This window comes from Salmo salar, chromosome 09 (assembly GCF_965601325.2).
Source record: "Salmo salar chromosome 09, fSalSal1, whole genome shotgun sequence".
Lineage (NCBI taxonomy): Eukaryota > Metazoa > Chordata > Actinopteri > Salmoniformes > Salmonidae > Salmo > Salmo salar.
The window spans coordinates 21,417,775-21,623,284 of record NC_138299.1 but is presented as its reverse complement, the minus strand read 5'-3'; the positions used below and the strand labels follow the sequence as shown (position 1 = coordinate 21,623,284).

The window sequence follows — 205,510 nt, the reverse complement described above, 5'->3', positions numbered from 1 at the left end:
GTTATCTTGTTATTAGTCCCACCCTTCAGCTCCATTCAACCCCTCCCATCTATCTCTTAACATCCATTTTGGATTTCTATTTGCCATATATTTTTCAACTGTGCTGTGATTAATATTATTATTATGTGTTTTACTTTTCTATTATTGCTCTATTTCTTTCTCTCTGCGTTGTTGGGAAGTAAGAATTTCGCTGTTAGTCTACACCACGTTTACGAAGCATGTGACAGATAACACTTGATTTGATTTGTTGGAGTGCTTACAGTAAAACATAAACCACAGTAATATGGCAATATGATAATCCTCCACACTCACACCATACAGTATTGCATTATGGCCGTGACCTGTAAAACTGAAACATCTCCCACTTACAGTGCCTTCGAAAAGTATTCAGACTCCTGGACTTTTTCCACATTTGAAATTGACCTCAGGTGCATCCTGTTTCCATTGATCATCCTTGAGATGTTTCTACAACTGGATTGGAGTCCACCTGTGGTCCAATTCAATTGATTGGACATGATTTGGAAAGGAACACACCTTTCACATCTGTCTACATTTGACAGTGCATGTCAGAGCAAAAACCAACCCATGGGGTCGAAGGAATCGTCCGTAGAACTCCGATACAGGATTGTGTCGAAGCACAGATCTGGGGAAGGGTACCAAACTATTTCTGCAGCATTGAACGTCCCCAAGAACACAGTGGCCTCCATCATTCTTAAATGGAAGACATTTTGAACCACTGTTAGCCAGCCTGCCAGTTTAGTGGAGTCTGCCACTAGCACAGTCAGTGTAGCCAACTCAGCTATCCCCATTGAGACCGTGTCTGTGCCTCGAGGTTGGGCAAAACTAAACATGGCGTATTTGCCTTAGCAATCTCAGTGGAATAAAGACCTCCTACATTCCTGTCATTATTGAAAGAGATTGTGATATCTCACATCTCAAAATAGGGCTACTTAATGTTAGATCCCTCACTTCCAAGGCAGTTATAGTCAATGAACTAATCACTGATCATAATCTTGATGTGATTGGCCTGACTGAAACATGGTTTAAGCCTGATGAATTTACTGTGTTAAATGAGGCCTCACCTCCTGGTTACACTAGTGACCACATCCCCTGCGCATCCCGCAAAGGTGGAGGTGTTGCTAACATTCACGATAGCAAATTTCAATTTACAAAAAAAAAGACATTTTCGTCTTTTGAGCTTCTATTCATGAAATCTATGCAGCCTACTCAATCCCTTTTTATAGCTACTGTTTACAGGCCTCCTGGGCCGTATACAGCGTTCCTCACTGAGTTCCCCGAATTCCTATCAGACCTTGTAGTCATGGCAGATAATATTCACATTTTTGGTGACTTGAATATTCACATGGAAAAGTCCATAGACCCACTCCAAAAGGCTTTCGGACCCATCATCGACTCAGTGGGTTTTGTCCAACATGTCTCCGGACCTACTCACTGCCACAGGACCTAGTTTTGTCCCGTAGAATACATGTTGTGGATCTTAATGTTTTTCCTCATAATCCTGGACTATCGGACCACCATTTTATTACGTTTGCAATTGCAACAAATAATCTGCTCAGACCCCAATCAAGGATCATCAAAAGCCATGCTATAAATTCTCGGACAACCCAAAGATTCCTAGATGCCCTTCCAGACTCCCTCCACCTACCCAAGGACGTCAGAGTACAAATATCAGTTAACCACCTAACTGAGGAACTCAATTTAACCTTGCGTAAATCCCTAGATGCAGTCGCACCACTAACAACAAAAAACATTTGTCATAAGAAACTAGCTCTCTGGTATACAGAAAAAACCCGAGCTTTGACGCAAGCTTCCAGAAAATTGGAACGGAAATGGCGCTACACCAAACTGGAAGTCTTCCGACTAGCTTGGAAAGACAGTATCGAAGAGCCCTCACTGCTGCTCAATCATCCTATTTTCATTGAGGAAAATAAGAACAATCCAAAACAATCCAAAATGTTTGATACTGTCACAAAGTTCATTAAAAAGCAACATTCCCCATGAGAGGATGGCTTTCACTTCAGCAGTGATGAATTCATGAACTTCTTTGACGAAAAGATCATGATCATGAGAAAGCAAATTACGGACTCCTCTTTAAATCTGCGTATTCCTCCAAGCTCAGTTGTCCTGAGTCTGCACAACTCTGCCAGGACCTAGGATCAAGGGAGGCACACGTTTTTTTAATACTATATCTCTTGACACGTTGATGAAGATAATCATGGCCTCTAAACCTTCAAGCTGCATACTGGACCCTATTCCAACTAAACTACTGAAAGAGCTGATTCCTGTGCTTGGCTCTCCTATGTTGAACATAATAAATGGCTCTCTATCCACCAGATGTGTACCAAACTCACTAAAAGTGGCAGTAATAAATCCTCTCCTGAAAAAGCCAAACCTTGACCCAGAAAATATAAAAAACTATCGGCCTATATCGAATCTTCCATTCCTCTCAAAAAAATTGAAAAAGCTGTTGCGCAGCAACTCACTGTCTTCCTGAAGACAAACAATGTATACAAAATGCTTCAGTCTGGTTTTAGACCCCATCATAGCACTGAGACTGCACTTGTGGAAGGTAGTAAATTACCTTTTAATGGCATCAGACCAAGGCTCTTCATCTGCCCTCGTGCTCCTAGACCTTAGTGCTGCTTTTGATACCACATTCTTTTAGAGAGATTGGAAACCCAAATAGGTCAACACGGACAAGTTCCTGCCTGGTTTAGATCTTATCTGTCGGAAGGATATCAGTTTGTCTCTGTAGAGGGTTTGTCCTCTGACAAATCAACTGTACATTTTGGTGTTCCTCAAGGCTCCGTTTTAGGACCACTACTGTGTTCACTATATATTTTACCTCTTGGTGATGTCATTCGGAAACATAATGTTAACTTTCACTGCTATGCGGACGACACACAGCTGCACATTTCAATGAAACATGGTGAAGCCCCAAAATTGCCCTCCCTGGAAGCCTGTGTTTCAGACATAAGGAAGTGGATGGCAGCAAATATTCTACTTTAAACTTGGACTACTCTGGACCCTGATCTCTCTTTTGATGAACATATCAAGACTGTTTCAAGGACAGGTTTTTTCCATCTACGTAATATTGCAAAAATCAGAAACTTTCTGTCCAAAAATGATGCAGAAAAATGTATCCATGCTTTTGTCACTTGTAGGTTAGACTACTGCAATGCTCTACTTTCCGACTACCCGGAAAAAGCACTAAATAAACTTCCGTTAGTGCTAAACACGGCTGCTAGAATCTTGACTAGAACCAAAAAATGTGATCATATTATTCCAGTGCTAGCCTCTCTACACTGGCTTCCTGTTAAGGCTAGGGCTGATTTCAAGGTTTTACTGCTAACCTACAAAGCATTACATGGGCTTGCTCCTACCTATCTTTCCGATTTGGTCCTGCCGTACATACCTACACATATGCTACGGTCACAAGACGCAGGCCTCCTTACTGTCCCTAGAATTTCTAAGCAAACAGCTGGAGGCAGGGCTTTCTCCTATAGAGCTCAATTTTTATGGAATGGTCTGCCTATCCATGTGAGAGACGTAGACTCGGTCTCGACCTTTAAGTCTTTATTGAAGACTCATCTCTTCAGTAGGTCCTATGATTGAGTGTATTCTGGCCCAGGAGTGTGAAGGTAAACGGAAAGGCACTGGATCAACGAACCACCCTTGCTGTCTCTGCCTGCCCGGTTCCCCTCTCTCCACTGGGATTCTCTGCCTCAAACCCTATTACAGGGGCTGAGTCACTGGCTTCCTGGTGCTCTTCCATGCCATCCCTAGGAGGGGTGCGCCATTGGAGCCCCCCCCCCCCCCCCCCGCCCTTGGGTTCGTGCCGTGGGGAAGATCTTCGTGGGCTATACTCGGCCTCGTCTCAGTATAGTAAGTTGGTGGTTGACGATATCCCTCTAGTGGTGTGGGGGCTGTGCATCAGCAAAGTGGGTGGGGTTATATCCTGCCTGTTTGGCCATGTCCAGCGGTATCGTCAGACGGGGCCATAGTGTCTCCTGACCCCTCCTGGCTAGGGTCAGTCTGTTGGTCAGTCTGTTGTATCTGGAGTATTTCTCCTGTCTTATCCGGTGTCCTGTGTGAATTTAAGTATGCTCTCTCTAATTCTCTCTTTTTTTCTCTCTCTCTCTCGGAGGACCTGAGCCCTAGGACCATGCCTCAGGACTACCTGGCCTGATGACTCCTTGCTGTCCCCAGTCCACCTGGTTGTGCTGCTGCTCCAGTTTCAACTGTTCTGCCTGCGGCTATGGAACCCTAACCTGTTCACCGGAAGTGCTACCTTGTCCCAGACCTGCTGTTTTCAACTCTCTAGAGACAGCAGGAGCGGTAGAGATACTCTGAGTGATCGGCTATGAAAAGCCAACTGACATTTACTCCTGAGGCGCTGACCTGTTGCACCTGCTACAACCACTGTGATTATTATTATTTGACCCTGCTGGTCATCTATGAACATTTGAACATCTTGGCCATGTTCTGTTATAATCTCCACCCGGCACAGCCAGAAGAAGACTGGCCACCCCTCATTGCCTGGTTCCTCTCTAGGTTTCTTCCTAGGTTCCGGCCTTTCTAGGGAGTTTTCCCTAGCCACCGTGCTTCTACACCTGCATTGCTTGCTGTTTGGGGTTTTAGGCTGGGTTTCTGTACAACACTTTGTGACACCAGCTGATGTAAGAAGGGCTTTATAAATACATTTGATTGAAATTTGATTGAATGGGAGAATCTCCGCAAATACAGGTGTGCCAAGCTTGTAGCTTCATACCCAAGAAGACTTGATGCTGTATTCGCTGCCAAAGGTGCTTCAACAAAGTACTAAGTAAAGGGTCTGAATACTTATGTAAATGTGATATTTCTTTTTTCTTTTTTGAACTTATTTTTGCTTTGTCATTATGGGATATTATGTGTAGATGAGGGGGATTTTTTTTTAATCAATTCTAGAATAAGGCTGTAAAGTAACAAAATGTGGAAAAAGTTAAGGGGTCTGAATATTTCCGAAGGCACTGTACATCAGTCAAATGTACCATTAAGACGGGCTAGGCTCGTGCATCATTTAATTAACATAATAAAAAGATCTCCAGCGAAATCCATCTGTTTAAGCTAGATATATTTGATTTTGTATGGGCTTCATTTCACGAAAATGTCTATAGCGTCCGGTTTGGCCTACAATATACTCCATGGAAAGGGGAGACTCTCACGAACACGATGGTGTACTCCGTTCTGTTCTACGACCCCACAAGTGTCATGGGACTCATCTGAAGGTAACCCGGTACCGGTAAAAAAAAATGAATGGAAGTATGGAAGTAGTTTTGTGCCCCCCAAAACAAGGGTTAGATATGTGTCAACAATATATAAATAATTCCTGAGGTTTCTTATATCTCTTCGGTATAGGACAGACACTTAAAAACCTTATTCCTTATGATTTATTTTTGTTTTGCCTTGAATGCTTTGTTCAATGTGTTTCTATGGGCTATAGCAGTAAAGGCCAAACAGTTCTTCATTTGTGAAATACGACGTCCCCAAACTCTTCCGGTCCTCTGCTCCTCTCTGGACTCGCTGCATTAATCAACTGGATCAGTAAATTGGGACTGGTTCTGATCTGTGTACAGCACAGCATGTTCTAAATCATGTCCTAGGACCTAGAGAGAACATCTGGGGAAGTCAACAACTCTGAACTCAGCAGGGAGAACATTTTTCGCCTGTAGATTCACAAATGGAAAAATATGGTCCTTTTAGTTTTTTTCCTTGTATTTAATCTTAATTTATCCAGGTTAATCTCAATGAGAAATATGTTTTTTGCAAGAAAGACCTGAAAAATATCAATATCACAAATGACTTTCCTGTATAAAACTCCTGAGGCTGCCACTGGACTGTCAAGCCCTGGTAACACCTTGTGGGTTATCCTCTATTGTCATGCTCCAACAGGGAAGATATGGGGTGTGCTGTACTCCATAGGCTCCATGTAGCTTTTTTTCATATAAGACCAATGCATTATTGCTGGGGGGGAAAACTTAAATAAAGGTAATAATCTATAACCTAATAATAATCTATCAGGATTCCTGGAAGCTAAGTGGAAGCCTGTACATCATACATACCAAATCTGCATCTGGGTATGCAGGCATCACTACAAAGATACAATTGAACAAAATATCTTTAATAGATATAAACATTTTTACACATCACAGCTCAAAGGAAACATCATCACATGCTGTAAAACATGTCAAGAAGGAAGGTGCAAATTATGATGAGCGTCAGAATCCTTTGATATATATATACAGGTTATACAGAATGGGAACCAAAGGGGAAGCTTGGGGGTTTTAATAGTACAACTGACTGTAGACATGGAGGGTCTACCAAGTTACTTACTAATAGACTTAGATGACTGTAACTGGCATTTGAGGATTTACATAAAATCGTTATATGTCATGACATACAGTACCGATGTCATCTACAGAGAGTAGAACAGGATGAAATACATGTGGCACCAGGGGCTTTGTAACATGCTGTAGATCAGGATCAAGTATAGTACGTATTTCCATGTAACAACATGTTATCATCACTAGGAGGCACTGTGGATCCAATACAGCAGGCAGGCGAGGATGGGACCATACCATGTTAGAAGTGAATTGAACAGTACGCCTGGTCTTCCAGTCATCCACCCAGTCAGTCCAGTTGTTTTGATATAATAACCAACAGTACATTCTGGAACTACTGCATCCAGTAAGCCCATCTTACCCTCCTGAAATGAGCCAAGTCCATAGAGAGTCATAGTGTGTAGTGGTAAAACAATATAAGGTGTTTTGCAGTGGTAACATTTCTGCTCATATATATTTACAAAATAAATTGTTGAACAGCTTTGGTTGATTATGAATTTTGAAGCTTATTCTCGTCATTATGGCACCCATATTATTTCATTTGTATATTTTTTACGTGGCAAGTTAAGTACTTTTCATTAGTTAACTAGCTGTAGTCATGTACTGTATGTGAGGTATACTCAACCCCCTATAACATGTTTTACATTCCTTTATGGAGGATCAATGGGAGAGGCATCACTGAGAGGCATCGACCATAATAGTACTAATATTAAACTATATCCAATACACAGTACACAGGCCAATAGACTGCCTGTCTTTACCTTTCTATACTTGTACTGAAAGGGACAAGTTCAATTCCATGGGACAAACGACAGCCCCATCATGTTTTTCCATAAATTGCTAACAAAATAACAGCTGATCACTCAAATCTTCAATATGCAACTTGGACTTTCGCAATCTCTTAAACGTGCTGTGAACCTGTTAACAAACAGGTATAGTTACAGAGCCTGTGTATGAACTGAACGCAACACACACTTCTGAACTGTTCCCTTCTGGGAATGTCTTAAATAACACAAGACTGTCCTACAATGGACAATTTGTTCCACTGTGGAGAGGAGTACAGTATGAAGGAGCAGGATCTGAAGGACAAGGTCAACATGGGAAGGTTCCACAGCATAGCCCAGGGAATACATCTCTGTCAGACATGCATGGACACTACAGTATCGTACCAGCAAATCCTAAAGAAAGGACTGCATGCTGATCATCTCTGTCTCTCTCCCTCTATCTCCTCCTTTCAAACACCTCTCATTGAGTCGTTAGTGGTGGTGATAATACAGATCCACTGTGTGGCCGATCGGTTCATGATGATCATACAGCATTTACATCCACTGTGAATCGGTCCGTGTCAATAGCAGAATATCAGTTCTAATGAAGGAATCAAAGAAGCAAGTCCTGTGGTTCTGAGCACCCATAGTGTGAATCCGTTTGAGTTTGAGTGTGTTGTGGTCACGTGAGTTCAGCTGTTCCTGTCAATAGCACATGGATCAGTCAGTTCATGTCGATGGTGTTGAACACCCACTCTGTGAACTTCTTGAGCTTGGCCGAGGCGCTGTAGGACTCCTCCTGGAGCCGCTGGTTGTCCTCTCTCAGGCTCTGTATCTGGGCCTGCAGGGACACCTTGGCATCCTTCTCCTGGGGACACACAGGGAGTCATCATTAACACAGAGAGGAGTGGGAGGCTCTCATTACTCTCTAGTACTGTCCTCACACACAGGGAGTCATCATTAACACAAAGAGGAGTGGGAGGCTCTCATTACTCTCTAATACTGTCCTCAGGAGATGTATACAGGGCAGCTATAACCAAAAGGCAGAGTGGTAAGTACCTGTGCCGAATGGGCACTACTGATATATGGAGAACTGGAACCACACTACACACTTGTTTGACCTTTCCATGCTGAGAAGGCTGCTCTTTCAACTGGTCTTTCTACTGTTCTAACTACTGTTAGGGAAAGGGCAGCAGGTTTAGTAAGAAGTGAACAGTAGAGTAGAGATGGCTAGGCTAAGGCTTAGCCTCCGGTGCTGAAGACCTGGTTGTTTCTTTTCTCACCTTCTTTAGGTCATCCTGCAGCAGCTTCACCATGGACTCCAGCTGGCTCACCTTCTCCATCAGACAAGCTGGGCTCTCACTGTGGGACAGGAGACAGTGTTAACTACCATATTCTAACTATAAGACTAACATGACCTGGGGCATATTGGCTTAAAATAGTCAAGAGGTGTAGCAAGCCACAGCTTTAGACCCTAGGAGTAGGACCAGGAGTTTTTCATAATCATGTTATCTGGTCAGGAAAAATCTGGCCCAAGTGTTAGGATAAACTCCAGGCCCTACCTATGTCTACAGAATTCTCTGGATGTGCATGGTATGTAGTAGGTAAGTGGGTCTTACCCAGGCGAGGTGCTTCTCTGTGGGGAAGCCTGGGGTTCGCCCTGCTGGGGACTGGTGGCTGTGACCTCTGAGCTGGAGCTCCCATCATTAACAGATAACAGTCTCTGAACTGAAGACAGACAGATAAAAACACAACAGTTACGGCTTCAGTTACAGCTCAGATTGACAACACACATGAATGAGACAGGGCACTGCTACCCTCTGGTTGGTAAAGATAGTAAATCTCCGGCTTACTTTGCCTACCCTCAAAGGCCTTGGCAGCATCCACCAGGTTGGACCAGTCCAGAGCACAGTCAGCTCCAGAGTTAGGCAGGGGCATGAGGCATGGGTCCCCCAGCTGTTGTCTCCTACCCTCCTGGTCCTGGCTGGACGACTCACAAAGGTCACCTGCATGGAAGAGGAGCGGGGGGACGAGAGATAGCAGATTAGAACAGAGGAAGTGGAGACAGGTTTCAAATAAAGTACATCCAAAAAACAAGATTACACATAACTTGTTTAGAGCAACCCATACTTAAGGACATAAGTATACACTGATACACTCTATGATAAACTGTGCTCCCCTGGTTTGAGATGGAGCCCATGTAGAATAAACTGGCATTGGCTTTACTCAAGGATTACTTTCAGGATAATCAGAGGCTAACCCAGAGACTTGTGTGAGGGTTGTTGGGGTGGCGCGTGGCGGGCGGTGGGCGAGCGGGGTATGGTGGAGCAGCTGAAGAGCAGGTCGTTGGGCGTCTGTCTGTGCCCGCTGTACGAGGGCTCCCGCTGCCCGCTGTAGATGCTCTCGTCTGACAGGGTCCTGTGCAAGGAGCGCCGGCTGGGAGGGGGGATGGGGAAAGAGGGCTGGAGAGAGTGAGGGGAGAGAGAGGAGGCTGCTGATTGACCCCATAAACTCAGCCTTTAGCCTTTAGCATGTTGACAAGTGTATGTGGCAAAGCAAGGAAGGGAGTTTGGATTCATCAAGCAAATACAGCATATCGACTACTCTGGAAGTTCCATGGGAGTTCTCATCAATTTGACAATTTTCATAGTAAAATGGATGATGGTGACATTGCTTGTTAACACAGAGCAGTGCTGCCCGCTACCTTTTGGTCGTGGGAGGAGGGTGGGGGGCTGTCTAGGGTGATGAGTTTCTTCAGGTCCTCCTGCAAGCTGGACGTGGTGACCCGCTGGGGGGATTGGGCCCTGAGCTGAGCCCTGAGCTGGGGCTGGCCACCCAGCAACCCATCACTCTGGTGACGTCTGAGAAAGATGGAGTGCAAAGACCAGCAGTGTTAGGTTGCAGTTCTCGGTTCAACCTCATGGCGGGAGTGTTGTACTCGTTAATAAACAAAACATGAGCCACGACAAGAGGGAAAGGCATCTCCTCTCAGTTGACTCAGATCTCAAGTCTCTCTAACATCAACAATCTAGAACAGTAAGATTTGTTTCAATAGGGAAAGAACATCCTTTCACAACATGACTTACACCCCTCACAGTGTAATGGCCTCAGTGACATGTCAATAAACACATGTATGTTCAACATTCCTCCTCTACTGCCCCCCATGCTTACTTGCGTGTTTTGCCAAAGTCCACAGAATTGATGGTACCTCCCGGCTTCCTCCAGCCGATCAGGTACTTGGAGGTGGCTCCCTGGCGGGGGTAGAAGCTCTTGGGGCCTCCAGGGGAGAGCGAGGTCTGAGTGGTGGGGGAGGTGGCAAGGTCTGACTCCTCCTGGGAGGAGCTGGGACTGCAGCCTGGACCCATGGGACTGCCAGACTGGCCCGAGCTCAGAGTACTGGTACAGAAAAACACGGATATGGGTTAGTATAGGTATATTTACACTAATGTATTCATAACTCACACACAACATTACATTGGTGTTTGACTTCACATTTCTGTAATGTGCACTCATCTACGAACACATTTCTGTAATGTGCACTCATCTACGAACACATTTCTGTAATGTGCACTCATCTACGAACACATTTCTGTAATGTGCACTCATCTACGAACACATTTCTGTAATGTGCACTCATCTACGAACACATTTCTGTAATGTGCACTCATCTACGAACACATTTCTGTAATGTGCACTCATCTACGAACACATTTCTGTAATGTGCACTCATCTACGAACACATTTCTGTAATGTGCACTCATCTACGAACACATTTCTGTAATGTGCACTCATCTACGAACACATTTCTGTAATGTGCACTCATCTACGAACACATTTCTGTAATGTGCACTCATCTACGAACACATTTCTGTAATGTGCACTCATCTACGAACACATTTCTGTAATGTGCACTCATCTACGAACACATTTCTGTAATGTGCACTCATCTACGAACACATTTCTGTAATGTGCACTCATCTACGAACACATTTCTGTAATGTGCACTCATCTACGAACACATTTCTGTAATGTGCACTCATCTACGAACACATTTCTGTAATGTGCACTCATCTACGAACACATTTCTGTAATGTGCACTCATCTACGAACACATTTCTGTAATGTGCACTCATCTACGAACACATTTCTGTAATGTGCACTCATCTACGAACACATTTCTGTAATGTGCACTCATCTACGAACACATTTCTGTAATGTGCACTCATCTACGAACACATTTCTGTAATGTGCACTCATCTACGAACACATTTCTGTAATGTGCACTCATCTACGAACACATTTCTGTAATGTGCACTCATCTACGAACACATTTCTGTAATGTGCACTCATCTACGAACACATTTCTGTAATGTGCACTCATCTACGAACACATTTCTGTAATGTGCACTCATCTACGAACACATTTCTGTAATGTGCACTCATCTACGAACACATTTCTGTAATGTGCACTCATCTACGAACACATTTCTGTAATGTGCACTCATCTACGAACACATTTCTGTAATGTGCACTCATCTACGAACACATTTCTGTAATGTGCACTCATCTACGAACACATTTCTGTAATGTGCACTCATCTACGAACACATTTCTGTAATGTGCACTCATCTACGAACACATTTCTGTAATGTGCACTCATCTACGAACACATTTCTGTAATGTGCACTCATCTACGAACACATTTCTGTAATGTGCACTCATCTACGAACACATTTCTGTAATGTGCACTCATCTACGAACACATTTCTGTAATGTGCACTCATCTACGAACACATTTCTGTAATGTGCACTCATCTACGAACACATTTCTGTAATGTGCACTCATCTACGAACACATTTCTGTAATGTGCACTCATCTACGAACACATTTCTGTAATGTGCACTCATCTACGAACACATTTCTGTAATGTGCACTCATCTACGAACACATTTCTGTAATGTGCACTCATCTACGAACACATTTCTGTAATGTGCACTCATCTACGAACACATTTCTGTAATGTGCACTCATCTACGAACACATTTCTGTAATGTGCACTCATCTACGAACACATTTCTGTAATGTGCACTCATCTACGAACACATTTCTGTAATGTGCACTCATCTACGAACACATTTCTGTAATGTGCACTCATCTACGAACACATTTCTGTAATGTGCACTCATCTACGAACACATTTCTGTAATGTGCACTCATCTACGAACACATTTCTGTAATGTGCACTCATCTACGAACACATTTCTGTACAATATTTCAAAAACATATGGTAATTCTGACTACTTTTCCCCACACACTACATCTCCGATGTCTCCACATCTTGAGATGAGAATTTAAATTCATGAAGAAAAAGAAATAGGACAGAGTGTCCTTGGACTTCTTCCATTTTAACATTTCAAACAACATTTCTCCCAGTTTGACATGAAAGCGAGCGTCTCCCTCCTCAGACATGCTGTGTGTACAATAAAACAGTCACTAGTCTGGTGGTGCTGGAGTTATTTCAGAGCCACAGAGGAGAGGCTGAGGAGAGGAGGAAAGCCTCTGTTCACTCAAAGGAACAGTGGTTTAGGAGTGTTAACAGTGCTGAGCTCTCACATTCAGCATTCCTCAGTGTTTCAAGCGCTCTCTTTCTCTCTGTGAGAACCTGGCTCACACACAAACAAGCACGCAGCGCACACACACACACACACACAAACACACACACACTCAGATACACACACACACATGTGCGCACACACACACACACACAGACACACATACAGCAGGTTGCTGCTTGCTACCTCTCACCACCAAACCGCAAGGCTTGGGAGTTTTCCATCTGGGACAATAAGGGATATACAAGGACTACAAAGCATTACTGTCTGCTTAATGAAACATTGATACGTGAGAGGAAATGTATTGGCTGCATAAAGAGTCGACTGTAATAGAACTCTAGTGTCCCACATGAAAAACTACTACAGTTTACTTATACAATACTACAGTACTTACTATAGAATTCTGTAGTAAACTGTAGTATACTATACTACACACTGTACCCCCGGACAGTGAGGACTCTTAATTTCTTCCCGAGACCAGCAGAGTAAAAATCTCATAATTATCAGCTTCCATTCAGTCAGCACATAAAACTGCTTCGCCAGGCCAAATATATAGACTCCTTTCTTGAAACATTATTTCAACAGCCTTTATATCTATTATAGACATGTTTGTACAGTGGCAAACCTATAGGTCTTCAGTGTGTGACTAGTTTGTGATTCTGAAAGGACAGCAGCCGTAATACCAACACACTGATGTAGGAGAGTGCACTTTTTGTAAAACATAAAGGGCCAGTGTTGTAGTGGAGGGTATATGCAGGTATAATCATTTTATTTAACTAGGCAAGTCAGTTAAGAACAAATTCTTATTTACAATGACGGCCTAACCCAGCCAAACGACGCTGGGCCAATTGTGCACCGCCCTATGGGACACCCAATCACGGCCGGTTGTGATACAGCCTGGAATTGAACCAGGGTCTGTAGTAACGCCTCTAGCACTGAGCTGCAGTGCCTTAGACCGCTGTGCCACTCGGGGGCCACTCGGGAGCCCCATAAACTGAGAAATCATGCACAAAGTAGCCTACACAATCACAAAGCACATGAAATATATTCACGAGCGCCGCACACATAGCCTTGTTTCAGTGGAATATCATCTGCAGGCAGCAAGAGCGTGCTGCTCTCAACTGGTTTTGGCATGAAGAAGAAGAATGACATCAGTAGCTGATAGGGTAGGAAAGACGTTTAAACTTATGATATCTACCAGTAAATGCTAACTAAGGCAACAATGGGTTATCAAACCAAGTATTAAAAAAGTTTTGTGCACACATTTTTTGTCTATTTTCTATTTATATATTTTTGTGTGATTTTGAGAGTGAAAATCTGAAGTCTATAGGAAACCATCGGAAAACATACGATTTTTCACACAGGGTGTCTTTCCTTCACTGGGCAGATTGTTTGGGAACTTTTTGGCAAAATTTGAGTATACCCACTTCTCCAGGCACCACTACACCACTGTGGCTCAGTTGGTAGAGCATGGTGTTTGCAACACCAGGGTTGTGGGTTCGATTCCCACGGGGGGCCAGTACAAAAACAAAAAACAATGCATGAAATGAAATGTAAGCATTCACTACTGTAAGTCGCTCTGGATAAGAGCGTCTGCTAAATGACTAAAATGCATAGGGCCGATGGAAAGACAGCAGTCATACACACAGTATGATGTTAAAAGAGAAGCAGTCCATGAACTCTGACATAATAAGCCAGTAGGTCCCAATCATAAAATTACACAACCATTAAGCATTTCCCAATCGAAATGTACAACTATGACCTCCCATGGCAAAAATAATTTCATGTTTAGCCCACAAAGTAACTGGTGACCTAAAGTTTAAAGTAGAACTGACAGCATTTTAACTACTTTGCAGATACGAAACAAACAGACGATCATAATATCAATAAAAAATATCAAATTCTTATTCTACAAAACCAACTTCATAAGAGGTTTTAAAAATAGGTTATATTTGACTCAACGTTCCATGACGTACACTAACATGCTGACTAAACCGCCAGCGGCGTGTGCGCGAGTGTTGCAAAATAAATGTACACATACATGTTATTCAATCATTGCACCCACACCGCTCACGCAAGTCAACGAGCGTCTGCGTAACTTGGTTCTACTTGTGACGCTAGACGCGCTGCAAGTCCCACCTCTCCCGTCTCCTCATTGGTTTTTAGGAGCATATAGCCATGTGGGTGATTGAAAGATGAACTGGCGCGAGCCGGTCGGTGTGGTCAGCATGAAAGGCGTTGTTGGCAGAATAGATGGATGCAGTTCAATGCATGATCAATATAATTCACCAATACATTTCATTGCTATCAGGTTGTAAATCACAACTGGCCTGGTACATTGTTTGCTGCCTCCATTCGAGATGCACTGTTTCAGTTTCAATGACTCAATATTCCGGACAAAAACGAACAAATGTAACTAACGCTGGGAATGTCAATACAATCAAACTAGCAAGGGCGATGACCACAAGTCTGTCATAACATGGCTAATATACTAGCGTATCTATGTATGTAGCAAGCTAAAAACACAGAGCCTGTTAGCTAGCTAGCTAGCTGCTAGGAGGATGTTATGTCATGCCATTGGAGGAGTGGGTGAGTGACAGACTTTTTTCCCTCATATCGTTTTTTTTTGGCTAGAGATGTCATTTGGTTAACTAGCAAGAATATGAACGACTGTTTTCCAGTTAGCATATCTCTTGCGTTCGCAAATTCACTCTGGCTATCTACTGCGACTTCAGTGCACTCTCGTATGAGTTCCCAAGAGCGCAGAATAACCCAGCTAGCACAGTGGATCTGGGACGATTCCGGCTGAGAGTCGGGGCACTCGGCTGGGAGTCAGACTCGGCCGACGTCATGTGACCCGTGTCTGGGCCGCCTTCGGCAGTATTACTTATGGCTAGGATGCGGGGATTGAGCTCGGGCTGATTCCGGTGTGAGTTATCTGGCCCAAATGTATTACTTGGGGCTCAAGGCAACTCTCTGGCAGATGATTACACAGGCTGCTTTATATAAATAACATTTCATAATACATTTTTCCATATTTTCTCATTGTTTCTGTGATCAAAAAATACAATTAACATTTAAATGAAATTCTTTAAGAGTCCTGTGTAGTATTTTAGTATTTTGATACTTTGTGCAAGGCAATTGATAAGCATTAAAAACTTTGTGGATGGAGCCTCGCGAGTGGCGCAACAAACTGCATTGCTACAGATGCTGGTTCGAGATCCGTGCCAGCCGCGACTGGGAGATACACGAGGCGACGCACAATTGGCCCAGCGTTGTCTGAGTTAGGGGAGGGTTTGGCCGGCCGGGATGTCTTTGTCCCATCGCCCTGTAGTGACTCCTGTGGCGGGCCAGGCGCATGCACGCTGACACGGTCACCAGGTGTATGGTGTTTCCTCCGACACAAAATGTTTTTTTTTGTGGATGGTATAATTTGTATGTATAATAGTAATATTTAAAATGACTAAATTGGGTCATTTTGTATACACTTATTTAGATTTTCATCGGGACGCTTCCGGGGGGGATTCTAGTAAGATCCCGGCAAAGTCGGCTGAATTCCGGTAGACGGAAACGGCCTAATGTACTTGGCAGTCATTCATTTTGATTCCAGGCCAAGTCTGACACCCAATTCCGGGCCGATTCAATCAGTTCAAGAAGGCTGCTTCTGGGCCAATTCCTCGCTGCTAGCTGGCAACTGATGAATTTACGAATGCGCAACACCCGCTGAATATGACCGGTGTCAGCAAACGTAGGCAAAAAAAGTAATACTTAGTCAAGAATGTTCTAAATAACATGTAAACAGCCTAACCAACTCTGCTACGTCGAGGAAAATGGTCAGAGTGAGGTGTTCTCTCATTTGTGTCTGGAAGTAGCTAGCTAGCAAGCCAGCCAATTTTAGCCAGTTCGCTTGGGTGCTTCGTTGGGACAAGCATTTATTGGCAGGCAAGCTGCAGAAGGACGAGAAGGCTACAATTCCCCATCGTTCATCAGTGCAATTTTGACGGCCAACTAGCTGAAAAAGTTTGAGAGGGTTTATCTAATGTTCCTTCGTTAGATTTTATCTCATCTTGCTCTGCCTAGCATTAGTTGTTGATCTTGTTGTCATTGATAACTGAGGGAGAGAGAACCTACCTTTTCATGGTTGTTTGATCAATAGGACTGTAAGGTTCACAAATGTAAGAGGACTCCCGTGGGGTTAACATATTTGCAGAAATCCATTCAGGTGTATTTTGTGGCTTTTGACGAATGTGTTCTAATGATCTAAAGCCGCGCTGTTGCTACTGCCTGTAAACACACAGTCCAGTTCATAGTGAATGATGACAGGGTCTACTGCCTGTAAACACACAGTCCAGTTCATAGTGAATGATGACAGGGTCTACTGCCTGTAAACACACAGTCCAGTTCAAAGTGAATGATGACAGGCCCTACTGCCTGTAAACACACAGTCCAGTTCAAAGTGAATGATGGCAGGGTCTACTGCCTGTAAACACACAGTCCAGTTCAAAGTGAATGATGACAGGCCTTACTGCCTGTAAACACACAGTCCAGTTCAAAGTGAATGATGACAGGCCCTACTGCCTGTAAACACACAGTCCAGTTCAAAGTGAATGATGGCAGGCCCATGTGGCAAATGGCTTGTTTGTATAAAGGCCTACTGTAGCTCTGATTGTCTATAGCACACCGGTCTGTGTAGACTCCGGTCCTGGACATGACAGATGCTTTTATTAGATTTTATTTACTGCTGTGTCCATTAATTATCCAAACGCACAGCCGCTTTCCCACTCTATATTGCTGTAGAATATTCACAAATGCCTTAGTATACATAATTCCCAAACATTCTAAGAATTCATGACAACGTGACCATATCTAAGTGATCGCTTGCAGGAAAATGGTTAAAAAAAGTGACATATTCTTCCTGGGGGATGTATATGAACAGATTTGAATAAGATTTCATGTTGCTAAAATGCTGTCAGTTCCACTTTAAATGCAACAATGTTTCACACACATAAGTTATTTTCAAAGAGATGGCTAACAACAGCAAGCGTGCTGCAATAAAAAACACAGTTCCACTCACCAGATTGCGCAGCGACCTGTTGGCCTTAAAGAAGGCAGAAGTTTCCATACATTTTTGTAAAAACGGTCCCACCCATTAAGTCAAAATATGATTGGTTGATTCCACTGTCACTCCAAAATTTTGCCCTAATACAGTTGAATGGCAGATGCCTTTATCTACCTTCTGATGGCCTAGCCAATGGCTGACTTAGCTAGCTAAATGTATCTCCCCAGAGACCAGCAAAGAAAAATCCTGATTGTATATTTTTTTCTCTTCAGTGTTAACCCTTTCCTTTCCAACAAAAAATGAAGGGATTGAATCAGAACATTAGTGAAAATAATTATATAATTATGATTATTATTATGTTATTATAATAATTATTTAAAATCCTTAGCCCTTTCTCTGAAAGCGTAGAAGGCCCTCATTGTTCCCCACTGTGTTTGGGTTAATAATAATGAGTGGCTCTATTTGCCCCCAGCAGCATTTATTCACTATTCTGAATGTCAAAAGAATCCATATGTTGTTCTGAAATATGAACACAGAAATACTGGACATTATGAACTCTTATTATGGTGGGGATTTGAAAAAATTACAATCATGGTCTTGAATTGGACTCGCATTTTTCTGGTCTCGGTCTTGACTCGGTCTCGAACCCCTTGTCCCCCTCCCGGTCTTGACTTGGTCTCGCCCCCCCTCCGGACTTAGTCTTGACTCGGACTCGATTTGCTCCGGTCTTGGTCTTGAATCGATCTCGCTTTAGGTGGTCTCGAACACAACACTGCACTGTAGTATCCCTCAATCATGTGTAGTACTTAGTATAGAATGTTGTAGTATACTGTAGAATACTATAGTATATACTACAGTATTATCCACCAACAAAAAAACACGGTAGTAAATACTACAGAAATGTCAGCAAAAACACTACAGTCCGCAAATACACTTTAAAAAAACTATAGTAAATACTACAGTATTTAATTTGCATATACCCTGCCCATTCCCCTCCCACATATCCCAATTTGTGGTGGCACATGGCACATGGTTGTGTACCCTATGGTTATAGAAAAGAGCAGGAGGAGAACACCTCCACTTCTATGTCAAAGATAATAAAACAAAAATACTATAGTAAATACTACAGTAATATATACAAAAACACTACAATAAATACTATAGTATATACTACTTTTTTTACTAGAGTATTTATACTATAGTAAACTGCAAATACTACAGTATAATGCAGTAAATACCACATTATTCACTACTACAGGCTCCCGAGTGGCGCAGCGGTCTAAGGCACTAAGAATCTCAGTGCTAGAGGCGTCACTACAGACACCCTGGTTCGATTTCCGGCTGTATCACAACCGGCCATGATTGGGAGTCCCATAGGGCCGCGCACAATTGGCCCAGCATTGTCCGGGTTTGGCCGGTGTAGGCCATCATTGTAAATAAGATTTTGTTCTTAACTGACTTGCCTAGTTAAATAAAGGTTCAATAATTTCAAAAAAATAAATAAACAGTGAATACTACAGTGAAGTCAGCAAAAACAATACAGTGAATACTATAGTATTCCTACCATAGTATACACTATAGTATTTTTTCATGTGGGGTAGCACAGCACAGGGAGGCACACACACCTGGAGTGGGACGCAGCATCACTGAGGGTGTAAGAGCCACTGTCCGGGGCTGGGGGGAACACAAGGGGGCTCTGGGCTGGGTATGCGCTGCTCCCTGGGGGGCCGGGGGAGTCTGGGGCTGAAGGAGACGTCTCTTGGGCCCGCCGCTCTTTGGCTCTGGAACCCCCGGACCCTGTGGCCCCGTAGGAGGTAGCATCGATGCCGCTGTCTGTGGATGCCCCCTGTAGGTAGCCGTTGAGCTCTGAGTCAGGCCGTACCCCTGTCCTGCTGGAGCCAATCTCATACCACTTTTCATCACTGTGGGCAGAGCTGGAGGCATTACTGGACAGTGTGTTGCTGCCTGATTGGCTGGAGGAGTAGGAAGCTTCCACCTGTAGAGACAGAGACCCTACAGTCACGTCCTGGTTGTTTGACCATAGTAAATAAAGACTACTTTGACATGGACAAGAATCTACATTGCCAAGCTAGTGCAGTCGGAAAGTATTCAGACCTGTTGACTTTTTCCAAATTTTGTTACAGCCTTATTCTAAAATGGATTAAAAAAAAAAAATTCCCTCCTCAATCTACACACAATACCCCATAATCACAAAGCAAAAACAGATTTTTAGATTTATTTGCAAATGTATTACAAATGAAAAACTTAAATAATACATTAACATAATTATTAATTTCAGGTAATTGTGCATTTCAGGTCAAATAACAACCCAATGTTTATATCCCAGGACAAATTAGCTAGCAACAGCAAGCTAGCTAGCTAAATTGCCATAAATGTTTGCTTTTCGACCTGTCCCCAAATTAATATAGACTGCTCAAAAAATAAAGGGAACACTTAAACAACACAATGTAACTCCAAGTCAATCACACTTCTGTGAAATCAAACTGTCCACTTAGGAAGCAACACTGATTGACAATAAATTTCACATGCTGTTGTGCAAATGGAATAGACAACAGGTGGAAATTATAGGCAATTAGCAAGACACCCCCAATAAAGGAGTGGTTCTGCAGGTGGGGACCACAGACCACTTCTCAGTTCCTATGCTTCCTGGCTGATGTTTTGGTCACTTATGAATGCTGGCGGCGCTTTCACTCTAGTGGTAGCATGAGACGGAGTCTACAACCCACACAAGTGGCTCAGGTAGTGCAGCTCATCCAGGATGGTACATCAATGCGAGCTGTGGCAAGAAGGTTTGCTTTGTCTGTCAGCGTAGTGTCCAGAGCTTGGAGATGCTACCAGGAGACAGGCCAGTACATCAGGAGACGTGGAGGAGGCCGTAGGAGGGCAACAACCCAGCAGCAGGACCACTACCTCCGCCTTTGTGCAAGGAGGAGCAGGAGAAGCACTGCCAGAGCCCTGCAAAATGACCTCCAGCAGGCCACAAATGTGCATGTGTCTGCTCAAACGGTCAGAAACAGACTCCATGAGGGTGGTATGAGGGCCCGGCGTCCACAGGTGGGGGTTGTGCTTACAGCCCAACACCGTGCAGGACGTTTGGCATTTGCCAGAGAACACCAAGATTGGCAAATTCGCCACCATCTTCACAGATGAAAGCAGGTTCACACTGAGCACGTGACAGACGTGACAGAGTCTGGAGACGCCGTGGAGAACGTTCTGCTGCCTGCAACATCCTCCAGCATGACCGGTTTGGCGGTGGGTCAGTCATGGTGTGGGGTGGCATTTCTTTGGGGGGCCGCACAGCCCTCCATGTGCTCGCCAGAGGTAGCCTGACTGCCATTAGGTACCGAAATGAGATCCTCAGACCCCTTGTGAGACCATATGCTGGTGCGGTTGGCTCTGGGTTCCTCCTAATGCAAGACAATGCTAGACCTCATGTGGCTGGAGTGTGTCAGCAGTTCCTGCAAGAGGAAGGCATTGATGCTATGGACTGGCCCGCCCGTTCCCCAGACCTGAATCCAATTGAGCACATCTGGGACATCATGTCTCGCTCCATCCACCAACGCCACGTTGCACCACAGACTGTCCAGGAGTTGGCGGATGCTTTAGTCCAGGTCTGGGAGGAGATCCCTCAGGAGACCATCCGCCACCTCATCAGGAGCATGCCCAGGCGTTGTAGGGAGGTCATACAGGCACTTGGAGGCCACACACACTACTGAGCCTCATTTTGACTTGTTTTAAGGACATTACATCAAAGTTGGATCAGCCTGTAGTGTGGTTTTCCACTTTAATTTTGAGTGTGACTCCAAATCCAGACCTCCATGGGTTGATAAATTGGATTTCCATTGATTATTTTTGTGTGATTTTGTTGTCAGCACATTCAACTATGTAAAGAAAAAAGTATTTAATAAGATTATTTCTTTCATTCAGATCTAGGATGTGTGGTTTAAGTGTCCCCTTTATTTTTTTGAGCAGTATAGTTGATATTTCAACCTGCTTGTCCTGATCCTGTCCTGATCGCGCACAAGCGGTCTGGTCAGCATGTTAGAAGACATATTTGGTCATATTTGAGCCTGGTGCCTCACCTTGATGTTCTTGTTGGGAGACAGGTGTGTCCCCTGTTCCTGCTGCTGGAGACGAGTTACTGCAGCCTTGGATACAGCTGGGTCTGGGAGGGACAGGAACAAACAGAGGAATGAGACACAGATAACAATACCAGTAACATAGAGAGCTATTCCTGTCTCTGACTCTCATTATCTGCATCACCCAAAACACCAGAGACATGACTTTGGCATTTTCTAAAGCAGTGGTATTCAAACATTTTCAGCAAATTTCTGGGGACCCCATTTTTTCCAAAGATTTTCTCGTGACCCCCACCCCACGCCAAATCTAATGACACAACCTTAAAATCGGGACATTTAGAATTTTAAATAAAAAAATAACTTAATTGCATTTTCATCTCTTATCAAATTGAAAATAAACCAATAAATACATTTACTCAATACAATTAGATTTTTCAAATTATCTTTCTCAAAAACATCATTTTGGCGACCCCACTGCAGTTCCTGGGGTCGTGACCGCGACTTTGAATGACACTGTTCTAAAGCGTGTCCTCTTACCTGCTCTATCAGGCCCCCTGTCGGCCACCTCCTCTTCCACCGCACGGGGCCATCCGGTGGCAGGCTTAGTCCCGTTAGACCCCTCTCCCACTCCCTGACGCTCAGCAGACACAGGGGAGTGGCGGGTATTGTTGTTAAACCTAGAAAATAGACGGAAGAAGACGGCATCATGTCTAGCTGCATCATTTATTGAACAAAACAGGAGTACCTCTGCCACGATGACTATAACATATCAACGAGACAACATATCATTTAGTCATTTCCTTTCTATTATTGGATAACTCCCAAAGAAGTAATTACATCTGAAAATAGAGCAATTTAGGTGAAACCCTACAGCGATCTGTTTCTAGATCTGAATTTTGGTCTGTGTATGATCTGGGTGTGGTCTGAATGTGGCCATAAATTGGCCCAGGTTTGTTCTGGCCTGAGTGACCTCTCACCCATCTGGCATGGACTTCTGTCTCCAGTGGTTAGGGCCTGCGCTCCCAGTGTCTATGTAGGAGAGGCTGGTAGGAGCTTTACGGGTGTGTGGAGAGCGGCCCATCACGATGGAACAAGCCAGGGCATAGTTATCATTCCCTGGGGAATACCTGAGGGATACAGAGCATAGAGATTCCACTACTAAGCTTGAAGCTTGTACATCTTTCCTACTATATCATATTATTAGCCAGGGTGGCTCTCTTACCTTTTAGGGTTGAGAGGGCGCCCATCGCTGGACACGCTGCGGGGGATGACTCCGGTCGGCTCCTGGAAGTCTGAAGCCGGGGCCTTGATGAGCGTCCCCCCCAGGGCCGCTGTGGTGCGGCTCTGGGGGCTGGAGGAGGTGCGGGGCCACTTGTTGTTGTTGCTGCGGAAGGGGAATTTAAACTCATAGGGCATCCCCTCCTTGTGGTTCTTATAGTCCACCAGGGGCATGTGGTACAGCTCTGAACAGCCTCTGTGAGAAGAGACAGAGATAAATCAAATAAAATCAAATAAAAAGAAAATAGAAAATAAAAGTAATAAATAATTAAACAGCAGCAGTAAAATAACAAGCGAGGCTATATACAGGGGGCACCGGTACAGAGTCAATGTGCGCGGGCACCAGTTAGTCGAGGTAATTTGTACATGTAGGTAGATTTAAAGTGACTATGCATAGATTATAAACAGAGAGTAGCAGCAGCGTAAAAGAGGGGTCCGGGTAGCCCTTTGATTAGCTGTTCAGGAGTCTTATGGCTTGGGGAAGAAGCTGTTAAGAAGCCTTTTGGACCTCAATTTGGCGCTCCGGTATCGTCTGCCATGCGGTACCAGAGAGAACAATCTATGACTAGGGTGGCTGGAGTCTTTGACAATTTTTAGGGCATTCTGCCTCTGACACCGCCTGATATAGAGGTCCTGGATGGTAGGAAGCTTGGCAGGAAGTAGTGCCCTGCGTTCGGGGGCCAAGCAGTTGACATACCAGGCAGTGATGCAACCAGTCAGGATGCTCTCAATGGTGCAGCTGTAGAACCTTTTGAGGATCTGAGGATCCATGCCAAATCTTTTCAGTCTCCTGAGGGAGAATAGGCTTTGTTGTGCCTTCTTCACGACTGTCTTAGTGTTTTTGGACCATGATAGTTTGTTGGTGATGTGGAAACCAAGGAACTTGAAGCTCTCAACCTGTTCCACTATAGCCCCGGCAATGAGAATGGGGGCGTGCTCGGTCCTCCTTTTCCTGTAGTCCAAGATCATCTCCTTTGTCTTGATCACGTTGAGGGAGGGGTTGTTGTCCTGGCAACACATGACCAGGTCTCTGACCTCCTCCCAATAGGCTGTCTCATCATTGTCGGTGATCAGGCCTACCACTGTTGTGTCATCGGCAAACTTGATGATGGTGTTGGAGTCATGCCTGGCCACGCAGTCATGAGTGAACAGGGAGTACAGGAGGGGACTGAGCACACCCTGAGGTGCCCCCGTGATGAGGGTCAGCGTGGCGGATGTGATGTTCCCTACCCTTACCACCTGGGCCGGCCCGTCAGGAAGTCCAGGATCCAGTTGCAGAGGGAGGTGTTTAGTCCCAGGGTCCTTAGCTTAGTGACGAGCTTTGAGGGCACTATGGTGTTGAACGCTGAGCTGTAGTCAATGAATAGGATTCTCACATTGGTGTTCCTTTTGTCCAGGTGGGAAAGGGCAGTGTTGAGTGCAATAGAGATTGCATCATCTGTGGATCTGTTGGGGTGGTATGCAAATTGGAGTGGGTCTAGGGTTTCTGGGATAATGGTGTTGATGTGAGCCATGACCAGCCTTTCAAAGCACTTCATTGCTACAGACGTGAGTGCTACAGGTCCATAGTCATTTAGGCAGGTTACCTTAGTGTTATTGGGCACAGGGACTATGGTGGTCTTCTTGAATGTTGGTATTACAGACTCAGTCAGGGACAGGTTGAAAATGTTAGTGAAGACACTTGCCAGTTGGTCACGGAGTACATGCTCGGAGTACACATCCTGGTAATCCGTTTGGCCCTGCGGCCTTGTGAATGTTGACCTGTTTAAAAGGTCTTACTCGCATCGGCTAAGGAGAGCGTGATCACACAGTTGTCTGGAACAGCTGGTGCTCTCATGCATGTTTCAGTGTTACTTGCCTCGAAGCGAGCATCGAAGTAATTTAGTTAACCTCTCTAGGGTAGGGGGCAGTATTTGCACGTCCAGATAAAAAACGTTCCCGATTTAATCTGGTTATTACTACTGCCCAGAAACTAGAATATGCATATAATTGTTTGATTTGGATAGAAAACACCCTAAAGTTTCTAAAACTGTTTGAATGGTTTCTGTGAGTATAACAGAACTCATATGGCAGGTAAAAACCTGAGAAGATTCTGTACAGGAAGTGCCCTCTCTGACCATTTCTTGGCCTTCTACACTCTCTTTATTGAAAACTGAGGATCTCTGCTGTAACGTGGCACTTCCTACGGCTCCCATAGGCTCTCAGAAGGCGGCAGAACGTTGAATGATGACTTTGCAGGCCATGGCTGAAAAACAGTAGTGCATTTGGTAAGTGGTCGATCTGAGAACAATGAGACCGGTCTTTGAACGAAAACAGGGTTTCCCGGTCGGAATATTATTGCTTTTTTACGAGAAAAATCACATAAAAATTGATTTTAAACAGCGGTTGACATGCTTCGAAGTACGGTAATGGAATATTTAGAATTTTTTGGTCACGTTACGCGCCGGGCGCGTCACCCTTCGTTACCCTTCGGATAGTGTCTTGAACGCACGAACAAAACAGAGGATATTTGAACATAACTATGGATTATTTTGAACCAAACCAACATTTGTTATTGAAGTAGAAGTCCTAGGAGTGCATTCTGACGAAGAACAGCAAAGGTAATCCAATGTTTCTTATAGTAAATCTGAGTTTGGTGAGTGCCAAACTTGGTGGGTGTCAAAATAGCTAGCCCGTGATGGCGAGCTATCTACTCAGAATATTACAAAATGTGCTTTTGCCGAAAAGCTATTTTAAAATCGGACATAGCGATTGCATAAAGGAGTTCTGTATCTATAATTCTTAAAATAATTGTTATGTTTTTTGTGAACGTTTATTGTGAGTAATTTAGTAAATTCACCGGAAGTTTGCGGTGGGTATGCTAGTTCTGAACGTCACATGCTAATGTAAAAAGCTGGTTTTTGATATAAATATGAACTTGATTGAACAAAACATGCATGTATTGTATAACATAATGTCCTATGAGTGTCATCTGATGAAGATCATCAAAGGTTAGTGCTGCATTTAGCTGTGGTTTGGGTTTATGTGACATTATATGCTAGCTTGAAAAATGGGTGTCTGATTATTTCTGGCTGGGTACTCTGCTGACATAATCTAATGTTTTGCTTTCGTTGTAAAGCCTTTTTGAAATTGGACAGTGTGGTTAGATTAACGAGAGTCTTGTCTTTAAAATGGTGTAAAATAGTCATATGTTTGAGAAATTGAAGTAATAGCATTTCTAAGGTATTTGAATATCGCGCCACGGGATTCCACTGGCTGTTGAGTAGGTGGGACGATTTCGTCCCACATAACCTAGAGAGGTTAATCTGGTAGGTTCGTGACACTGGGCAGCTCGTGGCTGTGCTTCCCTTTGTTGTCTATAATAGTTTGCATGCCCTACCACATCCGACGAGCATCAGAGCCGATGTAGTACGATTCAATCTTAGTCCTGTATTGACACTTTGCCTGTTTGATGGTTCGTTGGAGGGCATAGAGGGATTTCTTATAAGCTTCCGGGTTAGAGTCCCGCTCCTTGAATGCTGCAGCTCTACCTTTTAGCTCAGTGTGGAATTTGCCTGTAACCCATGGCTTCTGGTTGGGGTATGTACGTACAGTCACTGTGGGGACGACGTCATCAATGCACTTATTGATGAAGCCAGTGACTAATGTGGTGTACTCCTCAATGCCATCGGAAGAATCCCGGAACATATTCCAGTCTGTGACAGCAAAACAGTCCTGTGCTTAGCATCTGCTTCATCGGACCACTTTCTTATTGACCAAGTCACTGGTGCTTACTGCTTTAGTTTTTGCTTGTAAGCAGGAATCAGGAGGATAGAATTATGGTCAGATTTGCAAAATGGAGGGCGAGGGAGGGCTTTGTATGTGTCTCTGTGTGTGGAGTAAATGTGGTCTAGAGTTTTTTTCCTTCTGGTTGCACTTTTAACATACTGATAGATATTAGGTAAAACTGATTTGAGTTTCCCTGCATTAAAGTCCCCGGCCACTAGAAACGCTGCCTCTGGATGAGCGTTTTCCTGTTTTCTTATGGCCATATACAGCTCATTAAGTGCGGTCTTAGTGCCAGCATCGGTCTGCGGTGGTCTTTAGACAGCTATGAAAAATATAGATGTAAAGTCTCTTGGTAAATAGTGTGGTCTACAGCTTATCATGAGATACTCTACCTCAGGCGAGCAAAACCTTGAGACTTCCTTAGATTTCGTGCACCAGCTGTTGTTTACAAATATGCATAGGCCGCCGCCCCTTGTCTTACCAGAGACTGCTGTTCTATCCTGCCGAAAAAGCTTAAAACCCGCCAGCTGTATGTTAATCATGTCGTTGTTCAGCCACAACTCGGTGAAACATAAGATATTACAGTTTTTAATGTCCCGTTGGTAGGATATACGTGCTCGTAGTTTGTCTATTTTATTATTGATTGATTGTACGTTGGCTAATTGGACCGATGGTAAAGGTAGATTACCCTCTCGGCGATGGATCCTTACAAGGCACCCGGACCGTCGTCCACGATACCTCCATCTTTTCCTCCTGCGAATGACAGGCATGAAGGCCTTGTCGGGTGTCTGGAGTAAATCCTTCCTGTCCAACTCGTTGAAGAAGAACAATTCCTCTAGTACGGGGTGAGTAATCGCTGCCCTGATGTCAAGAAGCTCTTTTCGGTCATAAGACACGGTGGCAGAAACATTATGTACAGAATAAGTTACAAATAACGCGAAAAAACATACACAATAGCACAATTGGTTACGTGATCGTAAAACGGCAGCCATCTCCTTCGGTGCCATTATTACATCGAGATATACACTACAAACACTGCAGCGCTGCCCCAGTACCCAAATGCATGCTACTGATATGACTGATAGAGGGACATATCTGTTGATAGGTAACTTATTTGTTGTCATGAGCTGTACCTGCGAGGGGTGGAGTCCTCGTGCGGGGGTATGATGACCACCTTGACGGTGACAGAGGTCCTCAGGAGATCGATCATCTGCTCGTGGGACAGCGATGCCACGGCAACCTTACAGATCTCTACTAGCCTGCTGCCCTGGCGCAGCCCCGCCTGCCAGGCATACCCGTAGGGCTCTACCTCTGCCACGATGCCCTCAAAGTTTACATGGAAGCCCAGCTGGCCCAGGCCGTTCCTCCTCAGGGTCATCTCTGTGGTCTGGCTGCCCTTTGACAGGAGCTAGAGACAGGGGAGAGGAGGAGGGGGAGGAGAAAGAGGTGAAGGAGAAGAGTTATAACACTGTGGCGTACAGCAGGTCAGCCACCAGGGGGAGACTCGTCGAGGCCTGGTGACAGACGGAGTATACATCACGAGGCGATGGCTCCATCACGTGCCAGGTCTCGATGGGCTCTCCGGCCAGGACTAATTGGGGCTGATTGGGGATTGGTGAGTAATCAAGGGCTGATTGCTCACCAGCTGTACAAGTCCCATAAAGCTGCCAGAAGGGCAGCACACAATGGAGAGACTGCGGGAGGAAAGGACTCTCATATAGTTTGGGGCGGTACCAGAGGTAACAGGAGTGAGTTCAGTTTTGATCCCCACAGGATACAGCAAGACCCGGAGCCCAGAACACGGTATACTGGAGAGGGTCTCTTGGGGAGACCTATTCTTTTCTTTTGGACTATTATTTTATTTTAAACACCTTTGAAACTGAGCTAATCATACTGTCTGTGTCTGATCTGTGTAAACATTTTGACCCAACCCCCTGGTCTGCCACACTACATAATGTAAGAAACCTCTAAATCCAAAGACAGACTACACTGCATGTGCTGTGTGTGCTCTGTGCAGCATATCACCTTGTATCCCACTGCTGACTTGCCTCTGAAGCTAAGCAGGGTTGGTCCCTGAATGGGAGACCAGATGGTGCTGGAAGTGGTTTTAGAGAGCCAGTAGGAGGCACTCTTTCCTCTGGTCTAAAAAAATGCATTGCCCTGTGTAGTGTGCTGTCTTTTGGATGGGATGTTAAACGGGTGTCCTGACTCTCTGTGGTCACTAAAGATCCCATAGCGCTTATCGTAAGAGTAGGGGTGTTAACCCCAGTGTCTTGCATATCATTATGGCCACCTAATAATCCCTAGTTTCCAATTGGCACATTCATCCTCCTCTCCCCTGTAATTATTCCCCAGGTCGTTGCTGTACATGACAATGTGTTCTCAGTCAACTTACCTGGTAAAATAAGGGTTGAGTAAATAAAAAACAAAACTATTCTGTTGGCTGCTGCTACTGTAAAACACATCACATAAACATAATCTGCCCTTGGGCTTAGATCTGATAAGACACACACTAACAGACTGAATCTATCATCAGCGGATGCGCTACCCTTCAATTAAAGTGTTTTTGTACAGGAGGGAGGATTTAAGGTTTAATACACCTTGCCTGGCCCTTCTGACCCAGTGTCAGGTGGAAAGAGGTTGTAACCTAGTACTTAACACAGACCTCCAGGCAGCCACAACAAGGCCAGAGCAGGATATTATGCTACATCACTGATGCACGCCTCCGCTTTCCGACAAGAAAGGGTATGGCAAACACACTCACTGTACACACAAACATGAAATAACCCTTAGCAAATAGTGTTAATCTTTCATTCAAGACAACTGGCATTGCCTAATCGCATGTGAATGATTAAACTACCTCTCCAAATACGGTCAATGCTGAGTGCTATACCTGTAACATTGTGTTTGTAATCACTGTAGGCCTATTCTGCATCTCCTTTGAACATAATGGATTATCAGAGGTGGAAATGAGAGGTATGTTTATTATAACCCATTTGTTAGTGATGAAAGGTCCTTATCTGGCTTGAAACCTGGGACACCTGTAATAATCACAACAGATGGTGTGTGAAATATTATAAAGCCATCAGTGCAGCAATAATACACAGACTACCTGTACTGCTACTGACCTCCAGGCGTTTGACCACCTCTCCAAAGTCCTCTGTGTTGTTGTTGATGGAGCGCAGCGACACGCTCTCCCCACGCTCATAGTAGATCTTCATGGAGGCGGGGCTGCCCGAGGACCAGCCAATGACGTCGCGCGTGGCACAGTTAAAGACCACAGCCTTAGCCTCCTGATCCAATAGGATGAGGAAATCGTTGGAGATGGCCAGTAGACACTCCCTCTCCGCCCCGGCTACCTGGTCCTCCGCATGCACCGGCCATGTCACTGCACCTAGGCTCCTTAGCTCTGCCCCGCTGTACGGCCGAACCCTCTCTCGCCGCTTGTGAGCCAAGGAGATGAAAGGGAATTTCCCTGTGGGCTCCACCGGCGTGCTGGTCACGTGCCGCTCTGCCAGGTCCCGCAGGTACTCCTGTCGCGTGCGTGTCGCCATGGCACCAAACTTTTCAGACTTGTGGGCGGCGTTCTCTGCGTTGATGACCTTGGCCAGCAGGAAGTCCCTGAAGACAGTGGACTTGGGGAAGGTCACACCCTTGGGGATAGGAGGACCGAAGGAGGGCACGTCCTGGGAACGAGTCACAGCCACGCTGGGGGGGAGGAGAGAAAGAGAGAGAGGTCACTAACTAGTAAGTGCACTGAGGAGGGAGTCCTATACCCAATCTCAATGGATCCTCAGGGCACTAGATCTGAAAGAATTCAATAGGCGTAAGATGGCAAGCTGCTGCTTTTAATATGTCTTATCACTATCCAATCCTCTCAGGGAGTGCAGAAAACAGTAGACTAGAGGGCAGAAAACAGTAGACTAGAGGACAGAAAACAGTAGACTAGATGACAGAAAACAGTAGACTAGAGGGCAGAAAACAGTAGACTAGAGGGCAGAAAACAGTAGACTAGAGGGCAGAAAACAGTAGACTAGAGGGCAGAAAACAGTAGACTAGAGGACAGAAAACAGTAGACTAGAGGGCAGAAAACAGTAGACTAGAGGGCAGAAAACAGTAGACTAGAGGGCAGAAAACAGTAGACTAGAGGGCAGAAAACAGTAGACTAGATGACAGAAAACAGTAGACTAGAGGGCAGAAAACAGTAGACTAGAGGACAGAAAACAGTAGACTAGAGGACAGAAAACAGTAGACTAGAGGGCAGAAAACAGTAGACTAGAGGGCAGAAAACAGTAGACTAGAGGGCAGAAAACAGTAGACGAGGACAGAAAACAGTAGACTAGAGGACAGAAAACAGTAGACGAGGACAGAAAACAGTAGACTAGAGGGCAGAAAACAGTAGACTAGAGGGCAGAAAACAGTAGACTAGATGACAGAAAACAGTAGACTAGAGGGCAGAAAACAGTAGACTAGAGGGCAGAAAACAGTAGACTAGAGGGCAGAAAACAGTAGACTAGATGACAGAAAACAGTAGACTAGAGGACAGAAAACAGTAGACTAGAGGGCAGAAAACAGTAGACTAGAGGGCAGAAAACAGTAGACTAGAGGGCAGAAAACAGTAGACTAGAGGGCAGAAAACAGTAGACTAGATGACAGAAAACAGTAGACTAGAGGGCAGAAAACAGTAGACTAGAGGACAGAAAACAGTAGACTAGAGGACAGAAAACAGTAGACTAGAGGACAGAAAACAGTAGACTAGAGGGCAGAAAACAGTAGACTAGATGACAGAAAACAGTAGACTAGAGGACAGAAAACAGTAGACTAGAGGGCAGAAAACAGTAGACTAGAGGACAGAAAACAGTAGACTAGATGACAGAAAACAGTAGACTAGAGGGCAGAAAACAGTAGACTAGAGGGCAGAAAACAGTAGACTAGAGGGCAGAAAACAGTAGACGAGGACAGAAAACAGTAGACTAGAGGGCAGAAAACAGTAGACGAGAGGGCAGAAAACAGTAGACTAGAGGGCAGAAAACAGTAGACTAGATGACAGAAAACAGTAGACTAGAGGACAGAAAACAGTAGACGAGGACAGAAAACAGTAGACTAGAGGGCAGAAAACAGTAGACTAGATGACAGAAAACAGTAGACTAGATGACAGAAAACAGTAGACTAGAGGGCAGAAAACAGTAGACTAGAGGGCAGAAAACAGTAGACTAGAGGGCAGAAAACAGTAGACTAGAGGGCAGAAAACAGTAGACTAGAGGACAGAAAACAGTAGACTAGAGGACAGAAAACAGTAGACTAGAGGACAGAAAACAGTAGACTAGAGGACAGAAAACAGTAGACTAGAGGGCAGAAAACAGTAGACTAGAGGACAGAAAACAGTAGACTAGAGGCGCAGAGACAGAGGCAGCGTAGACTAGAGGCAGCAGAGACGGAGGGCAGCAGTAGACTAGAGGGCAGAAAACAGTAGACGGGGCGCGTAGACTGAGGCAGAAACAGGCAGGGCGCGTAGACTAGGGGCAGCGGCAGAGGACAGACAGTAGACTAGAGCGACAGAGACGAGGACAGCGTAGAGGCTAGAGGGCAGAAAACAGTAGACCAGAGGACAGAAAACAGTTTCATAGGCTGGGAAAGAAGAGCAGTGACATTCTTATAGAGTTTTCACGTGGTTATTGTTCCTCCTAGTCCCTTTCCCTTCCCAGCATAAAGAGGGCATGAGCCTTTCTATGGTCAAGGCTCTATTTAGGTCACCTACTACTCTTCCCATTCAACTCCCATTGTTGCTCCACAATAGGCCTCCTAGAGTTTAATGAAACAAATTAGCATGAAAGCTAACCTAGTTCTGATGCAGATGACTGACAATGATTGGCTTCAAAATCTATATATAATCCAACAATGGTGAGGAAAAGCTGAACAGCAGCACTATAGAAACCCACTGCAGGCCAGGCTCATGTAGGCTGATGTCAGAGTCATGACAAGCCTCAGTCCAGTCCATTAAACAGATAACACAGCCATCGCATGCAGCTGCGACATTACAGCCCAAGCCTCGCTCAACCAGGCAGGCGTATATAACTATACATTCAGCGCAGCTGACAAACCAGCTACCACTGAGACGGCCACTCTCAGCCAGCCCTAGACCCCAGATCACAGAGAAGATACGCGGAGTGGAGAGGAGGAGGCTACTCGCTATTTGTAGAAACAAAGCTCTGATCATTATGCAATATGGCTAAATTGACCTATCTGCATTTGGACAGCAGTTGATAGCACGAGATTATCACTAGGCTGTATCCCTAGGCTGGCCACAGGCCAACTACTTCTCTGTTGGCCTGAAGATCACTGATGCATCATTCCAAAGATCCCGTTTTCACTGTGTGTGAACAGGATACAGAGCCAGTCACACACACAATACCGATCAATATTTAAAGCTACTGTAGCAACTTTATAATCTCTGATGAGTCAGAATTCAACCGCACTATCACCAATAACAGCAATATCCAATAAAACCTTGGCAAAACGTAGTCATTGTATCACGCATTATGTAATACATCACAGTAGTGCAGCCGGGCGTGTGTGTGTGTGTGTGTGTGTGTGTGTGTGTGTGTGTGTGTGTGTGTGTGTGTGTGTGTGTGTGTGTGAGAGAGGTCGCTGAAATCCCTGTGTCCACTGACCCCCCTCCTTTTCACACTGGTCATCAGCATCACATCTCGGATCCCTCCTACACACACACACACACACACACACACACACACACACACACACACACACACACACACACACACACACACACACACACACACACACACATACACACACACACACACACACACACACACACACACACACACACACACACACACACACACACACACACACACACACAGTGACACAACCCTCAGACCCACCTGCTCTTGCGCCGGCATCTGACCCTTACGTTTCCCAGTTGGTCTGTTTATGTGACTCTACCAACTCCTGACTGGGCTAGGCATTATAAAAATATGTCTCCTTGAAGTGAATCCTCCTCTCCTGTCTGCTCGTTCTGATCACACTACTGCAGGTACACACAGCTTTATCCAGCTAACTAGAGCTGCTTGCGCTGCCCGTCCAACCGCTGTTCTGTTTCTAGATCTTGTGAGTTTTTAACTCCTCTTTGAAATGGCATCCCAGGCTCCCAGCAATTCAGGCTTCTAGCATATCAGCTCTCTGGTGGCAGAACAGAAGAGATAGGGGTTGGAACTTGTAGTCTGTTCATTAGATCCATGGGACTGAGCCAGAGGCTGGATGCTGAGAGCTGCTCTGGGTGAAGTGGAGTCTTCACTGCTTCAGGGTCCCGCTCTCTCTACTTCATCCAAGAAGAAAAGCCAGCATTTCTCCCTCTCAGCCTCTTCTCCTCGACGACACTCATTGGCTTCAAATCAAAAGATGTCCCCATTAAAAAAGAACAACTCCAGCTGAGGAGGGCATCTAATCGTTGGCAGTCAGCGCTGGGGGGGTAGAGGGGTTACTGGAGGGGAGGGTTCAGAATAAATTAGCCCAACTTTGATGAAGTTTGAGCTGAGACCCAGAGCCTGTACAAGTGTTCCTCGGGGAGGGTCTGTGAGCACTGAGGGACAGAGCACTGCATGGCTGCTCAAGAATCCTCTGATTCGCTCGTCCAGCAAGGGAATCATTGATGTGTATGCCGCTAACTCATTCAGATCGCTCCAGCTCCGTTGCCCCAAGGCAGTGTGGTAGGCAGGAGGGTTGAGTGAGTGAGTGAGTGAGTGAGTGAGTGAGTGAGTGAGTGAGTGAGTGAGTGAGTGAGTGAGTGAGTGAGTGAGTGAGTGAGTGAGTGAGTGAGTGAGTGTCTCTGTGCATGTGGCAGGGGGTGAGGTGTGGATGAGGGTGTCAGTGAGAATGCCACAGAGCTCCGTGATCACAGTGAGAACAATAGAGTAGGGCCCCATCCCATCAGCTAGACAGCAGCTGCAGGGGTGATCTCTCCCCGTCAACCATAATCAAACAAAAATGTATACCCTACCTATAGCACCCTGCCAATAGTACCCTACCTATAGCACCCTGCCAATAGTACCCTACCTATAGCACCCTGCCAATAGTACCCTACCTATAGCACCCTGCTAATAGTACCCTACCTATAGCACCCTGCCAATAGTACCCTACCTATAGCACCCTGCCAATAGTACCCTACCTATAGCACCCTGCCAATAGTACCCTACCTATAGCACCCTGCCAATAGTACCCTGGCTACAGTACCCCGCCTTTAGTACCCTACCTATAGCACCCTGCCAATAGTACCCTACCTATAGCACCCTGCCAATAGTACCCTACCTATAGCACCCTGCCAATAGTACCCTGGCTACAGTACCCCGCCTTTACTACCTCGCCGACAGTACCTCGCCTATAGCACCCCGCCTACAGTACCCCGCCTTTAGTACCCCGCCTTTAGTACCCCGACTACAGTACCCCGCCTACAGTACCCCGCCTACAGCACCCAGCCTACAGCACCCCGCCTTTAGTACCCCGACTACAGTACCCCGACTACAGTACCCCGCCTACAGTACCCCGCCTTTAGTACCCCGCCTTTAGTACCCCGGCTACAATACCCCGCCTACAGCACCCCGCCTTTAGTACCCCGGCTACAGTACCCCGCCTTTAGTACCCCGCCTTTAGTACCCCGACTACAGTACCCCGACTACAGTACCCCGCCTACAGTACCCCGTCTACAGTACCCCGCCTACAGTACCCCGGCTACAGTACCCCGCCTACAGCACCCCGCCTTTAGTACCCCGCCTTTAGTACCCCGACTACAGTACCCCGACTACAGTACCCCGCCTATAGTACCCCGTCTACAGTACCCCGCCTACAGTACCCCGGCTACAGTACCCCGCCTACAGCACCCCGCCTGTAGTACCCTGTCTACAGTACCCTGCCTATAGCACCCCGCCTATAACACCCCGACCTATAACACCCTGCCTATAGCACCCTGCCTACAGTACCCTGCCTTTAGTACCCTGACTACAGTATCCTGTCTACAATATTCTGGCTACAGTACCCTGCCTTTAGTACCCTGACCTACAGTACCCTACCTACAGTACCCTGCCTATAGTACCCTGACTACAGTACCCTGCCTACAGTACCCTGCCTACAGTATTCTGCCTAAAGTACCCTGCCTACAGTACCCTGCCTTTAGTACCCTACCTACAGTACCCTGCCTACAGTACCCTGCCTACAGTACCCTGACTACAGTACCCTGCCTACAGTACCCTGCATGGTATACTGCCTATAGTACCCTGCCTATAGTACCCTGACTACAGTACTCTGCCTATAGTACCCTGCCTATAGTACCCTACCTATAGTATCCTACCTACAGTACCCTGTCTATAGTACTCTGCCTATAGTACCCTGCCTATAGTACCCTGCCTATAGTACCCTGCCTACAGTACCCTGCCTACAGTACCCTGACTACAGTACCCTGCCTACAGTACCCTGCATGGTATACTGCCTATAGTACCCTGCCTATAGTACCCTGACTACAGTACTCTGCCTATAGTACCCTGCCTATAGTACCCTACCTATAGTATCCTACCTACAGTACCCTGTCTATAGTACTCTGCCTATAGTACCCTGCCTATAGTACTCTGCCTATAGTACTCTGCCTATAGTACCCTGCCTATAGTACCCTGACTACAGTACTCTGCCTATAGTACCCTGCCTATAGTACCCTACCTACAGTACCCTGTCTATAGTACTCTGCCTATAGTACCCTGCCTATAGTACTCTGCCTATAGTACTCTGCCTATAGTACCCTGCCTATAGTACCCTGACTACAGTACTCTGCCTATAGTACCCTGCCTATAGTACCCTGACTACAGTACTCTGCCTATAGTACCCTGCCTATAGTACCCTGACTACAGTACTCTGCCTATAGTACCCTGCCTATAGTACCCTGCCTATAGTACCCTGACTACAGTACTCTGCCTATAGTACCCTGCCTATAGTACCCTGACTACAGTACCCTGTCTATAGTACCCTGCCTATAGTACCCTGCCTATAGTACCCTGCCTATAGTACCCTACCTACAGTACCCTGCATGGTACCCTGCCTATAGTACCCTGCCTATAGTACCCTGCCTACAGTACTCTGCCTATAGTACCCTGCCTATAGTACCCTGGCTACAGAGAGAAATAAGGAGAGCCAGTAGTTACCCAAGCGAATGTATCTGGGTTGGTGACCATGCCTTCTAGTGGTTCTCTTTCCTCATTATGTTATCTACCTGTGTGAGTTCAAAACAACCACTGTTGTAGTACCAGGGGCTTTCCAGGTTCTTAGTGACCGCCAGGCCCTCTAGGGTCTAAACACGGTTTACACTCACCTATAGCAGGTATTGTCGGAGCAGGGGCTGTGCACACGGACGATGATGAACACGTGTTGGAAGTGGGAGCGGATGGTCTTGGGGGTGAAGGGGAGCGCTCCCGGCTCCTGGAACACTATGGTGATGATGTCATTTCCAATGTGTCTCTTCCTCAGCAACTACAAGGACAAACATGGTATAACCATACAAGAATTACACTATCTCAATGAATATCCTATTCTTCAGCATGGCAGCATTGAACTTGATTAATAATTGAATCCATCTATGGCATATCATGTTATCCTAAAGCATGTCTCTTAGATATTCATGTATTATGTGATATCATAGAACCCTTCCGTACCTGTTGTTTGTTGTTGGGTGTGTAGGGCAGCAGGGTAGACACGTGGAACATGATCTCATAGTCCCTGTAGGCCGTGTACAGGGAGTGGCTGCCAGTGGAATCAGCTGGAGGAAGGGAGAGGAGCACCACAATATAAGGCCCCATTGTACTGCTCCTGCAACCCAACTCTGTCCTCCAGCCACCTATCTGCTCAGTGCTTTATGTACTAGACTGTCTCCTGTTTCATAGCCCGAACAATAAGCCATGCTAGTGTAGTCTGATCAATGTCTGCCAACATAGTGAGACAGGAAAACAACAACAAATAATTGTTGTCAGACAGGTAGAGCCCTATCGACAATACTGTATTGTTGCTCAAAAATACTACATCTAAAAATGTAGCATTGTAAAGAGTATGTCACAACCCTACTAGTCTACTATACTCCTAAGAGCAGAGGTACCCATGCGCTTGTCTCTCATGACTGTAACTGATTTGGTTTTGGGTGCAAGATTACCCAGGCAGCCACCACAATTAAAATGTATGGACAAAAGAGGAATGTTCATATTCATTGAGCTTATGAATAGAGGAAGTGCCAGAAATAGTCTAATGTAATTAAGTGCATAATTGCGATGAGCTGCCATTTCCTGCTCTGCTCTCATTAGGAACATAAAGGATCTAGTGGAGCGTGTGGGCCAGCCATTGTGAACATGATTTAGTCCTCAATACACCAGAGACAGACGGAGAGATGGAGGGAGGGAGTACGGGTTATGAGAAAGAGTTGGTCAGAGGAACAGGTATGGTGGAGTGATAAGACTCGCAAGGCGAAATGAGGGGTTACAAGAGAGATTTGAAAGAAAAACAGGCTACATGAAGTAAAAAGGGACTACACATAAAAAAAACCCTGCAAGAGACAGGAGAGCAACATCTATTTCCTGGATTACAGAGATTACCCCAAACCTATTGTTGATAACACACAAGGCAGAACAGAGCACCGCCTACAGCAAATATTAAGCAGACTCTACAGCTGTGAGACCTGGGGTGAGGAGGTCAGAGAGAGGGTCAGTGAGGTTCCCACACAGGAGCCTGTCATGCTACATCCTTGGTCAAATAAAAAAGGTCAATCACACTTTTAAATGCACTGTCAGTGCTTTGCTTTGAATGGGAATCAATTGTGTGTGTGTCCAAGGTTAGTTAAACACAACTGTGTGTTTGTGTGTATGTGTGTAGCAAGGCTCAAGCCACGCCCACCTGAGAATACTCCTGTCTTTAGCTATCATTTGGCTGTATTTGAGAAGTGGATCATCTATTTGTCAACTAATTGTCAATTCACCGATTGCTTTCAAAAAAAAATTGGACAATATTCATCCTATTACCACCTTTTCTCCTGGACTTTACTGTTGAGGAAAATTGTGAAACGATGTCTCAAAAGGATGGGGGTATCGTCAGAAATTGAAGACATGGGACAAAAAGGTTTTGACCCACGTGTTTATAAAGTTTATATACCGATGGGGATTAAACACACTGACACGGCAACCACATGACAAGAAAGAAGAGAAACCGGTCTACTTACAGTTAGTCTTCCCTTTGTGGGATACATTTTTTTAAAATGTTTGATTAGATGATAACGTAAACAAAGTTGTCACTCAGAAAAGAAAGCTGAGACGAAAAATCTAAATATCTTATTCAATCATGTAATTTTGTATCGTTCCCCTATTGTCAAATAAATATGCATTGGTTAATTCTCAAGTGGGTGCTATTTTGATACAAAACATTTCTGCCTTGTAGTTAATATTCTAGATGACATTCATGAATAAGTAATGTTGCACATATTTGGGTAAAAGCCATGGTGAACGTTGACAGGAGATTGTGAGGGGGCGTTTACAAATTATCTTTGGGGTGGTACCTTAGAAATAGCTGGTTGGATAGAGTAACTTCATATGCCCACATGTACAGTGCATTTGGAAAGTATTCAGACCCCTTGACTTTTTCCATATTTTGTTATGTTACAGCCTTATTCTAAAAAATGGATTACATAAAACATTTTCCTCATCAACATTTTCCTCATCTGACTCTTCCTGTCAGAGCAAAAACAAAGCCATGAGGTCGAAGGAATTGTCCGTAGAGCTCCTAGACAGGATAGTGTTGAGGCACAGATCTGGGGAAGGGTACCAAAAGATGTCTACATCATTGAAGGTCCCCATGATCACAGTGGCCTCAATCATTCTTAGATGTAAGAGCATTTGGAACACCTAAAACTCTTCCTAGAGCTGGCCGCCTGGCCAACTGAGCAATCGGAGGAGAAGGGCCTTGGTCAAGGTGGTGACCAAGAACCCGATGGCCATTCTGACAGAGCTCCAGAGTTCCTCTGTGGAGATGGGAGAACCTTCCAGAAGGACAATCATCTCTGCAGCACTCCACCAATCAGGCCTTAATGTTAGAGTGGCCAGACGGAAGCCACTCCTCAGTAAAAGGCACATGACAGCCCGATCGGAGTTTGCCAAAAGGCACCTAAAGGACTCTCAGACACTGAGAAACAAGATTCTCTGGTCTGATGAAACCAAGATTGAACTTTTTGGCCTGAATGCCATGCGTCACGTCTGGAGGAAACCTGGCACCATCCCTACAGTGAAGCATGGTGGTGGCAGCATCATGCTGTGGGTATGTTTTTCAGCGGCAGGGACTGGGGGACTAGTCACGATCGAGAGAAAGATGAACGGAGTAAAGTACAGAAAGATCCTTGATGAAAACCTGCTCCAAAGCGCTCAGGTCCTCAGGACTTCTTGTTGGAAGGTTCACCTTCCAACAGGACAGTCTCTGAATGTCCTTGAGTTGCCCAGCCAGAGCCACTTGAACCCGATCGAACGTCTCTGGAGAGACCTGAAAATAGCTGTGCAGCGACGCTCCCCATTCAACCTGACAGAGCTTGAGAGGATCTGCAGAGAAGAATGGGAAAAACTCCCCAAATACAGGTGTGCCAAGCTTGTAGCATCATACCCAAGAAGACTTGAGGCTGTAATCGTTCCCAAAGGTGCTTCAACAAAGTACTGAGTAAAGGGTCTGAATACTTATGTAAATGTGATATTTCAGTTTTGTATTTTAAATAAATTTGCTAAAATGTCTTAAAACCTGTTTTTGCTTTGTCATTATGGGGTATTGTGTGTAGATTGATGAGAATAAAAAAAACGATTCAATCCATTTTAGAATAAGGCTGTAATGTAACAAAATGTGAAAAAAGTCAAGGGGTCTGAATGCTTTCTGAATGCACCGTATATGCAAATTAGTTGTTATTTCCAAACGTTATTATTCTATCAATATAATAACAATACATATAAAAGGGCCACATATGGTTAAAACATTTTGGCATGTGTCATTTCAAATAAGACAACATTTTATATTTAACCTTCAATTGAATACCTGAAGTCCCACCAAAATGTCTGGATTCCATAGATTTTCTGTCTCTCATTATACAATTGTGATAAAAAGGTCAATATTTTATGGATTTTTTCAAATCTAAAATAGTTAAGAATCTTACTCTTATGTAGCTGTTACATTCATCAGAACTGTATTTTTGACCTTCTGTCAATTTTGACTACCATTGCTAGTGTGTGTGTGTGTGTGTGAGCGTACTCTTGGTGTCAAGCTGGGCGCGGTACTTGGTGAATCCCTGGAGGCGGACTCTTTCCCCCAGCAGCTGTATGAACTCCTCCAGGGCAGGGCCCGCCGTCTCATTGTTGTACATCTCTTCCTCACTGCTCTGCCCCGCCCTGCAGTACATCACCCCCACCTTCACCTGGAAACTCAGCTGGAGAGGAGGAGGGCGAGAGAGGGGGAGAAAGTGAAGGGGGAGGGAGGAAGAGAGGGGGAGAGAGAGTGACAGATTTAACGTTAAAAAATGTTTGCAGTGCAAAAACTATACGAGATCAGACAAGCCTAATTTTATAGAATGATATAGTGCCAACATATAGTGCCAATCAAAATAGCTATGAAATATGATAACTAGCCCAATAACAGCATATAGCTGTAGCATGGCTGGGCTCTTCAGGGAGTGTTTTATGTAGTGTTTATGTATCTCCTACCCCCTGCTCGTCCAGTTTCATCAGCTGTTCTGTGACCTTGGGCGTGTTGAGGGCCAAGCGGAGGCAGGGCACATCCAGCTCTGGAAGCAGGTGCTCCAGCACCTCCTTCAGGGGCAGTCCCCGGGTAGTGCCATGCTTAGAGGACGAGGGCACCGCATCCTCCAGAATAGACCCCCGGAGTGTGGTCAACTGGATGGAGGGATGAAAAGAAGGAGAGGAAGAGAAAGAGGTGTGAGAGGAGGAATGTGCCTCAGGAATCCCCAGTCCATGGAACTTTCACATCAAGATGGAACAAAGCGATAGCCAAAATGAACATGTCGGTTTTTCTTCTCAAACACCCTAACTTATCCTGAGTAAGTTCATAACTATTTATCTAAAGCAATCTGACATAAAACAACAGAGAAGAACCAGGTACAGTTATGAATCAAACTTTTGGCCTGGGGGCAGAAAGCTGAGGGTGGGGTTGGGGTTGTTCAGCAACGGATAATATGTACACAGAGTGTGCATTGTGTTCAGCAGAGGCCGTGAACTCAATCACTTGCTATCATATACAGCTGGAACGGAGGGGAATTTTCTCTCCCACACTCCTAGGAGAGGGCCCTAACAAAAGGACAGTGTTCCACAGGTTTGGGGCCCTGGGGACCCGGGGTGTCTCACACAGAGCTGGAGGGTCTATTCACCCACACCTGGCCACCTTCCAACTCAGGGAAAAACCCCAGACAACCATCTCTGGACACTCCAGGGCAGGTGCCTTAAATCTATAGCTGGGAATGTAATGGTGCTGTGTCGCAGTCACTCCATAACTAAAATCACAACCTTCCAACTTAATGAAGCAAATGATTTTCCAGTGAAATGAAAAAGGAGAGTTCTCTATAGTGTTTTGAGGTTGTGTAGCATTGACAGGCCATGGAGATGTGAGGAGGATGAGAGCGTTTTCTATAGTTTCTTTACACAGTGCTGATCTGAGGGAACAGCTGATGGCCCTCTGGGCTTCTTACATAATCAGCAGAGAGAGACAGAGAGCTGAGTTTCACCTCTAGCTAGTCTTACCGTGAAACTACCAGGAAGACAGACACGGGAGAGTTACTTATCTACAGAAAAACAAATCTACAGACAATCAACGTGACTGGATTTGATAACAATTCCAGAAATCTCAATCTATCTAGCAGGATCATTAACTGCTAACGCTGTTATAAGTTACATGGTCCAGGGAGAGCAGTTGTAAAACCAGGAGGCTAGCTGTCTGACCTCTGATGTTCTGAAGATGACCCGGTAGTTGTACTGCTGGCCGTGCTCTTTGTGCTCCTCCTGTTTCTCCCTGCGCAGACTCACAGCTACTGGACCCAGAGCCTCGTCCATCCCAAAGTAGTTCCAGTGCTCTGAGGGAGAGAGAGAGAAAGAGAAAGAGAGAGCAAGAGAGAGCGAGAGAAATGGAAGTAGACAGCTATGTATAAACATACACTTCATGCATTTGAATTTGGAAACTGTATTACACAGTGGGCTGTGTAGGACTATTTGTTTATGTTACACATTCTAGTGTTATAGTACTTCATGTACTGTATAATGTTTGTAACTGAATAAGTTTGAGAGGATACATAATGTATGTTCAACTGAGTCTATCTCACCTCTAAGGTAGAAGAACTTCCTGTAGTAGTAAGCTCCCAGGTCCACATGCTCTACGATGTAGTGTTTCCCTCTGTCACTGAGGGAACTGGGGCTGTCCTTGGGCCCCTCTAGCACTGCCACCCCAGCGTTAGTGCAGTGGGAGCTGAGGGACGACTCAAACTGACTGCCCTCGCTTCCCAGGGTCCCCGAGCCCCCACTCCCCTGTTTGGGGGGCCCGGCTCCCGCCGTGCGCCTTCCGTTGGCCCCAATCTCATTGCGGAAGCAGGGGCAGCTGAGGAGCATCTCATTGCTCTGCTCGTCCCCGGTGCCCATGCTGGGGCTGTCCCTGGCCCCGGCACTGAGCTCCTCCTGGCTGCCAGCGGGGGAGCTGTAGGCCAGGCTCTGGGTGGAGGACACGGTGGAGGTGTTGGAGGCTGCAGCTGCAGCAGACGCCCCTGTGGTCGTGTTCTTCCTCTTCCCCGCCACCATCTGCCTGCTCTGGATCACCTCATTCAGGTCAAACATCATGCTCTGCACGTCGTAGTGGGAGAAGCCCCTCTGACACACCCATGGCTTGACGGGGGTTACCCAGTCCTCTGACCGACCGTCCTCAGCATCAGAGCCGGCCCGTGGTGAGTCCGACTCCCCCCTCACGCTGCGTAGTTTACGGAATATAGACTCTCCCCCTGTCTCTGACTTGGAGCGTCTCTTTAGGGGCTTCTCTCTCTCCTTGACTCTGCTGGATGCCTGGCTCTCACTAGTCTCCTCATGTAGTTCTATGGAGGCCTGCTTGAGTCCAGCAGTCAGCAAGTCCTCTAGTCTGTCTGGTGCAGGGCTGCGCTGGTCAGGCTTGTCCCCCTGGTAGCCCTTCAGCATCTCAAAGAAGCTCTCCCCTGGCGCCCCGTGCTGATCTATAGAGGAGGTGCTGCCATACTCTCTGTGTAGTGGGGACCACTTGGCCCCTGAGGGGCCCCAGTCCTCCCCACTGTCCCCGCCATCGTCCAGCTCACTGATGGTGATGTCACTGTTGCTGCGCTGGCGGATGCGGCGGATGTTTCTGTGGGAGGGGACTCTGTAGTCTGTGGGGGACAGGTAACGGCTGTCTGGGCTGTATCTGGCCCCCTGGGTTTTACTCTTCAGTGTGTTGTGGATGCTGCGGAGCATAGAGGAGTCCTGGGGGCTCATCAGGTGACCTAGTTTCAGTTGGCTCTGCCCACCTCCGGCCAAGGCTGGGGACTCTGGCTCTGTGGTAACCTGCCAGAGAGCACCTAGGTCCTTCCTCGGGGGCCACTCGGCAACCCGTGCCCGTACCCCCATTTTAGGCACCCCCGGGCCCCCTGGAGGGTGGGCGCTGTCTATGCGTGCCCCTCCGTTGGCCAGGCGGAGGTGGCGGGTGTAGAACTCGTCGATGACTGGGATAGAGCCCCCCACGATGCGCTCCATGGGTGGGCGCTTCAGACTGGTCATGGTGCCAAGGCCAGAGCTGGTCACCAGGGCACTCAGCAGCAAGGCATGGCTAAGCTGGATGCTCAGTGTGTCTGCTACTCCACTGGGCTCTCATCTCACTCCAACTGGCTACAACCTGAAAATAGTTTTGGTATTAGAACATACTGTAAACTCAATAATTGCATACCCTCGCATTTCATATTAACACCAACTTTCTCTAACCAGGCGAAGAGTGGAAACAGTTGGGGAATGTAAGCTGCCTAACTGGTGTTGAAAATGAAACCAATAGCTATGGTCTGGAAAGGTAGACAATGACACAGTGACATAGGCTACCTGCCTGATAATTGGCTGTGTGCAGTGCCCTGTTACTGATGTGGCCTCTCTCATGCTCCTAGGTTTTATTGCAGACTAGCAGGCAGCACAGTGGAAAGTATTCGACTGTGTCTAATTAGTTCATCTCTCTTTGGGCCTTGAGTAAGCAAGCTAATGTTCTCCAACTTTAATCATCTGACTGACTGTGTGGGAGTAGGAAATGGCTGCAGTACCAATTTATTTCCCAAATGGAAATTCTTAATAAATAGTTTAGCTTTTTTTCTCGGGGCATTTGCTGAATTAGAAATGGCCTCTCTCTTTTCAGAATTCGGGGTTTTCCAGACGTACTTTCTCCTGACATGTCCAGGGGGTGTTTATGATCGGCAGAGTCAGTCAGATAGATGCTTTTAGATGCTTTTAGAAACTCCAGGACAGCCTTACAAACATGCAGACATTTCTATTCTTCAGGATTGAAAGGGATATCTGGATTTCACAAACAAGCCTGCAGAGTCATATTTGGATGTGATTTTTGCCTCCTGGCAAACTGACACAGTAAAAAGTCACTGACATTTCAATTTCATATAATGGCTCTACTTTTCAAACCAATTTCAGCATAAACATCTGGGGGAAACATGAAAGCTCAGCCAAATCCAACCTGAGCAGAATTATGCCTTCAACCTAATCATTACATTCATGTAACAAACTCCCAAAGTAGACTGTTAGGTAATTCAATAAACCAATAGAACGCACTATTAACTATTTATATATCAAGTGTTAAACAAAATGTGAGGTTTTGATCTATCAACGAATCTTGTCCAGAGTACATTATCTGATCGATATAGCCTAGTGTGTTCAGCTGGGAGGCAGGGCTCTGGTTCCCCTCTCTCTGTCACTGACGCTGGACTAGTGATCCCTATGAAGTCCCTTCACATGCTATGGATAGCAGGTTCACCAAATCAAAGTGCTGAGATACAGTTTACTGGATCAAACATCCTGAGCCCACATAAAAAAAGGCCCTTCGAAAGCCGACAGCAGAGAACTCTGATGTCTCTCCCTGGCAGATTGAGCCAATTTGGCAGCGAGACACTCGAAGAGATTACGGTTCCTCTCAGTCAGTCCTGCAGCACACAAGCTGTGATCACATTAGCCACTGGCTGTCAATGCTGTGATGGGCTTGCATTTCTCCATGGCAAACACATTCACACATCAGAGAAAACTGCTTCATACGGACACATACACTACTCCATACATACAAAACAGTCACACTTTCAGGGGAAATAGACATTGACATGTATGCAAATTGATTTACTTGATGAGACACCAGAAATATGAACACGTTCTCTAAGCATGTTAAATTGAAAATGTGTCAGAAATGATTACAAGCTGAAAGAAAATCAAAAGCAGTATAAATAAATGCTTCTGCCACTAAGAATCTCCAAACACAACAAATGAATAAATACATTTTCTATCCACACAACCAGTCCATATTACCCAGGAGCCATCAGTGTTGCTACTGTAAGCCAGTGACCCCAGGGAGATGGGTTAAATTGTCACTCTGTAAAGAGTGCCATACGTACACTCTGCACCAATAGAAATATTGTGAATAAAATACAGTACATTAGGAACCAAAACAAATATAGGCTATATTCTATGGCAGGGATCAAGTCTCTTTTTGTATTCGTGGGAATACTTGGTGAACGAATTTCCTAAATGAAACAAATTTTGTTGTTGAATTCCTGTTGATTTTAGTCTTTTTGTTGTTGTTGCTGTAACGTTTGGGGGTCCGGTTTTGGCCTGCGTGCCTGTCTGTTGCCGACCCGTGCTCTAGAGTTCCTCCGGGGTGCCTCGCGTTCCAGGCTCATCATCCCCAGTGAGCTGATAAACACATTGAGTTGACAAGAGGGAGTTTTTGACACCAAAAAAACCTCCTACATCTGTGCACGTTGGGCACCAGTCTGAGCCTCCCTCCTGATGTGCCTAATGATCTTATTGGATCTAGTGTAAGTAGTAGAAATGCTTGCCGACAGATTGAGATAAATAATTCCCATTCTAAACAAACAAATAAACAAACAAACTGGATATCACACTGTTTCATTGACTTTTAATCAGAACATGAATACTGCTCGGACTGATGTAGACTCGCTCTACTTCAGGCTCTATATCGAAATCTCAAAATACACTGCGATTTGCTCCTGCACCAGAGTCTAGAAAAATGATCAAAAATAGCATCTTAATTCATCATAATATCATTCTTGTACATGAAGTTCATTGTTCCGCATCAGTTTCACATTTGACTGTTAGTAAGTCATATCATGAATGATGAAATCCAAGCTATAATAAATAGGGTAATGGAGACTGTGGTTGGTGGTGCTCACGGTGCATGAAGAGCAGAGGTTCCTTCCTCCTGGCTGGGCCGGGCTGTGCGGCTAGGGCTATGCGGCTAGCGCTCTGCTATAATGGATGGACACTTAGCCATGGCATGGCAAACCTTGTCCTGTTTGCACTCCGCATTTCAATCACTGCAGCTTTGGGCCCGCTGCCTGCCTGCTGCACAGAGCAGAGTCCACAGGGACAGATAAATAGAACCACAACCCACACAGCCACCGCAGCCGAAACACAGCCACATGCCTTTATCTGGCTTCCAAAACACATTTCGAGGGGCCGGTGTGTGTGTACATGCATGCATAATGCTATGCTCACGTTTCCTCACATAACCTCAGTTTCAGACTTCAGCCAGGGGTGGGGAGAGCCTGAGAATGTGTGAGGAGAACTGAGGAGGGAAAAAACTGGGGGAAAGTGAATGAAGCTTCTGCTTCTGGCTCCCTACTCCCTATCGGTGGTGTATATTAGCATGTTAGTGGGACATGTCGAGGCACTGTAAGCCTGTTGACTAAGTGAGGTTAACTTCCTGTAATTGGGGCTCTGAACTCCCAGCTGCTCCACTGGGCCTGGGGACAAATGAGTATTAGGCTGCACCACTCAGACAGAGAGAGAGAGACAGGGGTCATGTCATCATGGCTGCCACTGGGGAGACTAGGAGGGGTTGGGTTTGTTGTGCCAGCGAGGGTAATATAGCCTTATGAGTGATCTACACAGCCAGGTGCTTTCAGTCTACTGTGTTATTAAGCAGATACACAGACCCAGTTACCAAGCACACAACATCAAAGCCACTGGCGAGAACACTTAGCACTTGGGGAATTATTTATTAAAATCATTTGAGATGAGAACCTTGCACTTTTCCAAGGTATTCTAAAAGCTCCCGATAAAAGCATTTCCTTGTGAGGGCACATTCAGTAGTGTAGACGTTACCCAGGCAACTCCCAGCCAGGGCTCACTGATGCCAGCTTACAATGGTGAGAGGCACACTTCTGTTGGTCGGCCTGAGCCCCATGGAGGCCAAGCTACGCCCCCATGAGAGAACCAACAACATGTCCGGGAATGCCTAGGAGACCTCTAGCTGTTTCCATGAACAGAGTGGCAGCAGATTCCCAGTGCCCTGCTTCAGTGTTAACAAAGCCCCTAACAATGGAGCAGAATAGACCAGAATCCCTGGCCTACAAGCTGTAATCACTTCAACTTTAGCTGCTTGGCCTAGTGAGACTCACTGAATGGGACTGCCTGGCCCACACCACAAGAGGCATCACTCAGCCTCCCTACCTCTCCCTGTCTCCCTACTCCTCTCCTCCAACAGGCCCACTGGGCTGTGGGCAGCTGGCACAAAGTTCCCTCTGTCCTGTGGAAGACTGGGCCTCATCTCCAGTACAGAGAGGCCTTTGATAAGAGGCTGACCCTGATTGTGTAGGAGCCACTAAGAGGACCTAATGAATCACAGAGAGGAGAGGGGGGAGAGAGGGAGAGATGGGAAAGGGGGGTGGGGGAGAGGGAGAGATGGGAAAGGGGGGTGGGGGAGAGAGAGAGATGGGAAAGGGGGGTGGGGGAGAGAGGGAGAGATGGGAAAGGGGGGTGGGGGAGAGAGAGAGAGATGGGAAAGGGGGGTGGGGGAGAGAGAGAGATGGGAAAGGGGGGTGGGGGAGAGAGAGAGATGGGAAAGGTGGGTGGGGGAGAGAGGGAGAGATGGGAAAGGGGAGTGGGGGAGAGAGAGAGATGGGAAAGGGGGGTGGGGGAGAGAGGGAGAGATGGGAAAGGGGGTGGGGGAGAGAGAGAGATGGGAAAGGGGGGTGGGGGAGAGCGAGAGATGGGAAAAGGGGGTGGGGGAGAGAGAGAGATGGGAAAGGGGGTGGGGGAGAGAGAGAGATGGGAAAGGGGGGTGGGGGAGAGAGAGAGATGGGAAAGGGGGGTGGGGGAGAGAGAGAGATGGGAAAGGGGGGTGGGGGAGAGAGAGAGATGGGAAAGGGGGTGGGGGAGAGAGAGAGATGGGAAAGGGGGGTGGGGGAGAGAGAGAGATGGGAAAGGGGGGTGGGGGAGAGAGGGAGAGATGGGAAAGGGGGGTGGGGGAGAGAGAGAGATGGGAAAGGGGGGTGGGGGAGAGAGAGAGATGGGAAAGGGGGGGGGGAGAGAGAGATGGGAAAGGGGGGTGGGGGGAGAGAGAGAGAGAGAGAAGGTGTGTGCTAGAACAGTGTTTCCTAACCCTGGTCCTCCAGTACCTCCAACAGTACAGTTTAGTTGTAGCCCTGGACAAAAAGACCTCATTCAACTCCCGAGCTCCTGAGTGGCACAGCGGTCTAAATCACTGCATCTCAGTGCTAGAGGCGTCACTACAGACCCTGGTTCGATCCCAGGCTGTATCACAACCAGCAGTGATTGGGCGGAGCACAATTGGCGGCGCACAATTGGCCCAGCTTCGTCCGGGTTAGGGGAGGGTTTGGCTGGGGTAGGCCATCATTGTAAAAAATTATTTGTTCTTAACTGACTTGCCTAGTTAAATAAAGGTAAAAAAAGGTAAAAAACTCAATGAGGGCTTGATGATTAGTTGACAAGTTGAAATCAGGTGTGTTTGTCCAGGGTTACAATAAAAATGTGTATTATTGGTGGTACTGGAGGACCAGAGTTGGGAGGCACTGTGCTAGAGGCATTAGAAAGGGATGAGAAGAGGATAAATAATCAGAGAGATAAGCAAAGGAAGGTAAAACGGGACAGTCCAAAAAAGGCCATGTCGTGTGTGTGTGTGTGTGAGTCAAACATTGGGACATGATGAAGTGTGTCTAATAAGTGAGTCAAGCTCGAAGCCCTGACTAACATGACATGCACCTGACACAGCAGATGACTTCTGTCTGACAGATGAGCTGCCAGAGAATGACATGCAACCAACATCACTGGCTAGCCTCGTATTAACGAGGACTAAAACAGAAAACAAACTCACAGCTCAACAACAAACTCCTCCGCAGTGAGCCAGGACCAAGAGGTCATGCACCAACTGAGCAGAGAGAATTATAGCTTTGAAAGAAAAAGATTCCTCAGCAATATACTCTCCCACACTCCTTCCCTTCCCGAGAATGGTAGGAGGAGTACAGGGAAAACGAGAGGTGAGGTAAGGTCTGAGTCAGCCACCACTGTGATGAGAGACCCACTGCTGCAGCCCACGAACTGAGCAGAGGCACAGGAAAAGACAAGGCAGTAGAGGCCCATATACACCCTTGTCTTCACTCACTCGTTGCCTACTGCCTCTGTGCAGCTGGCGGCAGACTAACGCTGTTTCAACAAAATATGTCAATGCATTGGCACGTGAAATCTTTGTGGGAAATGCATTAGATTAGCAAAAAGTCATCAACGTAAACTGTTGTTTTGAGGGTGTCAACCGCAGGATTATGTCATCATGGTAATTCATTTTCAACATAGACAAACCTGTTGAATTTGTACTCTGGAAACAACGTCAGATCTTCAACGTTATATCCACTATTAGAAAAAAACAGGCTGGGCAGCACCTCCTACTGTACTGCAGGGTTTCTCAAACTCGCCCCCCCAAGTTAAAGTGTATTAAAAGTTTGATATGATTTAGTCCTATTCTTTAACGTTGATGTTTGGTTGAGATGGAGACGTGAATCCAACCTGTTAATTATTAATTTGTAAACAAACTGGATATTGAATTATATCTGGTTTTCAATGCAGACAAATTTCGCCATTTGAAGGAAATGTACACTGCATGAGCAACAGAATGTGGACACCTGCTCGTCGAGCATCTCTTTCTGAAAGGCCTGGCTCGCAATCTGCGTTCCAATTCATCCCAAAGGTGTTCGATGGGGTTGAGGTCAGGGCTCTGTGCAGGCCAGTCAAGTTCCACACCGATCTTGACAAACCATTTCTGTATGGACTTCACTGTGTGCACAGTGCTGAAACAGGAAATGGCCTTCCCCAAACTGTTGGCACAAAGTCAGAAGCGCAGAATCATCTAGAACAGGAGTGGGCAACTCCAGTCCTGGGGGCCTGATGGGTGTCACACGTTTTCTCCATCCCTAGCAAACACAGCTGATTAATCAAATTTAATTCTAAACTGAAGATCATGACTAGGTGATTATTGGAGTCAGCTGTGTTAGCTGGGGCTGGGGCAAAACTGTGACACCAATCAGGCCCCCGAGGACTGGAATTGCCCACCCCTGGTCTAGAACATCATTGTATGCTGTCATTGTATTCCCTTCACTGGAACTAAGGAGCCTGGCCCGAACCATGAAAAACAGCCCCAGACCATTATTCCTCCTCCACCAAACTTTACAGTTGGCATTATGCATTGGGGCAGGTAGCGTTCTCCTGGCATCCGCCAAACCCAGATTCATCCATCGGACTGCCAGATGGTGACGCATGATTCATCACACCAGAGAACACATTTCCACTGCTTCAGAGTCCAATGGCGGCGAGCTTTACACCACTCCAGCCATAGCTTGGCATTGCGCTTGGTGATCTTAGGCTTGTGTGCGACTGCTCGGCCATGGTAACCCATTTCATGAAACTCCCGACAAACAGTTATTGTGCTGACGTTGCTTCCAGAGGCAATTTGGAACTCGGTAGTGAGTGTTGCAATCGAGGACAGACGATTTTAATGTGCTACGCGCTTCAGCACTCTACAGTCCCGCTCGTAGTTGTTTCCACTTCACAACAACATAACTCACAGTTGACTGGGGCAGCTCTAGCAGGGCAGAAATTTGATGAACTTTGATGAAAGTGGCATCCTATGATGGTGCCATGTTGAAAAGACACTGAGCTCTACAGTAAGGCCATTCTACTGCCAATGTTTCACTATGGAGATTGCATGGCTGTGTCCTCAATTTTATACAGGAGTTAGCCTACAGTGGGGGGAAAAAGTATTTGATCCCCTGCTGATTTTGTACGTTTGCCCACTGACAAAGAAATGATCAGTCTATAATTTTAATGGTAGGTTTATTTGAACAGTGAGAGACAGAATAAAACAAAAAATCCAGAAAAACGCATGTCAAAAATGTTATAAATTGATTTGCATTTTAATGAGGGACCTAAGTATTTGACCCCTCTGCAAAACATGACTTGGTACTTGGTGGCAAAACCCTTGTTGGCAATCACAGAGGTCAGATGTTTCTTGTAGTTGGCCACCAGGTTTGCGCACATCTCAGGAGGGATTTTGTCCCACTCCTCTTTGCAGATCTTCTCCAAGTCATTAAGGTTTCGAGGCTGACATTTGGCAACTCGAACCTTCAGCTCCCTCCACAGATTTTCTATGGGATTAAGGTCTGGAGACTGGCTAGGCCACTCCAGGACCTTAATGTGCTTCTTCTTGAGGCACTCCTTTGTTGCCTTGGCCGTGTGTTTTGGGTCATTGGCATGCTGGAATACCCATCCACTACACCAAGCAGCTTGGTGAGAAGGTGACAACAGTTGGTGCGATTATTCGCAAATGGAAGAAACACAAAAGAACTGTCAATCTCCCTCGGCCTGGGGCTCCATGCAAGATCTCACCTCGTGGCGTTGCAATGATCATGAGAACGGTGAGGAATCAGCCCAGAACTACACAGGAGGATCTTGTTAATGATCTCAAGGCAGCTGGGACCATAGTCACCAAGAAAACAATTGGTAACACACTACGCCGTGAAGGACTGAAATCCTGCAGCGCCCGCAAGGTCCCCCTGCTCAAGAAAGCACATATACATGCCCGTCTGAAGTTTGCCAATGAACATCTGAATGATTCAGAGGACAACTGGGTGAAAGTGTTGTGGTCAGATGAGACCAAAATGGAGCTCTTTGGCATCAACTCAACTCGCCGTGTTTGGAGGAGGAGGAATGCTGCCTATGACTCCAAGAATACCATCCCCACCGTCAAACATGGAGGTGGAAACATTATACTTTGGGGGTGTTTTTCTGCTAAGAGGATAGAACAACTTCACCGCATCAAAGGGACGATGGACAGGGCCATGTACCGTCAAATCTTGGGTGAGAACCTCCTTCCCTCAGCCAGGGCATTGAAAATGGGTCTGGATGGGTATTCCAGCATGACAATGACCCAAAACACACGGCCAAGGCAACAAAGGAGTGGCTCAAGAAGAAGCACATTAAGGTCCATGAGTGGCCTAGCCAGTCTCCAGACCTTAATCCCATAGAAAATCTGTGGAGGGAGCTGAAGGTTCGAGTTGCCAAATGTCAGCCTCGAAACCTTAATGACTTGGAGAAGATCTGCAAAGAGGAGTGGGACAAAATCCCTCCTGAGATGTGTGCAAACCTGGTGGCCAACTACAAGAAACGTCTGACCTCTGATTGCCAACAAGGGTTTTGCCACCAAGTACTAAGTCATGTTTTGCAGAGGGGTCAAATACTTAGGTCCCTCATTAAAATGCAAATCAATTTATAACATTTTTGACATGCGTTTTTCTGGATTTTTTTGTTGTTATTCTGTCTCTCACTGTTCAAATAAACCTACCATTAAAACTATAGACTGATCATTTCTTTGTCAGTGGGCAAACGTTCAAAATCAGCAGGGGATCAAATACTTTTTTCCCTCACTGTACATCTCCTTCAAATGTTAATATTTGGTTGCATTGACAACCAAACACAAGTCAATATCAGTTTTGCAATACAGTAAATAGTCTATTATCTTGTCGACAAGTTAACTAATGATATTTTGGATTCACGTCTCCAACTAAACCAAAAACAAAAGTTAAAGAATATGATCAAGCCAGTGGGTCAGATGAAACTCTCCAAGCATTAGATACATGCCCTTTAACTGTTAATATTTGGTTGCGTTGTCAACCAAATATAATTCAATATTACTTTAGTAATACAGTAAATAGTCTAAAGTTAAGGCTATACTACAAACTAATGTAACAGTATTTATTCAACCTTAAAATTAGTAACTCATCAATTGCCACATTGAGTTTATTGTAACTATAAATGTCTTCTTATGTCATCATAGAAAGTGTGCATGTTCAAGATAGCATGCAAAGTTCGCCGGTCTGTGGAAATCTTCACAATTGCTATAATAATCTGCTCAAAATCTTGAACAGCATTGATCACTTGCACTATGTACTTTTAATTTAACGTGAACTGCAATCCAGGTCATTTAGCTGTGCTATTAGATGAAGTACAGTCATAACACATGAAATTGTTGTATACATACAAGATAGCTGACATTGCATTTCCATTTGAACGTTGTTGTGGTTTTAAATGGTTGAAAGCGCAGTGACAACACATTTAGATGACAGCTAAACAAAAAATTAGACGTTTTTTTTCTATTGGAATTTGGTTGTGCTTTTAAATGGTTGAAAGCATTGGGAATTCAACAAACTTCTGGCTGTCTTTTTGATTGGGTGAATAAAGGTTGAAATGTCATTGATCAACGTCTCAACCATTATTAAGCACATTTCCACATAGAAATGACGTGGTTGCAGAGTGGGTGAGAATCTGACACCTCCTGAGAAAAACACACATGCCTACCGTCGGCAAGCAAACGATAACACCCACACCAAACCGCAGGCGGACGGGCTGGAATTTCACCAATTTCATCAATGGAGGAAGTGATGAGTATGTGAGCAGGAGAGGAGAGATAAAAGCAAGCCCAGACAGAGTTAGAGACAGAGAGTGGATAGTACAAGGTCGAGACTGTCTGACAACAGACAGTTACAAAGTTACAGTTACAAAGAAAACAGCACCAAATACCCAAAGAACCCCAAATCCACTTTGATTTCACAATCAGCGCCAATGACATCAGCTTTGATCATGGGAATACTTTCCTCACATGGATTAGCACACCACAATAAACAGTAATTGGAGCGATGACATGCTCTACTGACCACACAGACATGCAAAAGGCTTGGCATGTGAACACTTCAAAGCAGCACTACTAGCTACAGCACAGCTCACCACCACCAGGGCCTTCAGTGGATGCCCACCACAGTTCAATGAGCATAGCTAACCACTGACAAAGTGTGATTAACTGAACCCTACACAAGAAGACAGATCTGGAGGCCCGCCAAACGAAGACACTGTCGGTATCTCTGCTAGGGCCCTCTCGCTCTCTCCTCCTCCTCCTCCTATCCTTGGATCTTCGCTCAACCACATTCAATTGTTTTGTGTTGTGGGCAGTAATGAGATAATGGCTGGGTGGCACCACTGTCCAAATTGCATTTAAGCTCGTGGTATCTGTTTCAACCAAAAGTGGTGTATTTAGAGGTGGGCTGGAGGTTTGGCATGAAGTTGTGTTATTTTGTGGAGGGCCATATTAAACTGCCTAAACGAATAACTGAACTGGTTGTGGCTTATGTGGTCTCACTGTCCAGACAAAAAACACTGCAAGCAAAACAGCTCTAAGATCCAATGTCTGACAAAGCCTATGTCTCACGGGGGGATTCTCTCTATATATAAAAAGTCATTATTCATGTTCTGCTTAATCATTCTATAGATTAATATGATTTATTCACAAGCTGTCTATGTGGTTGAGTGGGTGGAGACGAGACGGTAAAACTGGTCCTATTTAATAGACGAGCATAAGCTTTATCCGTTTTACAAAGAGGCTCAGACTTCTGAGGTCGTCAACTTTCCCCAGCCTGCTCTGTAGTATAAAGCGCAGTGAAGAGGAAGCAGAGAGAGCATTGGTGCCTGAAGAGGAACGTGAAGCATTTTAATGAGGTGCCTGGCTGCCTCTGTTACTGGCTATAGAGAGCTGCATCAGTCAGTCAGTCAGTCAGTCAGTCAGTCTGAGCCTGCTGTAGGCTGTACTTTCCCTCTCCCTGCCCTCAATGCCGGCAGCCTCTGAACTTACCTCTCCTCTCTTCCCAACCAGAAGGGTTTTCACTCCATTAGAGAGACAAGAAGGAAGGCAAGACAGGGCCACAGGGGTAATATGCTGCAAGTCACTTCTTCGTACACACACCACAGTAGTACAAAAGGTGAATGGGCTTTATTGACGAAAGGGCTCAGCAGTCAGGGTCCAATCTAACCTCAGTAAAGATTTTCTGATATTGGATATGATATTTCAAATGACTCGATTTGAGTTCTCAAAGAGACTCGATGAATCAGGAAAGTAGGTCTACACAGGTGCATCCGTGTGCAAAGTTTCTTTTTGCTCCTACATCTGAAAACCCACACTAAGAACAGGAATGGGGTGGGGTGGTAGTGGTGGTGGGGGTGCAGTAGATTCAAAAGACATCTGGCAGTATTAACTGTGACAACCACATCTCAGTCGTGCTCTAGAGGGAGAACACTGACAGCCATTTTCCATCAGAATTCTCTGCCAACGTCTTAGCCTTCCCAGCACCTTAGCTTCCCCTCTGAACTAAACACAGACAAAAGACTCATGACATGTCGCCTTGAGAGATGTCTTTGAAATTCAGATCGTTGATGACAGTGGCACTGCCATGGTTTACTGCAGTCAATTTGTGAGGAGTGATGTGGGGCTTTCTCCACGGTTGTTTTATGCTTATTAGCGTGATTGACTCCCCTTCTACTACCTCCTCTATACAACTTTCTCTCACCCAATGTTAGTTTAGAATAGAGGATGTGCATGCAGGCTTCACATCAACTCCCTATCCAACCACCCACCTTGCATTCTGAATAGAAACTACTGTGAACTATGTGCTGCTTTTTCCTCCAGGCCACAATACACAATGCAATCAATGTTAGGAGCCCTTGACCAAAGTTTGCCTTGCAGGGAGGATTTCGCAACCGGGCCATTCATTGTTTTTGCTAGCTTGAGCAGTTCCCAGAAGCATATGCGGTCTAAAAATTAGGCAGAGCAGGGTGAGCTAAAAGGGAGTGAATGTCACCTTCCTCAATGCACTCCACAAAGGTAAATAATCCCTTCAAATAATCTGAGGTAAAACTGGACCCATTTGTGATCAAACAAATATCCTCATCTTAACGGATTTGGGGGTGGTGGGTGGATAATGCTATAGCGACACAAACAGGGGAGAGATGAGCCTGAAATAGAAGTGATAGATAGCATAGCAGTATAATTAACCCAGGGATGGGGCGGTGGAATCGTTGAGTGTCTGCATCCTATAATTCATCCTCTCCAGATGCAAAGCCCTGGTGGCGAGCCAAGCACCAGCCTTCCTTCCCCCAAGGCTGCTATCAACTCGCCCTCAGATGACAGTAATTCAGCATCAAAACAATGGGGACTTTGCACTCAGGCTACATTTCCAGTAGCCTAGCATAGACTCATTTGACTGCTACACTGAATCAATGCCAGAACCAATAATACGAGCAGAGAATGCTCACTATGAGAGAATGTATGAACTGTGTTTGGGGAATCTAGTGAAAATGCAAGCAGTTAAACTAATCAACACCTTAATGACAGGCTAGTATTTCCACGATGATGATTAGAACAGAGACATTTCGATTTTGCCCTTTCATTAGGTAGTTCAATAGATGATTGGGTGAGTGTTCGATCCAGGAGCAGTGCATTGACACATGCCTGGGACATTAAGGGCAGCCAGTGTCAGTGCATGTCCGGGCTCTGTGCTGGTGTTGTATGGGGGTAGATTTGGGCTGTGTGTGCCAGTCAGCCCGTTAGCGCTAATTTGGTCAACTGCCCAGTGCCAGTCCATACTGGGCCACAGCCAAAACACAATTTTTTTCTCCCACATTGGACGCTGTGGGTCTCTACAACAGGGACAGAACAACAGTCCTGGACAACTGTTAAACCATGTACATAATCATATCCATTTCCCACAAAATACACAAATGAACAAAATCTCTCTTATGTCCCTATGTGTGTGAGCGTGTTTGCGGGCTGCGCGACATCCATGCGCACAACGTTCACGCGTGTGTGAGAGAGAGAGAGAGAGAGAGAGAGAGAGAGAGAGAGAGAGAGAGAGAGAGAGAGAAATTCGTGGTTCTAGTGACAAACTGCAGTATAGCAGCAAGGTCAGTTGACAGTGACCTGACAGATTCCCTCTGCAGAGGTGTCAATATGGCACAGACCTGTGATGTTTGTAAGCCATCCAGCAGCATCCTTTCACACCGTGGGCCAGGGCACAGAGATACAGGGGGTAAAGCACAGCTAAATGAGACAAAAATATCCTTTAAATATCTTTCAATTCAGAGTCTAACAAGATACTGAGAATAATATGCTATCGACAGACCTGTCAACTCATGTACTTATAACTCTGTTACTACTAATACTACATAGAGATTGTCATCATCGTGTTTAGAGTATCTCTGTTACATAAACATTACATCTGTTGCCATAACACTGACAATGAAATAACTGCATTAATCCTATCAGATTACATAAAATAACACACCTCTAGGTCGTGGGTTACACATTGCTTACTGATAAATATTATATCACATGTATAAATCATGCCATAAATGATAATAACTTAAAAAACTAAAAAATGTCTCTCCCTGAATAATCTTTTGCTCTGGACAGGGACGTGTCAATTTATTGTGACTCTTTTTGACATAGGGCTGTCAGAGCAGGTTGGCTGGGTTGATCTGACAGGAGAGCTGTAGTGACAGGTGGAAACATCAGTATGGAAAGGGTCAGGAACTCACTGAGTAAACATATGATAAGCTACCATCAGCTCCCGTCTACCACCAAACGCCACCAAACCAGCTAGAATAATCCCAGTCCAACAAGATACAGTAAACTTAATCTCGTATTGACAGATTCTGTTGAGTAAGCCTGTAACCAGCAACATGCGGCAAGGAGAGACACACACTCTAACCATAACCTACATTGTCATTCATTAAAAAATAGATACATTTATGATTCCTCATTACCAAGAAGTGAAAACGACAAACGTAGGGATGTGATGGTCATGGAATTTTGGATGACGGTTATTGGTCAGCCAAATGACCGCGGTCGCCGTTATAATAGATTGCAATGCAATCGGCCATAATCGGTGTCCAAAAAGGCCGATTACCGATTGTTATGAAAACTTGATATCGGCCATGCCGATTAATCGGTCCACCTCTAGTCTCAACATCAACTGTTCAGAGGAGATTGCATGAATCAGGCCATCATGGTGAAATTGCTGCAAAGAAACCACTACTAAAGGACACCAATAAGAAGAAAATACTTTCTTGGGCCAAGAAACACGAGCAATGGACAATAGACAGGTGGAAATCTGTCCTTTGGTCTGATGTGTCCAAATTTGAGATTTTTGGTTCTAACCGCCGTGTCTTTGTGAGACGCAGAGTAGGTGAACAGATGATCTCTGCATGTGTGGTTCCCACGTTGAAGCATGGGTGAGGAGGTGTGATGGTGTGGGGGTGCTTTGCTGGTGACACTGTCTGTGATTTATTTACAATTCAAGGCACACTTAACCAACATAGCTAACACAGCATTCTGCAGCGATACGCCATCCCATCTGGTTTGCGCTTAGTGGAACTATCCTTTGTTTTTCAACAGGACAATGACCCAAGACACCTCCAGGCTGTGTAAGGGTTATTTGACCAAGGAGAGTGATGGAGTGCTGCATCAGATGACCTGGCCTCCACAATCACCTGACATCAACCCAATTGAGATGGTTTGGGATGAGTTGGACCGCAGAGTGAAGGAAAAGCAGCCAACAACTGCTCAGCATATGTGGGATCTCCTTCAAGACTGTTGGAAAAGCATTCCAGGTGAAGTTGGTTGAAAGAATGCCATGTGTGCAAAGCTGTCAAGGCAAAGGGTGGCTATTTGAAGAATCTCAAATGTAAAATATATTTTGATTTGTTTAACACTTTTTTTGGTTACTACATGATTCCATATGGGTTATTTCATAGTTTTGATGTCTTCACTATTATTCTACAATGTAGAAAATATAAAAAATAAAGAAAAACCCTTGAATGAGTAGGTGCGTCCAAACGATTAACTGGTACTGTATTTACAGAAATAAGACAGATCCTGCTTCTGTTGCCTGTTTGAGTATTTGTTTAATAGCCTATTCCATGAGCACCAAGCCTCAAGCAACCACAAACTTCCCCAATTTGGCCGTTTTTAATCTTTGCTTACCTCTAATAAAGGCTTTACGCGTTTTTTTTCCGTTTGAACAGCCTCTCTGGTATTATTTATCATTTATTTAGTGTTGTTTACACTGTTCCAAATTGTGTGAAAATTGTTATTTATAATAAAAATAACCCTCCTTTTTTCTTTATCTGCTTCTTATTGTTATTATTACTATTATTATTATGATGATCATCATTATAATAATAAGTAAAGTAATTATTATTAGTAGGTTTAGTATAGCAGCCTTATATGAGCAATATTGAGCTGTAGGCCTAAGAGCGAATTCTGTTTAGTCTTAATACCGTAACTAACTTAGGCCCATATTTTTTTATACTTATATTGGCTACTGTATCACTCAATCATTCATTCATGTCATCACACAGAGTTCCCTCTTATTTCCACGGGACTGTCACGCAGAAAAGATGTCAGCCTGCACTGAGAAGCACGAGATTGAACTTCACTCAACTTTCGAATTTTCACTATCAATGTTTCCCTCTACTGTGGGAATTGTAATTGAATCAATGCAATGTTAGCCACATTCAATGAAACATATCTAAACAAAACAACCTATCCAAGATAATTTATTTTACGCAGAGCGCATTGGAGTAAGATTCTATAGCATTGACAGGCATGACTCAGGTCCATACTCTACACAGACCGGTGCGCCATAACCAATCAGAGCTGCAGTATCCCTACATACAAATAGACCATTGTTATATATGGATCTGTGCCATTCACTTTGGACTGGACTGTGTTTAGAGCAAGTGTTTGCAAGTAGATGCGATTGTTTTGAGGTAAAAGCGAGAGCTTCATGTAGCCATGTGTGTACATTTGTTCATATTCTTTGCTAGTAAGTGAGTTAATAGCCCAGTTATAGCTAATTTCTAGTCAGGTAAAGAGCTTTTTTCTGTCTTAAAGGGGCAGTGTTGTATTTTGAGACAGGCTTGAATAAGCTACTGTAAGTAGCCAATAGGCAGAGGGTAGCATAATTTGTCTCATTCTCTGTAATAATGGTATGCATTTTATTTTGTAAAGTGTTTCTTGCATCAAACAACAACATTTTCAGTCACCTTGTCTGAAGGATAAACAGGTTAATTTCAATCCCTACATGTTTTTTTCAAAAGTCTCATGGAATGTAGGCCTACATTGAACACCACACATTGGCTACTACTGTAGGCTGAAATGATATAACAGCTATTTCCAGGTTAAGATGTTATGGGATACATTTCTCCGTTGTTTTTTATGGTAGGCCACTCTGATAGGCCTTCATTATGATCAAATAGTCACAGTAATCTACTTGGCCACTGTTATAACTGTAACTTAAAGCGGGTGCAGCCTCAGTGTTCACAGTAAACGTGCGCCAGAAGTTACACAGAATTTTCACAAAGTTCAAGTGTGCGCTCAGCAGAACAGAAATGTGCTCAATGGTGAAAAAATTAGAGGGGACATTGCATATGAGTCATTCATGATTTGAAGTTCAATCAAGCATTTTAGTTAATAATAAAATAAATAAAATAACAAAGTGAGCCTTGAATAATTAACATAAAAAATAAATGAACTGTTTGATTTTGGAAATTGCATTCCCGAATGAATAAGACTGTTTTTAGTCTTTGCTGTAATAATGGCTTAACAAAAGAAACGTTACAACAGACTCTGGTACGCTTATAATTGATTTGGTGTTATTAACATTGTTCCAAATGGTCAGAAACATTTTATTGTAATCTCACAGCACCTGTTTGGCACACATAATATGCATGTAGCGCTTGCTCCTTACCTTCTTTTTCTTGATGTCCAGTATTTTCCACAACTAGTCAAATTTATTCCACACATCTGACTTCCCCTTTACCTCCTGAGCAACCAGTAGATATTTAGAGTTTATTTGTCACGTCCTCTGCATCCATTTTGCTGTCAAGGTGTTCGGAATTTGTTAGAACCAATTTATTGATGTGATTATGATATGCTGTAGGTCAGGCCCTATTGGTCATGTGCATGCAATGCATACATGTGTCACGTAAAGAGAGCAAGGGTTGAGGGAATGTTTTTCCTAAACAAATGAGGGATTTCGGTAACAGAACTTTTCAGTCAGAAATGGCTGTAATTATGTTGCAGCTTCAGCAACACAGACAGCGCGATAAACACTGTGGTGGTCGCTGCAGCAGGGAGGAGAGAACGACAATGGGTGCTAGTCACAGTAACTCACTGTCATTTTTTTAACACATTGCAGCAAGTCTGAGCCGGCCCAATCAAATCAATTGCGGTCAGACTCCCTCTAGTCACTTAATTATTTCATCAAACACTCTGCTCAAAGCATCAGACAAGCTCAGTGCATATACTGTAGTTTGTTTGATTAAAACACATATGATGTTTCTATACATGGAAAAATACAAGTTTAAAAATTTCAACCAATCAATTGGTCGAAAGAATAGACGACTCTTGGTCGACCAAGATTTTTTTTTGTCGGGGACAGCCCTACAAAAAATACAAATAATAATGAAAATAATTTTAAACGGTTACGACGGTTATTTTATTTTCATGAAGGTCTTCATCCATAATCGTCGGTTACATTTTTCTAGAATAATAACAGAGTAATAGCATGTGTATGAGGATCATTAAGATACATGTCCTTTAGAAAGCCTGACGCAGCAGCACCGTGAGACACACCTTTCACTTTCCCTGATAAGACAGATCTCAAGGTGAAAGCCTCATTAACATCCCCTCACACCGCCAAATAGCTGCTCTGCTGCTCCCATACACTAATTGCTTCTCTACCACACAAGAAGATGTGCTCTAGAAAAGATGAGTACTTTTAATTAACCCATCGAACGACTGTGGATTAACAGTAAGGGGTCTTATCCATTAAAATCTCATAGAAGAGTAAGGGCTACAATAACTAATGTTCTGCAAGGCCATGTAATAATTTTAGGAACATCAAGTCCTAGCTGCCTGCAGGTGCTGACTACAGGATAAATCTGTTGCTGTTCGAGTCCCAGGCTATGATGAAGGGGAGGAGAAACACTGGATCACCCCACTGAGGAGCCCAGCTGACAGTATATAATCCTACAGCGCACAGAAAGCTGGCTCAGTCAATGAGCTAGTTCTAACAGAATGTGGGCACCTTACTGCAGATTCACACAGCATGAAAATGCTGCAGTATGAAATACAATAAACTACATGACCAATAGTATGTGGACACCTGCTTGTCGAACATCTCATTCCAAAATCATGGGCATTAATATGGAGTTGGTCCCCCCTTTGATGCAATAACAACACTCTTCTGGGAAGGCTTTCCACTAGATGTTGGAACATTGCTTCGGGGACTTGCTTCCATTCAGCCACCAGAGCATTAGTGATGTCGGGCACTGATGTTGGACGATTAAGCCTGGCTCGCAGTCTGCATTCCAATTCATCCCAAAGGTGTTCGACGGAGTTGAGATCGGGGTTCTGTGCAGGCCAGTCAAGTTCTTCCACACCGATCTCAACAAACCATTTCTGTATGGATCTTGCTTTGTGCATGGGGGCAATGTCATGCTGAAACAGGAAAGGGCCTTCCCCAAACTGTTGCCACAAAGTTGAAAGCACAGAATCGTCTAGAATGTCACTGTATGCTGTAGCATTAAGATTTCCCTTCACTGGAACTAAAGGACCTTGGCCGAACCATAAAAAAACAGCCCCAGACCATTATTCCTCCTCTACCAAACTTTACAGTTGGGACTATGCAATGGGGCAGGTAGCTTTCTACTGGCATCACCCAAACCCAGATTTGTCCGTCAGACTGCCAGATGGTGAATCGTGATTCATCACTCCAGAGAACGCGTTTCCACTGCTCCAGAGTGCAATGGCAGTGAGCTTTACACCACTCCAGCCGACGCTTGGCGTTGCGCATGGTGATCTTAGGCTTGTGTGCAGCTGCTCGGCCATGGAAACCCATTTCATGAAGCTCCCAACAAACAGTTACTGTGCTGACATTGCTTCCAGAGGCAATTTGGAACTCGGTAGTGTTGCAACCGAGGACAGACGATTTTTACACGATACGCACTTCAGCGGTCCTGTTCTGTGAGCTTGCGTGGCTTACCATTTTGTGGCTGAGCCGTTGTTGCTCCTAGACGTTTCCACTTCACAATAACAGTACTTACAGTTGACTGGAGCAGCTCTAGCAGTGCAGAAATTTGACCAACAGACTTCTTGGAAAGGTGGCATCCTATGACAGTAGTGCCACGTTGAATGTCACTGAACTCTTCAGTAAGGCCATTCTACTGCCAATGTTTGTCTATGGAGATTGCATGGCTGTGCGCTTGATTTTATACACCTGTCAGCAACGGGTGTGGCTGAAATAGCCGAATCTTCTAATTTGAAGGGGTGTCCACATACTTTTGTATATATAGTGTATGTAGGATCAACATATCACACTGTATTATATTAGTTCTATATACCATATTTAAATTCCATAACATTTCCTTTACATGTGAATTATTTCCAGTAATTTACTTGGGCATGGTTCCAGTTCTGGCTTGATTCACTTTTGCTCCTATTATGTACAATAAAGCCTCAGAGTTGACCAATTCATACAGTGTCATTTGTGCAGCATTCATTCAGGCAGCATTGCATAACTGTAGCCACGCTAAATTACAAATGTCAAACCTGCATGGTGCGCTGCTGCTGATCTGTACTGCACACACTAGAGGTCGACCGAATAATCGGCATGGCCGATTAATTAGGGCCGATTTCAAATTTTCAGAACAATCGGTAATCTGCGTTTTTGGATGCCAATTATGGCCGATTACATTGCAATCCATGAGGAGACCACGTGGCAAGCTGACCACCTGTTACGCGAGTGCAGCAAGGAGCCAAGGTAAGTTGCTAACTAGCATTAAACTTATCCTGTTATGGCTAGGGGGCAGTATTTTCACGGCTGGATAAAAAACGTACCGATTTAATCTGGTTACTACTCCTGCCCAGTAACTAGAATATGCATATAATTATTGGCTTTGGATAGAAAACACTCCAAAGTTTCTAAAACTGTTTGAATGGTGTCTGTGAGTATAACAGAACTCAAATGGCAGGTCAAAACCTGAGAGATTCCTTTACAGGAAGTGGCCTGTCTGACCATTTCTTGAACTTCTTTGTCATCTCTATCTTTTACAAAGGATCTCTGCTCTAACGTGACACTTCCTACGTCTTCCATGGGCGCTCAGAGCCCGGGAAAAACCTGAATGTCGTCATCCCAGCCCCAGGCTGAAACACATTATCGCCTTTCTCAAGTGGCCGATCAAGGGACTGTGGGCTTAGGCGCGTGCCCTGGCCGCCCCCGTCTTTGTGATTTTTCCTCTGTTTGCCGAAAAGGAGATTCCCGGTCGGAATAGTATCGCTTTTTTACGAGATAAATTGCATAAAAATTGATTTTAAACAGCGGTTGACATGCTTCGAAGTACGGTAATGGAATATTTAGACATTTTTTGTCACGAATTGCGCCATGCGCGCGACCCTGATTTACCATTTCGGATAGTGTCTGGGACGCACGAACAAAACGCCGCTATTCTGATATAACGATGGATTATTTTGGACCAAACCAACATTTGTTATTGAAGTAGCAGTCCTGGGAGTGCATTCTGACGAAGACAACAAAAGGTAATCAAACTTTTATAATAGTAAATCTGATTTTGGTGAAGGCTAAACTTGCCGGGTGTCTAAATAGCTAGCCCGTGATGGCTGGGCTATCTACTTAGAATATTGCAAAATGTGCTTTCACCAAAAAGCTATTTTAAAATCGGACATATCGAGTGCATAGAGGAGTTCTGTATCTATAATTCTTTAAATAATTGTTATGCTTTTTGTGAACGTTTATCGTGAGTAATTTAGTAAATTGTTAGCAAATTCCCCGGAAGTTTGCGGGGGGTATGCTAGTTCTGAACGTCACATGCTAATGTAAAAAGCTGTTTTTTGATATAAATATGAACTTGATTGAACAAAACATGCATGTATTGTATAACATAATGTCCTAGGTGTGTCATCTGATGAAGATCATCAAAGGTTAGTGCTGCATTTAGCTGTCTTCTGGGTTTTTGTGACATTATATGCTAGCTTGAAAAATGGGTGTCTGATTATTTCTGGCTTGGTACTCTGCTGACATAATCTAATGTTTTGCTTTCGCTGTAAAGCCTTTTTGAAATCGGACAGTGTGGTTAGATAAAGGAGAGTCTTGTCTTTAAAATGCTGTGAAATAGTCATATGTTTGAAAAATTGAAGTTTTTGTATTTTTGAGGAATTTGTAATTCGCGCCACGCCTATCATTGGATATTGGAGCAGGTGTTCCGCTAGCGGAACGTCTAGATGTAAGAGGTTAACTTATAAAAAACAATCAATCTTAACATAATCACTAGTTAACTACACATGGTTGATGATATTACTAGTTTAACTTCACTAGGGTAGGGGGCACTATTTTCACCTCCGGATGAAAAGCGTGCCTAAAGTAAACTGCCTGCTACTCAGGCCCAGAAGCTAGGATATGCATATAATTGGATTTGGATAGAAAACACTCTAAAGTTTCCAAAACTGTTAACCTGTTTGGGATAGGGGGCAGTATTTTCACGTCCGGATAAAAAACGTACCCGATTTAATCTGGTTACCACTCCTACCCAGTAACTAGAATATGCATATACTTATTACATATGGATAGAAAACACCCTAAAGTTTCTAAAACTGTTTGAATGGTGTCTGTGAGTATAACAGAACTCATTTGGCAGGCAAAAACCTGATAAGGTTTCATTCAGGAAGTGGCCTGTCTGACAAGGTGTTGTTGTTCTTGCTTCTGTTTATTGAAGAGTCAGGATCTTAGCTGTAACGTGACATTTCCTAGGGCTCCAATAGGCTCTCAGAGCCCGGGAAAAACCTGAACGATGACGAGGCAGCCTCAGGCTGAAACACATTATCGCCTTTGCCAAGTGGCCCATCAGAGGACAATGGAATTAGGCGCGTGCCCGATTCGACCCAGTGATATATTTTCCTTCGGCTGTTTATCTAATTGCAGATTCCCGGTCGGAATATTATCGCTTTTTTACGAGAAAAATTGCATAAAAATTGATTTTAAACAGCGGTTGACATGCTTCGAAGAACGGTAATGAAATATTTAGAAATCTTTTGTCACGAAATGCGCCGTGCGCACGACCGTTATTTACCATTGGGATAGTGTCTGGGACGCACGAACAAAACGTCGCTGTTGGAACATAACTATGGATTATTTTGGACCAAACCTACATTTGTTATTCAAGTAGAAGTCCTGGGAGTGCATTCTGATGAAGAACAGGAAAGGTAAGACCATTTTTCTTATAGTAAATCTGATATTGGTGAGTGCTAAACCTGCTGGGTGTCTAAATAGCTAGCCCTGTGATGCCGGGCTATGTACTTAGAATATTGCAAAATGTGCTTTCACCGAAAAGCTATTTTAAAATCGGACATATTGAGTGCATAGAGGAGTAATGTATCTATAATTCTTAAAATAATTGTTATGCTTTTTGTGAACGTTTATCGTGAGTAATTTAGTAAATTGTTAGTAAATTCGCCGGAAGTTTGCGGGGGTATGCTAGTTCTGAACGTCACATGCTAATGTAAAAAGCTGTTTTTTGATATAAATATGAACTTGATTGAACAAAACATGCATGTATTGTATAACATAATGTCCTAGGTGTGTCATCTGATGAAGATCATCAAAGGTTAGTGCTGCATTTAGCTGTCTTCTGGGTTTTTGTGACATTATATGCTAGCTTGAAAAATGGGTGTCTGATTATTTCTGGCTTGGTACTCTGCTGACATAATCTAATGTTTTGCTTTCGTTATAAAGCCTTTTTGAAATCGGACAGTGTGGTTAGATTAACGAGAGTCTTGTCTTTAAATAGCTGTAAAATAGTCATATGTTTGAGAAATTGAAGTAATAGGATTTTTAAGGTATTTGAAAATCGCGCCACAGGCTTCAACTGGCTGTTACGTAGGTGGGACGAATTCGTCCCGCCTAGCCCATAGAGGCTAAAATAATGTCTGTGAGTATAACAGAACTGATATGGCAGGCGAAAACCTGAGAAAAATCCATCCAGGAAGTGGGATTTTTTTATGTTTGTAGTTTTCTATTGAATGCCATGACAGTATCCATTGACTTAGGACTCAAATTGCACTTCCTATGGCTTCCACTAGATGTCAACAGTCTTTAGAAATAGTTTCAGGCTTGTATTCTGAAAAATGAGGGAGTAAGACCACTCTGAATGAGTGGACACTGGAGTGTCCCAGAGGTTTTTCATTTGCACGACCGAGAGCACGCCTTTCTTATTTTCCTTTCATATTGATGAAGCTTTTGTCCGGTTGAAATATTATTGATTATTATGACTAAAAACAACCTGAGGTTTGATTATAAACATCGTTTGACATGTTTCTACGAACTTTACTGATACTTTTCGGATTTTTCGTCTGCCTGTTGTGACTGCCTTTGAGCCTGTGGATTACTGAACAAAACGCGTGAATATAAAGAGGGACTTTAGAGGGACTTTGGATATAAAGAGGTACTTCATCGAACAAAACAAACATTTATTGAGTAAATGGGAGTCTTGTGAGTGCAACCATATGAAGATCATCAAAGGTAAGTGATACATTTTATTGCTATTTCTGACTTTTGTAACTCCTCTACTTGGCTGGTAACTGTTTGTAATGATTTGTCTGCTGGACGCTGTTCTCAGATAATCGCATGGTATGCTTTCGCCGTAAAGCCTTTTTGAAATCTGACACTGTGGTTGGATTAACAACAAGTTAATCTTTAAACCGATGTATAACACTTGTATGTTTTATGAATTTTTATAATGAGTATTTCTGTTTTTGAATTTGGCGCTCTGCAATTTCACTGGATGTTGGCCAGGTGGGACGCTACCGTCCCACACCCCATAGAGAGGTTAACTAGCTTGTCCTGCATTGCATATAATCAATGCGGTGCCTGTTAATTTATCATCGAATCGCAGCCTACTTCGCCAAACAGGTGATGATTTAACAAAAGCGTATTCGCGAAAAAAAGCACAATCGTTGCACCAATGAACCTAACAATGAACATCAATGCCTTTCTTAAAATCAATACACAACCTGCATATTTAGCTAAAAGAAATTCATGTTAGCAGGCAATATTAACTAGGGAAATTGTGCCGCTTCTCTTGCTTTCAGTGCAAGTAGAGTCAGGGTATATGCAGCAGTTTGGGCCGCCTGGCTCATTGCGAACTGTGTGAAGACCATTTCTTCCTAACAAAGACCGTAATTAATTTGCCAGAATTTTACATAATTATGACATAACATTGAAGGTTGTGCAATGTAACAGCAATATTTAGACTTAGGGTTGCCACCAGTTCAATAAAATACGGAACGGTTTTATATTTCACTGAAAGAATAAACGTTTTGATTTCGAAATGATAGTTTCTGGTTTTGACCATATTAATGATCTAAGGCTCGTATTTCTGTGTGTTTATTATATTATAATTTAGTCTATGATTTGATATTTGATAGAGCAGTGTGACTGAGCAGTGGAAGGCAGCAGCAGGCTTGTAAGCATTCAGTCAAACAGCACTTTCCTGCGTTTGCCAGCAGCTCTTCGCAATACTTGAAGCACAGCGCTGTTTATGACTTCAAGCCTATCAACTCCCGAGATTAGGCTGGCAATACTAGTGTCTATAAGAACATCCAATAGTCAAAGGTATATGAAATACAAATGGCATAGAGAGAAATAGTCCTATAATTCCTATAATAACTACAACCTAAAACTTCTTAACTGGTAATATTGAAGACTCATGTTAAAAGGAACCACCAGCTTTCATATGTTCTTATGTTCTGAGCAAGGAACTTAAACGTTAACTTTTTTACATGGCACATATTGCACTTTTACTTTCTTCTCCAACACTGTGTTTTTGCATTATTTAAACCAAATTGAACATGTTTCATTATTTATTTGAGACTAAATTGATTTTATTTATGAATTATATTAATTTAAAATAAAAGTGTTCATTCACTATTGTTGTAATTGTCATTATTACAAATATAGATATAAAAATCGGCCGATTAATCGGTAGCGGCTTTTTTTTGGGGGGTCCTCCAATAATCGGCATCGGCGTTGAAAAATCATAATCGGTCGAACTCTAGCACACACACTACACTGTAGCCCACACTGTAGACAACTCTGGAACGGTGCTGATCAAAAACCATTTCCATACAAGCCAGAACTGATCTACACAAGACCTAGGGTGGAGCGCTTTCCTGTTCCCACCAAAAAGAAACTGAAAAATACAGAGAACTCATTCACAGACAAAAACACCAAAAGGCCTACAGATTAGCATACACTTTATTGGGCTGACAACATGTAACAGTTGTTCCAATTTTTCCATTGTAGTCTTGGTTCAAGGGACTCAGGAAAAAGCGGAATGCAATTAACACGGCCCACTCATACCCCCACCTCGCTCTAATCAAGGCTCAGAATCCCCAGAAGTCTTGAAGGAAAAAACATGCTGAGGTTTGAGCTCTGTGTGATCCTTCATTTGCATTTGTACAATAACAGGAGTGTCACACACACACACACATTGCATCAGAGCTGTGGAGAGAGCATCAACCTGGTTCACTACAGACACTGATGTCTGCAGTGGTTAACTAACAACATATAAAAGTTAAGGTTAACGTTGTGATCCTAAGGTTATCCGTGTTGTTTACAGGGAACCAAGTGGAGCAGAAGGGTGAGAGGCCATGGTGTGCAGGTGCAGGTGTTTTGATTCCAACAGTACTTGATCCCTTGTGACTTCTGCTAATTAGCATTCAAGGCAGGGAGCCACCCCACATAAAAACTATTCCACCAGCCACAAAAGGCCCACGTCACAAAGGATCCTCCCTGCCTCTAATTGAGCAATAATGGCAGGCAGGCTTTTATGTGATACCTTGCACAGCAGACTGCACACCTCTTTGCCATGCAGTCCCTCCTTAGTTAATGTATTGTAGCAGATGACCACCCTTCAACTCAACACTTCAACTCAGCACTTGTTACCTTAACTAAGGGAGAATATCATGATACACCCCTATTTAGATGAGACACAGTGCCGTCGTTTCAATTGGCATTTCCATAGATCAGATCTAGAGTCAGTCTAGTAGTCTAGCTCCTTGTCCTTGGCTTCAAGAGCAACATCATAAAAACAGACCAAATCTGTCAGAAGTGTATTGCTATTTATTGCTGAGAGCATGAGCTTCCAAATAGGCCTCCATCCAGCAGCTTTGGATTTGGGGAGTTGATGTATGTATCTCATTCCAGCAGCAAAGCTGTAGCCAAGGTATCCAGGAATACATAAATGAAATACACAGGAAACAGGCTGGGAGGAAAGCCTGGAAAAGCAGCAGTCATGTTTGTTATTGGTCGGGCCCAATCTGCTCTCTCCACCTAGGGACAGATGGAAAGTGTCTCTCTCCAGCAGTTAAACTGTCCCACTCACTCCCTATAAGTTTATCTAGTCAGAAAGTAGGCAAGGCACTCATGTGTTACCAATTTCTACTACTCCTAATCTATGAGGTTGAGTCACTGTCAACCACAAAAGTGAAAAAGTAACACAGAAAGAGAGGGGCGATCCTTGAAGGGTGTGACTCATGAGTTTTTACTAGGGCTGTCCGCGACCCCCAAAAAATCTTAGTCAACCGAAAATCGTCCGACCAATCGATTGCTCAAACTTTGTAAACATGTATTTTTCCATATATAGACAGGGGTTCTTAAACTTTTTCAGCCTGGGACCCAAATTAGAAATGCTGTGTTTCCTGGGACCCACGCTTAGGATCATATGCAACTATACATAAATATTGGTACATTTCATTGCCCTTATGGGGGGAAAAAATGCAATATAGACAAAAACAAATAACAATGAAATACCCATAAATATCTTTTCATGTTTATTTTCCCCCATTAAAAACTCTCTTACATTTCTGTCTAGGTTGGAACTGTTGCTGTTAAAATACAATATATCATTTTCATTCTGAACTGCAATAAACGGATTGATCACATCACAGAGATGAATAACAGAACACACACACAGGCTTTTTGATCGTGCAACCCTCAGTAACAGTACAGATGAAAAATGATCAGGCCTACTGTACATCTTACTGGATAAATGATTGTTGAAAGAAAGTTTGGGTTGGAACTGTTGCTGTTAAAATACATGTTTGTTTATTCTGAACTGGAATAAACTGATTGATCACATCGCACAGATGTAGACTAGAAAACACACACATACACACAGTCCTAATGAGAGGTGTGTGGCTGGTTGACGTTTTCAACAAGCATGTCTATTCTGGGCTCAGTTTTTGACAGTGCAACTCTCGAGGTCATGCTCAGCATTGAGACTGTTTCTGTACTTGAGAACCCTGACTTCCCAAACTGGATCAGAACATCTACTGCTTTCTAAGTCAGGCAGGAGACCGCTTCCTGCTGTAGATGAGCAACCCAGAACTGTGTGAGTGTTTGCCTTAAAAAGTAATAATTTTTATAGCAACAGTTCCAACCTAGACTTGTTTTCAGCAATAATTTCTACAGTAAAATGTACAGTAGGCCTGATAATTTTTCATCTTCATCTGTACTGTTTCTTAGGGTTGCACTAAGAAACCTCTCCCACTCAGAATTAAAATACAAGTAATAATTTTTATAGCAACAGTTCCAACCTAGACTTGTTTTCAGCAATACTTTCTACAGTAAAATGTACAGTAGGCCTGATAATTTTTCATCTTCATCTGTACTGTTTCTTAGGGTTGCACTAAGAAACCTCTCCCACTACCTCTCCCACTCGCGCAGCTGCCAAACTGAGCACAGACCGCTGCTAAGCAGAGAGTGCACTGAACCGAGAGCGCAGGTGAATTTGGCCTAATCAATTCCAGTAGTGAATGAAATAAGTATACATTTACGTCGCGAGCCACCATTAACAGGTCCGCGACCCACTTTTAAGAAACGCTGCCCTAGGTGTTTAAAACTTCGTAGGGATAGGCGTCCCGTCAACGGGACAGTTGTAAATCATGCAGCGCCTTGTGTCACGATCACAGATTTTAGAGAAACAACAAATGTCGGTACATATAAGAGTCTTATATTGGCTGAAGGCTTAAATTCTTGTTAACTTCTTTGGGATAGGGGGCGGTATTTTGACTTCCAGATGAAAAGCATGCCCAAAGTAAACTGCCTGCTACTCAGGCCCAGAAGCTAGGATATGCATATAATTGGATTTGGATAGAAAACACTCTTAAGTTTCTAAAACTGTTAAAATAATGTCTGTGAGTATAACAGAACTGAAATGGCAGGCGAAACCCCGAGGACAAACCGTCCCCCCCAAAAAATAATCATCCTACCACTGATTTCAATGGCTGCTACTTTTATAATAGGGCGAAATTGTGCCTGATTGCAGTTCCTAGGTCTTCCACTAGATGTCAACAGTCTTTAGAAAGAGTTTCGGGCTGGTTTTTGGAAAAATGAGCCAGAAATTGTAGTTTTTCTAGGTGGCTCCCATTTTGGCTGTAGTGTTTCCAAGCGCGTGAATGAGAGTGCGTTCTTTGGCATTTTTCTCCAGGAAAGACAATAACGATTCTCTGTCTTAAATTGTATTGTTTATTTGCGTATTAGGGTACCTATTGTTTGATTATAAACATTGACTGACTTGTTTGGATAAGTTTATTGGTAACGTTTGGGATTCATCTTCTTTGCATTTTGATGGAGGGAAACCGAGTGGATTATTGACTGAAGCACGCCAGCTAAACTGAGTTTTTATGGATATAAAGAAGGAAATTATCGAACAAAAGGACCATTTGTAATGTAACTGGGACCTTTTGGAGTGCCAACAGAAGAAGATCTTCAAAGGTAAGGCATATATTATATCGCTATTTCTGACTTTCGTGTCGCAACTCCCTTGTTGAAAATGATTTGTTATGCATTTGTGTACTGGGCGCTGTCCTCAGATAATCGCATGGTTTGCTTTCGCCCTAAAGCCTTTTTGAAATCTGACATGGCGGCTGGATTAACAAGTTAAGCTTTATTTTGATGTATTGCACTTGTGATTTCATGAAAGTTTAATATTTATAGTAATTTAATTTGAATTTGGCGCTCTGCAATTTCACCGGAAATTGTCGAAATGGGACGGTAGCGTCCCACTAATCCGCAAGAAGTTAATATAACTGCACTGTCCAATTTACAGTAGCTATTACTGTTAAAAAATGCCATGCTATTGTTTGAGGAGAGCTCCTAACAACACCTTTTTCACCACGATAAGTTTGATAAATTCACCTCTGAAGGTGAAATGTGTTACATTCTGAAATCTTGCTCTTATGTATCATCCAAAGGGTCCCAGAGATAACATGAAGTGTTGTTTTGTTAGATAAAATCCTTTTTCATATCCTAAAAAGGTCCATATAGCATGCACGATCGATTTTGTATTTCCACTCGTTCAATTTGCAAAGAAAGGAATCTGTGAAAATCTAACCCTAAACGTTGTTTAAACCTGTGAAATCACATTCGTATGTATTCCTCAGAGATCCTAGAACGCAACCAGACTTCACTATATCATTATACACCAAATTTGGTCAGAGAGTGATGCCTTCATGGCACGTCAAATAAGCACCAATCGGGGTCAAACAAAGTTAGCTAGATAGCCAATGAGCTGGCCTTTACAGGAGTATCCGGAAACCCTGTATCTGTCGCAAAATGTAGCTGCTAACCTTGTGCGACAGCATGCCTTTTCCTTTTGGACAAAAATTATAAGAATATTCAGAGTTATGAAGTTATGAAAACTAGTTGTTTTGCAAATGTTGAACTTATAATATGGCTACTAATACTGGAAAAGTCCAAGTACACAGATTTGATGATATTCTTGCAGAAAAATGTAATATGAATGCAAATGTCTCCTTCACGATTTGCCCAAATGTACCTGGGTGACTTCACACTAAATGTCATGTAGTTTGCTCATACTTCAAGGTATCCGTCTGAAACTTTGCACATATACTGCTGCCATCTTGTGGACACCATCGGAATTACAACCAGAGTAATGGCTAGAAGTGGGACCTTTCTGTTGCATTTCAAAGATGGTGGTAGGAAAAAAAAAACGGTTGTTTTTTTCTTTGTATTTTCTTCTGCCAGATGTATTGTGTTATATTCTCCTACTTCAAAGTGTTTCCTTTCAAATGGTACCAATAATATACATATCCTTGCTTCAGGGCCTGAGCTACAGGCAGTTAGATTTGGGTATGTCATTTTAGGCGAAAATTGAAAAAAAGGGGGCTATCCCTAATTAATCAAATCAAATATGTATGCATTGAACTTGTCTGATGCTTTAATAAGCGTACTGTTTGATGAAAAAAGACACAAATGACTCAAGAGGGAGCCAGAGATCAACCAGAAGAAAAAACCTTGACCTTTCCCGACCCTCCTCCACCCGGTCCTAATGGCTTTTACAGAGTCTGTTGCCGGTACACAAGGAGTGACACAAACCTAAAAAGTAACTTCTATTGCCAACTATGTCATAAATTGCCTATAAAGCCAACAAATAAAAACATTGCAGCCTGCAGGTAGAAAACATCCTGATAAAAATAAATATCCTATAAATCACATTGGCTACGCATGGCCTGTCTGCAACCAACTTGAAACATTGTAACTATCAACTTGGGTATGGCCAAAAGCTCATGCTTGCAAACTTGCAACATTGTATAAAAGATTCTGGGCCCTCAGAGATTCCTGCTCTAGTGAGCTTGGGACAGAAACAGCTGTAGGCTATTTGAGCAAGGGATAAGAAGTAATCAGGTAAGCCTATTTTATGATGTTTCCTCTGGATCAGAGCATGACATTATTCCCTTTCACGCTGAGTGGTTTTCAAAAGGGAGAGAGCTGGAAAGATTTTTCAAATACATTTAGGGGCTATTGTCATTCTCAATGGATGTAAAAACAGACTTTGTTTGCTTGCTGTTTGTGGTGAAGAAAACATTACTTTGAGAAGCTCCAGAGCTCATTAGCGGTGGTGCGTTAAGACAATCAGAAATACTATCAGATCCCCAAATGGGAACATTTATATGCCAAAATTTGCTCGCAGGACAGGACTTTTCCTTCACTCTGCGGTCCAATTCATCCCCGTAACCAAACAATGACCTCCGGGCTGTTTGACCAAGAAGGAGAGTGATGGAGTGCTGCATCAGATGACCTGGCCTCCACAATCCCCCGACCTCAACCAAATTGAGATGGTTTGGGATGAATTGGACCGCAGAGTGAAGGAAAAGTAGCCAACAAGTGCTCAGCACATATGGGAACTCCTTCAAGACTGTTGGAAAAGCTTTCCAGGTGAATCTGGTTGAGGGAATGCCAAGAGTGTGCAAAGCTGTCATCAAGGCAAACGGTGGCTATTTGAAGAATCTCAAAAATAAAATGGATTTTGATTCGTTTAACGCTTTTTTGATTACTACAAGATTCCATATGTGTTATTTCATAGTTTTGATGTCTTCACTATTATTCTACAATGTAGAAAATAGTACAAATAAAGAAAAACCCTTGAATGAGTAGGTGTTCTAAAACTTTTGACCGGTAGTGTAAGTATTCAGACCCTTTGCTTTGAGACAAGAAAGGTGCATCCTGTTTCCAGTGATCATCCTTGAGATGTTTATACAACTTGATTGGAGTCCACCTGTGGTAGAGCTCTGAGACATGAGTTGTTGAGGCACACATCTGGAGAAGGATAACAAAGACTCTTCCTAGAGCTGGCCGCCCAGCCAAACTGAGCAATCAGGGCAGAAGGGCCTTGGTCAGGGAAATGTCCAAGAACCCGATGGTCACTCTGACAGAGCTCCAGAGTTCCTCTGTGGAGATGGGAGAACCTTCCAGAAGGACAACTATCTCTGCAGCACTCCACCAACCAGGCCAGACGGAAGCCACTCCTCAGTAAAAGGCACATGACAGCCCGCTTGGAGGACTCTCTGACCATGAGAAACAAGATTCTCTGGTCTGATGAAACCAGGATTGAACACTTTGGCCTTAATGCCAAGCGTCACGTCTGGAGGAAACCTGGTACCATCCCTATGGTGAAGCATGGTGGTGGCAGCATCCTACTGTGGGGAGGTTTTTCAGCGGCAGGGACTGAGAGACTAGTCAGGATCGAGGGACGACCCCTAAGCACACAGCCAAGACAACGCAGGAGTGGCTTCGGGACAAGTCTCTGAATGTCCTTGAGTGGCCCAGCCAGAGCCCAGACTTGACCCGATCTAACATCTCTGGAGAGACCTGAAAATAGTTGTGCAGTGACGCACCCCATCCAACCTGACTGAGCTTGAGAGGATCTGCAGAGAAGAATGGGAGAAACTCCCCAAATACAGTTGTGCCAAGCTTGTAGCGTCATACCCAAGAAGACACGAGGCTGTAATCGCGAGTCTGAATACGTTTTTTTAATACATTTGAAAACAATTCTAAAAACCTGTTTTTGCTTTGTCATTATGGGGTATTGTGTGTAGATTGATGAGGGGGAAAAAATCCGTTACGTCACAAAATGTGGAAAACGTCAAGGGGTCTGAATACTTTCGAAGGCACTATATGTAATTGGGAATTGATAGACTAACAATCAAACGCAAACAATTTACACAATGAAGTTATGAAACAATGAATGTGCACAAATTGGTGGGAGAGAGCGTATTCTGGAGAGAGATGTGCATTGTGCAGCCACACTCACCTTCTTCTTGGACTGTGCCATTACCGCGGCCTCCGCAATGGATTAGTTCACTGAGATGTGTGCGAATAAGACAGGTGTCTCGTGTGCCATAAAAATAAATAAATATATATGGTACTGCTTGACTAAAAAAATGATCGGTCGACGAACAGCCTAACCAAGCAATCGACCAGTCGGCTAATTGGGGTCAGCTCTAGTTTTTATTCATCAACGTAACAACACAGAGTGGTCAAAAACGTACTAACTCAGTTGTAGTCACGATCTGGTTACCTATAACTACAAACATAGTTATGTTTTGGGTTTTTTACATATTTATGAACTTATTTACAGATATCTTCTAAACGACCCACAATGCACCATCATATGGAGAATCTACTTTACGTTAGCTAGCTCGAGCTGGCTGACATTAGCCACTAGCCATGCAGACCTAGTGTCGGCAGTGGTGAGCTACAATCCACCAATCACGAGGTGTGATGTAAACAACCAATCAGATTCCTTACACGTGGGGGGCGCATTATCTCTGTGAAGTAGGCTACCAGAGTTTTTCAACCTTGGATTAGTAGTAGCGCACTACAGTAGCTGATTTACTGTGCTGTTGTGATCATTTCCATCTGACTGGGGGCTTCCTCCAATCAACATCTTATTGTAGGACTCTTCCCTTTATCTCCTGTGCCCAATGCTGCCTCTAGATTATTGCCTCTGGAATCTATCTACTTTAGATTTACATCACTATATCGCTATTGGATTAGCTGACTCTCCCTCAACCAGTGAAACAGCCTCTCCCTCTAAAGAGTCTCTGTCCTTGGCTTTTCTTTGGTAGCTAACTCAGCCGTCAATCGCTAAGTCTATGCTCTCTCTACTTTATATTGGCTGGCTTTTTGTTGTTGTTGTGTTCTGTGGGTTCCTGCCTGTGCTAGACTAGTTGGTGTTGTTCTCTGGTTTACTACTTAGCTATGTTGACTGTGGTGGTTGGCTAGCTAGGCTACTTAGCCGGCTAGGCTAGCTAGCAGGTTAAAATAACTAACTTTTGCTGGCTGGCTTGCTGGCAAACATAACTGCATATACCGGTAACATTATTGATAATTGGTTAGATGGTGTTATGCATTTCCAAAACATTGGTTTACTTTAATGTAAGCTAGGTGTTGATTGCATCTGACTGACTCATGCAGCACCAAGGTAATGTTAGCAGGCTGGTAGGGCTAACGTTAGCAGGCTAGTTGGCTAGCAACCTTGCAAGCTGATTTGTACCAATACATTCAAGTATTTGCTTGTAAGTTGGCTGAAAATTTTATTGAAACCAGCAGTCATGAGTGCAAACGATTTGGTTTAATTTTAAGTTATACATTTGGAAGTTAATTCTGTTGGAGTTTACATTATAGGGAATAGGCTGCCTTGCTGGGTCCTCCATATAATGACACACCCGCAAAAATTATTTCCGGCATGACTTCGGAATTCTGATAGGTTTGTATGTAATAACTTGAAAAATGGAAAAGTAAGGTGTAACTTTGCATTGGGACTTTTGATGTGTATACTAATGTAAACACATGTTACATGCGATTATGTTTATGCGATCTACCCTTTAATATTACAGAATTGTCCCCCCTTGTCAGGAAATCATAGCGATATCAGGTGAGAACAGTAAATTGACTATTCCATTGCATTGAATTCCTTCCCCCACTCTCTTTTTGTGTGTTCCAGAGAAGAGCCCCTGACATCCTCACACAGGACAAGGAAGGAACTGGAGCCAAGCAGTCTCATTCCTCACCCCCACCATGCCCGGAGCGGAGCAGGAACTTAACTCACAGGATGGAAACGTATTATGTGCTTCGACTACAGAGAGGATGTGAAATCTTGGAGCAATATGAAGTGGGATTTCTGCTGGCCGGGATGCAGGAAACAAAGGGGAGGAGGGGGAACCTGCAACTCTTTCAAAAATGTTGTTAACAAATATAATATGTTGATAAGATAATATGTTGAAACTCCCAACACACTAAGTTCTGAGGAGAACTCATGCGGTGCTATGGAGCTTGGAATTCCACTGTATGCCACGCTGCTTCTGAAAGTAACAAAAACAGTTCAGCTGTTAAAGTGAAGGACCAGCTGAACAGACCTGTCTGCAGAAAAGGAAAGATTATAACCACAAATAGGTGCAAGTGGCATAAAAAATCCATGTCCATTCAGTGTCTTTTAATTATGACTTATCCCACAAATTAACGGCTTTTTTACTTGAAACCCCACACAGGTGCCTGGACTTCTATTTTTTATGCCACTTAGCACCTATTTGTGGTTATATTTTTTCCTTTTGATTTTCTAGTACTATCTCCCTCCAAAAGCACCTGTGGTTGTTTTGGAATACCTGAAGCACCCCTGCTGCTTCTTTTTCTTCAGGACCTGTCTGCAGATTGATATCCTGATTCAGGAATGACCAATCCACATCACATTCCAATCTGCTCATATTTCTGTCCACAGAACAACAGTACAGCTTTGTTGTTCGACCCGTATGGGCAAATAATATGTCACTATTGCATGGCAGACACAGCATGGGGCATCGGCCTTGTTCTCTGTTTATAGACTATGAATAGTAGTAGAGAGCCCTGTCAACTACAGTATGTGAGGGAAAGACAGGGGGAGTAGGCTTTAAAGTGTGATACCGTGTAGAGACTGACTGGCATGTTCAGACAAAACCAGACAGATCATCACTATGTCAGGCAAGATAGTCTGAAGCAACACAACACATCCTCAGGGACCAACATTTCATTACGGAAACCTTTTCTTTCCAAACAGTTTGTTTTTCTCTGTGTGGTTGTTTGTTCCCCGATCCCTGCTATACACACTATTGTTGGACCTGAGAGATGGGAATTACAGCCTGTCTGGTGTAGTGGGACTGTGGCTTTGCGTTAGTGTTCGGCTAAGTCATGTTTACAATCACAATTTTTGGCATATCCGATTCAAATCTGTTATTGTTCCTGCAGTCTGAACAGTCAAAAGCCACATGGGAATCAGATATTTCAAGCAACATTTCAAACTACCTACGAAGTCAGATACAAATCTGATTCCCGGCCATGCGACTTGTGTCTGAACGGTCATATCTGATTTAGTTGCCCTCAAGTGGTTTTTAGACTGTTATTTGGCATCTCTTGTTTCTTGCTAGCTACTCTGTTGACAATTTGACAAGAACATGACATGGTAGCTAACTAGCCAGTTAATTGTTTACAAACAAATTAGTTAATGTGCCAGAAAGCTAAACAGCTACCAAGCTAGCTAGTTGACTACTGTGGCTAGTCAAACATAACTTGTTTTGAAAGTTGGATCATCTTATCTTATTCTTACACTATGATTTTGAACATTCAAAATATAAAATAAACTGGGAAACGTCCATGGCAGGTATTGTTATCGTCAATGTTCCCTCTAAATTGCACACGGGGGCGCAGCTCCCCTTGGACTGCTGCGCAGAAGAAAATAAATATGAGCTCGCGCAGAGAAGCACAAGGTTGAACTTTACTCAACTTTCGACAGTTTTCCCCTTTAGTTAACACTATCAACACTTCGTCTACTGTGGGAATTGTGATCGAATCAACGCAATATTAGCCACTTTCAATGTAATATACTGAAACAAAATGAACTATGCAAGATTTAATATGCAAAACTAACTGTGCAAGAGATTGTCTTGTTGGCAGAGTAGGATTCTATTGCGTTGACAGGCACTACTCAAGCCTGTACTCTACACAGACAAGTGTGCCATAACCAATCAGAGTTGCAGTAGGCCTATATGCAAATAGCCATTGCCATATGAAGCTGTGCCATTCACTTTGAACTGGACTGTGTTTACAGTATGAGCGGTTGCGAGTAGATGCGCTTGTTTTGAGATCAAAGTAAGAGCTGCATGTAGCCACATGTGCACATTTGTTCATATTCTTTGCTAGTTAGTGAGTTATTAGCCCAGTTATAGCTCATTTCGGGTCAACAAAGGGGGAGTCGTTGCTTCCAACAAGAGCACAAAATGTGTACATTTCTAGCCATCTTTGAGCTTTTTTATGTCTTAAAGGGGAAGTGTTGTATTTTGAGACGATCTTGAATAAGCTAAGTAGCCAATAGGCAGAGCGTAGCATAATTTGTCTGATTCTCTGTAATAATGGTTGTAAATATTAATGCATTTTCTTTTGTAAAGTGGTTTCTTGCATCAAACACAACATTTTCAGTCACCTCCTTGTCTGATGGACAAGTGGAGAAACAGGTTAATGTCAAGCCCTGCACGTTTTTTTTTAAGTCTCATGGAATGTAGGCATTGAACACCACACATAGGCTGCTACTGCAGGCTGAATGATAGAACAGCTATTTCCATGTTAAAATGTTATGGGGTGCGTTTTTCTCTTGTTTTTGATGGTAGGCCACTCTGGTAGCTCTACATTATGATCAAATAGCCACAGTAGCCCTCTTGGCACTGTAACTTAAAGCGGGTACAGCCTCAGTGTTCACAATAAACGCACGCCGAAAGTTGCACAGAATTTTGACAAGTTCAAGTTTGCACTCAGCAGACCTGAAATTTGCTCAGTGCTGAAAAAAATGGAGGGAAAATGTTTGTCACCCTAGCTTGCTACATAACTTCTGAGTGATAGGAAGCACGAGCATCACCATCATCAGCCTACACCACTGTGCACACACCCGTCATCACTATGACAACTAGCGTAGCCATGTCAGCAAATGACTGCTGTCTGAACACATACATATACCATTTGGCCAGTCAGTATTCCAAAAAGGATTTGAAAAACAAAATTGATTTGAGCATTAAGGCATGCAGTGTGAACAAGGCTTTAGTGTGAGGTTACTTGAGTTCATCAGCATTAGCAACAGACTAACAGACTATCAGGGCAGACCAAGAATTGGACTGACACTGTAGGGAATAGGACTATTTGTCAGCTGTGGGAGGGCTAGATTAGAATAGACATCTTGTCCCAAATCAGCACATCAACTATGTTGCACCTGCACCACTACATTACATTCTGCCTCATCAGGAGAATAAGTAGGGGGGTTGTCACAAGGCAAAACATTTGATCTCCACATAAATAATAGTAAAACCACAAACGCCGATAGCATTTCTGTGATGTTGACGTTCCCCAAACGTGGTCGAAGGGGAAGTTTTCTTTGTTCATCTGCATGTACTCTGTGACAGCGAGCTGAAAGAGATTACATCATCTCCATTGTGAGTACTGAGCTCTCTCGCCGTTTCCATCGGTTGGCATACCCCCGGTAGGCCCAAGCAGACAAAGCCGGTGCATTCCAACAGTTTAATAGGAGACACTACTACAGTCATCCTCATCCCAGTCAGATTTATCACTCCCCTTCAATTCAATGGTGACATCGTAGGGCACTGGAGGACAGATTGCCAAGCCAATCATTTACTCTTCTGCCTTTGGGTCTGACAAACACTGCTTAATCATTTGAACAGGAGCCTACTAATTTTTCCATAATGGTAATACATTTCTAGTCGTTATCTTTTGTGGTTACGGACGGTTGGCCAAAAGGTCAATCCACTTATTTTATTTCACAGTGATGAGTCAGAATAGAAATTAAAAGAAGATGGCCTTGTACTGACACCAGACATGTTGGTGTATCAGTCCATTCAGTGGCACATCCCAGAGTCTGTTATGTCTGTTTTCAGCCTTGACCAACTAACATACGGAGGGAAGCCAGACAACATTGTCTACTCGAGGTGAAGAACTGTTTCAAAAGGAGAGAGACGACTTAAGTCTCAAACTCACAGTGGACTAGACAGTGTCTTTCTAATGAGAATTCAAACTGATTATCCTAATTATTGTTGAATGTAAACATTTGAGCACCTTGAATAAATAGGCAGGCGGGCCAGGGTATTTAATTGGCCTGGAATCATATTCCACTCTGTAATCATATCATGACATGTTACTGTATACCTTTATTCAACGGGTGGTTCTAATCCTGAATGCTGATTGGTTAAAACCGCATTCCAGCCGGTGTCTATTCCACAAGTTACCACAGTCTAAATCTATGATGTTAAAATGCCTGTGTACTCTGTTCCATCTTACTGCGCAATCCACTATCTCATCAGCCCAGCGAGGCAATTTATACACCTGATTTCCACTATAAAAAGCCTCTAGACATTACCTTACATTTCTTTTAGAGTAACATTTTGTTTTTTAAACAGCAGAGATTTGTATAAACCTTGCTGTCTGTCTCTCCAACATTTGCAACATTGTTTCAATATTTAAATTCAATCTCCAGCTGTCCCATAGTAATGAGCGTGTCGGGAGTTGGAACGAGACAGACAGCCAGGCAGCGTTTCTCTGCCAGTCGAAATCATGAATCACCTGCCATAATTTTTATGGATATATAGCAAGAAATGTCAATTGAAAAAAGGTCAAACGAAACAAAGTCCAGCTAGTTTGCAGTCTTTCCAGCTTTAGTTTGAAGTGATTGTGTTAGCGGTGTTGTTGGCTAGCTCTTCTGAACAAGTGTCCTGACGAGAGAGCACATTTTCTATGCCGCCTCATTAGCTCATTGTTATGGATGTATCCAAATAAATGTCACTAGAAAACAGCTTATACAAATGCAAAGGCAGCTACTGTCATTATTATGGCTACACTGTTTGACGTGACTGTAAGTTAGCCGTTGTTGGCTAGCTAGCAAGCAAGGGATAAGAACGCTGCCAGCCAGTATGGCAATGGAACGTTTAGAACGAACGACTGGGTTGCATCCATAGGTCTCTGGCAACCGAACCGATAGAACGAATAACCAGCCGGCTTGGGTAGCAACCCTAGATTTGTATCAGGACTACAGTATATCTTTTGGAAGAATGAAATAGTATTAATAAATGCATCAAAATAAAGTTAATGAAAATATGTCAATCATTATGAATATGTTGGCAACCCGTTGCATAAAAGTGATAATGCCCTTGAAGCCGGTGTTTGGACACCTGTGCCAGTATATCCTCCAAACACTGCCTTCTCTGGCATTATCACTTAAATAGATAGCACCGTTTTGACACAATGTTATCTAGAACCTTAAAGGGTTCTTCAGCTGTCCACATGTTGTGTAAATCAAATGATACAAACCCCCTCCAAAAATTAATTCCAGGGTGGCAACTAAATAGAAAAAATGCCAAGGGGGGTGTGTGTGTGTGTGAATACTTTCATAAGCCGCTGTAGCCTATACTATTGTCTTATGTTAACCATGAAGGATATCTTTGTCTATAGCACAAAGCAGAGACTGGTTTGCCCATCAATGAAGATTAAAATAGAAAGATACTTTTTCCCATAGTAGTGTCAGCACTGGATTGATTTAAAGTGAAAATTCCATAATAAGAGGCACTGGTCCAGTTTGCATGATGATTTGGCATCAGCAAAACAATATCAGACTAAATATGAGAGTAATGGTGTAAATAAAATATTTATTAAACGGCAAAACAGAGGTCTTCAATTGTTATGACTATGAACCTGACTGATGTTATCCCAGTCATCAGTCAGCCAAGTTTATGAAGAATGCTAATATTTTGCCAACTATGCAACTCAATATTCTTTCCTCCCCCTATCTGACACATCCCACCATAACCAAGCAGGTTTACACAGAATAGAATACACCAATACAGATGGACTATTGGGGGGGGGGAATTAAACACTGAAGCTCTTATCTGCATAGGACAGCAAGTACAAATGCAAAGATATATATATAAAAAAGAGCAAACAGTGAATGAGTGCTAAATCTACTCTATTTGGACTCCTTCTGACAGCTACTGGAACTGTCAGTAACAGCCGGTCATAGAGGTCTAATTCAAATCCTGTGTCCAAGTGAATCCAGATTTGCCACTGTAGGGCTCATTCAATGCCAAAACATTGCCTGCCTTATAAAGTTTCAACCAATAGCGTTATGTAATTCAATAGGCTATTACTTGGTCAGTGAGGCATTTGAATTGCCCCTGAAACTAAGTACACTGAACAAAAAAATAAACGCAACACACAACAATTTCTAAGATTTTACTGAGTTAAAGTTCATATAAGATCAGCCAATTTAAATAAATAAATGGGGCCCTAATATATGGATGTCACATGACTGGAATACAGATATGCATCTGTTGGTCACAGATACTTTTAAAAAAAGGTAATGGCGTGGATCAGAAAACCAGTCATTATCTGGTGTGACCACCATTTGCGTCATGCAGCGTGACACATCTCCTTCGCATAGAGTTGATTAAGCTATTGATTGTGGCCTGTGGAATGTTGCCCCACTCCTCTTTAATGGCTTTGCGAAGTTTCTGGATATTGGAACACGCTGTTGTACACGTCGATCCAGAGCATCCCAGATATGCTAAAAGGGTGATATGTCTGGTGAGTATGAAGGTCATGGAAGAACTGGGACATTTTCAGCTTCCAGGAATTGTGTACAGATACTTGTGACATGGGGCTGTGCATTATCATGCTGAAACATGAGATGATGGCGGAAGATGAATGGCACGACAATGGGCCTCAGGATCTCATCACGTTATCTCTGTGCATTCAAATTGCCATCAATAAAATTAAATTGTGTTTGTTGTCCATAGCTTATACTTGCCCATACCATAACATCACCGCCACCATGGGGCACTCTGTTCACAAAGTTGACACCAGCAAACCACTCACCCACACAACGCCATACATGCTGTCTGCCATCTGCCGGTACAGTTGAAACCGGGATTCATCTGTAAAGTGCACACTTCTCCAGCATGCCAGTGGCCATCGAAGGTGAGAGTTTGCCCACTGAAGTCGGTTACGACACCAAACTGCAGTCAGGTCAAGACCCTGGTGAGGACGACAAACAGACAGATGAGCTTCCCTGAGACCGTTTGTGCAGAAATTCTTTGGTTGTGCAAACCCACAGTTTCATCAGCTGTCCAGGTGGCTGGTCTCAGATGATCCTGCAGGTGAAGAAGCCGGATGTGGAGGGCTGGCGTAGTTACACGTGGTATGGGGTTGTGAGGCCGGTTGGACGTACTGCCAAATTCTCTAAAACGATGTTGGAGGCGGTTTATGGTAGCGAAATGAACACTAAATTCTCTGGCATTAGCTCTGGTGGACATTTCTGCAGTCAGCATGCCAATTGCACGTTCCCTCAAAACTTGAGACATCTGTGGCATTGTGTTGTATGACAAAACTACACATTTTAGAGTGGCCTTTTATTGTCCCCAGCACAAGGTGTACCTGTGTAATGATCATGCTGTTTAATCAGCTTCTTGATATGCCACACCTGTCAGGTGGAAGTATTATCTTGGCAAAGGAAAAATGCTCAGGGATTTTTTTACCTTTATTTAACTAGGCAAGTCAGTTAAGAACAAATTCTTATTTTCAATGACAGCCTAGGAACAGTGGGTTAACTGCCTTGTTCAGGGGCTGAATGACAGATTTGTACCTTGGGGATTTGAACTTGCAACCTTTTGGACACTAGTCCAACACTCTAACCACTAGGCTACGCTGCCGCCCCAGGGATGTAACAGGGTTGTAAACAAATCTGTGCAAAGAATTTGAGAGAAATACATTTCTTGTGCATTTGGAACATTTCTGGGACCTATTTCAGCTCATGAAACATGGGACCAACACTTTACATGTTGCGGTTATAGTTTTGTTCAGTGTAATTTCTACCATGTCTTACAGGTTGCACTCAAAAATAAACTACATGACAAAAAATATGTGGACACTTGCTGAACATCTCATTCCAAAATCATGGGCATTAATATGGAGTTAGTCCCCCTTTGCTGCTATAACAGCCTCCACTCTTTTTTCACTAGATGTTGGAACACTGCTGCGGGTAGTGAGGTCGGGCTCTGATGTTGGGTAATTAGGCCTGGCTCGCAGTCAGCGTTCCAATTCATCCCAAAGGTGTTCGATGGGGTTGAGGTCAGGGCTCTGTGCAGGGCAGTCAAGTTCTTCCACACCGATCTCAACAAACCATTTCTGTATGGACCTCGCTTTGGGCACGTGGGCATTGTCATGCTGAAATATGAAAGGGCCTTCCCCAAACTGTTGCCACAAAGTTGGCAGCAGAATGTCATTGTATGCTGTAGCGTTAAGATTTCCCTTCAATGGAACTAAGGGGCCTAGCCCGAACATTGATAAACAGCCCCAGACCATTATTCCTCCTCCACCAAACGTTACAGTTGGCACTATGCATTGGGGCTGCCAGATGGTAAAGAGTGATTAATCACTCCAGTGAACATGTTTCCACTGCACCAGAGTCCAATGGCGGCGAGCTTTACACCACTCCAGCTGAAGCTGGGCATTGCGGAGGGTGATCTTAGGCTTGTGTGCAGCTGCTACGCCATGGAAACCCATTTCATGAAGCTCCCGATGAACAGTTCTTGTGCTGACGTTACTTCCAGAGGCAGTTTGGAACTCAGTAGTGAGTATTGCAACTGAGGACAGACGATTTTTATGTACTTCAGCACTCGGTGGTCCTGTTCTGTGAGCGTGTGTGGCCTACCATTTCGTAGCTGAGCTGTTGTTGCTCCTAGACATTTCCACTTGACAATAACAGCATTTACAGGGCAGAAATTTGATGAACTGACTTGTTGGAAAGGTGGCATCCTATGACAGTGCCACATTGAAAGTCACTGAGCTCTTCAGTAAGGCCATTCTACAGCCAATGTTTGTCTATAGAGATTGCATGGCTGTTTGCTCGAATGTATACACCTGTCAGCAACGGGTGTGGCTGAAATAGCTGAATCTAGTAATTTGAAGGGGTTTCTCCTAAGTGCACAGTGTTGAGCAATAATGTACAGTTTTTGTACCAACTGGTTGTGTAGACATTAGTGTTATCCCTTGTGACAGTCCAATCCACATCAATGGTTGTTGCCTTGCTCATAGCAAGATCCATCAAGCTGCTTCACCACGTAGCCTACTATACTAAATCAAATGTGTAATGCCCAATAGTTTGTTTAACCATTTGGGTTGATAGTGGTGGTCTGTCACAAAGGAACATCAACATTAACCCTTCAGCAACATTAATCCACCACCTGTAGAGGCCCGAACTAACTATATTAATGGTAGAAAATGATGTAGGCTATAGCTTGCTAAGGAGGGGACTACACAGAAAGCTGCAGCATTACACACCTATTACAGCGCTATTACATCAAGCCCGTTTGCTCGATGCCACCTGGAAATCACCAAACCCAAGTTGGACCCGAAACGATGCACATTGTCTTTGACGAACGTGATATAATTGAGGATTCCATTGAGCAAAATTGACATTTTCCACTCGTCACGCGCAGAGTGCGCGTTCTGAACCCACAAAGCAACCTTTCTGGTTCCCTCCTACTTTCGGGAAAGAAAATACCCCGATTGCGCACTCTAATGTAGGCTACTTAGGCTACTATAGAACACATACTAATCTGTCAGATGTCGCTGTGTAAAATGTTTATTGGTTGAGGAGACTATCCTGATGTTGCTTGCGACCATGTACCTCAAAACATCATGCACATGACATGGATCGTTCCCCAACGTTAAAACGCATGTTTCCCGACTCACCTTTTCTCCTCTTCCCGTTAACCATTGGATGGCATGAACACAATACTAAGCGTTTTTCCCCTTTTGTTTTTCAAGACCCGTCAGTGTAAAAATGCAGCAACACCGTTATGTATATTGCTTTAAACAGTTGTTTCCGTTCAGGTTAAAATCCCAAATGATCCTGTTGCCTTCGTCAGATATGTAGAAGTTTGATACAAAGTTACGGGTTTGCTTCGCTGCACTATGCAGCTGCTGTAGTGATGAGATCATACCAACCACCCTCCCTCACTGTACTGGAATCTCGCGAGAGGACTTCATACTATAAAGCAAACGTTACTGTGGTAACAAATCCATTTCTGCTCACCTGGTTGTGTTTCTGCAGTAGCTCTCTTGAATTGGCCCTTTGAAAAGAAAAACAACCCCTATCTAGGATAGAGCAAATGAACACAACTGCAATACTGTGCAAATCAGTCAATGTGATATGATTATATGCAATCAATAATTTCTGTGTCATATGAGCTTTCTGTTTCCCATAACGAGTTATAGGCTTCTTATCCTAGAGTTCTTGTACATTTTGGCTATGGGGGTATAGGGGCTATGGGTTGTTTCTGGACTGAGCTACGGTATTGCATTAGTCAAGGCACTCATTCTACTTGCAAAAAACAGGCTTTAGAGAAAATGCATAGCTACCTCAGAGAAAAGTAGCCTATCTGTTGTCACAGATTTCTCCAGGGACTGTCATAACATAAATTACATTAGGGCATTACTCAGCAGCACTGTCTCAGTCAGCAGTAGATGGGACTAGTTGAGAAGATATGCAATGCTCTGTCTTTTCCTCTACTGCTGGGTGGCTCTGCCAAAACTTCCCATTTATTGGAACTAAAACAATGGGGATCAGAAGAATGACTGGAGGTATTCTAGTGTTCAGTGACAGGATGGACAGGGTAGACAAGGGGACTGCAGAAATGCAGGGGGTGTGATGTTGAGAAACTTGGCACCATTACGTATGCAAATGCCTGTAGACACAGAATCTATTATAGCGGGCCAGCCTCTGTCATCATGAGGGTGGTTCAGTGCAGGGGAATTACCTGGAAGTACCTTTCTAACAAGATATACAACACCTGTACTACTAATATATTATTTCTACTTTGCAACACAAAAGGTCTTTAAAATAACATGTCATGTGAAACTAGACAATGTAAAATAACATGATTACTACACATGCTGTATGGTGGAACAATAAGATACTTTTCGGGTATAAAAGTAGAATACAATAACTTCATTCCAACTACAATTGTCAATTTTGACAATGTTATTTTTTCCTCAATGAGTCAGTGGCATCACCTGCTGGCCAGCATGGGAATAGAGTGAAGAAAGGGTTCACTAAGTCACTTATTGTAAATAGGAATAGAATATTAATGTACCATGGTTACACATAATCATAAATGCATTGTGAATAATGAATGAGAAAGTTACACAGGCATGTCATATCATGAACTGCATTGTTGGTTAACCAGGAATTTCTCAAAATTCCATGAGATGTATGTCCTGCTGATGGTATACCAGGGAAGGAATTTAGGATCTTGGATGAGGGAGTGTGGATCATCATCATCAGGGTAGGGAAGTTTGTCTTTCAAATGTTGGTTCCATTCACGTCACACTTCTCAAAGACCGTGAAGCCAGGCTGGTAGCCTTCTCCGGGACGCACATACGTCAATGAGTTAAAATGGGGGAGATCCTGAACAGTTCCCCTGTAAAACAAACATTCATAATTAAAATCACCTGATACTGGTAACAGAATATTTTACTAGATTGTGGTTCAGTGAAATCCATAAAAACAACCAAAGGCCAAGATGTTACATACTGAATTGGTAGCCAAACCAATTGCAGGGGATGCCCAGGACCACTGGCTGGTGAGGGTACATGCTCTGGAGCAGGTTGAGCTGGCTATAGTCCTGTGTGGTTGTCCCTCAGAGCGATGCCACATTCTCAATGAGGACCACCTGCCCTTCGGAACACATTGAAGTCTACTGAATCCCCCTCCAGCATTGTGGACTTCAAATCATAGGTCCTAGCAATGAACGTCATGGTCCTGTGGTCACGCTGGCAGAAGTGAGGACCAGCGTGTCTGTGTTTTAATCCCACCACACCTCATCTGACTTCAAATAAATATATGCTACCATTTTACCTTACCCAGGTGTCAAAACTCTGCAGAAAACTGACACCCACCTGACATACAATACTCACACACAGACATGCTCATATTTCAGCTTTTAAACTTGCACAGATCAGTATGAAGAGGGTCATGTTATATTAAACCTATGATTATACCGTGCATGGTTTGTTAAAACAGCATAATATCATAACAGGATTAATTGCACACTAAAGTGTTTCATACAAATTACATTTAGGAATTAACATCTTCACCCCTTCAAGTTTTTGTATTGAGGACAAATACACCTAGTGGTTTTAGTGAGACTCGTCTGTGAATCTGATCTTGTAAGAATGTATTCCACAGTATCAAAACATTTACCAGAGATCTAATGTAAAATAAAATACACTGGTTGTAGCTAGTTACAGTTGTTTGTCATGACAAATGACTTTTCCTGGGAGAATAATAAGGAAGAAGGGAACCATGTATTATGATACGGGCACAATATTCAGCTTTATGCCAATTCTAGGGCCTATATCGGTTTCTCACCATCAACCATTTATCAAGTCATTACCTGCCTTTCCCAGTATGTGATAAAAAAGGACTGTTCCATTTGATCTTCTAGTTCTAATTTAAAAACTCAAAAGGAACGAGGCGTCACTCAAATCCCCTTTAGTAAATCTCACAAAAACAACAAGATCACCAATAAATTAACCTGGACTTTTAATTAGTATTTGTTATTTTTCACACAAATTCTTATAGCTAGCACAGCTATTAAAAAAACTTCACCAAAACAGTCAGCAATCAGTGACACACTAAATGCCCTTTATAATAGTATGTGTATATGCACCAGTGTACCATTTGCTACAGATTTTCAACCTGGAAAAACACTAGAATTAGCAGTGAAATTCACAAAACATACTCAAAGATTGAGTTGAACATAATCTAAAACTGAAGTTGAGTTTTTGCATTAATGCTTGTCTGAGTATGGGTTGGTCTTCCATAGGCAAATTATCCCTTCCAGCTAGCTTGGATTCTATTTCTGTGTATTAATAATTTAGCCTTGCACTCTGCCCACCCTGTCTCCTCTATCCTCATACCACTCAAGAGCCTCAGTTTGTCTTTCACTGTAGTCCAACAATACATATTTTTAGCAAATTACTTTAAGTATACTTGTTATTTCAAGTAGACAGCAAAGTTGTTCGTGATATGAAGCGTAAGATTTTCGCAACACAAATTATACAGGAGAAGGCTTAAGTATACCCAGTAACTGAGTTGCAGGTTTCAGAGTATTGCAGACAACAGCCCCTCCGCTGGCAAATGTTCTTATTACATGTGGACTACTTAACTCAGCGTGCCATCAGTTTAGGTGTTGCAGAATAGGGTAATAAACATGAAAAAGCCAAGTAACTATGAAATTATGAATGAAGATGAAAACAGTGAGTAGGCCAAAAAGTGATAATGCATTCATATGAGCATAAGCAAAGGCAATATTCAGTAAGCACAGAACATACTCTTACATTTCATAAGTTACTCATTCCAATGTCCATTACGTCACAGGGCCAGGGGCATTCTTCTAAACAAACACCCCCAGGTTGAGAGCTTGGCCCTTATGCTAACATGTACAGGGCTTCAGGGAGTTTGCATCACTGTCCTGTTTGTCCTGCTCTCCCCCCAGAGAAGTCATATCTAGGTATAAATTAGTGGAACCCAGGCACGCATCCATCTCTTTCTTGTGAGCCTGCAGAACCAGCTGTGTCAACTGGATGAATGACTGGAAGATGTAAAGAAAATATATCACCACAATTGCCTCATGTTCCCCAACATAACGTAAATATACTGAACAAAAATATAAAAACGCGTAGTTGCTCCCATGTTTCATGAGCTGAAGTAAAATATCAAAACATTTTCATACGCACGAAAAGCTTATTTCTCTCAAATATTGTGCACAAATGTGTTTACATCCCTGTTAGCGAGCATTTCTCCTTTACCAAGATATTTTATCCACCCGACAGCCCAGGACCTACACATTTGGCTTCTTCACCTGCGGGATCATCTGAGACTAGCCACCCAGACAGGTAATGAAACTGAGGAGTATTTCAGTATGTAGTAAAGCCCTTTTGTGGGGAAAACGCATTCTGATTGGCTGGGCCTGGCTCCCAAGTGGGTGGGCCTATGCCCTCCCAGGCCCACCCATGGCTGTGCCCCTGCCCAGTCATGTGAAATCCGTAGATTAGGGCCTAATGAATGCATTTCAATTGACTGATTTTCTTCTATGAACTGTAACGCAGTAAAATCATAGAAATTGTTACATGTTTCATTTTTGTTCAATATCCAAGGTATTGACTCATTAAGGCCTATGTCTCACCTCATTTATGTTGCAGTTGGTGCAGGCACTTGTCTCAAAGAATTCCATTCCATAGGTTTTTGCTAGCTGTAACAAGAGCTCATTAAGGATGGAAAATGTTCAACTGTGTATGAAAGAAAATAGTTGTTATGGCTGAGTCAAACAGTGAGATAAAGGCCAACCTTGCTTCCTTGTTCTTTAGGAACTTTCCTCATCTGCTCCTCATCAGCCTTGTTCCCCACCAGGATCCTCTGCACCTTGTCAGGGGCGAACTGAAACAGTGTGACAGGGTTGAGAAATAGACAACCGGGCACCAGTTCAATGAGAGACGATGTAAATACTAGGTCAGTCAAACACAGAGAAGCAGAGAAAAGGAGAAGGGGGGACAAAAAGAATGACAGCATGAATGGAGAGGGCTGTGTTTTATCAGTAGGTGTTAGCCTTACCTCATCCACATCACTAGCCCACTTCAAAATGTGCTGAAAGGAGCTGGAACTTGTGATGTCATACACCAGGATAATTCCCTAGTGAAAGATCAAGAGGGGAGGGACTGTCATGACAGATTGTGAGCACATGACTAGGCACTTCATATTGTGTAAAAAGTTTAACTGGTACAGTTATTCATTCCTGAACAGGGATTATTGGTGTATAGAGAACCCACCTGTGACCGTCTGTAGTACTGTTTGGTGATGGTCTGGTATCGTTCCTGGCCAGCAGTATCCCTGCACACAGACAGAGGCAATCCCCAGTTTTACATGTGACCACATTTCAGAATATTTATAATCCTACTCAAATCAACAGGTAAAGCTTATTTCAAACACTGTTTTACAGAATGTAAAATTCACATTTGTGATAGGTGTGTCAATAACTACTGTATATGGTAAGTCATTGTCTGGACGATCTTGTCACTCACCATATCTGTAGTCGTACTTTAATGCCATCTACTTGTAATGTTCTCATTTTGAAATCCACTCCTAAAAAAAGTAAAAAATTAAGTTTTGCAAACACACATGTATTACTCTTGGCTGCATTTTCTATCCATATCCTCCGTCTCCCCATTGTTGAATTCTGTATCTCCCTCCAGTTTTCCTTACTGAGCTTGTGCTTTCATGTATCTTTATACTTCCATTGCCGGACTGGAGTTTTACCAAAGCCTCAAAGAGTGTAGTCTAATCTCAATATATCCTATTCGTGCATCAAAACAGCCTGTACTAGTCAATAAGTATCCCTGGTAGGTTAACATTCGTACCCCTGGGCTAAGGGTAACAGTGACACAAACTTGAAGGGGATACTGATGAGGACTGGGTTACTTAGACACCCACTTAACCCAGTTGAAGGTCCTTTCAAAAAAAATTTAATAAATACAAATCGGCCTTTAGAGGTCATTTTGCTAAAGGGAATTCAATTGTTATTTACTACAGTGCATTCCTGCAGGGCCTAGGAAGACGTGACTTGGGTTGTCTATCGACTTCTGCATGAAAAATGTATACATTTAAAATGTCAGTGGTGTGAGTGATAGCTTCACAGTTAAAGAAGCATAAAAACCCAGTAAATAGTCAGGTGCAAAAGGTCAGCTGCTTGCAACATTAACGTCACAACAAAAACCACACAGTAAACAAACACAGTGGACATCCCTGCAGTCAGCATGCCAAATGCACACTCCCTCACAACTTGAGGCATCTATGGCATTGTGTGACATTTGACATGCATTTTTTTGTTGTTATTCTGTCTCTCACTGTTCAAATAAACCTACCATTACAATTATAGACTGATCGTTTCTTTGTCAGTGGGCAAACGTACAAAATCAGCAGGGGATCAAACACTTTTTTCCCCTCACTGTATGTTAAAAAAAAAATAAAAAAAATGTGCAAGTATAATAGTAATATTTAAAATTACTAAATTGGGTAATTTTGAATAAATGTATTTAAATTTACATCGGGCCGCTTCTGGGGGGATTCTGGTAAGATGCCGGAAAAGTCGGCTTAATTCCTGTAGATGGAAACGGCCCGATGTACTTGGGCCGATTCTGGGCAGTCATTCATTTAGATTCTGGACCGATTCAAATCAGTTCCAGCCCCCCGGAAGAGGGCTGCTTCCTCATTGCTAGCTGGGAATAGTCTCTACAAGGCAGAATGTTGAATAAAATGATATTTAGACTTCCTTTACCGGTTGTACATTAGTGATGGGAATTCAGAGTATTTTCATTGAGCTGACTCCGTTCAAAATGCTTTAAAAAGTACATTTTTAGAACCAAAGAAACTTGTCAAATATCCAATGTAAAGCCCAAAAAGTAGTCCACCATTGTCAGATCATAAAATGCTCTTTCAATACATTTTTACCTGAATAAATTATTAGATCACATGCAACAATTTTTTTTTTAAATGCTAAAATGGGCATGGACCAGAATGACACATTCTCCCTACTATTTATTGTTTCTGCATTGAGGATTGATCCTCTTTAGAAAATTATTTTGCAACTTATTTGAAGGTAAGTAATTGTTGTTTTGAGCAACAACAACAAAAAAAAAAGATGAAAAAAAAGATGAAACAGTATGAAAAATTTCATGTCACGATTACAGTGACCAAAATTAGCACGGTTATCAGTATTATCGCGATATTGTTAAAATGTGCTGGAAACTTTCAAAAAGTACTGATACAGTGAAATCATTTCAGCAAGTTTTATATTGAAAATCAACAAACAAATAAAATGAACAGCACAATGCACTTTGTGTGCATAAACATTTAAATAATAACATTTAAAGATGGCACCATGTGCCCAGGAGGTAAGTTTCCCCATGCGCAGGTTTAAATGAACACAACCTTAAGCAAATCAAATAAACAAAATTAGCAGCACTATGCACTTTGTGTGCATAAAGATTAAAATAACAACATTAAAGATGGTACCATGTGGCCATGAGGTAAAAGTTTCCCTAGTGCAGGTTATGAACACAACCTTAAGCAAATCAAAATGTGCATATAAAAGCAACACAAGTAAAGCAATGTGCATGTAAGAACAATACAACCATATGTAAACAAATCCAATGTGCAGGTGTTGACATTAAAATAACAATATTTAAACAAATCAAATGAACAGCACTGATTGTATGTCCGTTCTCTCCTTCATAAATAAATAAGGTGCTGCTGGCCTAACATCCTGTACGTATGCATCTTTGTTCACTTGAGATTGAAATGTAAAAATGTCAGCATTTTTACTTTGTCAGGTTTAAGTAGTGATCTGCGAGGGGAGAGAATGTGCACGCTGTCACTGAACACTGATGGCACGCTGGTTGCTGGGATGCACAAAAGCTCTGATGCATGGCCCCTCGTTACATTGTAATTATTCACACATAGACTGTATGCATCTTCTGTGTTGCATTTGAGTATATGCAATGACCCCATGTACAATTTACATAAATACAAATGAGTCTTTAGACAGTGATAGTAATTGCAATGAGCCCAACAATTGACATAAATACAGGAGTCTTGTATAGGAACCTATCGTGTTTCTCCTGTTGGAACACTTTTACAACCAATTCGACGACTGACGGGTTTTAAATGAACAAAATATTTTGGTTGGGTGACTAAACTACATAACGTGTTATCGTGTGCAATGGGCGAATAGAGTCTGCAGACACACGACGCATACAGCAGCAGAACTGTAGTGTTTTTACAGGAGTAGGTAGCACTGAAAGCTTCAGTTTACATGATTGACAAGTTATTAGTAAGTTAGACAAACCATGACATTTTCCCCCCATCATGCATTGAGCTAAACGTTAACTTACCTTGCATTCACTTTAGCGGGTGGTGGTCACGAAGATGACTCAAGAGATTTGAAGTGTTGCCCCCTTTCGCAGCGATTTTTTGTTGTCGTTGTAGGTTCTGCAGAAAGGGTGACCAACTTCGATTGAGTTTCCCTCAGCACTCTTGTAAAACCCAAAGTACGACCACACTTCAGATTTGGTCCTCTTAGAAGGCTGAAAAATCTCGAACACTGTCACTGCCTTCCGCAATGTTTTTACCTACTTCGGTTGAGTTTTTCAAACCACGGTAATCAAACACGGTTTAATTAAAACGGTAATACTACTACGGTAATACTAAAACCGTGAAACCGGTAACCGTTTCACCCCTATTATTAACAACCTTCACTAAACAAATCCGTTCAAAAAGATGTTTGTTGCGAATGACCGATCACTATTGTACATGCTACTGGTCCTTTTGGTGGATATAGGGTATCCGCAGGAAAGTGTTGTTTACCAGACTTTTTGCGGCGGTGCTAGCCTCTGTCGCTCATATTTTCAATCTGTTGAAGCATTGCATGTGACGCACAACACACTGTTGGGTTTTATTTCACTTATTAGATATGATGCATTACCATTTACAGTAGATGTAGGCCTAAGTATGAACGGACTGTAATGCACTAAGAGGTTTATATTGTATTAACATAGATTGAGCAACATATAATAGACATGACTAACTGGAGGGTTGCTGGCTAGTAGGAGTGTAGGCTGAGTAGACTCGTGACACACACACACACAATGCCTGGTTGTGGGGCCGCTCAAGGACAGGTGTACGGGAGGGGCTGGTAGAATGGAAGCAGAAACTGTCCTAACTGTAGCATAAAAACAGGCACTGTCCTTGGGTGTCTGACTCTCGGGTACACACATAAAGATAAGCTAGAAGACAACTATGCTTGGCAACAAAGATGCGTCTAGAGGCTGGGACCAGCCTGCACGCCAACGATAGGATGAGTAAGTTTAAACCACGCTCATCCTCCCTCTGACAGGCCAGCAGTGAGCTGGAACTATCTCTGTCAGAGTATTTAATGAAGAACGTATGTCATTTTCAGTTCTCTGTTTGCCCTGCGAGGTGTTACAGTGAACCCGTATATACGAAGATTGCATTTACCATTTATTCTGCTTGACTAATTCTATTAATAAACAGCTGAAAATATATTCAGTAGCCTAGTGTTAAATTTTGTTCTGATACCTTGAAAATAAACAGAAATATAGACAAGAATACTTTAGGTCGGGTTGATAACACTGACATTTTGTATCCGATTACCTCCGACATAGGTACAACATCTACGGACAACAGGTAAACTAAGTTGAAATGAAGTTCGTTCAACATTCTGTCTTGTAATGGGACTGCATGTTAGAGACCAGTGTGTAAGTATTTCACTCTCAGATTCTGAAAAAAATTGTGACCAAGGCCCTACTCATTTTAAGCACTTCCACTGTCCACAGTGGGCTCACTGTGGTGTCTAAACAAACTGTCCATAGCCAGGGCCCAGGGGGGAATTACATGTTATACATGGAAGCTGAGAAAACAATCACCTGGTTCAAAGTTTGTAGTAGGTTCTCACTCTGAGAAACATTTCCTCTGTTTAAGTTTGTAGCACTAACAAAGGCAACCTTTGATACAGTTAGGACTACGGCGTAGTAGCGTTTCAGAAACATGTCCCTCAACAAAGATGTTGGTGAAGCACCGCATGATAAAACTACAAGAAAGTCCATTCTATCTTTTCGTATAGAATTACTTGCTATCAATCACTTATTGTGGGAGCCGCATATTTGCCGGCAAACTTGCACGAATCAACGGTCAAACTAACTAACCCATTGCAATCAACAACAGCTTACCAATAGTAGAGATATGCGATGAATTAAATTCGTTATCCGTGAACTTGCACAACAAACAAGTTTTCCCAACCCCGGAATCTCCTAAAATCAGCAACCTGACCAAAACGTCGTACTGCTTTGCCATGGTGGACAAAACAAACTATGAAATCAAACATGCCTGTCGCATATTCCAAAGATATAACATAGTTACTGATGAGGAAATTAGTTGCATTCCTTGTAGGTATTCATTGGGGTGTATTCATTACGCCTATTCGGTTGCAAAACGTTTCGTCTGTTGCTAAATGTTTTGCAACAGAAACCGTTTACTCCAAACGGAAAAGCTTGGTGACGAAAACGAGTTTCTATTGGACAAATTCAGGTAGGTCCCACGCTGTTTCGTACCATTTGGTTCTTAAACGATAAATGGTTTCCGTTGCAAGACGTAATGAATACACCTGTTTCCCTGAGTTTTCCCCTTATTCCCCATTAGTGAGAAGTATAGAAATCACAACGTTGTAGGTCTACACGTGCTACTATCGCGTATATGACAGCATCTTTGTTTTAAAGTAGTACATTTTCTTCTTAGTTTGATGCACCTGCGATGCTGGAATGTTGAACCAAATATTGTAATTAATTTGTGGCCACTAGATGGCGGTCATATCTTAAAGCCATTTACAAACTACGGAAACCAATTGTAAGACACTGCTCTGATCATTAGCTGATGGCTCGCAACCCGTTTACTTTTCCTACAATGTCCATGCAAACATTGGTTATTTCCTAGTCATGATCTCTATGGCGAGAACTCACATGCATGTGGGTGGCTCTATCATTTGCGCCCCGATCTGACAGAGGGAAGGATCGAACCTGCTTTCAGAAGGGCAGTTAGATCAAAGGCTTGGAGAAGCGATGAGAGCACCACGAAAATAAAGGGGTTACAAAGTAGCCCATCTCTTTCACAAATGAAACAAACTATATATTCGTTTCATCTCTGTAAAAAGTTTTCAAACAAAATACAAGCAGTATTTCATATTTAAATTTAGTGTCAAATGGTAGCAGTTGGAAAAATGTTTTATTCACGTTGAACTGCACATACTGATTTTCTGAAGAAAGTATTGCTACTTATTACCCTTATCTACCAGATGTCAGTGCTGTTCTATTTCTCGTCACAAATACTGGAATTATTTCCTCCTGTTAAGGTTTGATGCCTGTGTAACCGATGTGAAATGGCTAGTTAGTTAGCGGTGGTGCGCGCTAATAGCGTTTCAATCAGTGACGTCGCTCGCTCTGAGACTTGAAGTAGGGTTTCCCCTTGCGTTGTGGCCCTGAAAGAACTTAATTGGACTCTATGTAAACTGGAAATCACATATCCTGAGGCTGCATTTATTGTAGCTGGGGATTTTAACAAGGCTAATCTGAAAACAAGACTCCCTAAATTTTATCAGCATATCAAAGCCCTCACCTGCCCTCCTTTCGGAAAATCTGACCACGACTCCATTTTGTTGCTCCCAGCCTATAGACAGAAACTAAAACAGGAAACGCCCGTGCTCAGGTCTGTTCAACGCTGGTCTGACCAATCGGATTCCACACTTCAAGATTGCTTCGTTCACGTGGACTGGGATATGTTCCGCATAGCGTCGGACAATAACATTGATGAATACGCTGATTCGGTGAGCGAGTTCATTAGCAAGTGCATCGGTTATGTTGTACCCACAGCGACTATTAAAACCTTCCCCAACCAGAAACCGTGGATTGATGGCAGCATTTGCGCAACACTGAAAGCGCAAACCACTGCTTGTCATCAGGGCAAGGTGACCGGAAACATGACCGAATACAAACAGTGTAGCTATTCCCTCCGCAAGGCAATCAAACAAGCTAAGCGTCAGTATAGAGACAAAGTAGAGTCGCAATTCAATGGCTCAGACATTAGAGGTATGTGGCAGGGTACAAAAAGAAAACCAGCCCCGTCGCACACCACGATGTCTTCCTCCCAGACAAACTAAACAACTTCTTTGCTCGCTTTGAGGACAATACAGTGCCACAGACACGGCCCGCTACCAAAACATTTAAACGTGTTAACCCTCGCAAGGCTGCCGGCCCAGACAGCATCCCTAGCCGCGTCCTCAGAGCATGCGCAGACCAGCTGGCTGGTGTGTTTACAGACATATTCAATCAATCCTTATCCCAGTCTGCTGTTCCCACATGCTTCAAGAGGTCCACCATTGTTCCTGTTCCCAAGAAAGCTAAGGTAACTGAGCTAAATGACTATCGCCCCGTAGCACTCACTTCCGTCATCATGAAGTGCTTTGAGAGACTAGTCAAAGACCATATCACCTCCACCCTACCTGACACCCTAGACCCACTCCAATTTGCTTACCGCCCCAATAGGTCCACAGACGACGCAATCGCAATCACACTGCCCTAACCCATCTGGACAAGAGGAATACCTATGTAAGAATGCTGTTCATCGACTACAGCTCAGCATTTAACACCATAGTACCCTCCAAACTCGTCATTAAGCTTGAGACCCTGGGTCTCGACCCCGCCCTGTGCAACTGGGTCCTGGACTTTCTGACAGGCCGCCCCCAGGTGGTGAGGGTAGAAAACAACATCTCCACCCCGCTGATCCTCAACACTGGGGCCCCACAAGGGTGCGTTCTCAGCTCTCTCCTGTACTCCCTGTTCACCCATGACTGCGTGGCCATGCACGCCTCCAACTCAATCATCAAGTTTGCAGACGACACTACAGTGGTAGGCTTGATTACCAACAATGACGAGACGGCCTACAGGGAGGAGGTGAGGGCCCTCGGAGTGTGGTGTCAGGAAAATAACCTCACACTCAATGTCAACAAAACAAAGGAGATGATCGTGGACTTCAGGAAACAGCAGAGGGAGCAGCCCCCTATCCACATTGACGGGACAGTAGTGGAGAGGGTGGAAAGTTTTAAGTTCCTCGGCGTACACATCACGGACAAACTGAAATGGTCCACCCACACAGACAGCGTGGTGAAGAAGGCGCAGCAGCGCCTCTTCAACCTCAGGAGGCTGAAGAAATTTGGTTGTCACCAAAAACACTCAAACTTTTACAGATGCACAATCGAGAACATCCAGTCGGGCTGTATCACCGCCTGGTACGGCAACTGCTCCGCCCACAACCGTAAGGCTCTCCAGAGGGTAGTGAGGTCTGCACAACGCATCACCGGGGGCAAACTACCTGCCCTCCAGGACACCTACACCACCCGATGTCACAGGAAGGCCAAAAAGATCATCAAGGACAACAACCACCTGAGCCACTGCCTGTTCACACCGCTATCATCCAGAAGGCGAGGTCAGTACAGGTGCATCAAAGCTGGGTCCGGGACTAAAAAACAGCTTCTATCTCAAGGCCATCAGACTGTTAAACAGCCATCACTAACATTGAGTGGCTGCTGCCAACATACTGACTCATCTCTAGCCACTTTAATAATTAAAAATTGGATGTAATAAATGTATCACTAGACACTTTAAATGTTTACATACCTTACATTACTCATCTCATATTTATACACTGTACTCTATACCATCTACTGCATCTTGCCTATGCCGTTCGGCCATCGCTCATCCATATATTTTTATTCATTCCTTTACACTTGTGTGTATAAGGTAGTTGTTGTGAAATTGTTAGATTACTTGTTAGATATTACCGCATGGTCGGAACTAGAAGCACAAGCATTTCCCTACACTCGCATTAACATCTGCTAACCATGTGTATGTGACAAATAAAATGTTGATTTGTTAAACAGAACAGGTACTAGCCTACATCACCAGATAAAGATGGCTCCTTTAAAATGCATGATGAGCCTGCATGAGAGGTGTGTGTCAGGTATGTGGATTATCTGAGCTCAGTGCTCACTTCAAATTGGCATTGTCAATAGGCCGGTCAGCCAGCACCATGCAACTCAGTGCTTAGAGCATGTAGGGTTTAAAATGTGGGACAAACATTGACACGAATGGTGCTGGTAAGAACGAAGTACCAAGAAAACTCACCAAACAGTAAGGCATTCTTTGACATATATTTTAAGCTGCCCTCTAGGCCAGGTCTCCCTTGTAAAATAGGTATTCTGACCGCAATGGGACTTCCTGGATAAGGTAGACTTGGTACAGAACCATTTTACGTCTGTATTGTAGTCCCCCACTAACAAATGTTATAACAAAAGCTGGGAGATTGTAAGCAAGACCACCTTGAAGCACAGTCTATCTAGGTTTTCAAACATATCTTGTCAAACAAGGGTAATCTAGTTGACTGTTCATCTAAAAGTATGCTACGCTATCACAACACCCCATCAGACCAAGAGTTTACTATTCAAAATAAATGCATCCTGTCACTAAACACAGCACTGGATAAAATAGTTTTATTTATAAGTTTCTCAGCAAAGGTATGCCTCAACTTGCACGAATTGTTGGCAGTACTTACAACACCTGTAATATCAATAGAAAAAAATAAAAATAAATCTAGATTCTTACACATTAATTATCTGTAAAATAAAAAATCTAAATGACAAACATTCCCAGGACAGGCAAATATTTCGAGGGGTTTTTCTTTGTAGAATGGACAACATTTACAAGTATACAGTAATATGCACTACACTGATATGGCCTTTTCCTTTAATACAAATAAAAAGGTTACTACCTTTTAACTGCATTGTGTAACATTAAATATTTATCAATTTTGAAAAAATACATGTAATATTCATTTTCTTGAGAATAACAAAATAAAAACATTGCTGAACCTGTGAGGTGAGAATATATTAAATGATGCCAACACTGATGAAGGATGAACAATCTCCATTGACAAGTGGTAAAATTCAACAAAAATGTACAATATGGGATAAGAAATCAATTTCAACATATCACTTTGAAATATGTGTAATCAAATCCCTATATTTAAAGACTTCATCCATCCACCCTGATTCCAGAAGATTGCATTACATACATTTTTTTTCAAAGCAACTTAACATTCTTTTGTGGAAAAGTACAAATATTAAAAAGGTAAACTATTCCTACGGACATTTTCTCAAAAGGTCTGTGAAAGTCTCAACTCTTCGAACAGGTTCATTGAGGTGATCCAAAACGAGACATGGGAGTATTTGTTGTAGCTAGACTAAAGCTGTTCACCTTCATATCCGATTCTGAATAATGATGTTTTAAAAGCATTAAGTTCTTCAAACTGCAGAGCTGTGTCACTTTGGGGGTGTTGAGACGTGTTTGTGCACCATGAGGCGTGACAATACACTGGCAAAGGAGGAGAAAGGTTGAAGAGTTGTATATACACTGCATTCGGAAAGTATTCAGACCCCTTGACTTTTTTCACATCGTTACGTTACAGCCTTACTGTAAAATGGATAAAAACATTTCCTCAACCTACACACAATAACCCATAATGACAAAGCGAAAACAGGTTCTTAGTTATTGAGGTCAGGTGCATCCTGTTTCCATTGATCATCCTTGAGATGTTCCTACAACTTGACTGGAGTACATCTGGTGTAAATTCAATTGATTGGACATGATTTGGAAAGGCACACACCTGCCTATATAATGTCCCACAGTTGACAGTGCATATCAAAGCAAAAACCAAGTCATGAGGTCAAGGGGGCAGCAGGGAGCCTAGTGGTTAGAGCATTGGGCCAGTAACCGAAAGGTTGCTAGATCGAATCCTCAAACTGACAAGGTAAAAATCTGTCATTCTGCCCCTGAACAAGGCAGTTAACCCACTGTTAACCTTCATTGTAAATTGTAAATAAATAATGATGGTCATTCTGACAGAGCGCCAGAGTTCCTCTGTGGAGATATGAGAACCTTCCAGAAGGACAACCATCTCTGCAGCACTCCACCAATCAGGCCTTATGGTAGAGTGGCCAGACGGAAGCCACTCCTCAGTAAAAGGCACATGACAGCCTGCTTGGAGTTTGCCAAAAGGCACCTAAAGGACTCTCAGACCATGTAGAAACAAGATTCTCTGGTCTGATGAAACCAAGATTGAACTCTTTGGCCTGAATGCCAAGTGTCACATCTGGAGGAAACCTGGTACCATACCTACGGTGAAGCATGGTGGTGGTAGCATCATGCTGTGTGGATGTATTTCAGCGGCAGGGACTGGGAGACTAGTTACGATCGAGGGAAAGATGAACACTGCAAAGTACAGAGATCCTTGATGAAAACCTGCTCAAGACAGACTGGGGTGACAGCTTACCTTCCTACAGGACAAAGACACTAAGCACACAGCCAAGACAATGCACTAATGACTTCGGGACAAGTCTCTGAATGTCCTTGAGTGGCCCAGCCAGAGCCCAGACTTGAACCCAATCGAACATCTCTGGAGAGACCTGAAAACAGCTATGCAGCGATGTTCCAAATCCAACCTGACAGAGCTTGAGGATCTGCAGAGAAGAATGGGAGAAACTCCCCAAATACAGGTGTGCCAAGCTTGTAGCGTAATACCCAAGACTTGAGGCTGTAATCACTGCCAGGTAAAGGGTCTGAATACTTGTGTAAATATGATACATTTATTTTTAATGAATGTGCAACAATGTCTAAAAACCAGTTTTTGCTTGGTCATTATGGGGTAATGCGCATACATTTATAAAACATTTTAATCCATTTTAGAATAAGGCTGTAACGTAACAAAATGTTGGAAAAGCCATGATCGCACCTTTCTCACATGGCCTTCCCTCTGTCTCCTGGACTGGCATGAGAAGGATGGAAACAGACTGAACAGGAGGAGGAGGGGGCTGGTGGATAAGAGTCTCTCTGGTGATAGCACTGTGGATGGAGTCTAGATGGGCTCCACACGCAGCTTCTTTCTATTGGCCGGCTCCTCTGTCTCTGATTCAGAGCTGGAGTCGGAGCCTCCATCGAAGGCAGACACTGTGCTCCCCTTGGGGTTGGTGTACCAGCTGCTGTCAGAGGAAGAGTAGTTGGCCTGGAGCGTAGTGTTCCCTTTGGCTTTCTCCAGTGCACGGACTAAAATCAACCAGAGAAACACAGAACAATAGGATAAGTATAAGTCTCTCCCTTCTCCACCGTGAAACATTGTTCACTGGGATAATGCAATAAAGGCCATCAGAAGCAGAGTGTAAGTAGTGCAAGTATGGTTCTGATCAGTAGTGCCCATGACCAAGACACACCATGACTCACCCTCCTGCACCTGCAGTTGTCCCTGGGCCTTGAGCCCACACTCACCCTGCTGCTCTAGCATTGCATTCTGCTTCTTCAGGTCGTCAATGTCCTGCTGGTGTGTGTGGTTTTTCCGTCTCATGTACTGGATGTAGTCTGTGGCTTTGTCTAGGATCTGAGCTCGGGAAGCCTGTTTGACAGATTGCTGTCAGCAGCAAATGAAAAACTCAGCCATGAGGCAATGTTTCATTTGTCCTTATCAGAGCATTACAGATGACACACTGGTGGCCTAGTTATTCAAGATTAGGCTAAATACCATTAGCTTATTGGAACCAAGTATCATTCCAAGCTGATTATTAACTCATTAATGAAAAATATACCATTCAAAATAATGGGTGAGGCTTATTTGATCATCATTGCTACAGTAGTAGATTTAGCATTAATACATTTGGACATTCATACAAACTACTAACTTCATATTGCATTTATTCTACAGTCTGACAGAGCTGGAAAGTAGAAAATACCGATTACTAACTTCACTAACCTTCTCCCCTTGTAACACAGGCACAGAGTCCCGTAAACTGCTGAAGCTGTCTTTAATGTGGTCCCTACGTTTGCGCTCCAGCGCATTGTGATGTGCTCGTTTGTCAGCCTGCAAAGAGAGATTCACAGAGGAATCAATGTCAACCCAAACTAGCAATAGGCCTAATAGGTGGCCAAATGTTAAAGCAAACATTTTAAAGTTGGCTTCTTCCTCCAATGTTGAAGTTTTTTTTTTTAAAACATAGGCTGTCCATTTTAATCCCCATTAGAATCCGAACTCAATGATTTAACACATTAGCCCAACACATTGCTAATGAGTTGATCCTAGTAACAGTAAGGATAAATATAGACTGATGCACGATTTAAAGGGATATTTCACCCAAACTACAAAATTACATTGGTTTCCTTACGCTGTAAGCAGTCTATAGACAAGGTATTGGTGGCACAAATCCCATTAAAGTCATGGGACCAATATTAGCATTTTTCACACATGTTCAAAACATCTAAGTGACTTGAGCTTCACAATACATTTGAGATACTTTTGAAAGATTTGGACATGTGTGAAAAATGCTAATATTGGTCCCATGACAAATGGGATTTATGCCATAAATGCTAGAACATTAGCATGTAGAAACAGTACAAGGGAATTTAAACCAAAGCATGGATTGCTGTCATACCTTGTCCATAGACTGCTTACAGGGTAAGGAAAGAAATGTGTAATTTGGGTGAACTATCCCTTTAAAAGCTACAATATGTAACATTTTGGCAATCGACCAAATTCACATAAAAATCTAAGTTACAGAGCTGTCATTTTCATTGAAAGCAAGTCTAAGAAGTGTAAATCTGTTCTATGTGCACTATTTCTATGCTTCCCGTTCTTAAATTTTAACTTTCGGTTTTGTACCCCATAATGACAATGTGAAAACAGATTAAAAAAAAGAAAAAAGAAAAAATACAGAATTACCTTATTTACATAACTATTCAGACCATTTGCTGAGACTCGAAATTGAGCTCCGGTGCATCCTGTTTCCATTGATCATCCTTGAGATGTTTCTACAACTTGATTGGATTCCACCTGTGGTAAATTCAATTGTCTATATATGGTCCCACAGTTGAGAGTGCATGTCAGAGCAAAAACTAAGCCTTGAGATGGAAGGAATTGTCCGTCTACCTCGGAGACAGGATTGTGTCGAGGCACAGATCTGGGGAAGGGTACCAAAAAAAATTCTGCAGCATTGAAGGTCCCCCAAGAACACAGTGGCCTCCATCATTCTTAAATGGAAGACGTTTGGAACCACCAAGACTCTTCCTAGAGCTGGCCGCCTGGCCAAACTGAGCAAATCGGGGGAGAAGGGCCTTGGTCAGGTAGGTGACCAAGAACCCGATGGTCACTCTGACAGTGCTGCAAAGTTCCTCTGTGGAGATGGTTGTCCTTCTGGAAGGTTCACCCATCTCTGCAGCACTCTACCAATCAGGCCTTTATGGTAGAGTGGCCAGACGGAAGCCACGCCTCAGTAAAAAGGAACATGACAGCCCGATTGGAGTTTGCTAAAAATAGGCACCTAATGGATTCTCAGACCATGAGAAACAAGATTCTCTTGTCTGATGAAACCAAGATTGAACTCTTTGGCCTGAATGCCAAGCGTCACGTCTGGAGGAAACCTGGACCTATCCCTACGGTGAAGCATGGTGGTGGCAGCATCATGCTGTGGGGATGTTTTTCAGCAGCAGGGACTGGGAGACTAGTCACGATCGAGGGAAAGATGAACGGAGCAAAGTACAGAGAGAGCCTTGATGAAAACCTGCTCCAGAGTGCTCAGGACCTCAGACTGGGGTGAAGGTTCAGCTTCCAACAGGACAATGACCCTAAGAACACAGCCAAGACAACACAGTAGTGGCACTGGGACAAGTCTCTGAATGTCCTTGAGTGGCCTAGCCAGAGCCCGGACTTGAACCCGATCGAACATCTCTGGAAAGACCTGAAAATAGCTTTGCAGCGACGCTCCCCATCCATCCTGACAGAGCTTGAGAGGATCTGCAGAGAATGGGAGAAACTCCCCAAATACAGGTGTGCCAAGCTTGTAGTGTCATACCCAAGAAGACTTGAGGCTGTAATCGCTGCCAAAGGTGCTTTAACAAAGTACTGAGTAAAAGGGTATGAATACATAGGTAAATGCAATTTCCGTTTTTTCTTATTTTATTAATTTGCTACATTTTCTAAACCTGTTTTTGCTTTGTCATGATGGGGTATTGTATGTATATTGCTGATGAAAAAAACGATTTAAATCAATTTTAGAACAAGTTTGTAAGGTAACAAAATGTGGAAAAAGTCAAGGGGTCTGAATACTTTCCAGCCGCAAATGCAATGACTGCATTGTCTTTTCACCTATTGATGAAGTGTGAACAACCTGTCAAAAGACATCATTTTACATTTTAGTCATTTAGCAGACGCTCTTATCCAGAGCGACTTACAGTAGTGAATGCATACATTTCATTTCATACATTTTTTTTTTCTGTGCTGGCCCCCCGTGGGAATCGAACCCACAACCCTGGCATTGCAAACACCATGCTCTACCAACTGAGTTACAGGGAAGACTAAATCAATGTGTAATTGTGATAGGAAGGACACAATGTATATTATTCCCTCTCATGGGGTGCATAGTACACAGCAAAAATGACATGACTTTTGAATGGCATCCTCTGCATAGTGTGATACAAGTTTGATACTTGGCGGAATTTACCCATCAGACATGTTTAGGTTAAGCCGCAATGTTTACAAGTTTCTTGCAAGAAAACAAACTAAAGGAATGGGTAATTTTGTACTGCTAGCTAGCTAAATATAGGATGTGTTTAGGCATTATATGATGGAATTACCCTTTAAGCCTCATAGATACATGTAGATAGCTCAAATTACATCTAAAAGAGAAAAGTATACCTAGCTAGCTAACTTTGGAAAAATGGCACTGCCCTTGTACACTTCTCTGCACAAGCTTAGCTGACCTCGCAACCGTGTTGATGGGGTAATATTAACCTTTAGCACCCGTTGACCCATTCATAGACACTAAAACTACCTATAGCACACATTGATGATAGTATCTTCTGGCCAGGGGAGTTTTGTTAAGAGTTCCAACACTTCTCCCGAGTGGCGCAGAGGTCTAAAGCACTGCATCGCAGTGATTGGGGCGTTACTATAGACCCAGGTTCAAACCCGGGCTGTGTCGCTGCCGGCCGCGACCGGGAGACCCATGAGGCAGAGCACAATTGGCCCAGTGCTGTCCGGGTTAGAGGAGAGTTTGTCCGGCAGGGATGTCCGTGTCCTATCGCGCTCTAGCCGGGCGCATGCACGCTGACTTCGGTTGCCAGTTGTACGGTGTTTCCTCTGACACATTGGTGCGGTTGGCTTCCGGGTTAAGTGAGCAGTGTGTCAAGAAGCAGTGCGGCTTGGCAGGTTTGTGTTTCAGAGGACGCATGGCTCATGGGAATTGGGAGTTGCAGCGATGGGACAAGACTAACTACCAATTGGATATCACGAAAAAAAACGTAAATTGTCCCAACTCTCGTTCTGAACATTAAAATGCATCTCTTAAGGTTTTTGGAAACATAAGGAGTGTATTTTCCAAATATAAATTACAACTAGAGGTCGACCGATTAATAGGCACGGCCGATTTCAAATTCATAACAATCGGTAATCTGCCTTTTTGGACGCCGATGGCACTGTGATAGACTATATTCAGTTTGCTGAGTAGAGTGTTGGAGGCTATTTTGTAAATGGCATCGCCGAAGTCAAGGATAGGCAGGATAGTCAGTTTTACGAGGGTATGGCAGCATGATTGAAGGACGCTTTGTTGCAAAATAGGAAGCCAATTCTAGATTTAAATTTGGATTGGAGATGCTTAATGTGAGTCTAACCAGACACCTAGGTATTTGTAGTTGTCCACATATTTTCAGTCAGAACCGTCCAGAGTAGTGATGCTGGACGGGCGGGCAGGTGCGGGCAGCGATCGGTTGAAGAGCATGCATTTAGTTTTACTTGCATTTAAGAGCAGTTGGAGGCCACGGAAGGATAGGTGTATGGCATTGAAGCTCGTCTGGAGGTTAGTTAACACAGTGTCCAAAGAAGGGCCAGAAGTATACAGAATGGTGTCGTCTGCATAGAGGTGGATCAGAGAATCACCAGCAGCAAGAGCGACATCATTGATGTATACAGAGAAAAGAGTCAGCCCGAGAATTGAACCCTGTGGCACACCCATAGAGACTGCCAGAGGTCTGGACAACAGGCTCTCCGATTTGACACACTGAACTCTGTCTGCAAAGTAGTTGGTAAACCAGGCAAGGCAGACATTTGAGAAGCCAAGGCTGTTGAGTCTGCCGATAAGAATGTGGTGATTGACAGAGTCGAAAGCCTTGGCCAGGTCGATGAATACAGCTGCACAGTATTGTCTCTTATCGATGGTGGTTATGATATCGTTTAGGACCTTGAGCGTGGCTGAGGTGCACCCATGACCAGCTCGGAAACCAGATTGCATAGCGGAGAAGGTGCGGTGGGATTCGAAATGGTCTGTGATCTGTTTGTTAACTTGGCTTTCAAAGACCTTAGAAAGGCAGGGTAGGATAGATATAGGTCTGTAGCAGTTTGGGTCTGGAGTGTGTCCCCCTTTGAAGAGGGGGATGACCGCAGCAGCTTTCCAATCTTTGAGAATCTCAGACGATATGAAAAAGAGGTTTAACTGGCTAGTAATAGGGGTTGCAACAATTTCGGCTGATCATTTTTAGAAAGAGAGGGTCCAGACTGTCTAACCCTGCTGATTTGTATGGGTCCAGATTTTGCAGCTCTTTCAGAACATCAGCTATCTGGATTTGGGTGAAGGAGGAGAAATGGGGGAGGCTTGGGCAAGTTGCTGTGGAGGGTGCAGGGCTGTTGACCAGGGAAGGGGTGGCCAGGTGGAAACCATGGCCAGCCGTAGAAAAATGCTTATTGAAATTCTCAATTATCATGGATTTATCGGTGGTGACAGTGTTTCCTAGCCTCAGTGCAGTGGGCAGCTGGGAGGAGGTGCTCTTATTCTCCATTGACTTTAGTGTCCCAGAACTTTTTGGAATTTGTGCTGCAGGATGCACATTTCTGTTTGAATAAGCTAGCCTTTGCATTCCTAACTGCCTGTGTATATTGGTTCCTAACTTCCCTGAAAAGTTGCATATCGCGGGGGCTATTTGACGCTAATGCCGTACGCCACAGGATGTTTTTGTGCTAGTCAAGGGCAGTCAGGTCTGGAGTGAACCACGGGCTATATCTGTTCCTGGTTCAAAATCTTTTGAATGGGGCATGCTTATTTAAGATTTTGTGGAAGGCACTTTTAAAGAATAACCAGGCATCTTCTACTGACGGAATGAGGTCAATATCCTTCCATGTTTTAGGGAGCGTTTGACAGTGATGAGGGGTGGTCGTTTGACCGCAGACCCATTACGGACGCAAGCAATGAGGCAGTGATTGCTGAGATCCTGGTTGAAGACAGCAAAGGTGTATTTGGAGGGCAGGTTGGTTAGGATGATATCTATGAGGGTGCCCGTGTTTACGGATTTGGGGTTGAACCTGGTAGGTTCATAGATAATTTGTGTGAGATTGAGGGCATCAAGCTTAGATTGTAGGATGGCCGGGGTGTTAAGCATGTCCCAGTTTAGGTCACCTAACAGCACGAGCTCAGAAGATAGATGGGGGGCAATCAATTCACATATGGTGTCCAGGGAAAGCGGCAACGATGACAGACTTGTTTATAGAAAGGTGAATTTTTAAAAGTAGAAGTTCAAATTGTTTGAGCACAGACGTGGATAGTAAGACAGAACTCTGCAGGTTATCTCTGCAGTAGATTGCAACTCCACCCCCTTTGGCAATTCTATCTTGTCAGAACATTTTATTGTTAGGGATGGAAATTTCAGGGTTTTTGGTGGTCTTCCTAAGCCAGGATTCAGACAAGGCTCGGACATCTGGGTTGGCAGAGTGTGCTAAAGCAGTGAATAAAACAAACTTAGGGAGGAGGCTTCTAATGTTAACATGCATGAAACCAAGGCTTTTACTTAATTAATGACCAACGGCTCGTATTTCTGTGTTTATTATAATTAAGTCTATGATTTGATAGAGCAGTCTGACTGAGCGGTGGTAGGCGGCAGAAGGCTCGTAAGCATTCATTCAAACTTTACTGCGTTTGCCAGCAGCTCTTAGCAATGCTTGCTTCACAGAGCTGTTTATGACTTCAAGCCTATCAACTCCCGAGATTAGGCTGGCAATACTAATGTGCCTATTAGAACATCCAATAGTCAAAGGTATATGAAATACAAATAGTAGAGAGAGAAATAGTCGACGCGTCATAATTCCTATAATAACTACAACCTAAAACTTCTTAACTGGAAATATTGAAGAACTAGGCATATTGAACCACCAGCTTTCATATGTTCTCATGTTCTGAGCAAGGAACTTAAGTTAGCTTTTTTACATGGCACATATTGCACTTTTACTTTCTTCTCCAACACTGTTTTTTCATTATTTATTTGAGACTAAATAGATTTGATTTATGTATTATGAGGTTAAGAGTTTATTATTGTTCATCAGTATTATTACAAGTATATGTATACAAAAATAACGATTAAAGAATTAAAAAAATAAAAAAGGTTGCAGGTCGCGTTTAACAACAAAAGAGGGGCTTGTCGCTTCATCAACTTCAACTGATGTGCAAATTCCAACGTGGTGGAAGTGTCGATCCACTGTTCACCAGTCTTGGTATACCTGATGGTCAAATGCCAACTCTACCTCCCTAGGTATTTTTCAGCTGTTATCGTGCCTGCTGTATACATTCCACCTCAGGACAATAAAAATAACAAGCTGGCCCTTAACGAACTGTACAAGGCTATAAACAAGCAGGAAACCCTACACCCAGAGGCTGCCTTTCTGGTTGCCTGAGATTTTATTTGGCGTCACTAAGACATGCGATGCCCAACTTCCATCAACACGTCTCCAACACCACTAGGAGGGATACAGTCCTAGACCACTGATATTTCAGTGTGGCTCAGTTGGTAGAGCATGGTGTTTGCAACGCCAGGGTTGTGGGTTCGATTCCCAAAGGGGGCCAGTTTTAAAAGAAATGCATGAAATGAAATGTATGCATTCACTACTGTAAGTCGCTCTGGATAAGAGCGTCTGCTAAATGACTAAAATGTCCGCTAATCGGCAGGTAGCCTAGTGGTTAGAGCATTGGATTAGTAACCGAAAGGTTGCAAGATCGAATCCCCGAGCTGACAAGGTAAGAATCTGTCGTTCTGCCTCTGAACAAGGCAGTTAACCCACTGTTCCTAGGCCGTCATTGAAAATAAGAATTTGTTCTTAACTGACTTGCCTAGTTAAATAAAAGGTAAAAAAAAAAAATCTGCAAATCACATCAGGCCTCCGTACTCTTGCTTCCTGTTTTACAAGCAGAAGCTGAAGTACCGGCGATTCACTCCGTTGAGAAATGGTCTCCAGAATCAGAGGTTATGCTACAGGACTACTTTACTAGCGCTGATAGGAATATGTTTAGAGACTCCGCTGATAACATAGATGAGCTAACCACCCGCTTCATTAGAAAATGCATTGGCGACATGGTACCCACGGTGAGGGTTTGCTGCTTCTCCAGTCAAAAGCCCTGGATTAACACCAAAGTTGGCGCTAAACTAAAAAGCAGGGCTACCGCACACAGAGCTATCGTAGACAACCCTGATGCTACGACCAAAGACGGGAATAAGTACAAGGCGGCCCACTAACCCCGCAGATTCATCAAACGAACAAAAGGACAATATAGGAATAAGGTGGACTCATATTACACAGGCTCCGACACCCGCCGCATGTGAGAGGGGCTACAGTCCATTACAGATTACAAAGGAAGACCCAACTGTGATCTACCCAACGATGCCTCTCTAAAAGATTAACTCAGTGCATTTTATGCACGCTTTGACAATGTTGAGTCGTGTGTGAGGGCTGTCACCCACCCTGAGGACTGGGTGATCTTACTCTCCGAGGCCGACGTGAGAAGGGTCTTTAAATCAGGTCAACACCCGCAAGGCCCCGGGCCCCAACGATATTCCAGGGTGCGTTCTCAGAGCATGTCCAGAACAGCTGGCAGGGATATTCACATTCAATGTTCAACCTCTCCTTGTCCCAGTCTGTAATCACCACATTTTAAGATGACCACAATCATTCCTGTTCCTAAGAACTCTAAGGCTTCATATCACAATGATTACTGCCCTGTAACAGTCACTTCTGTAATCATGAAGTGCTTTGAGAGGCTGGTTATGGCACACATTAACTCCACCATCACAGCCACTCTAGACCCACTCCAATTTGCATACTGCCTAAAAAGATCCATAGAAGATGCAATCTCAATTGCTCTCAAAACTACCCACACCCACCCAGAAAAGAGGATCACCTATGTGAGAATGTTGTTCATTGACTACAGCTCAGCGTTCAACACCCTTATCCCCTCCAAGCGCGTCACCAAGCTTAGGACTCTGGGTGTGAACACCTCCCTCTGCAACTGGATCCTGGACTTCCTGATGGGCCGACCCCATGTGGTGAGGATAGACAACATCCCCTGAACCACACTGACCCTTAACACAGTGGCCCCACAGGGGTGTGTGCTTAGTCCCCTCCTGTACTCCCTGTTCACCCACAACTGTATGGACGCCAACGCCATTATCAAGTTCGCTGACGACACGACAGTGGCAGACCTGATCACCGGCGACAAGAGTCAGCCTAGAGGAAGGAGGTCAGTGACCTGGCAGTGTGGGGCCGGAGCAACAACTTCTCCCTCAACGTCAAGAAGACCAAGGAGCTGATTGTGGACTACAGGAAACGAGGGGGGACGAGCACACCCCCACACATCAATGGGCGGTTGTGGAGCAGGTAGACCGCTTCAAGTTCCTCGTGTCCAAATCACTAGACTTAAAATGGTCCAAACACACACACACACGCACAGTCACGAAGAAGGCACGACCTCAGGAGGTTGAAAAAGTTTGGCCCTCAGAAATGTTTTGGTACCCTTCCCCTGATCTGTGCCTCGACACAATCCTGTTTCGGAGCTCTACGGACAATTCCGTCGACCTCACGTCTAGGTTTTTGCTCTGACACGCACTGTCAACTGTGGGACCTTATATAGACAGGTGTGTGCCTTTCCAAATCATGTCCAATCAATTGAATTTACCACAGGTGGACTCCAATCAAAGTTGTAGAAATATCTCAAGGATGATCAATGGAAACAGGATGGACCTGAGCTCAATTTCAAGTCTCATAGCAAAGGGTCTGAATACTTATGTAAATGTGGTATCGGTTTATACATTAGCAAACATTTCTAAAAGCCTGTTTTTGCTTTGTCATTATGAGGTATTGTATGCAGATTGACGAGGGAAAATTTTAGAATAAGGCTGTAACGTAAATGTGGAAAAAGTCAAGGGGTCTGAATATGCTCCTTATCTTTCATGTCAGCAATAAATATTATTTCAAATAAAAAAGACTTACTGTGGGAGTTTTGTACAGATCTATATGCTGTGTGCCTCCAGTTGACAAACTACACTTTCTCCCACGTTAGTGTACAAACAGGTCAGTGGAGGCTGCTCCGGGAGAACGGCTCCTAATAATGGCTGGAACGGAGTAAATGAAATGGCATCAAACCATGTGTTTGATGTATTTGATACTATTCCACTAATTCCACTTCAGACATTACCACGAGCCCATCCTCCCCAATTAAGGTGCCACCAACCTCCTGTGACCGGTGTTCCCCAGATGCTAGATAGATAATTAGCACAGGTTGTTCGAAAACACATTTCTTTCCTGGAGGCAAGCAAAGTCGGTAGCCGAGGTCTGTAGCCGAAGTCTACGCCTTCCTCGTCGGCCATTGGTCAACAGTAGGGATTCTTCAATGAAGTGCACGTTGTCAATGAAGGAGACGATTCGTTCTCATTTTTTCACTTAATACTGCACCAAACATCCTAGTCAGAAGCAAAATTGCGCAACTATGAACTCCTCTCAAAATGTCAAAATTAATGACATATCTTGAGGAAATGGACAAACAGTACTATTGCCGTTTTTTCTCGCGAATGTCTTAATATATGCCATCCGAACGGAAGCATGCTGACGCTTTTACACACAGCTGTTCGTACCATGTTAGATAGCAAATGAGCACAGGTGGGCCCTCTGTCAACACGCGCTGTTCGTGAACATATGGCAGTGTGGGAACACTAACCCTATAAAAAGGTGTGTATCAATTGAACATATTGTATTACATTTATTTTTCACTGATATGAAATAGAAGCTCCTTATCCTTCCAAAACTCGACTGCAAGTGATGCGTGTTAATGTTGAGACCAAGTGTCACGCCTTCATCCAATGATGTAATGTAATGGGACAGAGTCATGAGCTAATCCCATTCCTGCTTTGAGGTACGTTTTCAGACCCATATCTGGCACCAGCTCCAGGTGTCTTAATGTAACCATGTTTGCGTTCCGACACCAGGGCATCTCAACATAATTTGGGGGGGGGGGGGTTTATCTTCTTGCAAGATAGACAACCCCAGTGCAGAGCAGCGTAATGGTGGGATTATCATTTTACAAGATATACAAATGATGCAGCTGGATTTTGAGTCGCAGGCATTGCTGTTTGTTGATGCCCAAGGGTCTAGCCAAGTTAGCTAGGTAGCAAGCGACTTTCATTCAGTTATAGAACAGGAAAGCTCCGTGTTGGCTAACGTTAACTACATTCTCCTAAAACTGGTAACGCTAACATTAGCTAGTAAGTCAAACGTTTACTTGGCATTATCGTAGATGGACATTTTAAAAATACATAAAATAGTTTGAGAGAATGTTTTAGCTAACTGGGTTTGCAGGTTACTGGGTCAAATATTTATGATCTGCCAGTTCAGCTACACTAGCTAGCTAGTACACCAGGAAACAACAAGCACGCGTTTCCCTCAAAGGCTCGAGCGAGCACATTAACTTACGTCACTGTCAACATCGATATCTTCGTTGTCGCTCATTCTTTGGTGAAATGTATGAGAGGGGGGGGGGGGGGGAGTGTTAAAAACAAAGCGAGGTAGCAACCAAAATGAAATCAAGAACGGAGCAACTCCTACAGCAGGGACAAGACGATCAACGGATTCTCTCCACGTGATTCGCCTACACATGGACACAACAGCCTGTAAAGCGCATGTGCGAACACGAAATGTTGTATGGGTATTGGTGTCCTTGGAGTGACTCATTAAACGCTTACCATTATGTCACCATTTTGTAATTGTACTGTATTATTCCTGACAAAGTTTTGAAATACCATTACAATATCTGCTTTATAATTTTACCGTACACCTTGTGGTGAATAGGCAGCTGATCCTAATGCAGTGACTTCTACAGATGCATAGAAAGACAGACAGATTCTGATCAGTAAATTCACATTGATAAATTGTGTTAATTTATTACCTTTGATTAAGGAGGGATTCTGATGGAATTATCAAACTACATACAGATGAGAACTCAGTAATATCACAGATGAAAGGGGGGAAAACCTAACAATATCTTTGGTAATTTCATCATAGCTGTCTTTACCTGTTTATTATTATTATTCATAATTAGGCGTATGTATGTACAATCTATATTTTTCCTGTTTAAGCATGCATGGTTACCATTCTTGTTTGCAGAGGCCATTGATCACAAGAATAATAGAGGGGTATAGGCAGGTGGCGATGATAACCAGGCATCTCCGTCTGCAGCCTGTGATTATAAGCCAGATGGCAGCTCAGCTTCAGCAGCCCTCCCCCACTCCCCACCCTGAGCATACACTTCTCTCCATAGGACCTGCATATAGCCATTGTTTCCCTGCCAGCACCTGAAAATTCCCCTGGCTGCAGTCTGATGGTATGCAACATTGGCAGAACAAGTAAAACATTTTATCGTCTCACAAATGGGTAAGATATTTGATAATCAAGGAAATAACTGTACACTTTTTAGATATATACTTTTTTGTACTTGTAATACACCCCCCAAAAAACAGGCCACCTATAGTATTCATAGTGGGATTATGTTTGGTGTTCACCTAATCAATCAGATAAGTAAACAGAAATGTTCCAACCATCTGACATTATGCCATATGGTCCTCTGATAGTTAATGGATGATCTTACAGTAGATATATTCTGAAAATAAATACTAAAGTGCTTCTTGTATTAGTTATGTTTGACACTGATTCTTTAGCAGTAAAGAGAATGACACTATCAAATGATAAACATCCTAAGTAGGCTCGACTTTGTCAGATGGGCCAGACCGAGCCCAACTAGAAAACTTACATCAACTGAATCAATGTTAATAGAACAACCAGCTCTTTCCAGCGCCATATTCATCACCACCCACACCATATGCTACCCTCAACCCTCACTGTCGTTTACATGAACAAATGGCCAACATACAGCCATTGCCATCTTGCTGCCTCCAAAGAATTCTCTGAAATGTGAAGTTAAACACTGAGTATACCAAACATTAAGAACACCTTCCTAATATTGAGCCTCAGTTCGTGGGGTCATGGACTCTACAAGGTGTCGAAAGCGTTCAACAGGGATGCTGGCCCATGTTGATTCCAATGCTTCCCACAGTTGTGTCAAGTTGGCTGGATGTCCTTTGGGTGGTGGACCATTCTTGATACACACGGGAAACTTTTGAGCATGAAAAACACAGCAGCATTGCAGGTCTTGACACAAACGCATCTACTACCATACCCTGTTCAAAAGCACTTAAATATTTTCTCATGTCCATTCATCCTCTGAATGGTACACATACACAATCCATGTCTGCGCGATGTGCCCGATTTGATTTGAATTGTCTCAAGGCTTAATCCTTATTTGACTGTTTCCTCCTCTTCATCTACACTGATTGAAGTGGATTTAAAAAAGGGACATCAATAAGGGATCATAGCTTTCACCTGAATTCACCTGGTCAGTGGTGTGTATTCATGGATACCAAGAGAAGCCAGCCCCCCCCCCCCCCCCCGCTCCCACAAAATAATACAAAATAAAACATAAGTAAGTTATCAGAGTCTCGGTGTCAGAGGAAGGCCCAAAAAATTGTCAAAGACTCCACTCACCCAAGTCATAGACTGTTCTCTCTGCTTCCGCACAGCAAGTGGTACCGGAGTGCCAAGTCTAGGTCCAAAAGGCTCCTCAACAGCTTCTACCCCCAAGCCATAAGACTGCTGAACAATTAATCAAATGGCCACCTGGACTATTTATATTGACCCCCCCCCCCCCCCTTTGTTTTTACACTGCTGCCACTCACTGTTTATTATCTATGCATAGTCACTTTACCCCACCTACATGTACAATTTACCTCAACTAACCTGTACCCCCCGCACATTGACTCGGTACCGGTATCCCCTGTATATAGCCTCGTTATTGTTATGTTATTGTGTTACTTTTTTGTTTATTTTGTAAATATTTTCTTAACTCTATTTCTTGAACTGCTTGGTTAAGGGCTTGTAAGTAAGCATTTCACGGTAAGGGCTACACCTGTTGTATTACGCGCATGTGACAAATACAATTTGATTTGTATCTCACTGGAGAAAGCATCCAAGTGAGTGAAGCAGCGCCCCTCTGTCACTTTGTGTGTATGCCATCTATCTCATGCTGCCTGGTCAAAAAGAGTATGACATTGGTTCTGCTCGTAGCATTGAATGCAAGGGAAGCAAGCTAGCATTTGGCCTCACTTAATAAAAATAATAATAATAGCCAATCAGTGTTGAGCTCAACTGTGAATGGTCCTGGCAAACCAAAAAAAAAAAGTGTCAAGAGAAGCCAGTTTGGATTTACATCATTGACAGAAACAACTTGAATTGTTGTATCTTGTTGTGTTGTTGTCCTCTGGTGGCTAGCTAGCTAGGTACAAATTGTACCATTCCTAAATTACCCATGCATGGAGATAGGCATTTGGACTTGTGGTTTTACTTAATTCTCCACGTGGTTTATGACTCTGTCATACAATACACACTTATTTTTTGTTGTCCTAGGCTACCTGGCTAAAATGCTTGCTCGCTAGCCTAACTTCCATTCATGGATAACGTTTTTATTTTTTATTTTATTTAACCTTTATTTAACTAGGCATGTCAGTTAAGAGCAAATTCAAAATTACAATGAAGACAAGGCAAAAGGCCTCCTGCAGGGACAGGTCTGCGATTAAAAAATAATTCAAAATATGGGACAAAACACTCATCACGACAAAAGCGACACCACAACACTACATAAAGAGAGACCTAAGACAACAACATAGCATGGCAGTAACACATGACAACAACATTGTAGCAACATGGCAGCAGCACAACATGGTAGCAGCACAAAACATAATTCAAACATTATTAGGCACAGACAACAGCACAAAGGGCAAGAAAGTAGAGACAACAATACAGCACCCGATGCAGCCACAACTCAGTAAGTGTCCACGATTGAGTCTTTGAATGAAGAGATAAAACGGTCCAGTTTGGGCGTTTTGTTTTTTTCAGCTCATTCCAGCGAACTGAAAAGAGGAGCGACCCAGGGATGTGTGCACTTTGGGGACCTTTAACAGAATGTGACTATCAGAATGTGACTATCAGTATGTGGAGGATGAGGGCTGTAGTAGAGATCTCAGATGGGGGGGGAGTGAGGTCTAAGAGGGTTTTATAAATAACCTTCAACCAGTGGTATACAGAGATGACCAGTTTACAGAGGAGTATAGAGTGCAGTGAGGTGTCCTATAAGGAGCATTGGTGGCAAATCTGATGGCCGAATGGTAAAGCACATCTAACCGCTCAAGAGCACCCTTACCTGCTGATCTATAAATTACGTCTCCGTAATCTAGCATGGGTAGGATGCTCATCTGAATCAGGGTTAGTTTGGCAGCTGAGGTAAAGGAGGAGTGATTACAATAGAGGAAACCAAGTCTAGATTTAACCTTAGCCTGCAGCTTTGATATGTGCTGAGAGAAGGACAGTGTACCATGTAGCCACAGTCCCAAGTACTTGTATGAGGTGACTACCTCATGCTCTAAACCCTCAGAGGTAATAAGCTCTCCCGGTGGGGAGAGGGGCATTCGTCTTACACATTACTTTTGTTTTGGAGGTGTTCAGAACAAGGTTAAGGGCAGAGAACGCTTTTTGGACACAAAGAAAGCTTTGTTGTAGAGCGTTTAACACAACATTAGGGGAGGGGCCAGCTGAGTATAAGACTGTATCATCTGCATATAAATGGATGAGAGAGCTTCCTACTGCCTGAGCTATGTGTTGTTGATGTAAATTGAGAAGAGCGTAGGGCCTGATTGGTGTCACAGTTTTACCCCAGCCCAAGATAACACACCTGACTCCAATAATCACCTAATCATGATCAATTTGATTAATCAGCTGTGATTGCTAGGGATGGAGAAAAAGTGTGACACCAATCAGTTGCCCACCCCTGGTCTACCGTCTCAAAAGCTTTGACCAAGTCAATAAAAATAGCAGCACAACATTGCTTACATTTACATTTTACATTTTAGTCATTTAGCAGACGCTCTTATCCAGAGCGACTTACAGTAGTGAATGCATACATTTCATTTTTTTCATTTCATACATTTTTTTTTTTTTTTTTCGTACTTGGCCCCCCGTGGGAATCGAACCCACAACCCTGGCGTTGCAAACACCATGCTCTACCAACTGAGCTACAGGGAAGAATAGAATCAAGGGCAATGGTGACATCATATAGGACCTTTAAGGTTGCAGTGACACATCCATAACCTGAGCGGAAACCAGATTTCATACCAGAGAGAATACTACAGACATCAAGAAACCAAGTCAGTTGATTATTGACAACTTTTTCCAACACTTGATAAACAGGGCAAAATAGAAATTGGGATATAACAGTTAGGATCAGCTCAATCTCCCCCTTTAAATAATGGACACACCGTGGCTGCCTTCCAAGCAATGGGAACCTCCCCAGAGAGGAGAGACAGGTTAAAAAGGTCAGAGAAAGGCTTGCCGATGATAGGGGCAGCAACCTTAAAGAAGAAAGGGTCTAGACCATCTGACCCTAATGTTTTTTTGGGGTCAAGTTTAAGGAGCTCCTTTAGCACCTCGGACTCAGTGACCGCCTGCAGGGAGAAACTTTGTAGTGGGGCAGGGGAAAATGAGGGAGGAGCGTTGGGGCTAGTCACTTTAGAAGGGGTGGGAGATGAGGAAATGTTGGATGGTCAAGGAGGCATGGCTGAGTCAAATAGGAATCCTGACTTAATGAAATTGTGATTTAAAGAGCTCAGCCATGTGCATCTTGTCAGTAACAACCACATCATCAACATTAAGGGACATGGGCAGCTGTGAGGAGGAGGGTTTATTCTCCAGGTCTTTAACCATTTTCCAGAACTTCTTGAGGTTAGATCCAGAGAGAGAGAGAGAGAACTGCCCCTTAAAGTAACTAACTTTGGCTTTCCGGATAGCCTGAGTATGCGTGTGCCGAGCCTTTTGCCAAATGGAATTCTTGAGGTGGAGTAACTCTGCCAGATCACGGTTGAACCAAGGGCTGAACCTGTTTTTAATTGGCAGTTTTATGAAAAAATTGTGTGATGCTTGTAATTAAACAAACCTCATTTTCTGCAAATTTTCAAAAAGTGGGTTTTAGAAGTCAAGACTATGAATAAAGTAATTCACAATGCCACCTGGTGCTGAAAGAAAGTACACTAACCATAGCTATAAAACTATTCAGTGAAAGAGTTCGGGATTGGTTGACAAGAACAAAATGTTGCACAGCTCAAATGATATTTAATCAAAATTATCACAGGGTATATACAGACTAAAATTAACTCTTCACACCAATTGCATTGTTTAGTCCCAAAGCAACTGAAACCATTTGAATAGACATGACACTAAGCTTCTGTACATAACAATGACCTGTTTTTCATTAATTATGGTTAACCCAATTAACTTTAGTCTCACATTATGTCCTTATGAGTCCACCAAGATGGCAACGTTAAAAGACCCGTCTTAATATAATTTCCCAAGAATTGTGGAAGCGTCAAAGGAATCATGGCTGATCAACAGCATTCTGAACATGAATATATTAAATACTCAATTAAGTTTCCCTATCTAGACTTAATTAAAACAATTTCAAAACAACCCACAAATAAATAGTAAGTATTAGGTGTCCAAGAAACACCAACTATGCTCCAATTTGTTACATCACTAAGCTGTGGCTTAGGATTTAAAAGTCCTTTTTAGGAATGAAACCCAATACAGATGGTGTTGTGCATAGAAGTGGAGATCTAAGGCCATTAGAGAAAGGGTGTACTGACATGAATGAGAGAATATGAATGCTAAGCCCAATGTCAATGAGCTGAGAAAAGGTGTGCCTCAACCTTGGGAACACTTGCCTTTAGCAAAATCTTCATATAAGTGCGTGGGAAAAACATTGAGTTCAAAACCATGATCAGAAAGGATGTGACATTAAAATAGTTGTGCCCAATGAGAATATGAAAAGTTAAAATCATATGTCCTTATAAATTAAATGTTAAGAGTAATTGTAAAATCTGTGTACGTGTGAGAATGACTGGTTCAATCTAAGTTGCAGTGGCCTTCATCATGCCTGTTGTGCTGCAGTGATCATGTAAAAACAGGTTGACATGGTACAAATTGATGATGGGTGCAATGATTCTCAATGTGTTTGTAGCATTAACCATTGGGGGAAAAAATATAAATAAATACATATGGATTACAAGTAAAGAATTTTCAAAAGGCATATTGAGCCTTTCAAAAAAACCTTACAACATACTGGGTGCTCTCTCTCTTAGTTTTATGTCTCTGCACGAAGCCAATGGTTCAAAGAGCATGTGTCAGACACTGGACATGGTGTAAGAAGTCCTAGAAAATTGCTAAGCATGTATGTACATGTGAAATCCCTCTGTGCCCTCCTCTGGATGGGGGAAGAGGTAACATTCTGCTGAGAATGACACGGCCTCACTTAGTGCCCCAAGAGGTGGTGGGTGGATAGTCTGTTGTGTTGGCAGCTGCTGCAGTGGGGAGCTCCAGACACGCCTCCGGCTCAACACAGCAGGTCAACAGCAACCCTGTCAGCAACTCGGTGTTTCCGTAACATACACCCAAGCGTCTGCAGCATGCTTCAGGCCTCCTTTAACAAAGGCATATCTGCAGGACGAAACAAGAGACATCAATACACTGTATGCATATATGGGCATTATCAACCAATACATGCATGAAGAGAGGCCTGTTTGGAGAGACATAGATTGACGTCCCACCGTCAGAGTAGTCCATCTTAGAGTTGAGGGACAGGCTGTGCTGCTCACTGCATGTGGAGTCCCTCCGCTGTGAGGGTGAAGGCACTGCAGCAGCAGCCTGTTCCAGGCCCCAGCAGGAGGAGGATGAGCGAGAGGAGGAAGAGGCGAAGGATGGTGGTACTGGGTGAACCACTGCCATCTCTGAGAGCTGGGGGAGGGTGGAGGGCCTGGCCTGGGCAATGAGAGGTTCTGTCGTCCCTGCAGCTTGCTGGCCCTCTGACAGCACTATCTGGACCCGGGACTCAGAGCTGAGACTCAGAGCCCCTTCGCCACACACCGCCTCCTCATAGGAGGGCAGGGCCACCTGTACCCCCTCCACCATGATGGACACGGGCTGGCCTGACACCCCCTGCTCACGGCTGAGGGGGAGCACAGGAGTGGAACAGTCTGTTAATACCTCATTACTTTAGACTCTTAAAGGAAAGATTCACTCATTTAGAAAGTTATCGTATTTGTACATTTCTGAGCGATGTACTATCGATCCCCAGGGTCATATCATGTTTTCATGTGTATCTGAGCTATTCACCGTTCAAGCAGATATGAATACAGCCGGAATGAGAAGTTTTGCATCATATGAACTATTTCTGCCTGCTTGAACAGTTATGAGACATGCACACCCCTGGAGTACACACAGCTTTAGTAGGATTAGCCTACCACAGCTGATACTGAATAAGCATGTCTGTGGTTTCAGGCCACTCACCGGCTGTGGTTGAAGGACTTGAGTTTAGGCTGCAGCAGGACAAACAGGACCACCAGCAGCAGGATGAGGGCTACAGAGATGGCAGTGGAGGCCACAATGGATAAGGTGGGTATGCCAAACACAGGGGTAGGGTCTCTGTCTGGAAGAGGGGAAGCAGGCAATGAGACCACACTCAAAACACTGTCCATTAAAGGACAGACAGTCCTTCCTGAGGCTTCAAAAGGTAGCATAGTATAATTTCATCTTGCAGGTTGATACAACAATAAAACAAATAGTTCAAGCTACTTAACACTGAACTCTGGAGAGTAAGACCGTGTAATCACAATATGGTCACCAACCTTGGTCCAGGAGACAGCTAATCTGCATGGGACCGTCCCACTCCCCGTCCTGACAGGTCAGGTATTTATAGTCTCCCTTCAGGATGTAGCCTTCATCACAGAAGTACTCGATCACAGTGTGGTGGTTTAGTCTATGGCAGGGAGACGGGTGGCAGGTGTAGCCCCCATTCTCTGGCTCAAATGGAGGCAGACACACTGTTGACAAGACAAAAAGAACCATTATCAGTGAGCGCACAAACCAAATTTTAGACTTAAAAATATGTTAAGTGTATTTGGAATGAATTCAGAGTATTTAGTAGAGCCATTAGTACCATCACTGCGTATGCAGCGGGGTGGGTCTGAGGACCAGCAGCCCAGGGGGGTGCAGGTGATGATATTGGGCCCGTCCTCCAGGAAGCCTGGGTCACAGCTGTACTGGAGCACCGTGCCCACAGGGAAGGAACCTCTGTTGGTCTCTGTCAGGTTGACTGACCCATGCTGGACCATGAACGGCCTCACACATCCTTGGTTGACACAGCTAATCTGCATGGGGCTGTCCCACTCCCCGTCCTGACAGGTCAGGTATTTATAGTCTCCCTTCAGGATGTAGCCTTCATCACAGAAGTACTCGATCACAGTGTGATGGTTTAGTCTATGGCAGGGGGACGGGTGGCAGGTGTAGCCCCCATTCTCTGGCTCAAATGGAGGCAGACACACTGTTGACAAAAAGAACCATTATCAGTGAGCGCACAAACCAAATTTTAGACTTAAAAATATGTTAAGTGTATTTGGAATGAATTCAGAGTATTTAGTAAAGCCATTAGTACCATCACTACGTATACAGCGGGGTGGGTCTGAGGTCCAGAGGTTAAGAGGGGTGCAGGTGATGATGCTGGGCCCATCAGCCAGATAGCCTGGGTCACAGCTGTACTGGAGCACTGTGCCCAGAGGGAAGGAACCCCTGTTGGTCTCTGTCAGGTTGACCAGGCTGTTCTGCACCATGAACGGCCTCACACATCCTGAGGAGGGACGAAAGGGCATATAATTGATGCTAGAACATTCTGATAATGCTCTATTTGATGGTTTTAAAACAATGTTGTTAAAAAGGTATTTCTGGCGCTTATATAATATCAATGAGTCATGAAGGCAGTGGGAGCCGAGTTGGCGCAAGGCAAGAGAGGATCTCAAGCAACAGCTTCAAGCCCCCATCCACATCCAGCATATTTTACTAATCAGCTATGGGAAGGAGAGGATGTGGGGACTTGACACCTTAATATTACATGTGGCAGATGTGAGCCAGCTGTTTGCTCAAATAAACCCAATTCCGATGTTATAATTGACCACATACAGCAATGTACAGCATTATTAAACTTAAAGAGAGGAGCTGAATCTTAGCAGGGTTAAAGCAGCAGTAGTGTTCGGAAAGGAGGAATGAAGCTGTGTGAGGGAGCCTTTTGCTGAAGATGAATGATCTCTTACCTGACCCTTGTCCAGTGGATAGCACAGTCAGGAAGAGCAACAGAGAAAGTGACTGCTTGTCTGCTGAGGTGGGCAGCCCAAGGGCTTTTGACGTGGACTCTAACATTCCATTGCACATATTTTACTTCCACTGCAGAGGTAGTCAGCTCAACCTAGGGGATAGAAGAGCAACCCCGTCCCAGCTCTAGTTATTTTGAGTCAATACTAACATTCAATTTGATAGCTAGCTAGCCAGCTTGTTACGTTCTGTTAGGTCATACTGTACCCAGGTCCATTTTGTTTTAAGCTAGCTAACTTTGCCAGTTGTCTTCCTCTCTCGGTTGTTAGCTATCCTTAACTACACCACAAAACATGGCTAGCAGCGTTATTTATCGCCAGATATCAGCATAATACCTAACTGCGAATCAATTAGCTCTTGCTAGAACTAGCTATGCTAACAACAAAACCCTTAGCTATCTAAAGTAACTGCATAGCTAAGGAACTATCGTTAGCTCTGCTTGTAGCTAGCAACGTCTGCTATACTATACTTAACTAACGTGTCGCGTTGCATGCTTACCCACACAACAATACAGCCAGTCAGATCCTCCTCCACCCTCTTCCTCACTTACTGTGGATACATCTGGATAATAATATCAGTCTCTGGCGAAATACAAAGGTAAAGGCAACTGTCCTTCGCCAGATGCATCAACTATGCGCGGTCAGGGGAGACTGGAAATCGTCCCCCGCTAGACTAGTTTTGGGGACCGGGGTAGGCTGAGTTCTTCTTCTTTTACGTTTTATGGCAGACTACACCTATTGATGTATTGCCGCCACCTACTGTATGGGATATTGAAACAAAACAAAATGTATATATCCCCACTCCTTCAGTCACATTCAAATCACAGTGGTGGAAAAAGTACTCAATTGTCATACTTGAGTAAAAGTAAAGATGCATTAACAGAAAATGACTCACGCAAAAGTGAAAGTCACACAGTAAAATACTACTTGAGTAAAAGTCAAAGTATTTGGTTTTAAACCTACTTACGTATCAAAAGTAAAAGTATAAACCATTTCAAATTCCTTATATTCAGCAAACCAGACGGCACAATTTTCAAAAAATGTTTTATTGACGGATAACCAGGGGCACACTACAACACTGAGACATATTTACAAATGAAGCATTTGTGTTTAGTGAGTCCTTCAGATCATAGGCAGTGGGATGACCAGGGATGTTCTCTTGATAAGTGTGTGAATTACCCCATTGTCCTGTCAAAATGTAACAATTATTTTTGGGTGTCACGGAAATGTATGGAGTAAAAACTACATTATCTTTTGGGGGAATGTAGTAAAGTAAAAGCAAAAGTTTGCAAAAATATAAATAGTAAAGTACAGATACACCCAAAAATGACTTAAGTAGTATTTTAAAGTATTTTTTACTTAAGTACTTTACACCATTGAAATCACATCCCTACCAAGGCTCAGGTGCCTGTGAGGACGGAGCATTCATCGACAGGATTCCTTGTAATGCCTCTGCAGAAAATGATAATGCCTGTTTTTTCAAATTTCCTCTCCGCTTGCGTTGTGCAGTTGCTATTTAAATATATATATATTATAACCTTTATTTAACTAGGCAAGTCAGTGAAGAACAAATTCATATTTACAATGACGGCTTACACCGGCCAAATCCATTGATAACCAAAGTAATAAATGCTACAAAGTCCACCTTCTTAACATGTAAAATGTCAGGATCCCTCTGTTGGGGATGACATTGGACTTTATCTTGTATCTTTACTCCTACTACCATTACTTCTTCAACTACACTCTTGTCAATACTCCAGACAGGAGACATTCTGGACAGCCCTTATTCTTGCCACCTCCATCTCCTTCACCCTAGCAGGACACTTCAGGACACTTCAGAAATTTGGGTGGATGTTCACCAACACAATTGCAGCATTTAAGCTCAGCTGCCATATAATACATTTATCCCTTCTACATACACTTGACACATGACCAAATCATTTACATTTATCACACTGCATGGGTTTGGGCACGAAGGCTCTCACAGGGAATCTCATATAATCCAAATACACGTGAGAAGGGAGAGACTTCATCAAAAAAACAATAGAATGGATGGAGTGGGCTTCCGCACTCCATCTAGCATGCGGATCAGTCGTTGTTCACCAACCACTTGATCCAATTCTTCAAGTATATCCTTTGCATTTACTTCTAGCGCCACCCCAGAGATAACACCCTTGATAGGCACCCTGTTTGGAAGATCCACACGACACATTCCAATCCGACATCTTCTTGAGGCGCTCCTTCTGTTCCATAGAAACACAACTAACAAAATAAGCCCACTTCTCGTTATTCTCATCGACGCCATCTCATCCAACGCATTCACAATTTTTAATAGAAACTTCAAACGGATCTCCCAGATAACAATATCGATCCAAAACCCTTATTCCAACCAAAAATAATCAGAACTAGGTTTGGATTTATTTGTTTCCACTATCACTTTACTTCTCTTATTTCCTTTTGCATTCAACACTATAATCCAACTAACTCTACACCTACAGTAAATCAACACCCCATTAATTCTTCTGCAGTAAAATCTCATACACCCAGGTACTTTTCTGCAGTTGCCACCTGTGGCTCTGGCTGGGTGGTGCCAGAATAACAACCTATCCCTCAATGTAACCAAGACTAAGGAGATGATTGTGGACTACAGTAAAAGGAGCACCGAGCACGTCCCCATTCTCATCGACGGGGCTGTAGTGGAGCAGGTTGAGAGCTTCAAATTCCTTGGAGTCCACATCAACAACAAATTAGAATGGTCCAAACACACCAAGACAGTCGTGAAGAGGGCACGACAAACTAAAAAGATTTGGCATGGGTCCTGAGATCTTCAAAAGGTCCTAAAGCTGCAACATCGAGAGCATCCTGACCAGTTGCATCACTGCCTGGTACAGCAATTGCTCGGGCCTCCGACCGCAAGGCACTTCAGAGGGTAGTGCGTACGGCCCAGTACATCACTGGGGCAAAGCTGCCTGCCATCCAGGACCTCTACACCAGGCGGTGTCAGAGGAAGGCCCTGAAAATTGTCAAAGACCCCAGCCACCCCAGTCATAGACTGTTCTCTCTACTACCGCATGGCAAGCGGTACCGGAGTGCCAAGTCTAGGACAAAAAGTCTTCTCAACAGTTTTTACCCCCAAGCCATAAGACTCCTGAACAGGTAACCAAATGGTTACCTGGACTATTTGCATTGTGTGACTAGGCCATTCCAAAATATTTAAATGTTTCCCCTTAAACCACTCGAGTGTTGCTTTAGCAGTATGCTTAGGGTCATTGTCCTGCTGGAAGGTGAACCTCCGTCCCAGTCTCAAATCTCTGGAAGACTGAAACAGGTTTCCCTCAAGAATTTCCCTGTATTTAGTGCCATCCATCATTCCTTCAGTTCTGACCAATTTCCCAGTCCCTGCCGATGAAAAACATCCCCACAACATGATGCTGTCACCGCCATGCTTCACTGTGGGGATGATGTTCTCTGGGTGATGATAGGTGTTGGGTTTGCACCAGACATAGCGTTTTCCTTGATGGCCAAAAAGCTACATTTTAGTCTCATCTGACCAGAGTACCTTCTTCCATATGTTTGGGGAGTCTCCCACATCCCTTTTGGCAAACACCAAATGTGTTTTGTTATTTTTTTCTTTAAGCAATGGCTTTTTTCTGGCCACTCTTGCGTAAAGCCCAGCTCTGTGGAGTGTACGGCTTAAAGTGGTCCTATGGACAGTTACTCCAATCTCCGCTGTGGAGCTTTGCAGCTCCTTCAGCGTTATCTTTGGTCTCTTCGTTGTCTCTCTGATTAATACCCTCTCTGCCTGGTCCGCGAGTTTTGGTGGGCTGCCCTCTCTTGCCATATTCTTTCCATTTTTTAATAATGGATTTAATGGTGCTCCGTGGGATGTTCAATGTTTCAGATCATTTTTTTAATCCCAACCCTGATCTGTACTTCTCAAAACATCTGTCCCTGGCCTGTTTGGAGAGCTCCTTGGTCTTCATGGTGCCACTTGCTTGGTGGTGCCCCTTGCTTAGTGGTGTTGCAGACTCTGGGGCCTTTCAGAACAGGTGTATATATACTGAAATCATGTGACAGATCATGTGACACTTAAATAAAGTCCACCTGTGTGCAATCTAACTCATTATGTGACTTCTGAAGGTAATTGGTTGCACCAGATCTAATTTAGGGGCTTCATAGCAAAGGGGGTGAATACATATGCATGTACCACTTTTCCGTTTTAAATGTTTTAGAATTTTTGGAAACAAGTAATTTTTTTCATTTCACTTCACCAATTTGGACCATTTTGTGTATGTCCATTACATGAAATACAAATAAAAACACATTTAAATTACAGGTTGTAATGCAACAAAATAGGAAAAACACCAAGGGGGATGAATACTTTTGCAAGGCACTTTACAGGAGCGAAGTAGCAACGCTTAGCAAGCAAGTAGCAAACCTACACAAGCCCACTTTTTAAATTTTTTCTTCCACCCCAGTAGCCAGATGCTGCTCTGGTCTGGTGGAAGTTTCGCCACCGTATCGGCTCTCCACAGCCAACTGGCCGGTGCTCAGCAGGGTTCCGTCCCCAAAGGGATCTCCCCTTTCCTGGAGAATGGAGCTGTTCTCATCCCAACCAACCAGCCGTGGAGGTACGTCACTCGCCGTGGAAGTCGACAAAAGCGTCCTCTGGCAACGGGGGTTTCCATGGAGATGTTGATCCCGGAACTGACACAGACCAGAAACAGCTTTGGATCCAGAGGTTCCGGAGCCTTCTTCATTGGGGGCTTACCATTCAAGATCGGATCCAGAGGTACATGTGTCTTCGTCCTCGGTTCTGTCTCCCTCTCCGGTGGCTTCTACCTTGGGTTCAGATCCTCAGAGCTTCCACCCTCATCAGACTGTGAGGCTGCCTGAGAGACCGGCCCATTCAACATCACCAGCTGTCATCATAGGCAGCTCTATGGTGAGAAACATCTCGGTTCCCAAGGCAAAAACCCTGTGCTACCCAGGAGCACGAGTACAGGACTTAACAAGGCTGCTTCCGACTGTTCTACCACAGATGCTGGGAGCTGACACTGTCGTATTCCATGTGGGGTCAAATGAAATCAGGAGGGCTAGCTCGGGAACAAAAAAAGGCCAATCATTTCAGATCCAGTACCATCGTAGGGCCGCAGGTGTGAAAGATTCAGCAGACTGCTGGCATTATACATCTGGCTAAAAGACTTCTGTAGCTCTGCTGGAGTCACTTTTATAGATAACTTTGACACCTTCTGGAAACAGAAGAGACTCTACAGGAATAACGGAGTCCATCCAAATAATCTTGGCTCCTGGACTCTGTCCACGCATTTCAAGGCTGCATTGAAACAATGACTGGTCAATGATCCAAGACCAGCTCTGTTAATCCCTACCGTTGTGACAATGAGTCGTCATATTGCTGGATCAAATGTACATGATCCTAGGGGCATTGGAAAACACAATATAAGTAATTTAATTTATGTACCCCTAATTGCACCGAATACTTCTGTTTATCCTACAGCTATTGTATGCAGTAATCATGAGCCTATGAACCAGAGTTGCACTGTTAGCACTGAGGTGGTGTGCCCTAGTAGGAAGACCACTTCGTGAAGCTCACCCTGCTCTATCAGCTCCAATGTAAATAACATGAGTAAGTCTACTTCTGATAAGCTTCCCAGTAAAGCATTAAAAACAATCTAGCAACCCAGAAAAGTGCTAAAATAGCCCATATATGTGTAGCCTAAGAAACAAGGTCCATGAAGTCAATAACTTACATTTACATTACATTTAAGTCATTTAGCAGACGCTCTTATCCAGAGCGACTTACAAAATGGTGCATTCACCTTATGATATCCAGTGGAACAACCACTTTACAATAGTGCATCTAAATCTTTTAAGGGGGGGGGGGGGGGGTTAGAAGGATTACTTTATCCTATCCTAGGTATTCCTTAAAGAGGTGGGGTTTCAGGTGTCTCCGGAAGGTGGTGATTGACTCCGCTGTCCTGGCGTCGTGAGGGAGCTTGTTCCACCATTGGGGTGCCAGAGCAGCGAACAGTTTTGACTGGGCTGAGCGGGAACTGTGCTTCCTCAGAGGTAGGGGGGCCAGCAGGCCAGAGGTGGATGAACGCAGTGCCCTTGTTTGGGTGTAGGGCCTGATCAGAGCCTGAAGGTATGGAGGTGCCGTTCCCTTCACAGCTCCGTAGGCAATCACCATGGTCTTGTAGCGGATGCGAGCTTCAACTGGAAGCCAGTGGAGAGAGCGGAGGAGCGGGGTGACGTGAGAGAACTTGGGAAGGTTGAACACCAGACGGGCTGCGGCGTTCTGGATGAGTTGTAGGGGTTTAATGGCACAGGCATTTTGCTTGTAACAGATGACATTCATATTCTAACTATCTCTGCAGCTCACTTAGATACCTTTGATGATACAGTGGTAGCAATACATGGTTATAACATCTACTGAAAAGACTGAAATGCCAACGGGGGCAGTGTTGCGGTCTATATTCCGAACCACATTCCTGTAAAGCTTAGACGATCTAATGTTAAATACTGTTGAAGTAATATGGCTACAGGTTAATCTGCCTCACCTAAACACGGAAGCTGCTATAGACCACCAAGTGCTAACAGTCAGTATCTAGATAATATGTGTGAAATGCTTGATAATGTATGTGATATCAACGAAGAAGTATATTTCCTGGGTGATTTAAATATTGACTAGCTATCATCAAGCTGCCCACTCAAGAAAAAACTTCAAACTGTAACCAGTGCCTGCAACCTGGTTCAGGTTGTCAGTCAACCTGTCACGTGTGCTTCCTCTCAGTCCTCTAGATCACCAAGCTGCTCCTAATGGCGCAGACCTGTCACCATCGTTACCCGCACCTGCACGTCATCAGACTCACCTGGACTCCATCACTTCCCTGATTACCTTCCCTATATATATGTCACTCCCTTTGGTTCCTTCCCCAGGCGTTATTGTCTCTGTTTCCGTTTCATGTCTGCGTTCTATTAGTGTTTCGGATTATGTTCCGTTTATTTTATTAAAACACTCACTCCCTGAACTTGCTTTATGACTCTCAGCGCACATTGTTACATAACCTACCAGGGTAGTTACAAACAGCACAGCAATTAAATCATCAACATGTATTGATCACATCTTTACTAATGCTGCAGAAGTTTGCTTTAAAGTGGTATCCAAATCCATAGGATGTAGTGATCACAATATAATAACCATATCAGGGAAAACCACAGTTCCAAAGGCTGGGCCTAATATAGTGTAAAAAGGACATACAAGACATTTTGTGGTGATTCATATGTTGATGATGTAAAGAATATTTGCTGGTCTGTGGTGTGTAATGAGGAGCAACCAGAAGCTGCACTTGACACATTTATGAAATAGCTTATTCCAGTTACTAATAAGCACACATCCGTTAAGAAAATGACTGTAAAAACTTAAATCCCCTTGGATTGATGAGGAATTGAAAAATTGTATGGTTGAGAGGGATGAGGCAAAAGGTATGGCAAAAGTCTAGCAGCCCAACTGATGGCAAACGTACTGCAAATTAAGAAATCATGTGACTAAACTTAATAAAAAGAAAAAGAAGAGACTATACTATACTATGAAACAAAGATCAATTATATAAAGAATGATAGTAAAAAGCTTTGGGGCACCTTACATGACATTTTTTGGGGAAAAAAGCCAACTTGGCTCCATTCATTGAATCAGATGGCTCATTCATCACAAAGCCCACTGATATTGCCAACTACTTTAATGACTTTTTCATTTGCAAGTTAAGCAAACTTAGGGATGACATGCCAGCAGAAAACGCTGACACTACCAAGTATATCGGACCAAATTCTGAAAGACAGGAATTGTACTTTTGAATTCCGTAAAGTCAGTGTGGAAGAGGTGAAAAAATTATTGTTTTTCAACAATGACAAGCCACCGGGTTCTGACAATCTGGATGGGAAATTACTGAGGATAATTGCAGACGATATTGCCACATCTTCAATTTAAGCCTACTAGAAAGTGTGTCCTCAGGCTTGGAGGGAAGCTGAAGTCATTCCGCTACCCAAGAATAGTAAAGCTCCCTTTACTGGCTCAAATAGTCGATCAATCAGCTTGTTACCAACCCTTAAAACCTAAAAAATGGTGTTTGACCAGATACAATGCTATTTCACAGTAAACAAATTGACAACAGACTTTCAGCACGCTCATAGGGAAGGACATTCAACAAGCACAGCACTTACAAAAATGACTGATGATTGGCTGAGAGAAATTGATGATACAATTATTGTGGGAGCCATCTTGTTAGACTTCAGTGCAGCTTTTGACATTTTCGATCATAGTCTGCTGCTGGAAAAACGTATGTGTTATGACTTTACACCCCTTGTTATAATGTGGATAAAGAGTTACTTGTCTAACAGAACACAGAGGTTATTCTTCAATGGAAGCCTCTCAAACATAATCCAGGTAGAATCAGGAATTCGACATGCGACTGACTGAGTAAATCCAGAGTGCCTATGTATGCGGATGACTCAACACTATACACGTCAGCCACTACAGCGACTGAAATGACCGCAACACGTAACAAAGAGCTGCAGTTAGTTTCAGAGTGGATGGCAAGGAATAAGTTAGCCCTAAATATTTCTAAAACTTAAAGCATTGTATTCGGGGCAAATCATTCACTAAACCCTAAACCTCAACTAAATCTTGTAATAAATAATATGGAAATTGAGCAAGTTCAGATGACTAAACTGCTTGGAGTAACCCTAAATTGTAAACCGTCATGGTCAAAACATATTGATAGAGTAGTAGCTAAGATGGGGAGAAGTCTGTCCATAATAAAGCGATGCTCTGCCTTCTTAACAATAGTATCAACAAGGCAGGTCCTACAGGTCCTAGTTTTGTCGCACCTTAACTACTGTTCAGTCGTGTGGTCAGGTGCCACAAAAAATTGCAATTGGCTCAGAACAGGGCAGCACGGCTGGCCCTTGGATGTACACAGAGAGCTAATATTAATAATATGCATGTCAATCTCTCCTGGCTCAAAGTGGAGGAGAGATTGACTTCATCACTACTTATATTTATGAGAGGTATTGACATGTTGAATGCACCGAGCTGTCTGTTTAAACTACTAGCACACAGCTTGGACACCACAAAAGGTCTCTTCACAGTCCCCAAGTCCAGAACAGACTATGGGAGGCGCACAGTACCACATAGAGCCATGACTACATGGAACTCTATTCCACATCAAGTAACTGACTGACGCAAGCAGTAAAATTAGATTTAAAAAAACAGATAAAAAACACCTTATGGAACAGCGGGGACTGTGAAGCAACACAAACATAGACACAGACACAGACACACACACATGGATTTAGTGCTGTAGATATGTGGTAGCAGTGGAGTAGGGGCCTGAGGGCACAGTGTGTTATCTGTGAATGTATTGTAATGTTTTTAAAATTGTATAAACTGCCTTAAATTTGCTGGACCCCAGGAAGAATAGCTGCTGCCTTGAAAGCAGCTAATGGGGATCCATAATAAATACAAAAACAAATACCTACACTCATTAAAAACCCACTACCTCATTCTACTACTTTGACCCTATCTGTTCCTGCCCATGCCAACAGCCTGGGAGGACAAGACACCACCTCTCAACACAGCCTGTAACTCTTCTGAAGTAAAATTTCATATACCCAAATACTTCTCTGCTGCTGCCACCACAACATCTATTTTCAGTGATTTACTTTCCATTTCCCTGGTACAGTTGATACAACTCACTGGGATCCTCTTAGGATCCCTCACCCTTGACTCATTCTCCTCACTGCTTCAGAATACGACACCCGCTGTACTACTCTGACTCTGGCCACTTCAATCTGCCTCTTTCGCACCGGACACTTCTGATCCCAAGCAACATGAGCACCCCTACAATTGGCACACACAACTTCATCCACTGAAACTACACATTCCTCTGTCCCATGCCCTCCTGCACACTTCCCACATCTTGGAATCTCCCTCCTCCACACTGCTGCAACATGAACATAAACGTTGCACCTGAAACAACACAGTGGATTCTGCCCAAAAGCTCTAACAGGATATCCTAACATGACTTTGTCTGGTTGAGACTCAAAACTCAAAAGGCCTGACAATGACTGCCTCACACTAAATGGCAGGCATCACAAACACCAGGAATTTTCTACTTCAATTGCACCACCTCCACACTTAACGCTAGCCCAGAAATCACTCCTTTCAATGGTGCCCTATTCCTAAGAGCAAAGCAAGAAACAGCTCTCGACCCAAGTTGCATGCCATGGAGCACCTTCTCCCTCTGGTCAGAAGAAACACAAACAAATATCACAAGTCCACTACAGGTTACCTTCACTGATTCAACTGCACCCAACTCCTTTTTCACCTACCCTGAACCCACAAATGGATCTGCCAAAAGGCAAGGGTCCACTTTCTCAAAATATTTCACTCCTATTGGAAAAGATTCTTCTTTATCATGTTTGACGCCATTCTTCCTCAACACATGTCTTCCCACTACACGTCTTCTTCCTCGCTGTCCATAGCCACGTCTATCTGTTCACCACGCTCTTGCCACACCTTCATCCACTGCATTGCTTGCAGAGCACTGATGGTGTTTCTCTAAAACCCAACTTCTGTTCATTAGCCCACTTTACAAGTCTGGCTATCTCTGACCTCTCCATGCTTCCACCGTATCCTTCTGAATCAAAGTTCAATATCTGGGCAAAAGTCTGTCCTTCTCCAACTTCGTCTTTTTCCTCTTCTATGGTATTATGGCGGTCTGCAAACAATCGTTAGAGGTGCATGCCGCCCATACTGTACGGGTGGTTAACTACACTGCTCAAAAAAATAAAGGGAACACAACACAATGTAACTCCAAGTCAATCACACTTCTGTGAAATCAAACTGTCCACTTAGGAAGCAACACTGATTGACAATAAATTTCACATGCTGTTGTGCAAATGGAATAGACAACAGGTGGAAATTATAGGCAATTAGCAAGACACCCCCAATAAAGGAGTGGTTCGGCAGGTGGTGACCACAGACCACTTCTCAGTTCTTATGCTTCCTGGCTGATGTTTTGGTCACTTTTGAATGCTGGCGGTGCTTTCACTCTAGTGGTAGCATGAGACGGAGTCTACAACCCACACAAGTGGCTCAGGTAGTGCAGCTCATCCAGGATGGCACATCAATGCGAGCTGTGGCAAGAAGGTTTGCTGTGTCTGTCAGGGTAATGTCCAGAGCATGAAGGCGCTACCAGGAGACAGGCCAGTACATCAGGAGACTTGGAGGAGGCCGTAGGAGGGCAACAACCCAGCAGCAGGACCGCTACCTCCGCCTTTGTGCAAGAAGGAGCAGGAGGAGCACTGCCAGAGCCCTGCAAAATGACCTCCAGCAGGCCACAAATGTGTATGTGTCTGCTCAAACGGTCAGAAACAGACTCCATGAGGGTGGTATGAGGGCCCGACGTCCACAGGTGGGGGTTGTGCTTACAGCCCAACACCGTGCAGGACGTTTGGCATTTGCCAGAGAACACCAAGATTGGCAAATTCGCCACTAGCGCCCTGTGCTCTTCACAGATGAAAGCAGGTTCACACTGAGCACGTGACAGACGTGACAGAGTCTGGAGACGCTGTGGAGAACGTTTTGCTGCCTGCAACATCCTCCAGCATGACCAGTTTGGCGGTGGGTCAGTCATGGTGTGGGGTGGCATTTCTTTGGGGGGCCACACAGTCCTCCATGTGCTCGCCAGAGGTAGCCTGACTGCCATTAGGTACCGAGATGAGATCCTCAGACCCCTTGTGAGACCATATGCTGGTGCGGTTGGCCCTGGGTTCCTCCTAATGCAAGACAATGCTAGACCTCATGTGGCTGGAGTGTGTCAGCAGTTCCTGCAAGAGGAAGGCATTGATGCTATGGACTGGCCTGCCCGTTCCCCAGACCTGAATCCAATTGAGCACATCTGGGACATCATGTCTCGCTCCATCCACCAACGTCACGTTGCACCACAGACTGTCCAGGAGTTGGCGGATGCTTTAGTCCAGGTCTGGGAGGAGATCCCTCAGGAGACCATCCGCCACCTCATCAGGAGCATGCCCAGGCCTTGTAGGGAGGTTATACAGGCACGTGGAGGCCACACACACTACTGAGCCTCATTTTGACTTGTTTTAAGGACATTACATCAAAGTTGGATCAGCCTGTAGTGTTGTTTTCCACTTTAATTTTGAGTGTGACTCCAAATCCAGACCTCCATGGGTTGATAAATTGGATTTCCATTGATTATTTTTGTGTGATTTTGTTGTCAGCACATTCAACTATGTAAAGAAAAAAGTATTTAATAAGATTATTTCATTCATTCAGATCTAGGATGTGTTATTTTAGTGTTCCCTTTATTTTTTTTAGCAGTATACATTCTTCCGTTGGTTCTGTAAAAAACTGCTAATCACGTCAGAGAAGTACAGGCTTGTGTTGTATCCTTTTGAAGCTGCCCACATGACCAGGCCTGTGTATTTATTTGGCCTGTTAAACATAGCTCTGCCCTGCCCCCTTGTGGAGCTATTCAGTTACTGGTGCATTTATACATGTCATGTTGTAAATGCAATTTATTATTCTTATTATAGCAGTGTAATGTTACTTCATTGTAATGTTGTTTTATTGCTAATTCCTGATATTCTATTGTAATTACTAATCATTCATCTATATTTACTTTCAGAAACAAACAATATTGAATGTAATTTTCCAACATCATAACTGGAACTGGAGTTGCTGACATCTTTGTTTCCGAAGATTGAGGCCAGCTTTTGCATTCTAACAACACACTCTTTGAACGTACACTTCTTTACAGTTTTACTGGAGGAAAAAAATGAAAGAAAAGACAATGACAACTGTCATTTCATTACAAACATGCCTAGCCCATATTTCAATATTCACGTAGCGGTTGAACAAAAACTGCATTCCCACCCCTAAAGTCATTGTATCATGGCAGGTCACCTTTCAATTCAGTCAGTCAGTAATTGCTGCAGATGTGCTCAATAGTGCTTGAGCGTATGGTACTCCCCAAAGCACGGTGCAACACACAGGGGTATGTCACAAGGTACACACATGTACTTTGTCAACTTCCTCTGCTTCCTTCTCCTGGTGCTGGAAAGGCAGACTTTGCAGTGCCTCCGTGTGCGACTACCTTGTGCAGCAGTTTGAGGGACTTTTGAGGGAAAATGCCGTGCATTGAGGCGTAAGGGATTGTCTGCAGCAGGACGGCCCCCAGAGGGTGGACGCCGAGGGGTGTGGTGCTCCTCCAGCAGCTCTCTCATGAGGTTCTCTCTGTACTTTTGGTAGGTAATCACCTCACCTATGGGGGCGATAAAGAGAGAGAATGAAGGAGTGGGTAGGTAAGAGATATTGTCAATATAATTGCATAATGGAACAATGTGATTTGTATGGGAACTGTAAAATAAAAAAAAAAACTTGTTCATTAACTTCTATGGGCTACGTGGGATGCTAGCGTCCCACCTGCGGGACACAGCCAGTGAAATAGCAGGGCGGCAAATTCAAAACAACAAAATCTCATAATTCAAATTTCTCAAATATATAACTATTTTACACCATTTTAAAATATACAGCTCTCCTTAACCTGTCTGGGCTAGGGGGCAGTATTTTCACAGCCGGATGAAAAACGTACCCAATTTAAACAGGTTACTACACTGGCCCAGAAACTAGAATATGCATATTATTAGTAGATTTGGATAGAAAACACTCTGAAGTTTCTAAAACTGTTTGAATGGTGTCTGAGTATAACAGAACTCATATGGCAGGCAAAAACCTGAGAAAAATAAAAAAATCCAAAATCCAGAAAATACTGCCCCCTATACCTTAAAAAGTTAATTATCTCACCTGATAGCTGGCGGTGAACTATGTGGCCATTGAGGACAGCAGTGTCGATCAGATGGAAAAATATCTTCTTATACCACTTGGTGGTTTTCCAGGCGCATGCCACAAAGCGGTTTATCATGTCTGCCTTATTCACTGCCCCCATTTTGCGGTTATAGTCAAGCACACAGTCAGGTTTGATCTTCCGCTCTCCCGTCAGATGGTCAACCTTCCCTGTGGCCGACATGGTTGCTGTATGGACAGTGGAGAGAACATGTACGTCTCGTTTGTCATGCCACTTTACTGCCAGCTGTTGACCGTTCTCCTTGAACTCCACCTCCCCCCTCTGCATCTTCCTGCTTCCAAATGACGGCATCCCCTTCCTGTTTGATTGGACTGTGCCACAGGCCCCTGTGCTGTTGGAGAACAGATGCTGGAAGAGTGTGGGACTGCTGTACCAATTGTCCACATACAAAGTGTGGCCCCTCCCGAGATGAGGAGCCAGCATGGTCATCACCACGGACCCGGACACCCCAAGCCCCTCATAATGTTGGATGTCAGTGGTGGACCCTGTGTAAACTATAATGTCCTGGACAAATCCTGTCTTCACGTCGCACAAAAAAAAGAACTTCACCCCAAACCTGTGCCTTTTGGAGGGAATGTATTGACGGAACGCCAGCCTACCCTTCCACAACATCAAGTACTCGTCAATGCATAAGTCCTTGTATGGCATAAAGACCTGACCGAATGCTGATGTCAGGCTGGTAAGAACATTTCTTATTTTGTGTAAGGGGTCATTTAGGTTGGCAGTAGCATTGTTGACAAAATGCAGGCATCGCAGCAGGACTAGGAAGCGATCTTGAGAAAAGAGAGTGGCAAAGAATGGAGTTGCAAACATAGGATCCGTGCTCCAGTATTCCCTTAGAGAGTTCTTCTTCACTATTCCCATGAGAAGGACTGTCACCAGGAAGGTATACATTTCACTAATTGTGGTTGTCACCCATTTAGCGAGCTTCCCCCTCACTCCTGGCTCTCTCTTCTCCTGTAGCTCCAAGGCATAGCGATTAGTCTCCTCCACTATGTCTCCCACCAGCTTCTCTGTCAGAAACAGCTTGAAGCACTCTGCTGCAGAGGGAGATGGCAAGGGGCTTTTTACTCCAGACTGGGACTCATCAAAGCCAACAGCAAGGCCATGAGGGGTGAAATGGCTGGTGGCCTTCCAGCTACCGCAGACCTCCAGTACTTCACCCACTGTTGGTCTGCCTCCATCACCACCAGCATCTTCAGAGGGACCTGGGACTTTGTCGGTGGTCAAGGGGTCTTCAGATTCAGGGTTCTCAATGGCCATGAGGTTTGGCGGCAGCTCCTTACAGTCACTGTCAGAATCTGATTCCTCCGTTTCATACTCAGACTCATTGTCAGAATTGACAAAAATCTCCATAATTTCCACATTTGTGAGTTGCTTGAGACTGACGCTTTTACCGCAGTCAACACAGCTAAATGGTTTCTCTCCGGTGTGAATCCTCATGTGCCTGGACAGAAATTTTGTTTCTTTGAAGGTCTTGCCACAAACAGGGCAGGTGCAGGGTTTGCCACCTTGACAGAGTCGGACATGGGTCTTCAGTTCACAAGTGGAGTTGTAGTGTTTTTTGCAAAACTGACATTCGCTGAGTCTCTTCTTGGCGAGAGTCAAATGATTCTGCAAGTCAGGTTTCAGAGCAAACTTTTTACCACAGTCACGGCAGCGGTGAGTTTTTCTAGACATGTTGCTAAGTTTGGAATAATGTTCCCCCATTGATAGGTTTGGATCCAATAGTGGGCTAGGATGCAATTGTGGGCTGCTGTCAAGTCCTACTGGGTCGTTGTTTTCGGCTGAGCTGTGGCTGGAGGCATTGTTTTGATAATCTGGAGGGTCACAGGGAATTTTGAAATCCTTTATGTGAGTCACGGTTACAAAAGGTGTGAGATCCACTGATTTAGGGTCTCTCTCTCTGTTCTCCACAGTCTGGGTTTGGGGAAGAGTCAAGCACTGAAGTGGATCCTCCTGATCACATTCACTTTTCACACAGGGAGGAGGGAATATGGGGTCTTCGGCATCAAAGAGCACTTGAAGCTGCTCTTTCTCCTGATTGGTCCCCAGTTCCTCCTGTTCCTTTTTAATCTGTGTGGGCTCTGGGTCCTCCTGCTGCAGACTGGGGATCCACTCCTGCTCACAGCACTGCTGCTCAGGGGGAACCTCCTCTTCAGAGACAGCGAGAGAGAGCTTCAGGGAGTCTGGAGGGAAGGAGAGGAGGAGCAGAAGTTATCTATACTGAACAAAAATATAAAACACAATATGCAACAATTTCTAATTTCTAAGAAATCAGTCAATTTAAATAAATTAATTAGGCCCTAATCTATGGATTTCACATGACTGGGAATACAGATATGCATATGTTGGTCACAGATATGCTATTTTTCAAAAGTAGGGGCGTGGATCAGAAAACCAGTAAGTATTTGGAACTGACCACCATTAGCCTCATGCAGCGCGAAACATTTCCTTTGCATACAGCTGGTCAGGCTGTTTATTGTGGTCTGTGGAATGTTGTCCCCCTCCTCTTCAATAGCTTGGCGAAGTTGCTGTATATTGGCAATGCGCTGTCGTACACACGATCAATTGTTTCTAGACAGAGCGTTTCACACTTGACCAAATCACCGTCCTCAGCTAGTCAAAAGGGACCTTTATGCCTCCAATGTAGCAGGAGTCTGAAGGGTATCATATGGACCAACTATCCGGAGAATCGTCAGAGGATGTTCTAATAGAATATTATGCAACATTCCTCAAAAGAAAAAATGTGTGACACTGCTATCCAAACAAGAGAAAGTACTGGCACGTTACTGCTACTTTTATCTATTCACAGTGAAAGTTAAAAAAAATGACTTCTTAAAAGGACCTGCCCAGAGGAAGTTGTCGGCACTATTTCAACGTAATTTCCGGTCCTTGAGAGAAGGATGGGTAGTTATACATATTCACAAATTGTGGTTGGGAATTTCCACGCGGAGTTGATAAACATCAACAAAAGGGCCAGCATCCCGGAGTTGCCTCTTCACTGTTGATGTTGAGACCGGTGTTTTGTGGGTACTATTTAATGAAGCTGCCAGTTGAGGACTTGTGAGGCATCGGTTTCTCAAACTAGACACTCAAATGCACTTGTCATCTTGCTCAGTTGTGCACCGGGGCCTCCCACTTCTCTTTCTATTCTGGTTAGAGCCAGTTTGCGCTGTTCTGTGAAGGGAGTAGTACACAGCGTTGTGCCAGACCTTCAGTTTTTTGGCAATTTCTCACATGGAATAGCCTTAATTTCTCAGAACAAGAATAGACTGACGAGTTTCAGATGAAAGTTATTTGTTTCTGGCCATTTTGAGCCTGTAATCGAACCCACAAATGCTGATGCTCCAGATACTCAACTAGTCTAAAGAAGGCCAGTTTTATTGCTTCTTTAATCAGAACAACAGTTTTCAGCTGTGCTAACATAATTGCAAATGGGTTTTCTAATGATCAATTAGACTTTTAAAATGATCAACTTGGATTAGCTAACACAACGTGCCATTGGAACACAGGAGTGATGGTTGCTGATAATGGGCCTATGTACGACTATGAAGATATTCCATAAACAAAAAAATGTGCCTTTTCCAGCTACAATAGTCATTTACAACATGAACAATGTCTACACTGTATTTCTGATCGGAGCTGTGAGGGGAACGGCACCTCCGTACCTTCAGGCTCTGATCAGGCCCTACACCCAAACAAGGGCACTGCGTTCATCCACCTCTGGCCTGCTCGCCTCCCTACCTCTGAGGAAGCACAGTTCCCGCTCAGCCCAGTCAAAACTGTTCGCTGCTCTGGCATCCCAATGGTGGAACAAGCTCCCTCACGACGCCAGGACCGCTGAGTCAATCACCACCTTCCGGAGTCACCTGAAACCCCACCTCTTTAAGGAATACCTGGGATAGGATAAAGTAATCCTTCTAACCCCCCCTTAAAGATTTAGATGCACTATTGTAAAGTGGTTGTTCCACTGGATATTATAAGGTGAATGCACCAATTTGTAAGTCGCTCTGGATAAGAGCGTCTGCTAAATGACTTAAATGTAAATGTAAATGATCAATTTGATGTTATTTTAATGTACACATTTTTGTTGCTTATCTTTCAAAAACAAGGACATTTCTAAGTGACCCCAAACTTTTGAACGGTATATATAGAGCCAGTTAAAAGTTTGGACACCTACTCATTCAAGGGTTTTTCTTTATTTTTACTATTTTCTACATTGTAGAATAATAGTGAAGACATCAAAACTATGAAATAACATATTAAATCATGTAGTCACCAAAAAAGTGTCAAATCAAAAATATATTTTATATTGGAGATTCTTCAAAAGTAGCCACACTTTGCCTTGATGACAGCTTTGCACACTCTTGGTATTCTCAACCAGCTTCACCTGGAATGCTTTTCCAACAGTCTTGAAGAAGTTCCCACATATGCTGAGCACTTGTTGGCTGCTTCTCCTTCACTCTACAGTCAAACTCATCCCAAACCACCTCAATTGGGTTGGGGTTAGTTGATTGGAGGCCAGGTCATCTGATGCAGTACTCCATCACTTTCCTTCTTGGTCAAATAGCCCTTACACAGCCTGGAGGTGTGTTTTGGGTCATTGTCATGTTGAAAAACAAATGATAGTCGCACTAAGCCCCATCCAGATGGGATGGCGTATCGCTGCAGAATGCTGTGGTAGGCATGCTGGTTAAGTGTGCCTTGAATTCTAAATAAATCACTGACAGTGTCACCAGCAAAGCGCCATCATACCTCCTCCTCCATGCTTCATGGTGGGAACCACACATGCGGAGATCATCCGTTCACCTACTCTCCGTCTTACAAAGACACGGCGATTGGAGTTAAAAATCTCAAATTTGGACTCATCAGACCAAATGACAGATTTCCATCGGTCTAATGTTCATTGCTGGTGTTTCTTGGCTCAAGCAAGTCTAATTTTATTATTGGTGTCCTTTAGTAGTGGTTTCTTTGGAGCAATTCAACCATGAAGGCCTGATTCAAGTAGTCTCCTCTGAACAGTTGATGTTGAGATGTGTCTGTTACTTGAACTCTGTGAAGCATTTATTTGGGCTGCAATTTCCGAGGCTGGTAACTCTAATGAACTTATCCTATGTAGCAGAGGTAACTCTGGGTCTTCCTTTGATCTGGCGGTACTCATGAGAGCCAGTTTCATCATAGCGCTTGATGGTTTTTGCGACTGCAGTTTTTGAAATTTTCCGGATTGACTGACCTTCATGTCTAAAAAGGTAATGATGGACTGTCGTTTCTCTTTGCTTACTTGAGCTGTTCTTGCCATAATATGGACTTGGTCTTTTACCAAATAGGGCTACCCTCTGTATACCACCCCTACCTTGTTACAACACAACTGATTGGCTCAAAAGCATTAAGAAGGAAAGAAATTCCACAAATTAACAAGGCACAGCTGTTAATTGAAATGCATTCCAGGTGACAATCTCATGAAGCTGGTTGAGATAATGCCAAGTGTGTGCAAAGCTGTCATCAAGGCAAAGGGTGGCTAATATATTTTGATTTGTTTAACACTTTTGGTGACTACATGGTTCCATGTGTGTTATTTCATAGTTTTGATGTCTTCACTTATTCTACAATGTAAAAAATAGTAAAATAAAGAAAAACTCTTGAATGAGTAAGTGTGTCCAAACTTTTGACTGGTACTGTATATATAAAAATATCGATAACAATTGAAAGATAGCCGATATGCATTATTCTACATTGTAATGGACACTGTGCAACCTTTAGTTATGCTGCTGGCAGGCTTCGGCAAAGCAAATCCAAGTCAGCCTGTGCTCATGGTTCTCACAGGGGAAGTGATATGATAGGCTACAATGACTTTGCTCATGATCATGCATGCTGCAAATTACATGTAACTAAGTTCCTTGAAAGCTGTGGAGCGTGTAGTGAAGCAAAACTTGAGTGGTCAAAACCATTCATCTTGGGGAGCAGGGGGAGCATATAACACAATTATACCATTTATAAAATTATCACATTTATTTTCAATACAGACCAGCTAAAAAAATAATTGAAAATGGACAAATTATCCAATCGATTATGATCATTTTGGAGGTGCAAAAACATGTCCTGCTGAAAAGAAGGTTGACGACATCCGCTCGTCATTCACTCAGCCTATTGAGTCCACTGGTCCCACTCACAGAACTACCCTACGCCTTGGACTCTTTCTCACCTCCCTCTCCAGATAAAATCCTGCAACTAGTGAGGTCTGGCCTCCCGACAACCTGCCCACTCGACCCTGACGCCCCATCTCTGAAGACCTTCTCCCATTCCTCAATTCCCTCATTCCTGACCACTGGCTGCGTCCCCTCTGACTTCAAATCGCCTGAGTCGCTCCCCTCAAGAAACCAACACTTGACTCATCTGACGTCAAAAACTAGAGACCTGTATCCCTCCTTTCTTTTCCAAAACACTTGAGCGTGTTGTCTCTGATCAACTCTAGTTCTCTTTCATAACAATCTTCTTGACCCTAACCAGTCAGGCTTCAAGACAGGTCACTCAACCGAGACTGTTCTTCTCTGTGTCAGAGGCTCCCCGCACTGCGAAAGCTGACTCTCTCTCCTCTGTTCTCAACCTCCTAGATCTATCCGCTGCCTTAGACACAGTGAACCATCAGATCCTCCTCTCCACCCTCTCAAGGCTGGGCGTCTCAGGCTCTTCACCCTCTCCTCTTCTCTCTATACACCAAGTTACTCAGCTCCGTCATATCCTCACATGGTTTCTCCTACCATTGCTATGCGGATGGCACTCAACTACTTTTCTCCTTCCCCCTTCTGACACCCTGGTGGCGACACGCATCTCTGCGTGCCTGGCAGATATCTCAGTTTGGATGTTGACTCCCCCCTTACTTACTATGCCTGTGATATGTGGTTGTCCCACCTAGCCATCTTAAGACACATGCTATAACTGTAAGTCACTGGATAAGAGCGTCTGCTAAATGACTAAAATCGAAATAAAACCCAGTCCTGAAAAGAAATGTAGGCTGAAAATGTGTACATCATATGATAGGAAAAGACACCGCATTCACATGGATTTGCACAAAGTGGGTAGTTCAGATGTGACTTTAAACCCTAATACAGTGCCTTCAGAAAGTATTCATACCCCTTGACTTATTCCACATTTTGTTGTGTTACAGCCGGAATTGAAAATTGATTCAATGTATTCATTTTCTTCACCCCTCTACACACAATACCCCATAATGACAAAGTGAAAACAAGTTAGCATTTTTGCAAATGCATTGAAAATGAAATACACCTGAATATAAGCCGCACCCACTGAATAAAACATTTTTTTTAAATTTTGAACATAAGTAAGCCGCACATGTCTATAAGCCGCAGGTGCCTACCGGTACATTGAAACAAATGAACTTTACACAGGCTTTAACGAAACACGGCTTGTAACAAAAAATTAAAAATGTGCAGTAAGCTTTAGTTGTCTTTTTGCACTGAGTCAATTCCTCACGCTGCTGTTTCCAACGTCTTATCATCAACTCATTAAGCCCAAGCTCCCGTGCAGCAGCTCTATTTCCTTTTCCAACAGCCAGATAATTCGCCTTCAACTTGAAAGCTGCATCATATTCATTTCTCCGTGTCTTTGCCATGATGAGGGTGACAAAATGACTACCGTAATCAGAATGATGGGAAGTTTGACAGCGCTCGATTTAATCTAAACAGTAAACAAAAAAGTTGTTTGACCTTAACCCGTTCGGCAATTTCATTGGTCTAATGAAAGCTTCATGCCGCCAAAAAACCGAGCACGTCATTCAATGTGTTTTTTTGGAGAAAAAACATTTGAAAGCGGGAAAAATCCATATATTAGCCGCGTCATTGTTTAAGCCACGAGGTTCAAAGCCTGGGATAAAAGTTGCGGCTTATAGTCCGGAATTTACGGTATTCACGCCCCTGAGTCAATATATGTTAGAATCACCTTTGGCAGCGATTACAGCGGTGAGTCTTTCTGAGTAAGTCTCAAAGTTTTGCACACCTGGATTGCCCATTATTCTTCTAAAAAAAAAATCTTCCAGCTCTGTCAAATTGATTGGTGATCACTGATGTACAACCATTTTCAGGTCTTGCCATAGGTTTTCAAGCCGATTTAAGTCAAAACTAGGCCACTCAGGAACATTCAACATCATCTTGGTAAGCAACTCCAGCGTATATTTGACATTGTGTTTTAGGTTATTGTCCTGCTGAAAGGTGAATTTGTCCCCAAGTGTCTGTTGGAAAGCAGACTGAACCAGGTTTTCCTCTAGGATTTTGCCAGGGCTTAGCTCCCTAGTCCTGGCTGATGACAAGCATAACCATAACATGATGCAGCCACCATCATGCTTGAAAATATGAAGAGTGGTACTCAGTGATGTGTTGTGTTTTCCCTAAACATAACGTTTTTTATTTAGGACAAAGGTCATTTCTTTGCTCCATTTTTTTGCAGTTTTACTTTAGTGCCTTATTGGAAACAGGATCCACGTTTTGGAATATTTTTTTATTCTGTACAGGCTTCCTTCTTTTCGCTCTCATTTAGGCCAGTGTTGTATAGTACCTACAATGTTGTTGATACATCCTCAGTTCTCCCATCACAGCCATTTAACGTCACCATTGGCCTCATGGCGAAATACCTGAGTGGTTTCCTTCCTCTATGGCAACTGAGTTAGGAAGGACACCTGTATCTTTGCAGTGACTGGTTGTATTAATACAACATCCAAAATGTAATTAATAACTTCACCATGCTCAAAGGGATATTCAATGTGTTTTTTTTTTTTAACCCATCTACCAATAGGTGCCCTTCTTTGCGAGGCATTGGAAAACTTCCTTGGTCATTGTAGTGGAATCAGTGTCTGAAATTCACTGCTCAACTGAGGGACCTTACAGATAATTGTATGTGTGAAGTATAGAGATGAGGTAGTGGATAAAAAAATCATGTTAAACAATATTATTGCACAAAGAGTCCATGCAACTTATGTGACTTGTTCAGTGTGGGATTTGTTTTACTCCTGAACTTATTTCAGCTTGCCATAAGAAAGGGGTTGAATACTTATTGACTCAAGACATTTCAGCTATTCATTTTTTATTCATTTGTAAAAATGTCTAAACATAAATCCACTTTGACATTATGGGGTATTGTGTCAAGGCCAGTGACACACAATCTCAATTTAATCCATTTATAATTCAGGCTGTAACACAACAATGTGGAAAAAGTAAAGGGGTGTGAACACTTTCTGGAGGCATTGTATATCATACTTTGACTCAAACAATGACTTATTGACTTAAATCGTTGCATAACATTTACATTTACATTTAAGTCATTTAGCAGACGCTCTTATCCAGAGCGACTTACAAAATGGTGCATTCACCTTATGATATCCAGTGGAACAACCACTTTACAATAGTGCATCTAAATCTTTTAAGGGGGGGGGGTTAGAAGGATTACTTTATCCTATCCTAGGTATTCCTTAAAGAGGTGGGGTTTCAGGTGTCTCCGGAAGGTGGTGATTGACTCCGCTGTCCTGGCGTCGTGAGGGAGCTTGTTCCACCATTGGGGTGCCAGAGCAGCGAACAGTTTTGACTGGGCTGAGCGGGAACTGTGCTTCCTCAGAGGTAGGGGGGCCAGCAGGCCAGTGGTGGATGAACGCAGTGCCCTTGTTTGGGTGTAGGGCCTGATCAGAGCCTGAAGGTATGGAGGTGCCGTTCCCTTCACAGCTCCGTAGGCAATCACCATGGTCTTGTAGCGGATGCGAGCTTCAACTGGAAGCCAGTGGAGAGAGAGGAGGAGCGGGGTGACGTGAGAGAACTTGGGAAGGTTGAACACCAGACGGGCTGCGGCGTTCTGGATGAGTTGTAGGGGTTTAATGGCACAGGCAGGGAGCCCAGCCAACAGCGAGTTGCAGTAATCCAGACGGGAGATGACAAGTGCCTGGATTAGGACCTGCGCCGCTTCCTGTGTGAGGCAGGGTCGTACTCTGCGAATGTTGTAGAGCATGAACCTACAGGATCGGGTCACCGCCTTGATGTTAGTGGAGAACGACAGGGTGTTGTCCAGGATCACGCCAAGGTTCTTAGCACTCTGGGAGGAGGACACAAGGGAGTTGTCAACCGTGATGGCGAGATCATGGAAGGGGCAGTCCTTCCCCGGGAGGAAGAGCAGCTCCGTCTTGCCGAGGTTCAGCTTGAGCTGGTGATCCGTCATCCACACTGATATGTCTGACAGACATGCAGAAATGCGATTCGCCGCCTGGTTATCAGAAGGGGGAAAGGAGAAGATTAATTGTGTGTCGTCTGCATAGCAATGATAGGAGAGACCATGTGAGGATATGACAGAGCCAAGTGACTTGGTGTATAGCGAGAATAGGAGAGGGCCTAGAACAGAGCCCTGGGGGACACCAGTGGTGAGAGCGCATGGTGCGGAGACAGATTCTCGCCACGCCACCTGGTAGGAGCGACCTGTCAGGTAGGACGCAATCCAAGCGTGGGCCGCGCCGGAGATGCCCAACTCGGAGAGGGTGGAGAGGAGGATCTGATGGTTCACAGTATCAAAGGCAGCAGATAGGTCTAGAAGGATGAGAGCAGAGGAGAGAGAGTTAGCTTTAGCAGTGCGGAGAGCCTCCGTGACACAGAGAAGAGCAGTCTCAGTTGAATGCCCAGTCTTGAAACCTGACTGATTAGGATCAAGAAGGTCATTCTGAGAGAGATAGCAGGAGAGCTGGCCAAGGACGGCACGTTCAAGAGTTTTGGAGAGAAAAGAAAGAAGGGATACTGGTCTGTAGTTGTTGACATCGGAGGGATCGAGTGTAGGTTTTTTCAGAAGGGGTGCAACTCTCGCTCTCTTGAAGACGGAAGGGACGTAGCCAGTGGTCAAGGATGAGTTGATGAGCGAGGTGAGAAGGTCTCCGGAAATGGTCTGGAGAAGAGAGGAGGGGATAGGGTCAAGTGGGCAGGTTGTTGGGCGGCCGGCCGTCACAAGACGCGAGATTTCATCTGGAGAGAGAGGGGAGAAAGAGGTCAAAGCACAGGGTAGGGCAGTGTGAGCAGGACCAGCGGTGTCGTTTGACTTAGCAAACGAGGATCGGATATCGTCAACCTTCTTTTTAAAATGGTTGACGAAGTCATCCGCAGAGAGGGAGGAGGGGGGGGAGGGGGAGGAGGATTCAGGAGGGAGGAGAAGGTAGCAAAGAGCTTCCTAGGGTTAGAGGCAGATGCTTGGAATTTAGAGTGGTAGAAAGTGGCTTTAGCAGCAGAGACAGAAGAGGAGAATGTAGAGAGGAGTGAGTGAAAGGATGCCAGGTCCGCAGGGAGGCGAGTTTTCCTCCATTTCCGCTCGGCTGCCCGGAGCCTTGTTCTGTGAGCTCGTAGTGAGTCGTCGAGCCACGGAGCAGGAGGGGAGGACCGAGCCGGCCTGGAGGATAGGGGACAGAGAAAATCAAAGGATGCAGAAAGGGAGGAGAGGAGGGTTGAGGAGGCAGAATCAGGAGATAGGTTGGAGAAGGTTTGAGCAGGTTTGAGCAGAGGGAAGAGATGATAGGATGGAAGAGGAGAGAGTAGCGGGAGAGAGAGAGCGAAGGTTGGGACGGCGCAATACCATCCGAGTAGGGGCAGAGTGAGAAGTGTTGGATGAGAGCAAGAGGGAAAAGGATACAAGGTAGTGGTCGGAGATTTGGAGGGGAGTTGCAATGAGATTAGTGGAAGAACAGCATCTAGTAAAGATGAGGTCAAGCATATTGCCTGCCTTGTGAGTAGGGGGGGAAGGTGAGAGGGTGAGGTCAAAAGAGGAGAGGAGTGGAAAGAAGGAGGCAGAGAGGAATGAGTCAAAGGTAGACGTGGGGAGGTTAAAGTCACCCAGAACTGTGAGAGGTGAGCCATCCTCAGGAAAGGAACTTATCAAGGCGTCAAGCTCATTGATGAACTCTCCAAGGGAACCTGGAGGGCGATAAATGATAAGGATGTTAAGCTTGAAAGGGCTGGTAACTGTGACAGCATGGAATTCAAATGAGGAGATAGACAGATGGGTCAGGGGAGAAAGAGAGAATGTCCACTTGGGAGAGATGAGGATTCCAGTGCCACCACCCCGCTGGCTCGATGCTCTAGGGGTATGCGAGAACACGTGGGCAGACGAAGAGAGAGCAGTAGGAGTAGCAGTGTTATCTGTGGTAATCCATGTTTCCGTCAGCGCCAGGAAGTCTAGGGACTGGAGGGTAGCATAGGCTGAGATGAACTCAGCCTTGTTGGCTGCAGACCGGCAGTTCCAGAGGCTGCCGGAGACCTGGAACTCCACGTGGGTCGTGCGCGCTGGGACCACCAGGTTAGAGTGGCAACGGCCACGTGGTGTGAAGCGTTTGTATGGCCTGTGCAGAGAGGAGAGAACAGGGATAGACAGACACATAGTTGACAAGCTACAGAAGTGTTGTTTCTTGTATTATTGTCTCCTGTGTCTTTAGAGAACTGTTTCACTTTGATATCCTTTTTCTTCTGTCCTGATTTTCTCTTTCTTTTCTTCTGTTAACTAGATATTCTTTGTTGTTCTTCGTTAGCTAGCTAGCTTCTTCCAAAAGAGTCCCTAGCAACTGCTTAGCAACTGGTAAACAATTCAGCTTGCTAAGATAACTACAATTTTATGAAAAATAGTTATTTTCAAAAGCCTATCTTCTTTGTTTGTTGCTTGTTTTTTCTCCTATTCAGTCTTGCAGTTTTCTTTTGCTTTTTTTCCGATGTACTTCACTCTAAAAACCATGTAAATTTCAATATTTGTAGGAGCTAATTTTTCAGCTGCTGCTGCTCAAATTGGAGTTCTGGAACACATAAGGTAAGTTATGTTCCATAACATCATGGGTAAGCTTTGGCGATCGTCTTTCAGATTGAAAAAGTGGATTTCTACTGGTGTGGATGTTTAACATTTTTGAAATGGTGATCACTGAAAGCCTAAACAGTTTATCAATTGAGTAGAACTGTAGTTAGATATTAGGAGATATATATACGTACCTATTCTACATAGTTTTATCTCCGGTGTGATTCGCAGAAGTCTCCGTAGACGATTATTTTCCTCCAGGTACTCCGCTATCATTTTCTCAAATGCCCTGAAAATCTCCACAGCAGCAGATGCCTTTAAACGCTCATTTAAAAACACACGAAACGACTCTAGTTTAGACATTTTCAGTGGACTGAGAGTTGGGTATTCAGCTAGTACGGCTTTGTGAAGTGGGTCCTCCTGATCAAGTTCACTTTTCACACAAGGAGGAGTGAATATGGAATCTTTCGTATCAAAGAGCCCTTGAAGCTGCTCTTCCTCCTGACTGGTCCTGAGTTCCTCCTGTTCCTCTTTAATCTGTGTGGGATCTGGATCCTGCTGCCCATGACTGGGGCTCCACTCCTGCTCACAGTGCTGCTGCTCAGAGGGAACCTCCTCTTCAGAGACAGCAAGAGAAAGCTGCAGGTCTGGAAGGAGAGGGTGAGAAGAGGTTTAAGCTATATACCACAGAATTAAATAGAACAATTATACATGTGCATTATAGCTCTCTATGATCTATATAGCAAAGTGGCCTCGAACAAATCACAAATTGGACAAACCACTCGTTCAGCTTCATTTAGATCTACTACTGAATAATATGGCGATTGAGCAACTTGAGGAGACTAAACTCCCGGGTGTAACCCTAGATAGCAAGCTGTCATGCTCAAAACATAGGCTTAATGGTTGCGAAAATGGGAAGAGGTCTGTCCATGATAGTGTGCTGCTCTGCCTTCTTGACGTCTCAGTCAACCAAACAGGTCCTACCGGCCCTAGATTTGTCGCACCTGGACTACCGCCCAGCTGTGTGGGACATACAGAACCAGTCAAAAGTTTGTACACACCCACTAATTCAAGGATTTTTCTTTATGTTTACTATTTTCTACACTATAAAATAACACACATGGAATCATGCAGAAACCCCAAAAAGTGTTAAACAAATAAGTAAATAATAAATATATATACAGTGAGGGGAAAAAAGTATTTGATCCCCTGCTGATTTTGTACGTTTGCCCACTGACAAAGAAATGATCAGTCTATAATTTTAATGGTAGGTTTATTTGAACCGTGGGAGACAGAATAACAACAAAAAAATCCAGAAACATGCATGTCAAAAATGTTATAAAATGATTTGCATTTTAATGAGAGAAATAAGTATTTGACCCCTCTGCAAAACATGACTTAGTACTTGGTGGCAAAACCCTTGTTGGCAATCACAGAGGTCAGACGTTTCTTGTAGTTGGCCACCAGGTTTGCACACATCTCAGGAGGGATTTTGTCCCACTCCTCTTTGCAGATCTTCTCCAAGTCATTAAGGTTTCGAGGCTGTCGTTTGGCAACTTGAACCTTCAGCTCCCTTCACAGATTTTCTATGGGATTAAGGTCTGGAGACTGGCTAGGCCACTCCAGGACCTTAATGTGCTTCTTCTTGAGCCACTCCTTTGTTGCCTTGGCCGTGTGTTTTGGGTCATTGTCATGCTGGAATACCCATCCACGACCCATTTTCAATGCCCTGGCTGAGGGAAGGAGGTTCTCACCCAAGATTTGACGGTACATGGCCCGTCCATCGTCCCTTTGATGCGGTGAAGTTGTCCTGTCCCTTTAGCAGAAAAACACCCCCAAAGCATAATGTTTCCACCTCCATGTTTGACGGTGGGGATGGTGTTCTTGGGGTCATAGGCAGCATTCCTCCTCCTCCAAACACAGCGAGTTGAGCTGATGCCAAAGAGCTCCATTTTGGTCTCATCTGACCACAACACTTTCACCCAGTTGTCCTCTGAATCATTCAGATGTTCATTGGCAACTTCAGACGGGCATGTATATGTGCTTTCTTGAGCAGGGGGACCTTGCGGGTGCTGCAGGATTTCAGTCCTTCACGGCGTAGTGTGTTACCAATTGTTTTCTTGGTGACTATGGTCCCAGCTGCCTTGAAATCATTGACAAGATCCTCCTGTGTAGTTCTGGGCTGATTCCTCATCGTTCTCATGATCACTGCAACTCCACGAGGTGAGATCTTGCATGGAGCCCCAGGCCGAGGGAGATTGACAGTTCTTTTGTGTTTCTTCCATTTGCGAATAATCGCATCAACTGTTGTCACCTTCTCACCAAGCTGCTTGGCGATGGTCTTGTAGCCCATTCCAGCCTTGTGTAGGTCTACAATCTTGTCCCTGACATCCTTGGAGCGCTCTTTGGTCTTGGCCATGGTGGAGAGTTTGGAATCTGATTGATTGCTTCTGTGGACAGGTGTCTTTTATACAGGTAACGAGCTGAGATTAGGAGCAGCTCGTTACCTGTATAAAAGACACCTGGAAGCTAGAAATCTTTCTGATTGAGAGGGGGTCAAATACTTATTTCCCTCATTAAAATGCAAATCAATTTATAACATTTTTGACATGCGTTTTTCTGGATTTTTTTGTTGTTATTCTGTCTCTCACTGTTCAAATAAACCTATCATTAAAATTGTAGACTGATCATTTCTTTGTCAGTGGGCAACCGTACAAAATCAGCAGGGGATCAAATACTTTTTTCCCTCACTGTGTATAGAGAGAGATTCTTCAAAGTAGCCACACTTTGCCTTGATGACAGCTGTGCACACTCTTGGCATTCTCTCAACCAGTTTCATGAGGAATGCTTTTCCAACAGTCTTGAAGAAGTTCCCACATGTGCTGAGCACTTGTTGGCTGCTTTTCCTTCACTCTGCGGTCCAACTCATCCCAAACCATCTCAATTGGGTTGAGGTCAGGTGATTGTGGAGGCCAGGTCATCTGATGCAGCACTCCATCACTCTCCTTCTTGGTCAAATAGCCCTTACACAGTCTGGAGGTGTGTTGGGTCATTGTCCTGTTGAAAAACAAATGATAGTCGCACTAAGCGCAAACCAGATGGGATGGCATATCACTGCAGAATGCTGTGGTAGCCATACTGGTTAAGTGTGCCTTGAATTCTAAATAAATCACAGACAGTGTCACCAGCAAAGCACCCCTACACCATCACACCTCCTCCTCCATGCTTCACAGTGGGAACCACAAATGGAGATCAACCGTTCACCTACTCTACGTCTAACAAAGACACAGTGGTCATAACCAAAAATCTCAAATTTGGACTCATCAGACCAAAGGACAGATTTCCATCGGTCTAATGTCCATTACTCGTGTTTCTTGGCCCAAGCAAGTCTCTTCTTCCTAGTGGTGTCCTTTAGTAGTGGTTTCTTTGCAACAATTCAACCATGAAGGCCTGATTCACGCTGTCTCCTCTGAACAGTTGATGTTGAGATGTGTTTGTTACTTGAACTCTGTGAAGCATTTATTTGGGCTGCAATTTCTGAGGCTATTAACTCAAATTAACTTATCCTCTGCAGCAGCGGTAACTCTGGGTCTTCCTTTCCTGTGGCGGTCCTCATGAGAGCCAGTTTCATCAAAGCGCTTGATGGTTTTTGCAACTGCACTTGAAGAAACTTTAAAAGTTCTTGAAATTTTGCGAATTGACTGACCTTCATGTCTTGAAGTAATGATGGACTGTCGTTTATCTTTTCTTATTTGAGCTGTTCTTGCCATAATATGGACTTGGACTTTGACCAAATAGGGCTATCTTCTGTATACCACCCCTACCTTGTTTCACAACAAAACTGATTGTCTCAAATGCATTAAGAAGGAAAGAAATGCCAATATTTAACTTTAACAAGGCACACCTGTTAATTGAAATGCATTCCAGGTGAATATCTCATGAAGCTGGTTGAGAGAATGCCAAAAACGTGCAAAGCTGTCATCAAAACAAAGGGTGGCTACTTTGAAGAATCTCAAATATAAAATATATTTTTTGGTTACTACATGATTCCATATGTGTTCTCATAGTTTTGATGTTTTCACTATTGTTCTACAATGTAGAAAATAGTAAAAATAAATAAAAACCCTGGAATGAGTAGGTGTGTCGAAACTTTGACTGGTACTGTATGTATGACCGCTAGTGCTGGGCAACGAGGTTATCTACATCAACCCTTTACAGACAGAACGCAGCTATAGTAACATGTCGATTACGACAATTTAGAACTTTTCAGACAATTTAAAAAAGTGCTGCATCAGACAGTAGAATTCTGCTCCAGTGTAAAATGATCTGTATTTTATCTGTCCGTGACATCAAACATCGCTGATTGATGTGCTGCTGTGTTCTTTTTTTATGCAGCTTTTTATGGTATGGTAGCTAGGTGTGTTTTATTTCTACTAAATGTCTTGGTAAGTCACAGTATTTAACAAACTATAAAGTACTTTTTTAGGAGAGAGTGGTCTGCGCTCAGCTGCTGGAGATTATTTGATTGAGTTCTGTTGCCTAGTGATGGACTTTTGTCCCGCTTCAGAAGGTTGTATTCCTTTACAGAAAAGTAAAACGTCCATATCACCAGAGAAGGTCGTGTGTTTATTTTTTCACGTTGTGTAGCCTACCCTAACAGACAGAAAAGCTAACATTATGCATGTCTGAAAAGCATAATTGATACAGGTCCTGTAGCCTAAAGTAATTTCATATGAGGCAAAAAATGAAGAGTAGGTTACCCCGTGTTTAGGGTAGGATTTCTACAGCCAACAGACACACACTTGCATCATTAGTGAAGAGACAAAGCAGAAAGAGAAGGCAGGCCAGCATGAGTGAGAGAGAGGCAGAAGAAGGCAGAAACGTGCTTATATGTTTTGGTAATCTGCATCTGGCAATGTCTTGTGTTGCATGCCTTGCAAATTCACCAAGTAGCCTAAAGTTCTCCTCTTCCTCTCTGGTTTTATTTGAATTACACATCTTCCCCAGGCCTTTACAGCCTATCGGCTATAACACCCCAAAAAATATGTTTGTGTTAAATTAACTGTGATTTTAATTAAGTGGGGGGAAAAACAAAAAAAAACGTTTTCGGTTAGGGAATATTTTTTTTGGGGGTGGGGTTACGGATTTATTTGTATTTTTATGGGAGACCAGGTTTCGTTTCCCGCGTTACAAAAGCACACTGTTTTACAATCGAGATTTCTGATATGGCTTTGAAATACGGAGCGTGCGGAATGCGCATAGGCTATGAAGAGTGCAGAGTTTTTGTTCAGCCATCACATTTACTGTTAATAAATGGCTATTAGCAGTAGGTGTTAAGCTATTTAGGAGTTAGCAATCTAGCCCTATTTTGACAGTAAAATAACAAAAATAGCCTAATTGTCATGCTAAAATTCATGACAATCACTTGTATAAGTTATTTATTGAATATCGCAGTAGTGTTTTACACATCTTAATAAAGCATTGTGAATGGCTTCCGAATGACGTTCTAAGCTGATTACACCTATTTTTTTCTATAGTGTGACGCTGGCAATTTTTTGGGGGGTGTGACCAAATAATGGGCTGGTGCCATCAACTGAGGGGAAAATGTTAATCTAGAGCTCTGCACTGCTCAATCAGACCATAGCACAACAGCTTGTTGTGCTATGGTCAGCTAATACAGGACTAGTAAAGGCCCATGACTTTTGGGAAAGAAAAAATTAAATACAAATATTCAGATTTTTCAAGGGGTGCTGCAAGACCCCTACTTCCTGCAGCTATGTTGACAATATGCTACGACATCTTTCAACCAAACATACTTGTGGATACTTCATTCATTCTCAATTTGGAATGCACTGGTGTCTTAACTTTTCTGTTTCCAGTTGCAGGTGTAACTCTGATAACCAGAGAATATTCCGAAAAATATAAAAGCCCTGTTTTGCACCGAGTGAGATGTTACCCGTGACATTTTAGCTGCCCGACATCTCGCAATACCCAACATCTTTGCTGGAACTAGTCATTTCTAAGCTACACAGTGGTGGCCACGTGTAGACCAAGATATACACATATGCAAAAGGTCATTTCTCACTTGATGAAAAAGGTGGATTTCATACTTTTCTGAACATTATCTGGCTATCGGAGTTACACCTGCAACTGGAAACACACATTTATAAGACACCAGTGCCTTCCAAGTTGAGAATTAATGAAGTATCTCAAAGTAAAGTTTGGTTAATTTACCACACCACCCAAGCTGCAATGCATATGCAAGTAAAAATAAATGTTTATTAGTCACACACATATTTAACAGATGTTATTGGCTCCCGAGTGGCAGAGCGGTCTAAGGCACTGCATCTCAGTGCTTGAGGCGTCACTACAGACACCCTGGTTCGAATCCAGGCTGTATCACAACTGTCTGTGATTGGGAGTCCCATAGGGCGTCGCACAATTGGCCCTGCGTCATCCGGGTTTGGCCGGTGTAGGCCGTCATTCTAAATAAGAATTTGTTCTTAATTGACTTGCCTAGTTAAATAAAAGGATAAATACATTAAGTAAAGGGTTCAGTTCAATTCACTGTTTGCTACGTTTTGTGATGGTTTGTACTGAGCAACACGTTTCCCCAAAACGGTGAGCACCATTCTTTAACAACCTTTGAGGTATGTTTGCTCCCATAGGGCGGCAAGGTGTGGCCTGATCAATATGGGTGTGACCATTTGAAATCGCAAAACTCGTGCAACACACCATACACAACCGCCCTCAGGGCCACTATAATCACAGTTCTTTAACTCGGGTGTCATTACGCCGATTCTGTTGCAGAACGTTTCGTAAACGGAAGCAAACGGAACGAAACTGGGAGGGACCTACCTAAATTTGTCCAATAGAAACTTTCGTTTTCGTTGCGTTTTGCAACTATTTGGACTAAAGATTACGCCCAAATACCGTATTGTTTCCGTTGAATTCAACGTTGAACAATGTTATGTTGTAATGAAAACACCCCAGATTAAACTGCATATCGACCATTGCAGATCTAGTTATGATCTAAACAGCCGTTAAACATGCCTGAGTGCAACTGTATGTTATTTAAAATCAGCTGTTCGTGACAAAACAATGTAATAATGTATGGTAAAAGTTACAGTAGATAACTTCTTTAATAATTTATGAAGTGGTGATCACCGTTTGCCTAAACAGTTTATCATTGAGTAGAACTATAGCTAGTCAGTAGCTCTACCGTATACTAACCTATTCTATATAGTTTTATCTCCGGTGTGATCCGCAGCAGTCTCCGTAGACGATCATTCTCCTCCTGGTACTCCACTACCGTTTTCTCAGCTGCCCCGAATATCTCCACAGCAGCCACCGTTAAACGCTCATTTAAAAATATACGAAACGACTTTAGTTTAGACATGTTTCAGTAGACTGAGAGTTAGGTATTTTTCAACGAGTGTGGTTTAGTCCACGAGGAAAGTGGCCATAAAAATCAGCATCTCGTAAGCAACACTAAACAAGTACTTCCGGGTCTAAATAAAAGTCCCCACGTAATAGTAGAAAAGTGTTGAATAACCTATATTTATTTATTATATATGAAAAATATTTGTCTAAACATTAACAATGATTCATTTAAGTAACATTTGCATTACATTTGAGATGTAAAACATGTTTTAATGTCAAATAAATGCCCCAAATGTAAAACACTGAAATACATATTGGCTTATAGAGCAGAAATGATTCTAGGTGGCGCAGTAAACGTATTGTAGGCAATACTCAGTAGGCTTTGTAGAATGTATATATGATATGGTGTCATTTCATGGGGCACTGAATAATACGGAGTCTTACTGGATTAATAAGGAGTGTTGCAGGCCTTTGAGTCCACCCATTCCATTGGCCACAATGTTAATCACTGTATGTGGAATACATTTTGGCTTATAAAGCAAAAACTATTTTCAGACACCCAAGATATTGGGAATAAATACTACCACTTAGAGACAGAAAGTTGTGGTAGAGGTTAATCAGCTGAGGAAATAGTAAGCTCTATGAAAACTGAATCAAATGAGCAGCATGTAACTGGAGACGTCGAAACAAGCGAGGATACACAGAAATGTGTTTTGTCAGATGAGACAAATTTTGGAGGGTTCAGGCATACCACTCCAAATAATGGTGTGCTTACATTGACTTGTGATGAATGGGAGAAGGACCATTCAGAGAGAAGTGGTAGGTATTTCAAAACGTTCTTATGGTTAGGCCTAATTGCAGGAAACATTAAAGTGTCCAATTTACTGAAGGTTTTCAGCATTATACAAGTCAAACCCCCATGTACACATTTCTGTTGCCAAGAAAATAGGGAAGGTGTTGGCACGAGTACAGAAAGGGTTATGCAAGAACATGTATATCAGATTCATTGAGAATAATGGTGAACGCCATGAAAGAATGCTATAATTGTCAAAAGAAGATCAATCTGCAATGATGTGATGAAGTGGTGTAACTTGCATATGTACTATGGTTCTCAGATTATTTGGTGTATTTCAGGAGCTTTATTAGCAAATGTATAAAAAAAATATAAAAAAAAATACCTTATTTACATAAGTATTCAGACCCTTTGCTATGAGACTCAAAAATTGAGCTCAGGTGCATCCTGTTTCCATTGACCATCCTTCAGATGTTTCTACAACTTGATTGGAGTCCATCTGTGGTAAATTAAATTGATTGGACATGATTTGGAAAGGCACACATCTGTCTATAGCCTTCCCTGTAGCTCAGTTGGTAGAGCATGGTGTTTGCAACGCCAGGGTTGTGGGTTCGTTTCCCACGGGGGGCCAGCAAAAAAAAAAAAAAAAAAATGTATGAAATTGTATGAAATGTATGCATTCACTACTGTAAGTCGCTCTGGATAAGAGCGTCTGCTAAATGACTAAAATGTAAAAATGTATATAAGGTCCCACAGTTGACAGTGCATGTCAGAGCAAAAACCAAGCCAGACGGAAGCAACTCCTCAGTAAAAGGCACATGACAGCCTGCTTGGAGTTTGCCAAAAGGCACCTAAAGACTCAGACCAGGAGAAACAAGATTCTCTGGTCTGATGAAACCAAGATTAAACTCTTTGGCCTGAATGCCAAGCGTCACATCTGGAGGAAACTTGGCACCATCGCTACAGTGAAGGATGGTGGTGGCAGCATCATGCTTTGGGGATGTTTTCAGCGGCAGGGAGACTAGTCAGGATCGAGGCAAAGATGAACGGAGTAAAGTACAGAGAGATCCTTTATGAAAACCTGCTCCAGAGCGCTCAGGACCTCAGACTAGGGCAAAGGTTCACCTTCCAACAGGACAATGACACTAAGCACACAGCCATGACAACGCAGGAGTGGCTTTGGGACAAGTCTCTGTATATCCTTGAGTGGCCCAGCCAGAGCCTGGACTTGAACCTGATCGAACATCTCTGGAAAGACCTGAAAATAGCTGTGCAGCAACACTCCCCGTCCAACCTGACAGAACTTGAGAGGATCTGCAGAGAAGAATGGGAGAAACTCCCCAAATACAGGTGTGCCAAGCTTGTAGCATCATACCCAAGAAGAATCGATGCTGTAATCACGTCCAAAGGTGCTTCAACAAAGTACTGAGTAAAGGGTCTGAATACTTATGTTAATTTGATATTTCAGTTTAACATTTTTGTAGAAAATTAGCAAACATTTCTACAAACCTGTTTTTGCTTTGTCATTATGGGAAAAAATTATTTAATACATTTTAGAATAAGGCTGTAATGTAACAAAATGTGGAAAAAGTCAAGCGGTCTGAATACTTTCCGAAGGCACTGTATATGCGTCCTATGACAAAGTGCTATATTTGAACCGTATAGTGTCCAGGCACCCAATTTTAGGCTTTTTGACCACAGTAAAAGTTCAGCAACACTTCCTGTGACTTAGCTTTTTGTTCAAATACACCCTACTTTGTCTTTTCAACCCTAGTTTAGCTAAGACAGGTAGTAGACAGTCCAAAACAGTGTATTGGGGGCTATGGAGGGAGTGGAGTAAAAAGCCAGCAACAGTCAGTATGACACAGTCCCCCTCCAAAACTAAACATATTTCGTTACTAGAGACCCTACTTAGTCTTTTCCACCTCACTTCAGTTGAGACAGGTAGCAACATTTTCCTCTACAGTCCAATATGTATTCCATATGCAGTTAACTGCATTGGCGGCTATTATCCAGGAATACATCTCAAGCAAAGTGGAAATACATTTAAACCGTCATAGCATCTGTAAGAACCAAGAAACAGTTTTAAACATAGCACCAGTCATTTACATAACATACAATGGCATATTCAAAACATAGCCATTTCTTAATGGGCTCCACCTTATTCTATTACTTATCTTATATAAAGTAGTAATTATCTTTAGTTTACATTTTCCCCAATGTAGTTATAATTGTGTAATATAATTTTAACATTATGCACTATGACTATGCAAAGCTGCAAAACATTTGATTATATAATATTGATTTCGTATCATACACATAGCATTTTACCCGACTTTTATTGTGAAGGCAAAATAAGAAAACCGGAAGTCTTAATGCTGCTGCCAGGACGCTAATAAAACAAACCCGCTCGCATATTCACTTCCGCATTGTCTTCTTCTTGTATCTTATTATCGGGTGGTGAGCCCCATAAACACAACACAGCGGCCCAAGGTGTATGGGTTTTTACTACAAGGTACGGACCAGAGATACTGTAACTAAACTGGGGCTGCGTTCAGTACATAAAAACATAACGTTCAATTGAACAGAAACTGCTGTACTGAATGACCAGTTGAAAACACTGAGGGGTTGGGTTGTGGGTTAAAAATACACTCCCTGGCACACCCACCAAACAGAGGTACCATTAAAGTCTGTTCAAGAACATACAAGAACGATTTGGGAAAACGTGTCGTTCAGTACAAACCATTCGGCAATGTAGCAAATGTTCAAGTGAACTGAACTCACTGCATAGAACGCAGTAATCTTGCCTAAACATCAGTGTTACCATGGTTACCCCATGGCTATTCAGTCTTAAAGAAGTTCCTAAAAAAGATGCAAGAGTCTCTACAAGCCAGAATATTGAATACAATTAAATGTACACTTACTTTGCTGGTTGTTTGTGCTGTTGGTCCTTTTGACAGTAGGAAATGGAGATAAAATATCTACAGGAAAGTATTGTTTACCTGACTTTTTGCAGTGCAGGCAGGTTCTGTCGCTTGCATTTTCAATCTCCTGATGCATTGCAGATGATGCACAATATATAAACAATAGCCGAATGTAACCAAACACGTTCCCTTGCAATCAACTGGAAGGGATGTGAAATTTGCCAGCTGATTGCATGGAACAACATTCGGTCTGTGGTTCTGGATCGGTTAAGTTTGGCCATTGTTTACATATTGTGCAAGTGTTTGTGTTGTGCAAATTGTGTCAGTATTGAAAATACAAAACCGGAAATACAAATCGGTATACAGACCAGCATACTGAAAGTCGGGTTAATAACACTTTCCTGTGGTACCAGGCGGTAAATAATTGGAAATTAATTATTTAATTCAATGCAATTCCCACCTCCAATTCCCTCCTCAACTTTTTGGTCTCTGAATATACCAATATTCTCAACTCCAGAGCATTTAAAAAACTCACATAGGCTTATTTGTGTGGGAGCATAGCAGTTGCTTTCTCTTTAAAATGTAATGTTTTGATTGACTTCCCATGAATCCATGGGTGTAATCATTACTCCAAACGTTTTGCAACAAAACTAGCGATTGCTGTCGAGGGATAGATTTGGATAAGTCCTCAAGTTTGAAGTGGAAGGAGTACAGGGCTTAGCACGAGGACGTTAAAAAGAGATTTTGACTCTGAAAATAATATACTGCTCAAAAAAATAAAGGGAACACTTAAACAACACATCCTAGATCTGAATGAAAGAAATAATCTTATTAAATACCTTTTCTTTACATAGTTGAATGTGCTGACAACAAAATCACACAAAAATAATCAATGGAAATCCAATTTATCAACCCATGGAGGTCTGGATTTGGAGTCACACTTAAAATTAAAGTGGAAAACCACACTACAGGCTGATCCAACTTTGATGTAATGTCCTTAAAACAAGTCAAAATGAGGCTCAGTAGTGTGTGTGGCCTCCACGTGCCTGTATGACCTCCCTACAACGCATGGGCATGCTCCAGATGAGGTGGCGGATGGTCTCCTGAGGGATCTCCTCCCAGACCTGGACTAAAGCATCCGCCAACTCCTGGACAGTCTGTGGTGCAATGTGGCGTTGGTGGATGGAGCGAGACATGATGTCCCAGATGTGCTCAATTGGATTCAGGTCTGGGGAACGGGCGGGCCAGTCCATAGCATCAATGCCTTCCTCTTGCAGGAACTGCTGACACACTCCAGCCACATGAAGTCGAGCATTGTCTTGCATTAGGAGGAACCGGGGGCCAAACGCACCAGCATATGGTCTCACAAGGGGTCTGAGGATCTCATCTCGGTACCTAATAGCAGTCAGGCTACCTCTGGCGAGCACATGGAGGGCTGTGCGGCCCCCCAAAGAAATGCCACCCCACACCATGACTGACCCACCGCCAAACTGGTCATGCTGGAGGATGTTGCAGGCAGCAGAACGTTCTCCACGGCGTCTCCAGACTCTGTCACGTCTGTCACGTGCTCAGTGTGAACCTGCTTTCATCTGTGAAGAGCACAGGGCGCCAGTGGCGAATTTGCCAATCTTGGTGTTCTCTGGCAAATGCCAAACGTCCTGCACGGTGTTGGGCTGTAAGCACAACCCCCACCTGTGGACGTCGGGCCCTCATACCACCCTCATGGAGTCTGTTTCTGACCGTTTGAGCAGACACATGCACATTTGTGGCCTGCTGGAGGTCATTTTGCAGGGCTCTGGCAGTGCTTCTCCTGCTCCTCCTTGCACAAAGGCGGAGGTAGCGGTCCCACTGCTGGGTTGTTGCCCTCCTACGGCCTCCTCCACGTCTCCTGATGTACTGGCCTGTCTCCTGGTAGCGCCTCCATGCTCTGGACACTATGCTGACAGACACAGCAAACCTTCTTGCCACAGCTCGCATTGATGTGCCATCCTGGATGAGCTGCACTACCTGAGCCACTTGTGTGGGTTGTAGACTCCGTCTCATGCTACCACTAGAGTGAAAGCACCGCCAGCATTCAAAAGTGACCAAAACATCAGCCAGGAAGCATAGGAACTGAGAAGTGGTCTGTGGTCCCCACCTGCAGAACCACTCCTTTATTGGGGGTGTCTTGCTAATTGCCTATAATTTCCACCTGTTGTCTATTCCATTTGCACAACAGCATGTTAAATTTATTGTCAATCAGTGTTGCTTCCTAAGTGGACAGTTTGATTTCACAGAAGTGTGATTGACTTGGAGTTACATTGTGTTGTTTAAGTGTTCCCTTTATTTTTTTGAGCAGTGTATTTTCAGGAGTCGGGTAATTGGTTAATAAGGGAGGAGGATTTGAGGGAAAGAGAGGTTGAAAAGACTGAGGGAGGCAGAGTATGGGCTTGAATCTGTTGAGGCTAGCAATAACAAGGGAAAGGGTATGTTGAGGAAGATTGGTTCCAAGTTCTGAAGGTGAAATGGAAGGAGTGGAACCAGGCCTTTTGGCTGATCCATGGGTGGTTTCAGGTTGGGTGGAAAAGATGGTGGGTGCTGTTGAGTCGTGAAGGTAAACTGAAGTCGACTTCTGATGTTTCTTTGTGTTTCTTTAGATCAGACGGAGCAGGCGACGTAACTTGGGGAAAGGCCTATATCTTGCTTTGAGCTTAGGTACAGGGCACCATTGAAAGGAGTGATTTCTGGGGTAGTGTTAAGTGTGGAGGTGGAGCAATTTAAGTTGAAGATTCCTGGTGTTTGCGATGCCTGCCGTTTGGTGCGACGCAGACCTGGTGGGGAGAGTGGTGAAACAGAGGTGACACAGTCTGTTCTTTTGAGCTCTGATTCAGTCTTTACCTGACAAAGTAATATTAGGATATATGAGTTATGTTGTTAGAGCTTTTGTGCCAAATACACTGCAGTGTTCTAGGTGTCACGTTTATGGGCATGTTGCAGCAGTGTGTAGGAGGGGGAATCCAAGGTGTGGGAACTGTGCAGAAAAACATGGGACAGAGGAATGTGTAGTTTCGGTGGAAAAAGTTGTGTGTGTCAACTGTAGGGGTGCCCATGTTGATGGGGATCGGAGGTGTCCGGTGCGAGAGAGGCAGGTTGAGGTGGCCAGGGTCAGAGTAGAGCAAAAGATGTCATATGCTGAGACAGGAAAGAAAGTTGAGGCGGGTGGATCAAGGGTGAGGGATTCTGAGAGGATCCCTGTGAATAGTAGATCTCTTCCAGAACAGAGGGATTGGCCAATGAGTGATATACTGTATGTTTCAGTAAGGTTGGCTTCTTAGCTTTCATAGCAATGGTTATGAACTGTACTGCAGATATGGAACATAAGTCACAGAAAATAGATGTTGTGGTGGCAACTGCAGAGAAGGACTTCGGGGGATGAGATTTGACTTCAGAAGAGTTACAGGGTGTGTTGACCCTGTAGTAGTGACCCGTCCTCTCAGGTCGTTGGCTTGGGGTAGGATCAGATAGGTTTAAAGTAGTGGAATAAGGTGATGGGTTTTTAATGAGTGTAGGTTTAGTTGGTAGGCTTATTAAAAATATATTTGTTTTTTATTTTCCCATTTACTATCACAAAGTGCAATGGATTTATACTATAGTTCAGTTGAGGGCAGTAATGCAACATATTGGATGCCAACCGCCAGTAAACCTCACCGAAGAAGAATTTGTATATATTTTTTTTGTTGAACCTTTATTTAACTAGACAAGGCAGTTAAAAACAAATTCTTATTTGCAATGAAGGCCTACACCGGCCAAACCCGGACGACGCTGGGCCAATTGTGCGCCGCCCTATGGGACTCCCAGTCACGGCCGGTTGTGATACAGCCTGGATGTTGTGGCTCTGTGCGATATAAATTGGGGAAAGGCCTGTATCTTGCTTTGAGCTTAGGTACAGGGCACCATTGAAAGGAGTGATTTCTGGGGTAGCGTTAAGTGTGGAGGTGGAGCAATTTAAATTGAAGATTCCTGGTGTTTGCGATGCCTGCCGTTTGGTGCGACGCAGACCTGGTGGGGAGCGTGGTGAAACAGAAGAAGAAAAACATAAACTAGTGTTTCTATTGGACAGGTTCAGCAAACAGGGAGAAACCTACCTGAATCTGTCCAATAGAAACACTTGTTTTCATTACAAAACAGAACGTTTTGGAGTCATGTTTACACACCATGTTATCCATATAAAAACAGTAGCCTATAGGAGGGAACCAGACTAACTTTAGGTCATGTGTCAGGCAATAGAAAACATGAGGATAATGTTATTGTCAGAGCCTATTGAGATGGTATATTTCAAGAAATAAGCTGTTTCATCTTATCAGTGCACGCAGGAATGCACGATAAAGATATTTTGATGTGCAACACAAATCAGTGATTGGAATGAATTTTGGGTTGACAATTAGGCTATTGTTCCTATAAATAGGGCTCAGAATTGAAAATATAATTCAAAACCCAATAGCTAGATCTCTATGTCCTGCCAGTTTGCTGTGTAATTAATTAATCTAACAGTAAATAAAAAATAATAAGAAACTTTGCAGCATTACTACTCAATGATGTTGCCTTTATATAGACTAGGTTATAGGCATATCTTGGAGATACCCCAGTATGTTTGATATGTTTGTTGCCTATGTTTTAGGTCTATTGCTTGTTTGACTCATTGTGAACCCTGCTTTATTTTACACCATTATTTGAAAGGATTTGAGGGTTAGTTTGAGTTGGGGAAAACAGGGCAGCAGGTCATGAGATCTGCCTGTGAAGATTTTACACACTGGAGCATAGGCTGCTAAAAGCGCAGCAGTGCAGTTGATAGGATACTGTACCTTGTATACCGTGGATTGCTGCATCTTGCATATGAATATCTGAATAATAATAATAATACAATTATGCATTATGTGATGCATAATAATTGCCATGGCAATTTGGAATGTCCAGTCAATGAGCATGATGGCTAACTTTTAATTACTATGTATGGTGCTATACTGTTTACTACAGTATATTCATTTATGTTGTTAGATTACATCACTTTCTCACTAGCTTATTATAGGGATAGGCATGAGTAATCAAGTACTTGAGTACTCGAACAGATGTCAAAGCTCGATCATTAACCAGAGATAAAAATAAATAAAAATACTGTAAAACTATTTGGTGGAAAACTATTTGGTGGAATGTACAGTCGTGGCCTAAAGTTTTGAGAATGACACGTATATTAATTTTCACAAAGTCTGCTGCCTCAGTTTGTATGATGGCAATTTGCATATACTCCAGCATGTTATGAAGAGTGATCAGTCCCTCTTTGCCATGCAAATGAAATGAATCCCCCAAAAACATTTCCACTGCATTTCAGCTCTGCCACAAAAGGACCAGCTGACATCATGTCAGTGATTCTCTCGTTAACACAGGTGTGAGTGTTGACGAGGACAAGGCTGGAGATCACTCTGTCGTGCTGACTGAGTTCGAATAACAGACTGGAAGCTTCAAAAGGAGGGTGGTGCTTGGAATCATTGTTCTTCCTCTTTCAAACATGGTTACCTGCAAGGAAACACGTGCCGTCATCATTGCTTTGCACAAAAAGGGCTTCACAGGCAAGGATATTGCTGCCAGTAAGACTGCACCTAAATCAACCATTTATCGGATCATCAAGAACTTCAAGGAGAGCGGTTCAATTGTTGTGAAGAAGGCTTAAGGGCGCCCAAGAAAGTCCAGCAAGCGCCAGGACCATCTCCTAAAGTTGATTCAGCTGCGGGATCGGGGCACCACCAGTACAGAGCTTGCTCATGAATGGCAGCAGGCAGGTGTGAGTGCATCTGCACGCACAGTGAGGCGAAGACTTTTGGAGGATGGCCTGGTGTCAAGAAGGGCAGCAAAGAAGCTACTTCTCTCTAGGAAAAACATCAGGGACAGACTGATATTTTGCAAAAGGTACAGGGATTGGACTGCTGAGGACTGGGGTAAAGTCATTTTCTCTGATGAATCCCCTTTCCGATTGTTTGGGGCATCCGGAAAAAAGCTTGTCCGGAGAAGACAAGGTGAGCGCTACCATCAGTCCTGAGTCATACCAATAGTAAAGCATCCTAAGACCATTCATGTGTGGGGTTGCTTCTCCGCCAAGGGAGTGGGCTCACTCACAATTTTGCCTAAGAACACAGCCATGAATAAAGAATGGTACCAACACATCCTCCGAGAGCAACTTCTCCCAACCATCCAGGAACAGTTTGGTGACGAACAATGCCTTTTCCAGCATGATGGAGCACCTTGCCATAAGGCAAATGTGATAACTAAGTGACTCGGGGAACAAAACATCGATATTTTGGGTCCATGGCCAGGAAACTCCCCAGACCTTAATCCCATTGAGAACTTGTGGTCAATCCTCAAGAGGCGGGTGGACAAACAAAAACCCACAAATTCTGACAAACTCCAAGCATTGATTATGCAAGAATGGGTTGCCATCAGTCAGGATGTGGCCCAGAAGTTAATTGACAGCATGCCAGGGCGGATTGCAGAGTTCTTGATAAAGAAGGGTCAACACTGCAAATATTGACTCTGCATTAACTTCATGTAATTGTCAATAAAAGCCTGACACTTATGAAATGCTTGTAATTATACTTCAGTATTCCATAGTAACATCTGACAAAAATATCTAAAGACACTGAAGCAGCAAACTTTGTGAATATTAATATTTGTGTCATTCTCAAAACTTTTGGCCATGACTGTATGTAAAAATTTGTCACGAAAACATTTTCAATTTTGCCTTGAAGACAACTTTCATTTGCTTTGACTCTAGTTTTCCATTTGTACATGTGAATTTTGGGGGCACAACAAAACAGAAACCAAGCCAAGCATTACACAATTCTTCTCCCTAAATGCAGGGGTGAAAATCTGATATCAACTTTGGAGGGGACAATTACATGAAATTTTCTCAAGAGCAATTCCTGAGGGGGACACCAAAAGTAGTGCTGTAACACATAGCCTACATTGTAATATGGTAAATGTATATTGAGGAACCAAAGAAATAAGGTGTTTGCTGTACTCCTAACTACCGGTACCCAAAACTACACAACTAATCACAACAGCAATACCATTGCCTCTAACAAATCTTAGTTCAGTCACCAGTTTAAGTTGAGAGTGGGGGTATCCATGGCATTTTCCAATTATGTTCCTATTTTACAAGTCAAAAAAATGGAGAACCTTTCATAATGTTGCCAAAGACTCAACAAACTTACCTGAGACTCCCTGTCTCTGCCAGTCTGTCCCTGCATATCTGTCCCCAACTCTGCTGTCTGTGTGCCATCTGTTGCCTGCTCTGCCTAATGACATCATTGTGAAACATTTCCATTAGAATTTCATTTCTTTCTTATGAACATTTTATCAACTAGTCTTTGAGATATTAGGCTACTAGGGTTCTTACTTTGCGTTTTGGTGTACTGAAAAATACTCTGATGTCCGTCTTTTATTTTTCTGCCATTTTTCTACCTGGCTGGCTGGCTGGCTACACACACACACAGTGTGTAGGTTATTTACAGTAGGAGATGGGCTTCTAGCATCTTATCTTTTATCATTCTATTTGGGCTTCGATCTAAAAGGTAGCTAGCAAATGTGAAACGGATTAAAATGACAAGAGTTGACAGCTGTATGAGTTCACCATTTACACAACATATGCTGCAACCTTTTGTAATTTTAATAGTTTGTTTCATATTGGCTGGCTTCCAACAATAGCTGAATTTGCAAAGCTAGCGAGCACCAATTCCGTTTCAGTGGTGTTTGCTATAATCTTTGCTACCCGGGTTAAATAAAGGTGAAATAAAATAAATAAATAAAAGTTCCCTTACGACAATTTAGCTTTTGTAACGAGACCATTAAATATATTTAAGACAATGGTAGAAGAGAGTGTAGTTCTGTTCAGTTTGGACTTCAGTTTATCGCTAACCTTATCACAGGGACTTTGAAGCACTAATTTACATTTTACATTTACATTTAAGTCATTTAGCAGACGCTCTTATCCAGAGCGACTTACAAATTGGTGCATTCACCTTATGATATCCAGTGGAACAACCACTTTACAATAGTGCATCTAAATCTTTTAGGGGGGGGGGTTAGAAGGATAACTTTATCCTATCCTAGGTATTCCTTAAAGAGGTGGGGTTTCAGGTGTCTCCGGGAGGTGGTGATTGACTCCGCTGTCCTGGCGTCGTGAGGGAGCTTGTTCCACCATAGGGGTGCCAGAGCAGCGAACAGTTTTGACTGGGCTGAGCGGGAACTGTGCTTCCGCAGAGGTAGGGGGGCCAGCAGACCAGAGGTGGATGAACGCAGTGCCCTCGTTTGGGTGTACATCATCTGCATGCTGATCTTGGAATAAATTGACGATAGCAAAGATTCCATCTTTGACGAGGCCACATAAATGGAATAGGTACTAGCTAGCTTAATAGTTCATATTTGCGCGCTAGCTCTGCATATTCAGCTAGTGTGTGTGCGCGATTGACTGGATTAACCTCACGTCAGTTACGTTCATTGAGTGCCTTTCAGACAGTAGATACGACCCCTCTGTTACCTTGCCAACTAAGGAACTGGCAGTGGATCAAACCATTGTGAGGCAAAGGGTGGGGGGTTCGCAATCTTTTGAAACTTAAAAACGCGCTATTAAGTGTCTATAATCAGCACAATTGCTTTCATTGCATATTATTATTATTATTTAAATTACATAGTTATGTTTCAGTGATATATTGGGGGGGACAAATCATATTTTCCCCAGGGTGGGGGGGTCGTGTCCCCCCCGGGATTTCCGCCCCTGCCTAAATGTCTCATTCACTCAATTGCGTTCTGACCACTCAATACACACATGCGTGCTGAGTGAGCACACAAGCTCTCCTTAGGCTTACAGAAATAAATGCCTATAAAAACAGATCTAACTGATGGGATACGCAAGCTATATTTCTTGGCAAATGACAACAGTTTTATCACAACTTCTAAATGGACTGGTTGATTGAAGTAGGAAAATACACTGCTCAAAAAAATAAAGGGAACACTTAAACAACACAATGTAACTCCAAGTCAATCACACTTCTGTGAAATCAAACTGTCCACTTAGGAAGCAACACTGATTGACAATACATTTCACATGCTGTTGTGCAAATGGAATAGACAACAGGTGGAAATGATAGGCAATTAGCAAGACACCCCCAATAAAGGAGTGGTTCTACAGGTGGGGACCACAGACCACTTCTCAGTTCCTATGCTTCCTGGCTGATGTTTTGGTCACTTTTGAATGCTGGCGGTGCTTTCACTCTAGTGGTAGCATGAGACGGAGTCTACAATCCACACAAGTGGCTCAGGTAGTGCAGCTCATCCAGGATGGCACATCAATGCGAGCTGTGGCAAGAAGGTTTTCTGTGTCTGTCAGCGTAGTGTCCAGAGCATGGAGGCGCTACCAGGAGACAGGCCAGTACATCAGGAGACGTGGAGGAGGCCGTAGGAGGGCAACAACCCAGCAGCAGGACCGCTACCTCCGCCTTTGTGCAAGGAGGAGCAGGAGAAGCACTGCCAGAGCCCTGCAAAATGACCTCCAGCAGGCCACAAATGTGCATGTGTCTGCTCAAACGGTCAGAAACAGACTCCATGAGGGTGGTATGAGGGCCCGACGTCCACAGGTGGGGGTTGTGCTTACAGCCCAACACCGTGCAGGACGTTTGGCATTTGCCAGAGAACACCAAGATTGGCAAATTCGCCACTGGCGCCCTCTGCTCTTCACAGATGAAAGCAGGTTCACACTGAGCACGTGACAGACGTGACAGAGTCTGGAGACGCGGTGGAGAACGTTCTGCTGCCTGCAACATCCTCCAGCATGACCGGTTTGGCGGTGGGTCAGTCATGGTGTGGGGTGGCATTTCTTTGGGGGGCCGCACAGCCCTCCATGTGCTCGCCAGAGGTAGCCTGACTGCCATTAGGTACCGAGATGAGATCCTCAGACCCCTTGTGAGACCATATGCTGGTGCGGTTGGCCCTGGGTTCCTCCTAATGCAAGACAATGCTAGACCTCATGTGGCTGGAGTGTGTCAGCAGTTCCTGCAAGAGGAAGGCATTGATGCTATGGACTGGCCCGCCCGTTCCCCAGACCTGAATCCAATTGAGCACATCTGGGACATCATGTCTCGCTCCATCCACCAACGCCACATTGCACCACAGACTGTCCAGGACATTACATCAAAGTTGGATCAGCCTGTAGTGTGGTTTTCCACTTTAATTTTGAGTGTGACTCCAAATCCAGACCTCCATGGGTTGATAAATATGATTTCCATTGATTATTTTTGTGTGATTTTGTTGTCAGCACATTCAACTATGTAAAGAAAAAAGTATTTAATAAGATTATTTCTTTCATTCAGATCTAGGATGTGTTGTTTAAGTGTTCCCTTTATTTTTTGAGCAGTATATTTGTTCTAACAAAGAGCTGCAGTTTTGGAATAATTGTGTCCCGTCTATTTTCTGCTTGGGCTACTTTGCGAACAGCTAGTGCTATTTAGAATTGGTTAGCATAGGCTATAACCCCCCCAAACATAGACAGGTTCCACACTGAAAATACGCAAAAACGTTAGTACCTTTGTAAAGACAAAGAGCGTATTTTCATCAGAATCATTAAGCCTAGGCCTACTCACCAAACAGATGTCATGGCCGTAATTCATTACCATGCAGTGTTAAATGTGGAATTATTCATCCATTTGGAAATGTCCAAATAACATGCAAAATAAACTAAATTATAAACTGGGTGGTTCAAGCCCTGAATGCTGATTGGCTGACAGCCATTGTATATCAGACTGTATACCACAGGTATGACAAAGCATTTATTTTTACTGCTCTAATTATGTTGGTAACCAGTTTATAATAGCAATAAGGCACCTCGGGGGATTGTGGTATATGGCCAATATACCACGGCTAAGGGCTGTATCCAGGCACTCAGAGTTGGTCATATACAACACCTCATCGGGTCTTATTGCTTAATCTAACGTCTGTATATCGAAAATAAGACAGATTTAATTTTGTAACCCTATTTCAACTCGCCAAATTAAGCCGTTTCAAATTATCACTCTTTAGCTGTGTTTGAATACCCATACCAACATACTGTATACTATATACTTAATGCGTATATACTACATACTATTAGTTCATTTTAGTATACTGTAAACGAATGGTATCCTTTCAGTTGAGCGTACTAGCTCTTCGCTCGTCTACCGGAAGTTGGTGCTGTTGCTATGCAACCTCTTGTTAGCTTGTTAGCATAACAAATTACTAGCTAGACATTTGACGACTTCGGGTGTGTTCTTAAATTAAATCTGGAGTGCCAGATTGTTTGTAAATTCAGAGCGTTTTGCTCTCTGAGCGCACACTGGACACTCGGCCGAGGAGTAGGGGTATGTTTGTAAATTCACTCTGGCTATCTACTCCGATTTCAGTGCACTCTGGTCTGAGTGTGCCAGAGCGCAGAATAACTGATGAATTTACAAACGCTCAACAACCGTTGAATATGGCCGGTGTCAGTAAACGTCGGCAAAAAAGCGTAATTAAATTATTGCCAGCAGCACAGTTAGTCACCAACGCTCTGGATAACATGAAAACAGCCTAACCAGCTCTGCTAGGGCGAGTAAAATGGTCAGAGTGAGATGTTCTCTCATTTATGTCTGGAAGTAGCTATCAAGCGAGCTAACTTTAGCCAGTTAGCTTGGGTGCTTGACTGCCGTTATGAGGTCAGAACGCTCGGCTCAACCATACTCCATGTCATAATTTATTGGTTATGTTAACATGTATTTGTGAATCAACAGAACTGCTGTATTAATGTGGGGAATCTGTAAGTATCCTATCAAATCATGTTGGTGAGGCAAGGAAGATTTATGGAGTCCAGGTGAGTAGGGTATACAATTTATTTTAACATGTCAGCATCACATGTATTTCTTTAGTGTTATTGTTTTTCTGGGTGAATAAGGTTTGTAAAATATCCTTGTGGTTGGGGGCAATGCTGTCACGTCCTGACCATTGTAAGAGGTCATTTGCCATAGTGGAGTGGTCAGGGCGTGACAGGTGGTTGTTTTGGGTGGTTTTGGGGTTTTCTGTTTCTAGGTGGGATCGTGCTAGAATTCTATTTCTATGTTTCGTTTTCCATGTTTTGGCCGGGTATGGTTTCCAATCAGAGGCAGGTGTCTTTCGTTGTCTCTGATTGGAAGCCATACTTAGGCAGCCTGTTTTCCTTTGGGGTTTGTGGGTAGTTGTTTCCGTTTAGTCTAGTGTACCTGACGGAACTGTTGTTGGTCGTTTTTGTTGTTGAAGTGTATTCATTAAAGACAAAGAATGAGCACTATACATGCTGCGCCTTGGCCTCCTTTCAATGACCCCTATGACAAATGCCTAAAGTATGGTAAGTTTAAGTGGTCTCATCTCATTGGGAACAATAGCAAGGTAAGTTTATGATGTAACTTGCATGTGTTTTGATTAAGTTGATCACATAGTCCTCAGTCACACAATTGTTAATAATGTGATTTTCTCTGAATGTCTTTTTTTTGTAACAAACATTCTATCACAGGTGCAGAATGCAGTGTCCAGTGGGCTAACTGGCATAGCCTGCACCGATGAGCAGCGACAATGGAATGCAGGGACTTGGGAGGAACCTTGACTCAAAGCGGTTAAACAGCATTGACTTCACACACCATAAGGCCAGTGACCAATATGCAGAAAAGCATCCAGAATGTCCACTCCTGCATTCCACTCACATGAGAAATTGAATAGGAGCTTGAGACACCTGAATCTGCCTGTGGGGAGTCTGCTCTATAAGTGTGTTAATGCTGAACCGACAATAAAATCACAGCCAGTAGCATCCCAGGTAAAATTGGACTGAAAGGAATATTTATTTGTGGCTGTACCATTTTAATGTATTTGAACTGATGTGTATCTCTTCTGCTCAATGCTTGCTAACTCCATATAATAACTTCATATAGATTCTCTACTCTTTCCCAGCCACATGGAGAGCATGTCAATTACAACTGCCAGAAGTGCCTGTCCTTCTACAATGAATTTGTGAAACTTGACCCAACCCAGTCGACTACTTAGGAACAGATCACAAAGGAGCAGAGTGTCTCACACTTGTGGCATGACTCAAGGAAGCTTTGAGTTTCTGCAAGAAAGAAGGTCCATCAGGGAATCCACTAACCCTGGTAAGTTTCTCCAGGATCATCTGTATCCCAGGTTCCCGAGGGAGTGCAGCCACATGCTACTGGAAAGATAATGTGCTGATGGCCACCCAGTGGCTGGAAGACTGTGGTTACTCTGTGGACCATAGAGGCACTGTTGTCAGTGTTGAAGAGCCATGGCTACCAGCAAGCCCTGATGGAGTGCTTAACTCCAAGGAGCTGTTGGAGATCAAGTGTCCAGTCATGGGGAAGGGCTATGATTCTCTGGATGATGTCTTCAATGGGAAAGCCTGTGATGTGGAGGGCACAGCCCAACTGCAACCACATGGGCCACGTGGCTACTACATGCAGGTGCGCAAATTGGTATGTTTAGCACAGGACTGAGAGAAAGTAAGGTGCTCATCTGGACTCCATCCCAGCAAGTTGTCATCCCTGTTCCCTATGATGCACAGTTCTGTGCAGAGGCTGTGCTGAGGTTGAAGGCATTCTACTTTATACACATGCTGCCATTTATTGTTGAGGATCATCAGGCAGGCAGATTGTCACCGAGTGACAAATATATGCAGCTCTGTAGAAGTATGTAGTCAGATGTCTCTCCTGTTTGCAGTTACTATTAACACATTGTTTTCCAGTTAAAAAGCCTGACTTAATGCATCAACAGTCACAGTACTGTGGAAACTGTTTTTATGGCTTCGTTTTTTTTATTAATATGAATCAGTATGTAAAACAAATAATTAAGTTGAGTTGTTATAGAATGAATTGAAATTTCATGTAACTTTTGACATAACTTTAATTCATATTGGGAAATCGACCCTGTAAATGGCATTTGACTGGTCAGTTCATTCAGCATCTTCATGAATGATATCGCCACGCAGGTTACACAGGGCGGCACAGATTCAAAGTATTTTGTCCATTTTAGATGAGAGGTTGATTGGCACTGTCTGTGAGATGATTCTAAACCATTTGAGCCTTTGAATTACACGTTCCACATGAACCCTCACATTAGCTATCCGTCTTGTACATGTGGTGTCCTCCTCTGACAGCTGTGCGCCTCTTTTTGTGAAGGCTGGAATTGTTCATTTGACCTTCCTCTCGTGTAGCAGATCACTGATTGTGAAGCCCCGGTCAGCCATGACCTCATCACCTGGACAGAGGTACTCCAGGAACCTAGAATCCAATGTTATATATTTGTCGCTACATCTACCTCCATATGCTGAGGAGATGAACATCACTAGACCACAAGGTGCAATGGCCACCAGGTACTTGATAGTGTTCTAGGCGTAGTAATGGCTGAATGACTCCCCCTTTGAATCCAGACCCTTGCACTTCTGTAAAACAGTTTCTGAGCAGTCAATAATGCAGGTTGTTCCTGGGTAGTGGTCCTTAAAACATTGTGGCATTGTAGCACGGATGGTCTCCCTTGGCAGCCATGGAATGCACTCCCTCAGATTCTCTTCCATCATGTCGATCCAATAACTAAATCACTCAACTGACAATACTCTGGGAAACACCAAACCTTTCTGCTAGGTACTGCTGCAGCAAGTTGAGCTTCAGCTTCATCAGTGTCATCAGGAATTAGTATGTCAGGTCTAACTGAAAGCTGCCTTTGTAGAGGGGTAGAAGATGTTCCGCCAGGGTAGAAAAGGCAACAAGGCTGTATGCAGTCGACAGAGTGCTTCGTTCCTCAGCACGGTTTTGTAGAGGTCCTGCTGGGCACTGTGTCCCTGCCTCACAGGTAGTGGGCTTTACATGATCACCTGAGCTGTGATCACTTAGAGATGGGTCTTCCCATTGGGTTTGGGCATCCTTCTCTGAAGGCATATCCATTCCTTCTATCTGTGTTGGTCAATCCCCATTTTCAATTTGGTGAACACGTGAGCCTGTTTTGTCATCTGTTAAGAAATCAGTATGGCTAGTCAACGGACAATTAATAACAAAACTGTACAATAAAACACCATACTGCATGGACGCTCCTAATAATATTTAATCATCATAATAATTAAGTATATATAACATTTTATTGAGTTGTAGAGGAAATAAATTGTGCTATTATAATACTGTGCTTAGATGCAAGACAAAATGAGAGCAGGCAAACTGCTCAAGTGTTTGGCTTACCTGTCACTGATGAATACCTGACACTTCTTCAAGAGTGGAGCATCGTAGCCAAGCCATTTATCTGGGTAAGAATGCTCCATTGTAGTCCTTGTCAAAGAAGTGGTAGGAGCACACAAAGGGACGTTTAGGTGGTTTCTTTAGGTTCAATGCTTTGAGCCAGAGCCACAAATACTATGCATCTTTAGGAGGTGGATGCAGGTCGTATGGGGCTCCACAGGTACATTCAGATCAATGTAGAGGTTGGTGTTCAAAACATTGCTGTTGTAAAAACTTCCTCCTCTTCATCCAATTATTGTGCCAGCCTCATACAGAACATATAATGCTTGTCATGTTGATCGATTTTAGGACTTTGTGCGGTTCTGTCAGTGTAAAACTATCAAACTCTCAACTAAAAGTGCCGCTTTCGCCTCCCGCCACTAGAATGTGCTAGCGTCGCGCGAATGTTGCCGGAAATAGAAACACAATTTCCACTAACTCGCCGCGAGATCACTTCGCAGTGGCAACTTTTTTCATTTAAAAAAATATTCTGTTCTCTTTTATTCTGCTATATTACATATTTAGTTTTTTTTTTTACTACAAAATAGATATCTTGATCTATTTTAAAAGGGCTCGGGAAATAAGAGTGTCTTGTCTGCTAAATTAACAAAGCAAGGCTACGCCATTGCACAGCCATAGGCTTCTACAAGCAAGTGCCACTGCTGAGGTTACTGCCTTTTTGAAGATTGTGTTACACAATATAATATAACTAGTTGATATTACGGTTTCAATAAATTAATCTTAAATGGCACTTAATTTTTTATTGACTGAATATACTGTATATGGGGCAATTTAGGGATTAGGATTTGTTATCTGTATTGGTTATGATAAATTAGGCATTCTCTCGCACTGTTGGCATAGACCTATAGATAAATGCACACATTTATTTCCAGTGCAGTTCTAAAAATATATTTTTTATTGCAGTACAACAACAACAAAAATTATGCGAGTACTTGAACATCCCAAAAATTCAAATGCCCATCTCTAGCTAGATTTGCTTATATTTTTGTTACTAGCTTGTATTATGCTAGTTTGGCCGCTAATGTATTCTAGTGGCCATTATGCCTTAGTGTGTACTGTATTCTCTAATAGCCTGTTGCTAATACTTAGCTGCAATTGTGTTTAGCCTCCCTAGCCCTTGCCCATTGCATATGTACAGAGCATTACTCCCATTGTTGCTAAGCATCTTAGCCTCGCTGCTATTACTTCTATTATTATTATTACTACATTGTATTAGCCTGTGTTACTAATAGTCTATTACTACTATTGATGATATTACATTCCTATTTCTGTCTAGCTTACTAGCCCTAACCATTATAGGACATCTATAGCCTATTTCAGTGTTACCCACAATGTTTTGTAAGGAGGCTACTTTGGGTTGAGACAATCATTTAGAGGGCTGCACAGATCTTTAATTTGTTGTACTTTTTCTTTCAATTATCAATTTAGCGCAAATTCAGAGCAATAGAGCACATGCAATTGATTTGATGGACAGCACATCACAAATATATACATTTAACAAATATATACATTGGTGGGGCCGTGTCCACCATGTGTGCATATATATATATATATATATATATATATATATATATATACAAGATATCTATATATATATATATATATACATACAGACATCAAATAGGCTACATCACATGTATAAGACCCATATTAAGGGTTACCTCAGTAGTTACCTCAATGTCACTTCTGCTCCTTGACTGAATTCATTCTAAATTTAGTCTGTTGTTGCTATCCCTGTGAGGCAATCCAGGTGTGCATTGGTTAGTCTGTTTCTCTGTTTTTGTTTCACAATGCTCATTGTTGAGTCCCTTCTCCTCCCCTCGCATATTTGGGGCACCGATAGTGCACACAGATGCCAGATTTGACAATGTCAATATTATGTAACAAGGGCTTTCAGAATATCCCATCCTCCTGTTTGTCCCTGAAGGGGCAGTAAACATAAACGTTCCTCTCTGAACGACTCGTTTTGAGGGAAGTGAACCCAAACATATGTCAGTGGCCCAATGTCACTTACATCAGCGCTGTCATCAAGCACAATACAAAAACACTGCGCCACTGATGTGTTGTCTTCTATGCGTCTTGTTATGGTCGAGTCTGAGAGTTGCAGTCCCTTAATTTGCTTTAATAGATTTAATAGATTCCTTGTTTGTGAAATCAGCATACAACATTTCAGCTGAGGTCACATCTGTGAAGGCCTTCTTGTTTCTCGTGTGTATCCCAAGCAATCTCATATGTTGTCTCTGTCTGTTATTTTCTCTGCAACAGTGCTAGATCTGTCCGTCATTTGTTGTTGTCCTTTTAGCTGTCCTTTGAGTTGCGCTATTTTGTTGTTTCTGAGGTTGCTTGGTGGCGGATGTTTTGTCAAAGTGTGCATGATGTGACTGGAAATGTCGCTCTAAACTTGCATTTTTTAAACAATTGACTGCCTTCTGGCAAATAAGACAAGGCGAGCTAGTCCCATTATGCAGTACAAAAAATACTTGTCTGTCCATTTCTCTTGGAACTTTCTGTATTCTTCTTGAATCGACCTTATTCTTCTCTTAGCCACCAGAGCCACGTTAGCTAACCGCATTTCCCTGCCGCCATTTTCCTGATTTTCCTGGTTCTCCGATGGTTGCTCGTTCATAGCTGACACGTTGTTCTCCAGCTCTTCCCCCTAATTTTCATTGTCAATAGATTTACGTTTTATTTTTTTACAATAAATCGATCCATGTCTACCAGACTGCAAAATTAGCTGGTAGCAAACTGATGTGTTGGTCGATGCAGCTGAGCAGTTGCGTTCTATTTCGGAAAACTTTCTGTTTAACAGCTGCGCTATACTGCCATCTATCTGCGGCCCAAGGAGCAACAGACATAGCCTATGAAGTGATTCAGGCCCGCATTAAACACATTTAATTTAAATTGTATAATTTATGTATTGTGAATGGAAACTAGGAAAATCACCGAGAGCCGCAATGAGTACCACTGGCCTATGTTATTACAATGCTATTCAATTGAATCTATTATTCCATTAGCACTATTGTCATTGTTATCATTACATGCTCCCTAGTACAGTTGCTACATTCTAACGTATAGCTCAGTGGTCACCAATCGGTGAAAGCATTCCTAGTCGATCACCAAACATTTTTGTAGAAAAGCCAACGATAAAGACTTGCGCTCCTTTTTTAAAATTCATGTCGCGCAGTTGATGGTAGGTGCACTTGATTCAGAAGCCCTGCGTAGACAAAGTGTTCCCATTTTGAACCTTTTTATTTGTCTGAAAAACCAAACTAACTACCTGGCGGACCAGGATATCTGTGGCTAAATCGAGTGTCTACTTACTGGCCAATAGGATAGCTCAAATCCACGTGCCTACAGCTTCCAGTGTAGTTTGATATTAGCCTATATGAGATTTCATAACTATTAAAAACCATGACCAGAGAGACTGTCAAATAATACCGCAAGGAGCTGGTATTTTTATGAGTGAGTTCATGTTTAAGTTTTTATTCAGCACTGTCAACACTGTTTTTATTCAACACCTTTACAAAACAGAAAACGCGCTTCTCCATACTACCACTTGTGCTGCAGCTGAAATTAATTAGTAGCCAAGCGTATCAATAGCCCTGCATTTTTATTATTAGCAGCTCGTCGTGTGTATTTTAATATCGAGGAATATTTCACTTTCTCTGGTCATAGGAACAACATGAACTTGTGCATGACTCAGCATGAGGCAGATGCTGTGCGACTGGAGTTTCGCCATCAGTTGGAAGACGTTGTCCCCTCTCGTCAGTCTCACTGGAGGAAAGGACGGTGAGAGGCGGACCCTTTGCTGCTCTCTCCATCCCTCAGCTCCCTCTCTCCGACTTCAGTGTATTCAAGACAACTGGGAACTCGAAGAAAAAAAACTAGATCCGACTGACAAAAATATTTTTGAACATCCAACTCGGAATTCCAAGTAGAAAACTCGGGCATCTTTCTGGAGCTTCCATTTTCCGATCTGAGGATCACTGACGTCATGATTTTACCTCCCTTTTCCCCGAGTTCCCAGTTGTCTTGAAATAACCATGACCATCAGATGCAGGTACCGTCAGTACAGTAAAATAAAAAGGCAAATGATTTCAATTTATGCTCAGCTGTGCCTCGCAAGTGCTACACCAACTGATCTATTTTGTTATCAAAGCTCCAGTTTTGAAATATAATATGGTCTGAGAAAAACAATATTGCCAGGCATATAGCCAACATGCTGTGATAATGTAAGGTACTAGGGCTACTGCACAAACCTCATTCACAGAACTGTCTTTTAAAGTAATGTTAAAAAAAAACATCTGAGCGGTAGATCTCGGCTTGCTTTTTGACTGCGAAAGTGATCTTGACTCAGAAAAGGTTGGTGACCACTGCATAGCTGTACCATTGTGTAATATATTCCCATTAATCTCTTCTCTCCTAGATACCACACATCCTTACACACCTGACATCTATCACTATAACTCCTATTCTCTTGTAATGCTGGTGTGTGTTGCAGCTGGCAATAAACCTGTTTTTTACCTGTCTCCTACTGAGTCATCATCTCTCTAACGGGGACCTAGGGCAGTTGTTCCATCTACCTTTTACTAGCAACTCTATGGGTTCACCTCTTACTGTGTGGCGCTCACTTTCACAACTTTTCCACATTTGTTGTCGTCGGAGTGAGGGAAATGCTGTAAATTACGAGGACTCTATGTATTTTGAAAAGATGAGATGTTGATGATTATAATAAATACCGCTTTGATGTCATACAAGCAAGCCAAACACCCTTGAGTACAAATGTGCACTTTACATTTCCATATAAAACTCATGTAATATACAGTGTAAACGTCTCTGATCACTATGTTTGATGTACAGTTACAAGATGACGTTTTACCCTGGGTTGTCCTGAACTGAATGAGCCCATTTGTTGTATTGCGAAGAATGTTTGCTGTGGCCCAAGCATCCGAATGCACTCATGACTCCATTCTAGTGCACCAAAGTTACAATCTGCTTCTCTGAATTGCCTTGTGAAAGCCTAACACTAAGGTAGTTGTTAAAATCGGCAGCTTCAGTAAGCTGATTCTAGCCATGCTTTCTGGTTAATTCTAGTCAGATAGCTTAGTCTCCCATTTAGAGGACCCACACTTTTGTTAGTGTCTTATTGGTCTAGATCACGTCAAATCACGTCCTTCAGCCTATCAGTGGCCTTGATTCCCAGGACTTCAGTTTCAGTTAGTCTATGACCCCAGCACGCTGTGTGGTCCAAAACGTGGTTTCCCCAGCCTGATGAGCACTTCCAGTTTCCCTCCTGCTGAACTTTTCCTCCTGTGGACTGAATCCCTGTATGTCTGATGTTTAGTTGTGCGTGCATCTAGTCGTAAGTGCCTTGAGATTTGTGTCATTATATGGAGCTCAGTTTTGTGGTCTGTTGGGATCTGCCTAGTCCTACCTTTGTTGTCCAGCCTATTGCTGTCCAAAGACATCTCCCTGCTCCTCCCTGGAAGCCCCATCCAATCTCTGCTGCAGTGGCTCGGTCCGCTGTCCAGGCCCTGTCAGTCCCTGCCTGGTGGAACCTGACGGTCTCAGCCCTGGGGTTCTTGCTAGCCCCTCCAAACTGTTTCCCGCTAGTTCCAACCTTGGGAGACCCTCCTGACTTTCCCGCGGGGGACCCTTCTGACCAAGATGTTCAGTGTCCTGTCGTAGGAGACACCTTACCTTCTGCCCAACTAGGTCCTCAGTCTATAGCCCCAGTAGGTCCAGAGTATCTTGATTTCCTGATCACATAGTGGCTTCACAGTTTCCTGCTAAACTGGGTCCCCAGTTTCCTATCCCAAGAGGCTCAGAGCTTTCTGTCCTGATACTGTAGATCTAACATCCCCTAGCTCACAGTCTGTAGCCCAGTCAGGCCCCAAGTCACTAGCTCTGTCAGGCCCCAAGTCAACAGCTCTGGGCACTCAGTTTCTCCTGGACCCAGGGTCCAACTCTTTCCTGCCTTTGGGTATTTTTATCCCTATCTTTCAGGTGTGCAGCGGTCTCCTCTCCTGAGATTTTCGCCTGTTGCTGTTGTGTGGATTCAGCTGATCTCAGCTCCGGTCCCAGAGCCCTCTCCTTTCACTGATGTGGTGGTCCGGCCATCTATTGTCCTGAGATCTCCCCCCGTCGCTGCTGTGGAGATCCAGCCGACCCCAACTCCTGTTGCAAATGGGGCAGCTTTGCCATCTGCAGTCCGGAGACCCTCATCGAGCTCTGCTGCTGCGGACCTGTCGTCTCAAGTCCTGAGAGCTTCGTCGAGACCTGCGGCCGAACCGCCGCAGTCTGCCGTGCTGAAACCATCATCGAGCTCTGCTACTGCGGCCCGACCTTTTATTTATTTATTTTTTATTTCACCAGGTAGGCCAGTTGAGAACAAGTTCTCATTTACAACTGCGACCTGGCCAAGATAAAGCAAAGAAGTGCAACAAAAACAACAACACAGAGTTACAAATGGGATAAACAAACGTACAGTCAGTAGCACAATAGAAAAATCGATGTACAGTGTGTGCAAATGTAGATAATTAGGGAGGTAAGGCAATAAATAGGCCATAGAGGCAAAACAATTACAATTTAGCATTAACACTGGAGTGATAGATGTGCAGATGATGATGTGCAAGTAGAGATACTGGGGTGCAAAAGAGCAAAAAGAAAAATAACAATATGGGGATGAGGTAGTTGGGTGTGCTATTTACAGATTGGTTGTGTACAGGTACAGTGATCGGTAAGCTGCTCTGACAGCTGATGCTTAAAGTTAGAGAGGGAGATATAAGACTCCAGCTTCAGTGATTTATGCAATTCGTTCCAGTCACTCATCGAGCTCAGCAGAGAACTGGAATGAAAGGCGGCCAAAGGAATTGTTGGCTTTGGGGATGACCAGTGAAATATACCTGCTGGAGCGCGTGCTACGGGTGGGTGTTGCTATGGTGACCAGTGAGCTGAGATAAGACCTGATCCGTGAGTTCTCACCTGGTCCCTCTGCCTGGGTCCGACCTGTCTTGTGGCCACCGCACGTTGCTTCTTCGTGGCTCCAGCAGCCTAAGTATCCAGTCCTAGGGTCCTCATCAAGCTCATACTGCAGCCCAAGTATCCAGTCCTAGGGTCCTCATCAAGCTCATACTGCAGCCCAAGTATCCAGTCCCAGGGTCCTCATCGAGCTCTGCTGCTGCAGCCGCCATTCCTGAGACCCTCGTAGTGCTCTGCCACTGTGGCCCTGCGGTCTCCAGTCCTGGTGTCCTCAGCGTCAATGACTCCCACTCTTCCCCTGGGGGTCTTACAAGCCCTCACCGTTGAGGTACTCCTACTGCCTGTTCCTGGGCGGAGTGGGCAGCCGCCACCGGATCCACCACCGCATCTTGTTGGCTCCCCTCTTCCAGAACTGCTTCACAGCCTGCACTGGCCCCCCACAGTATTACTCACCCTGGTCTGGTGACCTCAAGCACCTTTGTGACGGGGCGGGCAGGTGCACTAAGAGACAGGCCTTCTGTTGGACCAGTCTCCTATCTGGTCTACATTTCTGCCTCTCTGGATGACCACAAGTAACCCTACCCCTATTTTTCACTTTTACCTTTATTTAACTAGGCCAGTCAGTCAAGAACAAATTCTTATTTTCAATGACGGCCTAGGAACAGTGGGTTAACTGCCTTGTTCATGGGCAGAACAACAGATTTTTACTTTGTCAGCTCGGGGAGTTGATCTTGCAACCTTTCGGTTACTAGTCCAACACTCTAACCACTAGCCTACCTGCCACTAGTCATGTTGCCAATAGAACAAATTGTGATTTATAAATGGACCATTTTTGGGGATTGCATACACAGCAACAGTAATTGTGTAAAGGCGTTGATTCAGGGCTGTGTTGCAAACAAAACAAATAAAGGCGTGCTTGCTCTAATTCAACGGCACAGGTAAGAGCTCGAAAAAGCACCTTGTAGCCAAATACTCTTCTTTGAGTCATTAAAGTGCATTGAAATTACTTAGGAACTGTGCACACTTTGGAAAGGTGTGTGGTCACTTGGAAACACTACTTAGACCTCTCACTATTTTTTTTGTCTTACGTTGCACCTACCCCAAATTTTCCAAGAATATTCTTATTATATTACTGAATGTTTCCAGAGTTACACACATTGCGAAAAGTACAGCAAATGTTAAATGTAGATAAAATCAAGTGTAATGTTTGGAATCAGTCGTGTCAGATTAACTGTTGTGTCCTCACCTTTAGTCTAATAATTTCCCCATAATTTTCAAACTGTTCCCTTTAAATTGGTACCATGGTTATCCATATACTTTCTATATTTCTTCTGTAAGAAACATTTAGCCCTATCCATATACAGTAGGCCAATTCCCACGAGTATAAGGGGTTCAAGCAGACCGGAACTGACATTTTTTCCCAATAGTAAAACAGCCTGAGCGAACCATCTTAATTTATCCACCATTGTTGGTTATATCAGATATACTATATATAATGACGAGATGGGCTTGTCTCCACCCTAACAATGGAAGTCGTTGTCCCAAAAGGCGGGAAGGCGGGCAGAAAGATTTTGATGGGAGTGGACCCTCTCGCTTCGCCTCTTCCTCTCCTGTTAAGTTGCTTAATTTCTTCTTCATGTGAGTTTCCGGCGGACTAGACGCTGTGTTGCGTATTGCTGCCTTTCACAGGTCGGAGTGTGAATTGCACATTTTGTCACAAAAAAGCCACCATCTAACCCTACACATACACCATACCCATAAAACTCACCATCCCTATCCTACTACTTTACCCTACCAGCCTGGGAGGATGGAATCCCTTCTCTTAAAACCCCTTGTAAATCTTCTGCTCTAAAATCTCTTACACTCCAACATTTCGCTGCCACTACCACATCTATTTTTGGGGATTCATGCTCCATCAGTGCAGTACAATAACCATAGCAATAAAACACAAATCCTAACGCTTACCCTCTCTGGATCTCTCTTCAGGTCTATTCACTGCGGGACTCCCAGTCAAATCACTCACCCTTGGGCTATCCTCTACACTCTTCCCTGCCTCAGCATAAGAAACTTTCTGCCTCACTCGAACTCTTGCAATCTCAGCCCCTTCTCTCTCTCACACAGGGCACTTCGGATCCCCAGCTGCCTGGGTACCCCTACAGTTGGCACATAGTGCTTTCTCGATCCCAACTTTACACTCCCTCGGACTATGCCCCCATGCAAATTTATCACATTGTGGGATCTCTTCTAGACAATGCTGCAACATGTCTGAATCATTGGCACCTAAAGCACCCTAGCGAGTTCGGAACATAGGCCCTCACAGATCAGCAAATATAACTTAAAAGTTAAGGTTGAGGTAGAAACTCTGTGTCAAAGCTCAACAAGACAGACAGGGTATTTTCAGTCTTTCCCTTGCCACCGGGTCCACACTCTCACCAAAATGGCAGGCATCACAAACACCAGGAATATTTTTTATTTGATTCACCCTCTACACTCAACCCCACTGGTCACTCCTTTGAGTGGCGCCCTGCTCTAGAGAGCTACACGACACAGGTTGAGCCCTGAGATGCCCACTGCCACTGGGTTGAGGATACACAAAAAAATCTAAACAATTCCACTTCTTGAAACTTTCAGATGTAAACGTTCCCAGTTTGTCCTTTGCTCAGCTTGAAACAACGTATGGGTCAGCCAAAAGCAGAATCCACTTTTTCGCAAAATAATCTCACTCCTACTGGTCCAAAATCATCTCTGGTAGGATTCTCAGGGCAAATGCTGAAAGTCTCTACCTCACCTGTCGCCACAGGTACTTTATCCTGGTCTGGCTCAACTTCAGAGCACTCACTACTGCCAACCGACTACATTTTGAGATTCTCGAGTTTCTCAAGAGAGTAAGTAGATTTATAGCTAAGTCCAGTTGGTTTGTACCCGAAGGTGGGAACTCGGAAGACGAAGGATTGAACAACGGTTTGTACTCAGGAAACGAAGGTCTGTACTTAGCGCCATTATGACGCCCTCTCATCATCATCATCATCACACTTCCTGTTCTGCTTCATTCGTTTCCACATCCACATATCCGGTCACAACAAGGGTGGACAACCCCCACCTCAACCACATTTGTTGATGCAGACAGAGCCCCCCAGTCCTGGTTTACTCAGAGTATAGTCTATCAGAGTTAGTTGTTCAATGGGAAGCCTAGGGTCACATTCCCCTGCTCAGACGTTGCATGCATCAACCAATAGTAGCGTGCCATTTCATCAACTGTGCCGTCGGGCACCAGACTGCTATAGCATGTGATGTGGTTAGCTGATACACTCCTGGATAGGTATTTTACGGAAGAGCTGGCATGCGTCAGCAACGCCTAGGCAGAGGAACTTGGCCTAGGTGTTGGTGTTGAGGTCAGAGTTCATAGAGCTGTGTGCGAGAACACAAACAAAAATAAGCAGCATGTAAAAATATGGCGCAAAAGTGAAGTGTTAATAAAAATGTTGAAAGCACACATGGGGATATTAATCTTCTTCAACGGGAGTCAAATTCAATCAAACCTAATTAAACGTAAAAAGTAATCATGCAAAGTACACAGTAAACTCATAAAAAACAGATATAAAGTTGTCATGCAACATGCTTGTTGTAGCAGCATGACACTCAGGATATTATATACACTCACCAGACAGTTTATTAGGTACACCACCCTGTTCACGAAAATTGATCGCTCCTACAGACAACGAGTCAGGTGGCCGTGCTTTGTTATATAAAGCAGGCAGACAGGCATCAAGGCATTCCGTTACTGTTCTATTGAACATTAGAATGGGCAAAACGAGTGCCAGGTGCGCCGGAGCCAGTATCTCAGAGCCTCCTGAGCTTTTCACGCACAACAGCGTCCAGGGTTTACCGAGAATGGTGTGACAAACAAAAATCATCCAGTCAGCGGCAGTCCTTTGGGCGAAAATAGCTTGTTGATGAGAGAGGTCGAAGAAGAATAGCAAGAATCCTAGAATTTAACAGGTGAGCCGTGAACAGACAAGTAATGGCGCAGTTCAACAGTGGTGTGCAGAACAGCATCTCGGAATACACAACTCGTCGATCCTTGCCCTGGATGAGCTATTGCAGCAGACGACCACACCGAGTTCCACTCCTATCAGCTAAAAACAAGAAGCGGCTCCAGTTGGCACGTGATCACCAACACTGGACAATTGAGGAGTGGAAAAACATTGCCTGGAACATGACAGCAAGTTCAGTTTACTTGAGTGTCCTGGTCAGACCCCAGACCTCAACCCAATAGAGCTTCTTAGGGATGAGATGGAACGGGCTGTTCACAGCATGAATGTACCACCGTCCAATCTGCAACAACTGGGTGATGCTATCGCATCAGCATAGACCAACATCCCTGTGGAATGTTTCAGACACCTTGTAGAATGATGCCTGCCCTAAAGAGCTCAGGCTGTTCTGGAGGCAAAGGGGGGTCCGAACCGGTACTAGATGGGCGTACCTAATAAACCGGCTGGTGAGTTGTAGATGTTGAATTGGGACAGGAAAAACACTGTAGTACACTTAAAACAGAGTTTGCACTTATACAAAGTGCACTCGTGAGGAGTCAACTGTATATCATTACATTTCAAACAATATCATGATTGAATTGCATTATGTCAAAAATGCATGAAAAACTCTTGGATTGAAGGAGATATTTTCAGGAAAGTATGCATTTTTTATAAATGAATAACATTAGTCAGACCATTTTCTCATCACCCTGAGAGACATTCCAAAACAAACTTATTATCAAAATTCTTATTTCTAATGAGGTGAAAACATCAACCGACTTTGAACAAACTACTGTTTGTTAATATCCTCATTATTTAAATCAAACTTTATTTACATAGAGCATTTTACAAAAGTAAATCCATCATGTATCTATTTCTCTGAAACCCAGTGCATGAATGATTGTTTCTTTTCTAAGAGTGTTGTCCACAACCTGCCGTTTTATACCCATCTGCTGACAGAAGATATTTTTGTCCTGATTTTCTTTATTCTTTGTGTTTTCATCCTGTTGTTTTCTTTCTTTGTGGATGTTGTTTTACGTGTCGGAAGATTGGTCTTGAATCTTTTACCAGACTGAGAATCCATGTGATTTCTCTCCTGTGTGAATCAGTTTATTCTCGGTTAGGTCCCCCTTCTTATTGAAGCTTTTCCCAGTCACCACAGCTAAATAGTTTCTCTCCTGTCTAAGTCCATATATGTTCATTTAGGTTAATCTTCTGAGTGAAGCTTTTCCCGCAGTCATCACAGCTAAATTATATCGCCCGTGTGTGTCCGTATATACATATTCAGCTTCCCCTTATGATTTACGCTTTTCCCAGTCACCACAGATAAATAATTACTCTGCTGTGTGAATCCGTATATGTGCAGTTAAGTGCTCCTTGCGTATGAAGCCTTTACCGCAGTCACCACAGCTAAATGGTTTCTCTCCTGTGTGAGTCAGTGTATGCCTCCTTAGGTCTCCCTTCTGATTGAAGCACTTACAGCAAAAATTACAGCTAAATGGTTTCTCTCCTGTGTGAGTCAGTATATGTCTTCTTAGGTCTCCCTTGTGATTGAAGCTTTTCCCACAGTAACCACAGCTAAATGGTTTCTCTCCTGTGTGAATCCTCATGTGCATGGACAGATTTCCTTTTTGTTTGAAGGTTTTGCCACAAAAGGGGCAGGTGCAGGGTTTCCCACTGTGACAGAGTCGGACATGGGCCTTCAGTTTACAGGTGGAAATGTACTGTTTTTTGCAGAAGTGACATTCGCTGAGTCTCTTCTTCGCGAGAGTCACATGCCTCTGCAGGTCAGCTGTGAGAGGAAACATTTTGCCACAGTCACAGCAGCGATGAGTTTTTATAGATGTGGTGCTGGGTTTGGAACAGTGTTCCTCCATTGGTGGGTTTGGATCCAATGGTTGGCTTCTGTCAAGTCCTACTGGGTTGCTGCTTAAGGCTGAGCTGTGGCTGTAGACAATGTTTTGATTATCTGGAGGGTCACAGAGCATTTCATAACCCTTTAGGTGGGTCACAGTGCCAAAAGGTTTAGGATCCACTAGTTTAGAGTCACACTCTCTGTTCTCCACTGTTTGGGACAGAGTCAAGGACCAAAGTGGGTCTTCCTGATCACGTTCATTTTTCACACAGGAAGGAGTGAATTTGAACTCCATGATATCAGGCTCCAGCCCTTGAAGCTGCTCTTCCTCCTGACTGGTCCTGAGTTCCTCATTTTTCTCTTTAATCTGTGTGGGCTCTAGATCCTCCTGCCCCAGACTGTGGCTCCACTCCTGCTCACAGTGCTGCTGCTCAGAGGGAACCTCCTCTTCAGAGACAGCGAGAGAGAGCTGCAGGGAGTCTGGAGGGAAGGAGAGGAGGAGCAGAGGTTATCTATATACCACAAAATGAATATAGAACACTTGAATCATAAAGGTGAATTATAGACTTCTATGATCTATACAGCCTTTAGATGTGCCTGACTGCAGATAGCTAGGCTCAGCTTATAGACTGAGATTGTATCTAGCAGTAGGCTATAACACGAGCCAACCGTGCGACTTATTTAACAACCTGTGTCTGTGCCGGTTTGGCAACGCTTTTAGGAGGGTATATCTGTCGTTGGTGGACGGTTCTGATAAGGAATGGGTATTTTGCATCACAGAGTGGTGCACAGGAAATAATTAAATCCATATATTAGATTCTACAATCCCCGTACAAATCAAAACCAAACATGGATTGTATGTTGTTATCGCTTTGTACACACCTGTCTGTCCTAGCTAATCAGGCTCGCAATACAGGCATCATGTTGCTGAAGTCAGGAAGTAGACCGAAGCATGTGCGAGCAAACATTGACATCCATGTTTGATTTTGAATTGGAGGGGGAGTGGTAACAATTGGATTGAATTATTTCCTGGGCACCATTTGGTGATGCAAACTACATATTATAAATCAGTCATTTTGACCCAGAGGAATACTTCATCACAGTCCAAAGGTGGTTTATTAAATTCTTCCAATTTATCATGACTTTGTCAATCAACTTGATGGTTGCTGATAATGGGCCTCTGTACGCCAATGTAGATATTCCATTAAAAAAATAATAATAATAAAATCAGCCGTTGCCAGCTACAATAGTCATTTACAACATTAACAATGTCTACACTGTATTTCTGATCAATTTGATGTTATTTTAAAATGGACAACAAAAAAGTGATTTTCTTTCAAAAACATGGACATTTCTAAGTGACCCCAAACCTTTGAACAGTACGTGTGTGTATATGTGTATATGTATATATATATATATATATATATATATATACACAGTACCAGTCAACATTTTAGACACACCTACTCAAGGGTCTTTGTTTATTTTTTACAATTTTCTACATTGTAGAATAATAGTGAAGACATCAAAACTATGAAAAAACACATATGGAATCAAAAAAAGTAACCACTTTTTTTTATTTTTTTAAAGAGTTAAAACAGATCAAAATATATTTTATAAGTAGCCACCCTTTGCCTTGACAGCTTTGCACACTCTTGGCATTCTCTCAACCAGCTTCATGAGGTAGTCACCTGGAATGCATTTCAATTAACAGGTGTGCCTTGTTAAAAGTTAAATAGTGGGATTTCTTTCCTTTTTAATGCATTTGAGCCAATCAGTTGTGTTGTGACAAGGCAGGGCTGGTATACAGAAGATTGCCCTATTTGGTAAAAGACCATATTTATATTATGGCAAGAACAGCTGCAATAAGCAAAGAGAATCGACAGTCCTTTGGTCTGATGAGTCCAAATGTGAGATTTTTGGTTCCAACCGCCGTATCTTTGTGAGACACAGAGTAGGTCAATGGATGATCTTCACATGTGTGGTTCCCACCGTGAAGCATGGAGGTGGTGTGATGGTGCTTTGCTGGTGACATGGATTTATTTACAATTCAAAGGCACACTTAACCAGCATGGCTACCACAGCATTTTGCAGCGATACGCCATTCCATCTGGTTTGCACTTAGTGGGACTATCATTTGTTTTTCAAAAGGACAAATACCCCACACACCACCAGGCTGTGTAAGGGCTATTTGACCAAGAAGGAGAGTGATGGAGTGGTGCATCAGATGACCTGGCCTCCACAATCACCCAACCTCAACCCAATTTAGATGGTTTGGGATGAATTGGACCGCAGAGCGAAGGAAAAGCTGCCAACAAGTGCTCAGCATATGTGGGAACTCCTTCAAGACTGTTGGAAAAGCATTCCTCATAAAACTGGTTGAGAGAATGCCAAGAGTGTGCATAGCTGTCATAAAGCAAAGGGTGGCTACTTTGAAGAATCTCAAATATAAAATACATTTAAATTTGTTTAACACTTTTTTGGTTACTACATGATTCCATGTGTGTTATTTCACCGTTTTGATGTCTTCACTATTATCCTACAATGTAGAAAATAGTTAAAATAAAAATCCTGGAATGAGTAGGTGTCCAAACTTATATATACACAAACAGTTTCTTCAGAAAGTATTCGCATATCCAAGATAGGCTTCAGTGCTCGGGATAATGCGCACAAGAAGCCGAGTGAGAGGGAATACAGCTGGTAAGGGCAGATTGAGGAAAATACTGACAATAGAAGATAACAAATCTAAAATACATCAACACAATCACTCACTTGAATGCAGAGTTCTAAATGTATTATGCAATGTCGCAAATATGTCCAAAAAAGCCCCAGAGACTCCGAATGTGGTTGTTTGTAATTGAAGATCATTGATAAACAAAGTGGATGAATTTCAACTGCTTCTTCAATCAGTAAATGCAGACATTGGATGTGTCACTGAAACTTGGGCCCACGGAAATATCCTAGATGAATCTCTTTTCATACAAGACTATCAGCTGCTGAGAAATGACAGGTCCAAAGAGGGGATGAGAGGAGGGGGCGTGGCTATGTATGTGAACCACAGTATGCAGGCAAAGAGTATAACTGACCGAGAGAAATAGGAATTTGAGTGGCTTCAGCTCCGTCCTAAACGACTCCGCAGCTCAGTTTCAACTCTGGAAGTGGGAGTACTCTACCATCCACCATGGGCAAATGAGAAAATCCACAGTGTTCTGCTGAAGTGTTCTCATAAACACTGTCGATGTGATCAGGATGACCTCTCCCCAAATGGGTCTCATCCTGTGTGGAGACTTTAATCAACTGCCTATCAAGATGCTGACAAACTCCCATCCAGACATGAAACAAGTGGTCAAAGACAAGACCAGAGTGGACTCCATCCTAGATCTGATCATTACAAATATGAATAATCACTGCAACACCCCCACTGTACTTGCTCCTCTCGGATCCAGTGATCACAAATGTCTGCTGTTCTCCCCAAACACAACATCAGGAGGGAGAAGCGACGTGCAGCGGAAAAAAAGATGTCTGGTAACCCAGAACAGACAGGAGGCCTTGGCACGATGTATGCCCAGTACTGACTGGTCTGCCATATATGAGGTGGAGAGCATCGATGCAAAGGTGGGGATGTTCAACTCCTGCATTCAAACTGCACTCGATGTATGCATGCCAATAAGAAACTGGACAAGCCCTGAATGACTGAACGAATAATGGCCGTCATCAGGAAAAGAGATTTAACAGATGGGGAAAAACAATGAAATTGAGAAAATACAGAAACACAGCACAAATGCATATCAAGGAAACAAAGACAAACTACTACAAAATTGAAATCCAGGACCTAAAGAAGTAAAACCCTAAGGAATGATGGGACTTCATTAACAAAGGACTGGGATGAAAAACAACATCAGGAGGGAGAATACAGGTCACGGGAATTGAAGACGATGACGTGGCTGATGTTTTTAATGTATTTTTTTTGCTGAGGCATGGATAAGCACCACACCTCCTGGCATTTTCCCCCTGCCCATGTCTACAAGGCAGGTTGAGCTGTGCAGCATTGGCCAGATAAAGCAAGCTCTGACCAGACTCAGCCCACATAAAGCATGTGGTCCTGATGGCATTCCAGCCTGGCTACTAAAAGAGCAGAAGATCTAGCCCCTGTCATCACACACATAGTTAACACCTCCTATTGGAAGGGAACTATTCCTGCTGCCTGGAAGATTGCCAATGTATGTTCCCTATCTAAAGTGTCAAACCCATGTACAACGAGTGACTGAAGGCCCATCTCTCTAACTTCATGCCTTGGAAAAATCCAGGAGAGCTTCATCATAAAAAAAAAAAACGAATGCCAACAGTTTTATCGGAGTGCACGAATCAGTATGCCTACCTACCAAGTCTAACACTACTACCGCCCTTGTGAAAGCCACACACTCCTGGCTGATAGCTAGACTCCAGAAAACCAACAATGGTGAGGGTGTAACTTGCTGATCTGTCCAAAGCCTTTGATCAAGATGATCACGCAAAGCTCCTGTGTTCAAGGTTACTATCCTGGCTCCACCACTGAAAGAAGGCAAAGGGTGGTGGCCTGCTGAATGACCTGCTCCCTCAGAGGTAACTGCACCACCAGGCTCCTGAGAAACAGCCACGAACTCTCCTGTATAACTGCCCGTACGAACCGCATGCGAAACGCCACTCTACCCACTGCTATCACACTTTAATAACTCTAGCTCTTAAAATGGTTTTCCCCCAAATTCTGTTTTTTTTAAAAAATCACATTTTAATATTTCAATTTCCTTCATGAAAAATGTCCTGTTAATGTTTCAAGTGTTCAGTATTCTATTTGTCACGTGTTATGTATTTTACATTCGTTTTTTGCAATTATTAGTCATTTAAATTCTGCATTTCTTCAGTTTTATCTGTGAGCAAATAAACTCAAACTTTGATTGTTGCTTTTTCCAATAAGTTTCTTCTTGGGGTCAAAAATATGTTGGTAGCTGTTTAGAGCAGGGGTAGGCAACCCTGTTCCTGGAGTACCGCAGGATTTTGTTCCAACTAGCCACCACACCTGACCAACTGAACTAATTGATCAGTTCAATGATTGCCTAAATTCAAAACACCTGGTCTCCCAGGTCGGTTAGATCAAAAACATTAAGTGCCTGCGGCACTCCAGGACCAGGATTGCCTAGCGTTAAAAATGAAAATGTTTGATTCCTGTTATCTTAAACAGTTAATTCGGTAGAACTATAGCTTGCTATCAGTGAATCTACATAGCTAAGTTACATACGAACCTTTTCTGCATAGTGTTATCTCCGGTGTAACCCGCAGAAGACTCCGTAGCCGATCATTCTCCACCTCGTACTCCACTACAGTTTTCTCAACTGCCCCGAAAATCTCCACAGCAGCCGCCATTAAACGCTCATTTAAAAATACACGCAACAACTGTAGTTGAGACATTTCGGTCGATTGAGAGTTCGGCAGCCTATTCAGTTCAGTCAGTAGTGTGTCTTTGTTTACTCCACCCAAAGGTCGCGAGACTTGCGAAACAGACCAAGCCGTGGTTTGACAAGTCAATGACAGAAGGGTAAAAATGATTCCTTGGTTGAATAGAATTCTCGAAATCTAAAGGTACAACCTAGATTCGAGTCAATGTTTTAAGCAGTTGAACATGTAATTATTTCAACCTCGTGAAAGTGACACGCTTTCATTTAGGTCAAAAACCAAAAACGTAATATCGAAGGAGTGCCCGCTGGCACATGCGCAGTTCGGCACGAGACGACCCGATGACGTAATTCTACGCATGACCTTAGCTAGCCATTGTCGCCTACAAATGTGATCGGGGATTTCCCTTAATGAAGACAGGCTAAAACTGGTTCTCTATGTACTGGTTTGTCTTAACAAAGTCGTCTCCAATCCTACTTCCGTGTTCTAGTCAAGGAATTTGAGAACGTTTCTAGTGGGTGGCGAGCCCCGAAATGTACAACAGCCCCGCCAGCCGGATGGGAGGTTTACTACGCTACAAGGCAGCCCTCAGACCAGTAGTAAAGGGAAACGATTACTTCATGTAGACAAACAGTGGTTATCATAAGGATTGGATGATCTGGGAGAATTCATTCTTCGTCAATTTATTGCCTTTACCTCCCTTATCTCATCTCATTTGCTCACATTGTATATATACTTGTTTTTCTACTGTATTATTGACTGTATGTTTGTTTTACTCCATGTGTAACTCTGTGTTGTTATATGTGTCGAATTGCTTTGCTTTATCTTGGCCAGGTCGCAGTTGTAAATGCGAACTTGTTCTCAACTTGCCTACCTGGTTAAATAAAGGTGAAATAAAAATAAATAAAATAAAATCAGGAGTCGACTGTATGTCATTACTCTATACAAGATTCAAACAATATCATGAACGAGCAGCATTTGGTCAGAATGTATGAGAAGTACGTTTAGAGACTTGTAAGGAGATACAGCAGTATCACTAGCTGGATCCTATCAACAGGAAAACGTTCGGCTTTCGGACTGTCAAAAAAAAAAAAAGATTTGCAGATGTTATCGCAGGTTTCTAGCTCCAACAGTGCAGAAGAGTGTTGGGCCAGTAACCGAAAGGTTCCTGGATCTAATCCCCGAGCTGACAAGGTAAAAAAAAATCTGTCGTTCTGCCCCTGAGCAAGGCAGCTAACCCACTGTTCCCCGGGCGCCGAAGACGTGGATGTCGATTAAGGCAGACCACCGCACCTCTCTGATTCAGAAGATGCGGAAGACACATTTCAGTTGAAGGCATTCAGTTGTACAACTGACTAGGTATCCCCCTTTCACTTTTCCAGTAATACCTAGCAATAAAAAAATCAATACACCCATAATCCAGAAAAAATACATAAAGAAATTAAAAAATATCAGAATGAGCAATGTCAAAGCCCGGAATATAAGAATATATACAGATAATGTATAGGTGTACATATACATATAATGGTGTGTATCGACAGTATGGAAAGTATATGAATAGAAAAGGTGTGTACAGCAGTAGTTATATAGGATGATCTATGACAAGAATACAGTATATACATATAAAGTGGGTGAAATAGTATGTAAAAATAATTAAAGTGACCAGTGTCCAATGACTATGTACATTGGGCAGCAGTCTCTAAGGTAGAGTACTGGTTGGTAGCCGGCTAGAACAGTTACTAAGGCTAGTGGTGACTGTTTACAGTCTGATGGCCTGGAGATAGAGGCTGTTTCTCATTCTTGGTCCCAGCTTTGATGCAACTGTATTGTCTCCACCTTCTAACAGGGTGAACAGGCCATGGCTCGTGTGGCTGAGGTTCTTTATGATCTTCTTGGCCTTCCTGTGACAATGGGTGCTGTAGATGTCCTGGAGGGCAGGCAATGTGCCCCCAGTGATGCGTTGAGCATGCCCGCTCTGTTGTCTCCTGCAGTCCACGATTAGCTCCTTCGTTTTGTTGATGTTGAGGAAGAAGATATTTTCCTAGCACCACTCCGCCCCGGTTCTCAACTCCTCGTTTAGCCTGTGATTGCCTTACGGAGGTCGTAGCTCGTCTGTTTGTACACGTCCATGTTCCCAGTCACCTTGCCATGGTTAAATTTGGTGGTTTATATTTTCAGTTTTGCTCGAATGCTGCCATCTGTCCATGGGTTTTGGTTTGGATAAGTGCTAATCATCACAGTGGGAACAACATCCTCTATGCACTTCCTGATTAACCCAGTCACAGAGTCAGTGTATACTTCAATACTATTCTCAGAGGCAAGCCGGAACATTTCCCAGTCGGCGTGATCAAAACAATCTTGATGCATGGATTACATGGCAGTGATGATGACTGAAGAAAATGATCTTGGGGAGTAATGAGGTCGGCATTTGATGGTAAAGTATTCCAGATTGGGAAAACAAAAAGACTTGAGTTCCTGTACGTTACCAGGATCACACCATGAGTTGTTAATCATGAAACAAACCCCTCTGCCTTTCTTTTTCCCGGATAGTTCTTTCTTCCTGTCCACGCGATTGACGGAGAACCCCGCTGGCTGATTCGACAGGGACAATATCACCAGAGAGAGCCATGCTTCTGTAAAACAGAGTATGTTACAGTCCCTGATTTCTCTCTGGAGGGAGATCCTCGCCCTGAGCTCGTCTACTTTGTTGTCCAGGGACTGAACGTTAGTGAGTAATATACTCGGAAACGGTGGATGGTATGCACGCCGCCTGAGTCTGACTAGGGCTCCACTCCTTCTACCTCTTCCCCGGGGGCAGCGTTTTGGTGCAGCCCCCAGGATGAATAGAGCTACCTCGTGAAGTTCAAACAAAGGATCCAAGTCAGGGAAGTCAAATATCTGCTTGAAATTCTGGTGAGTGACCGCCGATCTAATATCCAAAAGTTATTTCTGTCTGTAGGTAATAATACAAGAAACGTTCTGAGCAAATAACAAAATACTACAAAGTTGGCTAGGAGCTAGCTAGAAACAGAGCGACCATGTCAGTTGGTGCCTTGTTCTCCGCGGTAAAACGTTATGTGTATGATATGAAATCAATCCTTTTTGCAGAGAATTACTACTTTATATAAGATAAAGAATGTTATAAGGTGGAGCACATTAAAACCTGTTATGGCTTGATCCCGTTAGCAAAAATCTCATAATTAAAATTCCTCAAACATACAAGTATTATACACCATTTTAAAGCTTTACTTCTTGTTAATCCAGCCACAGTGTTTGATTTCAAAAAGGCTTTACAGCGAAAGCAAACCATATGATTATGTTAGGTCAGCGCCTACACACACAAAAACACAGCCATTTTCCAGCCAAAGAGAGGAGTCACAAAAAGCAGAAATAGAGGGAAAATTAATCACTAACCTTTGATGATCTTCATCAGATGACACTCATATGACTTCATGTTACACAATACATGTATGTTTTGTTCGATAAAGTTCATATTTATATAAAAAAATCTCAGTTTACATTGACGCGTTATGTTCAGTAATCTTTTGCCTCCAAAAACATCCGGTGATTTTGCAGAGAGCCACATCAATTTACAGAAATACTCATCATAAATGTTCATGAAAATACAAGTGTTATACATGGAACTTTAGATAAACTTCTCCTTAATGCAACCGCTGTGTCAGATTTCAAAAAGCACCGGCTTCTGGTCGGCGCTCGCCCCCCCCCGCCAGGGAGTCAACAATAGTCAGAAATAGCATCATAAATATTCACTTACCTTTGATGATCTTCATCAGAATGCACTCCCAGGAATCCCAGATCCACAATAAATGTTTGTTTTGTTCGATAAAGTCCATCCTTTATGTCCAAATACCTCCTTTTTGTTCGCGCCTTCAGTTCACAAATCCAAATTCAGGACGCGCATGTCAGACGAAAACTCAAAAATGTCCATTACAGTTCGTAGAAACATGTCAAACGATGTATAGAATCAATCTTTAGGATGTTTTTATCGTAAATCCGCAATAAAGTTTCAACCGGAGAAATCCTTTGTCTTCAGAAATGCAATGCAACTGAGGTACCTCTCACGTGAGCGCTCATGCCTGAGGCTCATGCCCTGCTGGCGTTGTTCTGACTCCAGTAGCTCTTATTCATCATCACTTTACAGTAGAAGCCTCAAACAAGGTTCTAAAAACTGTTGACATCTAGTGGAAGCCTTAGGAAGTGCAACATGACCCCACAGACACTGTAGTTTGAATAGGGAATTAATTGAAGTCCTACAGACCACTTCCTGTTTGGATTTTTTCTCAGGTTTTTGTCTGCCATATGAGTTTTGTTATACTCACAGACATCATTCAAACAGTTTTAGAAACTTCAGAGTTTTTTCTATCAAAATCTACTAATAATATGCATATCTTAGTTTCTGGGAGTGAGTAGAAGGCAGTTTACTCTGGGCATGTCAGTCATCCAAGCTACTCAATACTGCCACCATCCATAAGAAGTCATTAACAAATGGTTGGAACTTAAGTAAATTCATGTCAAGACCATAATAATAGCCTACTGGTAGAAAAATATATACAATTAAAATGTAAATAAATACATAATTATTTTGATTATATTATTATTGTTTATTTACTGGTGTTATAGTTCAAGTTTGCGATTTTTAAATGTAATGTTTAAGAAAAATCTTACTGTATTTTTATTGTATTTCACAAAGGAATTGCATTGTACAGGAAAAACATTTGATTGTGTCTCCATAAAACCAGGGTCCAGTCAAAAATAAAAAATATCCATATATACTGCTCAAAAAAATAAAGGGAACACTTAAACAACACATCCTAGATCTGAATGAAAGAAATAATCTTATTAAATACTTTTTTCTTTACATAGTTGAATGTGCTGACAACAAAACCACACAAAAATAATCAATGGAAATCCAATTTATCGACCGATGGAGGTATGGATTTGGAGTCACACTCAAAATTAAAGTGGAAAACCACACTACAGGCTGATCCAACCACACTACAGGCTGATCCAACTTGGATCTTATCTGTCGGAAAGATATCAGTTTGTCTCTGTGAATGGTTTGTCCTCTGACAAATCAATTGTACATTTCGGTGTTCCTCAAGGTTCCGTTTTAGGACCACTATTGTTTTCACTATATATTTTAACTCTTGGGGATGTCATTCGAAAACATAATGTTAAATTTCACTGCTATGCGGACGACACACAGCTGTACATTTCAATGAAACATGGTGAAGCCCCAAAATTGCCCTCGCTAGAAGCCTGTGTTTCAGACATAAAGAAGTGGATGGCTGCAAACTTTCTACTTTTAAACTTGGACAAAACAGAGATGCTTGTTCTAGGTCCCAAGAAACAAAGAGATCTTCTGTTGAATCTGACAATTAATCTGGATGGTTGTACAGTCGTCTCAAATAAAACTGTGAAAGACCTCGGCGTTACTCTGGACCCTGATCTCTCTTTTGAAGAACATATCAAGACTGATTCAAGGACAGCTTTTTTCCATCTACGTAACATTGCAAAAATCAGAAATTTTCTGTCCAAAAATGACGCAGAAAAATTTATCCATGCTTTTGTTACTTCTAGGCTGGAC

General features: G+C 43.4%; 6 protein-coding genes across 14 annotated transcripts; all 6 read right to left on the bottom strand.

Moving 5' to 3' along the window:
* Positions 1-6,160: 6,160 nt before the first annotated feature.
* Positions 6,161-89,954, bottom strand: LOC106611072 (signal-induced proliferation-associated 1-like protein 1). 3 transcript variants are annotated; one of them, XM_082955660.1, is made up of 22 exons: positions 89,697-89,954; positions 86,820-86,978; positions 43,374-44,935; positions 42,997-43,127; positions 41,749-41,937; positions 41,300-41,474; positions 37,696-37,799; positions 37,356-37,513; positions 30,112-30,691; positions 28,117-28,391; positions 23,160-23,411; positions 22,915-23,064; positions 22,475-22,614; positions 21,941-22,023; positions 19,463-19,833; positions 10,337-10,561; positions 9,870-10,026; positions 9,426-9,627; positions 9,019-9,171; positions 8,785-8,893; positions 8,449-8,527; positions 6,161-8,033 (listed from the first exon to the last, which is right to left on the bottom strand). In XM_082955660.1, exons 3-22 carry the CDS (start codon positions 44,818-44,820, stop codon positions 7,890-7,892), a joined length of 5,124 nt encoding a protein of 1,707 aa, XP_082811786.1. In that variant the 5' UTR covers positions 44,821-44,935; positions 86,820-86,978; positions 89,697-89,954; the 3' UTR covers positions 6,161-7,889. The 3 variants fall into 3 exon arrangements, with proteins under 3 accessions (XP_082811786.1, XP_082811787.1, XP_014066410.2); XM_082955661.1 differs by having other exon boundaries at positions 9,028-9,171; XM_014210935.2 differs by lacking the exon at positions 86,820-86,978.
* A 2,579-nt stretch (positions 89,955-92,533) lies between these two features.
* Positions 92,534-100,082, bottom strand: LOC106611074 (ras-related protein Rab-15). Of its 3 annotated transcripts, XM_014210938.3 has the most exons (8): positions 99,810-99,922; positions 97,956-98,052; positions 95,088-95,148; positions 94,836-94,896; positions 94,621-94,698; positions 94,357-94,446; positions 94,196-94,261; positions 92,534-93,601 (listed from the first exon to the last, which is right to left on the bottom strand). In XM_014210938.3, the coding sequence occupies exons 2-8, from the start codon at positions 97,960-97,962 to the stop codon at positions 93,443-93,445; spliced, it is 522 nt and encodes a 173-aa protein (XP_014066413.3). In that variant the 5' UTR covers positions 97,963-98,052; positions 99,810-99,922; the 3' UTR covers positions 92,534-93,442. The 3 variants fall into 3 exon arrangements, with proteins under 3 accessions (XP_014066413.3, XP_014066412.3, XP_014066414.3); XM_014210937.3 differs by lacking the exon at positions 97,956-98,052 and having other exon boundaries at positions 99,810-100,082; XM_014210939.3 differs by lacking the exon at positions 99,810-99,922 and having other exon boundaries at positions 97,956-99,742.
* A 4,077-nt stretch (positions 100,083-104,159) lies between these two features.
* On the bottom strand, positions 104,160-118,700 carry LOC106611077 (protein max). Of its 4 annotated transcripts, none has more exons than XM_014210941.3 (4): positions 118,495-118,700; positions 107,473-107,589; positions 106,959-107,142; positions 104,160-106,784 (listed from the first exon to the last, which is right to left on the bottom strand). In XM_014210941.3, the coding sequence occupies exons 1-4, from the start codon at positions 118,675-118,677 to the stop codon at positions 106,597-106,599; spliced, it is 672 nt and encodes a 223-aa protein (XP_014066416.2). In that variant the 5' UTR covers positions 118,678-118,700; the 3' UTR covers positions 104,160-106,596. The 4 variants fall into 4 exon arrangements, with proteins under 4 accessions (XP_014066416.2, XP_014066417.2, XP_014066418.2 ...); XM_014210942.3 differs by having other exon boundaries at positions 107,482-107,589; positions 118,495-118,694; XM_014210943.3 differs by having other exon boundaries at positions 107,004-107,142; positions 118,495-118,691.
* Positions 118,701-124,818: 6,118 nt separating this feature from the next.
* LOC106611079 (sushi domain-containing protein 6) lies at positions 124,819-129,087 on the bottom strand. 2 transcript variants are annotated; one of them, XM_014210946.3, is made up of 8 exons: positions 128,924-129,087; positions 128,316-128,467; positions 127,664-127,855; positions 127,169-127,552; positions 126,858-127,052; positions 126,520-126,658; positions 125,781-126,178; positions 124,819-125,670 (listed from the first exon to the last, which is right to left on the bottom strand). In XM_014210946.3, exons 2-8 carry the CDS (start codon positions 128,431-128,433, stop codon positions 125,645-125,647), a joined length of 1,452 nt encoding a protein of 483 aa, XP_014066421.2. In that variant the 5' UTR covers positions 128,434-128,467; positions 128,924-129,087; the 3' UTR covers positions 124,819-125,644. The 2 variants fall into 2 exon arrangements, with proteins under 2 accessions (XP_014066421.2, XP_014066420.2); XM_014210945.3 differs by having other exon boundaries at positions 128,872-129,086.
* An 11,888-nt stretch (positions 129,088-140,975) lies between these two features.
* Positions 140,976-162,639, bottom strand: LOC106611080 (uncharacterized). Its single transcript, XM_014210947.3, has 4 exons — positions 162,383-162,639; positions 155,344-155,796; positions 142,282-144,531; positions 140,976-141,739 (listed from the first exon to the last, which is right to left on the bottom strand). Exons 1-4 carry the CDS (start codon positions 162,546-162,548, stop codon positions 141,420-141,422), a joined length of 3,189 nt encoding a protein of 1,062 aa, XP_014066422.3. The 5' UTR covers positions 162,549-162,639; the 3' UTR covers positions 140,976-141,419.
* A 28,401-nt stretch (positions 162,640-191,040) lies between these two features.
* Positions 191,041-200,409, bottom strand: LOC145858003 (uncharacterized). Its single transcript, XM_082955659.1, has 2 exons — positions 199,752-200,409; positions 191,041-194,952 (listed from the first exon to the last, which is right to left on the bottom strand). The coding sequence occupies exons 1-2, from the start codon at positions 199,915-199,917 to the stop codon at positions 193,952-193,954; spliced, it is 1,167 nt and encodes a 388-aa protein (XP_082811785.1). The 5' UTR covers positions 199,918-200,409; the 3' UTR covers positions 191,041-193,951.
* Positions 200,410-205,510: the final 5,101 nt, after the last annotated feature.

Coding starts and splice junctions, on each gene's coding strand:
- LOC106611079 (XM_014210946.3), bottom strand. CDS start 128,433: ATGTGCAATGGAATGTTAGAGTCCACGTCAAAAGCCCTTGGGCTGCCC. Junction 127,553..127,663: donor CCGCTGTATACGTAGTGATG/GTACTAATGGCT, acceptor TTTTGTCAACAG/TGTGTCTGCCTCCATTTGAG. Junction 126,659..126,857: donor TAGCTGTCTCCTGGACCAAG/GTTGGTGACCAT, acceptor CCCCTCTTCCAG/ACAGAGACCCTACCCCTGTG.
- LOC106611072 (XM_082955660.1), bottom strand. CDS start 44,820: ATGACCAGTCTGAAGCGCCCACCCATGGAGCGCATCGTGGGGGGCTCT. Junction 41,475..41,748: donor TGAAACTGGACGAGCAGGGG/GTAGGAGATACA, acceptor CCTCCTCTCCAG/CTGAGTTTCCAGGTGAAGGT. Junction 8,034..8,448: donor TGCAGGATGACCTAAAGAAG/GTGAGAAAAGAA, acceptor GTGTGTCCCCAG/GAGAAGGATGCCAAGGTGTC.
- LOC145858003 (XM_082955659.1), bottom strand. CDS start 199,917: ATGTCTCAACTACAGTTGTTGCGTGTATTTTTAAATGAGCGTTTAATG. Junction 194,953..199,751: donor GATAACACTATGCAGAAAAG/GTTCGTATGTAA, acceptor CCTTCCCTCCAG/ACTCCCTGCAGCTCTCTCTC.
- LOC106611074 (XM_014210937.3), bottom strand. CDS start 99,933: ATGGCAAAGCAGTACGACGTTTTGGTCAGGTTGCTGATTTTAGGAGAT. Junction 94,897..95,087: donor AAAGTACGACTACAGATATG/GTGAGTGACAAG, acceptor GTCTGTGTGCAG/GGATACTGCTGGCCAGGAAC. Junction 94,699..94,835: donor AGTACTACAGACGGTCACAG/GTGGGTTCTCTA, acceptor ATCTTTCACTAG/GGAATTATCCTGGTGTATGA.
- LOC106611080 (XM_014210947.3), bottom strand. CDS start 162,548: ATGTCTAAACTAAAGTCGTTTCGTATATTTTTAAATGAGCGTTTAACG. Junction 144,532..155,343: donor GATAAAACTATGTAGAATAG/GTACGTATATAT, acceptor CCTTCCCTCCAG/ACTCCCTGAAGCTCTCTCTC. Junction 141,740..142,281: donor AGTTCACCGCCAGCTATCAG/GTGAGATAATTA, acceptor TCGCCCCCATAG/GTGAGGTGATTACCTACCAA.
- LOC106611077 (XM_014210941.3), bottom strand. CDS start 118,677: ATGTGTAGGCGAATCACGTGGAGAGAATCCGTTGATCGTCTTGTCCCT. Junction 107,143..107,472: donor AAGGGGAGAAGGTTAGTGAA/GTTAGTAATCGG, acceptor TGCTGCTGACAG/CAATCTGTCAAACAGGCTTC. Junction 106,785..106,958: donor ACAACTGCAGGTGCAGGAGG/GTGAGTCATGGT, acceptor GGTTGATTTTAG/TCCGTGCACTGGAGAAAGCC.